This window comes from Aquarana catesbeiana, linkage group LG04 (genome assembly GCF_042186555.1).
Source record: "Aquarana catesbeiana isolate 2022-GZ linkage group LG04, ASM4218655v1, whole genome shotgun sequence".
In the NCBI taxonomy this organism is placed as follows: Eukaryota; Metazoa; Chordata; class Amphibia; order Anura; family Ranidae; genus Aquarana; species Aquarana catesbeiana.
In genome coordinates this window covers 247,614,399-247,902,756 of record NC_133327.1, presented here as the reverse complement: position 1 = coordinate 247,902,756, position 288,358 = coordinate 247,614,399, and the positions used below count along the sequence as shown (strand labels likewise).

Sequence of the window (288,358 nt, the reverse complement as noted above, 5' to 3'; positions counted from 1 at the left end):
CTAAACCTGAATCAACAAATCATGGGAATACTAAAGAATGTTTATTTGTTAATTACATTAGTCTTGTTTAAAACTTGGATTCCCAGAGATCAGGATAAAAGGAAGAACTCTCACGAAGTGACTTATCTTTTTGAAGAGAAAAGAGTAATGGACATATTTATGTGAAAGCCTCGAGTGTTAATCAAAATAATTACCGGATGTATTGAGTTAAACCCTGCCGAGTATTAAGGTTGTCTAAGTATTCAAATATATCAAAATATATTAAGTAGTATTTAAACATAAACTTGACAACCCCAACAAACGATTATGTGACTGGATGAGACTATGTCGGTGCTAGTGGAGAATATAGTAAAACTTTGCTGTAAGCATAGCGGCATATGAATGATTTTAAAAGGGATACCATTTCTCCACAAAGCTGTGAGTGAATATCGCTGTGTCAATGGTCTCTTAGCGGTCAGTAAATGTGTTGCCTTAATTACGATTTGTGTCTAGCCTTTAATCCAGGTGTGGAAAAACATCAGAGGGCTTTAAGATGTTACAAACATTGTGTCACTATTTTGGAAGATAACAAGATGTCTAAGTAAATACCATCGATCAATAAACGCAATAAAGCTGTATGCAAAAGCATGCAGCTAAAAAAGGTAGCTAAAATAATTCAGTGAAAATGTAACTAGATGGCTATGTCTATGAGTAAGGCGATCCATGGTTACACTAAGGAATGAAGAGTGTGACAGATCTCATAGAGCGAAAATCCATGTCATATGTGTCAAGCTATGTAAAAAATAGTAACCATTCAACAAGGGTATTACTGTGTCTCTGTGTGTAACCAACTATGAAAGTTGTATGTAGCTAGAAAAAGGCTCTGAACTGAACATAGCCACACAACAAAAATAGGGATAGATTTAAAAATAGAAATAGATTGCGGTGTCACCACGTCCATAGACACCGTGGGCTATAAGAATGAGTGAAGCCGAGGTGTTTGCTCAGCATTTTCATATAAGTTTCACTCTGTTAGCCCTATTACTGAGTTAGATGGTCTGTATGTCTTTATTTTTTTAAAAATTAAAAATCTACTAGACTTAATATAAAGGTCAATTTCCAAAAATTTAAACATAAATAATATTATTTAGAATAATATATAGTAGAAGAAAAAGTGAAACTAGAGGATAAACATATGTGTGTAAAAGCAGACTCAAAGTGAATATGGATCGCTGTGTTGCCACGTCTATGGACATTACGGTCTATGAGATCAGGTATATAGAGCCAAGATATTTGCTCAGCTTTCGGTGTAAGTTTTACCCTATTGATCATATCACTGAACTAAATGGTCTGTGTGTCTTCATTTATTTATTAAGGAGTAGGGGGTTGACTGAGCTTTGTATGGAAAGCATAAACATAAATGGTATTGTTTTTAATCACGTTTAATTATATTATGCTTTGAATTTACTTGTTGCTGTTATATTGTAGATGTAAAGATAACTTGACCCATAGTTATGGCTACAGTAACGAGTAAATATTTGGGACCGATGGGAGTGTATATTGTCATTACCATGAGAGGTCTTTGAAAGGGAAAATTAAACTAAATAATGAGTATAGAGACTATATAATCACAAACCAGAATAAATAAACCATATGTTAATCATAGTAATAAGAAACATCCCATTCGAAGTTTAAGCCAAAAGGAATTCTAGTATTTAAAGAAAAAATCCAAAAAACTTCACGTTTGCATAAAAGATGGAACTTATCTCCTCCTCTAATAGGCATAACTATTTTTTCTACTCCTTGAATAAACAAGCTGGAGACATCTTTTTGGTGTACGAAAATCCAGTGCTTGGCCACATTTGTTAATTTATCTTTTGCTATGTCATATAACTGGTCATTATTCTGGTGCGTAACATAAATTTTCTGTAAATTGTGAAAATGAAGCACCTTTCCTAAGGAAACGAAAAAGGAGGGGGAAACCTTCATCCCTGTGCTCATCAACCACTGACCAATGTTCACACCCTTCACAACCAGATCTCAGCTGTTCTGCATTTTAGATTTACCACTTGGTCACATGATTCATGATAAATGGTATATATGCGGTTTCATTTTTATTGTTAGCTATGCGTAAGCGATCCGCAGAGAGTGAAACGCGTTAGCTGATTATCTGTACATTCTATCCATGGTGCTTTGTACATGATTTGTTCCTGATTTTACAATAAAGACATTTAGTTGGATTATATTCTCCTGGTGTGCGGCTGTCCGGACTTTTTTCTTCCCTCACAACATGGATTAGCATTAGCCAGCACCTGGGGCTTTTCAACTCTGGAGAGCAACATTCAGTTTATACCTGGTTTGGATACAACCTGGTGCGGGGAAAACGCATGTGCTACATTCTTTCTAGAGTCATAATTTATGCTGCTTGTTTTTCTTGTGCGTGCAATTCTTTGTTTATTTGGAATTTTTTTTTTTTTGCAGACTAAGCTTGTCTGGCCTAAAGTTCTCTTTTCTCAACCTTGACTCCAATTCTGTTCTACATATAATTTTAGATGCAAAGTTAAAAAAGGACATTTTAAGTCCAGAAGGCACCTAAATACTAGTCTACGTATACTATATAAAGCACACCTGAAGGGTTGCTGCCAGGGCTGGCTAGGGGAACTAGGCAGCTGTCAAGGGTGCACTGCTGCCTAGGGGGCCTGGCCGGGAGAACACAAGGGACTGAAGACTGCCACCCTACATAGAGTGGGGTGCTGACTGACTTTCTGCTGGCCAATCCAGAGAAAGCAGCAGCCGTGGAGGACATCCATCATGGCTGCTGTGAAGGAGGTCAGCAGCAGCTCAGCCTGTGAGAAGGGTGACACTGAGCCGGCTCCCGGGAGGCGGAGGACAGTTGGGGGGTGGAGGAGGCTGCCCCAGTGAGTCCTCTATGACAATCAACACTTGGCTGTAGGCACCTGCACTCTAGGCAAGACAACCACCACCACCCCTCCCCCACCAGGTGGGCGGCAGGGGTGGGGGTGGGGATAGTCTTGCCTAGGGCGTGAAAAAGTCAAGCACCAGCCCTGTTGGCTGCTAGTGATAAAGCATGGCAAGTAGATGATCATCAGTATACCCTATGAACCTTTACAGTTATGTTCTTAAACACTCCTGCAGGTAATAAAGCTTCAGAACATTTAGTATTGTTTCTTCTTTAAATGAGTGTATGTCATGGGTGCTAGTGCAAAACATGAAGAAGAGTCCCACAACATATTCTCATACATATTTAAATATAAGCACGTACACATACCTTACAAACAAATGCCTTCTTTGTTTAAAAGTAAACCTTTCATCAGAGAAATGTGTGGGCAGCCATTGTTGACCTCTTTCTCAAAATGCTATCAGCCTGGCTCTCATGCTGACCTACTGTTACAAATCAGAGCCTGAGAGAGGAGGTGAGTATGACAACCAGGTAACTAGCATTTTCAGAAGTATGGGTCAACAAAGACAGCTGCCATGTTTCTTTCATAAAAAAAAAAAAAATACATTCACTGTTAAAAGGCTGGCGACAGTTCCTTGTAAAATCAAATAATATTTTTGCATACCTGTTAACATTCCTTCATTTACAACACAACTTCCTGTTAGTAGTACAGAATCACAGGGCAAATCAAACTTTTTTCTTGTTAAAATCATGACATCTCCAGGAACTAAATACTGTGATTCAATTTCCTCAACAACTAAGGAAAAAATAATATAATAACTTTAAAACAATTCTGTGCATGTACTTTGTATTAATTATTATCAGTACTGCTTAAAGACATGCCATTATACTAATGGTATAATATTTTGTGTTGTGCTACTATGGTATGGCACACCCTAGTGTTTTTACATGAACCCCTTTACAGCAGTGTTACACATACAGTAAAGAATATGTAGTGGCAAGGAAGGCGAGAGTTAATGCCCAGTGCATAGATGCATCAATGTCTTGTTTTGGGGCACGCTCTATTTGCACCCCTTGAACCAAGACCGAGCTGTCACTGACAGGCCACAGTCAACTACTGGTTATTGGGAGCCAGTAAGCATGGCTCCCAAACATAGGCGTGCACAGGGGGTGTGCCAGGTGTGCCTGGGCACACCCTAATAACTCTGTACAGTGCCAATTCCCCCTTCTGCCTGGGCTTCCCTCGTGTTGCATGCCCCCCACCACGGTGCTGCTGGCTTCCCTCCTCTCCTCTCCCCCAAAGCTGCTGTAATATCTCATTTACCAGCCCCTTCCTTTTCTAAATGAACACTGTGAACACACTCACTGTGTTCAATCATAACTGTGTTTACTATGCTTCAATTTGTGAATGAACAGGAAACCGCTCAGCACATTCATGTGTGTTTGAGCTTTGGGGTGCACACCCTAATGCAATAGGCTGTGCACACCTATGCTCCCAAAGATATCAGCACTCTGCAGCTATTCACAGTGCGGCAAGATTGAGAGCAGGCATCACGGCCCTATAAGTGCTGGCTTCGGACAACAAATAAACACAACTAAATAAACAAAGTTTCTGCCTCTGTGAGCTCCTCAATGTCTCTTTCTCTCTCTTCTTCTGTGAAGTTGATCCTTCTATTTCCTAAGTCAAATGAAAGTAAAAGTGAAATATCTGTGCTCAGGTGAATCTGTGCATATATTAGTTGCTGGCACTATGCCTAGATACTCGGCACAACAGATATAGGTATATAACAAATGCAGCGCTCACAAACTCAAAATCAGAATGATAACAATAAAAAGTAAGGAAATAGGCCTTTCCCCACAAACAGCCATATGTGTAATCACAATGCTTTACATAAACTGTGATATTGTGGTAATAAACAAAACATAAATCTACAAAGTGCTTAAATCCAGGAATTAATATAGAGACCTATACAGCAGAAAATATACTAGGACAGAACAAAAAGAACCCCACAAGCCATGATGAGAAAATAGGATGAGCCCCTCAGGTTGTCACCATCAAACACTTGTAAAGTCTCCCAGGTGTCATCGATCACACACAAGGCATACAAAATAATGCAATCCTCCATATAAGACCCCTTTCACGCTGAGGCAATTTTCAGGTGTTTTAGCGCTAGTAATAGCACTTGTAAAGCGCCTGAAAACTGCCTCCCATTCATTGCAATGGGTGGTTTCACACCCGGGCGGTGAGCATGCGGGACGTTAGAAAAAGTCCTGCAAGCAGCATCTTTGGGGCAGTTTGGGAGCGCTGTATACATTGCTCCCAAACCGCCCCTGCCCGGTGCAATGAATGGGCAGAGCTTCCGAAGCACCACAACAAGGGAGTTTTTGGGGTTAAAAGCGCCCCACTAGCAGCTGAAAAGCAGCAGTAAAGCATTGCTAAAACAAGCGGTGTGAATGCACGGGGGGCCCCAGTGTGAAAAGGCTCTAAGAGTGGTCACATGTGCATAAAAGAGACCCTCGACATAAGCACATATTACAGCAGCATGGAATTCTAGCATCAAAGATGTCCACCATTCCTTCCCACATGTTCAGAAGCGTGTATCTGGGACCGCCCTACCGGTTTAGTCACAAATTACATCATCAGGGGCATGGATACAAGCTCATACTGAGCTATTTAAACAGCGGTGCAGCGGCTCCCTACAAGTTGTGGATAATATATATATATATATATATATATATATATATATATATATATATATATATATACTGTGTATATATATATATATATATATATATATATATATATATATATATATATATATATTGTGACAACTGACAGCAAGATTCCTGATGGCCCTGTGGGTGAGTGGAGGCTGGAGAGAGTGGGTGAATCTCACTATGCACATGTAACCACTCTTATATGGAGGGTCGCATTATTTTGTATGCCTTGTGTATGATCAATGACACCTGGGAGACATTACAAGTGTTTGATGGTGGCAGCCTGAGAAGCTCATACTTTTTTCTCATCACGGCTTGCTGGACTCTTTTTATTCTGTCCTAGAGTATTTTCTGCTGTATAGGTCTCTATATTAATTCCTGGATTTAAAGCAGAGCTCCACCCAAAAGGTGAAGCTCCACTTGTTTGCTTCCTCACCACCTTCGCTGCCATATTTGGCATCTTTCATGGGGGGGAGCGGGTACCTGGTTTTGACAGGTACCTGCTCCCACTTCTGGGTGACTTTGCCGCGCGAAGGTTCGGCTCCCCTCCTCCGTTTTCCACCTCCGAGCCATGCACAAAGATCAGCATGCTTCGTGGATGCGCAGTGGGGAGCCGGCTGTAAAACCACAAGGCTTCACTGCCAGTTTCCCCTACAAGAAATAGTGGCGGCAGCACACGAGAGCCAACTGAAAAATCGGCTGGGGTGAAGACACCACTGGATTCCAGGATAGGTAAGTGTCCCAATATTAAAAGTCAGCAGCTACAGTATTTGTATTTATTTTTTTCTGAAGGAGCCTGGAGCTCCTCTTTAAAGGGTAAGTTGAACTTACACTGGATAGTGTAAGTAGTGTAATGAGTTTGTGAGCTTTGCACTTATCCATGCCATTCCTTCAGAGCTGTGTGCCGCAGCCGAGACTCCCGTGCACATGCGGGGGAGTGACGCCATCGCTGCTCCGCCAGTTAGAAGGCCAGAGTCCATGAACCCGGAAGGAAGACTAGGTGAAGAAGAAGCCTCTGTAGTGGTGACAACGCGCTGCTGGAGGGCTTTGTTTTAAGGTAAGTCTTTCATATGTGCTAGTATGCAATGCATGCTAGCACATTATAATATTGCCTTGCAGAGTGAAACTATTTTTTTTTAACTTTACTTTACTTTACTTTACAGCTTTAAAGCTGGAAGGAAATCAGGGACACATTTTGTTTAACTGGGGACAAAATCCGGAACACTTTTTCCCCGAGGACAGACCACTAAATCAGGGACTGTCCCCTGAAACCAGGGACATCTGGTCACTATAAACTACAATAGATTAGCGGGGAAAGCTGTGCAGTTTGCAGGCTATACTTAAAGGAAAGCATTGCAATTAGTGAAAAATCATTATAAAGCTAGGTATAAGAAAGCTTTGTATGTAGATGTTACAACTCTGTTCTCTGTGTAATTGGCATCCATTCTCTTTCTCTTTCTCCCTTTCCTTCTTTACTACTACCTCTCTTATGCCCTGTACACACGATCGGACTTTCTGACAACAAAAAAACGTGGAATTTTGTTCGAAGGTTGTTGGCTCCAACTTGTCTTGCATACACACGGTCACACAAATGTTGGCCAACAATTACGAACGTGGGAACGTGGTGACGTACAAGACGTATGACAACCTGAGAAAAGGGAAGTTCATTAGCCAGTGCGGCTCTTTCTGCTTGATTCTGAGCATGCGTGAACTTTGGTGCGTCGGACTTGTGTACACACAATCGGAAATTCCGACAACAAAGTTTTGTTGGTGGAAAATTTGAGAACCTGCTAGCCAACATTTGTTGGTGGAAAGTCCGAAAGCAAATGTTCGATGGAGCATACACACGGTCGGACTTTCAGCCAACAAGCTCACATCCAACATTTGTTGTTGGAAAATCCGATCGTGTGTATGGGGCATTACTCTTCCTCTAATCTCGTTCTAACTGATCTCATTTGCTCACTCCAACACATTTTTACGCAAAGACTGGCATTTAGATTTTTTAACTCACCATTTTTCCTGAGAACAGTAACCATTGTATTGTTATGAGATGCAACCATCTTGTGTAGTTTCAAAGATTGCTTAAAAAAATATATAATAATTATTGCAGTATTAAAGTATATGTAGATTCATTTGTTAAAATCTGATATAAGCTTTAACATGTTAATGTAATTTCAAAAGTAATTTTCAATTTTTCAAATCTGCAGCTTCTTTTAAAATAATACTTTGTGACCCCACCATTAAAAGATCAAAGTTTAGGAAGTTCTTGTCAGGGCCAATGTTTGGAATGGACAAACCAGTCAATTGCCAGAGCTCCTGGTTCCAAAGGGCCCCTGCTGTTATATTGCTTGGCTGTTAGCCAGCGTGGATGGTATCAGTGTCATCCTTTCTCTGCCGCTTGCACTCTGTGACACTGGCCTCCACCCTTCTCACATTCATGGCCAGCCACTCCATTATTTTTGCAGGCTTTGCTGCCTTCCTCCGAAGAGCAATGCACTATGCAGCCCAGAGCCAGCAGCTCACTCGGACTGAACTAGTTGCAGTGTACGTTATGCAGGATGTGGCTGATTACAGCTCCAACTCTCCATAATTCCAGCAGGAACCCATTCTATGCGGGGTAGAGTGTTCAGGGTGCTATAAGCTGTGTATACAGGCTGTACTATACTGTCTATATTCTGTGTGTGTCTGTATGTGTGTCTATGAGACTCTAGTTTGTGGTACAAAAATTAAAGCAGAACTTCACTCTGTCAATCAACATTGACTATTTTTAATCCTTACGCTGCTAGCATTTGTAGATAGGGAAGTATATCATATTTACTTTTTTAGGCCCCTTTCACACCAGGGGACCGATCCGCCTGTCTGTTTTTTAGGCGCACCCGATTGGACCATCCATTGATCTCTATAGGGCGGCGGATTTCAGCAGACATGTGTCTGCTGACAACCGTCAGCATCCTATCGAATGACGATCGGATGGAAACGGACTTGCAGATCATTTCCATTCGACAGTCCCATAGAGGAGAATGGGCTGTGTACGTGTCCGCTCTGTATAGCGGAGCAGACACGGACCTGTCATCCGCCTGCTCAGTGGGGAGCAGCGGGGACATCCCCTGCTGAGCAGGCAGATCTGCTTGAATGGATCCGCTCTGTCTGAAAGGGGCCTTAAAGTGGAGTTCCACCCAAAAATGCAACTTCCGCTTTAAGTGAATGTGACCCCCTGACCTGTCACATTTGGCATGTCATTTTTTTGGGGGGAGGAGCGGATACCCTCTTTTTAGAGGCACCCAGCTCCCACTTCCCGGGCTCTGCGGTGCCGGAAGGAAGTTCACCTCTCCCCCCTCCCTCTGTGCAATCTTCTGGGACACGTCACAGGTTTCAGAAGATTGCCTGGCCAATCACAGAGCACAGCGCGGCTCGTGCATGCGCAGTGCGTGCCCGGCTGTGAAGCCACAGCCGGGCGCCCACAAGCAGAATGCCGGCGCCGCGGAGAGGAGGGGGAGAGGAGTGGGGCTTAGTTCATCCACATTGCTGGACCATGGGACAGGTGAGTGTTAGATCAGCTAAGCACACCCTCCTGCCGGCATGCCTGAGCTAAGGGCAGATAGAAGTTAAAGTGCTACTAAACCCAGTAATATGAAAATGGTTAATCTGCCCCCCCACAGTGCCCATGGCTTATAAATCTTCTTTTTACATTAAAATATTGCCACTATAGACCTTTTTGGCTGATCTGTATACCACGGTCAGAAATAAACTGCACAGTTTCTCCAGTGCTGAGAGTTCAGGAAGGTGAAGATTTCCACTGCAGCCTGTATACACGCCCATATGTGTGATGTCAATATCATGTAACCTGACTAGCTCTGATCAACAAGTAAATGTTCTCTCCAGCATAAAAGACACAACTGAGCATGTGCAGGTCGGCTACCCTGCCTATGTTAGCTGGCCTTCCCCAGATAGACAGTACAGGTGGGGGAGGATCTGTGCATACAGGATAAAACAGACTTTTTACACAATGCAGAGGATTAACCCCTTAAGCTCCACAGTGAGTATAACAAGCATGCTATGCTGCATATACAGACTGATTTTACTGTTGTGGGTTTAGTAACACTTTAATGCTACATGGATCATCTTTCAAAGTGATTTCTCAGCAAAAATAAATAAATAAACATATATATATATATTTTTTTTTTTAAATATGCACTGTAGGCCACACCTTAGCATAATATGGCTAAGCGCAGTAGGTGCCATGGCTTGATTCACACATAACAATGTCCCCCCAGGCCTGCCTGTCTGTATGGTCTTGACTTTCATAGCTAACCTGAAGAACACATTCACCTGCAAAAGCAATTAGTATTATACACTAAGTAGGTGTTATGTTGAATATGGAGGGGTGTATGCTGCTGATTTCTGAAGCCCACTTTCTGTGAACTACCTCACTTTCTTTTTGTACAATTGTTGAACCGTCTCTAGTTGATATATCTGTGTTATTCTGCTGCTTGGGATGGGTTATTGTGTTGCTTGCATATACAGCCTGAAAAATGTAGCTCTATTTAATTAATAAAAACACACACATTTTGCCTCTCCCACATCTTGCCATACACGCTATAAGCATCACTTTTTAAATCTCTCTTTCATTGAGACACCCTGCCACAGAAAATAGAATTTAAGCATTTGGGCCCGCACTTAAATTTTTACCCAGGGCCCCACTTTAACTAAAACTGGCCCTGACTCCTGTTATAGGGTGAGATGATTCTGTCTCTGTCTCCCAGTTGTTCTCCTGTGCTGTCACTCTGTAACATGGACTTTCAATGTCTAAATTATACAGACACAGTCCACTGTTGTCACCATGCACTGTATGTATACAGTAAGGGCTTCAAGGAGGCTGCACGAGATGTGCAGCTTTGAGATGTAAAACAGGTTGAAAACATTGGTAAAATTAAGTATTTATTTATAAAGAAAAATAAATAATTGTTTATGATACACAACGCTTTATACATTTAAATTTCACTCAATTAATGTTAACTATCTGGATTTTTTTTCTAAACCGCTGACTTGCAGATCAGGGACATCATAATAAAGTCAGTCACCTGTCCCCAGGCGGTGACCCAAACCGCTGAAACCAGAAGGACAATGTGATAGCCAGGCATCTAGTAATGAAGCCATCAATAGCAGCCTCCACGTGTTTCTCATAAAGAGTTTCCTTTAGGGCATGATTTACAATAATATTAGCTTAATGCACCTACCTTCCTGAGAGTGTAGACTGTGGCCATAATTGACAGGATTGTAATAACAACAAGTATTGCAGCATATTCAGTATATCCAGTAGCAAACCAAAGGCTCAGTGAGAAGGCTTGAAAAACGTAGAAAGGATTTAAAACCTGTTAAAGGCATAAATTAAAGATGTTAGTGTGTATTTATATTGAAACTTCAGCTTTGTTGAGGAGCAAAACAATCTACTCCAAGCTATATAGTATGTACAGTGTATATGTATATCAGCCCTCAAATTTTGCTCTCGCCTACTCGCATTTTTCAAGTGGAAAATGAGGGCTGGTGAGCGTGGGCTGCCATGGAGTGGGGGGGGGGGGGCGAGCACCGCCAGCAGGCGGGGTTGAATGGGAGCTCTTCTCCCAGTGATCGCCCAGAGGAAGAGAGAAGAGAGAGCCGGCTGGATCATCAGAGCGTGGAAACATGGCTGTAACAGCTTTCATTTCATTTGCCGTGTGTTCCCCACACTCGCTGTCACATACAGCCCTGCCTCCTGGCCCGGGTACTTTGATAGACAGAACACCCATCCAATCCAGCTACGTGTGACATATATCAAAGTCCCTGGGCCAGGAGGCGGGGCTGTATGTGACAGTGAGTGAGGGGAACACATGGAGATTGAAATGAAAGCTGTTACAGCGAAGTTCCTCGGGGCTCTGATGATCCGGCCGACAATCCTCTTCCTCTCCTCTCTTTCCCTGCATAGGTAGGCTGCATTGATGGACACAGGTGAAGTAGCATTGATGGACACAGGTAGGCTGCATTGATGGACACATGTAGGCTGCATTGATGGACACAGGTGAAGTGGATGGGCACTTCTATACTGTGTTATGAGCGGTACGCTGCCATATAAAGAGGAATTGTCTTATTGCTGCTGGAAAGGGCATTCATGTATTATAGACTGTTATTATTAACTATCTCCAATACAATAAAATGGAGTTGTACTGTGACTCTGGCTTCTTTGAAGTTATTGAAGTAGATGCCTGTCGCCATGGAGATGTGAGGGGCAAAAAATAGTAAATAGCGGCGCTAGATAAAGGTGATAGCATAAGGTTGTATGGCAACTGAAATATATACACATATAAATTAAGTGTGAAAACATGCACACATAAATATGTTATAAAACATATGTTAAAAACAAATAGTCCATTAATAGTCCATTTTCCTGTGTATTCAGCACCTGGAAGCAGCACCCTTAGAGTGAAGCAGTGTACAGAATACAGAGATGTGAGGGGCAGCACACTGTTAGATCATAGTACTATATTGATACACCTGTAGCACCCTCCTAGTTAAGTTGCTAGGATGTTAGGCAAGTTTAGTTCTTTTTGGCTCCTTTGTAACCAGTGGAGCAGTTGTTGATTGTTTTGCACTGTTCTGTGCTTCACAGGCTGCAGGTTTGATTGTATCTCCCTGTATTCAAGATATTTCTAGACCATAGTGGGCTGGAAAGTCAAATAAGCAGTCTGAATATTTGTAGGACTTCAACCAATCCCTGGAGAGGTGTGCCCAGTAGGTAGCTAGAGAGCACAAAAAGAATCTGAGGACTGGAGCAGCCCTATTTTTGTCCTAATGGAGGAGTTTGCAGCCTGAAGGAGTCAGCTCTTCTAGGCAGACTGCTGGAGTTTTCTAAATGTTCATCAAGGTCCCAGCTGTGGCATAGCTGGGGGGGGGTCTACTTCTAAAATCCTTCTCTGAAAGTAATCAAAGGAATCTCACCTAAGGACTTGGTCTGGAGAGCTCACTGAAGAGTGCCCCACGGAAGTTGGAAGAGATCTGGCTGCCCTGTTGCATTGTGAGCATTAACCTGTTTCTCAATGAAGAGTGTCCTGTGAATACTGGAAGGAGGCATCCAGTGATCCTATGACATTGTGAGTACTGACTTGAGCTCAAGGGCCTGGCGATTGTGTGTTGTTTCTTTTGTGCAGAGGAGAAAGTGGTAGTTCTGTCTGCGAAAGCTTTTAAAACAGGACTCAGTTCTTTAATCTGTACTTGCTCCTGCATAGAGACTGTACAGGGAGGCTTAGCAAAGTGAAGTGTTTTCCTGTAATTGTTAAGAAATTCTGAAGTATCCCAAATCACCCTACACCCCATCCAAGTTTCTACTAGAAAATAAAATTCAAACAGACAACCCCCCAGACTGAGGAGCTGGAGTGAATGGACTGTTGTTGCTGTGTAGATAAGTGAAGGGTTTATAACCAGCCATGTATGTACACCAGCTGTCCAGGCCTTAGTCAGTCCTGATTTGAAGCGGGCCCCCCAGTGGAATGAGTAGGTGGCTTTGTCATAGTTGGCCCTGCTTTCAAGCTAAACACTAATCATTTTTTGAGAACCAGCAGCACCTTTTATCTTCTCGTAAAGTGTTATGACAGGATGAATAGACCTTATAACTGGAGCACCAAGTAACACTTATGATCATTTCTATTGTCAAACACTGATTGCCAACCAGGTCAAACAGGTAGGAGGGAATTTACTAAACACTTTTTAAATCTGGTGCATTGACACTGTTTATTGGCTTACGTGTGCACTACTACACACCTTCATTCAGACACGATTGATACTGCTCTGTTTCTAAATACTGTATGGCTTTGTTCTCCTGTTAAATAGTCTCTCACCTCTTTGAAAAGCAGCTTCCAGATTGGGGCAACCTCTACATCAATTGCATTTAAGCCACATACTTGCATTCTGTTAATAAATAAGACAAGTTATATTACTTACACAGAAAGAACAAAAGATCAGCTAAAATTCTGCTGCTTAACTGGTTATATTGTAAATAATAGTATATTGTGTTAAACGCATACCGGATCTCTTGCTCCTCTTGAGTGAAACCAGAGCCAAAGGTTGTGTGTATATCTGAGCAAGAGTACTCATCTTCTAAAATGCTGCAATATAAATATATCAAGAATTATATCATTAGTTTTATTTTTTTAACCAACTCAAGACTAGACACTTTCACACTCTTCCTGCCTAAGCCGGTTTTCAGTGCTGTCACACTTTAAATGACAATTACTCAGGCATGCAACACTGTATCCAAATGGAAATTTTATCAGAGATAGATAGCACTTTCTTTTGGTGGTATTTAATCACCACTGTAATTTTTATGTTTTGCTATATAAATGAAAACATAACCAAAAATTTTGAAAAAAGATTGAAAATTGATCAAACCCAATGTACTAATTGTCTATCTAATTTCTTGAGGCATTAAATGCTAGAACAGTACAAATACCACCCAAAATTACCCCTTTTTGGAAAGTAGACAGTCCAAGGTATTTAGTAAAAGACACGGTGAGTTTTTTTTAATTGTAATTTTTTTGTCATAAGTTTTTGGAAAATAAAGAAATTAAATAAATGTTTTTTTTTCACAAAGTTGTCATTTTATCAAGATATTTCTCACACACAGCACATGCATACTTATAATTACACCCCAAAACACATTCTGCTATGCCTCTTGAGTATGGGGATACCACATGCAGGATTTTTTCACAGCCTAGATATATGGCGGGGCCTAAAGTCCAATGAGCGCCTTTGTGCTTTCAAGGACCATAAGATACGCATCTGATTTCCTGACTATCTATCCATTTTTGGAGGCCCTGGAGCACCAGAAGAGTGGAAACACCCACAAAATGACCACATTTTGGAAAGCAAACGCTCCGAGGTAATTGCTGAAAGGCATTGTGAGTCTTTTGAAGACTTCATTTTTTTGCCACAGTTTTTGGAAAATGAGGAAAGAAAATGAAATTTAATTTTATTACACAAAGTTGTCAATTTAATAGGATATTTATCACACACAGCATGGGTATACTTAGAATTATAAACTAAAACACGTTCTACTACTCCTCCCAAGTATGGCAATACAACATGTGAGACTTTTTTAGTGCCTGGACTAATTATATACCAGACATTGTATCTTGCATATCACACAAATCAACAAATTGTGTCAAAATCAATTTATTGTAAAGGTAATCTCTGTATGAGTGTTCAGGTAATATAGCTTAATGTAGCGTCACCTATAGCAGTCCCAATTCCTATAAGCCAAACAAGCCTAGCCTACTGGTATGTGGCTGCGCCCAGGAATGCCATGTCCACTGGCCAAGAAGTACAGAGGGCTGAAGAAAGGAAAAACAAAAGAGTTCCTGAGGTTCCAGGAGTGCAGTTGTCCACATGGGATGGCTGGGACTGGTGTCTCGCAGGAACATAGTCAATGGGATGTGCAGATGGGTCAGTTCAGGCACAGGCAGACAAATAGTTAGCAAACAGGCCATTATTGGTCCAGGCAGCAGGCAGAAACATGGACAATAAACAGGATAGGGTTAGTACAGGCAGCAGGGAGAGGAATTACTGCACTGGTATGGTGGTGGTCAGAAACACTGTTGCTGGCTGCACTGGTTAGGTGATAGTGGGACTTATGCAGAGGTGATCAGGAACACTGGTTTACACTGGTCTGGGTACACTGGGGACTAGTGTGTCATCAATCAGGAACACTGCTGCTGATTTACACTGGTCTTGTGACACTTGGGCTGGTGTGGTGATAATCAGAGACACTGTTGCTGGCTTACACTTGTCTGGTGACAATGGGGCAGATGTGGCAGTGATCAGAGTTTCTTTAACTGGTGTGACAGTGATTAGGGACACTGTAACTGGTGTGGTGGTGATCAAAGACACTGTAACTGGAGTGGTGGTGATCAAAGACACTGTAACTGGAGTGGTGGTGATTAGGAACAACATGACTGGTGTGGATCAGGGATATTGTAATTGGTGTGGCAGTGAATAGGGACAATATGACTTGTGTGGTAGTAGTGATTTGGGACAATATGACTAGTGTGGCGGTGATTAGGGAAACTGTGACTGGTGCGGTAGTGATTAGGGACACTGTAAGTGAGCAGCAGTGATTAGGGACAATGATGGTGAGGTGATGATTAGGGATACTGACTGACATCACCAGTCTGGTGACATTGCTATGGCGATGATCAAAGACAATGGTTGGCGGCACTGACATACAGTGATATCAGAGCAGCCAACCATTGTGCAGGATCGCCGCCACACCAGTACAATGTCAACACAGTGACACTGCACTTCCTCTAGTGACTGTATGATAAAAAATAAATAAAAAATTTACATTGTTTTCATTATTTTTTTTACAATTTTTTTTTTACATACTGTCACCAGAGCAGTGCAGTGTCACCATACGATACTGCTCTAGGGGGTGATCAAGATTTTCTTATTTTATACTATGATTGCTTTTTACAGCAATAATTACAGTATAAGCAATCATTTCTGTCTGTTTGGCATCCATTCATGATGCCATTGTTTACTATTGTGATTGCTGTGATTGGCCACAGCTATTACATGGTACAGGGCTACTTTGATTGGCTCTGTATAATGTGATCACTGTGACCAATCATGGAGATCACAGTAGTAAGCAATGGCACCTTGAATAACAGCCATTTTTCATGAGAACGCTTGGTCACAGTGATCACATGATAGCAGGGCCAGTCACAGCAGCCCAGTACACTGATACAAGATTGGTCACAGATCGCGCCTCTGTGCAGCCCCCAGGCCAAACATGAGCACCAGAAAAGGAAGGACGCAACATTGCATCCTCCTAGAATAACGTTTGTCATTCGGTTAAAGTAAAAGATATGGTGGTCATAGACAGCAAATGTTTATGAATATATTTTTTCTTTTTTTTTTTTTTTTTTTTAGCAAGGTAGATGTGATTTATTGCATTCTTCTTTTAAGCCAGCAGGTGGAACCTTCAACACTATTTTACATTTCTAGGCTTTGCTTTATAGCATGCTGTTTGCATTTAGAAGTGGATAATTCTAAGACATCAGCAGTTACTCAGATAGCCCATTTGGAAGTTGGCCAAATGTCATGCCATTCAGGCAGACAAAGCCCTGAAACTTTTACACAAATGATAGTGCTTTGCTGGTATTTCCACCAAAGCCTTATTCCTATTGGTCCGTCACTACAATATGCAGTCTCACTGGTCACTAGGAATGTGCAAGAGGCAAGAGGACACAGGCAAATGTTGGCACTAACAGAATGAACAGTCTGTCATTTGACCATAAGGTTTTGGAGCCTGCTGCAGTTTTATAAAGTAAGATGCATCTAGGTGTCTGGACTTTATACTTGCAGCCATTTTTGGTCTCTTAACAGAGTTAACATTTTTCCAATAAAATTTGAAAGTTTCAACTCACCCAATTTTCTGAAAATTTCTTTCCAAAGTGTTCCACACATATCTGATTTTCTGCACTGTTATGCAACGCACCTATGTTTTAAAGAGCAAAATATACAAACAATATGATAACAAACATAACAACATCAACGATATTGTTTTGCTGAATATGCAGAATTACAAAAAATTTAAAATAGCCTGCTATGTTCCAGTCCTAAGTTTTAATGTGCTATTTATTTTTCCAGGGCAAATAGATTCATACCCATTATTATTCTCAGAATTTAAGAGATAGGTTTCTCAATACAATGACTTTCACATTTGTGAGCCTAAGCTGCAAAAAGTAAGTCAATGGTATGAAACAGTTCTCTAGTAAATCAGCTACCATGACGAGAACCCATCCTTCTGCTCCACAAAGAAGAATCTAGCTCCTGGAGGAGGTGCAAAATGCCTGATATATCTCAATGTTTCTAGCTATATACTCTCTCTAAGGCTTGTCCTCTAGATCAGTGAGGTTGTAAAGCTCCCTTCTGGGTGGCATTGTATTAAAGAAAAGTTCAGTAGGAGAATTATAAGAAAAATGAGGGGCTGAACATTAAGCAACTTTTCAGAAAATACAACACCAGAAATTAAGGACACTACTTAAAGATGAGTGGAGGGTACCCCAAATGATTAAAGAAATATTAGATTATGCAAGCTTATTCATAACTTATTCACATGATTACTGACTTGCTAATATGATTTCAAGATATGCTACCAAAGCAAAAGTAACATATGTAGGGACCATGCCATAAGTTGATGTCCCTAATCTAAACTTAGTGTCACAGCTAGGTTAGGTTGTAGGTAGCCTGACCTTGAATAGTTATTTCTGCTTTCATTGAGCTTTCTCTAAGGGAGTTTTAATTTAATGAGGTTTCAAAGTGATGTCCCATTTCTTCGGCCCAAAAAAGGGTGTAAGATTTTACCATAAAGGTGTGAAATGCTAGCCCATTAAGCCACCTGGGGGTTCTCATCCACTTACCAGGGGTAAGCCAGGGGTGTTGCTAGGTGAGAAAAAGACCAGGGGCTTCAGCCCTAAGATAAATTTGATCCCACGACGCCCCCTTCCGACATCAGTAGGGGGCGTGAAGATCAGCGCCAGGGACCTTTACCCACTGCTGGATTACAGGTGAGTTTAACACCAATTATAACATTTTGATGGGACAGCACCTCTGGACCCCTTTACATTACACAGCCCCCACACCTCTGGACCCCTTTACATTACACAGGGCCACCCCCCAACACCTCTGGACCCCTTTTGCATTACACAGCCCCCCCGCCCCATATGTGGCAGAGACACCAAACTTAGGGAGCACCAAGAAGGGACCCAGGACTACAACATATACAATTTGGGGCCGGCCAGCTGGCCTAGGTAATCTACCATTAAGTAGTCCTGGGTCCCCTTAACGTGCTCCCTGAGTTTGGTGTCCCTGTCACTTATGGTTCGGGAGCAGTGCCATGTCACATTGACCAAAATTTCCCATAGATGCCAATTTTAAATGTTAAAAACCGGGAGCAGTGCCATGTCAAGCTGACCAAGATTTCCCATAGAGACCAATGTTAAAAACCAGGAGCAGTGCCATGTCAAGCTGACCAAGATTTCCCTCAGACACTAGTGTATTTACATGCGCATGTGTTGTATCGTCGGGACAGAGAGGAAGGTGGCAGGGGCAGGACCAATTGTAACTACTGTATGTGCACCCTCAGTGGTGTATAATAAACCTGAATTATAGTAAACCTGAATTATACACACTGCGGGTGCACATACAGTACAGTAGTTACAATTGGTCCTGCCCCCTGCCACCTTCCTCCCCGGTCAGCAATGTATACACGCCATCTGTTTGTCTATGCACTGGCTCTCTAAAAAGGGGGCAGAGCCCCGTATATCAGCCCCGCCCATCACCGACATCAGAGGTTAGATTTGACAGCACCACTCTCTCTCACTCTCATTACTGCTGTAAGCCCCCAGCTTGCCCACCAGTCACTGGATGTGCTGTATAGATGCTTACACTGCTGAGGTATGTAGCCCCAAGTTCCCGGCCAGCCCCAGGCTTTGGGACTCTGGGCTAATAATTCTGAATGGTCAATATGAGACCATGGCTTTTTCATGGCCCACTCGGAGCCCCCTCCCGGCGCCACTGGCTAAGGAGATGCTACATATACAAAGCAAAAGAAAAGGACATATAGGGAACAGGCAGAATATAGTTAAGTAAAAACAGGATTTATTATAAATAAAAGGTGGTCTTATGCAAAGGCATCTGCAAACCAATATTTATCTGAACATGATAGGGTTTTCTATAACCATAACTGTATCTTAACTTGTGGAATTGTGTAGGGCTGGGTAAAACCTCTGTTATTAACATAGAAGAATTAAAAACAGGGAGTCTCTTAATTTCAGCTAGCAAGAGAGCCATAACATTTAATGTGTAATCAATCTCTCATTGAGTAGGAAGATTTAGTGCCACAAAAAATTACATCCACAATTCATCCATATGATATGGGGATCCACAACACGCTAAAGCAAGTCTGTAATAGTATTTCACATTGCTTATATAAACATATGGATCCCAATAGACCCCAGCTCAATGGAGAGGATAGGAACTGTATAAGCACCAGCTGTAAGCAATGCCCTACCAGTGCAAAGAAGTCTTTAGATTAAATGTTATAATGTTCTGCCTCTAGGTTCTCCACATTCTGGGAAGATTTGCATGTAAGTTCACAGCTGGCAAACATGTTATTATAATGGGATGCTTTCTATACAGCTTCTCCATTTAAGAAAACATCTTGCATTCTTTTCAAAGGTGCTGTGTGATTGGACAGGGGGGTGGGGTAATGAATGTCATGATTTTCCTTCCCCAATCGCAGAACACCTTTGAAAGGAATACAAGATGTTTTCTGAATGGATAGGCTTCAAAGCAAGTAACCAGCTGTGATTGCTGTGCTCCAGCCTCGACTATCAGTTTCATGGGTGGTATCATCACCACCAGGTTTTGCATGTAGGTAACCTTTTTAAAGAAAGACGCAGAGCCACCAACGGGGCACACATCTTTAGAGGTTCCTTATTGGTTTATTGGTAGCTAAATCAAACATCAAAGTTTTTGCCCACGTTTCAGCTTTAACAGTGCTCTAGAAAATCTTCATAATTTTACAAACACATCGGATGTTCAGATTTTTGTAAATTTACTTTAAATCACTGTATTCTTGCATGAAGTTCATGTAATCTAATGCCCTGTACACACGGTCGGATTTTCCAACGGAAAATGTGTGATAGGACCTTGTCGGAAAATCCGACCGTGTGTGGGCTCCATCACACATTTTCTATCGGAATTTCCCACACACTAAGTTTGAGAGCTTGCTATAAAATTTTCCGACAACAAAATCCGTTGTCGGAAATTCTGATCGTGTGTACACAAATCCGACACACAAAGTGCCACGCATGCTCAGAATAAATTAAGAGATGAAAGCTGTTGGCTACTGCCCCGTTTATAGACCCGACGTACGTGTTTTACGTCACCACGTTCAGAACGATCGGATTTTCCGACAACTTTGTGTGACCGTGTGTATGCAATACAAGTTTGAGCCAACATCCATCTGAAAAAATCCATGGATTTTGTTGTCGGAATGTCCGATCAATGTCCGACCGTGTGTACGGGGCATTAGAATGCTATAAGTTCATGTCTGCTGTAAATATGATAATAAAATAAATGAACTAACCTTATTCTCCGGCTCTATTAGAGCTTTACCGATAACAGATCTTCTGTCTTTAAATGTCTTAAATGTACTTTTGTCTCCTGTTGTAAAAGGGTGGACCCAAAATATCCTTTTCTTTGAGTATTTTTTAAAACTATCCTTTGAAATAGAAAAAAGAAGGATTTGTAATAACATTAATTTGGCTTATGTTGTAAATAACCACTTACTGAGGAAAGTAAAACAAATCTCGTAAACCCAGTTTTGCACCTTTAGCGTGTATTAGTAAACTGTACATATAATTGCAACTCCCCTCCCTTTACTGGCCATCCTGGCTGCATGCTTGGATAATGGTCTGGTATAGATTTTGGGGAGGGGGCTCACACTTTTTTTTCCAGCTTTTTGTTTGAGGTTCCCACTTAAAGAGGTTGTAAACTTCCAAAAAAAAAAAAAAACCCTGCAAGACAAAGGCATAATGAGCTAGTAAGCATCGCATATTAGCTCATTATGAAATACTTACCTCAGAATGAGGCCCTGAATCGGTGTTGACACTCCGAGTACACGGCAGACATCTTCCACCAGAGTTTCGTCTGGGTTCGTGGCTCCGGCGCTGTGATTGGCTGGAGCCACGATGACATCACTCCTGCTGGTTATGGCACGAGTCCTAAAGAAAACAGTACCAGCGGCCCGTGTCTTCAGTTCGCATGCGCTGATGACGTCAGCAACAACACATGTACTGAATATCTCCTAAACTGTGCAAGTTTAGGAGATATTTATGGTCCCTACAGGTAAGCCTTATTAAAGGCTTACCTGTAGGTAAAAGTGGTGTAACAGAGTTTACAAGCACTTTAAAATCTATACCAGACTTAAAGGGTCTGGTATGGAATTTGGGGGGCCCAAATTTTTTTGGGTTTGTTTTTATGGGCTCCCTTTGCAATCTATACCAAACCTTAATAGCCTAGTATGAATTTTGGAGGGGATCACACACTGTTTTCTTTACATTTTTTTATTTATTGTTTACACTGTCCTATCAGTTAGGAACCCCCCAGTGGACAGCTGAAATTGCCTGGCAGAGATGAGTCACTGGTTGTTAGGACTAGGGATGAGCCGAACACCCCCCGGTTCAGTTCGCAGCAGAACATGCGAACAGGCAAAAAATTTGTTCGAACAGGCAAACGCCGTTAAAGTCTATTGGACACGAACATGAATAATCAAAAGTGCTCATTTTAAAGGCTTATATGCAAGTTATTGTCATAAAAAGTGTTTGGGGACCTGGGTCCTGCCCCATGGGACATGTATCAATGCAAAAAAAAGTTTTAACCCCTTCCGGACCGCCGCACGCCGATGTACATCCCTACTTTGGGGACGGATATCGTTGTTATGGCAGCAGTTAGCTGCCATAACCCCGGTATCCCCGTGTGCGGCCGGTGGTCCGGTACAAGATAAAAGTGGTCTCTGCGGCGGATTCACCGCAAGATCTCTTTTATTGGAGGCGGGAGAGGGCCCCCCTCCCGCCGTGATCCGGTGCCCTCCGCCGCTTACCGGAGCCGTCGGCAGCGGCGGAGGCGACCGCGTCTGTCCCCTGGGCTGACATGGAGACGAGTGAGGGGAAGATGGCCCCCACCCGTCTCCATGACACTGCAGGGCGGAAGCAACGTCAAAACGTTACTTCCGCCCATAGCTCTTAAAGGGCCAATTTATTTTGTTTATTTTTTTAAATGACACATTTTTTTTTATTATTGCATTTTAGTGTAAATATGAGATCTGAGGTCTTTTTGACCCCAGATCTCATATTTAAGAGGTCCTGTCATGCTTTTTTTCTATTACAAGGGATGTTTACATTCCTTGTAATAGGAATAAAAGTGACACATTTTTTTTTAAACAGTGTAAAAATAAAAATTAAAAGGTAAAATAAATAAGAAAAAAAATTAAAAATTTAAAACGCGCCCCGTGCCGCCGAGCTCACATGCAGAAGCGAACGCATACGTGAGTAGCACCCGCATATGAAAACATTGTTCAAACCACACATGTGATGTATCACCACGATTGGTAGAGCAAGAGCAATAATTCTAGCCCTCCTCTGTAACACAAAACATGCAACCTGTAGAATTTTTTAAATGTTGCCTATGGAGATTTTTAAGGGTAAAAGTTTGTCGCCATTCCACGAGCGGGTGCAATTTTGAATGTTGGGTGTCAATTTGTTGGGTGTCAATTTACTCGTAATATTATCTTTCACAATCTAAAAAAAAATTGGGCTAACTTTACTGTTGTCTTATTTTTAATTCAAAAAAGTGTATTTTTTCAAAACAAAGTGCGCTTGTAAGACCGCTGCGCAAATACGGTGTGACAGAAAGTATTGCAACAACCGCCATTTTATTCTCTAGGATGTTAGAAAAAAAAAGGATAATGTTCGGGGGTTCTAAGTAATTTTCTAGCAAAAAAAAATGTTTTTAACTTGTAAACACCACATCTAAAAAAGAGACCCGGTCTTAAAGTGGTTAATGTAACGAGCCCTTGCTCGCTCGGTTCCACTCTCCCGACACTCCTCTGTGGCTATTGAATCAGATTGCAACATCTGATGGTTCGGTCATCCGATGCTCTGGGACTAGAACTACAGCTATGTGCCGTTCAAATCCAGTTGTGATAGCTCAGAACAAACACCAGGCAGGCTGTATGTAAGTTCAACCAGGAATCTCTTTTATTGAAAGGAATACAGGCTCTTTTATACAGTAAAAGAGGAGGTGCATACCTCCTGCTCATATTACTCTGAACATACACCTGTGACCAGAAACCTAATTAACATGGGTTAATTAACTAATCCATTTAGACAGCCTAGATGACTCAGTCATGACCTTTAGGTCAGACTGGCCGTCTTGTAGCTCAGAAAACACAATCAACATTATCACAAATCAACACAGAACTCTTCTTCACATAATAGCAGAGTTAATTAACACAAACAACAATGAGGATCTAATGACTCTTAGATCCCATACTAGACTTATTTACAATAAACACATTCTAGCAGGCAACAGATAGACAGGTGGCTGGAATTGACATCAGCATCTCCTACCAGTATTTGTCCCAGCATTATGAATCAGCCACTATTTCTAATATGGCAAATCCAGGGTCCCCAGAGTCTGTGTCTCTTGGGGGATATGGACCTGAATCCAAAGTAACACCACCTCAAGGGTCCTCAGGCATACAGCTCACAAAGAGCACCATTCCCCAAAATGCCAGGGCCCACGATCGATAGGCTAGCATTCAGTCCCCTCCAAAAATCTCTCTCCCGGCTAGGTCTGTCACAGTTAAAAACGGTTGTTTTTTCCAGAGCAGTGAGCAGTTTAATAATGTTTAAAGTGAAACAATAAAATTGAAATATTCCTTTCAATTTCGTTCCTGGGGGGTGTCTATAGTATGCCTGTAAAGTGGCGCATGTTTCCCACGTTTAGAACAGTCCGAGAGCAAAATGACATTTCTAAAGGAAAAAAAGTCATTTAAAAGTACTTGCGGCTATTAATAAATTGTCAGTCCCGGCAATACACATAAAAGGCATGGGATTCCCCCACAGTCCAGTGCGTTAGAGGGGGGCGTGGTCACTGGGTGGCACTTTATATATTTATATCAGTTATATAAGAGCTGTCACAAGAACAGAAGTGTCACACAGCGGGAGACTCCCATTGAGGCAGATCGTCCAGAGGACGAAGCGTGGAAGAAGCCGGAGAAAGATGCCGGAGGAGAAGACCGGAGGAAGAAGCAGAGAACCAGAGGAAGAAGCAGGGGAAGACAGAGGAAGAATCGGGGGAAGAATATCATGGAGGAAGAAGAAGAAAACTGAAGGAAGACCAGAAGAAGATGGGAGAAGAAGCAGGGAAAGAAGAAGACATTAATAAAGGAATTGTCAAAAAACGGCTATTGTCTTTTTTAACATTTTTGACACTTTCTTGTGAAATGGTAGGGGCTCATTTGTACCCCATTACCAATTCACACAGGGGGGCCGGGATCTGGGGGTCCCCTTGTTAAAGGGGGCTTCCAAATTCTGATAAGCCCCCGCCCGCATACCCCTACAACCACCGGGCAAGGATTGTGGGGATGAGGCCCTTGACATCCTCCCCATGTTGAGGGCATGTGACCTGGTACGGTTCAGGAGGGTGGGCGCTCTCTGATACCCCGTCTTTTCCTAGGCCTGCCAGTTTGCATGCTCGGATAAGGGTCTGGTATGGATTTTTAGGGGGACCCCCACATCATTTTTTTTATTTTGGCACATGGTTCCCCTTAAAATCTATACCAGACCTGAAGGGTCTGGTATGGATTTTGAGGGGGACCCCTACGCCATTTTTTTAAAATTGGTGCAGGGTTCCCCTTAATATCCATACCAGACCTGAAGGGTCTGGTGATGGACTGTGGGGGAATCCCATGACGTTTTTTTCATGCCGTTGACTTTTATGTGTATTGCAGAAACCCGACAATTCATTATAGCCGTGAGTACTTTTAAATGCCTTTTTTTCCTTCAGAAATGTAATTTTGCTCTAGGACTGTTCTAAACAATGCACTACATGCACTACTACATGCACTACTTTACAGGCATATTATAAACACCCCCCAGGTACGAAATTTAAAGGAATATTTCACTTTTATTTTTTCACTTTAAGCATTATTAAAATCACTGCTCCCGAAAAAACGGCCATTTTTAAAACTTTTTTTGCATTGATACTTGTCCCCTGGGGCAGGACCTGGGTCCCCAAACACTTTTTATGACAATAACTTGCATATTAACCTTTAAAATTAGCACTTTTGATTTCTCCCATAGACTTTTAAAGGGTGTTCCGCGGCTTTCGAATTTGCCGCGAAAACCCCAAATTGTTCGCTATTCGGCGAACGGGTGAACAGCCAATGTTCGGGTCGAACTTATGTTCGACCCGAACATAAAGCTCATCCCTAGTTAGGACTCTGACGGGTGCAACCTCCCTGCCAGCCAGGAGGACACTCTCACATTTAGCAGTGGTAATAATGCCATTGGTAAATGTTTTGCTTCACTCTGCAGCTTTAAAGGAATATTTCACTTTTATTGTTTCACTTTAAGCATTATTAAAATCACTGCTCCCGAAAAAACGGCCATTTTTAAAACTTTTTTTGCATTGATAATTGTCCCCTGGGGCAGGACCTGGGTCCCCAAACACTTTTTATGACAATAACTTGCATATTAACCTTTAAAATTAGCACTTTTGCTTTCTCTCATAGACTTTTAAAGGGTGTTCCGCGGCTTTTGAATTTGCCGCGAACACCCCAAATTGTTCGCTATTAGGCGAACGGGCGAACAGCCAATGTTCGGGGCGAACTTATGTTCGCCCCGAACATAAAGCTCATCCCTAGTTAGGACTCTGACGGGTGCAACCTCCCTGCCAGCCAGGAGGACACTCTCACATTTAGCAGTGGTAATAATGCCATTGGTAAATGTTTTGCTTCACTCTGCAGCTGGTGGCTCATTTGGCCTGCGGAGCACGTATTACACATATTACAAACATTACAGGAATTATTCCTTAAACTCGTTGACACATTTGCAAACAAATACATTTTTGGCCCTAAAGTGTATCCAGATGAATTATTCCATTTTAAACTTTAGCTGTATATTTCTTAAAGTGGCAGTTTAGTCAAAACTAACTCTAAACCTACTCTATGCCACATTCTAAGCCTAATCTATCTAACCCTGTAAAGAAAAAATCAATATACTTACCTGTTCTGCAGCTGCTTCGGTTCGGTGACAGGCTAAGCTGTAAGCGGCGGCTTTAGTGTGTGGGAGTGTGCAGGAGAGGCAGCCGGCAACGGAAGCCCCGTAGTAAGTTTATGGGTGACGTCACTTCTCAGGCATTTCCCAGCTGTTGTCAGTTGTCTCCTGCACACAGGTGACTGAACCAGAGTGACTGCAGAACAGGTAAGTATAGCATTTTTTTATTTACAGGGCAAGATGGATTAGGCTTAGAATGTAGCAGAGAGTAGGTTTAGCATTAGGATTTGACTAAACTTCCATTTTAACATGATCCACCACCAGATACAGCCCAAAGTATATTATCCTACTCCTGACTTGCATGGGGATACCAACTATTTGTGCATTAAATGTTTTTATCCATAGTAGGGCCCAGAAATAGGGTTGTGCATTTCTTTCCATGCTACTTAAAACACACTGCCACTGACATCAATGCTGACACTGACCCTAACACTGGGCTCCATTCACAAAATGGTATCTACTACTTTAAGAAATGCAGTAAAATACTGTGTAGCATTTTTCAAAACATTCTTTGGCATTCACTAAAAAAGCTTCTAAAATACTGCATGCAGTATTTTTCTGAAATGTGCAGTATTTATCTCATGAAACTATGTGGTAGCTTATCTCATGCGATATCCAGTGGGATGGATACAATGGGGAAGGATTAGAAGCCCTGTCAGTTTTTATTGCTAATAAAGAGGTAAAATGGTCTACTATTACTGCAGCACATGTATTAATACAAAAGAAAAAAGATGACTAGAATACCAAAGAGAAGCTGTTTTTACAGGACACACATGGTTTATCATGGTTTATTTTTACTAAGTTCAGTTAATTAAATAAAAAATATCTTTATAATTGTCAAATATTGAATAAAAATATTCTCAAAAATCAAGTATATATATACCCTTCTTCCACCAATATAAAATACAATGTTGTCTTTTTTATTGGTGGAAGAAGGGTATTTATATATGTGTGTGATTTTTCATACTATTTTGTTTCAATATTTGACATTTATAAAGATATTTTGTATTTACTTGAAGTGGATGTAAACCCCATTCATAAAATCTGACCTGGGCCCATATATTTGTAGTGTTTACTTATCTCTCTCCTAAGCTCTAAGTCCCATGTCTTTCTGCTGCTCTGTTCCTCTGTTATCAGCATGATAACTTCTGACAAGTTCTCTGACACAGGAGATAAAAGCAGCCTGAAATTTTTGTCAGGGTGGGTGCTTAGAGATAGATAGGCAGAGAGCTTGTCTATTCACAGTACAGCTCTGCAAGTTTATTCATTCCTCTGGCTATGTGAAGGGGGGTGGGTGCCTTTCCTCCAATCAGCTCTCACTAAGTGCAAGCCCAGACTCCACACCCACCCCTATTTATTGCTGAAACAAGAAGAAAGATTTGTAACACAATGTGCACATTCTAAAGAATGCAGAAACGGAAAGACAGCAGATATACAAGTAAAACTTAGGTAGGGAGATTTGTTTCACCTCTGTGTATTATCTGAGGCTGTTCACTTCACTGGGTATATGTGAGGGTTTACATCAACTTTAAAGTATAACTAAAGCAAATACTTTTGTTTTTAGGTTTGGATAGGATGGAGAGGTATTAGAGGCAATATTAGAGGTATTAGAACACTTATTAGGTTTTTACTGCAAGAGAAATGAAAAGAAAATCCTAAATTCTGGGTTGTCCCCAGAAAAGTAATAGGGGGGAAATTTTCCAATGGTGACCAAGCGATTTCCTCTTACTTCCAGTTTTATCGATGGGACAGGAAGTGAAGGTAAATATCCTCAATGGGACACAGATGGTAAAAAACTGCCGGGGGTCTAACCCTCCATTACTCTACCCAAAATGAAAAATAAAGTTTTGCCTTCAGTTACACTTTCAAGCAGCCTTTCTCAACCTTTTCAACACAGAGGAACCCTTGAAATATTTTTCCATTCTCAGGAAACCCCTGTTAAAAATTACTATATCTACAACTGATGATACATTAGTGTGATGGTCATTGGAAGAATGCTCCATACACTTGTGGTCACTGGGAAGAATAACCCAATAAAGTATCCCCACTACTAGGGATGAGCCGAACACCCCCCTGTTCGGTTCGCACCAGAACATGCGAACAGGAAAATAGTTTGTTCGAACACGCGAACGCCCTTAAAGTCTATGGGACACGAACATGAATAATCAAAAGTGCTAATTTTAAAGGCTTATATGCAAGTTATTGTCATAAAAAAGTGTTTGGGGACCCGGGTCCTGCCCCAGGGGACATGGATCAATGCAAAAAAAAGTTTTAAAAACGGCCGTTTTTTCGGGAGCAGTGATTTTAATAATGCTTAAAGTCAAACAATAAAAGTGTAATATCCCTTTAAATTTCGTACCTGGGGGATGGCTATAGTATGCCTGTAAAGGGATGCATGTTTCCCATGTTTAGAACAGTCTGACAGCAAAATGACATTTCAAAGGAAAAAAGTCATTTAAAACTACTCGCGGCTATTAATGAATTGTCGGTCAGACAATACACATAGAAGTTCATTGATAAAAACAGCATGGGAATTCCCCACAGGGGAACCCCGAACCAAAAGGTAAAAAAAAAAAATGAAGTGGGGGAACCCCTGCCAAAATTTAAATAAAAAATGATGTGGGGGTCCCCCTAAATTCCATACCAGACCCTTCAGGTCTGGTATGGATTTTAAGGGGAACCCCGCGCCAAAATTAAAAAAAAAATGGAGTGGGGTCCCCCCAAAAATCCATACCAGACCCTTATCCGAGCATGCAACCTGGCAGGCCACAGGAAAAGAGGGGGGATGAGAGAGCGCCCCCCCTCCTGAACCGTACCAGGCCACATGCCCTCAACATTGGGAGGGTGCTTTGGGGTAGCCCCCCAAAACACCTTGTCCCCATATTGATGAGGACAAGGGCCTCATCCCCACAACCCTGGCAGGTGGTTGTGGGGGTCTGCGGGCAGGGGGCTTATCGGAATCTGGAAGCCCCCTTTAACAAGGGGACCCCCAGATCCCGTCCCCCCCGTGTGAAATGGTAAGGGGGTACTACCATTTCACTAAAAAACTGTCAAAAATGTTAAAAATGACAAGAGACAGTTTTTGACAATTCCTTTATTTAAATGCTTCTTCTTTCTTCTTTCTTCTATCCTCCTTCATCTTCTTCTTCTGGTTCTTCTGGTTCTTCTTCCAGTGTTCTCGTCCAGCATCTCCTCCGCGGCGTCTTCTTCCCTTCTTCTCCTTGGGCCACTCCGCATCCATGATGGCATGGAGGGAGGCTCCCGCTCTTCTCTTCATCTTCTTCCCTTCTTCATCTTCTTCTCTTCTTCATCTTCTTCTCCGGGCCGCTCCGCATCCATGCTGGCATGGTGGGAGGCTCCCGCTGTGTGACGCGTCTCCTCTTCTGATGGTTCTTAAATAACGGGGGGCGGTGGCCACCCGGTGACCCCACTCCCCTTTGACGCACGGTGACTTGACAGGACTTCCCTGTGACGTCACGGGGAATGCCACAGGGAAGTCCCGTCATGCCCCGTGCATCAGAGGGGGGCGGGGTCACCGGGTGGTCCCCCCCCCCGTTGTTTAAGAACTATCAGAAGAGGAGACGCGTCACAAAGCGGGAGCCTCCCACCATGCCAGCATGGATGCGGAGCGGCCCGGAGAAGAAGATGAAGAAGAGAAGAATATGAAGAAGAGAAGAAGATGAAGAAGAGAAGAAGATAAAGAGAAGAGCGGGAGCCTCCCTCCATGCCATCATGGATGCGGAGCGGCCTGAGAAGAAGGGAAGAAGACACCGCGGAGGAGATGCTGGACGAGAACACCAGAGGAACAACTAGAAGAACCAGAAGAACCAGAAGAAGAAGAAGATGAAGGAAGATAGAAGAAGGAAGAAAGAAGAAGCATTTAAATAAAGGAATTGACAAAAACTGTCTCTTGTCATTTTTAACATTTTTGACAGTTTTTTAGTGAAATGGTAGGGGGTACTTTTGTACCCCCTACCATTTTACACAGGGGGGGCCGGGATCTGGGGGTCCCCTTGTTAAAGGGGCTTCCAGATTCCGATAAGCCCCCTGCCCGCAGACCCCCACAACCACCGGCCAGGGTTGTGGGGATGAGGCCCTTGTCTTCATCAACATGGGAACAAGGAGTTTTGGGGGGCTACCCCAAAGCACCCTCACAATGTTGAGGGCATGTGGCCTGGTACGGTTCAGGAGGGGGGGCGCTGTCTCGTCCCCCCCTCTTTTCCTGTGGCCTGCCAGGTTGCGTGCTCGGATAAGGGTCTGGTATGGATTTTTGGGGGGACCCCATGCCGTTTTTTAATTTTATTTTGGCGCGGGGTTCCCTTAATATCCATACCAGACCTGAAGGGCCTGGTATGGAATTTAGGGGGAACCCCCACATCATTTTTTTTTTAATTTTGGCCGTGGTTCCCCTTAATTTCCATACCAGACCTGAAGGGCCTGGTATGGAATTTAGGGGGACCCCCCACGTCATTTTTTTTTTAAATTTTGGTTCAGGGGGTTCCCCTGTGGGGAATTCCCATGCCGTTTTTATCAATGAACTTCTATGTGTATTGTCGGACCGGCAATGCAATAGCCGCGAGTAGTTTTAAATTACTTTTTTTCCTTTGAAATGTCATTTTGCTGTCAGACTGTTCTAAACACGGGAAACATGCGCCCCTTTACAGGCATACTATAGACACCCCCCAGCTACAAAATTTAAAGGGATATTACACTTTTATTGTTTGACTTTAAGCATTATTAAAATCACTGCTCCTGAAAAAACGGCTGTTTTTAAAACTTTTTTTTGCATTGATCCATGTCCCCTGGGGCAGGACCCAGGTGCCCAAACACTTTTTATGACAAAAAAATGCATATAAGCCTTTAAAATTAGCACTTTTGATTTCTCCCATAGACTTTTAAAGGGTGTTCCGCGGCATTCGAATTTGCCGCGAACACCCCAAATTGTTCGCTGTTCGGCGAACTTGCGAACAGCCGATGTTCGAGTCGAACATGAGTTCGACTCGAACTCGAAGCTCATCCCTACCCACTACATACTGTATATGACATATGTTCTAACAAGGGATTAGAAGTGATTTGAAGTGTTTGGAGTGATTGGGAGTTTTTATGCAGCAAATGATGCATGCATGTGCTTATATACACAAAAAAAAGTCTCAAACAAATTTGGTGAAATGACAGGAGAAAAAGAGTATGTTTTATTACTTGTAATGTGGATTTACTAAACGTAATGGGGTTGATTTACTAAAGGCACATAGACTGTGCACTTTGCAACTGAAGTTGCTCCAGAGCTTGGTAAATGAGTAGGAGCTCTCCTGACTTCCATCATCCAATCATATGCAAGCAAAAATTCTGTTTTTTTCCTTGAATGTGATTGGGTATTCTTTGTAAAGTGAAGATTTACCTCATGTACTAAGCTCTGGAGCAACTTGCAAATTGCACAGTCTATTTTTCTTAAAGTAGAACTATAGGCACAACTTTTTTTTCCCCATTTTAGGTAGAGTAAGGGAGGGTTATAACCCCTATCCGTTTTTTTAAAATGATTATTTATTTTTTAATCTGTGTTCCCATTGGAAAGTGTCCCCTTTACTTTTCTGGGGACAACCCAAAATTTGGTATTTTCATTCACTTTCACTTTCAATGATAATGGTAAACAGGACGAGTAGAGAAGGTGAATTTACCTAATGGGGGCACACAGCAATAAAAATTGACAGGTGTTCTAATCCACGTCCACTCTATCCAACACTAAAAAAAAGTTCTTTTAGTTATACTTTGAGTAAATCAACCCCAATGATTTTCATATTTCTATATTTAGGTTTCTATGTATTACTGTTGAGAGAACTGATCCAAAAAGGCAGATACTACTCAAAATTATTATAAAAACTATTATATTATGACATTCCTTAAATAGGGCATGCCTGGACCACTACTTAATTACCACATGCATTTAGTTATTTATTTCCTTCTGGCATTTTCACCCCCTTCCTGCCCAGGCCAATTTTCAGCTTTCAGCGCTGTCGCACTTTGAATAACAATTGCGCGGTCATACTACACTGTACCCAAATGAAATTTTTATCATTTTTTCCCCACTAATATAGCTTTCTTTTGGTGGTATTTGAACACCCCTGCGTTTTTTATTTCTTGTGCTATAAACAAAACAATGGTGACAAGTTTGAAAAACACAATATTTTTTACTTTTTGCTATAATAAGTATCCAAATTTTTTTTTTTTTTTAACCACTTGACGACCGCCTCACGCCGATGTACGTCGGCAAAGTGGCACGGACAGGCAAAATCACGTACAGGGTACGTGATTTGCCTTCCGCGGGTGGGGGGTCCGATCGGACCCCCCCCCCGGTGCCCGAGGCGGTCGTCTTTTGTCCAGCGGCGATCGGTGATGAGGGGGAGACCATCCGTTCGTGGCCCCCCCCTCGCGATCGCCGCCGGCCAATGAAAACACTCCTTTGCTGCTGTATGCTAAACAGCAGCAAAGGAAGTGATGTCATCTCCCCTCGGGTCGGTATTTTCCGTTCCGGCCCGAGGAGAGAAGACATCTATGTGAGTGCACCAACACACACACACACAGTAGAACATGCCAGGCACACAAAACACCCCGATCCCCCCCCCGATCGCCCCCCGATCCCCCCCCAATCACCCCCCCCCCCCCTGTCACAAACTGACACCAGCAGTTTTTTTTTTTTTTCTGATTACTGCATAGTGTCAGTTTGTGACAGTTACAGTGTTGGGACAGTGAGTATTACCCCCCTTTAGGTCTAGGGTACCCCCCTAACCCCCCCTAATAAAGTTTTAACCCCTTGATCACCCCCTGTCACCAGTGTCACTAAGCGATCATTTTTCTGATCGCTGTATTAGTGTCGCTGGTGACGCTAGTTAGTGAGGTAAATATTTAGGTTCGCCGTCAGCGTTTTATAGCGTCAGGGACCCCCATATACTACCTAATAAATGTTTTAACCCCTTGATTGCCCCCTAGTTAACCCTTTCACCACTGATCACCGTATAACCGTTACGGATGACGCTGGTTAGTTTGTTTATTTTTTATAGTGTCAGGGCACCCGCCGTTTATTACCAAATAAAGGTTTAGCCCCCTGATCGCCCGGCGGTGATATGCGTCGCCCCAGGCAGCGTCAGATTAGCGCCAGTACCGCTAACACCCACGCATGCAGCATACGCCTCCCTTAGTGGTATAGTATCTGATCGGATCAATATCTGATCCGATCAGATCTATACTAGCGTCCCCAGCAGTTTAGGGTTCCCAAAAACGCAGTGTTAGCGGGATCAGCCCAGATACCTGCTAGCACCTGCGTTTTGTGCCTCCGCCCAGCCCACCTAAGTGCAGTATCGATCGATCACTGTCACTTACAAAACACTAAACGCATAACTGCAGCGTTCGCAGAGTCAGGCCTGATCCCTGCGATCGCTAACAGTTTTTTTGGTAGCATTTTGGTGAACTGGCAAGCACCAGCCCCAGGCGTCAGGTTAGCGCCAGTAGCGCTAACACCCACGCACGCAGCATACGCCTCCCTTAGTGGTATAGTATCTGAACGGATCAATATCTGATCCGATCAGATCTATACTAGCGTCCCCAGCAGTTTAGGGTTCCCAAAAACGCAGTGTTAGCGGAATCAGCCCAGATACCTGCTAGCACCTGCGTTTTGCCCCTCCGCCCGGCCCAGCCCAGCCCACCCAAGTGCAGTATCGATCGATCACTGTCACTTACAAAACACTAAACGCATAACTGCAGCGTTCGCAGAGTCAGGCCTGATCCCTGCGATCGCTAACAGTTTTTTTTGTAGCGTTTTGGTGAACTGGCAAGCACCAGCCCCAGGCAGCGTCAGATTAGCGCCAGTACCGCTAACACCCACGCACGCACCGTACACCTCCCTTAGTGGTATAGTATCTGATCGCATCAATATCTGATCCGATCAGATCTATACTAGCGTCACCAGCAGTTTAGGGTTCCCAAAAACGCAGTGTTAGCGGGATCAGCCCAGATACCTGCTAGCACCTGCGTTTTGCCCCTCCGCCCGGCCCGGCCCAGCCCACCCAAGTGCAGTATCGATCGATCACTGACACTTACAAAACACTAAACGCATAACTGCAGCGTTCGCAGAGTCAGGCCTGATCCCTGCGATCGCTAACGTTTTTTGGTAGCGTTTTGGTGAACTGGCAAGCGCCAGCGGCCTAGTACACCCCGGTCGTAGTCAAACCAGCACTGCAGTAACACGTGGTGACGTGGCGAGTCCCATAAGTGCAGTTGAAGCTGGTGAGGTGGCAAGCACAAGTAGTGTCCCGCTGCCACCAAAAAGACAAACACAGGCCCATCGTGCCCATAGTGCCCTTCCTGCTGCATTCGCCAATCCTAATTGGGAACCCACCGCTTCTGCAGCGCCCGTACTTCCCCCATTCACATCCCCAACCAAATGCAGTCGGCTGCATGAGAGGCATTTTTATGTCCTCCCGAGTACCCCTACCCAACGAACCCCCCAAAAAAGATGTCATGTCTGCAGCAAGCGCGGATATAGGCGTGACACCCGCTATTATTGTCCCTCCTGTCCTGACAATCCTGGTCTTTGCATTGGTGAATGTTTTGAACGCTACCATTCACTAGTTGAGTTTTAGCGTAGGGTACAGCATTGCACAGACTAGGCACACTTTCACAGGGTCTCCCAAGATGCCATCGCATTTTGAGAGACCCGAACCTGGAACCAGTTACCGTTATAAAAGTTAGTTACAAAAAAAGTGTAAAAAAAAAAAAAAATATGAAATAAAAAAAAATAGTTGTTGTTTTATTGTTCTCTCTCTCTCTATTCTCTCTCTCTATTGTTCTGCTCTTTTTTACTGTATTCTATTCTGCAATGTTTTATTGTTATTGTTATTGTTATTATGTTTTATCATGTTTGTTTTTCAGGTGTGTAATTATTTACACTTTACTGTGCTTTATTGTTAACCATTGTTAACCATTTTTTTGTCTTCAGGTACGCCATTCACGACTTTGAGTGGTTATACCAGAATGATGCCTGCAGGTTTAGGTATCATCTTGGTATCATTCTTTTCAGCCAGCGGTCGGCTTTCATGTAAAAGCAATCCTAGCGGCTAATTAGCCTCTAGACTGCTTTTACAAGCCGTGGGAGGGAATGCCCCCCCCCCACCGTCTTCCGTGTTTTTCTCTGGCTCTCCTGTCTCAACAGGGAACCTGAGAATGCAGCCGGTGATTCAGCCAGCTGACCATAGAGCTGATCAGAGACCAGAGTGGCTCCAAACATCTCTATGGCCTAAGAAACCGGAAGCTACGAGTATTTCATGACTTAGATTTCGCCGGATGTAAATAGCGCCATTGGGAAATTGGGGAAGCATTTTATCACACCGATCTTGGTGTGGTCAGATGCTTTGAGGGCAGAGGAGAGATCTAGGGTCTAATAGACCACAATTTTTTCAAAAAAGAGTACCTGTCACTACCTATTGCTATCATAGGGGATATTTACATTCCCCGAGATAACAATAAAAATGATTAAAAAAAAAAATATGAAAGGAACAGTTTAAAAGTAAGATTAAAAAAGCAAAAAAATAATAAAGAAAAAAAAAAAAAAAAAAAAAAAACACCCCTGTCGCCCCCTGCTCTCGCGCTAAGGCGAACGCAAGCGGCGGTCTGTCGTCAAACATAAACAGCAATTGCACCATGCATGTGAGGTATCACCGCGAAGGCCAGATCGAGTGCAGTAATTTTTCCAGTAGACCTCCTCTGTAAATCTAAAGTGGTAACCTGTAAAGGCTTTTGAAGGCTTTTAAACATGTATTTATTTTGTTGCCACTGCACGTTTGTGCGCAATTTTAAAGCATGTCATGTTTGGTATCCATGTACTCGGCCTAAGATCATCTTTTTTATTTCATCAAACATTTGGGCAATATAGCGTGTTTTAGTGCATTAAAATTTAAAAAAGTGTGTTTTTTCCCCAAAAAATGCGTTTGAAAAATCGCTGCGCAATTACTGTGTGAAAAAAAAAAATGAAACACCCACCATTTTAATCTGTAGGGCATTTGCTTTAAAAAAATATATAATGTTTGGGGGTTCAAAGTAATTTTTTTGCAAAAAAAAAAAACTTTTTCATGTAAACAATAAGTGTCAGAAAGGGCTTTGTCTTCAAGTGGTTAGAAGAGTGGGTGATGTGTGACATAAGCTTCTAAATGTTGTGCATAAAATGCCAGGACAGTTCAAAACCCCCCCAAATGACCCCATTTTGGAAAGTAGACACCCCAAGCTATTTGCTGAGAGGCATGTCGAGTCCATGGAATATTTTATATTGCGACACAAGTTGCGGGAAAGAGACAAATTTTTTTTTTTTTTTGCACAAAGTTGTCACTAAATGATATATTGCTCAAACATGCCATGGAAATATGTGAAATTACACCCCAAAATACATTCTGCTGCTTCTCCTGAGTACGGGGATACCACATGTGTGAGACTTTTTGGGAGCCTAGCCGCGTACGGGACCCCGAAAACCAAGCACCGCCTTCAGGCTTTCTAAGGGCGTGAATTTTTAATTTCACTCTTCACTGCCTATCACAGTTTCGGAGGCCATGGAATGCCCAGGTGGCACAAAACCCCCCCAAATGACCCCATTTTGGAAAGTAGACACCCCAAGCTATTTGCTGAGAGGTATAGTGAGTATTTTGCAGACCTCACTTTTTGTCACAAAGTTTTGAAAATTGAAAAAAGAAAAAAAAAAAATGTTTTTTCTTGTCTTTCTTCATTTTCAAAAACAAATGAGAGCTGCAAAATACTCACCATGCCTTTCAGCAAATAGCTTGGGGTGTCTACTTTCCAAAATGGGGTCATTTGGGGGGGTTTTGTGCCACCTGGGCATTCCATGGCCTCCGAAACTGTGATAGGCAGTAAAGAGTGAAATCAAAAATTTTCACCCTTAGAAATCCTGAAGGCAGTGATTGGTTTTCGGGGTCCAGTACGCGGCTAGGCTCCCAAAAAGTCCCACACATGTGGTATCCCCATACTCAGGAGAAGCAGCTAAATGTATTTTGGGGTGCAATTCCACATATGCCCATGGCCTGTGTGAGCAATATATCATTTAGTGACAACTTTATGAAAAAAAAAAAAAAAAAAAAAAAAAAAAGTGTCACTTTCCCGCAACTTGTGTCAAAATATAAAATATTCCATGGACTCAATATGCCTCTCAGCAAATAGCTTGGGGTGTCTACTTTCCAAAATGGGGTCATTTTGGGGGGTTTTGTGCCACCTGGGCATTCCATGGCCTCCGAAACTGTGATAGGCAGTGAAGAGTGAAAGCAAAAATTTACACCCTTAGAAATCCTGAAGGCGGTGATTGGTTTTCGGGGCCCCGTACGCGGCTAGGCTCCCAAAAAGTCCCACACATGTGGTATCCCCATACTCAGGAGAAGCAGCTAAATGTATTTTGGGGTGCAATTCCACATAGGCCCATGGCCTGTGTGAGCAATATATCATTTAGTGACGACTTTTTGTAAATATTTTTTTTTTTTTTTTTTTTTGTCATTTTTCAATTACTTGGGACAAAAAAAATAAATATTCAATGGGTTCAACATGCCTCTCAGCAATTTCCTTGGGGTGTCTACTTTCCAAAATGGGGTCATTTGGGGGGGTTTTGTACTGCCCTGCCATTTTAGCACCTCAAGAAATGACATAGGCAGTCATAAACTAAAAGCTGTGTAAATTCCAGAAAATGTACCCTAGTTTGTAGACGCTATAACTTTTGCGCAAACCAATAAATATACGCTTATTGACATTTTTTTTACCAAAGACATGTGGCTGAATACATTTTGGCCTAAATGTATGACTAAAATTTAGTTTATTGGATTTTTTTTATAACAAAAAGTAGAAAATATCATTTTTTTTCAAAATTTTCGGTCTTTTTCCGTTTATAGCGCAAAAAATAAAAACCGCAGAGGTGATCAAATACCATCAAAAGAAAGCTCTATTTGTGGGAAGAAAAGGACGCAAATTTCGTTTGGGTACAGCATTGCATGACCGCGCAATTAGCAGTTAAAGCGACGCAGTGCCAAATTGGAAAAAGACCTCTGGTCCTTAGGCAGCATAATGGTCCGGGGCTCAAGTGGTTAAACAAATGTTTTTCTCAGTTTAGGCCGATACGTATTCTTCTACACATTTTTGGTAAAAAATATCGCAATAAGCGTATATTTATTGGTTTGCGCAAAAGTTATAGCATCTACAAAATAAGGGGATAGATTTATAGCATTTTTATTATTATTTTTTTTTTACTAGTAATGGCGGCGATCTGCGATTTTTATCATGACTGCGATATTGCGGCGGACACATCGGACAATTTTGACACGTTTTTGGGACCATTCCCATTTATACAGCGATCCGTGCTATAAAAATGCATTGATTACTGTATAAATGTGACTGGCAATGAAGGGGTTAACCAGGAGGGGGTGCTGTAGGGGTTAATGTGTTGCTAGGGAGTGATTCTAACTGTGGGGGGAGGGGATTCACAAGGGGAGGAGACCGATCGTTGTTCCTCTGTACAAGGAACATACCATCAGTCTCCTCCCATCTGACAGGACGTGGATCTGTGTGTTTACACACACAGATCCACGGTCCTGCTCGGTTACCGGGCAATCGCGGGTGCTCGGCGGACATCGCGGCCGCCAGGCACGCGCACCGGGACCCCCCGAGCGATGCGGCGGGCGCGCGCACCCCCTTCATATGACGGCGGCCCAGGATAACAGCTGCACCGCCCCGCCGTCATATGACGACGGGCGGGCAGCAAGTGGTTAATGCCTTTCCATGCAGTGTTTACCGAGCGGTTTGATCGTTTTGTGATAAATATCGCAAAACGTTTTAGGACTGCATGCGATATTTAGGGAAAATGTGTCCAGACACCTAAATACCGAATGCGATCTGCTTTAGTGAATGGAACCCACAAACACTAATCTAGATCAAGTCCTAATCTATTTCATCTTCTTTTTTATTATTATTGTTATTATTATTTTTAACAGACACAAAGATAAATTGTGTATTTTTCTCTTCACAAATGTTCTGAGGAGAAAGAGGTACAGGGATCATATCATCAGGAGCCTGTTCTACTGGTTCCTGATCGTTACTTGAAAATAGTCAGTAGATGGCACTGTTCACAAAATAATGGCAACTATTATTCATCTTGCTTCAAGTTAATGTAAAACAAACAGATGACGCCCAAGGTTTTATTATTAATTACTCTGCAAACACTAAGGTAAAACCAAATAATGAGTCTTAGGTGACCAATAGAAAACACATTGGGGTGTATTCATTAAAAAAATCATATAGCTGTGCTCCTAATGAAATTGCATGTCATTTCGTTCTGGGGCAAAATGTAATATTCTTTGGCTATGTTATCTGCAATTTGAATGTATGAATGTGGAAAATACCACATTATGGCCACTACATGGCACTGAAGAGCACACTTATTATCGCACCATCTAGTGGCCATAATGTAGTATTTTCCACCTTCACATATTCAAATTGCAGAGAATATAGCTGGAGAACATTCGATTTTGCCTCATTCGCACAGAATTAATTATGATGGAGCTTTGGTACTACTTGCTGCTGCAAAACACTCACCGTAGTTCTAAGTAATATAACATCTGCTTGTTCCAGGTCACATGAGACACAATGACAATAGACATCCCATTCTGGTTTCCAGTAAAATATTAGTAGAAGCAAGCCTAGAGAGAAAATGTACGCAAAAATGCAGAAGACTTGTCTCCATGTCTCTGATCTGAATCCAACGAGCTCCTGATAAATGAAATGCACCAAAACTGTCACTGACCAGGTACTGAATAAATATGAACTAAATGAGCCTGGTAAGCTATAATGATTTATTGTTTTTGTTTAGATATACTTTTGGATATACTTTAATATATATATATATATATATATATATATATATATATATATATATGTATATATATACTGTATATAATCATAAACTGATGGTAATTTGCACTTTCCCATTGGGTTGCAGCCAGCAAATACACTATCCCACGTGTTACTTACAATAAAAAACCCAAAAGAAAACCAGCACTTCTCAAACTGCCAGAGTAGTAACAATTCAGTAAACCTCTTCACAATCCATTCTAGCCTCTGTAGTGTCTTTACTTCTCATAGGAAGATTATCTCATGATTGCAGCACTCTCCCTCTCCTTATTGCAACAACATTATCATGAGATAATGTTACTACTCTGGCAGTTTAGGAAGCACCGGCTTTTCTTATTTTTTTCTTATTTTTTTTATATTATATATATATATACATATATACACAGTTGTACTCATAAGTTTACATACCCTGGCAGAATGTATGATTTCTTGGCCATTTTTCAGATAATATGAATGATAACACAAAAGCTTTTCTTTCACTCATGGTTAGTGTTTGGCTGAAGCCATTTATTATCAATCAACTGTGTTTACTCTTTTAAAATCATAACGGCAATAGAAACTACCCAAATGACCCTGATCAAAAGTTTACATTCCCCAGTTCTTAATACCGTGTATTGCCCACTTTAACATCAATAACAGCTTGAAGTCTTTTGTGGTATTTGTGGATGAGGCTCTTTATCTTCTCAGATGGTAAAGCTGCCAATTCCTCTTGGCAAAAAGCCTCCAGTTCCTGTAAATTCTTGGGCCATCTTGCATGAACTGCATGTTTAAGATCTCCCCAGAGTGGCTCAATGATATTGAGGTCAGTAGACTGAGATAGCCACTGCAGAACCTTCACTTTATTCTGCTGTAGCCAATGACAGGTCAACTTGGCCTTATGTTTTGGATCATTGTCATGTTGGAATGTCCAAGTACGTCCCATGCGCAGCTACCTGGCTGATGAATGCAAATGTTCCTCCAGTATGTTTTGATAACATACTGCATTCATCTTGCCATCAATTTTGACCAAATTCCCTGTGCCTTTGTAGCTCACACATCCCCAAAACATCAGTGATCCACCTCCATGTTTCACAGTAGGAATGGTGTACCTTTCAACATGGGCCTTGTTGACTCCACTCCAAATGTAGTGTTTTTTGTTGTGGCCAAAAAGCTCAATTTTGGTCTCATCACTCCAAATGACTTTGTGTTAGAAGGTTTAAGGCTTGTCTCTTTGCTGTTTGCTGTATTGTAAGCGGGATACTTTGTGGCATTTGCATAGTAATGGCTTTCTTCTGGCGACTCGACCATGCAGCCCATCTTTCTTCAAGTGCCTCCTTATTGTGCATCTTGAAACAGCCACACCGCATGTTTTCAGAGAGTCCTGTATTTCACCTGAAGTTATTTGTGGTTTTTCTTTGCATCCCGAACAATTTTCCTGGCAGTTGTGGCTGAAATTTTAGTTGGTCTACCTGACCGTGGTTTGGTTTCAACAGAACCCCTCATTTTCCACTTCTCGATTAGAGTTTGAATACTGCTGATTGGCATTCTCAATTACTATCTTTTTATATCCCTTTCCTGTTTTATACAGTTCAACTACCTTTTCCCGCAGATCCTTTGACAATTCTTTTGCTTTCCCCATGACTTTCCAGAAACGTCAGTGCAGCACTGGATGATAGATGCAAGGGTCTGTCGGGAGCCCAGAAACTCATTGACTTTTTACACACACACTAATTACAAGCAAACAGATCAAAAGTGAGGATGGTTACCTTTAACCACTTCAGCCCCGGAAGGATTTGCCCCCTTCCTGACCAGGCCATTTTTTGCGATACGGCACTGCGTTGCTTTAACTGAAAATTGCGCAGTCATGCGATGTTGTACCCAAACAAAATTTATGTCATTTTTTTCCCCACAAATAGAGCTTGATCACCTCTGTGGTTTTTATTTTTTGCGCTATAAACAAAAAAAGAACGACAATTTTGCAATAAACACAATATTTAGTAGTTTTTGCTTTAATAAATATCCCCAATTTTTTTTTTAAAAAACAAATTTTTTCCTCAGTTTAAGCCGATATGTATTCTTCTACATATTTTTGGTAAAACATCGCAATGAGCATATATTGATTGGTTTGCGCAAAAGTTATAACATCTACAAAACAGGGGATAGATTTATGTTATTTTACTATTAATTTTTTTACTAGTAATGGCGGCGATCTGCGATTTTTATCAGGACTGCGACATTGCGACGGACAGATCGGACACTTTTGACACTATTTTGGACCATTGACATTTATACAGCGATCAGAGCTAAAAATAGCCATTGATTACTGTATAAATGTCACTGGCAAGGAAGGGGTTAACACTAGGGTGCGATCAAGGCGTTTACTATGTTCCCTGGGTGTGTTCTAACTGTGGGGGGATGGGACCGACTAGGGGAGGAGAGAGATCGGTGTTCATACTTAGTATGAACTTTGAGACAGAGAAAATTCCCCTAGTGGACTTTTAAGGCACATATAAAGGAATATTTAGGAGAGTATGTAGAGTAAAACGCCAGTTTATTCGTTACAAAAAAGTTTCTCAAGTAAATATCAAACAAGTGACATAAGTAAAAACAGGGAATGCAGTTCTATAGATATAAATCTAGTGATACCAATACGCTTGTACCCGACGCGTTTCGGAGTTGCTTTTTGCCTCCTTCTTCAGGGGTGGTTGTAAGCTTTAAACAGAGATTTCTGTGTAGGAAATGGCATATATAACATATATATAGTAAATATGCGTAAAAATCAAACCAAAGAGCGTAGAAATACATAAATATACATTTCTTCGTTTACACTTACATTGGTATCTATAGTTATTGGTTATGCATTCCAAGAGGTTTAAAAGAAGACAAACATGTTGACACATACTGCACTTGCAGTATGTGTCAACATGTTTGTCTTCTTTTAAACCTCTTGGAATGCATAACCAATAACTATAGATACCAATGTAAGTGTAAACAAAGAAATGTATATTTATGTATTTCTACGCTCTTTGGTTTGATTTTTACGCATATTTACTATATATATGTTATATATGCCATTTCCTACACAGAAATCTCTGTTTAAAGCTTACAACCCCCCCTGAAGAAGGAGGCAAAAAGCAACTCCGAAACGCGTCGGGTACAAGCGTATTGGTATCACTAGTTTTATATCTATAGAACTGCATTCCCTGTTTTTACTTATGTCACTTGTTTGATATTTACTTGAGAAACTTTTTTGTAACGAATAAACTGGCGTTTTACTCTACATACTCTCCTAAATATTCCTTTATATGTGCCTTAAAAGTCCACTAGGGGAATTTTCTCTGTCTCAAATTTTGAATTTAGGATGTGGCACAATTTGCAGATAATTAGCCGATCAAACCCCTGTTCATACTTAGTATGAACACACAATCTCTCTCCTCTCCCCTGAGAGAACTGGGATTTGTGTGTTTACACACACAGATCCCGGTTCTCGCTCTGTCACTAGCGATCGCAGGTGCCCAGCAGTCATTGTGCCCACTGGGCACACACATCGGCTCCGGGGACATGCGGCGGGCGTGTGCGCGCGCCTGCTGTGACGTCTAAAAGGAGTGACATACAGCTAAGGCGATTTGCCCAGCGGAGCCAATCTGCCACAGTATAACTGCGGTGGCTGGTCGGCTAGTGGTTAATAGTCATTCAAACCCCTTTGTGTCAACTTGTGTGCATGTTATCAGGCCAAAATCACCAGGGTATGTAAACTTTTGATCAGGGTCATTTGGGTAGTTTCTGTTCCTATTATAATTTAAAAAGAGTAAACACATTTGATTGATAGTAAATGGCTTCAGCCAAATGCTAACCACGAGTGAAAGAAATGTTTTTGTGAAATCATAAATTCTGCCAGGATATGTAAACTTATGAGCACAACTATATATGTATATATATATATATATATATATATATATATATATATATATATATATATATATATATATATATATAGTCATATAATCAGTGTAGTCTTATTCTGAACAAACCGGTTAAACATGTTTGGCAACACTACTGTCTGAAGTCAGGCAGAAGTATTATGCCATGTATTTACTGCTAGCTACTGCATTAAAGTGTTCCAATAGATAATATAGGCAAATATCCTGCAAAGAAATACATTCATACATCAAATACAGGTGGTGTAAGTATCTGAAATTGGCCTAGTATCAGAATATCAGCCTTGTGCAGCAGAGTTGGAATATGAAAAGAAAAAGCAGTACACGTGAACATCAGTTCTTCTACTGACATGAAGAATGTTGATAGAAAGAGAAAGCAGAGTGACAGAGTGAAGAGCTCATCGCTGTGCTGCTTCTCATTTCACTGCCAGTCAAAGGCTGGGGCGCGTCCATGGTAACCTGGGCTCAGAGAAAGAGGGTTAAAACATACAGGCATCAGACTGGGGACAAATCTGTTTTGTATATATTTTAAAAGGCTATTCATTTTTATCCTGTTATTATTAGCTAAAGTTCTGCTTTGAAGCCTCTTTTACAAAATCAACCATTACTTTATCTTCTGTACTTGTAAAAAGGCTGGTACCCATTTGGACTTGAACTTTTCTTTGTATGGGAAACTTCATGATGTTACCGCCCCTCTTCTCCACCTTGTCCAAGCAGAGAAGGTCTTGTATTCATGGAAAAAATACAAGGTGTTCTATAAATGGTGGCAGTGCCCAGAGAGCGAGATGATTGTTTCTATACCTGTAGTAGTGATTGTCAATGTTCCTACAGGTATGAGATATGCATACTTAGAATGTGCCAAGCTGGACCAATGTAACTATACAATACAGATAATTCCCGGATTTCAAATTTAAGGCAACTCTTTATAAACAGAACACACAAAAAAAAATTAACAGTAAGACAGAGGCTCTAGACAATTCCTACTTAATCCAATGCTCATAGACAAAAGTTTTGAGTTTATAAACAGTATACTTTAGTGAGACAGCTAAGTGGGAATTACCTCTCCAAATTATCTTTTTTTACCAAATGCTCAGGATTTGAAGGCTCCATGAGCATTATGCAGAAAAAAAACTGTTCTAGTAAGATGCACCAAATGATGCCTGGCAGTGTCGAACAGTAAATTATGAGCTCATTTTTACCTCTCCTCATTCTATGGAAAGGGGTAGGCTTGCAGTTCGCAGATCCAACTGCCTTGAAAGCAAAAATAGCTAAATCTAAATAGGGTGACTTGAAAATCACAGAAAGTAACATGAAGTTAAAATATCACCAGCACTCCAAATAAAGGCATTTCAATACTTATTTTGAGGACTGCCTTAATTCATAAGAAACCAATATTTTGAGACCTTGCAAGGCCCCTGACTCAAAGAGATATTTGTAACGTGGGCTTCCTTAAGGCAATGTACATCCCTTCAGACTGCTGATGACTTCATATTTGGCTGTGGCACAGCACTATCTTCAGAAATAACAACACCATCTGTAACAATAACAGCACCACCCATTGCAATCACTTTGAGTATCCAACAATTATTTAAGGGTTAAGCACTGTGGAGGGTGCAGCTTCTATTTGGACTATACCACAGTACATACAATCGTCCTCTAAACACTGACTTTATAAGAACATCATTTAAATTATCACGTAACTTATACCATCTCATTCTCTTCCCCACGATTGATCAAAGCACAGCTGTCTGTCTTCTTTTTGTTGCAATCCATTTTTGGTTTCTTCTCCGTGGTAAATTCAATAGAAGTAGTAGGTAACACAGATGACATCCCGATAGTTCTGTGCAATATAATCTTCAGTTTTCCTTTTTGCCTCATAAGTTGGTACACACCCTTGTAATTGAATTACCTCCACCTAGATGTCCCATAGGATTGCATATTGCATTTATAAATATTGCATTTAAATATAAACTTGTTGGTCCAGTCGCTGGCAGAGAACAGTGTTTTGATATGGTCATGTGCATTCTGGCTAGCAGTTAAGTTCCTGCAAACATGTGGCACACTGACACGTTGTATTTGGCACACCTATTAAGTAATAGAAATAATAGAAAATATGCACAGGGGTGTGCAACATAACTCAGGGGGGCATTCCACCTCTCCAATGTCTCAATATATATTATAATTATAATTACAAAGTCAGCAAACACACAACAATGATATAAAAAATAGATCATATTAAATGTATTTTCAGAAAGAGGATAATTTATTCATTTGTTGGATCTGGAATATATAAAAGCAAAGCATAACATACAGATTGTTCTATACAGTCTTTCAAGTCCACATACATTGATGCATCAATAGTACCGATAAGCGAATCTGGCTGGGTTCAATTTGTGTGCAGTTCTTCAAACTCAGCCTGATATCTGTGAACCTGGAACATAGAACCTGACCCCCAGTGAAGGCTATGGGAGTCAAATCTTGTTATTTATTTTCTGGCCTTTTCCAAAAATAATTTGCAAGCTTTTGGTAAAAAAGGGCATGGATATCTGAGTACTGCTATGGGGATATGTACCAATGGAAAACATTTAGGCTTCATGTACACTAGCCTACACTGGCAGCTCCTAAAGTTGAGTTTATGAGCTTTTGGCATTTTTTTGCCAAAGCTCCTAAATTCAGCTCCATAGAAGCCTATGTGACTGTCAATGTACACATAGGCTTTTAGTAGGTTTTAGGAGCTGCCGCGTTTAGGTGAGCTTCAACCTCCCTCTCCTGAACGCAGGATGAATCGCGTTCAGGATAGGAACGTTTTGACTGATGGTCAAGCAAAACGTGGTTTTGCTGATTTTCCCCGAAATGCAAAACGCAGTTTTGCTGAGTTTTCCCGTGGCCGCGGTAAATGTAGGCTGGAGTACATGAAGCCTTAAAAAAAATGCTGTTCAGTGGAGAACAGGTTTTTAAATTAGGATTAAAGGGCAACATTAAAAATACACAATCCCTTTAAATAACATGCTGGAGGGATGCCTTAAGTCCGCATGTGAAGTTGTGCACCTGTATGATGTACTAAAACAAAAGTGACATTTAAAAAGAAAAGAAAAGTAAATTGATGACATCTCTTGGCCACTGGCCAGAAAGAAGCAGCCAGGGATTCACATCCAAAAAAGTTTGAGAGGCACTGAGGTTCCAAAGCTCCTTCAAATAATCCAACGTAGAAAGTCTTCAAATAAGTTCACTACCTACTACTTGGAAAAGCAGCTACCAACACAAACAGGCCTCCTTCATAATGTGAACAAAAGTGCACATTTTTATCCTACCTAAAACACACTGACAGTAACACTAACTGACACGGGTACTAATTTAAAAAACGCCTTTCTTAAATGCTACCTAAAATATATGGCAATGACCTTTAACTCTGACCTTGACCTTTGAACGTTGACCTTAACTCTAACCCTGACACTGACCTAGATCAAACCTTAATTTTTTTCTTTATTATTGTTAATTTTTTAACACGCACTTTTGTTTACCGTATTTATCGGCGTATAGCACGCACAGGCGTATAACACGCACATTCATTTTAAGAGTTTCAGGGGAAAAAAATAAATTTTAAATAAGGAACTTTGAAGCAAAATAAGGGTCAGTGCCTATCTGCAGCCTCACCATTGCCATCAATGCAGCCTGATCAATGCCCATCTGCAGCCTCACCATTGCCATCAATGCAGCACCCTTACCATTGCCATCAATGCAGCAGCCTCACCATTGCCATCAGTGCAGCCTGATCGATGCCCATCTGCAGCCTAGATGGGACAGGGAAGGGGTGGGACAGGCGCCGACAGATTACATACAGTGAGAATCTCCTATCATAGACAGAACACTGGTCCAATGGCGGCCCAGGGGACGGGACTTCCTATTACAGAGGCCGCCAAGTAAACAGGAGATTCTCACTGTATGTAATCTGATGGGCTCATCCCGCCCCCCTCCCTGTCCCCTCCGAGGCAGCTAAAATTGAAGTATTGGCGTATAACACGCACACGCTATTTGCACCCAATTTTCATGGTGAAAAAGTGAGTGTTATACGCCAATAAATACAGTATTTACATTTTTCTCCTCTAGCAAAGAAAGAAAGATACAATGTATCTTTCTCTCCATTCAGAAGAGAAAGCATACATGGGAGCGGGCATTACAGTGATTAATCATTGTGCTAACCAATCAGAGGCTATCACAGCAATCAGGGGACCGCAAACCGGGCTCCCCAGTTCCTGATCATTAGTATGGGACCCCGGCGGTCTCAGTGAGCACTGAGAGCCCATTCCCTGTGCTGGGTGTGCGCTACACAGTGCACTCCCAGCACAAAAACATGTACACATATGTGGCCTCACGGAAGATGACCCACTTCCGTGAGGCCCCATATATGTGCACAGTTGGTGGCAAGGGTTTAATGTAAGTGTGGTCCTGGTGGTCATATAAATGCACATCAGAAATAAAAGCACATTAAGGCATAGACGCCCTGAACCAAAAAGAAACCACAATATTAAGGAACCATACACAATCAACTTCATACAAAATTAACAAAATTATTCCTTTTATTATACTGATAAATTACAAGTTACCAAAATACAAAAATTAATATAAACCATTACCCAAACACAAAGATAACATTGTCCTTGCTGTACAATAAAAGTCCAGACATCTCACTGGCTACTGTGTGTAAATACCATGACTTCTCAGGTGTTCGGGAGCTGAACATCATTTATAGTAGTGGTATTTCAACCGCTACTATATATGACAGCTTCCTATATGTCTATAGTTGGTAAGGAAGGGGCAGATGGTAGCCATTGTGTCATTAGCAACCAACGATATCACTTGGTCCTATTCATTTACTGTCTGGGAATCCCAAGCCATGTAAATAAAGGGGCAGGGATAGCATGACATCATTGATCAAATATGGCCATATTTGGTCAATGAAGTCTCCCAGGAGACCCCACACCTTTGTTTACTTTTAGCACTGGGGCACCGGAGATGTCACAAGTCAGCAATAGGATCTGATGTGAACGTCAGTTGGGGAATTTTTTTTCTTTTGGTGGATATCATTCATCTTGATTGACAGGGATCTGTATTGCTGAATGACATAATTGATTAAATTAGTGATGTGAGTACATTGTTGGATCAGTTTTAGTATTTTTTAATAGAGGACTTGTCAAAACGGTGTAAGTGTCTTTATCTACTGTTTGTTTGTTTTAGTTTTTTTGTATAAATGAGTAGGGGTAATATACAGTCAGGTCCATAAATATTGGGACATCGACACAATTCTAATCTTTTTGCCTCTATACACCACCACAATGGATTTGAAATGAAATAATCAAGGTGTGCTTTAACTGCAGGCTTTCAGCTTTAATTTGAGGGTATTTACATCCAAATCAGGTGAACAGTGTAGGAATTACAACAGTTTGTATATGTGCCTCACACTTTTTAAGGGGCCAAAAGTAATGGGACAATTGGCTGCACAGCTGTTCCATGGCCAGGTGTGTGTTATTCCCTCATTATCCCATTTACAAGGAGCAGATAAAAGGTCCAGAGTTCATTTTAAGTGTGCTATTTGCATTTGGAAATTGTTGCTGTCAACTCTCAATATGAGATCCAAAGAGCTATCACTATCAGTGACGCAAGCCATCATTAGGCTGAAAAAACAAAACAAACCCATCAGAGAGATAGCAAAAACATTAGTGTGGCCAAATCAACTGTTTGGAACATCCTTAAAAAGAAAGAATGCACCGGTGAGCTCAGCAACACCAAAAGACCCGGAAGACCACAGAAAACAACTGTGGTGGATGACCGAAGAATTCTTTCCTTGGCGAAGAAAACACCCTTCACAACAGTTGGCCAGATCAAGAACACTCTCCAGGAGGTAGCTGTATGTGTGTCAAAGTCAACAATCAAGAGAAGACTTCACCAGAGTGAATACAGAGGGTTCACCACAAGATGTAAACCATTGGTGAGCCTCAAAAACAGGGAGGCCAGATTAGAGTTTGCCAAACAACATCTAAAAAAGCCTTCACAGTTCTGGAACAACATCCTATGGACAGATGAGACCAAGATCAACTTGTACCAGAGTGATGGGAAGAGAAGAGTATGGAGAAGGAAAGGAACTGCTCATGATCCAAAGCATACCACCTCATCAGTGAAGCATGGTGGTGGTAGTGTCATGGCGTGGGCATGTATGGCTGCCAATGGAACTGGTTCTATTTATTGATGATGTGACTGCTGACAAAAGCAGCAGGATGAATTCTGAAGTGTTTCAGGCAATATTATCTGCTCATATTCAGCAAAATGCTTAAGAACTCATTGGACGGTACTTCACAGTGCAGATGGACAATGACCCGAAGCATACTGCGAAAGCAACCAAAGAGTTTTTTAAGGGAAAAAAGTGGAATGTTATGCATCGGCCAAGTCAATCACCTGACCTGAATCTGATTGAGCATGCATTTCACTTGCTGAAGACAAAACTGAAGGGAAAATGCCCCAAGAACAAGCAGGAACTGAAGACAGTTGCAGTAGAGGCCTGGCAGAGCATCACCAGGGATTAAACCCAGTGTCTGGTGATGTCTATGCGTTCCAGACTTCAGGCTGTAATTGACTGCAAAAGATTTGCAACCAAGTATTAAAAAGTGAAAGTTTGATGGATGATTGCTAATCTGTCCCATTACTTTTGGCCCCTTAAAAAGTGGGAGGCACATATACAAACTGTTGTAATTCCTACACCGTTCACCTGATTTGGATGTAAATACCCTCAAATTAAAGCTGAAAGTCTGCAGTTAAAGCACATCTTGTTCGTTTCATTTCAAATCCATTGTGGTGGTGTAGAGAGCCAAAAAGATTAGAATTGTGTGGATGTCCCAATATTTATGGACTTGACTGTATATCAGTAACTCATTCATATGGGGAAGAGGCCAGTATCTGGGTGCCTCAATTCCATTGGAGGGGACCCCACTTTTTTTTTCTTATTTTTTGTGTGGTTCCCCCTTGACATCTATGCCAGATCTTCATCAAGGACAAAAAATATAGTATATAGTTTTAGGGGGAAACCTGGGACTTTTTTTGTGTGTGAGGGTACCCAATTAACAGATATTAGAATGTCATCCAGGATAACAGTCTGGTATAGATGAAAGGAATACCCACTTTGTTTGCAAACAGAAGTTTCCGAAGCTGTCATTTGCTGGCATACTAAACAGCATTTTTTTCTCTGTAAATGTCAGTTTTGCTGTAGTAAGTTGTCTTTAATGTTGACCTTAAAGCATTATTAAATGCTGCTCCCCACCAGTGGCGGGTTTTTCTCAAAATTTTTTGGGGGCGCAAGCAAACTGAAAAATTCTTTAAAAAAAACATCAATTGCAGCCTCACTGTACCCATCAATTGCAGCCACTGTGTCATCAAACGCAGCCACTGTGCCATCAAGCACAGCTACTGTGCCCATCAAACGCTGCCACTGTGCCATCAAATGCTGTCACTGTGCCCATCAAATGCTGCCACTGTGCCCATCAAATGCAGCCACTGTGCCCATCAAATGCTGCCACTGTGCCATCGAATGCTGCCACTGTGCCATCGAATACCGCCACTGTGACCCCCCCGTGCCCGCTCACTCACCTGCCGTCTTCCCAGCACTTACCCTGTCTCGGTGGGACAATGGGTGACGGCGGTGAGCGGTGTCCTCCATGCGTCTCTTTCTGTCCTCTCCTCCCTATAGGCGTCCAATCACAGTGCCTGTCGTTTCAGCCAATCGGGTGACGGGTAACAGACCCGAGCACCTTATTGACGGAGAGGCGGTACAGTGTTAGGAAAGCGAATATTCATTCGCTGTTCTAACACACCTGGGTGAACTGCGAGCGCTAAGCATGGCGCTCGGAGGTCACCTTTTTTGACGCCTATTAGAGCCTATGACTCCAATCAGGTGCTTCAAAAACCCCCGAAAAGGGGCCGGGTGCCTGAATAGGGGGTGGCAGCGGCTGCCATGTATAGATTCACGCTATGCATGAATCTATCCATTGGTCATAGAGGGGGTGGCTGGAGAAAGGGGGCAGCGCCTGTGCGCCCTTGTGGACGCACCGCCACTGCTCCCCACCAAATGAAATAACTTTATAATTGATTTTGCTTTTGTACATGTCCCACATGGCAGTGTCAAGCTCTCCCCATGTCATTAATTTGACAATTCCTTGCTTATTACCCTTTAATTTTTGCCGTATTGAAAATGATTTAATACTCAATACGGCAAAAACTAAAGAAATAATAGTGGATTATAGGAGATCAAGAAAGATCGATCATTGCCCGGTTTCTATAGGTGGTGAAGAGGTGGAAAGGGTGGACACTATTACATTTTTGGGAGTGCATATTACAAGGGAGTTGTCATGGTCTCAAAATACGTTTTTTTTAGTGAAAAAAGCGCAGCAGAGACTGTTTTTCCTTCGGAGACTGAAGCAGGCTGGATTGCCCATAAGGCTTCTTTCTGGTCAATTCCTATCATTGTACCATTGAGAGTATTCTTCTCCACTGAGCTGTAGTGTGGTATGCCAGCTGCAGGGCGGAGGATAAGAAGTGCCTGTTTCATATGGTGAAAACAGCACAGCGGATCATAGGAACAGAGCTACCGAATTTGGACACAGCATATGCCAGCCGATTAAAAAAGCGGGCAAAAGCTATTCGTTTTGATCCAACCCACCCAGGTTACAATGTGTTTGTCCCATTGCTATCACGGAAAAGATATAGAACACTTAAAACGCACACTAATCGCTTAAAGCATAGTTTTTTCCCTAGGGCCGTATTGTCCATAATCCCATCAGGTACAGTGTTTTAGGAATTTTATGTGGAATTCTAATATTTTTTTATTTATTTATTTTTAAATAACATTTTATATTTTGATATATTTAAATAGGTATGTGGGCATGTACTAAGAGTATGTATGTGTGGTTTTTAGAAGTGTTTTATTGCTGCTGTAAAGAGTACCCGGAAAAATGTTGTTGTATGTATACAATGACAATAAAGTATATCTATCTATCTATCTAGAAAATGGGCATTACTGTTTTTGTTTTTAAATTTGTCTTATTGACTCCAACAGGGCTTGGATTCTGCACCCAAAATGTAGTCATTTTCTGCAAATCCGCCTTGAACCAAACCCAGGTACATTGGCTCATCCCTACCCAAGCCAATCCATATAATTTAATGCAGAACATAAAGTTGACACATTTAAATCTTTTTTTAATGAAATAGAAGTCTATAGCATGTTAGCTTGACTCTCATCATGTATACAACAAATGTGAAATAAGGTGTACTCAGTTCACATGCTCACGAGAAGGTCATTTCTGCCAGAGACCTTCCACAACTAGTTTCAAACTGATATATAACCCCCCACTTCATAGACATGACTGTGTCACCAACTTTTTTCTTGACTTCTTTTCTCTTGCTCAGGTGCACCGTTATCTCCACTGGAAACCAAAGTCATAACAGAATATATGAAAATACCCACATATGACCTATGGCTTCATTTTCTGCCACAACCTTGTGAATGATGTGAACTTGTGTGTCACTATGCCATTATACGCCTTCTCTGATGCTCTGATCTTTTCCTTTGACATGGAATCCCTTTGTTCTTTTTAAAGACTAGTCTCCAGCGACTTTGGGAGAAAAACTGGTTACTAAATTTGCAAAATAATGAAAACAGAGTCAGCAATATTTTACCACATAGCCATATTTTAGAAAGAGGGCAGCAATGGAAGCTTTCTAATTTCTTTCATGACAAGTTTCTTTTAAAAGGAACTTGTAATAACATAGCTAGGAAACTAACAATTGCACTGTAAAGCAAGCACCCTAAGGCACCTTTTTCTAACTTTACATGACTGTTAACCTTCTCAGAGTATATAGGTTTGTTAGTGTAGGAAAATTTGGCTCGGCCAAGAGCCAGGCCTGAGCTGAGACTGAGTGACTCAGGGAGGCTGGATGACTCAGCAAGCAGTTTCTCTATTGCTTCCCCCTGTCTCTGGAACCTTGGAGAAGCTTCCAAATGTAGTGGGTGGAGACTAGGAGGAGCTGCTTGACATATTTATGAGGTCCTCAAACAATCTCCAGAAAAAAAGGTCTGGAAGGGGGTAGGCACCTCATGGATAGGCATGAGTCATGCCAGTAGGGGTAGTCGGGTGGAAGATGGAGGTGGAAGGCTGAGGAGGATGTTAGTGGCCCTTGGGGATGCTCCCCAGTCTGTGGAGGGGGGTGACCTTGGGCCTGGGGCTCGGGTGCTGGAGGGACCCTCTACAACACAGAGAGGAATCCCTTCCTGGAGGCACGTGAGCAAGGAGAAGACAATGGGAGCGGGTCAACACATGCAGGCAAACTCCTGAAAAGTCAGCCAGGTGGGCTGGTGAGTGATCAGTCTGGGAAGACTCTGGTGAGGGTCTCAGTCTGGGAGGACTGTGGAGAGGTTGGTCTCGGGGGTACTGGTGAATAGGTGGTGCTGGTATCAGCGGCCATGGGAATGATTAAGCTGGACACTGAATGTTGTTACACACTCAAAGGGGCCTCAGGATCCTGCATATAATAGGCTATTGCTAAAAATCTGACTAAGTGCTTTTTGTCAGATCCACAAACCGTGTGCCAGTTGGAGTTTTGCAAGAAAGTGTGCTGGAGGAAGTGGGGAGTGTATATAGACTGTATATAGGAGAAGTGTCCCTGAAGTTTGTTTGGAAGTCAAGTGGGCATCCCATAATACCCCTATCCCCATCAAAGTTTGTTACCCTCAATAAAACAAAAAAAGTCACAAACTGCTCTCTGACTCTGCGTGACTGTCGAAATTCGGTGTGCCTGGCTGTGCAGGGTGGGGGATCCCATTTCATCTGCGGCGCCTTAAGAGACTTTAGTTATTATACAATACCCACTCTCAACCACGACTTCCTGTGGCTAAAGTCCAGAACTCTGGCAAAAGTGTTCCCACACTGAAGCAAAGTGATTCATAATAGAATTAAGCCGACACTTGGTACGATCCATAAAGCGAGAATCTTTATGACTACATGGGCTATGAGGAAGGCTGCTATAGCCGAAACATGTTAGCGTACTAGTAATGTGTTTTTACATGTCACCAGGGCCGTCTTTAGGGCAGGGCAAAAGGGGCAGCTGCCCTGAGCCCCATCATTGTTGTGGGGCCCAAAGCAACTGCTGCCACTGTGCCCATCAAATGCAGCCACTTGCCAACTATCCCAGTTTAAATTCCCTTGAAGTTTTAGTCCTGTGCTGTGTCCCAATATCTCAGTGTGAACTTCTGTTACTAATGATGCCCAGCTCTGTCTCTGGCCCTCTGCCATGCACAGATGACTAACCTGCAGACCCTGTGTTTACATGTAAATAACCTGCATTGATATGTAAATAGTCATGGACCTCGGTAATGATATCTAAATAGAGGCGGAATTCATATGTATATCATGCCCCCTTGAGGTCATATCCCCCATTTCTGTTGAATGCTGCCCACTGGGGAGGTAAAGGGACATGCTTGAAAGTCCGGCCTGCAACTGTGGTCATTAAGCCTAACATCAGCCTGTTCTGCAAAGGTAAGCAAATTGGAGGCAGAACCCTTTTTCAAAATAACATGGTGCTACAGCACCGTGAATTTTGGTGCATGTGAATATGTACATTTCCGAAGATGCATGAGGGTGTCATTAACAGTTAATGGCACTGCTGTGTATCTACTAAAGGGCAACACATTTCTGTGGTGTCAGGAAAGCAATTTTGCATGTGTTCCCAACACACACAAATGTGAATGCAGGCTAAATGTCTCAGTTACATTGGTGGTCAGTGTAAATATGCTCATTGCATTGGGGCTTGGTGTACAATCCTTTCATTCACACTAGTGGCCAGTGTGAAGGTCCCCCTTACATTGGTGGTCAGTGTAAATACCTCTTTACAGGGGTGGTTACTGTGAATGTTCCTATTACATTAGTGGTCGGTGTAAATCCCCATTACATTAGTGGTCAGTGTAAATCCCTCCTTACATTAGTGGACAGTGTAAATCCCCATTACATTAGTGGCCAGTGTAGAAACTCCTCTTTATACTGGTTATCTGTAAAAAAAAAATGAAACTTGCAATTGTGGTCAGTTTCAAAATCCTCCCTTACATTGGTGGTCCATGTGGAAGCCCCTTTAAATTGGTGGTGAGTGTAAATCCCCCTTACATTGGTGGGCAGTGTAGAAACCCCCCTTTATTAGTTGTTGATGTAAAATCCCCCATTACATTGGTTGTCAGTGTAAATTCTTCATTACATTGGTGATCAGTGTACATTTCCCTTTACATTGGTGGTAAGTGCAGAATTGCCCTTACACTGGTGGTCAGTGTAAATCCCCTTTACATTGGTGGTCAGTGTAAATCCCCCCTAACATTGGTGTGCGGTGTAGAAGTGTCACCTTACATTGGTGGTCTGTACAAATCTCCTCAACAATGGTTATCAGTGTAAATTTCCCCTTACATGGAGGTGAATGTATATTCCCCCTTACACTGGTGGTTGGTGAAAATGCTCCTATTACATTGGTGTCGGTGTAGAAATCCCTCTTTATTTTGGTGAGTGGTGTAAAATCTCCCATTACATGGTGGTCAGTGCAAATTTCCCCTCACATTGGTGCTTAGTGTAAATCCCCCCTCGCATTGGTGGTCATTGTAAATTCCCCATTACATTGGTGGTCAGTGTAGAATCCCCCACGATATACTTGCCAAAGATTTCCAGCTACATGATTCTGAATTTGCCACAGTGTACTGCCTCCTACCTAATCCCATCCCCCCGCCACTGCCACTGATCCCATCAACTCCCCAGCATTGCAACTGATCACCCCCCCCTTCCCCAGCATTGCCACTGATCCCAGGAGTTCCTGGAATTGGGATTCCTAGGAGTTTTCTGTCTATTGATGGGTCCCCTCACCTGCCCAGTCCATGGTGCGCAGGCAGTGAGGAGATGATGTGCAGTAACCTTTAGCAACCAATCAGTGAGCAGTAATGATGTGCACTAACCTCTTGCAACCAATCATTAAGTGGTATGGATATGCAGTAACCTCTAGGAACCAATCAGTGAGCAGTATTGATGTACAGTAATCTCTAGCAGCCAATCAACAAACAGAACTCATGTAACCTCTAGCAAATAATCAGCGAGCCATAATGTGTGCTGTAACCTCTAGCAACCAGACAGTGAGCTGTAATGATACACTGTAACTTCTGGCAACCAATCGCAATCGCTGCCTGATCTGATTCAGTAAACTGATTTTGAGTCTAGTTGCTATTTATTGTATGTCTCAGAGCTGGGGGTCGGGAAAGCTGGGGGGGCCCAAAGAAAATGTTTGTCCAGGGTCCAATCAATATTAAAGACAGCCCTGCATGTCACCAATAAAGATTCTTTACTTTATGAATCATACTGAGTGCTGGCTGAATTCTATTATGGATCACCTCAGGATTTTGTTGAAGACCCAACAATAAACTGAACTTCTTGATGTGAGATGCACATTCAAATTCATCCATCCGCCCTAAATGCAGTGCAGTCTGCCTGTTGCTGGGTCCAAACACTGTGATATGTGTGGGGTGTAAGGGGGGCATTCCTAGTTCTGTACAAATGCTGGCTTTCAAAAAACGGTACTTGCATAGCATTTTGGGGGTTCCAGTCATGCACTGGGGCTTGTATGTCACAGTAAAGATAGGAGTAGGTATCATAGTATATGTGAATGTAAAATTCCTCTGCTCTTAGTATGTGCAGCCTTGATCACATGGACTCTGGGCACCAATAATTTCTAAGAGCAAATATTTGTTTAAGTTAGCATTAAAAAAGTATCAAAAAGGCCACTCTGTATATAGATATTTACAAAACTGTAAACCAAAATAATGTTTTTTTTAATTATATTACCACACACTGTTATCATGATTACAATCAGCTGATATATTTCCCACATATGTTTAAGGCCGACTTCACACTTGCATTTGGTAAAATGCTCATGAATGCAGGGTACTGGCTTTGATGTATTGGGTGCCACTCTTTTAGAATTCCTAAATGCTTATATATCAGCACCCTAATGCACATACAGTAGCTGGCAATACACTTGTGTCTGGTGATCAAACATTTTGCAGGTATGTTTTTTTTTTTACATTGAGGTATGTTTCCCTGCCAATTCAAACTTAATAGACTGCCTAATGATACATGCCTCAATATATGAACACGTAAATTAACGCTTGTAAATTACTGCACGTTCAAGTGTCAAGGGGCCCTTACAATCCTTGAAAAGCTTATGATTCCCATTTAGATTGTTCTTGTCATGTTCACATGGCTGCACTTTTGTAAAGTGCTGTAGTTGCTGTGTGGTGGGTTTTGTAAATGTTTTAAATACATTACCATTCCTTATTATAGAAGGTGTGTTTTGCTGGGAAAAGTACTGGATCTTCTTTTTGCACTGCATTAAAACTGGGAGGTGTTAACCACTTGCCAACTTGCTGACAGTACTTTTACTGTGAGCAGTCGGCAGCCACAGGCTCAATGACGTACTACTGGCACGTCGCTGAGCACCTGCGGGATCCTGTGATTGATGTGTCTGAGTTATGTGTCTGAGTTATTCTTACCAAAAAAATGTAGCAGACTACATTTTAGCCTAAATTTATGAAAAAATATTATTTGTTTGCAAAATTTTATAGTGGAAACTATGAAAAAAAACTTTTTTTCTATTTTTGTGAAAAAAAAAAATTATATAAATTTAATGTGCTTACATTTTTGCATGATCAAGCAATTGCCAGTTACACTAGCACAGTGCTTAATAGCAAAAAATGGTCATGAAGGGTGTAAAACCTTCCACAGGTCAAGTGGTTAATTATCTGCTTTGCCGCCACACACCACTTTTCGTTGCTTACCTCTGCTGGGCAAACTACTTTTTATTTTATACATCCATGCTACATACCAAACATTTTGCAAAACACCCTCCCATGCTTTTTTTGGAATGCAGGAATTCTGTGATTAAAAAAATGACGCTGTTGAATATATACAGTACATTCCACATGTGCACAAATGTTTATTAAAACTTTGTGTTTTTTTTTTTTTTTATAAATATACACTAAAGTCACACACAGACACAAAATAAACCAAACAATCCCTAATAAATGTAAAGGGTAAAACTGCATGTGCTAATAAATAACAAATATCTGTTTGCAATTTTGCAAAATATTGAAAATAAAAGGTACACGGTCTTGTAAATTGGTTATCAGCTTTAAAAAAAAAAAAAAAAAAAAAAAACATTAACTATTTAAACTATATCTATAAGCTAAACCTTTTTTTAATGTTTTGGATAGAGTGGGAAAGGACGAGAATACTTGCCAGGTTTTACTGTTGTCCGAGACTCTGTTGGAGAGATTCCTTCACTTCCTGTCTAGTAAAATGGTTGTCCCCAGAACAAGTGAGGCAAATCTCTCTAACAGCAACACACACACACATGTAAAAATGATTTTTTTTTAAAGATTGGTAGGGGATATTTAGAACCCCTATCAGCCTTATGCTGCTGTTTGTTTTCCTGGTGCAGATTTTCCTGAATTATACCAAAGTGAGGTAGCTAAATATTTTCTTAAAACTCTAATATGTGCATGAATAAGTCACAGAACAGTTGGGCCTGTGTTTACAGTGTTTGGCATCTCAGTCATTAAAACACACTGGTCCTCTGATAACTATTGTGTTCTATAGTTGAGCCATAGTAGCCATTTCTCCAGCGTTTAGCACTTGTATGTCACAAATCCTGGTCAAAAGCCATAGCAGAAGGGAGGTTGACACATAATAAATGCAACTAACTTTTAACTTTTTTTCTAGGAAAGTATAGGTTTCTTCACAAAACTCCTCATTTCGGGCACAGTATGTACACCTCTACATTTAACACACAGTTCATCAATCAGCTATGCATTTCATCATTCTTGTAGCATGGATTACAGTAGACTGCACCACTGTTCTCTTCACATTCTGACTCAGCATATTGTGTGATATTTACAGGAGGCCAGCTGGGATCTTTCTGAAGAGCTCTATATAATACTCTGTACTTGCTATGGGACTGATATTTAAATATTCTTTTTAAAAACAGCCAAAGTCTTCTGTTTTCAATGATGGCTTCCTGAAAAAAATGAAGCAAAAAATTAGCATTTTTTTGTACTTATACTACATTATAATTGGATTTCTTAAAGTTTTTTTTAAGCAACAAAATGTAAAACAAATAATCAATCTCTCTCTCTCTCTCTCTCTCTCTCTCTCTCTCTCTCTCTCTCTCTCTCTCTATATATATATATATATATATATATATATATATATATATATATATATATGTATGTATACTGTATATAGTTGTACATGTAGTATATTTAAATATTTTTCACTTCCATACAGCACATACAGCTAAAGAAAAATATGATATATACAAAGAATAGTAGAATAATACTAGACAGCTGGAGCATAGTTTAGTGTGGTCACAATGAACAGTAAACCCCAACAAAAGAATGTGTCTACTTTGTGATTCTGCCTACTCATGTCACATCACAGGAAAGAGTTCCCCCCAGTCTGGCCCCAGGAGAGAGCAGCTTTTTATGCAATGGCTGTGTGGTGCAGGGCCACACTGTAAAGATTTGGAAGTGGTCTAAAGTTAATTTACCTCTGTGGCTTCTTCATAAAATATGTGAAAAAATCTCCTAAATTGGAACACATCAAAAAATCCAGACTCGTGCTAACACTATTCAAAACCTTAAAAAAGTTTAGACCTTATACTTAATAGGAAAAACAATTCAGTACTGTGTCTTTACCCCTGTTAAGCTGAAAAGTAACATATTACTTGTATACCATCTTACCTCAACAGTGTAAGATAAAATAAAGAATATGAGCAATAATACGAATATGGCAATTCTCCAGATATAAGGGGTGCAGACAAGCTAAAACAGAAAGAGATAAAGCAATTACTTAAATACATTTTCAAAAGTATAAGCAAAATCCTGTCCTGAGCACAGATATAAACATGAAGAAAAGACATATTTAAGGCATTGGATATAGGGGTATCCTGTGGGTTAAGAGTAATCCTTTGTAATCTGCCAACATTTTACAATAGCAGTAATATAAAGCTACTCTATCATCTGCTGAATGCTATACAAAATGGGCACAATAACACATTCTTACTACCAGTTTTCCCTAAAGAAAAAGTAAAATATGGTATTTTAAGTCTGATGAGTTCTTTAAGTTAAACTGACAGCTGGATGGTACATCTGCATAATACACTGCAGATACAGGCAATTTATTTGAATTGCATGACATGAAACAAACCTTTCTAACTAATTTAGGGATGAGTGGCAACATTTCAATTAAATTACCGGTAACTGAACATGAAATAAATTTTGCTGAAAATTCAATTACCATGTCTAAGTGTTATCTTGATTTATGTGTGCCAATTTTATGAGTGGTTAAAATAACACTGAATAGAATACTTACTTGTAATGCTGTGTATATGCGTTCAATGTCAGCAAAGAGTATGAAGAGACACACACCCAGCTGTATAGGCAGCAGACAGAAAAATATATCTGCAAATAAGAAAGTGATAAAAACACTGTACTAGAGATTACATTTAGAGCTGTGGTATACATTTTTTTTCTCCTCTCCATTTCTTTCTCATTTGTTAGATACTCATCACGGTACTCTGTTTTTAGTTTCTTATTCTTTTTCTCATTATACTCCCTCACCTTTCTGTGTGTCAGGTAATGTGCACCTATTTTGGGTAATTTATTACTGTAGCCTTTTAAATGCATTTTGCCATACAAAAACGGTCCCTTCCCTGTGGCCTATCTTTAACTTTCCTTCTTTAAAATCGTATCTAAAAAGCTGCTTTCTTTTGGTTTGCAGATTGCCAACAGGGTCGCTTTAAGAACAAATGCTGACAGTCTACTATAGGTGCACAGTAAACTTCCTAGAACCACTCATTTATTGCAACTAGTCTAAAATGTTTAAAAAAAACTCAGATTTAATGTTTGGGTGACACTTCCTATTCTAATTTCTTGCAGTTGTATACACATTTTAAAGGTGCTTTTGAAGTTGCAGCAAGGAATGTATACTTACAATTGGTACATATTGGTTTTCTGAAGGGTTTTCCTTTGGAGAACACGAATGCAACAATTATGCAGCTGATTGTGGTTATTGGCCACAAGGTTGTAGTTTCATAGTCTTGAAATTCAGAAAATTCTTGCATGGTGCTGTTCCCATCTGTGCAAGCACTACCTCATAAAAAATATTTGTTCAATTCCAATAATAAAACATGTCTGCACAGGATATGTTCATGATTTTGTTAATAAAATACATCATGGTGTTTGTAAGCAAACTCCTTATGTGTAATAGGGTATTTAGCAGTTTAATGAGGCACTGGAGGCTGTTTGCTGAGGATTATGTTTCAGAACAAAATATTGCATATTGTAATACGCACATCAAAGATTTCTTGGTCATGAAGAGCACAAAAAAAAGGTTCTTTGTACACTTGGTGAGAATTCAGTATGAACACATCATTATTTTGCCTGGGAATCTGCTTACCCTTTTAAAATGGATCTCCAGCATTTTTTTTTGTTCTGTATAAAAAAAGGACCATATGAGGATTTTAGTGCCTTCCCTGGACCCTTCATAAGATCCTTTAGCATTTCACTCTTTTAGGAGTGCTGGATGCCTATTTACATCACCTTGTGCTGTTGTTCCTTCCTCCTCCTCCTACATTGCTGCTGAATCCTCCAGTGGCATAGGGTTAGAGGAAGAAATTACAGTGCACAGCATGGCACACAGACCTCTGACACTTCTGGAAGTGTCAACAGTTGAGGAAACTGACAGAGGCTGCAGCCCAAAATAGTAGGAAGGTAAAAGACACAGGCCATCGAAGAGGAGAGGACAAGAACTCTTTTATTGCAGGGGACTTGCATCATGATTTTTTTTGGAGACTGAGAGTGTCTATAAAGGGCAGTATGTTTCGTGCAGGATATTAATCTACATGTTTGTAACTTGGGAGAGAACAGTAGAGCGCCTAGTAGAGAATAGGATGAAAAGAATTGAGGCTCTGCCTTAGAGCAGGTGATCGACAGTAACAAGGTACTGAAGGGGTTCAAGAATTCCTAAATGTAATAAATCTTTGTAAAGTAAAGTATCAGTGAATTATCCCTCATTCTATGTTAACTTATATTAGGAACTTTGGGGTTGATTTACTAAAACTAGAGAGTGCAAAATCTGGTGCAGCTGTCAATAGGAACCAATCAGCTTCCAGGATTTGTGTCACAGCTCAATAGAACAAGTTGAAGTTAGAAGCTGATTGGATACTATGCACAGCTTCACCAGATTTTGCACTCTCCCGTTTTAGTAAATCAACCCCTTTGTGTTAAATCCTCTTACTGTAAGGTTTCTGTTCACTGTTTGCAGCTATTCCAAAAACTGCACTGTGGTATACCTACAAGCTTTAGTATTTAGTAGGTAAAGGTCAACTAAAAGCTCCTATATGACAGTCTAAACAAGTCCCAATTCCAGTTATTATGTGACGCATGAAATAAATCTTCTGGTACCTTTCCTTACTGAGACAATTTCTAATTAAGTTTTATCACATATGCTTTTCCTCTCAGATATTGCAGATCACAATGGGAATGTTATAGAAACAGAGGCAATGCCATCTAACCCTGGTAGTACCTTATGAAAATCTTGTATGCAATGCCAAGCTGCTGCTAACAAAGCAAACAGAATATTGGCATGCATTAAAAAGGGGATTAACTCCAGAGATAAAATGATAATTCTTTACTGAGGGTTCTTTATTGTAAGAGCGGCAAGGATGTGGAATTCCCTTCCACAGGCAGTGGTCTCAGCGGGGAGCATCGATAGTATCAAGAAACTATTAGATAAGCACCTGAATGACTGCAACTTACAGGGACATACAATGTAATACTGACATATAATCACACACACACACAGGTTGGACTTGATGGAGTTTTTGTCTTTTTTAAACCTCACCTACTATGTAACTATGTAAAAATCTGATGTACCAAACAGGTAGACTGTGCTGGTTGGGTGGATTTTAAGGCCTGAATTCCAATTTTGATTGGTGTGAACCTTCAACTAATAATGTATGTCACACAAGTTCCCTATTCTCTAGCACCTCGACTTAATGTATGTACTGTAGATATTGTAAGCATTTGACACTCAGGGATTCTTAATTTGTAACAGGTAAGGTCCAATATAATACCTGTGGGTAAATTCAGTACAGGCATCTAACAATTTACAACAAATTCATATGAACATACCTAAAGTTGGATGTGCTGTACCATGGTTGTTGTTGCACCAACACAAAGCCACAGGTCTGGATGGCTGTATTTAAAAGCACATTAAAGATGACTGATAGCAAGAGAGGTGGTGAGATCAGTTGTGCTGGAGGTCTGTATGGGGCCAGTTTTGGATATGCATGTGATAAGCTCACTGTAACAGAGAGAAATATTGGGTAATGCTTGGAACACACTAATTGCATATCATATGTCATCAACAGTTCAGAAGACTATAATTTTGCTTTATATCAAACATGATCTAATTTATTGTATGCCAAGAGGTATTGCTGTTCTTACTACTTTTTGAGTGAAGCATTTATCTTTTCTATTGTTTTACAATAAATGTTCACAGAACTGCTGCTACATTCATTGTTTAATGACTTTACAGCATGTACTAGAAAAATATAGAATTCCTAGAAATAACTTATCTGTTTAATTGCATGGCTCAAAAATCTCTGGAAACCTATTGTCTACTGTTCTGTCAGGGCTGGGCTCAGCCCTTCCTTCTCTGAGGTGGCCACTCAACCTGTCGGCTAATTGCCAGCTCCCATCTCTCCACAGTGACTCACCTGTTGATGATATCCTGCTCGTAAGTCCTGCCTACTTAAGCCGTCCAGTCCAGATGATCTCTGCCTTCACATTGGTCACATCTCTAGAGACGCTCTCCTGTCTTCCTGTTAAAGACTTGCTTGGCTGACATTCCTTCTGGCTCCAGATCCTGCTTGCTGTTCTACTAAGCTGTTCTCTGGCTCCCTGACGTTTTGGCTTGTCTGACTATTATTATTAAACAAGTATGATTTAACTGCACTTCTGTCTCAGTCTGATTCATGGTTTCTGACATGTTCTTAACCACTTGCCGACATCGACAGAATGGCACGGGCAGGCAGAATCACGTACCTGTACGTGATCTGCCTCCTGCGGGCGGAGGGGTCCGATAGGACCCCCCCGGTGCCCAAGGCAGTCGGCATTTCTCCCCCGGTGATCGGAGGTGAGGGGGAGGCCATCCATTCGTGGCCCCCCCCTCGCGATCGCTCCCGGCCAATAGAATCATTCCTCTGCTGCTGTATAGTAAACAGCAACAGAGGAAGTGATGTCATCTCTCCTCGGCACGGTATTTTCCGTTCCGGCGCCGAGGAGAGACGACATCAATGTGAGTGCACCAACGCACACACACACAGTAGAACATGCCAGGCACACATTACACCCCGATCACCCCCGATCATCCCCCTTTCCCCCCCCCTCCCTGTCACACTGACACCAAGCAGTTTTTTTTTCTGATTACTGCATTGGTGTCAGTTTGTGACAGTTAGTGTGGTAGGGCAGTTAGTGTTAGCCCTCTTTAGGTCTAGGATACCCCCCTAACCCCCCCAATAAAGTTTTAACCCCTTGATCACCCCCCGTCGCCAGTGTCACTAAGCGATCATTTTTCTGATCGCTGTATTAGTGTCATTGGTGACACTAGTTAGGGAAGTAAATATATAGTTTCGCCGTCAGCGCTTTATAGCGTCAGGGACCCCCATATACTACCTAATAACGGTTTTAACCCCTTGATTGCCCCCTAGTTAACCCTTTCACCAGTGATCACCGTATAACTGTTACTGGTGACGCTGGTTAGTTAGTTTATTTTTTATAGTGTCAGTGCACCCGCCGTTTATTATCGAAAAAAGGTTTAGCCCCCTGATCGCTCGGCGGTGATATGCGTCGCCCCAGGCAGCATCAAGTTAGCACCAGTACCGCTAACACCCACGCACGCAGCATACGCCTCCCTTAGTGGTATAGTATCTGAACGGATCAATATCTGATCAGATCAGATCTATACTAGCGTCCCCAGCAGTTTAGGGTTCCCAAAAACGCAGTGTTAGCAGGATCAGCCCAGATACCTGCTAGCACCTGCTTTTTGCCCCTCTGCCCGGCCCAGCCCAGCCCAGCCCACCCAAGTGCAGTATCAATCGATCGCTGTCACTTACAAAACACTAAATGCATAACTGCAGCGTTCGCAGAGTCAGGCCTAATCCCTGCGATCGCTAACAGTTTTTTTGGTAGCATTTTGTTGAACTGACAAGCACCAGCCCCAGGCAGCATCAGGTTAGTGCCAGCACTGCTAACACCCACGCACGCACCGTACACCTCCCTTAGTGGTATAGTATCTGAACGGATCAATATCTGATCCGATCAAATCTATACTAGCGTCCTCAGCAGTTTAGGGTTCCCAAAAACGCAGTGTTAGCGGGATCAGCCCAGATACCTGCTAGCACCTGCATTTTGCCCCTCCGCCCGGCCCAGCCCAGCCCACCCAAGTGCAGTATCAATCGATCACTGTCACTTACAAAACACTAAACGCATAACTGCAGCGTTCGCAGAGTCAGGCCTGATCCCTGCTATCGCTAACAGTTTTTTTGGTAGCGTTTTGGTGAACTGGCATGCACCAGTGGCCTAGTACACCCCGGTCATAGTCAAACCAGCACTGCCGTAACACTTGGTGACGTGGCGAGTCCCATAAGTGCAGTTCAAGCTGGTGAGGTGGCAAGCACAAGTAGTGTCCCGCTGCCACCAAGAAGAAGACAAACAGGCCCGTCATGCCCATAATGCTTTCCTGCTGCATTCGCCAATCCTAATTGGGAACCCACCCCTTCTGCAGCACCCGTAATTCCCCCATTCACATCCCCAACCAAATGCAGTCGGCTGCATGAGAGGCATTTTTATGTCCTCCCGAGTACCCCTACCCAACAAACCCCCCCAAAAAAGATGTTGTGTCTGCAGCAAGTGCGGATATAGGCGTGACATCCACTATTATTGTCCCTCCTGTCCTGACAATCCTGGTCTTTGCATTGGTGAATATTTTGAATGCTACCATGCACTAGTTGACTATTAGCGTAGGGTACAGCATTGCACAGACTAGGCACACTTTCACAGGGTCTCCCAAGATGCCATCGCATTTTGAGAGACCCGAACCTGGAACCGGTTATAGTTATAAAAGTTACAGTTACAAAAAAAGTGTAAAAAAAAAAAAACACAAAAAAAATTTAAAATAAAAAAAAATAGTTGTCGTTTCATTGTTCTCTCTCTCTATTCTCGTTCTATTGTTATTCTCTTTTTTACTGTATTCTATTCTGCAATGTTTTATTGTTATTATGTTTTAGCATGTTTGCTTTTCAGGTATGCAATTTTTTATACTTTACCGTTTACTGTGTTTTATTGTTAACCATTTTTTTTGTCTTCAGGTACGCCATTCACATCTTTAAGTGGTTATACCAGAATGATGCCTGCAGGTTTAGGGATCATCTTGGTATCATTCTTTTCAGCCAGCGATCGGCTTTCATGTAAAAGCAATCCTAGCGGCTAATTAGCCTCTAGACTGCTTTTACAAGCAGTGGGAGGGAATGCCTCCCCCACCGTCTTCCGTGTTTTTCTCTGGCTCTCCTGTCTCAACAGGGAACCTGAGAATGCAGCCGGTGATTCAGCCAGCTGACCATAGAGCTGATCAGAGACCAGAGTGGCTCCAAACATCTCTATTGCCTAAGAAACCGCAAGCTACAAGCATTTCATGACTTAGATTTCGCCAGATGTAAACAGCGCCATTGGGAGATTGGGAAAGCATTTTATCACACCGATCTTGGTGTGGTCAGATGCTTTGAGGGCAGAGGAGAGATCTAGGGTCTAAAACACCCCAATTTTTTCAAAAAAGAGTACCTATCACTACCTATTGCTATCATAGGGGATATTTACATAAAAATGATTTAAAAAAAAAAAAATAATAAAGGAACAGTTTAAAAATAAGATAAAAAGGGGCTAGGGGATGACGTGAGACGTCACAGAGGAAGGGAGGAGCTGTTGGTGCTCAAGGAGCCGGCGTCCTGGCGGCCTCGATCTGACAGCAGGACGGGCGGAAGAGAGACAGAGGCGAGAAAACAGAACGCGGTGCCCAAACACCGCAACCAAATGCCCGGAATATAGACCTCGGCGAGTGCCGGGTTGCATCGACGTGTCCCCGAACTACGAGCAACGGCCGCGCTGTCTACGCGAGCCCCCTCTGCACTCCTCTCTCCCCCCTCACCTCTCTTGGCCCGGCAGCATGACGACAGAGGGAAGGAGAAGATCCGATAGAGATTGATTCTCAGTCCGGTGTCCCCTCAACCTGCAGCGCTTCACAGGAGGAACCTATAAAGGAGAATACACGCTGTCGGCACTGCATTGCCAACTCCAAGGTATAGAGGCACAGATGGAGGTGGGATGGTAAGAGACGCACGTTCACTTTCAAAGCTCCAAAGGTAAGGACGTATTTTGAAACCGTCTCCCGAAAGGAAGAAATACCAGTGGAGTGACATATTAAGGTATGGCGGTCGTTGATTGTGATAGCTTAAGAGACTGCATATAGCCAGAAACAGGGGAATAAGGTTACTTTGAACAGTGTTTGAATACTGTCCTTGACATACTACCATCTAATGCATGGCCGATACGAACTGTGATAAATGAAATAACATGTTTATACATAAAACAACATAAACACAGCCTACATCTTTTGAGTTACATCCTAGCGCAATTAAAGCTTCCTCAGTACCGCACGCTGGGTACGAATTTGGGAGATGAGCAAATAGCTACTACTATGGCTAAAGTAGTGCAGCATAACTTTGCATAGGCAAAAGGTTACTTTTAATAATGTATGAATGCTTTCCTCGATTTGTTATTAACATTTAATACACGTCAGATATGAACTGCGGGAAAGGAAATAAAATACACTGTTAACATCTATGGAGTCACATCCCAGCGCAATTAAAGTTTTTCTTAGTACCCATTGGTACCGCACACTGGGACACCTTTTGTTATACCTGACCTGGGTCACCATAGTTTAACAAATTGATAAAATGCGGAAGTAAAATAGCTGAGCTATAAAGAGGGGTTTGGACATATTATAGTAAAGCACCTTTAAATTGCACGCCCAGCCTCCAGGTGTACTTAATATCTTTGCAGGGGACAACACGTGTACTAAGGGGGCGGTTAGGCATAAGCAAGGAAGTCCCCAAAACGGAATCAGATATACCATAGCAGAGAACTACCTGGACCCTCAGTACTGTTGCAATGCTACTGCCACAGTGTGGGACATAATACCAAGAGTACTTCAGAACCCGGACATTTGAAATTCCTGTCAAAGGCCATTAATATTCACATTGATACGCTATCCTATTGGCGTTGAGATGGACCTAGAGACATAAGTATAGGAATGCATGGCTAAACTTTTCAAGAAATATTGATACAGCTACTGTAAGCATACCTCATCAATATACTTCGAAAAGGGGACGAAGACGGGAGTACTAACCACTAATCCCCCAATAGCATCCCTGATAGATTACATACTCTGGTCCTAATTAAATAGAACTCGGAGGGTCAGTTGGCCGAGTGCTAAGTGGGGAGAACACGAACTCTAAATGAGTGAATAAAAACCCAGAAATAAAATCACAGAGTGGACATAAAGGGACAGAGAAGACAGCTGGAGACAAAAAAATGCACAAGGAGGATAATTGCAAGCATACAAAACTATCTTAGTGCTAGAAATAACGTAGACTCATCTGCTTTATAAAAAGGAACGTAATCAAAAACTTTATCCATAGAGATCATTGGGATAAACAATGAGCAGAAATACAACCAAAGCAGGGAAAGGGGGCCCACCGAAAACACCAAAGGATAACCTCTCTGGAAGTACTACAGGGAGCTCAATTAAGCAATACTTAGCAAAGGGAGGGAGCCCGGGGAGTGCCCACCAAGAAGCTCAAACATCAATGATGGTGGACAAGAGGAAAAAGGGTCAAAACGAGAAGGAAGATCAGACTCCCAATCAATTAAGAGAGTCTTCATTAATTGAAGGCGTACACGAACCTCCCAGAACGATGGAACACAGACAAGACCTAGAGCTCCCCTCAAAAAATGAAATTGCAGAGATGTTCAAAACACTTGAAACTTCAATTAAAGCAGAAATAAATATGCTGAGGTCAGACCTAGGTAACCTCCTGGCTAGAGTCGAGAGAACAGAAGACATAATGGATCAACAGGAACGAGAAATCTCCGATCTGAAAGAACAAATCAAAATAACGCAAGAAAATCAGATAAAAATATGTTACAGGTTAGAGGACCAGGAGAACAGAAGTCGTAGACAGAATTTGAGAATCCGAGGTGTTCCGGAAAAGAGAGGAGAGGACCTAAGGAAGACCGTAGCGGCCATCTTCTCCCCTCTTTTGGAGCTGGGAGGAGAAGAATTTCCAAAAATTGAGCGGGTCCATCAGATAGGAAGGATAGATACTGGCCGTACAGAAAGAAGCTGTGACATAATTGTTAGGTTTAGATTTTATACAGACAAAGAAAAAATATGGATAAAATTGAGAGGGCAAACTCCACTTCAATATGAGGAGGCAAGGATACAAGTATTCGCAGACTTAGCCAAAGATACATTATCAAGAAGACGCCTTCTGAAGCCCCTTCTGGATCAAATGACAAACCAAAATATAAAATATACATGGGGATTTCCCGCCTGCCTATTGGGCAGTAAAGACGGCAGAACTGCTAGGTTGAGATTCCCGGATGAGCTAGAAGAATTTTATAGGAAATTGGGACTACAGGTGCCCACGACAATGGACTGGTCCAAGGAACGATGGATGGAATTGGGAATAGGGTCAGTGTAAAAGGGAGAGGAGATGAGGATGGGGTTGGGGAGGGGAGTGGGAAAAGTTTGAAAAGAAGCCAGAGAGCCACAAGGAAATGTTTAGATTGGTTGCCGGGGTGGAGACGGCCGGGGACCTGACACAACGACAGCTCCACCTTTAGAGGAGGAGACCAATGGAGGATTACGAGTTGAGTGATGTACCTTGGTCTAAGGGTCTAGTGAAGACCAAAGGGGGGATAGGTAGGGGTTGGGAGAAGGGGCGGGAGGGAGGGGAAGGGGAGGGGAATAAGGGAAGGGGGTACACTTTAACTTTAATAATTAGAACATGGGATATCTCTCCAAGGTCTAAGATAGAGTGCGAGGGAAGGGAGGTAGAAAAATGACATTAACCACAATAAAATGCATAACATATAACGTCAAAGGCCTAAATATGGCCAACAAAAGACAAAGTATTTTTAATGAGCTTAGACTGCTTGGACCAGGGGTGGTATTTCTCCAAGAAACACATATATCACATCAATCAAGATTAAGACTATTTTCAGGGGAATACCCGACCTGGTACCAAGGAGATCTATCTCAAATAGAACTCGGGGGGTCGCTATTGGATTTGCAAAAAGAACTAGGTTCGTGCTGGAAGAGAGATTAGTAGATACAGAAGGTAGATACTTATTCCTAAGAGGCAGATTAAACGAAAGAGATTATACATTAGCCCAGTGTTTCTCAACTCCAGTCCTCAAGGCGCCCCAGGTCATGTTTTCAGGATTTCTCTCAGATGAAACAGCTATGGTAATTACTAAGGCAGTGAAACTGATCAAATCACCTGAGCAAAATAATGGAAAGCCTGAAAACATGACCTGTTGGGGCGCCTTGAGGACTGGAGTTGAGAAACACTGCATTAGCCAATATCTACGCACCAAATAAAAACCCGATAGAATATGTGGCAAAAATTTTGGAGAAATTAGCAGAGTTCAGGAAAGGGAATTTGATTTTGATGGGAGACCTTAACTTTTGTATGGACCCGGGTATAGATAGTACCCCCGTGCACAGGGGAAGAATAGCGTACAATTAAGAAAGATCAGGCAAAAACTTGCCAGCCTCCAGCTGGTGGACATCTGGAGAGTGCAACATCCGCGGAAAAGAGACTACACGTTTTACTCCCCTGTGCACGGATCATACACCCGGTTAGATTATGGGCTGATCGACCATAGGGAAATCGAGAAGGTGGTAGATTCCTGGATAGGAAATATAACTTACTCAGACCATGCACCAATGACCTTGGAAATAAAAATGGGCGAAGAGACTAGACACCCAGGGCAATGGCGCCTAAATGAAGAACTGATAAGGGGAGAAGAAGGGTTTAATAGAATTAATAAGGAACTGAAGGATTACTTTGCGGTAAATTACACTGGAGAAGTATCTGGGTCCACCTTATGGCAGGCCCATAAAGCTTACATAAGAGGAGTACTTATTGAATTAGGGTCAAGGAAGAAAAAAGAAAGAGGCAAGAAAATTCAAAAATTAACAGAAGAGCTAGCCAGCTTAGAACAGAAACATAAGACACAAACGGGTCAACTGTCTCAAGCGACATATAAACACATAGTATTCAAAAGGGCAGAGCTGAAAAATTTAATGGAACAAGAAGTGATAGCGACACATAGGAAGATCACTGGGGATAGGTACCGATGGGCTAAAAAAACAAGTAAACATCTAGCGAAAATAGTGCAAAAACAGAAAGCCAGGAACTTTATAGAAAAAATCCAGACCAAAGAGGGCCATATAGGGTACTCCTCTAGAAAAGTAGCGGAGGTTTTCAAAAACTATCATCAGGAGTTATACTCAACTTCCAAACAGGGCACTCAGCATAATAATAAATGAGAACGAAACAATAAGTATTTAGAGAAGGCAATGCTGCCTAAGATCACAGAAGTGGAAAGAGAATGCATGGAAACACCAATAACTGAAGAAGTGAGAAAAGCAATAGCAGGAATGGCTCCTGGGAAAAGCCCAGGCCCGGACGGATTTAATCTAATTTATTATAGAATATTCAAAGAAGTATTGATTCCTAGGCTGTGTCAGTATTTCAATGGATTGGGAGAAGGATACGAGATGAGCAAGGAGGCCTAGAAGGCTTCCATCATGGTTATACTCAAAGACGGGAAAGAAAAAACATTATGTTCAAGTTACCGTCCCATCTCCCTCCTTAATACTGACACAAAACTTTACGCAAAGATACTAGCTGAGAGGTTAAAGGGTTTAATGAATGGCTTGGTTAGCCCAGATCAGGTGGGTTTTGTCCCTAAAAGAGAGGGGAAGGATAATGGGGTCAGGACACTACTCTTGTTGCAAAAAATGAGCGAGAGCAGACCCCCAGGACTACTACTGTCGATTGATGCCGAAAAGGCTTTCGACAGAGTAGACTGGGGATTTATGTTCCAGACCTTGGAGATTATGGGGCTAGGACCCAAAATGATTCAGCGGATCAAAGCCCTGTACCAACACCCTACGGCAATGGTGGGAGTGAACGGAGTAATGTCTCAGCCATTTGAGATGGAAAATAGAACGAGACAGGGGTGTCCCCTGTCCCCGTTGCTCTTTGTTCTCTCTATGGAACCTCTCTTGGCAACAATACGCGCAGACCCAGAAATAGGAGGTATTAAGATCGGCGAAGATGAACATAAAGTCGCAGCTTATGCCGACGATGTGTTATTTTATATTTCGGACCCCGAGACTACTATGCCCAAGCTAGTCAAGGCCTTAAGGGAATACGGAGAGGTATCTAACTTTCAAACGAATCTGGTAAAATCAGAAATATTAAATGTAAACTTAAATAAAATAGAAACAGACACACTGAAAAAAGAACATAGTTTTAGATGGACTGAAGAACTAAAGTATCTAGAAGTGAAGCTGGCCAACTCAACCAAGAAAACATTTACAATAAATTACTTACCCCTGCTAGATACAGTCAGAGCTGACTGTAAAAAGTATGCCCGTAAAGCCCTCTCTTGGATAGGCCGTATTAATGTCACTAAGATGTTCCTACTCCCCAAGATCACATATTTGTTCCAGATGATACAGCTTCCACTTCCCCTATACTACCTGAGAAAGTTAAAAAAAATTATCATGAACTTCATTTGGAAAAACAAAAAACCGAGAGTCCCCTTCAGGATTTTAAAACAAAAGAAAACACATGGCGGTCTAGCAGTGCCGGATATCCAGAATTATTATAAGGCCGTAGTATTATCTAGATTAGTTGAATGGGCAAAGCAAGGAAATGAAAAACGCTGGGTAAAAATAGAGGAATATTTAAGCAAAGCATCACTGGGAAGGGTTATTTGGAACCCTCCGCACGCTAGAATTTTAGATAAAAATACACATGTTATAACTCGCAATGTATTTGAGATTTGGGATGGGGTATATAAGAAAGTAAATGGAAACTATAATTCACCTCTAATAGCACTAACAGACAACATTTTTTTCGCACCAGGATTAAAATACATAGGACGAAAGGACGCACTATGGGGAAAGACACAATTAAGACACATTATTAGAGAGGGCAAAATTATGACACTACAGGAAATTAGAGCTGGGAGGGAGACACAAGGGCTAGATGAGTGGCGGTTCCTCCAGCTGTGTCATTTCGTGAGTAAATTACCAAATCCGATTAGGACAGGAGACAAACTTACGGACTTTGAAAGGCTATGCGATTCAGAAGATCTGAGAAAGACAGTCTCAAAAATTTATAAGGTCCTGATGAGGGTGGGGCAGCTGGAGATACCCCCATTTAAAAAAAATGGGAGAGGGAATTAGGCACAAAGAAAGATGAAAACACAATTAGGAGAATCTTGAAAATGATTTGCAATTGAGCCTTAGACATACGAACGGCAGAAATTAGTTATAAATGTATAAGTAGAAGCTACCTTACTCCAGAGATAATAAGTAAATATCAAATGGATCGGCATACTGCTGGCGAGGATGCCAAGAGATAGGAACAATGGCACACCTGTGGTGGACATGCCCTAAAATAAAACATTTCTGGAGGAAGATACTTGTCTTAATCAAGAAAATAACGAGAGAAGAACTGGCAGGAGATCCTTGGGAGGTTTTGTTTCATGGAGGAGAGGGAGATATTAAAAAATATAAGCAATCATTGGTCCCTCACCTCCTGAACGCTGCAAAGCGAATCATCCCGAAGAATTGACAGAGGAAGGAGAGTCCTGAGATATGGGAATGGATAGATGCAGTGGAGGAAACATATAATATGGAGTAGATAGGGTAGTGGCTAGATGGTACCATGCGATACAGTACCTCATCCCCAAATAATTCAAGTAACTAGTGGGTATGGGGACAGGGGATTATAACAGTACTAGAGTGAAAGAAGTACAAGAGAGGTAGAAAAGTTTTTTTTAAAAACCAAAAGATACAAAGTTTATTTGTTCATAATAATACATATAAAGAAAAAACACATAATGTACATTTACATTAAAATAAATTTGTATACTGTATACGACCCAAAATAAGGTGGAATAGGCCAGATGGAAATGGCCGTAAAAAATAGGGCTCGATTTCCTACATGTTTCGCCAAAACATTGGCTTCCTCAGGGAACAAGAGCTCAAAATTGAATATATACGGAAGGGTCTATATATAGGAATACAGAAAAACAACATGTCAATACATTTATTTTACAAACCAGAGTTATATGTAAAATGAAAAGATAAATTTATTCAATATAAGGGCTAGGACAATCATACATTGAGGTGTCACCACTAGGACCGATGGCATAGACCTACCTGAAGTACCAACACCCAGAGAAGGGCTCGCAGGGGGCGTCGCCACAAGGGAAATGGGGCAAGCCGCGCCGTAAACTAGGCCTGCAAGAGGTACACAGCAGACCTGGCAAAAGAGTGTATTGGAAATATGTGAGCACATATCGAATTTAACATATCAAGGGATGCTATGAATGATGCAATTAATGCATCGGTTGTATGAGCAAAGCAAATACTATAGGTGTATTGTTAAGTAAGTATGTGTTAAACTCACAAGTTTCTTAAAAAACAGTAGGTTGCAGTAGACACAGGGGGCCTGTAGATGGATACACACACACAGCAAGGCAATTGGCAAAAATCGGCAAAAAATGCAAGGAAACCTGAATATAGAAAAATAGATTGCTTTAAGAGTGGGACAGATAATCTTTTACAAAAATAACCGATATAGGTTCATCAAAATTGGACTTACGTAGTGGGGTACACTGTCAATTGTGGGGCTATTGGCACGATTAGTTGTACACAATGCGTTGTAGTAGGGTTTTAATTAAAGAAACAATAGGAGCCATAGGTCCTAAAGAGAGATAAGTATAAGGGAGAAAAGTTTGACGCAATACAAACTATGTTAAAAGAGATAATATAACTACTAAAAACGCAAGGACATATTACCTGAGTGGCCATATAGCAGAGAATGTGACTTCAAAAGGGTCAATAATCTTGCATATTGACCCTTTTGGAGTCACATTCTCTGCTATATGGCCACTTTTGAGCTCTTGTTCCCTGAGGAAGCCAATGTTTTGGCGAAACATGTAGGAAATCGAGCCCTATTTTTTACGGCCATTTCCATCTGGCCTATTCCACCTTATTTTGGGTCGTATACAGTATACAAATTCATTTTAATGTAAATGTACATTATGTGTTTTTTCTTTATATGTATTATTATGAACAAATAAACTTTGTATCTTTTGGTTTTTAAAAAAAACTTTTCTACCTCTCTTGTACTTCTTTCACTCTAGTACTGTTATAATCCCCTGTCCCCATACCCACTAGTTACTTGAATTATTTGGGGATGAGGTACTGTATCGCATGGTACCATCTAGCCACTACCCTATCTACTCCATATTATATGTTTCCTCCACTGCATCTATCCAAAAAAAAAAAAGAAAAATCGCTGCGCAAATACTGTGTGAAAAAAAAAAATGAAACACCCACCATTTTAATCTGTAGGGCATTTGCTTTAAAAAATATATAATGTTTGGGGGTTCAAAGTAATTTTCTTGCAAAAAAAAATAATTTTTTCATGTAAACAAAAAGTGTCAGAAAGGGCTTTGTCTTCAAGTGGTTAGAAGAGTGGGTGATGTGTGACATAAGCTTCTAAATGTTGTGCATAAAATGCCAGGACAGTTCAACCCCCCCCCCCCCCATGACCCCATTTTGGAAAGTAGACACCTCAAGCTATTTGCTGAGAGGCATGTCGAGTCCATGGAATAATTTATATTGTGACACAAGTTGCGGGAAAAAGACATTTTTTTTTTGCACAAAGTTGTCACTAAATTATATATTGCTCAAACATGACATGGGAATATGTGAAATTACACCCCAAAATACATTCTGTTGCTTCTCCTGAGTACGGAGATACCACATGTGTGAGACTTTTTGGGAGCCTAGCTGCGTACGGGACCCCGAAAACCAAGCACCGCCTTCAGGCTTTCTAAGGGCGTAAATTTTTTATTTCACTCTTCACTGCCTATAACAGTTTCGGAGGCCATGGAATGCCCAGGTGGCACAACCCCCCCCCCAAAATTACCCTATTTTGGAAAGTAGACACCCCAAGTATTTTGGAGACCTCACTTTTTGTCACAAAGTTTTAAAAATTAAAAAAAAAAATTTTTCTTGTCTTTCTTCATTTTCAAAAACAAATGAGAGCTGCAAAATACTCACCATGCCTCTCGGCAAATAGCTTGGGGTGTCTACTTTCCAAAATGGGGTCATTTGGGAGGGGTTTGTGCCACCTGGGCATTCCATGGCCTCCGAAACTGTGATAGGCAGTGAAGAGTGAAATCAAAAATTTACACCCTTAGAAATCCTGAAGGCTGAATCCTGATTGGTTTTCGGGGCCCCGTACGTGGCTAGGCTCCCAAAAAGTCCCACACATGTGGTATTACCATACTCAGGAGAAGCAGCTAAATGTATTTTTGGGGGCAATTCCACATATGTCCATGGCTTGTGTGAGCAATATATCATTTAGTGACAACTTTGTGCAAAAAAAAAAAAAAAATGTGTCACTTTCCCGTAGCTTGTGTCAAAATATAAAATATTCCATGGACTCAACATGCCTCTCAGCAAATAGCTTGGGGTGTCTACTTTCCAAAATGGGGTCATTTGGGGGGGTTTTGTGCCATCTGGGCATTTTATGGCCTTCAAAACTGTGATAGGTAGTGAGGAGTGAAATCAAAAATTTACACCCTTAGAAATCCTGAAGGCGGTGATTGGTTTTCGGGGCCCCGTACGTGGCTAGACTCCCAAAAAGTCTCACACATGTGGTATCCCCGTACTCAGGCGAAGCAGCTGAATGTATTTTGGGGTGCAATTCCACATATGGCCTGTGTGAGCAATATATCATTTAGTGACAACTTTTTGTAATTTTTTTTTTTTTTTTGTCATTATTCAATCACTTGGGACAAAAAAAATTAATATTCAATGGGCTCAACATGCCTCTCAGCAATTTCCTTGGGGTGTCTACTTTCCAAAATGGGGTCATTTGGGGGGGGGGGGTTGTACTGCCCTGCCATTTTAGCATCTCAAGAAATGACATAGGCAGTCATAAACTAAAAGCTGTGTAAATTCCAGAAAATGTACCCTAGTTTGTAGACGCTATAACTTTTGTGCAAACCAATAAATATACGCTTATTGACATTTTTTTTACCAAAGACATGTGGCCGAATACATTTTGGCCTAAATGTATGACTAAAATTGAGTTTGTTGGATTTTTTTTTATAACAAAAAGTAGAAAATACCATTTTTTTTCAAAATTTTCGGTCTTTTTCCGTTTATAGCGCAAAAAATAAAAACGGCAGAGGTGATCAAATACCATCAAAAGAAAGCTCTATTTGTGGGAAGAAAAGGACGCAAATTTCGTTTGGGTACAGCATTGCATGACCGTGCAATTAGCAGTTAAAGCGACGCAGTGCCAAATTGTAAAAAGTGCTCTGGTCCTTAGGCAGCATAATGGTCCGGGGCTGAAGTGGTTAAGGTAGCCAGCTGCACCCAGGTGTCCTTCTTTCCGGCTACCTTCTATTCTATCACAAAATAAGGAAATGTCATTCAATAATTTGAATGGATGTAACGCCCACGTAGCAGAGTTAGCTGAAGGAGAGCCATAGACATGATTTCATAAATGACTTACATAACATAATAACAACATTTTCTCTATGCTCACATGCAAACAAAATACCTAAAAATAATTGTTAAAGCGTAACTCCACTTTTGTTGAGAAAAAAATATTCCCCTCTGGGTGATCTATGTACATTGCAAGGATTATAAAAACCTTTTTTGCGGATTCCAACCATTTGTTATTCTGAAGAAATCCCTGTGTGTTTGTCTGTGCCTCTGTACTGAGTGGGTCTATTGGAAGTGGTTTCATAATTATCAGTCAGCTGTGGCAGCTGCAGGGCACTAATGAGGAAAGCTGCCGGGCCTGCATCCCTTTAGACATGTTCCTATTGGCAATATCAGACCAAAAATGACATTGTTGTTGCAGGGGATGTCTGAAATCTGACTTGTATCTTAGGCAGACTTCTGGGAAAATTGGTAAGCCAATCACACAAGCAGGAAATTATGTTTCTAGGGAGTGGTCAGTACACATTCTGTGTACAGAACAACTCCTAATGACCCCATTTTGGAAAGTAGACACCCCAAGGAAATTGCTGAGAGGCATGTTGAACCCATTGAATATTTATTTTTTTTGTCCCAAGTGATTGAATAATGACAAAAAAAAAAAAATATTACAAAATAATACAAAAAGTTGTCACTAAATGATATATTGATCACACAGGCCATGGGCCTATGTGGAATTGCACCCCAAAATACATTCAGCTGCTTTTACTGAGTATGAGGATACCACATGTTTGGGACTTTTTGGGAACCTAGCCGCGTATGGGGCCCCGAAAACCAAGCACCGCCTTCATGATTTCTAAGGGCGTAAATTTTTGATTTCACTCCTCATTACCTATCACAGTTTTGAAGGCCATAAAATGCCAGGATGTCTCAAAACCTCCCCAAATGACCCCATTTTGGAAAGTAGACACCCCAAGCTATTTGCTGAGAGGCATGTTGAGTCCATGGAATATTTTATTTTTTTACACAAGTTGCGGGAAAGTGACAATTTTTTTTTTTTTTTTTTGCACAAAGTTGTCACTAAATTATATATTTCTCACACAGGCCATGGGCATATGTGAAATTGCACCCCAAAATACATTTAGCTGCTTCTCCTGAGTATGGGGATACCACATGTGTGGGACTTTTGGGGAGCCTAGCCGCATACGGGGCCCCGAAAACCAAGCACCGCCTTCAGGATCTCTAAGGGCGTAAAGTTGTGATTTCACTCCTCACTACCTATCACAGTTTTGAAGGCCATAAAATGCCCAGATGGCACAAACCCCCCCAAATTACCCCATTTTGGAAAGTAGACACCCCAAGCTATTTGCTGAGAGGCATGTTGAGTCCATTGAATATTTTATATTTTGACACAAGTTGCGGGAAAGTGACAATTTTTTTTTTTTTTTTTGCACAAAGTTGTCACTAAATGATATATTGCTCAAACATGCCATGGGCATATGTGGAATTACACCCCAAAATATATTCTGCTGCTTCTCCTGAGTACGGGGATACCACATGTGTGGGACTTTTTGGGAGCCTAGCTTCATACGGGGCCCCGAAATCCAATCACCGCCTTCAGGATTTCTAAGGGCGTAAATTTTTGATTTCACTCCTCACTACCTATCACAGTTTCGAAGGCCATAAAATGCCAAGATAGCACAAAACTCCCCAAAATGACCCCATTTTGGAAAGTAGACACCCCAACCTATTTGCTGAGAGGCATGGTGAGTATTTTTCAGCTCTTATTTGTTTTTGAAAATGAAGAAAGACAAGAAAAATGTATTTTTTTTTTCTTTTTTCAATTTTCAAAAGTTTGTGACAAAAAGTGAGGTCTGCAAAATACTCACTATACCTCTCAGCAAATAGCTTGGGTTGTCTATTTTCCAAAATGGGGTCATGGGGGGGGGGGGTTGTGACATCTGGGCATTCCATGGCCTCCGAAACTGTGATAGGCAGTGAAGAGTGAAATCAAAAATGTACGCCCTTAGAAAGCCTGAAGGCGGTGCTTGGTTTTCGGGGTCCCGTATGTGGCTAGGCTCCCAAAAAGTCCCACACATGTGGTATCCCTGTACTCAGGAGAAGCAACAGAATGTATTTCGGGGTGTAATTTCACATATTCCCATGGCATATTTGAGCAATATATCATTTAGTGACAACTTTGTGCATAAAAAAAAAAAAAAATTGTCTTTTTCCCGCAACTTGTGTCACAATATAAAATATTCCATGGACTCGACATGCCTCTCAGCAAATAGCTTGGGGTGTCTACTTTCCAAAATGGGGTCATTTGGGGTGAGGTTTGAACTGTCCTGGCATTTTATGCACAACATTTAGAAGCTTATGTCACACATCACCCACTCTTCTAACCACTTGAAGACAAAGCCCTTTCTGACACTTTTTGTTTACATGAAAAAATTATTTTTTTTTTGCAAGAAAATTACTTTGAACCCCCAAACATTATATATTTTTTTAAAGCAAATGCCCTACAGATTAAAATGGTGGGTGTTTCATTTTTTTTTTCACACAGTAATTGCGCAGCAATTTTTCAAACGCATTTTTTGGGGAAAAAACACACTTTTTAAAATTTTAATGCACTAAAGCACACTATATTGCCCACATTTCTGATGAAATAAAAAAGATGATCTTAGGCCGAGTACATGGATACCAAACATGACATGCTTTAAAATTGCGCACAAACGTGCAGTGGCGACAAACTAAATACATTTTTAAAAGCCTTTAAAAGCCTTTACAGGTTACCACTTTAGATTTACAGAGGAGGTCTACTGCTAAAATTACTGCCCTCAACCTGACCTTCGCGGTGATACCTCACATGCATGGTGCAATTGCTGTTTACATTTGACGCCAGACCGACGCTTGCGTTCGCCTTTGCGCGAGAGCAGTGGGGGACAGGGGTGCTTTTTTTTTTTTTTTTTTTCTTTATTATTTTTTTTATTTTTTTATCTTATTTTTAAACTGTTCCTTTCATTTTTATGTTTTTTAATCATTTTTATTGTTATCTCAGGGAATGTAATTATCCCCTATGATAGCAATAGGTAGTGACAGGTACTCTTTTTTTAAAAAATTGTGGTCTATTAGACCCTAGATCTCTCCTCTGCCCTCAAAGCATCTGACCACACCAAGATCGGTGTGATAAAATGCTTTCCCAATTTCGCAATGGCGCTGTTTACATCCGGCGAAATCCAAGTCATGAAATGCTCGTAGCTTCCAGTTTCTTAGGCCATAGAGATGTTTGGAGCCATTCTGGTCTCTGATCAGCTCTATGGTCAGCTGGCCGAATCACCAGCTGCATTTTCAGGTTCCCTGTTGGGACAGGAGAGCCAGAGAAAAACATGGAAGACGGTGGGGGGGGCATTCCCTCCCACTGCTTGTAAAAGCAGTCTAGAGGCTAATTAGCCTCTAGGATTGCTTTTACATGAAAGCCGACCGCTGGCTGAAAAGAATGATACCAAGATGATACCTAAACCTGCAGGCATCATTCTGGTATAACCACTCAAAGTCCAGCAACATACCAGTACGTTGCTGGTCCTTGTTGGGCATATATTGTAAACTTTTTTTCATGCAGCCTGTGGGCTGAACGAAAAAAAGATATTGATTGGTGGGTATGCCCACCATTAGAATACCTCCCTTCATCCACCCACTTCTAATGATGGGCATACATGCAGCATTTATATATGCCGAAGCATGGGGGCATCCTCCCGCAAAAGGCAGGAGCAAATCGCTCCTCCACCCACTGCTGCCTCCACGCTTCGGCATATATGCTGAAGTATGTAACTGTGGTGGTGAAATCACCTCCGACAGTGCTGGAGTCACGGCTTTATATATCGTGGGAGCAAACGCTGTTGCTGTCAAGATAAATAAATCCGCGCTGCAACTGAATGGCGTACCTGCTAAGCAAATGATGGTTAACCAAAAAACAAAGTAACATTACAGTATAACAGTAATACTTACCATACCTGCTAAGCAAATACAAAAAAAGCATAGTAAAAAATAAAACATTTAATGCAACCTGTGCCTACCTAAAATATATATATGCCGAAGCATGGGGGCATCCTCCCACAAAAGGCAGGAGCAAATCGCTCCTCCACCCACTGCTGCCCCCACGCTTCGGCATATATGCTGAAGTATGTAACTGTGGTGGTGAAATCACCTCCGACAGCGCTGGAGTCACGACTTTATGTATCGTGGGAGCAAACGCTGTTGCTGTCAAGATAAATAAATCCGCTCTGCAGCTGAATGGCGTACCTGAAAACAATAAAATGGTTACCAACAAAACACAGTAAACAGTAAAGTATAAAAAAATAAAAAAGTATAAAAAAATTGCATATCTGAAAAGCAAACATGGTAAAACATAATAACAATAAAACATTGCAGAATAGAATACAGTAAAAAAGAGCAGAACAATAGAGAGAGAATAGAGAGAGAGAGAACAATAAAACAACAACAACTATTTTTGTTTTTTTTATTTTATATTTTTTTGTGTTTTTATTTTTTTAATTTTTTTATTTATTTTTTTATACACTTTTTTTAGTAACTTTAACTTTTGTAACTGGTACCAGGTTTGGGTCTCTCAAAATGCGATGGCATCTTGGGAGACCCTGTGAAAGTGTATCCTTGTCTGTGCAGTGCTGTACCCTACGCTAATACTCAACTAGTGTATGGTAGCGTTCAAAACATTCACCCATGCAAAGACCAGGATTGCCAGGACAGGAGGGACAATAACACCGGGTGTCACGCCTAAATCCGCTTGCTACAGACACGACATCTTTTTTGGGGGGCTCGTTGGGTAGGGGTACTCGGGAGGGCATAAGGAAAATGCCTCTCATGCAGGCGGCCTACTGCATTTGGTTGGGGATGGTGAGGTGGAGCACCGTCTAGATACAGAAGGGCTGTGACAATCTCTTCCTGGAATTTAAGGAAGGATCCAGTCCATCCTGAAGCTCTGTATAGCACATGAGCATTCAGCAAAGCCAATTGAAATAAATAAACAGACACTTTTTGTACCAGCGTCTGGCCTTACGGGCAACTAGGTACGGCACCAACAACTGGTCGTTGAGGTCCACCCCTCCCATATTTTGGTTATATTCGTGGACACAGAGGGGTTTCTCCACAACACCAGTCGCCGTAGTAATTTGGGTCGTCCTGTCTGCATGAAGGGAGGTGAGAACGAAAACATTCTTCTTATCCCTCCACTTCATAGCGAGCAAGTTATTACACTTCAAGCAGGCTCTCTCCCCCAGCCTAAGATGGGAATCTACAAGCCGCTGAGGAAAGCCCCGGCAATTAGGTCGCACGGTGCCACATGCTCCAATCTGCTGATCAAACAAGTGACTAAAAAGTGGCACGCTCGTGTAATAATTGTCCACGTACAAGTGGTGCCCCTTTCCGAATAAGGGTGACACCAAGTCCCACACTATCTTGCCAGTGCTTCCTATGTAGTCAGGGCATTTTGTCGGCTCTACGTGACTATCTTTGCCCTCGTAAACCATAAAACTACATGTATAGCCTGTGGCCCTGTCACAGAGCTTATACATCTTGACCCCGTATCTGGCACGCTTGCTGGGAAGGTACTGTTTGAATGACAAGCGGCCAGAAAATTTAATCAGGGACTCATCAATGCAGACAACTTGATGGGGAGTAAACAAGTCTGCAAAACGTTGGTTAAAGTGGTTTACGAGGGGCCGAATTTTGTAGAGCCGATCGTATCCAGGGTCTCCACGAGGACGACAGAGTTCATTGTCGTTGAAGTGCATGAAGCACAAAATCTGCTCGTATCGTGCCCTGGCCATGGAAGCAGAGAACACGGGCGCATGGTAAATTGGGTCAGTGGACCAATATGACCGCAACTTACTCTTTTTATTCAAGCCCATGTTGAGGGAAAGCCCCAGAAAGATCTTAAATTCAGAGACCGTAATTGGTCTCCAATCTCTGGCAAGGGAGCACTGGGGATTAGCGGCGATGTGTTGACCAGCGTATAAATTGCTTTGGTCCACAATAGATCTATAGAGATCTTCGGTGAAAAACAGTGAATAAAAATCCAGTGGCGTAAAATCAACTGTTTCCACCTGAATTTCGGGTTGGCCAGTGAATGGGGGAAGTACGGGTGCTGCAGAAGTGGTGGGTTCCCAATTCGGATTGGCGAATGCAGCAGGAAGGGCACTATGGGCACGATGGGCCTGTCTTTGTCTTCTTGGTGGCAGCGGGACACTACTTGTGCTTGCCACCTCGCCAGCTTGAACTGCACTTATGGGACTCGCCACGTCACCAAGTGTTACTGCAGTGCTGGATGTATGACCAGGGTGTACTAGGCCGCTGGTGCTTGCCAGTTCACCAGAAGGAATAGTGGCACTAATACTTCTCTGCTCCATACGAGAGCCCTGCGGTTCTTGCACTTCAAGGACAGAAGAAGATTGGGGTCTGGTACGCCTGACCTTAGCAGGGACCACAACTCCGTCGTCAGAGCTATCTGTCATGGAGCCGCTGCCCTCTACAGGATCGTATTCTGAGCCTGAATCTGACAGATGAGTGACTTCCTCTTCACTATCTGTCATGCTCAGAAACGTGTAGGCCTCTTCACTAGTGTACTTTTGATTTGCCATTTTGGGCTCTAAATTTAGAGGTACGCTAGTGAGACTCACAGGCAAAAAAGCTCCTGACTGTCAGCGACTGTATCAAAACGCTACCAAAAAACTGTTAGCGATCGCAGGGATCAGGCCTGACTCTGCGAACGCTGCAGTTATGTGTGCTTAGTGTTTTGTAAGTGTCAGTGATCGATCGATACTGCACTTGGGTGGGCTGGGCTGGGCCGAGGGGCAAAACGCAGGTGCTAGCAGGTATCTGGGCTGATCCCGCTAACACTGCGTTTATGGGAACCCTAAATTGCTGGGGACGCTAGTATAGATCTGATCGGATCAGATATCGATCCGCTCAGATACTATAGCACTAAGGGAGGTGTATGCTGCGTGCGTGGGTGTTAGCGGTACTGGCACTAACTTGACGCTGCCTGGGGCGATGCAGAGCTTATCTGACCCTAAAAACTTAACTTATATCACCACCGGGCAATTAGGGGGTTAAACCTGTATAAGGTAATAAACGGCGGGTGCCCTAAAACTATAATAAACTATAATAAACTATAATAAACAAACCAACTAACCAGCGTCACCCGTAACAATTATACGGTGATCGCTGGTGAAAGGGTTAACTAGGGGGCAATCAGGGGGTTAAAACCTTTATTAGGTAGTATATGGGGGTCCCTGTCACAAAATACTGACAGCGAACCTATATACTTACCTCCCTAACTAGCATCACCTGTGTCACTAATACAGCGATCAGAAAAACGATCGCTTAGCGACACTGGCGACGGGGGGTGATCAAGGGGTTAACCTTTATTAAGGGGGTTAGGGGGTACCCTGGACCTAAAGGGGGGTACCCCAGACCTAAAGGGGGGTACCCCAGACCTAAAGGGGGCTAACCTAACTGCCCTAACACTTATAACTGTCACAAACTGACACCAATGCAAAAAAAAAAAACAACTGCTATTGGTGTCAGTGTGACAGGGGGTACAGGGGGGTGATCGGGGGGTGATCGGGGGGTGATCGGGGGGTGAAGGGGGGTGAAAAGTGTGCCTGGCTTGTTCTACTGACAGTGTAGTGTTGGTGCACTTACTTGGAAGTCTTCTCTCCTCGGCGCCGGATCAAAAAGACCGGCTCGAGGAGGGATGACATCACTTCCTGTGCCTCTGTTTACATTACAGAGACACAGGAAGGATTTTCATTTGCCGGGAGCGATCGGGAGGGGGTGGCCACGAATGTATGGCCTCCCCCTCACCTCTCATCGCCCGGAAAGAAATGGCGACCGCCTCTGGCACCGGGGGGGGGTCCGATCGGACCCCCCGCCCGCAGAAGGAAGATGACGTGTATGTACGTGATTCTGCCTGTCCGTGCCACGTACATCGGCGTGAGGCGGTCGTCAAGTGGTTAAACATGTATTGCATTACAAGGCAGAGGTAATACCTTGTATGATTGAATAACAGTGTGCAGAGGGTTAATTGCCTCAGAAATACTAAGGCTGCTTTCACACTGGGGCGGTAGGGGGTGTCAGCGGTAAAACAGCGCTATTTATAGTGCTGCTTTACCGCGGTATTCGGCCGCTAGCGGTGCGGTTTTAACCCCCTGCTGGCGGCCGTAAAAGGGTTAAAACCACTCGTATAGTGCGGCTATAGCCGCGGTATAGCCGGGCTGTCCCATTAATTTCAATGGGCAGGAGCGGTTTAGGAGCGGTGAATACACTGCTCCTTCACCGCTCCAAAGATGCGGCTGGCATGAGTTTTTTTCTTCTCCTGTCAGCGCACCTCTTCAGTGTGAAAGCCCTCGGGCTTTCACACTGAACAAACAGCAGCGGCTGTTTTGAGTCAGTTTGCAGGCGCTATTTTTAGCGCAATAACGCCTGCAAACCGCCCCAGTGTGAAAGGGGTCCTAGACATGGTACACAGATTATTACATCTGGTATACACAGATCATTTTATTAACTCTCAAAAATGTTTTTTTTTTTGCATTTCGTGTTTATAGATTAATTATATTAGATATAGATATTATTTTTTTAAAACAACAAACATATTATACTTACAGTGGGGACGGAAAGTATTCAGACCCCCTTACATTTTTCACTCTTTGTTATATTGCAGCCATTTGCTAAAATCATTTAAGTTCATTTTTTTCCTCATTAATGTACACACAGCACCCCATATTGACAGAAAAACACAGAATTGTTGACATTTTTGCAGATTTATTAAAAAAGAAAAACTGAAATATCACATGGTCCTAAGTATTCAGACCCTTTGCTGTGACACTCATATATTTAACTCAGGTGCTGTCCATTTCTTCTGATCATCCTTAAAATGGTTCTACACCTTCATTTGAGTCCATCTGTGTTTAATTATACTGATTGTACTTGATTAGGAAAGCCACACACCTGTCTATATAAGACCTTACAGCTCACAGTGCATGCCAGAGTAAATGAGAATCATGAGGTCAAAGGAACTGCCTGAAGAGCTCAGAGACAGAATTGTGTCAAGGCACAGATCTGGCCAAGGTTACAAAAAAATTTCTGCTGCACTTAAGGTTCCTAAGAGCACAGTGGCCTCCATAATCCTTAAATGGAAGACGTTTGGGACAACCAGAACCCTTCCTAGAACTGGCCGTCCAGCCAAACTGAGCTATCGGGGGAGAAGAGCCTTGGTGAGAGAGGTAAAGAAGAACCCAAAGATCACTGTGGCTGAGCTCCAGAGATGCAGTCGGGAGATGGGAGAAAGTTGTAGAAAGTCAACCATCACTGCAGCCCTCCACCAGTCGGGGCTTCATGGCAGAGTGGCCCGACGGAAGCCTCTCCTCAGTGCAAGACACATGAAAGCCTGCATGGAGTTTGCTAAGAACCACCTGAAGGACTCCAAGATGGTGAGAAATAAGATTCTTTGTTCTGATGAGACCAAGATAGAACTTTTTGGCCTTAATTCTAAGTGGTATGTGTGGAGAAAACCAGGCACTGCTCATCACCTGTCCAATACAGTCCCAACAGTGAAGCATGGTGGTGGCAGCATCATGCTGTGGGGGTGTTTTTCAGCTGCAGGGACAGGACGACTGGTTTCAATTGAGGGAAAAATGAATGCGGCTAAGTACAGGGATATCCTGGGTGAAAACCTTCTCCAGAGTGCTCAGGACCTCAGACTGGGCCAAAGGTTTACCTTCCAACAAGACAATGACCCTAAGCACACAGCTAAAATAATGCAGGAGTGGCTTCACAACAACTCTGTGACTGTTCTTGAATGGCCCAGCCAGAGCCCTGACTTAAACCCAATTAAGCATCTCTGGAGAGACCTAAAAATTGCTGTCCACCAACGTTTACCATCCAACCTGACAGAACTGGAGAGGATCTGCAAGGAGGAATGGCAGAGGATCCCCAAATCCAGGTGTGAAAAACTTGTTGCATCTTTCCCAGGAAGACTCATGGCTGTATTAGATCAAAAGGGTGCTTCTGCTAAATACTGAGCAAAGGGTCTGATAACTTAGGACCATGTGATATTTCAGTTTTTCTTTTTTAATAAATCTGCAAAAATGTCAACAATTCTGTGTTTTTCTGTTAATATGGGGTGCTGTGTGTACATTAATGAGGAAAAAAATGAACTTAAATGATTTTAGCAAATGGCTGCAATATAAAAAAGTGTGAAAAATTTAAGGGGGTCTGAATACTTTCCATCCCCACTGTATCTGCTCTGTACAATTGAATTCTACAGTGTGGCCCCAAACCTCTTTTTCTTGGGTCCCCTGCTGCCGATCCTGGCTCCTCCTCCCTTCTGAGTGCCTCTATAGCAAGCCGCTTGCTATGGGGGAACTCATGTGGGCTTGATCCCAAGCCATGCTGACTGCATCCATAGATATAGGCAGCGTAGCTCTGCCCAGCACCTACTCCCTTTGTCACAGGATTTGATTGACAGCAAATCCTGTGAGAGAGGGGAACTTGGGTAAGTATGGGGGGGGGGGGGGTTAAAGGGGCAATACTGCTACCTAAACAACATATTTTACCTTAATGTAGGGAATGCATTCAGGTAAAAATGTTTTGGCTTTAGAACCACTTTAAAGTGGACGTATTGGCCAATATAGGTCTGCTTAAGAATTTTGCCTCCGCCTTCCTCCTATCTACTGTTTATAAAAGAGAGTGATAATTGTGATAATCACATGTAAAAGCTGTGGTTGTATCCAAGCTAATTGATTAATTTGGGTTTATTCAGCCTGTCCATACATGGTGTGAATCTGAGGAGGTATGAGGAGGTGGGAGGAAACATTTTTAAACAGACTTTTATTAGCCTTTACTTTTACTTTAAAATGTCTTCTTCAAAAATTTACTTTGAAGTAAGTAAAATATTTTTTTCCTAATTGACCAACAGATTGTCATATGATACCTATTGTATATGATACTTGCTTTTTATAAATTAGCAAAGAAACATGATGATCTTAATTGTACATGTAAAAAAACATACTCGTTAAGGTTACTAATATTGTAATTCCCACATCTTGGATCAGGTACTGGTAAAGGCCAACTATTTTCAGTTGCTGGAAAACACAATAGTTGTAAGTTATTTTTTTCGTCTTTTTACTGCAAGAGAGAAGCAAGTTATAGCACATTCTAGTTTTCTGTAAAGCACAGAATAGAGGCTTAAACGTAGAAAAAAAACAGTGGTGGAAGTGCTATGGGTTCACATAAAGGCTCCTAAACTTTCCCAGATTCTACAACAAAATTAACCTCCCTGACGGTATGATTATTTCAGATTTTTGATGCTGAAAGCGGTACAATTATTTTGCATGGAAATTTGGCGTTTTATATTGTAGGCCTGTAATTCTTAGGAATAACTCACTTAAATCTGTCCAAACTAGAGTCTAGTAGACATCCCGGGTATGATAAAGTTTGAAACACAAAATCATAAATTAAAATATAATAAATAACTGTAAATAATTATAAAAAATAATAATATAATAATAATAAAAAATATTCAATAATGTAATCAAATGAAATCAAATCAAAAACACTAAAACTCAGTTGCAGAATTGTCACTGTCATTACTTTCAATGTTTGATGACGAATTTCCCCACAAATCACTATCGCTCAATTCTGCAAGTGATTCTAATTTATTATCGCTGTTTTATTGCTGGTCGAAAACCACTTTTGACGTAAAGGGACACTTTTTGGTTGCTATAGACAATCTCCAGTTTCCAGGCAGAAAGGACAGTATTTATAAAATAAAAATGCATGCAAGGCACTGGACAAACCACTAGGGACAAAGGGGATGTGTAATTATTTTATACAGTAATGTAATCTGTAAGATTACAGTGTACTGTATGTATTGTGTGTTTTTAATTTTTTGAACGCTCGCAGGGAATGGAGCTCAGCACTCGGCACTCGGCACTGTGAATTGAGCGAGATGACAGCTTGCAGACACAGTGGGGAGACATCGCAGGATCCAGGGGACAAGGTAAGTTACTTTGCCTGGATACTGCTTTTGGTACTGAAATTTCACCCCGAGCCAGACTCGGGAATACCGCCAGGGAGGTTAAAGAGCTTCAATATAACACATTACGGCCTAATGTAAGAACATCCTTAAAAAATGTATTTTGTCTTTAAGAATGTTCATTAACAGCATTGTAGATATCATAAGTTAAGATTTCTAGCATGGAATTATTTTGGCTGGGCACACTGATTTTAGAATGTGTATAATTAATCAGAAATATATTCTAGAAATGTATTTTTAGTCTGAATGACAATAAATCTAGAATTACTTACCCAGAAGAGCAGGAGCAGACAAACAAACTGTATCATGGCGTATAGTGTGACATATTTGAAGACAGCAAATGAACTCACAAGAGCTGCTCGACCTTCCCTTTGCAATCAGAAATTGTTAGAAGAAGTCATTTCAGAAGTTTATTTCTCTTTGTGAATATTATCTTATTAAATGCACTTGCAAAGGTGTGAATTCAGAAAATGGTAAATCAGGTGGTCAAAGTTATACAAATGCATTGGTTGAGTATTGTCAAATTAAAAAGGAGCAATAGGGAGGCTCATCTCTGACCTTGGGGCCTCTTCTGTGTACAAATAACTTCCCTAGCTGATATGGATTCTTGAAAGACACTGGGGTTGATTTACTAAAACTGGAGATAGCAAAATCTGGTGCAGCTGTGCATGGTAGCCAATAAGCATTTAACTTCAGCTTGTTCAATTAAGCTTTGCCAAAAAAACTTGGAAGCTGATTGGTTTCTTTGCATAAACCAACCCCATGGTGTAGCTACAGATTTAATTTACAGTGACACCTGCTGGTAAAATTTGGTTGTGCTGCATAACCAAGTCATTTGAGTGGATGTTAGGCATTTAGGAGGCATAAGAGGAGTTCCGAATTCATGGGATGCATTTGAATGAAGAGGAAATTCCAGATTTCTGGTTTGTAGTTTTATTGTGATGCAGAGAAATATGCCCTGTGAATTATAATAATAGCTAGGCATAGGGTTTTTCTTGTCAGAACAGGTGCGGGTACTCAAGTACCCTCCACTCTCCTGGGCCACCCTTTTCTCCACCCCCTTACACAACAGTGGATATGGCTACACTTCTCTGAATGTTGGGAATTACTTTAAGGGTTAGTTAATCTTTTCAGAAAAAAATGAAAAGGTGAACCAATATCCTACAGCATCCCCCCAGCTTCCTGCTGTACTTAACTCTGTTGGTTGTGAGCTGTCAGTGTCCACAAGGCCAGTGCAAATTTGGGAATCCCCGCCCTTCTCCCTCTTCTCTCTGCAGGGTTTCTGGGACAGGTCAGAGCAATGCTTTGTGCCGACATGGACCAATTAATTATTACATATTTTATGCGTATATAAATGTACTCTGGGATCAGTTATCTACAATTATGCATAGAGTGGGGGAAAATTAGAACATGTTCTGGTTTGTACTGCTATACATGCCTTCGGATATATATAATTGGATATACAGTATCTCACAAAAGTGAGTACAACCCTCACATTTTAGTAAATATTTTATTATATCTTTTCATGTGACAACACTGAAGAAATGACACTTTGCTACAATGTAAAGTAGTGAGTGTACAGCTTGTATAACAGTGTAAATTTGCTGTCCCCTCAAAATAACTCAATACACAGCCATCAATGTCTAAACAGCTGGAAAAAAATGTGAGTACACCCCTAAGTGAAAATGTTCAAATTGGGCCCAAAGTGTCAATATTTTGTGTGGCCACTATTATTTTCCAGCACTGCCTTAACCCTCTTGGGTATGGAGTTCACCAGAGCTTCACAGGTTGATACTGGAGTCCTCTTCCACTCCTCCATGATGACATCACGGAGCTGGTGGATGTTAGAGACCTTGCGCTCCTCCACCTTCCATTTGAGGATGCCCCACACATGCTCAATAGGGTTTAGGTCTGGAGACGTGCTTGGCCAGTCCATCACCTTTACCCTCAGCTTCTTTAGCAAGGCAATGGTCGTCTTGGAGGTGTGTTTTGGGTCGTTATCATTTTGGAATACTGCACTGAGGCCCAGTTTCCAAAGAGAGGGGATAATGCTCTGCTTCAGTATGTCACAGTACAAGTTGGCATTCATGGTTCCCTCAATGAACTGCAGCTCCCCAGTGCCGGTAAGCACTCATGCAGCCCCAGACCATGACACTCCCACCACCATGCTTGACTGTAGGCAAGACACACTTGTCTTTGTACTCCTCACCTGGTTGCCGACACATACGCTTGACACCATCTGAACCAAATAAGTTTATCTTGTTCTGATCAGACCACAGGACATGGTTCCAGTAATCCATGTCCTTAGTCTGCTTGTCTTCAGCAAACTGTATGCCGGCTTTCTTGTGCATCATCTTTAGAAGAGGCTTCCTTCTGGGACGACTGCCATGCAGACCAATTTGCTGCAGTGTGCGGTGTATGGTCTGAGCACTGATAGGATGACCCCCCACCCTTCAACCTCTGCAGCAATGCTGGCAAAACTCATATGTCTATTTCCCAAAGACAACCTCTGGATATGATGCTGAGCATGTGCACTCAACTTCTTTGGTCGACCATGGTGAGGCCTTTTCTGAGTGGAACTTGTCCTGTTAAAGCACTGAATGGTCTTGGCCACCATGCTGCAGTTCAGTTTCAGGGTCCTGGCGACCTTCTTATAGCCTAGGCCATCTTTATGTAGAGCAACAATTCTTTTTTTCAGGTCCTTAGAGAGTTCTTTGCCATGAGGTGTCATGTTGAACTTCCAATGACCAGTATGAGAGAGTGAGAGCAAACCCCAAATTTAACACACCCGCTCCCATTCACACCTGAGTCCTTGTATCAATAATGAGTCACATGACATCGAGGAGGGAAAATGGCTAATTGGGCCCAATTTGTACATTTTCACTTAGGGGTATACTCACTTTTGTTGCCAGCAGTTTAGACATTAATGGCTGTGTGTTGAGTTAGTTTGAGGGGACAGCAGATTTACACCGTTATACAAACTGTACACTCACTACTTTACATTGTAACAAAGTGTCATTTCTTCAGTGTTGTCACATGAAAAGATAGCATAAAATATTTACAAAAATGTGAGGGGTGTACTCACTTTTGTGAGGTACTGTATATAGTGAGGGTTACACAACAATATAACAATACCACTACTGTGTACCTTCTTCATACCTACCTCTCTTTATATTTTATATCTGAAATGTTCTGCTGTGAAGCAGGATATTACATTTAGCAACCTATGCAATAACAAAAAAAAGTGCATTCACAAAATGAAATAAAATAACAACTTACTTAATAAGTTCAGGAACACACTGGATATTAGTTATTTGTGATGTAAATGGAGAAGCGACAGAAGCCTCTTGTTCAGACAGGGATATACCAGCATGTGCTACTTTTAAAGCCTAAAATATAAATGTGCACAGTCACAATTTGCCAATGTTAGGATTTAGCAATCATTAGGGTTCAGGAATTAAAGTGATACTAAACACACACTGTTTAATTTACATTATCCCTTCTCTTTCTGTATGTGGATGATGGCACTGAAATTATTTTAATTAAAAAAAGCATCTAAGTACCTTCTTTCCTAATTGATATACAGCTGTCACATGACCCAGATTTTTCCTAGCCTGTCTGCAGGAAAACATAAGCAGGAGGAGTTTCTAGTCCTCTAGTCCACATGTTCAAAATAAAAAAAAAATCCTCATACAAATATATATTTGAAATTAAATCTTTATTATTTTTTTTTGCAATAGCATGGTGGGAGAGATTTCTGCCAGTCACAGGCTCACCAGCCCGTGTCTTAGAATAACAAGGTAGTGAAGTCTCCATCATTTAAGATACAATGTCCCAGTCTCATTTGTTTAGCTGGTTAGTGGGCATGGAGGAGGAGGGAGGGAGTGGGTTGTCATTTACCACTGTGTATACACCCACATGTGTGGCTTTAAAGTCACATGGGCTGCTCAGGTTTGATAGGGAGGAAGTGTTCAGGGTAGGAAATACACTGAAAACTGAGCATGTGCACTAGCTGCCAACACTGCTCTGCAAAATCTCCAACTGCAGTGGGGACATGGACAGGATGGGGAGACAGAGAAAAGCAGGATCAACCAGGTTCTTTTGCAGAACATAGAAAACAAATCCCATAGTGACTGAGTGAGCATGAACAGCATGTAATACAGAATTTAATGATAGGATGTGGGTTTAATGACACATTAAGCAGAATGATCTTGCTGTTCGATATTACAAGACGCATAAGCAGCTAGAACCCGATAGCCTGACCAGAGTCCACCTTTATTTAAAATATCACTTTTGGATTTTCTGGCCCTTTATTATCTTGATATAGTCTTTGAGCCATAAATATCATTGTGAAGCCTTATGACAATGCTCATTTTATAAAAGTGTTCATTTGACATTTGAGAATTTGGTTGTACACATAAATATCTAGAGTACTTATTTATATAATTAGTGTTAGTATCCATCTAGTGTAAATATGTTAAAAATGACAAACATACATTGTATTATTTGCAAACTTACTCCACAATCGTTGGCTCCGTCGCCACACATAGCAACATAGTAACTGAAAAAAAAAAAAAAAAAACTACACATTAATATTTATTTTTTGGTTTTATCTCAAATGTATTTTTTACTAGCTATCATTAGTATTTAGAGGGAGTTTAGGTGCAACACAAGCAGTGCACGGCAGGGCACCTGTCATCCCTTCTTCTATCAGAATAAGTGTAGCCGGCACTTGCTTCTGAATCTCATGCAATACTTTATTTTAATACAGGATAAAATACAACATAATCTCCCACACACTTGCACATTTCTGCCCTATGCAGGCCCTAATTATAGCACCGGGAGGTGATAGTAACATCCAATTTAAAAACTCTCCCACCAATCCACGTATGCCATACCAGATGCAAGATGAATCAATCAACACCCACATGAAAATGTGTCTGCATTCATTCTGCACCTGGTATGGCATACATGGATTGGTGGGAGAGTTTTTAAATTGGATGTTACTACCACCTGCTAGGGCTATGATTAAGGCCTGCATAGGGCAGAAGCGTGTGAGCATGCTGGAGATTATGTTGTATTTTATCCTGGATTAAAATAAAGTATTGCAGTATAAAGTATAAAGTAATAAAGTATGTGATTCGGAACCGGGGGCTGGCTGCACTTATTCTGACAATTATTATTTCCATTAAGTGTAGGAAATAAATACCTTTTCATTTCTACATGATCCTTCCAAACCTTGGGTCGAATCCTTCCCGACCCAAGGTGTAAAGACCCCATTAAAGAAAAGCTGGGGCTGGGCTGGAAGGTGTTAAAAACATCAAGTGAAAACAAGCATCCAACAGTCTTTCTATGTCTAGAAAATGGTAGGTTGGAACTTACTCCATTTTCTGAAATTCTTCTATGAGATTCGATTTCTGTCCAGGGGACATCCTTGCAAAAATGGCACCATTTAATAAGAGCTATTTTGAAATGAAATAGTAGACATGAAGTGTTATTGTATAACTCAAACAATAATGTAATGTTAGTTTTACTATTTTCCATTAAATCAGTCCCTCATTATTTGTATATACGTACAGTATGTGTTTATATACAGAAAACAAATTAAGCCTATACTGAAAAATACCTTTGTAAGTAGGCTGTAGAAATATTGTCCTATGATTTGATAGGCATTCCCAGTCATGGCAAAACAGTAGTTAGTCTTTTCATGGTGCTGCTCAATGTCAATTGCCTAGTTGTAGAATGTAAGAAAACCTTTAATATAATTATTGGCGCTATCAAATACTCAAGTTGAGTTATACGAATTATGAAATATCTGTTATGTTTTGTACTTGCTTTGTTTAGATTTATGCTTGTTTCATAAAGTGTAGATTTTTTTTCAAGAAGACTGGTATTTATTATCTGCTACAAGGATGCTGAGATGCCCAAAGTAACATATATTGGGGTGATTTACTAAAGAATTGGAGGCTATTCAGTGTTCACTTAGCAAAGTGAATGTTAGTGAATAAAGTGAAGCCGTGTTAACTTTAAAGGAAATCTATGGTCACAGCACACACTTTCATTTTATAACATTAGCATTGTAATATCAATACAAACAATAGTTGAGCTTACTTGAAAAATCTCCTTTCATGTTATGAGTTCTGTGACATATCAGTGCCCATTCACAGGTCATAGTGAATATGTGTCACAGAAATTAGGGAAGTAAATGTGTAGGGAACTTCACAAAGAAAGTGTACATTTTATGTTTTAATATATTTATTGAATTTTCAGGCTAAACATAACAAGCTCACAGTTTGCCCATATAGGGGCAGAGCTAAATAGTCACATGCAAGAACCAGTAAAAATAGGTAATGTATAATGTTAAATCAGCAAGGGACTAGTGAAAACTAAGGAGGACCAGTAGGGAAGTCAAAGCAAACATTTCTATTATTATTGCCAAGCTGTCCTCTTAGGGGTGACAATCCCCAATGACAAGTATTATCTGGTAAGAGAAAGGAAGAACAAAAAATAGGAAAGGGAGAGAGGAAAGCAAGAAAGGAGAGAGGAGCAAGAGAGGAAAAAGTTATCACAGCCTCGGGACTGGCAAGGACAACGCCTATAAATGACCATAACTGGTTGGAGGCAAGTATGGGAAGGACAGAGTTCTCAGACTTTGAGAAACCTCAGGTGTGAATCCTTAAGAATACTGGACATCAGTTCACTAACCATCATAGTGGTCAACCGGGCTTTCACACCATGGAAGGCATCCATAGGAGTCTTCCAGGCCTGAGCTATGGTACGTTTGGCAGAGATAGAAAGGTAGGAAGCCAATTTCTACTGGGGTGCTAAAAGGCGCAGTATAAGACAATGTAGGAGAGCCAACATGGTGTCCTTGCATACTGTCACATGAAACAATGTCTGCAGCTGACCAAAAGTCTATAAGTCATGGGCACGACCATCAGATATGCAGAACATCCCCGTGCTGACTGCACTTCCTAAAGCATCTGTCGCTGCTACCAGGATAGGCATGAGCAATCCAAGCCGGGACCCAGTACCGCCACAGGAGAACTTTATAGGTGGCTTCAAGGGTTGTGGTATTGAAGGGACATTTTGCCACCATCTTTCAGGCCTTCCTCCAATCCTCCCTCTCAATGAGGGAACCAGGATCTTGCTCCCACTGAATCACATAGGAAAGAGAGGCATAGAGTGGCAAAATGAACATGGTACAGGTACATGAAAGCATGACAAAGAGTCGAGATCCAATGTCGCAAGTGCAAATAATGGTAAGTTTCCCACAGTGGGATTTCATGTGTCTCCCTGAGTGCCTCCCAGGATTTAAGCGATCAAGTGGTTAGAAAATAATGCACCCTCATAAAACCATGGGTTGTCCACCAGGAGAAGGAGAGAGGATGGTCTAAACTCGGGGGGGATTATCAATAATCAGCAGAAGGGGCAAAAAAGGGGATCTCAGGTTACCGGAGTACCTAACAAAGTCCTATGTCTGCAGACTGTGTAGAATGATAGGTTTCAATGTCAAGGGGCATGATTTGTGGGGAAGCAAGAGTAAGACTTGCAAAGGAGTACCCATAGCACAGCCCTCAAATTTTGCACTCGCCTTACTCGCAGTTTGCGAGTGGAAAATGATTACTGGCGAGCATGGACTGCCTTGGGGGGGGGGTGCGAGCACCGCCGGCAGGCGGGGCTGAATGGGAGCTGTTCTCCCAGCCAGGGGAACAGATAGTAGAGGAAGAGGCAAGCTGGCCAGATCATCAGAGAGTGGGGATTGCCCGCTGTAACAGCTTTCGGGCCAGGAGGTGGGACTGTGTGACGGTGAGTGCCGGGAACACCGGGCATTTCAAAATAAAGCTGTTACAGCGGTCAATCCCCGCTCTCTGATGATCCGGCCGGCTTGCCTCTCATGCAGCGTACACACGGTCAGACTTTTTGACCGGACTGGTCCAACAGACCAAGTCCGGTGGACAATCCGATCGTGTGTGGGCTTCAACAGACCTTCAGCGGACTTTTCGAACTTTAGATTTGGAACATGCTTCAAATCTTTACGTCGTAACTCCGCCGGACCCAGAAATCCGCTCGTCTGTATGCTAGTCTGACAGACAACAACCGACGCTAGGGCAGCTATTGGCTACTGGCTATCAACTTCCTTATTTTAGTCCGGTGTACGTCATCATGTACGAATCCCTCGGACTTTGGTGTGATCGTGTGTAGGCAAGTCCGTTCGTTAAAAAGTTTATCGGAAGTCCGTCAAAAGTCCATTGAACGTCCGTCGGAAAGTCCGTCGGACCAGTCCGGTCGAAAAGTCTGCCCGTGTGTACGCGGCTTCACTCTGCACGGGTCAGGCTGCATTGATGGACACAGATCACACTGTATTGATGGGCACAGGTCACGCTGTATTGATGGGCACAGGTCACGCTGTATTGATGGGCACAGGTCACGCTGTATTGATGGGCACAGGTCACGCTGTATTGATGGGCACAGGTCACGCTGTATTGATGGGCACAGGTGAGGCTGTGTTGATGGGCACAGGTGAGGCTGTATTGATGGGCACAGGTCATGCTGAAATGATGGGCACAGGTCAAGCTGTATTGATGGGCACAGGTCATACTGTATTGAAAGGCACAGGTCACGCTGCATGCCCTGAAACTTTTTCACATCCTTTATGGATTTAAAGGTTTCAGTCATGTCTATCTTTCCTTTTTTTTCTTTGGACCAGGGGTTCTCAACCTTATTGAGACCAAGACCATAATTGACCAATCCTTTTGATGTTGTCCCTGGCCCTCACCTGTGCTGGGTGATGTGGAGGGCATTTGCAGAATGGGGAGTGGATGGGCGTTCAGTGGTTGGGCGGTTCCTATGGGCCATTAATGTGTGGCGGGGTGGGAGGGTCCTTGTGGGCCGTGTGCTCGCCTGGGAAAATGGGGGCCCCCCCTTGTGTTTTTGATTGCTGTCCCCTTGGGGTCAGTCCAATGGGGTTTGTGCACTGTTTCCGGCCTGTGGATCGGTGGATATGCACAGTCATGTGATGGGTGTACACGACTGTTCATGTGACTGGGTCTTGCATGCCCATTGGCCCCTTTGTTCCAGCATGGTGGTTCTCTGCAGTGTGGATGCTGTGTACGGGCGCAGTGTGGATGCCTTGGATCGTGATGCTTACGCATCTTGTGAGGTCATGGCTGACGCATGCACGGTTCATCCACAAGCCGCGATTTGGCGCTAAGCGTGGCTGATAATCTACGAGCAGCACTGGCCCAGGCCATTACAAGCCTCAGACCCACACCCCTTTCCCCTATATATAGAGAACCACATGGAAGGGATCCTCCGGCACAGGCTATTGCCACACTGGAAGGAGAAGGAACCTGGCTGCTTGTCCTCTCCATGCTGCCATTACATTTCAAGCTGTGCATGCTTTTACCACACACTGCTATGCAAACTAATTAAGGTATTTTGCTCTTGTTTTCTTTAAGACATGTGACCCATACACGTGATCTGAAAATCGGACGAAAAAATACCGCTTAGACGCAATCACACGATAATCGGATCGTTAGTACAGAGCTTTCGAGAGCCGATCACGTCAGTTCATCCGATATTATCCAATCGGACAAACAGAAAAATGTTTCTTGTGCAATACCAGATCGTACAAGTTTTGTTTAATCAGTACAGTTGTCATCCGAAAATACAATACAAATGCACTACAACACATGACATAACTTTTGATTTTTTTTAATCTGTAGTACTAGACTTTTAATTACTTTAGTAAACTCTTCAGGTTCGATATACGACTAGCATGCAAAAAAAAAAAAACGGACGATCTGTCGTCCGATTTTCGGATCGTGTGTACGGGCCATTAGGTACTGTGACTATCAGACTTTATAGATGAGTTGTTAATTATGGTGGAGGCTTTGATCTTTGATTAAATGATTATATGGAGAGCCCAGCATAACAATATTTTCTCAATATGGGGAGTAGAGGTGTAGCTGAGATTCTGCAGGACCCCCATTCTATTTTATGGAATCTCTTCTTTTTTGTCCTCCCTCTTTCTTATTGTATCACTTTGTCCAGTTTTTTCTATTTTTTATATCTTAGATAGTCCTCATTACCAACGCTTGAATCGTGTCTTTTGGAGATTCTAAGGCACACATATTTGCCCAATGAACTGCTCCATCTGTTGGGGAAATCGGCAATCGGAATTATGCATGTTTTTCTATACATATATGATAGGTATATTGAGGTATATTGAGCTCTTATCCCAAAAACTGGGGTGTACAGCTCTACTTAACAGTCTGTTTGTGTTTAACTGATAAATGTGTATCTCTTTATTATTATAGAGCTTGGCTGTATATATTTCTTCCTGATGAAGCGGGCAGCGACCCGTGAAACACGTCAAAGTCACAGCAAGCAACCCATCACCCAATCACAGCAGAGATGATGAGGAAACTATCAAACAGTATCATATAGTTTTACTTGTGAATGTTCATATCAACTCTGTTATTGCCTATACCACTTGTATTCTTTGTATTAATAAACATTTGATAATTTTACAATACTTTAGTAGTACCGGTAAAGTCCATAATTCATTAGTTAGGGGTTTTTGTGCGATTATCCTTAGCGGCTGCTAAAGCCACTAGCATAAATCACTGTGTTCTGCTGGCGGAGACGGCTTCCCCTGCTCACTCCTGCCCCCCCCCCCCCCAGAGCAGACAGTTGCTTGGCAGGAGGGATTCCCCTGTCAGCACGGTTTGTGTTGATGTTGGAATCGTGCAAATTTCTTTCCTCCAACCCGTGGTTGCATTAAAGAAATTTGCCCTGTCTATGGCCATTGGCCAGCCTTGCTATACTGACTGACATATAAACTAGTTGCCTCAGATGGTAGACTTTAAGTGCCCACTGATTATTGGCTCCTGTAGAGCAGCTCCAACATTTTAATTCACTTTTTAGAAATTCACCCATTCCAGGAAAATGTGTCTTTTTGAAATTAAGAACTTTTGTTTTTGTATATGAATTTTTAGTGTTTGTTCAAATATCAAGCCAAAGACAAGCTCTCCTACTTTATCATCAGATAATTGATTCCTATTTGTCAGCACCAGGTACAGAATATGGTCTCCTCCGGTTGACCTTTTTACTAACTTTATCAGAGAAACCTCATTTAAAGCCTCCAACATATATCTGCTCCTTCTTGTAAGTGCAGTTTGGAAACTCCAGTTAAGATCAGGCATGTTGAAGACACCTATAATTAAAACCCCTCCCTTTTTCTCATATACTGCTATAATCATATCAACCTGACACTGCCTGTAATAAAATAAATTACAATTGCATATGGCATTAAGCAAGACACATCCCAATCATAAATATATTATTATGCAACATATTAGAAGATACATTTTTTTGTTATTGCCGTGGGGCTTAGCGCATATTAAAAAATTACCATGTGATATAAAAAGTATGTCATGATTAAAAGTCGTAGGGCTTGATTTAAGGTAAATAGAATTTCACTTTGCAAGGGAATTTCACTTTGGAAGGAAATTTCCCCCTAGCTTAGTGAATGTAATGAAAAATTGACTTTGCAAAGAATACCCAATCATGTGCAATTAAAATAAAATACATTTTAAAAAAATTAGCTTGCACATGATTTGATGATGGAAGTCAGCAGAGTTTCCTCACATTCACTAAGCCGAAGGAAAATCCCATTGAAAAGTAAACCACCTATTTGCCTTTAGTAAATCAACCCCATACTTTTAAATGCATATAATATGTCTGTTTTGATGTTCTGTTATTTTTTTTTTTTTTTGTTATTAAACTTCCTTCGTTAAGAAAAATTTTAAATATCTTACTGTTATTTCAATGCTTTCGCCATTACGACCTTCCATTTGTTTCCATGTAATGGATGCAGGATAGTCTTTCGTTGGCTCACGTGCTTCAATTAGAATAACCTTAACATTCTTTTGTACAATGCCAGAATTTCGTGCTACAGTAATTGCTGTTTGAAGATTATCACCTATGGCATAAATATGATATTATTTGGTTTCAGAATATGGTATTATATTTAAAATAAAACATCATACACAGTAAATCAGTGGAAAGAGCAAAAACCATATGATAAATGATTTATTAAAAAGCAACCATTCACTTTTCAGGATGCTAAAGTGAGGCTAGTAACAAAAATGGTTCATTGTAGGTTGCTAACTGATAGTGAAAGTAAAAAACTATAAAACACACTACAATCCTGATGGTATGGATTCCTGGCTAATGTGGACGAATTAAAGTGTTCCCGGTCAACTATTGATCAGTTCCTAGTCTAACATAGAGCTTGGTTACCACCGTGAGTCGGTAAGCACAATCTACAGCCACGGTGGTGGGTTTTTTCACTCTCCCACCCCCCCTGTTTTCCTTTTTGGTTTATTTTTGTGTGCTCACCAGGGTGTTTGATATGTCTGTTTGTCCATGCTGAGCATTTGATATACTACACTATGGCCAGTTCTTTTTGTGTTTTCTCCTGCATCCATTGAGGGGACTACAATTTGAAAACGGACGGTGCGGTTTGGTTTTCTCATCCCAAACCCCCAGGCAGGGTTTAATGCCATCCGCCCATTGTTACTGGAGTTCTGGTAAGGGCAATCTTAGCTCATTTTGGATCGTTACCTATAATAAGCTGAACATCCTGTCATCTTTGAAGATTAATTCCACTTCATAATATTTGGACTTTTTCCTTTTGTGTTTTATTGTTTTTTATATTTTTTCAATATATGCTGGTGGTAGGTAACACCTCCACCTTACCAATTATAAGTTTTGTTTAGCGCGGTTTATAATTTTTTCTATATTTGATTGGTGTTGTCGCACTGTTTACTGCTGCTTATTTATATGTGGTTTTAGCGCGGAATTTTTTACTACACACTACAATCCCACTACATGTGATTGAACCATGCCTATATTTCTATGGCTGCTTTCACACTGATGTGCTTTACAGCTTTAAAAATAGCGCCTGCATAGTGCTTGTAAAGAGCCTCTCCTCTCACTCCAGTGTGAAAGCCCGAGTGATTTCACACTGGAGCGGTGCGCTTGTAGGACGGTAAAAAAAAGTCCTGCTAGCAGCATCTTTCCAGCGCTGTAGAAGCGGTGTATACACCGCTCCTAAAGCGCCCCTGCTCATTGAAATCAATGGGCAGCGGCATCGAACCGCCGGCAAAGCGCCACTGTAGCGGCGCTTTGCGAGCGGTTTCAACCCTTTTTCGGGCGCTAGCGGCTAGCGGGGCTAACAGCTCCCCGCTAGCGGGCGAATACGGGTGAATAGCGCCGCTAAAACGACAGTAAAGTGACGCTAAAAATATCAGCGCTTTACTGCCGACGCCCCAAACGCCCCAGTGTGAAAGCAGCCTATCTCTCATTTTTAACTAAAAAAAAAAATCTCACAAAGTAGTGACAGCTGGGAATAATGAACAGTGTTTCCTTCCTAATTTAAAACCAAAAATTGTATTATGTACTTTACCAGAGTATGTAAAGTAAAGCAGTAGTTATGAAGTTTGAACAAAATGTTAAAGTATAACTATGGCCTCCCATTAATAAAATATGTATTGCAACACATAATTGTAAGTGCATCTGCGCGTACCCTTTTTCTTAGTCCCCCTACAAAGTGTCACAAATACTGCCTGTGACAACCACCTAATGTAACTTCCTGGACAACCCTGCTACACTGCCCCTGATTTTAAAGCAGCATTGTCCCTCATGTAGGCTGTGCCATCTTGAAATACAGTGAAAAGAAAAAAAAGTTGCAAGGTCTATCAGCATTGTTTTTTTCCTGATTCGTAAGACTGTTGTTTATCAATCAACAGCTGGCTGCATCCAGTCCTGCCCACTCCCTAATGTATTGGTTAATCTAACAGTGCTACTTAACCTTCTCCCTTTTGACTGCAGAAGGAGGAGCAGGGGAGTGCCTTGCCATCTTGGGCTATAGGGCTGTGTGTTTCTATTGAGGCACACAGTGTAGGTAGACACAAATCTAGTCATTGCATTCCAGGGTGGTTCTATAGCAGTGGTCTCCAAACTGAGGAACAAGGGCCAGATGTGGCCCTTTGCTTGTTTTTATCCGGCCCTTGGGGCGCTATTCCTCCCACTGATACGAGACACAATTCTGCCACTTGACACCAATAATGGGACAACATTTCTCCCAATAATACCAATGACGGAGCACTATTCCTTCCCCTAATACCAAATGTAACGATGTTTACTCCCACTAATGCCAGGAATATTTCCTCTCCCGCTGGCCACAATGCGGCCCCTCTAAAGTCTAAAGGAACAAAAATGGTAACCCCCTCAATTGGGACTTTAACAGACCACTCACTCAAAAAGTATGTAAAAAACAATCATTAATGATATAGAATAAAAGACATATAAAATCCACATGTGACAAAGATGCACAACGTATGTTACATGGAAAGTCAAACAAATGTTGTACACATAATTAGCATACAATATCAATGCCCAAATGCCCGACGCGTTTCTGGTATGAGATGTTCAAATACCTTCCTCAGGGAGTGAGGGTTCAAAAAGTTTTTTAGCATTCAAATAAATTCCAATGTGATGATTCCATGTCTAAGCAGGCATTGAGGACAGAAGAGTCCATGCTGATATTACATAATTCGCAAACTGTAAGTATTGTAAATATTGGGCACATTCTCAAGGTGCATAGTATCTGCAAAATCTATTCTGTGATGTATGCCCATGTAGTTCACATCCAGGTAGGTTGGACAAACAGTTTACTGGGAACAGCAATATTGGCTAAGTAGCCAAGGGATAAATATCCAACTGTCCCACCACAGATGAGTCCTACGGATGGAGCAGTTTGCCGTATGACGTGTGGTGGCTGGATCAATGCCTGGATCAATCTTCAGAAAAGGAATAATATGTTGTTACCACAAGGAATTACATTTTAGATTTAATTTATTGCTAACAGATTGGTTGTGTTAAATCTAGAGAGACACAATACTGCATATACCTGTGATCATCACAGTCCTGATTAAGGCATTGTTCATCTCACATAATACAGGAACTGTCTCTGGTTTCAAACGATTTTCTAATATCAGAAGTCCGATGAAGAGAAGTTCACACTCTACCTCTTCTCTTGTAAAAAAAAAAAAAAAAAACACACATTTTTTTTTTTTATCAAAAATATATTTATATACATTAAAACATCAGTCAATGTCAATAAAATTGAAAATACTCAACTTGAATGCTGCTATTGAAGAGAATTGCACAGACATTAAAGTGGAACTTCACTCTCTCGATCAACATTGACTATTTGTAATTCGTATGCTGCTTGCATTAGTAAATATACAGGAAAATATATAATATTTGCTTGTTTTTCACATTTATTCAGCTGCTTCCTGCTTTCTATGCCTAGACAAATGATGACATACATCCCAGGAGTCTTCAGGAGGGGAGGAGGGGTTTTCTCAGCTAAACACACCCTCCTGCCTGTAAACCTGAGCTAAGGGCAGATGGGTTACAAGAAGTAAATGATACATGAATCATTTTCCCTTACTCAAGATGGCCATGACCAAAAAAGTAAGGGGGGGGGTTCAAAATGATTTATCAGCAAAATAAAGCATGGAGACATGGATAGATAGAGGAGTTTGCGTTGAATATTAAAAGTGAATTAAATAGCGTTTTTGGTTTGTGGCGCTCAGATGTGTTTGATCGCTCAGTCCTCTATCTTAGAGCCAGCAGGGGGCCGATGCAGTATCGGACTGATATACAGTGGGGACTGAAAGTATTCAGACCCCCTTAAATTTTTCACTCTTTGTTATATTGCAGCCATTTGCTAAAATCATTTAAGTTCATTTTTTTCCTCATTAATGTACACACAGCACCCCATATTGACAGAAAAACACAGAATTGTTGACATTTTTGCAGATTTATTAAAAAAGAAAAACTGAAATATCAAATGGTCCTAAGTATTCAGACCCTTTGCTCAGTATTTAGTCGAAGCACCCTTTTGATCTAATACAGCCATGAGTCTTTTTAGTAAAGATGCAACAAGCTTTTCACACCTGGATTTAGGGATCCTCTGCCATTCCTCCTTGCAGATCCTCTCCAGTTCTGTCAGGTTGGATGGTAAACGTTGGTGGACAGCCATTTTTAGGTCTCTCTAGAGATGCTCAAATGGGTTTAAGTCAGGGCTCTGGCTGGGCCATTCAAGAACAGTCATGGAGTCGTTGTGAAGCCACTCCTTTGTTATTTTAGCTGTGTGCTTAGGGTCATTGTCTTGTTGGAAGGTAAACCTTCCTGAGGTCCTGAGCACTCTGGAGAAGGTTTTCGTCCAGGTTATCCCTGTACTTGGCCGCATTCATCTTTCCTTCAATTGCAATCAGTCGTCCTGTCCCTGCAGCTGAAAAACACCCCCACAGTATGATGCTGCCACCACCATGCTTCACTGTTGGGGCTGTATTGGACAGGTGATGAGCAGTGCCTGGTTTTCTCCACACATACCGCTTAGAATTAAGGCCAAAAAGTTCTATCTGGGTCTCATCAGACCAGAGAATCTTATTTCTCACCATCTTGGAGTGCTTCAGGACTGGTGGAGGGCTGCATTGATGATTGACTTTCTCCAACTTTCTCCCATCTCCCAACTGCATCTCCGGAGCTCAGCAACTGAAAACTTGTTGCAGCTTTCCCAAAAAGACTCATGGCTGTATTAGATCAAAAGGGTGCTTCTACTAAATACCGAGCAAAGGGTCTGAATACTTAGGACCATGTGATATTTCAGTTTTTCTTTTTTTAATAAATCTGAAATAATGTCAAGAATTCTGTGTTTTTCTGTCAATATGAGGTGCTGTGTGTACATTAATGAGGGAAAAAAATGAACTTAAATGATTTTAGCAAATGGCTGCAATATAACAAAGAGTGAAACATTTAAGGGGGTCTGAATACTTTCCGTCCCCACTGTATATCATATACTGTATATATATATATATATATATATATATATATATTTACTTATTTTAATTTTTTTGAAAGAATCCCAAACTTTTACGTAAAACATTACATAGCAATAACAGAATAACATAATAAATATGTAAAATGTCATAATGTCCTACCTTGTATAACTCTCTGTGCTCAGATCTTTAGTTTGTCGTATTTTCTTATATGCCAGGCCAATAACTCTGAAACCCTGCAAAGTGTATTGCTGGAGTTCATCATAGAAATCCTCAGGAACTGAAGACAGAATTATTTAAAGTAGTTGTTATTTACTTTACTTCTTTACATGCTACTGTACTGTCAGCACAAAACCCATAAGGTTAACTGTTTCCAATTATAACTTTTCCAATGCCTTTTATGATGTATTTGCATAGATGACATATAACATATGATTTAATACATCCTAGATAATTCACCTACTCATTTTTAGAAACTAACTACAGTGTTTTACAGAACTACAGTATTTAGTAACCTCTGACTTTACAAATTAGAAAATGAAGGAATCAAGTTATCATTTATTTGATGATCAATTTACCTAACCTGTTGTGTTTGAATATATTTGAATTTGTTCATTCTGTTTATTTATCATAGTTATTTTCACTCATTATCAAGAGAGGTTCACTTTACATTAGCTGGGTAAAAACAGAATCAAACAGCATTAGCCCATATTCACCCACATCTGTTCTTCAATAGGAAAATTGCTTTAGTGTACTGTTTAACCTATATTTATCACTTAGTGAATGTGGAGTAATTCTTGCTTTATAATGTTACAACTATTTCCTTGTTTATAATGCATGACTGTGTATATTAAGGTGCTTCTTTTTTAGAAATCGTTGATATTTATGTCTATTTAAAATGCCGAATCTCTGTTTTAATACTGGTTTACTGGTTCAACACTTCCATGTTTTTTGTTTTTTTTATTACAAAAAGGGAACCCTCCCCTTTATAGTGTAGTGATGAGCTTTGAGTTTAGATCGACCATGAGTTTAACCCGAACCCAGCTTGTTCGCAGTTCACCAAAAGGGGCAAACTAAGTGGACAGATTTGGCCAATTCACCCACATGTCCAAACCTCTGTCCTCTGCATCCAGAAATCATTCATTTAATGGCAGTATTACTACTGCCACTAACTGCCGACTTACAGTCTGCCTTACTTTCACCTTACTTTTCCACATTGTAAACAAACTGATGGGCATCATGGGACATTGTTTATTTAGTTATATTTTTAGTAAAATACGTTTTGTTAACAATTTCTGTGTGATTATTTGATTTTTGATCTTTTTTTTTTTTGTAATTGAGTAGACCACAACATCTATATCATATTTTTGGAAGTACAATGTACAAGTGCTCCACTTCAGCTCCGGAAGGTTTAACCCCCCCCCCCCCCCTTCCTGACCAGGCCATTTTTTGCGATACGTCACCGCGTTGTTTTAACTGATAATTGCGCGGTCAAGTGACATTGTACCCAAATAAAATGTATGTTCTTTTTTCCCCACAAATAGAGCTTTCTTTTGGTGGTATTTTATCACCTCTGTGGTTTTTATTTTTTGCACTAGAAACCAATAACGACTAACAATTTTGAAAAAAAAACAATATCCAATAACATTTTTAAAAAATGTCTTCATCAGTTTAGGCCATTATGTATTCTGCTATATATTTTTGGTAAAAATACTGTGTAAATTCACAGTGGGAGCAAGCCACCGCCAGCACGCGCTTGTGCCCAAAACCCACAACTGCAGAATCACGTATATAAATCTGCTATGGGGCGGTCGTAAAGCAGTGAAATTAGGGCATCCTGCAAGGGTGTTATAGCAATTGTGTATTTTTAATGCTGTCCTTTAAACCAGCGGTCCCCAACCTTTTTGGCACCGGGGACCGGCTGTGTGGAAGAAAATTGTGCCAAGGACCGGGGGGGGGGGGGGGTCACAATTTTTCGGGGGCAATGGTTGGTGTTAGCACTTCAATCATCACGGCACCATGCTTGATATGGTGTCAGGGTGATTGAAGCACATTATTTCTATTATTACATTGTGGTAATAAATGAAATCGTTCAACTCACCATAATGTAGAATTAGTGGGAGCCCTGAGTGTGTCACTTGCCACCGTCCCCTGTCACCAGATGCGGACTGTCACTTGCCACATCACCTGCCACACGATGTGGATTGTCACTTGCCACGTTGCCTGTCACCAGATGCGGACTGTTACTTGCCACATCACCTGCCACACTGCCTGCCACAAGATGTGGATTGCCACCTGCCACCTTGCCTGTCACCAGATGCGGAGTGAGTGGAGCACCCCTTGTGGTATGTCAGGCAGACAGATGGGAGGTTGAACTACAAGTCCCAGCACACCTCACCTGTCACATCTCTGTGGGATCCCCCCTCTGGATGTTGCAGGGTGTCTCCCTCCTCATGCTGCATCCGGTCTCACCTGGCAGAGGGTGGGCCTGGGACTCCTTCGGCTGTCACTCTCTGGCTCCACCCTTCTGCCATTCCAGATTAGCTGTCCGGGGGTGGGGGGTAGGCAATCTGCGCCGCTGAACAAGCGAGGAGGAGTTTTTACACAGCGAGGAGCTGCAGGAGAGCGGTGATGCGAGGCGGGCAGTATGAGATGATGTCATCTCTCTGCCCCCCCCGCACCTCTGACACTGAGACAGAGCACTGGCTTTGAGGGCGGAAGAGCAGTGATGCGGGGGCGGAGAGAGATGATATCATCCCTGCTTGCCCGCTCACTTCTTCAATCCACCCAGCGCTCTAATGCCAACAGCCCAGCATGTCTTTTGCTGGCCACCCGCGGCCCGGCTGCAGAAGGGCCACGGCCCGGTAGTGGGCCGGGGACTGGGGGTTGACGACCCCTGCTTTAAACCACATTGAACTTGCAAGCTTGTATACCATACATAGGTTAGCATGTTTTTCTTCCCTTCAGATAACACAGAAATTATGAAATGTGTGTTCAAAATGCCAACGTTACTGTAGACTAAAGGTAATATGCAATGTCAAATTTTGCCTAACATATTTTACATTACATTTTCATATAAATCATACTGCATTTAATATCTTACAGATAAACACAGCCTAATGTGAAACCAAATCACTTAGTAAAGATACCCCATTAAACCTTATTATGCCTGTTCATAAAGCTAAAATGTAAACATTTGTCTATTTTAAATTTATTTTTTGAAAATATTAGTAGTTAGTAAGAACTGAATGTGCAAAATCCTGGGGATTTTATAGCGCAGCCTATCTATACTGAAAACCTGACATATATCCAGGTGAACATAAAAAAGAGGAGTTGAAATCCTGACCCTACCACAAACTCAAGGCAATGTTCATTGGTGTATATTACTGAATATCTCAATAACCTTAGGTGATCCTTTATTCTATAGACCTGATTCTATATACCTGATTCTGGGTGGCAAAACCTTATCACCATTTCTGGGGCCCCTTTCAGGAAAACCAGATGTTCCCCACTTTCGATAACCTGAGATACTACAGACATGCGCTGGAGGCTGGAGGAGAATGGAAACTGTTGTAGGATGGTAAGGCCATCTACTGGAAGCTGGGAGGAAAGCAAAATGCATGTATAAAAAATTATATCACAACAGTAGTCACGATCAAATACAGTTTTATTACAGTCAAACTTAGAGTGTAGTCAGAAAAAAGAATAAGTGGTCCATCGAATCTGCCCCAATTTTTAGTATAGATGAGCATGTTTGAATCCACTTACTGTTGACTGTGTCACTATATCTGCTAGAAGTCTATTCCAAGCATCAGCTACTCTTTCAGTAAAATAATACTTTATAAAATTAGTTTTGAACTTTTCATCTGCTAGTTTGAGGTCTTTTCCCGGTGTTCTTGATCTTGATTTCATGTTGAAAATACTGCCCCTCTGAATCCTATTCACCACCTTGATGTATTTAAAGGTTTCCAACATGTCTCCCCTTTCCCTTCTTCCTGCAGACTGTACATTCATCTGTCAATGAATCTTGAAGATCTCAGAAGCATCTGAAACTGATGTCCAACTGAAAGCCTAAAGCCAGCAATAGATTTTCCCATGGTTGCGTGAAAGAAAATCACCTGACTCCCCCATTAACACAGTCAGTGTTGATGGGAGAATCCCTCCTGCAGAGCTACTGTGTTCTCCTGGTGGGGGGGGTGGGGTGCGGTTTGGAGCTATCCCTGCAGGTGGAACACACAGTGATTATTGCTAGCGACTATAGCCGATGGCAATAATCCCATGAAAAATCCGACATGCTGGTTGTACCCAAGATCGATTGAACAATTTGGGTGCAATCAGCCTGCTCATACATGGTTCAAATCTTGGCTGGCCCCTGCTTTAAATGTTACTAAACCTAGGACCCTGCATTCACTATATGTTGCCTCCCACAGTACACAGAACATGGAAATGCAATTATTTTAGTAAATATGAACTGATAAATACCTTTTCTCATCAGCAGTACATAGCAGTCTTTTGACTTCTATCAGTGTCCAGCAGGATACAGTACCCCTAACCCTCTGTCTGGAAAGTGCTGATGGGCCCTGTGCTGATCACTAGGGATGGGCGAACGGTTCGGCCCGAGCATAAGTTCGGGCCGAACTTTGGCTGTTCGGATGTTCGGCAAACACCGAACAATATGCGGTGTTCGGGGCAAATTCGAAAGCCGCGGAACACCGTTAAAGTCAATGTGACACTAACATGAAAAATCAAAAGTGCTCATTTTAAAGGCTTATATGCAAGGTATTGTCATAAACAGTGTTTGGGGACCCGAGTCCTGCCCCAGGAGACATGTAGCAATGCAAAAAAAGTTTTAAAAACTGACGTTTTTTCAGGAGCAGTGATTTTAATAATGCTTAAAGTGAAACAATAAAAATGATAAAAAATATTTCTTTGAATATTGTGCCGGGGGGGGTGTCTATAGTATGCCTGTAAAGTGGCTAATTTTTCCCGTGTTTATAACAATACCACAGCAAAATGACATTTCTAAAGGAAAAAAAGTCATTTAAAACTGATCATGGCTGTAATGAATTGTCTCGGCATTATAGATAAATCTCATTGAAAAAAACGGCATGGGTTCCCCCCCAGTCCATTACCAGGCCCTTTGGGTCTGCTATGAATATTAAGGGGAACCCCGAACCAAAATTTTTTTAAAAAACTGCATGGGGGTCCTCCTAAAATCTATACCAGGCCCTTCAGGTCTGGTATGGAAATTAAGGGGAACCTTGCTCCAAAAATTTTTTAAAAATGGCGTAGGGGTCCCCCCCAAAATCCATACCAGACCCTTATTTGAGCACGCAACCTGGCAAGCCACACGAAAAGAGGGGGGTGAGAGAGCGCCCCCCCCCGAACCATACCAGGCCACGTGCCCTCAACATAAAAAATAAAAATGTCCCTGTGATGTCCATTCATCTTCTATCACACCGCCCGACGAACCGAAAAAAGAAAAAAAAACTCAACAGCTCTGCCTCCATGGGAAGCTCCCGCTGAGTGACGCTTCTTCTTGGTGACAGCTCTTATATAGCTGAGGGCGGGGCCACCCGGTGACGTAAACGGGTGACCCCCGACCCCCCCTTTGACACCTTGTGACATCAGAGGAAGGCGGGGTCATCCATTTATGTCATGGGACATTATTATTTTTTGATCTTTTAGTAAAGGACTTGTCCCAAAGTGTCACCTGTCTTTTTTACAATTTTTGACACTTTTTTGTGAAATGGTAGGGTTACATTGTACCCCTTACCAATTCACATAGGGGGGGGCAGGATCTGGGGATCCCCTTGTTAAAGGGGGCTTCCAGATTCCGATAAGCCCACCGCCCACATACCCCCACAAACACCAGGCAAGGGTTGTGGGGATGAGGCCCTTGTCCCCATCAACATGGGGACAAGGACAAGGTGCTTTGGGGGGCTACTTCAAAGCACCCTCCCCATGTTGAGGGCACATGGCCTGGTATGGTTCGGGGGGTGCTCTCTCATCCCCCCCTCTTTTCCTGCGGTCTGCCAGGTTGTATGCTCGGATAAGGGTCTGGTATGGATTTTGGGGGGACCCCTACGCCATTTTTTTAAAATTTTAGAGCAGGGTTCCCCTTAATTTCCATACCAGACCTGAAGGGCCTGGTATGGATTTTGGGGGGACCCACACGCAATTTTTCAAAAAATTTTTGGTTCGGGGTTCCCCTTAATATTCATACCAGACCCAAAGGGCCTGGTAATGGACTGGGGGGGAACCCATGCCATTTTTTTCAATGAGTTTTATCTATATTGCCAAGACTTAACAATTAATTACAGCCGCAATTAGTTTTAAATGACGTTTTTCCTTTAGAAATGTAATTTTGCTGTGGTACTGTTCTAAACATGGGAAAACTGTGCCACTTTATAGGCATACTATAGACACCCACCAGGCACAATATTTAAAGGAATATTTCATTTTTATTTTTTCACTTTAAGCATTATTAAATTCACTGCTCCCGAAAAAACAGCCATTTTTAAAACTTTATTTTGCATTGATACATGTCCCCTGGGGCAGGAACCAGGTCCCCAAACACTTTTTATGACAATAACTTGCATATATGCCTTTAAAATGAGCACTTTTGATTTTTCATGTTTGTGTCCCATGGACTTTAACGGTGTTCGTTTGTTCGTCTGAATTTTATGCCTGTTCAGATGGTCTGGTGCAAACTGAACCGGGCGGTGTTCAGCTCATCCTTACTGATCACATGCACTCTCCCAAGAAACAAAAAAAACTCTCTAGCAATACACACCAAACTGAGCATGTTCAGCTTGCCCCAAGGTTCTGATCTAACAGGAGATCGAATATGGAAAGTGGAAGAAGGGGAGGATCAGAGAAGACGGGATCAAACAGCCTTTTTTACACAATGCAGAGGATTAACCCCTTGGTTCCATAGTGAGTATAGCAAGCATGCTTTACTGCATATACAAACTGATTTTACTGTTGTGGGTTTAGTAACACTTGAACTGCAGGTTCCAATTCAAATAGTTCACTTGGGCCAAATAGGCTTGAAGCCAGATAGATATACAAGGTACAGACACTACATTGTTTAATGTATTACTGTATACTACTTACTGAACTGATAGTTTGTTGTGGTTTTACAACAAGATAGTTATTCCTTGTAACCTCCTCACAACTGTCAACTTGGCATGACTCGTCTATTTCCTGCAAAAAAATTATTTATTTATTTTTTTTTTTAATTGTAAAACAAATTAAAGTAATTCTAGCACATCATCAAAATGATATGTCACGTCTGAGCATTTAATCATTGTTGACATAGAAAAAATATATCCATTTTAAGCATTTTTCAACACTCTTACCCAGCTTGTTCCTTCAAACATTTTCAGATCCAGAGGATCACCTTGAATCTTCCCATCAAGAACAATCAGTGAGTGACAACAGGCCATTGCCCCTAGAAGTGGACTCCAGGACAAAGTATTACCACTTGTAAACATGTGAACTTTCTGAAATCTAAGCAAAAAAATTTATCAGATGCAGAAGGTAGACATTTTGTTTTTTTACAGTACAGTACAGTGGGGCAGCACAGTGGCTAAGTGGTTAACACTTCCCCCTAGCAGCACTAGGGTCACTGGTTTGAATCCCAACCATGACACTACCTGTCTGAAATTTGCATGTTCTCCTTGTGCCTGCGTGGGTGTACTCTGGTTTCCTCCCACTCTCCAAATATACAGTGGATATAAAAAGTCTACACAGCCCTGTTAAAATGTCAAGTTTCTGTGATGTAAAAAAATCAGACAAAGATAAATCATTTCTGAACTTTTTTTGTGACCCATAAACTGTGCAACCATGACCAGAAAGACTACCCAGCAGTATATTCTGAAAGCGAGGCTTGAAGCGCTCGTGGAGCGCAGTGTGGAAGGAATGACGTCGATGGCGGTGCGGAGGATGGTCTGTGTGCACACCTTTACTCGGATGCCTGCATACTTAGATGTGCCTGTTTTAATCATCAACCATGTGAGTTGCTAAATGTTGTACCTTCATTAAATGTAACCATATTGCTACACTTAGAGGTGCCTCTCTTCTCTTTTATACTCAGTTGTGACATGGCACTACTTGTATATCAAGACATTGCTTGTATATCAAGTCAAAATGTATTAAAACATTTTGCTTGTCTTGCAAAACGCTCTCAAACCAAGTTACTCTCAATCCAAGGTTTTACTGTACTGTACCTGTAATAAAAATAAAATACATTATGCCGTTATTTATTTAAAATAAAACTTTCTAAGGTTATCTTTGAACTTTCTTGCTGTTAGTTTGAAGTCATTCCCTGTGATCATCATATTAAAAATACTAAAAATAAAAGTGCAGGGACTAGTGCGCAAAACCACCACCTACATCAATAAAGATAAAAAACATTAAAATAGTACCAGATGAGAAGCTGCCAACATGAATAGGTGTACTCCCACACCCTGATAGGTAGTATTTCAAATAAGGTAGATATGTGGCGCTAATCTATCCTTATGTACCAATTTCAAATACGGAAACACCACAACTGCTGCAACGATATGTATACATACAATCTTCCTATTACAAGTGCAATGTGCATCTATAGTAGCAATGCCCTATGGCCAATTCAAAATACGGGAAAACCCGCAGACGGCTACCACAATACTTAAATATAACTTCTTACTCCAAGTGCAATGTGCATATATGATAGAGATACCACACGATAACCCGTGCATCAAAATATTAACTTACGAACCCTCGTGCTCAAAATTTACAAAATGTATTAAAGTGCTTCGTGCAAAGTGCAACTCCTATTGCAATTATTGATACAAACCATGAAAAGTGACACAGTGTGTGAAATTATCCTAAAGTGCATACGTGCGACTGAAGATACACACCAAAATTTATATATAGTGCATCAAAAAATACTCTAGTATAGTTCCTGGTGCTAATAACATACAAAGTATAATCCAGTGCTCCTCTGTAAAAATGCAACTCTTGTTGTAAAAAATATTAAATAATAATACAAAATGACACAATGTGCAAAATAATCATAAATGCATATATGCGACTGAAGATGCTACTAGGAGCCACGCATCCACATATAGGCGATACAGTACATAGAAAGTGACAGTTGTGTAATATAATCATAAATGCATATATGCGACTGAAATTGCGACTATAAGCCACGCATCCACATATAGGCACTACAGTACATAGAAGGTGACAGTTGAGGCGATCCCCCTCAGTAGCAGCTCCCAATGGGCCGAATCAGGCAAAAATGCAAGATGAGCAGTGGAAACAGCAGGCTTCCGGGTTCGGCCGTACCCAGGAAGCGTCGGCACCTGGCTCCTCCTATCCTGACGCGTTGCGTCACACCACAAAGGGTGTGGTGTGACGCAACGCGTCAGAGTAGGAGGAGCCAGGTGCCGACGCTTCCTGGGTACGGCCGAACCCGGAAGCCTGCTGTTTCCACTGCTCATCTTGTATTGTAATGTAAGTTACTACGTTTGCTATATTAAACTTTACTTAAAATACTACACTATGGAGGCTATTCCTTTCTCCCTTATCATTATCCTGGGATCGTTGTGAGTGGCGGTGATTGTTACAGAGAACCAGATCCACGGACACCCTCCCGGGAAGGGGGATCGCCTCAGGAAATCCATCCTCTCCATAAGAGCACCATCTATCTGTACATTTTTGCCTGATTCGGCCCATTGGGGGCTGCTACTGGAGGTGAGAGGCTAGGGGAAACAATTGTTTTTGCACCAGAACGGAAGTGGAAGAATCTAGCACAAGTCACTTTTATTAGACTTTATTGTGCGGACATTACGGGTCACATTGCATGAAACACATGAAACAGTGTTTGTGTGGACTTTATTGCACAACTGTCACCTTCTACCCTGTTTCCCTGAAAATAAGACCTAGCGTGATTGTTGGTGATGGCTGCAATATAAGCCCTACCCCCCAAATAAGCCCTAGTTAAAGTCCTTGTAGGTCTTATTTTCAGGGTAGGGCTTATTTTCGGAGAAACAGGGTAGGGCTTATTTGGGGGGTAGGGCTTATATTGCAGCCATCACCGAGAATCACGGTAGGTCTTATTTTCAGGGAAACAGGGTATGTACTGTAGTGCCTATATGTGGATGCTTGGCTTTTAGTCGCATTTTCAGTCGCATATATGCATTTATGATTATATTACACAACAGTCACTTTCTATGTACTGTATCGCCTATATGTGGATGCGTGGCTCCTAGTCGCATCTTCAGTCGCATATATGCATTTATGATTATTTTGCACATTGTGTCATTTTGTATTATTATTTAATATTTTTTACAACAAGAGTTGCATTTTTACAGAGAAGCACTGGATTATACTTTGTATGTTATTAGCACCAGGAACCATACTAGAATATTTTTTGATGCACTATATATAAATTTTGGGGTATATCTTCAGTCGCACGTATGCACTTTAGGATAATTTCGCACACTGTGTCACTTTTCATGGTTTGTATCAATAATTGCAATAGGAGTTGCACTTTGCACGAAGCACTTTAATACATTTTGTAAATTTTGAGCACGAGGGTTCGTAAGTTAATATTTTGATGCACGGGTTATCGTGTGGTATCTCTATCATATATGCACATTGCACTTGGAGTAAGAAGTTATATTTAAGTATTGTGGTAGCCGTCTGCAGGTTTTCCCGTATTTTGAATTGGCCATAGGGCATTGCTACTATAGATGCACATTGCACTTGTATTAGGAAGATTGTAAGTATACATATCGTTGCAGCAGTTGTGGTGTTTCCGTATTTGAAATTGGTACATAAGGATAGATTAGCGCGACATATCTACCTTATTTGAAATATTAAAAATACTGCCCTGCTCAACTTATGTTCCACCTTTCCCTTATTTTGCTTAACGCTGCACATATTAAGTTCCTGTGGTCTCCCCTGATTTTTCATCCCTCAAACCTTACACCATTTTTGTTGGCCGTCTCTGGCCTCTTTATTCTTCTCAATATCTTTTAGTACGTGAGGTCTTCAGAAGTAGACACAGCATCAAGACCTCTTTCCTACTGCTGATTATGACCTACTGTAGAACATGACCTAGCACATAGCTGTGTGGTACACCACTAGTGACTGGTGTCTGTTCTGATTGAAACTTATTTACAACGTACAATTACACTCTGATATCTATCTTTTATCCACTGAACCACCCAAAGGATGTTGTTTTTATGGGACCTCTATGTGGAACTGCAATAAAGTGGTTGTAATCCCTCACATATACCCAGTGAATTGAATAGCCTCAATTGATATACAGAGTTGAAACAAATCTTCCTACATAGGTTTTACTTGTTTAATTGCAGTCTTCTTTTGTCTACAACCCTGCAAAGGTGCAGATTTGTGATACAATCCTTATGCATCTGTGAGGAGTACAGAGGGTGGAGAACTGTAGTTAGAGCTGATTGGAGGAAAGGGACAACCCCCCTCCCCCCACATAGGCAAATGAAAGAAAGAAACATGCATAGCTGTATTCTGAATAGACAAGCTTTGGGCTTATCTCCCTCCCCATCACAAATTTTATCTCATGTGTCAGGGAAACTTGTCAGAACAAAGCACCAGAGAGAAATGGCACTCAGAGTTTTGGAGAGAGAATTTAATGACTGAGGTTTACAACAACTTTAAACTGTATAAAAAGCCTAAATCCTTTAAACACACCTTATCCTGTAAAAAAAAAAAAACAAAAACAAAAAAAAACTTACCTGCTTTCACTGCAAGGAACAACGCCCCACAAGTCAAGCCCATCTTCTGTTAAAGTACCTGTCTAAGAATAAAACAATAGAGAAAGTAATAGACATATAATGGTGCCCTAATATTGCTGATTTATCAATTACTAATAAAGAGGAAAAAGGAGCTAATTACGTGCTAACTACGCATGTAACTTTGAGATAGTGCTTGCTCAAGTTTATTTTTGCAGAACATTTTTGGCATAACATTTACATTTACAAATGGCAGAATTTGTTGTGCGTACGAATTAATGCCAGAAAATTTACAAGGTAATATTAATGGTTTGTTTTTAAAACTTTGTACAGGGTCCCATTGCCAGAAAATATAAGACAAATGTAAAAAGAATACACGATTATTCTGCAGCCACATCTCTAGTGTATGCCATTCTCAGGTACAATTGTTTTGCCCTCACAATACTATGCACTGTATACAGTGTATTACATTTGTTCTCCCTTTTTTAACAATGTTTTATGAACTATTGCATGCTAATAAGATATAATATCCATAAAATTGCGGCAGGAATAGCATGATGTTGCAGAGTGGGTTGTCAGTTATGTGTTTTTCCAGGTTTTAGGCTTGGTTTGCTCCTACAGGTGTGACCAAGCATGGGCACATTTCCGCAAGTTTTTCACGCAATTTTGTGTGCGTTGCTCATATGTAAACCTAGTCTTATAGCTAGTACATTAGCTGATGTAACATTGTAACAAAATAAGATATGTGTCTTAATTGGTTTTATTACTGATTCCAGCAATCCTTTACCAATCAGGGAAAATGTATTTGATAAAATTTCCAGTAAATAAAAGAAAAGCTGTGAGATTTTCCATAACTATAAAATACTGTATAGATATTGAAATGGTGTTTAAAGGTAAAGTACAAATAAGCTTTTTGTTAATACCCACCACTAATATTAACCTGGTCTGTCTTGAAAACATTTTACCCAGCATACCCAAAATGAGGATGAGAGTGAGAATATCAATACTGTCAACCAATAAGAAGCTTTTCATTGCATAGTACTCGTACCCTATCATGTTTCCAACTGTGGAGGTTGGAAAGAAAGTTGTATATATGGGTATATAGAAAGAAGAGTCACAGGGAGGACCTTACTGAGAGTAACTAGTAAGCTGTCTTAAGCCAGAGAGCTGATACAATATGTAATGAGAATGGGTGTCACCAATAACCTATCCAAAGTGGCAGGGCATGTGAATCACAAGCCTGGATGTATTGGTAATAATTTAATGTTTCTTGTACAACCCAACTAAATATGGCTAGTTCAGGAGAGTATTTAATTTCATTGTGTAAAAATAGCCAACCATTGCTGACTATTCTCAGGAAAATTAGCCAAATCCAGCAGCAGGTGTATCTGGAAAACAGCATCCCTTTGCATATACCTACATACACCACACAACAAGCACTGATGATTGTTTGAATTATTGTTTTCTGTTTAAACTATCACATTTGACCACCTTTCCATGTCTTTGGCATATTAGAATGATGGCAGTATTTTTCCTTGGGATTACAGGAAATTAAGTCAGCTGCTCATAGAAAATATTACTTTGTCAAGCTTTATCACAAATTCAGTTCTTATAAGCTCTTTTTTTAAATTTAAAGGTAAATTTTACAAAATCTCTTCAATATAGCCTGTTGTGTAAATAAATTCACTGGACCTTCAGTGTGGCTGGTTCTTTCTAAATAAATGCAGCTTTTTTGGTACTGTAAAAAAAACTGCTTTGTCAGCTACACATACATTACAACCACTTGTAAATGGCTAAGATGACCCAACAGGTTAAGGTAACCTACTACCAAAACATGACTAAAATCAGAAGACTCTATTGGTAGTAGGTTGATTTATCCATTTGTTTTTTTTTTTTAATTGACGGTGCTTCAAATTGCCTAGGAACTACATCCAAGAAAAGTCAAAATTGAAAAGATAAATTTGTAGCGGTGTTATAACTTATATTTCCAGTTGTTCTTACTTTATCAAAACAAACCAGGTTTATTCTCCCACACACATTGATCCTTTGGGGGCTGATGCAAAATATTTTTTTCTTTTTAAGCCGCTTCTGGGCATACATGATGCCTGTTGCCACTGCAGCAGGAAGTACAGGAGGAATGGCAACTGTGACAGCAACAAGTGACTTGACAACAATATCCCTTGCAGATCCCTAGTGCATAGGAAATTCAAAACAAAGAGAAAGTAATTAGTAAATACAAATAATACTGACACCAACATTGATATGGATTTTTAGCAATGGTGGTATGCATCTCAAATAAGGGTCATAAATAAAAACAGCCACAGCTTCAGATTTTTCTAACTTTAAAAATACTGAATGTTTCAAGACAGAAGTGTATTACTAAACAATGACAAAAGCCCAAAGACAAATCTTCCTATGTACATGATTTAACTTGCATTTTATTTTTTTCTTCTTAATAACAACACATGTGAGAAGCCAGACAGGGGATTCAACTGAGCTATATTTTGATTGACAGCTTTAAAGGCATCATTAGAGTTCTGTCCTAGGTGTGGACATGCTAATGACTGCACAGGTAGAGTTAAGAGGTAATAAAAGATAATACTTATCCAAAATAAGTTGTACCTGAACCCTAACTGCATTGTTTGGTTTTGAAACAATAATCTGCCGCTGACAGAGTGACCAAAAACATGTTTCTTTATCTCTTTAGTGAACTGCTGCATGCTCAAGTAGTTTTGCAAGTCAAGATTGCCCTGTACCATAGCATGTTTTAAAAGTACCATAAATATTAATAGTAAATTCCATGTGTAGTGCCCTCTTCTGGTTAGGTTAGTAAATGTCATTTTTGGCTCCATTGTATTAAATGGAGCATTGATAGATTGTGTAGTTCTGTGTCTGTGTCCAGACCACAGGGCTGGGAGATTCAAATGATCAGTTGAATATTTATCATGCCTCAGCCAATCCCTGGAAAGGGCATCCAGAAGGTGACTGGGGAAGTAATAAATGTGCAGGAGGCCTGAACAGAATGTTCTTTCCCTCAAGGGCGGGTTTCAGACTCCTGGAGGGCTGTTGCCTCAGGGAGATAGCCAGAGAGACAAGAAATCGCAATCTGGGCCTCAGCAGTTGCTGGTCTGAAGGCCTGGGGAAGTTTGCATGAGGATTACCTTTGCTGGAGGGCATTGTACTGACCTCCTAGGTCTTGAGAATGATCTGGTTATCTCTCTCATTAAGGACCTACCTTCAGATGTTGGGTTGAAGACAGCTCCTGGGACACTGTGAGTAAAGACCTTGCTGGGAACTGAAAGCTTAGGGAACTAAGTGCCAGAAGAGGCTTTGGATCTGTGCACTGCTGCTGTAGGGTCATATATATATATATATATATATATATATATATATATATATATATATATATATACAGGCATACCCCACTTTTAAGTACACAATGGGGTTTATTTACTAAAGCTGAAAAGTGCATAATCAGGCTCACTTTTGCATAGAAACATATGAGCTTCTAACCTCGGTTTGTTCAATTAAGCTTTGGTAATAAAACCTGGAAGCTCATTGATTTCTATGCAGAAGTGAGCCTGAGTTTGCACTTTCCAGCTTTAGTAAATAAACCCCATTGCGTACTTAAAAGTGGGGTATGCCTGTACTTCCCTTTTGCTGCTACCTACAGAAAAGCTGCTTTTGCAGGAAGGATTGAAGGATTAGAGAGAAGTTTGTCCCCCTACTGTTGTTACTGATCATTTTGGAATATCCTAAACCCCTCTCCTGTTAAGGATCTTCGGCAATAAATACTAAAAAGACATCCCCTAGACTGAGCCTGTGAGAGCATGGGACTGTGCTTGTGTGACTGGCAGGCTCTGCACTATTTGGGACAAACTGGACAAAATCTTAGCAGCCCCTTGGGGGGTGAGTGCTACACATGTTTTAAGTGGTATGCATTCATCTTATTCTGTATAACAATTACATTTTCTTTGAGAAATATTTATGCTTTATAAATATAGTGTAAGTTTAGAATTGCAGAAATGTTCATGTTCTCAGTCACTTACCCCCTTAACTGCAAAAACTACCACAGAGTATATGAATCCAATAATAGCTATAGAAACAAGGCACATCAAGAACCTAAATGCATCTCTATACAGCTTGAAATTCATAGGCTTGGGGTACAAAATGGATCGCACCATATCTCCTTTAGCTGTGTTGAAACCTGGATAGGAAAGAACAGTATGAGTAAGTAATGATAAACAGGCAACACTGTCATTCATTAGATTATTTGTTAGAAAATGAATAGGTAGACTAATCTCTTAAGAGTATAGAAAAAAGGCTGCCTTTAATTCTATGCTGCATGTAAACATTTTTCATACTAAATAGATTCACGCCAGAGTTGTAGTAACGTGATGTGTGATAATGCAAGTTAGCTGTGCTACCACTAATTGTAAATGGCATTGTAAATGTATTTTGACTGTGCTTGTTTTTGATGGTGGAACCCCCTGCATGGGCAACTGATTTTCTATGGAGCTTTTCTTTTGTTCAAAAAAAAGTGCGCCAACAAGCCCCAAAAAAGGACTTCCTGACTGGCATGGTTTCACCGAAAACACTTAAAACAACTGATGTAACACCCCCAGTATCACAAAGCTCACAGAAATAGGATTTTGGGCAAAAATTGGGGAAATATGATGCAAGCTGCTACGTTATGGATATGGCAAAGCATTGGTGATAAAAAAAAAAAAACATAAGTTTATTAGCTTAAAAATAGGTTTGCTTTTATTTTATTTAAATTCCCTGAGATTAGAAATGATTAGGTACATTATTAGAAACAATTGACATATTGTTCAAAATAATAAGAAACTGAGAACTAAATCAAAACAATTACTAATGGTCTATCTTAATATGTCACAGTATTTTAGATTTAATAATCAGAATAATAATATGCTAACACAAGACAGAGATCAGTTATCAGGCATAAGTCCTAGGGGCAGCCATAGGGTGTGGTAATTATAGCTTTGGTTAAAGGAAAGGATATTCAAGAAGATAAAAGTGATTGTCAATTTCAAGAACTAATTATTTGAAAAAAGAGCTTTAGAGCTTTTATTTTCTATCTTTTTCAGTTAGCACTTAAGATGTATCTTTTTGATGACACGTTTTTGCTTTTTCTACCTGTAGGCAGATGGCCTACTGTGTATTTAGTTAGCACCCAGCTACCCAGGTCAGGGGGAAGGAGTTCATGTTTTTCCTCCTTTTCTCGGTGTGTTCACTTTCACTGGGGTCCAGCCTCCTTTCCATGTTCTATAAAAGGGAAGAGGTCCGGATTCTAAGGGGGCGGCGTGGAACACTTGGAGAAATGCATGGGGAACACATGCAACTAAAGTCTCGCTGGTACCTGTGGTCTGCTCTGGAAGCTGATTCACTGAAGGAAACCTGGAACATGGACTTTTCTGTTAGGACATCGCCAAGCATGGACTTCACCTGTCCATAACCACAATATGGGGTATATGTAATCACTACTACAGAGGTTTTGAGTAATTGCAAGGAGAAACAGCAACCAGTCGTTGGCGTGGTATCTTTTAGGTGACAATTTCTCCGGTAGCGAGGGGGGCGGTGCTCTGACCCCCTCCTTAGCTCTCTGTCTCAGCCGGTCACCAGAAGTGGACTAGCATTTTGGAGATCTATACCTGGTCACTAGGTATGGAAAGAGAAGATTTATGTGAGAGCACATATGAGGTTGGCGCTATAAGCTTGGAGGGATCCCATTCTGTTACTGGGAGAGAGGTAACAGAGGTACGCTGTCTGCTTGGAGTGGGCAGAGGCTCAGCTTGTCCCTCCGAATGCAACACATATATCAGTACAAACACAACACAAGTGTCCGGGCACATATACCATCAACTAGCTGGGGAGCAAGCAGTCTGCATAGGTCGCTGCTATTCCAAACTCATAGACAGATGATATAAAAAGAAGAACACAAATGGGAAAGAGCGCTGTACCATAGCAAAGCCATAAAACCAATCTTGAATGAATAAAAACATGTATATTTATTGAAGCAGTCCAAGGCATACAGTGGACAAGAAACATCCAGTGAGCAGCATAGCTGACCCAAGTGTGTTACCTGGAGGTGGATGCCGCATGAGTAACCAGATGATGCTGGGATGATAGATTGGGGGGGGGTCATCGCTGTCCTGCTAAATGGATGGAGGGAACCGAGCTAGGGTCCCTGCAGCAGTGGAGGAGCCAGCCAGAGACACCAGCATGGATGAGAGTGGCCAGGGCGTCTGGGATTTATGGTCGCTCCACGGGGAAAGCCATGCCCATCACCTGGAAGTGATGTCACAAACTGGCGGAAGTGGTAGGTGCCAGTGTTCCATCAGATTAGGCGACCCGTCAGATCTGGTAACGGAAGTGACGTTACCAGCAAAAATTGCTTACTGTGCGAGCGCAATGTGTTCCAGTATGGCCGCTATGCGATCCAATAGGTTTCCTATTCTGACAGAACACAAAGGCGGCACTGGACATCTTGTTACACCCAGATTTTGCTACACCTAGGCAAGTCTGGAATTTTACACTTGTTTTAGTGGTAAAGTCAGCTTATACAGTGTAATACAGTATTGTAAATCTGTGATAGTGTTTTTATGACAAATTTGGAAACCAGCGACAAGGCTGCAGTCAGAAGGTGCCGACAGGCATCTTGGTACACCCCGCACTGCTCACCGCCAAACTGATGATCATAAGGGGCCAAGGACATTTTTGGACACCCTCAGTCGATCGCTTTGATTTAGTGTATTTGAGTATATGTGAACTCAGTTTACTGCTAAAATAAGTGTGACTTTCAAAACTTGCCTGGGTGTAACAAGATGTCCGCTGCCGCCTTTGTGTTCTATCAGAATAGGAATGCATACCAGCCATGCTGGAACACATTGCGCATGCGCAGTAAGCACATTTTGTTGGTAACGTCATTTCCATTACCAAATCAGACAGGTTGCCAAATCTGATGGAGCACTGGGCCATGTACTGTGGGCAGTGCTGGGATTGGTGGGTGATTACCCACCAATCCCAGCGCTGCTCACAGTTCGAGGCCCAGCACCTACCACTTCAGCCAGTTTGTGACACCACTTCCGGGTGACAGGCGTGGCTTCCCCTGTGGAGTGACCATCATTCCCAGGTGCCCCCGCCACTCTCATCCACGCTGCGGTCCCTGGCTGGCTCCTCCACTGAATCAGGAACCCCACCTCGGTTCCCTCCATCCATTTAGCAGGGCAGTGACGAACCTCCCCTCCCCTGGAGCCCTGCTGTGTGCACTCCATCTGACAGCTCAGCCTGTCTCTAGCCAGCTATCATCCCAGCAACATCTGGTCACTCATGCGGCATCCACCTCCAGGTAACACACTTGGGTCAGCCATGCTGCTCACTAGATGTTCCTTGTCCACTGTATGCCTTGGACTGTTTAAATAAAAAGACATGTTTTTAATCATTCAAATGAAATGAAATGAAGAATTAGATTGACTGAACATACTGTATTTCAAAAACTACTAATAATTTGGTGTCATTTTGTGAGTTGCAAAACTTCACTAAAGAATTAAGCTTTGTAGATTTCACAAGTTAATGCTTTTGGAGCATCAGATTACATTGACCATAATGCTTCAAATATATTTATGTATGATTATTACCTGTATATATTTTAAAACAGTCACTTTGTGTTTGCTTTTCAAGTGAATGAGCATTTGGATAATGGCCAGGTTAAAGTCATTGAATGTGAATGTGTGCCGCAATTTTTTGGGTAAAATGTCTGCTTTTATTAATTGTTGGATTATTTAACAAAAAAATTGGCATTAGGAATTTTAACTTTCATCTTTTGGCATGAGCTTTTTGAATATTCACAATCCTACTTCTAAACATCCCCTAATGAGTCAAACTTGGGTTTGGGTGTGGCTTGCCTTTCTTTACTCTTTCCTTCAATGCATGGAGAAATAGAACAATTCTTAATTAATATAAATCTGATGTGGCTTAAAAAGTCTCCAAGGTAAATATACTCTTGAAGTGCAACCATCTCTCCAAGCCATGATTTAGTCTTGTCCCTTTCTGTCACAATGACTTGCCCCTAAAGGTCCGCTTGTCTAAATGTCATCTGTCAGGTGCCAAAGTCTCTAACGCCCACTGAGGTTTTACCTATAGACCATTGCATAACAGGGTGTGGGCATTAGCGCCTTGTAGAGAAGTCATCACCCTGTGCATAACTTCAGCCTAGGATCCCAGGTGCTTCAAAGGGACAAAGAAATTGATTTACCTATTCCTGACCTGAGGTCTTTGAACGCTAAATGCCCAAGTTAAATTTAGCAGTATCAGCAAGCACTGATTAATTTGAGTATAAATGTATGACCTAAATATGTTTTATATATAAGGATATATAATGCTTTTCTGACCCACTATTTTAATAAAAAACTTGTGATTTTTTACTATAGACTACAAAATGTGCAAACATGTAAACAAATATATATGTTAAATTCATTCATTTTTATTGTCGTAATGGTATCTGACAATTTTAATATTAAACAGAGGCACACTGTCATCTTCAGACTGCAGTGGCATATGCAGGCTGAAAGCTTATTTTGTGAATTGAGCCCACCACCTGCTTGTCCCCACTATGTTATGGTTCATGGTTTATGGTTTAAGATATAAATACTGTATGTTGTAGTTCTGTCAAAGGAATTCTGAAGCACCACACTCGTAAAGATATACTATCCAAATTTAAATCTAAATGCCAAACTGGCACAATAGGGCTCCCCTGAGTTGGGATGAGAGATGTAAGTGACAACCAGTTCTGACAACCAGTTCTAACAGGTATCAGGTGTGCAGTTTTGGCTGCTACCTTTTATCATAGATTAACATTCTTTCGGCATGAGACATTGGGGTTGATTTACTAAAGGCAACTCCACTTTGCACTACAAGTGCACTGAAAGTGCACTTGGAAGTGTACTTGTAAGTGCAGTCGCTGTAGATCAGGGAACAGTAGATACCTTTTCCTGGCTTTCTGTTGGGAACACATATTCAACTTACTCCATTTGGTTTGGGAAATTTAGAATATAAAAACATTGGAACATAGAAAGAACATTTTGTTCGTAGAAAGGGATCTAGGTATACTAACTTTACAACTTGGTTATATTATGTGGCCATTCAGCTGCAAGCAATGCTTAGTTGAGTTCTTATGTCAAATACCTCCCCCCAACCACACAAACCACTTCGTAGATCACCCAGAACAAACCAGTTTGTAGTACAACTGCTGTGACAGGAGTAGAGCCAGATGGTGTTGCCTGAATGACCTCGGTACCACAATATAGCACATGTCTCTTGTAATCTTCCCCACTGTGGACTTTCCATTGGAGGCAATCTGTAGCATTGTCAAGGGGAGTTTTTGTGACTGGGATACTCTCTCCTAAAAAATACCATTGGTGTTAAAATGAATTACAAAACAACTTTCATTAATTCACATTTTATTGTAATTAAATATTTTTAACTAATCAGAAGAAACAACTTCACTTATTCACACAAACATGATTTAGGCTGGGTCAATGGGTGTGTACATACAAAAGAACAATTAAAGGTTGGTATTACCCTACTTGATTATGAAAATCTGTAAACGAATTTCTAGGCTTTTAAACACTTCCAAGCATCTGCCTGTACTGGTTAGCTACCACAAGATCAGCTGTTGACAGTGATAGTTTAAATGCCAGTATAATCTGCATGACTATATCTTGATTACCTGTCAGCATGCCTTCATTGACAATGCAGTTTCCTCTCAGAAGAATGCAGTCACATGGAAGAAAAAACCTTTTCCCTGTAAGAACAATCAGATCTCCAGGAACCAAGTGCCTTGATTCAATCTCTTCATTGCCTAGAATAGAGCACATTAGATGAAGAAAGAACCATATATTATCTTCAACTACCTAAAGACAAAATTATATTTCTTCTGCTTATTCAAGTCTTTTACAATAATTTATATGCCTGTGGCTGATTCCAGATGCCGTCAGAAAGTCATAATCATAGAGAAACAGCTGTAGATGATAGCTGCTACACTTAATACAGCACTGATGTTTGCCAAACTATGCTCTTCTAGTCTGTAGTTCCGCCCTGTAAGTAGACCCATTATCAAAAGGAACATACTGTAAACCCCTGTTACTCCTGTTAGGAAAAAATAAATAAAATAGAATGTCTGAATGACTTAACTTTTCTCATGAGAATGCGGCTCCACGTTTCCACTCATTGTCTAAATATGAAAATACAATTAAAAAACAAAAAAAACGCACCAAGCCAAAAGATGCTGCTCAAATCTTTGTGGCAGAACAAAGCAGAGAAGCTGCGGAAAGGTCAGTGCTTAGACACTTCCCATGGCTCCCCTGCACTTCATCATATGAAAACTCAGATGACCAACTGCAGAGGATGTAAGGGGAAGCATCCTCAAGACCTACAAGAGCCCTTAGCCACTTTTCAGTGCACCTCTGCAAGTCTTATCAACACCTTTCCGTATAATTGAAAGAAATTATATATGAGGCAGTAAAGGGGAAGAGACGCCTAGGCTGTGATCATACACCACTGATAGAGGCAAATATTTGTACATAGGCATCTTTCTTAATATTTTAACACAACATACAAAGGAAGCTGAACAGATAAAAAAACACAGTTTTGAGCACACACATTATTCCCTATGAGCTTGCTTTTAAATTTAAATCAATACACTTTAGACCTATAATTTAAAAAAAAAACACTAAAGACACAGGCTCAGTTTATACATGTGGCAGCCTTTGCTGCCCTCCCCCTGAAAGCAATCTGTGGTGGATCGCTTATTCTAATACAAAACAGGTATTTCACAGGTGGTGAGAAAGTCATACATGGCCAAAATATCACAGGTCCCACACTAAAAACACCAGCAGAAGTACTGTATGTATACATACATGCAGTGTTATACTGGCCACATACATTTTTTTTTTTAGAAATTCTTGTTGTATTTTGGAGTATTATCCTTTGCTGCACTCACAGTTTAATATTCCATAGCAATGATAGAAATATTGAAAAGAAAATCATGAAACAATCAGATTGAAAAGCGTGTTGGTACCACTGGTCACTGAAATTATACTCTAGCGAAGGTTTGATGAATGCCAGAATTACTGCCTTGAGAAATATACCATTTACTGCAGACCTGAGAAAACTGCAGCCCCAGGGCCTCAGCCAGCCCTTTGGCTGTCGATCTCTGGTCTTTGATGCCTCCACTATTAGCATGCCTCTCTGAGCCTGTGAGCTTCATCACCGACGAAGCTCACAGGTTCAGAGAGCCATGCTGTCAGATGTCTGTGTGGAGAGCTGCAAAAGCTGGAAGGAGAGAGCCTGAGGAGGTGATCGTTACAGCAGGGATGCTCGGTTCCAGCGGGAGAGCGTTGTAAAGGAGATATCCAGGTGCCACTCTGCTCCCTGGCCAAGTTCTCCCTGTATTAGCACCTGTATGCTGCAAACCCCAGGGGCCATGCACCTGTTCTTCACTTCAGGTCAGAAACTGCAGAAATCCCTGCTGTATCAATCTTAGGCTCTCTCTTTCCAGTCACAGTGCTTTACAGAGTGTATTTGTAAGGCGGTAAGGAAGAGTTATGTTGCCTACTCACTGCCTGATTTCACTGTATAATACCACACTACCACTTTGTAATTCCATGCACTGCACGTGCTTATAGCGTAGCCTTGAACTCAATGAGCGAGTTTGACAAGAGATGCCACTTGTCAAACTCTGTACCCCAAGATAAAAATGCTGCAGCCACAACGTTGTGGCTGTGTCATGTGAACAGCCCCAGTCCAGGCTGTTGTTTTACAGTTCAGGTGAGCAGCCAGGGGCCACCCCTGACTGCCTGTCTGAAAGAGACCTATTTCATGAGCATTTGTACCTATTATTCATAGGGCCAGGTGTTTGTTTTCTATATGTTTAGGTCCTTACGAACTTTCCCAGGTCCAAAATTAGGAATTAAGTTAAGCCCTCCACAACAGTCCCAGTTTCTCATGTGGCCCCTAGGGAAAAATAATTGCCCACCCCTGACTTAGAGTTTTACTTACTTCCATCACTGGTATGCACCGTGACCACTGAACTGTTATTGGTTTCTACAAGCCGATGTAGTTTCACAGATTGCTATGCGGAGAAGAAGAAAATAGACAACTGATTAAATCTAAAATTTCCCAAAGAGTGTTAGATGGAGGTCGGGGACAAAGACTGATTTTGCCAGATATCAAACCCCTAAATAATCTTTAAATAAAATAGTATGTATGTAGTGGGGTATTTTCTGGCACAGAGCAATTAAAGTATATGTGAACCCTTACCTTGTAAAACAACTCATTCAGTTTAAAATAGATATAAAAGGCAAAACATTTGTGTACATATATACAAAATATTATAAATACCTTTTTTATAAGTGATTACATACCCTCTGTTCTTAGCTGCATAAGGTGCTCAGAGAGCTGGAGGAGGGGAACAGCAGTACACTGGTCTTCCCAGCTAATGGCTGGGCAGGGGGGCATGTCGGCTAAACATCTAAACAGCATGTTTCTCAATATTACAATGATAAAACTGGATTCCAAATATTTCCCACCATATATAGTACATATTGCAGATCTTTGCTAAATATAAGAGCACTGTTGTAAGAACAAGTATACTGAAACAAGTTAGTAGCTAACATTAGCAATCAAATCCATTTAAATTCTGATATATTGTACAGTTAGCTCTCTTTCTGTTCATTAAATGAGATTGGAGGAGAATTTCATTTCACTGCAACATATAAATGTCGCTGAATTTATGACACGTTGTAATACATAGAGCAGGGGTAGGCCTCATTTGTTGGCATGCGACTCCCTCCCCATCAGCAGAGCAGCGCAGGGAAGTGTCGGTGAGATCCAGCTTCTGCCACACTAATGCATTCCAATCTCAGAATTCCCTGCACCGCAGCCGCACTGAGGGGGAGGCTCTGTGCCCCCACACATTGTATAAGATGGGAAACATCTGCTGTAGCTGCGATCGTCAGCTCTTGTGATGGGGAAGAGATTGGGTGCAGTTCTGCTAGTGGGGCGGTCCTCTTTCCAGGATAAGGAGGACTGTGTTTGACGACTGCTAAAGTCAATCCCAGTCCTGCTAGCCCCACCCACCATCTGGAGGAAGATAGCTCGCTTAGTTGCCACTACCAATCACAGAAAGTAGGACCTTCACTGTGATTGAGAAAACCACAAGCAGGTGACAGTTTGTGGAATTACTGTTGAGCTTCTTTAACTTTGTTAAAATACATATGTTTTTTTGTTTTTTTTTAATGTGTGTGTGTGTATATGTGTTACTTACTACTGACCCCTCAGCTCTGCGTCATCTACTACTACTGACCTCTGCATCCCCTACTCCCAACTCGTGAACTCTGCGTCACTTACTTCTGACTCTTGAACTCTGCCTCACTTAATCCTAAACCTTTGCGTCACATACTACTGAGCCCCTGCACTCTGTGTCCCTTTAAGTCACAGCCAATATTCCACGCACTAAAAACCACACCCAATTTTTGCTGCGGTGCACCGCTCTGCACTTTCTCTCAGCTGATAGGGCCCAACTTATGATCCTGAACACTGCTTTCAGAAAATACCCCTGACCTGAGCTCATCATTGCGCATCCATTTCAGATGCTTGTATGTGACATAACATACAAGCACCTGGGATGGATGCGAGAGGTGGATCAGCAGGAATGAGAGTGCTAGGGCAGGTAATGTAGCTGTGTCTCATCTTTGCTTCCTTGCACTGCTCTGCATATTGTGGATATCATAGATGAGAAGAGGGTACAGTGGTGGGGCAGATGAGCAGGGGCTTCAGTGTCAGAACAGATGAGAAGGGGGTTCAGTGTTAGGACAGATAATCAGGAGGGGGTACATTAGTGGGGCAGATGTGTGGGGGGGGTACAGAGGTGTGGCCGATGTGCAGAGGGTACATAGGTGGATCAGATGTGCAGAGGGGTAGAGTGGTGAGCAGATGAGAAAAGAGGTACATTGGTGGGACAGATGAGCAGGGGGTTACATTGGTGGGGCAGAAGAGCAGGGGGTACAGAGGTGAGACAGATGTGCAGAAGGTACAGTAGTGGGGCAGATGAGCAAGGGGTTACAATGGTGGGACTGATGAACAGATGAGTTCAGTGTTAGGACAGACAAATGAGAGGGGGGTTCAGTGGTGAGACAGAAGAGCAGAGGGGTGCAGTGGTGGAGCAGATGTGCAAGGGGTGTAGTAGTGGGGCAGATGTGCAGGGGGTTACAGTGGTGGGGCAGATGTAAGGGGGTGCAGTGGTGGGGCAGATGAGAAGGGGGGTACAGTGGTAAAACAGATTTGCAGGGGGGAAGGTGGTGGGGCAGATGTACAGGGGGGTGCAGTGATGGGGCAGGTGAGCAGGGGGGCACAGTGGTGGGGCAGATGTACAAGGGGGTGCAATGGTGGGGCACACGAGCAGGGGGGTATAGTGGTGAAACAGATTTGCAGGGGGGTACAGTGGTGGGGCAGATGTACAGAGGGGGACAGTGGTGGGGCAGATGTACAGGGGGTGCAGTGGTGGGGCAGATGTGCAGGGGGGTACAGTGGTGGGGCAGATGTACAGGGGGGTGCAGTGGTGGGGCAGATGTGCAGGGGGTTACAGTGGTGGGGCAGATGTACAGGGGGGTGCATTGGTGGGACAGATGAGCAAGGGGGTACAGTGGTGGGGCAGATGTACAGGGGGTGCAGTGGTGGGGCAGATGTGCAGGGGGTTACAGTGGTGGGGCAGATGTACAGGGGGGTGCAGTGGTGGGACAGATGAGCAGGGGGGTACAGTAGAGAAACAGCTTTGCAGGGGGGTAATAGTGATCTGAGGTATGAAGATGCAGGAATTGGGGCTGATATGAAGTGTGGAGTTGCAAGAATCGGGGCTGATCTGAGGCGTGAAAGTGCAGGATGTTAATTTTTCACTATTACTCAAATAGTTTACATTATTTACTTTTTAAAAATTCATTTTTGTAAATGATAGTGTGAAGTTGACAATCTTTTTTATAAAACCGGCACTCTCAATTTCTTTGAAAAATATTTTTGGCACACTGTGCTCAAAAGGTTGCCTACCTCTGACATAGAGGAACATTTCTTAAGCAATTTAGCAGCAAAATAAGGTAATATTCAAGCTGTCTGTCAGTTATCAATGCATATGAAATAGTTATAATGTGTATTTGTGACCTCTGTGTCTGTAATCCTAGGCAGCCAGCCAAAACAGATTTGTGCAGGTCTGTGACAGAATTACCACTGGAAAATAAACCATTTTTATTTAGATAAGACAGATTTAAAAACTGATGCACAATTAAGGAGGGGTTTGGAACTATTCTGTTGTAATGCTGTTTTGGGTTTTGTATTGAGTAGTGGGAAGAATTCATGAATTAAGCTACCCAATTGTTGTTTTAACCCTTTAAGCATGCACCACTGCATTGTAGCCATGTGCATTGCACATGGTTGCAGGGAGATTGTGGTACAGCCCCATTCACTAGAATGGGTCACATTCAGTGGCAGTAAATATGAACAGGAATACATCCTTACTGGGCACACAATATCACAGAAAATAAGCTAACCATTTTATTTAGTGACAGGAGCTTTGACTGGCATTCAGAGATCTTTAAAAAAGCGTGCCTGAAGTCATGTTTTGAAGCAAGTGTAAACGAGCTCTAAGGAAATGTACTATTTACCCAGCAAGAGAGTAATGGGCTCCATTGAATCATGAGTAAAAATGTATTTTCTATTATACTCCTATCTTTACCATGGGATGCAAGGCCTCTTTGTTGACAGATTTACCACTAATACTATAGATATTGTTATTAATAGGGATCAGTGCTAAATAATGAAAATATACAATACCATTCTCAGATCATAGACAGTCAGAATGATGGATAGCACAGTGATCACAATAATCACTATAGAATACTCAATATATCCTTCTGCAAGCCACAGGCTGAGGCTTCCAGCTTGAAAGAAATAGAATGGATTTAAAACCTGAAATAAAAGATAAAACCATGTATAAAACAATAAATAAACTGGTATTTTCAGAGATAATAAGCACAATCTGTTTATAGAAGAATCTCTCTTTAATAGGAGTATTATGGGAATTTCAAAGGGGGAACCTCGAATAAACTGTTTACTTTCTGATTGTCTCTCTCTTTAATCACAAATATGTATGGTCACTCATCTGAGTTAAAGTGGATGTAAACCCAATGTCATCCTTTCTAAACTACTGCCATAGGGGTTATCTATAAGGATATACAAGCCTCCTGCATGTATCTTTACCTGTCAAATGTCTCCCCTCTGTCTGTTATTAGACCCGAAAAACTGCATATTCTGTGGGTGGGTCTGTTCTCTGGAGCTCGGTGGGTGGAGTCATGATGTCAGTAGACTCCCCGCCCACCTCTACACTCCCCTTGTCAATATGTGTATTTCTAACACTGAACTTCTGCTGAACTTCTGCTATGATCTCTAACATCCAGTGAAAAGACAGGAAAGTAACCACATGACTTCAGTATGCCAAATCATGCTGAGGTGTGGAACAGCCAATCCTTGCAGAGCTGCTGAAGAAAGGAGTGGGGGAGGGAATTTAAAAATAATGCATGTCTTAGGCTAGTGCACGAGATGTAAATCACCTGTCACTCACAGCAAGGGAGAGGATTTGACAAAGTTTTTCTAGGTTTGTCAAGATTTTTCTCACTGAACAATAAAAGAGGATTGCTCAGAGATGGATTAACTCTGTGAGGCAAGACTGGGCTCAAATGATAGGAAATCTTATAATCTACAGTGTGATATTAAATTTTTATTTTTTTTTTTCGGGTTTACATCCACTTTAAGCTGGCCATACACTGATAGATTTTATTGTTCAGTCTAATGCCGCGTACACACGATCAGAATTTCTGCCAGCAAAAGTCCGATGTGAGCTTTTGGTCGGAAATTCTGACTGTGTGTATGCTCCATCGGACTTTTGCTGGCGGAATTTCCGCCAGCAAAAGATTGAGAGCAGGTTCCCTATTTTTCCATCGGGAAAAAATTCCTAACAGAAATTTTGTTCGTCTGTATGCAATTCCGACGCGCAAAAAAACAAGCATGCTCAGAATCAAGTATGAGACGGAAGCGCTGGGTCTGGTAAAACGAGACGAAACATCCAATCGTGTGTACGCGGCATAAAAGCTGAATGAATAACATCTAACAAATGTCTCCATCCACGCTATACAGCGAGGATAAACAGACCCCTCCTGGGCTACTGTATTTTGACAGCCAGCAACTATGGCTGAATACCTGTACAGCAGTTGCATCTGACTGGATGCAGCCACTGTTTCCCTGGCAATGCTTGTCCCGGCTTGTTCGATTTTTCAGTGGAAGGACATCAGGGGTAAGAGGGGCCAACAGGGCCAAACTTGAAATGGATTTCAAACAATTCACCAAGCACCAGACCAAATTTGCACAGTGTATGGCCAGTTTAAGATGTGCATGTAAATTGGAGCTTAAATATTTTAGCTCTGTAAGGAGAGCTGGGCCTGTCACTGAGCAGTCTATACCAAATACATGATTATGAGTTTTTCCTGAAAAATAGCCTTGCATACTACCATACTTTTTAAAACATTGGATTATTTCAGTATAAAAATACATTTTAAGAAAATGATATAATTATAACCTACTAGACTGTACACTGCATGTTTGAACAAAAAAATACATAAATATTCAGTACATCTCTTAAATACATGCACATTTACGCATGTTTTAGCCCTGTTAGAAATCCAGTGAGCTCCCTTTTGCCTGTGGTACACTGAAATTCCAAACAGCCTTTGCAGCTCAGCCCATTTCTCCGATACTGGACTACTGATCACCTCCACCCTATTTTATGGAAATAAGGAGAGTAGAAGGTGCTCTTTCTTCTATCCAAATAAAAATAGGCAAGGTTGATAACACTGCTTGGGATTTCATTGCATCAGATGCACTGTGATGTCAGTTCAGGGAGGGAGTCATACAAATGAATAACTTATGTGGCTGTACTCTTTTAAACGCTGATGCTTGTTTGCATCAGTGTTTGCCCGCGCATTTACTAACACCATATTCCCAAACATGAAACTTCCACAATCGGGAAATACATTGTAGGCATGTGCCGAGTAAACACCAATGCACAGAAGCATTGGTGTTTACAAGTGTGTGGCCTTGTACAGCTATTCACTTGAAGGCAAGCTAAATGTGGCACCTGCCGCTCCTTGGGCACAAAGAATGGTGGGATTTTTACTCCCAGCACTCTTTATACTGCACACCATCTACAGTATGTGCACAAGGCCTAAGGAGACAAAACATGGGGAAATATTAATGTATGTCAGAGGTGTACTGAATATTTTTTTTTTTTTTTGCAGAGATATATACTTTGATAGTGTGCGTATGCCTCCTATAAATACTACTATAAGGCACTATTGAATAAACAATAATTATAACCTCTTTAACGAGTAGCTTCCATACTGGTACAATTTCAACTTCAATAGCATTTGGCCCACAAACAGTCCTCCTGCAAAGGAAAGTTTATATTCAGTTTTGGAGCTTTCTTGTCACCTATATACAGCTGCTCACTCCTGACAACATATATTTAAGCAAGTTCAATGGATTGTTTGAAGTCATGGTATTGATAATAAACATCACATGCATTTTTTGGCTTAAGGTGTATAGGCTTAAAGTGATTGTAAAACCTAATTTAAAAAAATAAAATAACAAACATATTATGATTACCTCCTCTGTGCAGGTGGTTTTGCACAGAGAAGCCTGGATTCTCCTTTTCTCTGGTCCCTCTTTGCTGCTCCTGGCCCCTCCCTACTGTCGAGTGTCCCCACAGCAAGCAGCTTGCTATGGGGGCACCTGAGCCACAGCTCCCTGTGTCCATTTAGACACAGAGCCCCAGCCTGGCCCCATCCCCTCTCTTCCCTGATTGGCTAACTAACTTTGATTGACAGCCACAGGAGCCAATGGCACCACTGCTGTGTCCTGGATGGCTAAGACACTCCTGGACATCGCTGGAGAGAGATGGGGCTCAGGTAAGTAATTAGGGAGTGTTGGGGAGGCTGCTACACAGAGAAGGTTTTTTATTTAAAATAAATAAAATAAATAAATAAAAAATATTTTAATGCATAGAATGCATTAAGATAAAAAACCTTCTGCCTTTAAAACTCCTTTAAGGTGTAAAGTACTGCTAGCCATATGCCCAACTGGACTTTTAGTTTAAACCAGCTAAATATATTCCAGGCGCATTAAAAAGGTGTTCGTACAGTTCTCTTTAAAATGTAGCCTCAACCTGAATAGAAAAGCCTGTCCCCTGTCAGAATTCTGCATGAAAGGAATCTTGCTCTCTTTATGGAACCAACGGTTTCTGGGTCAGGATCCATCGCATCCCCTTCTGAGTCAGACCTATAACTCAGCAATCAGCAGATTGTGCTCCTGGCTGATTAGAGCTCTAGCTCTGACTCAGAAGAGGTATGTTGTAACCTCTGCAGAGAAACCACTGCTCCCACACAGAGAACAAGGACCCTTGTTTGCTTTTCCACTCATACTGTGGCAGTTTTCTAAAGAAAACAAACTGAAAAACTATTTGGTTGTGATATATGTGAAATGTGTTTAACTGATTTAACCACTTGCCGACCAGCTGCCGTCATTATACTGCGGCAGGTCGGCACAACCGTCGGCACCTTTAAGAGCCATAGGTATAGCAGGACGGCGGGGGCGGCGGGGGACACGGGACAGTGGGGGACATGATGCGCGGCCGGGGACACGATGTGCATGGCCGGCGGCCGCGATGTCCTACTAAGTAGGAACAACGATCTGGCTCCTCCTTTAGTAAGTCACATGCACATACAGTTGGAAACACCTAGCAGGGAACACAGTTAACCCCTTGATCACCTCCTAGCGTTAACCCCTTCCCTAACAGTGACATTTACACAGTAATCAGTGCATTTTTATAGCACTGATCGCTGTATAAATGTCAATGGTCCCACAAATTTATCAAAAGTGTCCGATCTGTCCACCGCAATGTCGCAGTCCCGCTAAAAATCCCAGATCGCCGCCATTACTAGTAAAAAAAATAATAATAATACAAATGCCATAAATCTATTTCCTATTTTGTATATGTTATAACTTTTGCGCAAACCAATCAATATACGCTTATTGCGATTTTTTTACCAAAAATATGTAGAAGAATATATATCGGTCTAAACTGAGGAAGAAATTAGGTTTTTTTATAATTTTTGGGGGGATATTTATTATAGCAAAAAGTAAAACATATTGCTTTTTTTCTAAATTGTCGCACTTTGTGGATCTATTTGTGTGAAAAATGACGTAAATTTTGTCTGGGTACAGTATCGCACGACCGTGCAATTGTCAGTTAAAGCGACGCAGTGCCTGAAAGTCATGTAAAAAAGTCCCCCTTGTGTTTTGTAATCTAAGGCTCAACCGCCCCTTTAAAGTTATATTGCTGATCAAGTAAATATATATATTGTTGTTCAAGAAGTGAATTTGTGTTGAAATCGAAACCAGACATAGGGAAGTTACGTGTGTCTGAAGATGGTCTGCAATTATATCTGATAAAGATGATAAAGAGTTAATGACTATGATTGGTTGAAAGCAGGGGCGTTGCTAGGGGGTGGCTATTGGGGCTATAGCCTCGTATCTGGGGTCCATAGCCCCGAGTCTCTTGCTGCAGGGTCCCTGCCTAACCAGCGGGTTGCAGGTTGGCTGCATGAGAGAGGCTGGAGGAGAAGAGAGAAGTGAGCGGGCTCTCTCTCTGCCTGCTCCACATCAGCGCTCTTAACAGCCGGGCCTCTTCAATTTGGGAGCGAGGTGCGGCGAGCAGCAGAGAGATTACATCATCTCTCACTGCCGTCACACATCAGGAGTGGAGGTCAAATGCTTCCTGTCATCGTGGAGCTCCACTTTGCAGCCAGACCCTCTTGCTTCAATGTCGGAGGTGCAGCGGGGATCAGCGAGATGACATCATCTCTCACTGCCCGCCCTGCATCACCGCTCTCCTGCTCTCACCGAATGGACCAGTGCTGTCAGCCTGCCACCAATGCAGCATCAATGCACATTTGGTAGCACTGGCTGGCATGGCAAGTTACAATCCACATCAGGTGGCAAGTGACAATCTGCAAATGGTGGCAGGAGATGTGGCAATCTGCAAATTGAGCCAACAGACGTGGCAAGTGATAATCTGCAAATGGTGGTAGGAGACGTGGCAAGTGACAATCTGCAAATGGTGGCAGGAGATGTGGTAATCTGCAAATGGTGGTAGGAGATGTGGTAAGTGACACGCCCAGGGCTCCCACTGATTCTGCAGTATGGTAAGTTGAACCACTTCATTATATATTAGAATGTAACAATAGAAATAATGCACTTTAATCACCCTGACGCCATATCAACCATGGTGCCATGGTGATTGAAGCGCCAACACCAGCCATCACCCGTGAAAAATTGCTTAGGTCTCCCAAACCTCCCCCGCGGGCATGCAAAAAGGTTGGTGACCGCTGCTATGGGCTCTAGCCCCAGATCTTTTGCAGATCTAGCAACGCCCCTGGTTGAAAGTATGTTAAAAGGAAATGTGTCATTTGAATATGTACCCCTTATTGGTGGAAGATGGTCGGTAACACCTATCTTTTATTCATATTTAACACCCTGTCTGGGACAATAAACCGAACAGTGTATGAAGCAACTTTGCTGTGTCAATTATTTATATACGCTGTTCCCTATGCATAGAGATATATTTGGGTATGAGAGCAACGGAATCAGCCGACAATGAGGTAATTATTATTTGATAATAAGATAATAGTCAGGACTAGTGAATAACGGTGATATTGCACCTTTCAGTGCCGTATCGCAAAAAATGGTCTGGTCATTAAAGCGGATCTGTACACATTTTCTAAAGTTCAACTCAGTGGCTTCTAAATATAGCACAGAGTGCTCAATGGACCGTTTTAAAAAAAAAAAATTTTCCTACCTTCAGATATGTGGCCCGGCCTGTGTTCGGTCCCTGCGGCTGTAGGCAGGGATTTTGCGGGTATACGCATCATTTCCTTTCATCGCCGCACTGTCTCCTGGGATCTCGTGTCATTCATCCCAGGAGTCAGTGCGGAGAGCCGCCGCAAAATCTCGCGGGATTTCTACGCCGCCGCCCGTTGTGATGGCAACCGGAGCTGTTGACGGCGCTCAGATTTGAGTTTACTGCGCATGCGCGAGATTGGGGATAGAACAGGCGGTGCATGCTGGTCAATCAGCAGCACCATATCCCGGAAGAGGATGCCTGTGGGCTTCACATGCCCACAGGCGAGATGACAACCGGCAACATTAAAATTAATAACTTTTTTTTTTAAGCGAAAACAGACAGCAGTAAGCACTAAAAACAGAACAAGTAAGTTCTATATTTAAATATATTAATCGTTGTCATTTTGCAAAAAAAATTAAAAATTTGGAGACAGTGAAACCCTGCTTTAAGAGGGAAATTTTTCCTGTCCTTAAGTGGTTAAACTGTAGCTTCAAAGAACAAGGTACTCAAGCTAAAATGCTAATAACATTCACAAACACATACAGTATGTAAGTATTTATATAAAGAACAATCAGCACAAACAATTGGTTAACCACTAGCTGCCCGCCCACTGTCATATGACGGTGGGACGAGCCAGCTGTCGTTCTGGGCGGACATCATATGACGTGATCGCCTTCCCGAGCCACTAGGGGGTGCACGCGCGCACCCGCCCGCTGCGTCACTGGGGACCCGATGCGCATGCCTGGCGGCCGCGATGTTTGCCGGGCACCCGCGATTGCCCAGTAACTGAGCAGGACCGTGGATCTGTGTGTGTAAACACACAGATCCACGTCCTGTCAGAGGAGAGGAGACCGATGGTGTGTCCCTTGTACATAGGGACACCGATCGGTCACCTCCCCCAGTCAGTCCCCTCCCCCACAGTTAGAATCACCTCTCTAGGACACACATTCACCCCTTGATCACCCCCTAGTGTTAACCCCTTGCCTGCCAGTCACATTCACACAGTAATCAATGCATTTTTATAGCACGGATCGCTGTATAATTGTGAATGGTCCCAAAAATGTGTCAAAAGTGTCCAATATGTCCGCCTCAATATTGCAGTCACAATAAAAATCGTAGATCGCCGCCATGACTAGTAAAAATAAAAAATAAATAATAAAAATGCTATAAATCTATCCCCTATTTTGTAGACCCTATAACTTTTGCGCAAACCAATCAATATACGCTTATTGTGATTTTTTTACCAAAAATATGTAGAAGAATACATATCGGCCTAAACTGAGGAAAAATTTTTTTAAAAAATTGGATATTTATTATAGCAAAAAGTAAAAAATATTGTGTTTTTTCAAACTTGTCCCTCTTCTTTTGTTTATAGCGCAATAAATAAAAACCGCAGAGGTGATCAAATACCACCAAAAGAAAGCTCTATGATAAAAATGATAAAAATTTCATTAGGGTGCAGTGTTGCATGACTGCGCAATTGTCATTCAAAGTGCGACAGCGCTGAAAACTGAAAAATGGCTTGGGCAGGAAGGGGGTGAAAGTGCCCTGTTTTGAGGTGGTTAAACTAAGTGGAAAATGCAAGCTGAACACTACAGGCTAATCATATCACCTTCAATGAGTATACAAAAAAAGGAATTAGTGCAGCGCAATATGAGTAAAAGAAAGTCCATCCATAAATGTAAAAGAACTTTAAGTCCCAGAACGGAAGATGAGACACTTCATGAGAAAATAGAAAATCCAATCCAATGGTGATTCTAGGTGACAAGCCCTCCACCAGCAAACAAATGCTCTTACCAGGAAAGGTGGACCCCTGATAAGACAGAAGGTCAAACATGCTTGTATCCACAATGGGATGATAGTATTGCGCTGTATGCAAAACCAATAAGCCAGTATACAACTAAAAACATAGGATCTGAAGATCCAGAGATGGGGGGAAGAGCTATCTTGCGGACGTCAACCGCTGCCATCTCTGGATCTTCGGATCATTTGTTTTTAGTTGTATACTGGCTTATAGGTTTTGCATACAGCGCAATATTGGCACCATCACCTTATGCCATTTTATGGATCTTTTTAAAATATATCAACGGAGAGCACTTAGAACGTGTCCCCTTGTCTTTTTACACTTGTCCTGGATGTTCCGGTTCCACTGCCATGCTGGAGAATACTATCATCCCATTGTGGATACAAGCATGTTTGACCTTCTGTCGTATCAGGGGTCCACCTTTTCTGGTAAGAGCATTTGTTTGCCGGTGGAGGGCTTGTCATCTAGAATCACCAGTGGATTGGATTTTCTATTCTCTCACGAGGGGTCTCATCTTCCGTTCTGGGACTTATAGTTCTTTTACATTTATGGATGAATTTTCTTTACTCATATTGCGCTGCACGAATTCCTTTATTTAGTATGTACGTATTGTTTTGTCAGAAACCATGAACCAGACTGAAACAGAAGAACAGTAAAATCACACTTGTTTATTAATAAAAATAAAAAGGTAAATAGAGTAAGCGTAGTCAAAGCATAGCCAGAGTCCAGTAACCAAATCGGGTAATCAGCCAAGCCAGAGCTCAGTAACCAGATAGGGTAATCAGCCAGGCCAGAAGTCAGGGATCCAAGTAGAGGAACAGCCAGCAGGATAAGGAGCCAGAAGGGATGTCAGCAAAACCAGTCTTTAAACAGGAACGCAGGAGATGGTTTCTTGTGATGTGACCAAGGCGAAGGCAGAGATCAAGTCAGCTGGACAGCTTTAAGTAGGCAGGACTGATGAGCAGAATCAACAACAGTTGAGTAACTGTGGAGAGAGATGGGAGCAGGCAATTAGCCGACAGCTGAGCGGCCAGCTCAGAGAAGGAAGGGCTGAGCCCAGCCCTGACATGTTTTAAAAGTTTCCTGTGAAAGTCTATTGTTCTGTGCTTATCCAGTCTTTCATGTTTACACATCCAGGCAGTGAGTTTATTGTCAGACCTGAAAAGGTAACTTCAAACACTCACATTGGTAAACTATTTTGTAAGATCATAAATGATGCATAGCATTGACTTTTTGATAACACTTGATTAGCTTTCAATGTGCGGTCTTATAGGTGTGGTTATGCCCAATACCTGTAAGCAAGATGACCTTTCATTGATTAAGAATAGATGTACATTCAGGACGTACCAGCTCAGAGGAGGAAGGGCTGAGCCCAGCCCTGACAGTACCCCCTCCTCAGTGACACCTCCCCCTCGGAGGACCACCGGGCTTGAGGGGAAAACGTCTATGGAAATCACGGAGGAGGACAGGGGCATGTACGTCCGAGGATGAGACCCAAGAGTGTTCCTCCAGACCGTAGCCCTTCCAATGCACCAGGTAATGTACGCGCCCACGGAACCTATGGGAGTCAACAATGGATTGTACTTCATACTCCTCATGGTTCTCAACCTGTATAGGGTGAGGACGTGGCACCGAGGTGGTAAAGCGGTTGCAGACCAAAGTTTTCAATAAGGAGACATGAAACAAATTTGAGATGCGCATACTAGGAGGAAAGTCCAACGCGTAAGCCACTGGGTTAATCCTGCGAAGGATACGGAAAGGCCCAATAAACCGAGGTGCGAACTTCAGTGAGGGAACATGAAGTCGGAGGTTGCGAGATGACAGCCAGACCCTGTCCCCAACCTGGTAGGAAGGCACAGGCAGGCGTCTGCGGTCAGCATGAAGTCTGTACCTATCATTAGCATGACGCAAAGCCTCCTGAACTTGTGCCCAAGTGGAACGAAGACCACGGAGATGCTCCTCTAGCACAGGAATACTCTGCAGGACAAACGCGTCAGGCAACTAGGAAGGTTGGAAACCATAATCCGCCATAAACGGAGACAATTCAAGGCACTATTCAAGAATTCAAGGCACTATTGTGAGCAAACTCTGCCCATGGTAATAGGTCTGACCAGTTGTTGTGATGGTCAGAAATATAGCAATGTAGGAATTGCTCCAAGGACTAATTGGCTAGTTCTGCGGCCCCATTAGACTGTGGGTGATACGCAGAGGAGAAAGCAAGCTGAATGTGCTGTGCACAAAAGGCTCGCCAGAACCGGGACACAAACTGACTACCCCTGTCTGCGACAATCAACTTGGGTAGCCTATGTAAGCAAAAGATCTCCCGAGCAAAAATGGAAGCCAATTCCTTGGAAGTGAGCAACTTCTTATGTGGAATACAATGACACATCTTTGAGAACCGGTCAACCACCATAAGGATAACTTTGTTGCCCTGGGAGTTGGGCAACTCCACAATGAAATCCATAGGCAGGTGGGTCCAGGGCCTCTCTCCATTAGGTATGGGTTGTAGGAGGCCCACTGCAAGGTGTCGTGAAGTCTTACTCTGAGCACACACGGAACAGGCAGCTACGAAGGCAGTTACATCAGCACGTAGACTTGGCCACCAGAATTGTTGTGAAATGGCCCAAACGAGTTGATTCTTACCAGGGTGTCCAGCTGCCTTGGGAGAATGGTAAGTCTGGAGCACGGGAGTACGGAGACACTCTGGGACAAAGCAGCAGTCACAAGGTTTCTCAGGAGGAGTATCGACCTGAGCAGCAAGAATTTTGTCACCCGAAACAGAAGACCGGTGTGAACCGTAGTCAGAATACGATCAGGAGGAATCATAGGAACCAGAACCGGCTCCAACTTGGAAGTGGAGGAAAATTGTTGTGACAAGGTGTCAGCCCTTACGTTCTTAGTACCGGGTAAGAATGAGACATTGTAATTGAAACTTGACAAGAGCCCATCGCTCCCTTCTGGGAGAGAGGCGTTTAGCCTCAGATAAGAATGTGAGATTCTTATGGTCAGTAAGAATGAGAACCGGCACAGTGGTACCTCCGAGGAGATGTCTCTATTCTTTTCAGCGCTAAAATGATTGCCAACAGCTCTCTGACACCAATCTTGTAATTGCACTCGGCACGTGACAATTTCTTGGAAAAGTAGCCACATGGATGCATAGAGGTAGGACGTTGAGACAAAAGGGCGCCAACACCAGTCTCAGAAGCATCAACCTCAAGGATAAAAGGTAACGTATGATCAGGATGTGCCAACACAGGAGCAGAAACAAAGGCAGCCTTGAGACTTTCAAAGGCCTTAATAGACTCCGGAGACCAACTCTGTGGGTTACTGTTCTTTCTGGTCATATCGGTCAGGGGCTTGACCAGAGACGAAAAGTTACAAATAAACTTCTGATAATAGTTGGCAAAACCCAGGAAATGCTGCAGAGGATGTAACCCCATGGTAGAGGCCACTGTAGGACTGCCGAAAGTTTCACTGGGTCCATCGAAAAACCAGCAGTGGAAACGACACAGCCCAGGAATTTAACCTGCTCCCGATGGAACTCTTCTCCAGTTTATAATAGAGATTGTTCTCTCCTAATTTCTGAAGCACACAACAGACATCTGTGTGGTGGCTCTCCAGGGACTTGGAAAATATGAGGATATCATCGAGATAAACCACCACACATAACTGCAACAAATCTCGGAGGACATCGTTAATAAATTCCTGGAAAACTGCTGGGGCGTTACAAAGGCCAAAAGGCATTACGAGATACTCATAATGGCCTGTTCTGGTATTAAACACAGTTTTCCACTCGTATCCTCCTTATTCCTCACAAGATTGTAAGCCCCTCTCAGATCAAGCTTAGTGAAAATTGTTGCTCCCTTGAGGTGGTCAAATAACTCTGTAATCAACAGGATCGTGTAGGCATTCTTAATCGTGAAACAATTGAGACCCCTATATTCAATACAAGGTCTCAGTTCACAGCTCTTCTTCTTCACAAAGAAGAAACCAGCACCAGCAGGAGACAAGGATTTGCGGATGAAACCCCGAGAAAGTGCGTCTGCAACATACTCCTCCATGGCTTTATCCTCCAAGACCGACAAAGGGTAAACCCAGCCACAAGGGGGAGTGGCACCAGGTTGACGGTCAATTGCGCAATCATACGGCCGGTGTGGAGGCAAACTACCGGCTTGACCCTTGTCAAAGACGTCGCTAAAATCACGGTGCTCCTCTGGCAGGGAGGAGAGTGAAGAGGTACACAGGACCTTGGCTACCTTCCGGGAAGCATGTTTCACTGCATTGTGGTGACCAGGAGAGAACCTCTGCACCGAGCCAATCAAAAGAGTGGTTGTACTTCTGTAACCAAGGATAACCAATAACCAGCGGAAACTTAGGAGAGGAAATCCCTTGGAATTGGATTATCTCATGGTGAAGAGCCCCTACGGCCACGGACAATGGAACCGTCTCATGAGTCACATGGGCAGGCTGTAGAGGTCTCCCGTAGACATGTGCTGGATGAAAAAATTCATTTAGTTTCGTTTCGATTCGTTATTCAACTAAATTCCTTTAGTTAAATTTGTTGCATTCGTTACATTCGTTTTTGGAATTCGTTTAGTTTCGTATTTGAATTCAAAAAAATTCGCAAGCATTCAAAAAAATTCTACCACAATCGAAAAAAACTATCAAATTCGAAAAAATTCTACCGCATTCGAAAAAAATTTAACCGAATTTGAAAAAGTAAACTATACTGTATATAACCATTGTGAAATTCAAAATTTGTATAGAATGAAATTGAATTCCTATAGAAAAGAAATAGAATAGAAAAAATAAGAGAATAGCATAGAAAAACAATAGAACAGAATAGAAAAAAATATAATATATTCTATTCTAATCTTTTCTATTCGAACTCGAATTCATTCTGTACCAAATTCCAATTGTGGAAGATGGTTATATATATATTATATTTTTTTTCTATTCTGTTCCATTGTTTTTCTATGCTATTCTTTTCTATTCAAATTTAAATTAATTCTATACAAAATTCAAATTTCGGAAGATGGCTTCTGAAATTCAAATTTCGTATAGAATGAATTCGAACTTGAATAGAAAAGATTAGAATAGAAAATAATAGAAATGAATAGACTAGACAAACAATAGAACAGAATAAAATATAATATAATATATATATTTTATTCTATTCTGTTCTATTGTTTTTCTAATCTATTCTTTTCTACTCTATTGTAATCTTTTCTATTCAAATTAATTTTATACAAAAGTCGAATTTTGGAAGATTTTTTTTATATATATCTATTTATATATGGATATATATCTATATATAGATAGATATATATCTATATAATATTTTTTCTTTGCTGGTCTATTGTTTTTCTATGCTATTCTTTTCTATTATTTTCTATTTTATTCTAATCTTTTCTATTTGAATGTGAATTCATTCTATATGAAATTTGAATTTCGGAAAATGGTTATACAGAAATAGAATGAAATAGAATAAAATGGAATTCTAATAGAAAAGACTAGAACAGAATAGAGAAAAAAAAAAAAATATATATATATATATATATATATATATATATATATATATATATTATATAAACCCATCTTCTGAAATTGGAATTAGGTACAGAATGAATTCGAATTTGAATAGAAAAGATTAGAATAGAATAGGAAATAATATAAAAGAATAGCATAGAAAAACAATAGAACAGAATAGAAAAAAATATAATATATTCTATTCTAATCTTTTCTAATCCAATTCGAATTCATTCTGTACCAAATTCCAATTTCGGAAGATGGTTATAGTTATATATATATAATATTTTTTTTCTATTCTGTTGTATTGTTTTTTCTATTCTAATAGAAAAAAATAGAATAAAATAGAAAAAATAGCATAAAAAAAATAGACCAGCATAGAAAAAAATAATATATATATATATATATATATATATATATATATATATATATATATATATATATATATATATATATATCTTCCAAAATTCAAATTTCATATAGAATGAATTCGAATTTCAATAGAAAAGATTAGAATGGAGTAGAAAAGACTAGACTAGAAAAACAATAGAACATATATATATTATATTTTATTCTGTTCTGTTCTATTGTTTTTCTAGTCTATTCTTTTCTATTATTTTCTATTCTAATCTTTTCTATTCAAATTTGAATTCATTCATACAAAATTCGAATTTTAGAAGCCATATTCCAAAATTCTAATTTCATATAGAATGAATTCAAATTCGAATAGAAAAGTTTAGAATAGAATAGAAAAGAATAGCATAGAAAAACAATGGAATAGAATAGAAAAAAAATAATATATATATATATATGTAAATATATATATATATATATATATATATATATATATATATATATATATATACCATCTTCCAAAATTCGAATTTCATATAGACTGAAATCAAATTTGAATAGAAAAGAATAGAAAAGAAAATAATAGAAAAGAATAGACTAGAAAAACAATAGAACAGAATAGAAAAAATATAATATATATATTATATTTTATTCTATTCTGTTCTATTGTTTTTCTAGTCTATTCTTTTCTATTATTTTCTATTCTAATCTCTACTATTCAAATTCAAATTCATTCTATACGAAATTCGAATTTCAGAAGCCATCTTCCAAAATTCGAATTTCAGAAGCCATCTTCTGAAATTCAAATTTCGTATAGAATGAATTCACACCATTTTAAATCAGGAAGCATTGATGACCCAGATGTCAGCACAGGAAGCGGAGTTGTGTGCTGTAGTCAATGCATGTCATCTCCTAGAGAATCAAAGGGGAAACTTTTACACTGACAGCAGATATGCATTTGGAATAGCTCATGATTTTGGGTCAATTTGGAAAGCACAGAACTTTCTCACTAGTGCAGGGAAGCCAGTGAGACATGCAAAACTCATAGAGCAGCTATTTGAGGCCTTTCAGAAACCAGCAGAAGTTGCCATCTTGAAGGTAAAAAGGGCATGCAAGGGGAAATGACATGACAGCCAGAGGAAATGCTTTAGCAGACCAAGTGGCAAAGGATGCTGCCCTTATGGCATTTGGAGTCACACCCACTGTAGGGGTCGCCCAGGTAGCGGGGACAGATTCCCCTCATCAAGAGCAGTGGGATGTAGAAACTCTAATTCAGTTGCAGAACCAGGCCCCTGATGAAGAGAAGGATAAGTGGATCAAATGTAATGTTACCCAAAATCAGCAGGGCCCGTGGAGTGCTGACAACAGGTGGTGTCTACCCAGGAGTTTGTACCCAGTTTTAGCACAACTGGCACATGGCGTCAGTCACCTTACTAAGGGCGCAATGGTGGCACTTACTGACTGCTATTGGATAGCACCTGGATTTAGTGCATTTGCAGCCAGGTTTTGTGCTTCATGTCTCACTTGTGCTCTGTACAATGCAGGGAGGCCTGTCCATGTTCCCCAAAAGCATTCTCCTAAGCCAGGTTTCCTTTTCCAAAGAATTCAAATAGACTACATTCAGATGCCCAGAATAGGCACCTATGAGTTCGCTTTAGTGTGTGTTGACATGTTTATAGGTTGGCCCGAGTGCTGGCTGGTAGCTAAAGCAAATGCAAAAACAACAGCAAAGAAAATTTTGAATGAAATAGTTTGTAGATATGGAGTTCCTGAAACTATTGAGAGTGACAGAGGAACCTATTTTACTGGGGAAGTAATAAAAGAGGGAATGGAAGCCCTTCACATACAGCAAGCTTTCCATACACCTTATCAACCACAAAGTAGTGGTAAAGTTGAGAGACTTAATGGAATTTTGAAAAACAGATGTGCAAAAATTAAAGAAGATACAGGAAAAGGATGGATGAAAGCTTTGCCATTAGCCCTATATTCTGTACGAACTACCCCTAAACAACCACATGGGCTGTCCCCTATGAGATTTTATTTGGAGGACCACCCAAAACAGGGCTATATTTTTCCCAACAGTTGCAGGCTTCTCACTCTAGTCTGTTAGAATATGTTCAGATTTTGCAAAAAACATTGAATAAAATACATGAAGGTGTTTATAAATCTATTTCCGACCCAGATTCTGTTTCAGGTATTCACAGAATCCAACCAGGTGACTGGGTGGTGGTCAAGCGACACATCAGAAAGCCGCTAGAACCAACATTTGATGGACCACATTTGGTGCTTTCACAAACGGATCCGCTGTCAAGTTGGAAGGAAAGCCCACCTGGATTCACGCCAGTCACTGCAAGAAAATTCTGAAGTGATGATGTTTCTTTTCTTTTTGTTGTTTGTGAGAACTGAGACATGGAAAAATAACCCTTTCATCCAAATGTTGAAATTGTATGCAACCCATAGCAACACTAGTAACTGCTGGGTGTGTTCTCACTTACATCCCCAAACAGGAACAATACCCATGATAGCAATGCAGAGCACAAATTAACGCTAAATTATCTCATTGCAGCTCAAGGTGGGATGTGTAAGGTATTTCACACTGACTGTTGTATATACATTTCTGATAAAGAGGGCATTATTAAAGGGCATCTTGCTAAGATAAGAGAACTACAGAATAACGCCAGAGATATTGCTAAAGATGGATGGAACCCCTTTAAGGGTTTAGGAGATTTTGGTGACTTTTTATATGGCATAGCAACATGGTTACAGAAACTAGGCGCTTACATTGTGATGTTCCTATTTCTCATATTTGTTATTTACTTCCTCATCAGGCCATGCCTCTGTGTGACTACCCGCTGTACCAACAAATATACCACCAGCCCTGATGAACCTATTATTGTGAGAAAGCTAGGAGAGAGCTGAACAGGACGCCGTCTCTCTGCGCCAATGTAACAGGAGTTACCAGCAATCGGCTGAACGTAACGCGGAGAAGAATGGTGTCAAATATACAAAAGGAGGGAAATGACATGGACATTCACTGTACTGTTCATTTAAGCACAAGAGACTCCATTTTGTTCTCACTGTTGAAATATGTTCTGTAACCTTCACCTAAGACACAATCACATCTCCTACTAAACGCTCTCTACTCCTCCCCCCTCCCCCTCCCTTCTCAATGTTTTATTTTTGCAATTGTTCTATTCGCTAGCTTAACTTATCTATGTATAAAATAACATGTAATAATAAATTTTGACACTGAACAGACATTTTAAACACAGTGATTGAGTCCTGTGAATCTGTTCCTGCAGCTACAGTATTATCTTTGTTTTAGAGTCCCAATCAGAAATCAGTCATAACAATTTTGTAAAAAGGTTTTTACAAAAAAATTTTGTAAAATGGTGTCTGTAGTGGTTACAGCAAACCTTGTGTATGGCTGACCATCATCAGTGTAAAATCTGGAACCATATTTGAATAAGTGTGTGTCACAATCTGATAAGAAAAGTTTAGAATAGAATAGAAAAGAATAGCCTAGAAAAACAATAGAATAGAATAGAATAAAATATAATATATATTTTATATTTTTTCTATTTGGTTCCATTGTTTTTCTATGCTATTCTTTTCTATTCTATTCTAAACTTTTCTATTCGAATTTGAATTCATTCTATACGAAATTTGAATTTCGGAAGATGGCTTCTGAAATTTGAATTTCGTATAGAATTAATTCGAATTTGAATAGAAAAGATTAGAATAGAAAATAATAGAAAAGAATAGACTAGAAAAACAATAGAACAGAACAGAATAAAAAATAATATATATATATATATATATATATATATATATATATATATATATATATATATATATATTATATTTTATTCTGTGTTGTTCTATTGTTTTTCTAGTCTATTCTTTTCTACTATATTCTAATCTTTTCTATTCAAATTCAAATTCATTTTATACGAAATTCAAATTTTGGAAGATGGTTTTATATATATATATATATATATATATATATATATATATATTCTATTCTGTTCTATTGTTTTTCTATTAATTTATATTCTATTCTAATCGTTCCTATTTTAATATATATATATATATATATATATATATATATATATATATATATATATATATATATATATATATTTTTTCTATGCTGGTCTATTGTTTTTCTATGCTATTCTTGTCTATTTTATTCTAATCTTTTCTATTTGAATGACAATTCATTCTATAAGAAATTCGAATTTCGAAAAATGGTTATATAGAAATAGAATAAAATAGAATGAAATCGAATTATATATATAATTAGACATGTGCACACTGAAATATTTCGTTTTGGAATTTCGTTTTCATCCAAAAACTAAATTTATTTAGTTACTCCCGAAATTCGTTTTTATTTATTTTGTTTTTCGTTAAAAATTGCATTTGTCCGAAAATCCAAATTAAGGTCAAATCTGTCATTGAAGGCTTATGGTGTCTGTCGAATGTTCAAACAAGATTCGACGGAGCAGCTAAACTGTACGACGCCGTATAGTTTACCTGCTCCGTTGAATCTTCTTAGAACCTTCAACAGACACCATAAGCCAAAGTACGTGTGTACTTAGTTCTAGCTATTTTACTGCTCCTCCTCTTTGGTTACAATCAGCCAATAACATTCATCATCATCATTATTTTTATTTATCTTTTCTTCCCTACGTCGAATCTTTTCTTCCCTACGTCGAATCTTTTCTCCCCTACGTTAAATCTTTTCTCTCTATGTCGAATCTTTTCTCTCTATGTAGAATAATCGTGGACTAATAGAGTTAAGGTTAGGCAAATTCGACCACAAGTTTGATACAGTTTGACACAACTGTATCAAACTTGTTTGACACAAGTTTGACACAGATTGTTATTGTCATCATCATGTCGAATCTCCTATCTATATTGAACTGTTGTATCAACGAAAACGAAAATAAAGCATTTGTTTATGTTGGATCTTTAATTTTTCAGATTCTTCACTTTCGTTATCGTTTGTTAAAACTGTAACGAAAATACCTGAAATTCGGACAAAAATGCATTCGGATGAAAACGAATGCACATGTCTAATATATATATATAAAACCATCTTCCGAAATTGGAATTGGTACAGAATGAATTCGAATAGAAAAGATTAGAATAGAATATATTATATTTTTTTCTATTCTGTTCTATTGTTTTTCTAAGCTATTATTTTATAATATTTTATATTCTATTCTAATCTTTTCTATTCAAATTCATTCTGTACCAAATTCCAATTTCGGAAGATGGTTATTTATATATATATATATATATATATATATATATATATATATATATATATATATATAAATATATATATATATATTACAAAAGAATAGCATAGAAAAACAATAGACCAGCATAGAAAAAAAATTATATATATTCGAATTTGAATAGTAACAATAGAAAAGACTATTACAGAATAGAAAATAATAGAAAAGAAAAGCATAGAAAAACAATAGAACAGAATAATTTAAAAAAATTATATATTTTCGAATTTCCGAATAATGAAAAATTTGTCCGAATTTCGATTCGGAATGAAACGGAATGCACATGTCTAGTCTCCCGTCAAGAGCCTCAATGGCAAGTGGAGTGTCACACAGCTGCAGTGGAATCGAGTGCTTTGATACAAAGGCAGCATCAATGAACAGGACTGCAGCCCCAGAGTTGATTAGAGCCTGTATCTCGATAAACGACTTAGCCCAAGAAAGGTTGACCAAAACCAGGGGCTTATCCTTCTGGATAACTGGGGACGACAAAACGCCACCTAAGGTCTGTCCATGACAGGACCTCAAGGTTCGGGTGTTCCCGGGACAGGTAGGACAAGACTTCAAAAAGTGACCTGCCTGGCCACAATAAAGGCACAATTTCTTCCTCCTTCTAAAGGCTCTCTCATCCGCAGAGAGACGCGTGAAGCCCAAGTGCATGGGTTCATCTTCACTGATCGGCTCAGTACCAGAAGGCATGGGAGGTGAGGGAGGCACAGGTGGGACTGCAAAGCTCGGAGGCAAACATACAGGAGGCTTCCGCAAACGTTCCTTAAAAGAACGTCTTTCTCTGAGTTTGAAGTCAATGAGGATGGCAAACGAGATCAAGCTCTCCAGCTCAGGGGGTATATCTTGGGCTGCTATCTCATCCTTGATGGAATCCGAGAGACCATGAGAAAAAGCAGCCATGAGGGCATCATTGTTCCAAGCAACCTCTGCTGCCAGAGTACGGAACTCAATGGTTGGCAACAGTTCTCGTACTCTGTTTGATGGACATGAGGCACTTGGCAGCAGAAGCGGAGCGTGCGGGAACGTCAAATACCCTTTTAAAGGAGGCCACAAACTCAGGGTAACTCAAGACAACAGGTTTTTGCGTCTCCCATAGAGGGTTAGCCCAGGCCAAGGCTCTCTCAGAAAGCAAAGATATCACAAACCCTACTTCTGTCCGTGGGAAACGCCTGGAGCAGCATCTCAAAGTATATCTCAACTTGGTTGAGAAACCCTCTGCATTGAACTGGATCACCCCCAAATCGCTGGGGAAGCAGGGCAGAACCAGACATACCTCTTATAAAGGTAATACTTAAGGCGGGTTCCTGCACAGAGACTGGCGCAGCAGCAGGGACAGCCTGCAACTCAGGTTGTACTGGAGCAGCCACAGTGGTGGATTCCAGGTGAGCCGTGCGAGCTGTGCGACCATGAACGAGACCGAGACAGAAGTACAGTAAAATCACACTTGTTTATTAATAAAAATAAAAAGATGAATAGAGTAAGCATAGTCAAAGCATAGCCAGAGTCCAGTAACCGGATTGGGTAGTAAGCCAAGCCAGAGTTTAGTAACCAGATCGGGTAATCAGCCAAGCCAGAGTTCAGTAACCAGATAGGGTAATTAGCCAGGCCAGAAGTCAGGGATCCAAGTAGAGGAACAGCCAGCAGGATAAGGAGCCAGAAGGGATGTCAGCAAAGCCAGTCTTTAAACAGGAACGCAGGAGATGGTTTCTTGTGATGTGACCAAGGTGAAGGCAGAGATCAAGTGAGCTGGAAGGCTTTAATTAGGCAGGACTGACGAGCAGAATCAACAACAGCTGGGTAACTGTGGAGAGAGATGGGAGCTGGAAATTAGCCGACAGCTGAGGTAACTTCAATCACTCACATTGGTAAACTATTTTGTAAGATCATAAATGATGCATAGCCTTGACTTTTTGATAACGCTTGATTAGCTTTCAATGTGCGGTCTTATAGGTGTGGTTATGCCCAATACCTGTAAGCAAGATGTCCTTTCATTGATTAAGAATAGATGTACATTCAGGACATACCATTCAATGTCGTTCAATCTCCAAATTAGGGTTGCATAATGCCAGCCTTGAAAAATTCCTTCCTAAAACGCAGAATCTGACAATAATGCTCTTTTATTAACACCTGTTGACGTGAATGCAATAAGCTAAGGAATGCAGATTATCTAGAGAATTCTCAGATGCAAATATAGATAGACTGAAGCTTTCCATCAGCTGAGGAAACAATCTCCAGCTTTCTTTTGAACCACAGGCTGGAAGGACATGCAGGGATCTCAAGTTCAATAACCATAAAAAAATCCCAGTTTTTCCAAAAATGCTCATAAACATGAGATGATTGTTACATAATCCATCCTATTTTGACTAAATCATAATACAATTGTATATTTATAGGCACTCTCCAGACTCTGAAGACACAACATGACTGCATGCTCTGAGGTAAGTATTGATCAATCGGGTTAAATGTTTGAGACAGATTATAACTGTTTATATATAAAATACGCTGCGCTAAAGTGTAAAATGTCAATATTATAAAGTATATGTCTAAGTAATAATCCAAAAAACAATAGTGAAGATGATATGTATGTGGTTTGCTGAAAGCACTATTTGAATAGCGTTTCCTACATTAGTGCAAAATATGCAAAATATACAAAATATGCAACTAAATCAATCAATCAAATCATCTAAATATTCAAAATGTAAGTCAGTATAATATAAAGTGCAACGTGCAAAATAGTCAGTTAGATGTGATTACATCAGTGCAAAATTTGCAAATAATCAGCTGGTGCCAAAATACACAGTGAATCAATAAAAAGTCAAATTACCTAATAAATCAATAAAACATATAGTGCAACGTGCAAATAATATACCACAATACATATAATGTGTGCAAAATACAAAAAAGTGCCAAGTGCCACACAATAAGTGTAAACATCTAATCCAAAAAACAATATAGCACGTGATCAGTGAATCTAATATATAATATTGAAAGTATATAAAAAAGTCTGTAATAAAAATGTTCATAAAGAAAATCCAGCGTGCTCCAAATATTCTTAGTGCTCAAGAAACCATGCTCAAGTGTCATCCAGTGACCCCCAGGGTCAGCCGCTCACCTCAGAGCTGTGATGCTGAGTCTAAACACGCTTAGGAGCCATCCCACGGCTCAGTGATGGTATCCAGGTGCACAGCCTTAGCAGCAGCTCCACAAGTATAAAAATTAGAAGAAAAAACTGGATAGAGTAATATCGTTTAAAAAGGTTTATTGAAGTAAAAAACACTCCCCGCAATGGGGTACTCACAAATTCGGGGTGCTTGAGTGCACCAACCTAGCAATAGCCTCCAGATAATAAGTGTCAGAGAGGGTAAAGTGTGCGTCGCATCAGAGCGAGATGAATAGCTCTGTGCTCTGTCCTGGCCCCTCCCCTACGCGTGTTCGACACAGGGTCACGTGTCTTCATCAGGGGGAAATGATTGGACGGACGCTCTGCAGCCTAAATATACTCATCGCGGACTTTAAAATTCATGCCCGTAGAATACTCTCTTCTAGAATAAATAGGCTAAAACAAGAGTCTAACACCATACTTCAACTCACATCTGACAAACTGCGGGATTTAGAAGCGGCCTATAGCTCCAGCCCAACCCTTGAAAACCTGGACAGAGTGAAACTGCAGACTCGACTAGTCACACAACTGCACACAGAGAAGGCTAAACAGCGTGTTTTTTTCTGCAGGCAGAGAGTGTATGAACAGGGAGAAAGGGAGGGGAGATTACTGGCCCTTTTGGCCCACATGGAAGATAGGCCCCCTGTTGTGGTGTCACTCACTAACCCAGATGGGAGTGATGTGACAGAACCAGAACGGGTCGCAGATCAGTTTAAGCAATTCTACGGCAAATCTATATAAATCCCAAAACACGTACACGCGAAGGGAGATTCAATCGTATTTATCTTCCATACAATTCCCCCGGCTGAATCGAGAACAAATTGAGCTTCTTGATGCACCCATCACAGAACACGACATTACGGAAGCGATCGCACAGTTAGTCAAATCTAAAGCTCCAGGGATGGATGGACTACCTTTGGAATTTTATGTAACTTACTCAGATATCCTGGTCCCCAAGCTAAAAGTATTGTACCAGTCTATATTTGAACAGAATTTACTCCCCGAGTCTATGCAGGAAGCCCAAATCATAGTTCTCCCCAAACCGGGAAAAGACCCACATTTCCCTGAATCCTACAGACCTATCTCACTCCTGCAGGTAGACATTAAAATCTTAGCTAAAATCTTGGCCTCTAGATTAAACACTGCCATCTTAACTTTAATTCACATGGACCAATCTAGCTTTATGCTGGAGAAAAACACAGCCATGAACATCAGGCGACTATATATGAATATGCAAGCCAGACACGATAACTCAGGTGGTGGCGTTAGATATAGCCAAGGCCTTCGATTCAGTAGAATGGCCATATTTATGGGAATGTCTGCACAGTTATGGGTTTGGGGCATGCTTCATAAAATGGGTACAGCTCCTATACCAGACACTCGGGGTGAGAATTATTGTGAATGGATGGCTCTTGGAGCAATTTCCATTAGAGAGGGGCACCCGATATGGGTGTCCCCTCTCTCCCTTATTGTATGCGCTGGCAGCTGAACCACTGGCCATTGCCATCAGAGCACACCCTGATATCCAGGGTCTGCGCCGGGGGGTTACTCGGGCCTGCATATAAATTGGGACAAGTCCCAGATACTACCAATAGACGTGTTTCCCCCACCCTTCACAACCCCCCCACTGCCACTCGCTAGGGTATCCAAGATTAAATACTTAGGGGTGGAGGTAACCAGGGACCTGGTTGATTATACACCTTTGAATGTAGCCCCTTTGTTTGACATATTAAAAAGCAAAACACAGACATGGTCTAGATTGCCATTAGGGGTAATGGGGCAGGTAAACTTAATAAAAATGATCATACTGCCCAAGATCCTATATCTGGTGTGGCACGCCCCCCTATACATCCCCTTAAGAATCTTTAAGCAGATGGAAGCTATTCTAAATTCGTTTGTCTGGGGAAATAATAGACACAAACTAGCTTGGCAAACCTTGAAAAACCCAACTGATATGGGGGGCGTGTCCCTCCCGGGCTTACACGATTACTACCTAGCATCGCAACTGTCCCACATATACCACTTCCACACGTCCGAAATGCAACGTTACCGATCTTTGGTCTGTGACAAACCGGGACACCCAACGTATACACCCGTTCAGGCTATACTCTGCAGGAAAAAAGCACCAGGTCCCTCTGCGCGGTACAGTTCGGGCATGCTGCTACATCACCAAAGGATCTGGGAAATATCTCTTAAAAAGCAAAATGTGGGAAAATTTTATTCCCATAACCCATTGTGGCTTAACAGTCACATGCCGGAACTAGAAACAATTCCAGACTCGATAGTTTTGGCCAGACATGGAATATTGTATCTCCATCAGGTTTTATCCACCTCCGGGCTCAAGCAGTTCCAGACTCTTAAAGAAGAGTTTTCCCTTCCTCAACAATTAGCATTTAAATACCTGCAGCTCCGTCACGCACTTAGAACCCAGCTGCCGGACATGGAGGTAGGGATGGAGCCCCCCCCTGTGCTGAGTATAGTTATGGGAGATGACCCCTCTAAACTTATATCACACCTATATTGCACAATCAGACAACAGGATGCAGCTGCAGTTTCACACAAGGCCAAAACGGTATGGGAACAGGACGTAGGACCCATAGCTGACGATGACTGGGACGAGATTTTAGAAGGAACAAAGACAGTGTCTCCCAAGCTATCCGACAGACTGACACAACTGTATAAAGTACACAAAGCCTACCTGACTCCGATGAGATTGGCAAAGTTCCAGCGCACGCCGGATCCGACGTGTCGCTTGTGCAGGACTGACTCAGGTTCGTTCTACCATCTCATATGGAGCTGCACGCAAGTCCAGATGTTCTGGACGCAGGTTGTCCGTTTCCTCCATGATAATATGGGATCCCCTGTGGTGCTGGACCCTAAGTTGTGTATATTGGGGCTACTGCCGGATGTAGAGGTAGATAAATACCACACAATATTTATTTTTGAAAGATTATTCCTAGCACGTAAAGTGATAGCTCAGAGATGGATGCAGAACATGCCCCCCACACTACAGTTGTGGAAAAAAGCAATTAATGACACCCTGCCTTTCAAGAAACTGATTTATGCACACAGGGGATCTACACAAAAATATTCCAAGATTTGGGACAGGTGGTTGGAGGACGGAGAAACCTGTGTATAACTATTTCATACCCAGTGCAATGTTCCCCTGTTTCTGAGAAGCGCTTTGTTTATAAGATGGATTCAGCTAACACCTGCTTACTGTACCTGTGAATATGGGCATGCACACCATGTAACATTCCTGCATATTTAAGATTGTTATCATAATATGTAACTGACCCTTTATAGATAAATGTACCTGATTGACTTGTAATATGTGCTTTGTATCAATAAAGTTGTTTTTTTTTCCAAGTAAAAAAAAAATATACTCATCGCGGCCATCTTGCCATAGATTGCGGACACTCTAGTGTCAGGCTTCATATACTAAACTCCGTATGTTAAACAGCGCAGCAAAGACCAGCAGCCGTTTGAAGAACCAATAATACTAAAAAAACCAATCTTACGTACAGCGGAAAAAAAACTGTTTAGATATGACTTCTAAAGTCACCATGGAACGAGAAGATGAATGAAAAAACATCCAAAATGCGGTTTTAGTACAGGACGGAGACCGATGTTCAGCACACATTACCCCGAATATACAAATAATACTATGTTAATTTATTACAATATCAGCAATATAAAATAAAATAAAAAACAGTCACGACTAATTAATGAAAGGACATCTCTGTGTATCACTTTATACCATGCCAATCTCGCATGATAGCGCATAAAAAATTATTTTCAATGTGTCCTACAGACATATAGTCAGAACAAAATGTCTTACTAGGATAGCGATAATGCAATGTAAATAGATCACCCCCCCCAGTTTAAAAAGCTAGTCTATACACACCACAATATAAAAATATACATAATAGAAAGAAAATGCGTAGAGGAAAAATAAAATGAGTATGCACCAATAATAAAAGATATGATGAAATAAATAAAATTAAAATTAAAAATAAAATTAAACATAAAAATAAATATAAAATTAAAATTAAATTAAAATAAAATATATATTTAGACGAGTCGAAAAATAAATATATTACCAAAATAAAATAATATTAGGTATATAGTTCTATACCCCCCTTTTTTACGAATGGGTGTCGGTAGGACCCCTGGTATATAGAACAGCTGAACTGTAATAGGATTAATAATCCACAACAGAATCATAAACGTATATACTTAAATACAGCATTAAACACGAGAAAAAAGTGTATATACATATCACAAGCCTGTGTAATTTCATCAAGGAAGAAGAGAGAAAGACCAAAGATGGGGAAAGAGCCCCCTCGGATGAATTATCCAAGGATTAATAGTTACTTAAAAAGCATCTCAGGTCGAACTCTTTGTTCAATCCTCCAGGTGCTAATGAACCCAATTGGTGTATCCACCAAGATTCACATTTGCTAATGTCTCTAACATAATTGGAACCCCTCCAATGGCGCTTCGGCACCTCTATGCACCAAAAACGCATTCCAGCTGTGCTCTGATTGTGCACATCTCTGAAGTGTACAGACAAATGATGCTTATCAAAGCCTTTACGACATGCTCCTCCATCCAATCTTTTAAGGCTCTAATGGTGCGGCCAACATAGAAAAAATCGCAGTGACACTTAATTACATATACAACCCCTACAGTGTCACACGAGATAAAATCCCTAATAGTATAGAGTTGGCTAGTGTGAGGGTTACAAAATTCTCTCACTTTTCTAGTGTTAGATGGAACTCTAATGCAACTATAGCATCTTCCACACCCACGGAATCCTTTTATGTCCCAAAACATTTTGGGCTTAGGGGCAGGAGGTTCCACAACATTATGCACTAGTAAGTCCCGTAAATTAGGCGCTTTCTTGTATATAATCCTAGGTGTGTCAGATAAGTGGTCCTTGAGGTGGATGTCCTGTTTCAACACATTCCAATATTTCCTTATGATTTTTTCCACCTCTCTAAACTGTAATCAAGCACTATACTTGTGCCCATATCCTCATTTGTTCTTCTGGTATCGGTTCTTTGCATTAGTAAACTTTCCCTATTTAGATCCCTGACTTTAATTCTTTCTTTCTCAAGAAAAGCATCATGATACCCCTTATCCTTAAACATCTTACTCAGCATATTAGATTGGGCTTCGAAATCTCCATCTCTTGTGCAATTTTTTCGCATTCTCATGAATTGGCCTCGGGGGATGTTATCCAGCCACAGTCTAAAGTGGCAACTTGTGGTGGGGATATATGAATTACGATCAGTTGCCTTGAAAAAGGACTTAGTTTCGAAATAGTGTAGTAACCGAGTTTGCATGCAGGGTTTTGAGAAGAAGAGTTTAGGATGACCATAGAAAAAATAGAGACAGGTCATTTGCAATCTCAGCACCATCACCCCACTTGCACTTTCTCCTCTCCAATTAAGGACTCTTATAGGAATAGCCTCAAAGTTAAAGTATAACTAAAGGCACTTTTTTATTGGCTAGAGTGGAGAGGGATTAGAACTTTTGTCAGTTTATAATGATGTCTGTGCTCCCAATAGGGAGATTCACCCTCACTTTTTGTCCTGCTTACTATTATCCATGAAAGCGAAAGTAAAGGAAAATTCCACATTTTCAGTGTCCCTATAAAAGTAATAGAGGAGAAATCTTACAATGGGGCCACTAGTTCTGGTGACCTGCAGGTCCCCAATGTATTCCATTTAATTTGCAGGCATTTCCTCTAACTTCCTGTTTTGGTTGTAGGACAGGAAGTGAAGTTAAATCTCCCCAATAAGATACAAATGGCCAAAAAAAAAAACTGACAAGGGTTACAACCCTCCCTTTCCATCTGAAAGAAAAATCCAAAATGAAAAAAATGTAAAACTATATTTGGTTTATTTTTGGGGTCAGCAGCTCGTATACAGATGACATCTGACTTTTTCTGTAAATTATCTCCCATCTGCTACTAATAATACTAATACCAAAAAATTAGTTATGCAATTAAATGTAATAGATTTCTTGTAACAGGTTCAAGTGTATTATAGCCAGTTTTTCCTAATGAATGATGCACACCAACACTGTATTCGACGTAAATAAGTTCATACCTTAATTTCTGTTCCTTTATACTCAGACCTAAACCAAACCTTGTATGGATCTGTGAACAAGTGTAGGTATCTTCCAGCATTCTAAATGGTTTAAGAAGAGAAACATTAGAAATAGTTCTGTAGACATTGCACAAACCTATTATACATAAGGTACAGTACATCAAAAGCTATGGTGCTGTGTATGGTAAATTAGCAGCCAAATAGCAGTTAGTATACGTGAGTATATGTTTGTATAAGCCCCTTCAATCCAAAGCATTTATGGTTCTTCAAATTGACACTGCACTCTGGTTTAACAAAAACACATTTAGTTCAAATACATGGAGCTACCGTCTACTGTCTGAACCTGTAAATGCCTGTAAATATATTATGTGAGCACTTCCTGCCTCTAGCTTTTGGCTTGGAAGCTCCAGAAGGGGGAAATGGAGAGAGAGAGAGAGAGAGAGAGAGAGAGAGAGAGAGAGAGAGAGAGTGCGAGAAAGTCTCAGCCACATATCCTGTCCATGCTACTACATCCTGGACCAGAAAAGATTACTATACACGACTATAGAGGATCTAAAGTGCAGAGTAAGCTGACTCTGAGTTCCAGTGCCACACCACAGTTCCATTCCAGTCCCATTCCAGTCCCACCCGCAAGTGCCATGCAATATCCCTACTGCATAGCCGATCCTGGGCACTTGCGGGTGACATGTGCCGAAGCTTAAGTGCAGTCCTCCCCTATCTCCTCCTCTTGTGTGGTGCACACACACAGCAGCGATCTCCCGTTGTGTCATGGACCTAGGGGTCTGAATTGTTCAGCGGCGCTGTAAGAAAGTCCCGCCTCCTAGTAGTAGGCTGAATTTGGTGGGCACTGCACTGGTAGGCTGCATTTGGTGGGCACTGCACTGGTAGGCTGCATTTGATGGGCACTGGTGGGCTGCATTTGGTGGCTACTGGTAATCTGCATTTGGTGGGCACTGATAATGCTGCATTAAGTGGGCACTGATGAGGCCGCTTTTGGTGGGCACTGATGAGATGGGCTCTCTCTCAGCCCCCTCTCTCTCTGTCAGTCCCCTCTCTCTCTCAGACCCTCTCTACAAACCCCCCTCTGTCAGTTCCCCCTCTCTGTCTCTCAACCACCCTCTCTCTCTCAACCACCCTCTCTCAGCCTGCCACTCTCTCTCAGCCCCCCTATCTCTCTCTCTCTCAGCCACCCTATCTATCAGCTCCCCCTCTCTCTCAACCACCCTCTTTCTCAGCCAGCCCTCTCTCTCTCTCTCTCTCTCAGCCCCTTCCTCTCTCCCAGCCCCACTTCTCTCTCTCTCTCTCAGCCCCTCTACCTGTTTCAAGCAGAAACACTGCACATACTGACTCCTACCGCCATGAGCACTTCAAATTACTGAAGTGGTAATGGTGGTTAGAGTGTTCCTTTAATATCTCTCAGAAGAAGTTAACCTCTTTATACTGGTTCCATTTCATTTGATCGTCCTCTAGTTGTGTTAAATTGGTGTGGGGAGCGTGGAGTTTCACCTCCCTGAAATGAGTTTGCCACCTCCCTGAAATTTGTTTTTGCAGGTTGGAATGTCTGAGACCTATGGAATAGAGGACACACCTGAACAATCCATTCAATTTTTTTCCAATGAGACAGGCCCTTGTACTATATAGCTGATGGGAGATCTAAAGGAGATTTACAATCAGATTGTATAGGTGGTACTGTAATGAGGGAGGTATGGTCCAGAGTGGTGAACACGCCCTATCACGCCCTCTTCTGTGATGCAACAAGGCAGTGAATGCTGATACAAGCTACAGGAAGTGATGGCATCTGAAAATCCATTTAAAGATATAAAAAGACTGACAAGATTCTAAATATCATGTGAATGAGGTAAGTGAAAGAAAAGCACATTGGGAGGGCTGGGCCAGAAATGGCATTGGAAAACGCCTCTATTTATTATGTAAAAAGTGAAATTCTGCCCAAAAAGGTGAACTTATCCTTTAAGGGTACACAGACAGCAATAAAATTGGGACAGGAGTTCTAACCATTAGATATATTTTTGGCTTTAGATACACTTTAACCAGTTCCGGACCGCCCCCGCACATATACTGCAGCAGTACCTGTAAGTTGTCCGCGCGACCTGGTCTGGGGGGCACACCGCCGGCACCCGCTCCCACTGTGATTGGACACAGCGGGAGCCAATCAGCGGCCTGGTGGCCGTGATGGCTGCCGGACTCCCACGATCGCTCCAGTGAATGACAGAACTGTGGTCTGATGATGTACACAAAGCAGACCGTGGTTCTGTCAGACAGGAACACGGATCTCTCTCTTCCTGCAGTGAGTCCATCCCCCACACAGTTACTAAGCACACTTAGGGAACATATTTAACCCTTTGATTGCCCCTGGTGTTAACCTATTCCCTACCAGTGTCATTTATACAGTGTCAGTGCATTTTTTTAGCACTGATCACTGTATTGGTGCCACTGGTCCCCAAAAAGTGTCACTTAAAGTCCAATTTGTCTGCTGCAATGTCGCAGTCCAGCTAAAAATCGCTGTTAGCCATCATTACTAGTAAAAATTTTTTAAAAATTAGAGGAGGAGAGAACCAAGCAGTGCATTGCAGATTGCACAAGTAAGCATAGTGCCATCTGCAAAGGAGTTAATGAACGCTTTGAATGGGGAGGGGGGGCTGAAGGGAGGTTAATTATTCACAAATGGTATTTGTAATATGCAGCAGGAAGGGGGTTATTGTGCTGCCGTGAAGGAGTTAATTAGCACGGACACTGGTGCCACTAATGCAGCACAAAGGGATTAAATAACTGCCACTGGTCACTAATGCATCAGTAACCAGTGGCACTACATTAACCCCCTTCCTGCTGCATATTGCAAATACAATTGGTAATTAACCACTTGCCAACCCGCCGCAGGTTGCATATACAGACACCGAGATGTATACGTTACTGCTTGTTTCAGGGTTTCAGGCGTATTTTCCCGCCCGCCTACTCCCCTGTCATTGTACACAGTGGGAGTCTGTCAGCAGATCGCAGCCAATGATTCATGGCTGGGACCTACTGACCGGCTGTGTCAAATCACAGCCCAGAGCCTTGTGTTGACAATCAATACAGGGCTCTGTACAGAGGGAACGATCAAGTTTCTTTCTTTTCCATGCAAATCAGGGATAAGAAACAATTCAGTCAGTAGTAAAAAGCAGCACACATTGTACACATTACACATTGTTAGGCACACAATTAACCCTCTTGATTGCCCCTAGATGTTAACCCCTTCCCAGCCAGTGTCATTAGTACAGTGACAGTATATAGTATTAGCACTGATCACTGTATTAGTGTCACTGGTGATGTCAGTGCCAGTTAGTAAGTTCCCACATAGTGTCAGTTAGTGTCACTATAAGCCTAGGTTCACACATATGCGATGCGGGAACCGGCGCAATTACAGCGCCGATTCCCGCATTGCATCTCTCTCCAGCAGGCAGTTCACACTGCCCTCTGCGAAACGATGCGGGTGTCAATACATTGTTAATGACACCCCCAGATCGGTTCACAGATCGCAGTGCGAACTGTGAACTCGCACAGGAATCGGATTGCATGGGTGAGAAAAAAAGTCCCTGCACTTTTTTTGTGCAAAGCCAATGCGAGTTCAGCCATACAACTGTATGGCTGAACTTGCATTGCACAGACATCGCATGCGATCTGCCCCACAGTGTGGGTGTGAATCACATGCGATGTCTGTGTTCACACAAATGTAAACCTAGGCTCACAGTCCCACTATAAGTCGCTGATCACCGCCAATACTAGTATAAAAAAAAATTCCAGTATATATACCACGTTTGTAAGCGCTATAGCTTTTACACAAACCAATTAATATACTTATTGGGAATTTTTTTTTTACCAAAGACATGTAGCAAAATACATTTTTGCCTAAATATATGAAGACATTTTTTTTCATTATTATGTTTTATAGCAGAAAGTAAAAAATATTTTTTTGTTCAAAATGTTCGTTCTTTTTTCATTCATAAAATAAAAATGAAAAAACCCAGTGGTGTGCAAATACTCCTAAAAGAAAGCTTTATTTGTGCGAAAAAAAAAATAAAAATGTATTTTTGGTACAGTGTTGTATGACTGCACAATTACCAGTTAAAGTAGCGCATTTCTATATAGCAAAACTGGACTGACCATGAATAGGATAAAATCTTTCAGAGCTCAAGTGGTTAATTATCCCCCCCCCCCAGAGAATTTACCACTCCAGGCAGTTCATAATGGGTATCGCAGACAATCCCATCAATGCTGGGGGGTTATTACATAAGCTAGCAACATTGCTAGGGGTAATTGTTGCAGAAACGGACGCAAATGCTGTGGGTTGTTGCATATTAAATTATCTAATTAAACCTAACTTAATATTTGTATTGTTCTAAGTATTTTCTTATTTTGAAATGACACAGACTCTTTCTTTACACAGTTTTCCATTATCGCCCTGGACACCGGATGCCCTTGTCCTGGCACAGGATGCTGCTGCCATTGCGGGTAAGGGGACCCAGCAGTGTAGCCTTTCAGCTTCACAGCCGGATCCCTACTGCGCATGTGCAAAGCGCGTTGTGCTTTCTCACTGGTCCAGCAGAAGGGGAGGGAGGAGGAGGGGATCGAGCTGCTGACGTAATTCGCTGTGGCCCGGTCTCCTGGAAGTAGGGACAGGGTACCTGTAAAAAACAGCTATCTGCTCCCCCCGCTGAAAGGTGCAAAATGTGGCACCAGAGGGGGGAAGGAGTCAGATAAGCCGAAGTTCCACTTTTAGGTGAAACTCCGCTTTAAAGTAACGCAGTGCCATATCGGAAAAAAAATGGCCTGGTCATTTAACGGGGTAAAACCTTCCGGGGCTGAAGTGGTATGGCTCACTATCATCTCAGTTTAATAAGCTGTTAGCTGATACTTAGTTTTTACGTAATAGTAGTGCTCTTCTGTTGTCATAGGGGGAGATTTACTATAGCTGGTGAGTGCGAAATCTGATGCACTTCTGCATAGAAATGAATCAGCTTCCAGGTTTTATTGTCAAAGCTTAATTGAACAAGCGGAAATTAAAGGCTGATTGGCTACGATGCACAGCTGCACCAGATTCCTTGTGCATCAGGTTTAGTAAAAATATGTCAATTGCATACTTGGAAATGTAAATGCTATTAAAAGTGTCATGTTAGTGTGGAGTTAGATGCTGCCTTTGTTCCAATGTACATTAGTAAAGAGATAATCTTGTTAGCAAGACTAGCAGTAATATTTTTGTCATCTAAAGCATACAGCAAGGATGTGGATAGAGGGCAGTAACCCATGACATAAAATCATGTATTAATCTTGAGTATTCAGATCAGTTAAATGCTGATTGTGGATTGGTTGCAATGATTTACAGCATTTGCATTACATGCTTGCCCTTTGCATTGTCTTATTAAATAAAGACAACTGTGTTCTGTACAAAACAACATCCCATAAAATATAAAAGCAAGACAATTATACTGTATGTCACAAAAAACCTCTTTTGTGTACACCTCAAGGATTTCTGGTAAACTTTGACATACCCAGCTTTCTGAAATCTTTTTTCGGTGTGTAACCAGACATACTTGATTTTCTGAACCCAAATACACCTAACCTGTTAAAGCAAAAAGAACACTGCATGAAAAAATAAAGCATTAACAAATGCTCTTAAAAAAAAAAAAATAAAATAAAATAAAAAAAAAAACACTAGCACACATACTGTACAATATACACACAAATACTATATTTTGCATTATATAGTATATGGTCTTCTTAATGCTTATAAGTTAACTTATTGATATTTTTCAACTTTATGCCATGTTTATAAAGTGTTCAGTATCACATCACCAATCTTTGGCTGCTTTTTAAACCACTGGAAGTAAGTTAAACATTTCCCAAATTTTATATTGCAGATTTACCAATAGGATTTGCCTGACAGGGCTGCATTCACTACTGTCCATCAGCATCTGGATTTTAGCCAGATGATAGCCAGATGCATTGTTAGCCAGATCTTATTGACATTGACTGCATTTACAATATATACATACTGAACATACATGCAACAAAGTCTGATAACTGACCTTTTTTCCATCTAACATGATTTTTTCCTTACTTAGTATATATCAGGTGAGATCCAAGTACAGTATGGCTCTTGCTTTACAGATGCTTAGGATTTAATAAACACTTGCCTTTCTATTATGCATTCATAGGAAAGCAATGCAAAGAGCATTCTAAATATGCAAAGTACGGTGTAGCAAAGTGCTGCATATAACATTCTTATTATTATTATTATAACGACTCATGTCATTCCATATGTTTTTAGTTGATTAACCCCCCTATCCATACTGGTCCATATCATATCCATACCATATCTAATGATGCTTTAGCTTTTCTCAACCACAGCTTCAATCTAAAATGGCGGAAGGTGTAAGCAGTTGCAGGACGCCCCGTCAGTGTTTTTTCGTGAAACCACTAGCTGCTTGCAGTATGTAGCATCCAACTCTTAGCAAAGAATTTGAATCGATAAACTCCTGAGCTTCTGATATCACTACAAGAGTACTCTGTTGTGCAATTTATCACAGTGTATCTGCATTGTGTTTACACAGGAAATCCTGCAACTTTACCTCTCACATCATCAAGAACTCCTGTGAGCTTTGGCAGCCGTCCTGGAGCAATGCAAAGAAGATCCAGCACAGCCCTGGCTTCCCCTGCACTAGCAACAGATCACTGCATTTGTGATTTATTGCTTGCTTACTTGCTATAGCTATAGCTAGTAGCTGCTGCCTTTGTTCATGTTTGCAGAGGGATATAGTGGACAAATGCTTCCTTGGAGAAGATTCTGTGCCTGATCAGAGACAGAGACTATTCACAAGCACATCTGTAGGTAGAGATTGCTATTATAGAAATGTGTCCAGCCAGTGTTAAGCATGCCCTCTACCCAATAGGATTACACAGTGAAAGAGGATCTGGACTGCTAAAAATGCTGGTAGGAATGGAGGAATGTGGGAGGTATAGTCCTTTACAGAATGAGCTGGCTTGGTAAACTGAGCAAATAAACTACAGATCCCATATTCACTGAAGCTGAGCAGAGGAATAGGAGGAGTGTTGTGGCTCCCAAGCTGAGGAGAAGGAGAGTGTAGAAGACGTCCAGAGGGACTGAGTGTGTTTCAGGCTGCTAGCAGACCATTCACCACCACACCTGAGAGGGAGAGAGAAGCAGTGCCAGACATCCTGGAACACTGGACAGTGCCACAGATGCTGACGGAGCCCACTGCCTGATCAAGGGGAAGGACACCTTTAACACTGACCAGTTGTGCTGCCAACATTAAACAGAGGGAGATCACCTGCTACGGAGCAGCTGAGAGGATGCTGGCTAGACCCCACTACCGTTTGACAAAAGAGAAACAGTGTTACCTATAGGTATTAGAGAGCTAGTGCCTTTATCAGTGTTTGAGGGACATTATACTGAGCACTCTGACATAAGAGTTGGGCCCCAATGAGCTGGCCAGCAAAATAAAGTGGGTATATTAGAGACTGCTGAACTGTTATAGTGGTGCAACTCTCCTTAGTTAAGATTGCCCCAGTATAGGGTTTAAGCGAGGTTGCCCTCCACACCAGTTTGTTTTTGCAGTATATTTCTTACTACTGTTCACCTGTTTACAGTATATTTCTTGCTATTGTTTAACGGTTTGCTGTGTCATTACTATTGTTCATGTCTCTTTTGCCACAAAGGTACTGCATATACATCTGCAATAAATATTCCCCACCAAGCCAGGTGTATCAGAGTGCGTAGTGCTATTTTCAGAGTTGTGGGTACAGGAGCAGGGGCCCAATACATCCAGCAGCTCTTCGGGGGTAGGCGCTACACATACATAGTAACATTAGCATACAGTATGTTAAAGTGGCATTAGAAGACAAATATTGGAGAATGTTTTTTTTTTTTTTTTCCTCTAAAAATGGTGCATAGTAACCTAGGACAAGCTATGAAAATTAAAAAAAAAATCCTGTCCTATGAGAACATGATATGAAGTAGTTAAGCTGTCCCTGAGGCCTCATACTGTAGTCATTCATTCAGAAATACAATGCTGGGAAAATTCCATTACTTCTTGGTAATCTGTGTTTGTGTTCCAATTCAGTTGAGATTCTATTTGCTAGCTTGGCAAGAACTATTACATGGGTTTATTTCTCACGTAGCAATGTAGTGAGTATGCTAATTAAGATATTATGGATACATAGAGCGATAATCATTCACTACTTCATCATCAATGGAAACTTAAAGTATATTTAAGACAAATTTCTCTTCTTTTCCCTTTTAATACATTTGGATAGAGTGGAGTGGGATTAGAACACCTGTTAGGGTTTTTTTTGCTACCTGTTCCCCAGATAGGGAGATTCAACCTCTCTATTTGTCCTGTTTACGATTATCAAGGAGAGTGAAAGAAAATCCCAAATTTTGGTTTGTCAAGGGGAAATCTTCCAATGGGGGCACTAGTTTTGGTGACACTGGTGACAATCAGGGATTCCCTCACTTTAGAGGAATTTCCCCTCAATTCTTGTTTTGACAATGTAACAACAAGTGAAGGGAAATCACCCCAATGTGACACAGATAGCAAAAATAAAAATACAGGGGTTATAACACTTCCTAAGGCCCTGTTCACACCTATGCATGTTATGTGCAGTTTAGGTGAGGTGTGTTAAAAAAAAGTCAGCATGCTGCATCTTTGATGTGCTTTCATCAAACTACATGTTCTATAGAGTTCAATGGTAATACAAAAAAACACAACGATCGCCATTTTACAACGATCGTCTCTGCTAATATATACAGTTGTGTGAAAAAGTATTTGCCCCCTTGCTGATTTGTTATTTTTTTGCACATGTCTCACACTTAAATGATTCAGTTCATCAAACAAATTTTAATATTACACAAAGATAACCCGAGTAAATCCAAGATGCAGTTTTTAAATTATTATTTCATTTATTAAGGGAAAAAAGCTGTTCAAACCTGCCTGGCCCTATGTGAAAGAGTAATTGCCCCCTCCCATGCTGAATCATGAATGAACTGTGATTAACCACAGTTTTTTGGAAAGCTGATTTAAATTTCACTTGCCACACCCAGACTTGATTACCGCCAGACCTGTTGAATCAAGAAATCACATAAATAGAAGCTGTCTGACAAAGTGAAGCATTCTAACAGATCACAAAAAGCCACACATCATGCCACAATCTAAAAAAATTCAAGAACAGATTAGAAACAAAGTAATGTACATGTATCGGTCTAGGAAGGGTTTCAAAGCCATTTTTAAGGCTTCGGAACTCCAGTGAACCATGGGGAGAGCCATTATCCACAAATGGAGATAACTTGGAGATAACATTGGCCGGCCTACAAAAATTACTCAAAGAGCATGAAGACGACTCATTCAGGAGGTCATAAAAGATACCAGAATAACATCTAAAGAACGGCAGGCCTCACTTGCCTCAGGTAAGATCAGTGTTCATGATTCAACAATAAGAAAGAGACTGGGCAAAAATGGCATCCATGGGAGAGTTCCAAGGCCAAAGCCACTGCTGACCAAAAAAGAACACAAAGGCTCATCTCACTTTTACCAAAAAACATCTTGATTATCCCCAAGACTTTTAGGCAATTATTCCGTGGACTGATGAGACAAAAATGTAACTTTTTGGAAGGTGTGTGTCCTTTTACATCTGGCATAAAACTAATACAGCATTTCATAGCAAGAACATCATGCCAACAGTCAGACATGGTGGTGGTAGCGTGATGGTCTGGGGCTGCTTTGCAGCTTCAGGACCTGGATGACTTACCATAATTGATGGAACCATGAATTCTGAGCTCTACCAGAAAATCCTAAAGGATAATGTCCGGCCATCAGTTCGTGACCTCAAGCTCAAGTGCACTTGAGTTATGCAGCAGGACAATGATCCGAAACACAACAGCAAGTCCACCTCCAAATGGTTCAAACAAAGCAAAATGTAGGTTTTGGATTGGCCTAGTCAAAGCCCGGACTTAAATCCAATTGAGATGCTGTATAATGACCTTACACAGGCTGGAAAACCCTCCAATGTGGCTGAATTAAAACAATTCTGCAAAGAATAGTGGGCCAAAATTGCTCCACGGCAATGTGAAAGACTCATTGCCAGTTATCGCAATTGCTTGATTGCAGTTTTTGTCGCCAAGGGTGGCACAACTAGTTATTAGGTTTAGGGGGCAATTACTGTTTCACATAAAGCCAGGCAGGTTTGGACAGCTTTTTTTGCCTTAATAAATGAAACCATCATTTAAAAACTGCATTTTGTATTTACTCTGGTTATCTTTGTGTAATAATAAACTCTGTTTGATGATCTGAGTCATTAAAGTGTGACAAATATGCAAAAAAAAATCTGAAAAATCAGAAAGGAGGGAAATACTTTTTCACACAACTGTGTGTGTGTATGTATATATGTGTGTATATATATATATATATATATATATATATATATATACACACAGTGCCTTGCAAAAGTATTCACCCCCCATGGCATTTTTCGTGTTTTGTTGCCTCACAACCTGGAATTAACATGGATTGTTTGAGGATTTGCATCATTTAATTTACAGAACATGCCCACAACTTTGAAGATGTTTTTTTGTTTTTTTTATTGTGAAGCAAACAAGAAATAGGACAAAATAACAGAAAAAGTCAATGTGCATAACTATTCACCCCCTAAAGTCAATCTCTGTGAGCTTGCCACATCTTACCACTGGGATTTTTGACCATTCCTCCTTGCAAAACTGCTTCATCTCCTACAAAAGTTGGATGGTTTGCGCTTGTGAACAGCAATCTTTAAGTCTGACCACAGATTTTCTATTGGAATGAGGTCTGGGCTTTGACTAGGCCATTCCAACACATTTACACGTTTCCCCTTAAACCACTCAAGTGTTGCTTTAGTAGTGTGTTTGGGGTCATTGTCCTGCTGAAAGGTGAACCTCCGTCCTAGCCTCAAATTACACACAGAGTGGTACAGGTTTTGCTCAAGAATATCTCTATATTGAGCACCATCCATCTTTCCCTCAACTCTGACCAGTTTCCCAGTCCCGACTGCTGAAAAACATCCCCACAGCATAATGCTGCCACCACCATGTTTCAATGTGGGGATGGTGTTCTTTGGGTGATGAGATGTGTTGGGTTTGCGCCAGACACAGCCTTTTCTTTGATAGCCAAAAAGTTAAATTTTAGTGCCATCAGACCAGAGCACCTTCCTCCATACATTTTGGGAGTCTCCCACATGCCTTTTCGCAAACTCAAAATGTGCCAGATTGTTTTTTGCTGAAAGTAATGGCTTTCTTCTGGCCACTCTGCCATAAAGCCCAACTCTATAGAGCGTACGGCTTATTGTTGTCCTATGTACAGATACTCCAGTCTCTGCTGTGGAACTCTGCAGCTCCTCCAGGGTTACCTTAGGTCTCTGTGCTGCCTCTCTGATTAATGCCCTTCTTGCCTGGGCCATGAGTTTTGGTGTACTACTGTCTCTTGGCAGGTTTGCTGTTGTGCCATGTTCTTTCCATTTGGTTATGATAAAATTGATAGTGCTCCTAGGGATCATCAAAGATTTGGATATTTTTTATAACCTAACCCTGACTTGTACTTCTCAACAACATTGTCCCTTACTTGTTTGGAGAGTTTCTTGGTCTTCATGGCAGTGTTTGGTTAGTGCAGCCTCCTGCTTAGGTGTTGCAGCCTCTGGGGCCTTTCAAAAAGGTGTGTATATGTAATGACAGATCATGTGACACTTAGATTGCACACAGGTGGACATCATTTCACTAATTATGCGACCTCTGAAGGTAATTGGTTGCACAAGAGTTTTTTATGGGCTTCATAACAAAGGGGTTGAATACATACGCACATGCCAATTATCAGTTTTTTATTTCTGAAAAATTGTTTTATGTATATATTTTTCTCATTTTACTTCACCAACTTAGACTATTGTGTTCTGATCCATCACATATAATTCAGATTAAAAACAACATTGAACTAAAGGCTGTAATGTAACAAAATAGGTAAAAAGCCAAGGGAGGTGAATACTTTTGCAAGGCACTGTGTATGTATGTATATATATATATATATATATATATATATATATATACTGTATATAATGTTTGGGGGTTCTAAGTAATTTTCTAGCAAAAAATATTGATTTTTACTTGTGCCAGAAAAAGCTTGGTCTTCAAGTGGATATTGGAGAAACATTACAGAAATTACAAAAAAAAAGAATTCATTTACACAGACATATCACAAAAGAACATGATCACTGCACACTTGTGCAACAACAATTATCACAACCAGACCACTGTATGGAAGACATCAATGTTTTGAAAAGGAAACATATGATAATTCTATTTGACATAAATAACTATTCAACAGTTTTATGACCATTCTCACATCTGTGACTTACTCCCCTCCCCATTCTATGGCTCACTACTTTCTTTATCTCAACAACTATCCCAGTTTAATCACCATTGCTGCAGATATTGGGTCTGGGAGCTTCATTATATCTATGGATAAAACATTTTTTCCACAAATACGCTACAATGGGATAAGGTGAGTGTAAAGTAAACATTTGCATTTTTTTTTAAATAACAAACATGTCATACTTACCTGCTCTGATCCTTCTCTTCTGGGATTCCCCGTCGGCGCTCTGGGCTTCTCCTCTTCTCTGTGTGCCACCATAAAAGCCACTTCCTATGGTGGCACACATTCAGGCTCAATATTGAGCCGTGCTCTGTGTGTCCATTTATACACACAGTGTGGCTTGGCCCCACCCCCTGCTCCCTCGTCACTGGATTTTATTGACAGTGGCAGGAGCCAATGGCTCCCACTGTTCTCACTGAGTCCAGTCAGGAGGGAGAGAGAGAGCATCGCCACTGCTCCCGGGCACAGCACTGGATTGAGATCAGGCTCAGGTAAGCATTTAGGGGGAATGGTGGCAGGGGCTGACAATAGAAAGCTTTTTACCCTAATGCAGAGAATGCACAAAGGTAAAAAATGTTCAGCTATTACAACCACTTTAAGCTTGGTGTTCAAGTTTCAACATCTCTTGTTTTTAATACTGGTGTTCCCCAGGGCTGCATACTAAGTCCACTTCTCTGTTCTCTCTGTACAAATGATTGAACTACCACTTAAAGCAAAATGCTTTAATTAAATTTCAGATGATGCAACATTATTGGGGTTAATAAATCATGACAATTAAGCAGTGTATAGACAGGAAATCCAAATGTTGAGTGGTGTTTAGGTAATAGCTTGCTTTCCAATACAAAGAAAACAATATAATTTGTAATTGGTTTCAACAATAATAGATGAATAGACCGTGCTGTTTCATATAATAATGGGGGGAGGTAGAACGGGTTGTGCATTTATGTTTATAGGCATTCATAAATCGGAGGGCTTGACCTGGAGTACAACATTTTCTTTTCTGGTCAAGAAAGCTCAGTAGTGCCTTTTGCATGTGCAGAGGGTGGTTAAAACAGCACAGTGCATTATTGGGTCTTTACTTCTAAATGTGGAAGATATCTATTTGAGCTGTCTTCACAAATAAGCTGCAAATATTAGGAGATGTTACACAATCTGGCAATTGTTTGTTCTTCACACTCCCCTCAGGCAGACTTAGAAGGATAAGGGCTCAGACTAATAGGCTGTGAAATACTTCTTTCTTTCTATTAATCTACAGCTCTTTCCTTAGAGCTGTAGATTAATTGTGATTTTTAATGTAGAAAAATAAATAAAGAGGTGCACTAGTTATTGGTTTTAAAATGTATTGTTTCATTTTATTTATTTATTATGACTGTATACAGCTATGCAAAGGACAGTTACATTAAACTAAATCTTTGCTGTGCTTTAACACAACAATAAATAAAGTAACCTATTTATTCCATTTACACTTTCTGATTTTACCTTTGATTTGTTTGTTATGTATGGCATCATACACCCTACAAAAAATATACATATAAAATATAGATTCCGTATATACTTCATAGAGGTGGTGAACTATAAATAAATAAAAAAAAATACTGACTTTCATTTCTGGTGTTATGACTGATTTGTTAACAATGCAATTGTTATCCATAGCAGTACTCTGTAGTGAATCTGTTTCTAAAATATGAGTCCACTGAACCCTTTTTCTGCAGCATTGTTTAAATTCATCCTGTGAGAAAAAAAATGTTGGTCACTAAACAAACAAAAAAAGAGGCGAAACAGAAGCAAAGGGATTTATGAACTTAAGGATTAGAGCATGTTCACTTTGAAATGTGAATTTTCACTTTGCAGAGTGTCAAGATATGTGAACAAGGTGAAGCCATGTTTTCTTTCAACATCCAATCCTGTGTAAGTAAAGTAAAAAAACAACAGTGTGGTGTTTATGTCATTGATTTGACAAAAAATTTCACCCGTCTGCTCATTTTTTTTTTTTTACCAAGCTTTGATGCTCCACATCTATTTATCATAGTAGGGTTTTTTTTACCATTGTCTATGGAAGTTGCACCCAATATGCGCCAGGTGATAATGCATCAAACAGCTTTCATCTGAAGAATCCAACCCTTACAATGTTGGTCAGAATTTCATTTAGGTAGATAAAAAGATCATTGGTGTCATGCCACCGGCTCTGCCAAGTGGCATTGGCCCAAGAACTATGCAGGTACATAGATGGGAGGTCAATCAGCCACAGCTCAAGGATCCCCTGGACACCTATGGAGAAACCCTAGGATTCCACAGAACTGTGGTTGAGATTGACATATTTATCATTAAATAATGCATCATTCTGTTTTATTTGGAGATATTACTGTGAGTGCATGGCATGTATTAGTGTGTATCTAAAACAATGAAAGGTTGCTAAGGTATTCTGAAAGATATCTGCAGCTATGTGCAGTCACCTCTGTGTACCTACTTTTAATTTACATTACCAGTTTAGCAGCTTAGAATAAAAGATTTGATTCTCAGGTGTATGGATATGCATATCTGACTTAATGAGGAAAGCACAGATTTAAATAATGTTATTGTTGTCATCCCTGTAGCATGTAATCTTAAGATATCCATCTACTGGCTTTGAGCCCTTCCAGCTTCTTGGGCCTTTCAGCCTGCCAGGAGCACATGAAATTCAAATTAAAAAGCCCAAAATGGATATTTAAATGTTTGACAAGATGATGACTGATTAAGGCTGGGTTCACACTATTGCGAATTGGATTTCCCCACATCCAATTTGCATAGCAGGAGATTGTGAAGCCGGCTCCCTATGGAGCCGGTTCACACATCTCCGCAGCAGCTCCGGTGCGAATTGCACAGGAGCCCTGTGTGTCTTTTGGTCCGTTTCAGGTCCGAATTCAGCCCAAAATTCAGGTTGAAATTGGACCTGATACAGTGAATGGAGATGCTTTGGATGCCTGCTGTGAGCCGCTGCGTTCTCCAGTGTGAACCCAGCCTTAATGAACTGGGTTTTTGTAGATGCAGGGGAGGTTAGCATAGTGGCCTGGGACGTAGTGGACTTGGTGGCCTTGGAGTAGTGGCCTTGGTTTCCATCAAGAGATAATCTGCACTTCCACAGTGCTCCCACCCCCTGGCATGAGTCCATGAGTCATCGTGACACCCCACATCCACCCGAGGAATGAACACAGAGAACCGAGCCAAACCGCGTTTGAGCATTGTCCATTGGATGCTGGTCGGCCTATTCTCCTTGAGACACACATGCTGAACACACTGGGTGCTAGGTTCTAGGCACCAGAACATGTGAGTGCACATACGTTTGTTTTTACTGGAATTTTGATTAAAACAGTTTTACGCTATGGGCTCTCCCCTCTGTCATTTTTCTCCCCATCCTTGGAGGATAAGATGCGGTGTGGCCAACTATTGAAGATACCACCTAGGGGTCTCTTTCCCCACAAAGCAAAATTACAACTTAAAAAAACTCACCATGCCTCTGACTAAATACCTTGGAATATCTACTTTCCAAAAAGAGGTCATTTGGGGGATATTTGTACTTTCCTGGCTTGTTAGGGTCTCAAGAAATGAGATAGCTTGTCAGTACATCAGGTGTGATCAATTTTCAGAGATTGGCACCATAGCTTGTGGACTCTATAAGGTTCAGTTCACACAGGGGCAACCCGACTTACAGCGCGACTTTGCAAGCAAATTTGAAGGCAACTTCAGCGCGACTTTGCGCAACTGACAACGCAACTTAAAGTTGCCTCCAGGACAGGCAACTTTGGCTGTGGCCAATCACAGAATAATCAGCTCTGTGGGGGGGGGGGTTGCCTGGGTAAACGTGGGAAGTACCTGTGTGAATCATTTTCTTTTTCCTATAAAGTCGCTTCAATATAGATGGACATCCGACTTGGAGGCAACTTCCATTGAAATCTATGGTGACAAGTTGCCTAGAAGTCGCCTTGAAGTAGTACAGGAACCTTTTCTGAAGTCGAAGCAACTTCAGTAGTGTACATTAAGACGGCTCTCATTCACTTTCATGGAATTTCTTCTGTCCAGTGACCTGGGGCAACTTGAGGTCTGACAAGTCGGATCCCAAGTTGCTGTAGTGTGAACCAGCACTAACTTTCACAAAGACCAAATAATATACACCGATTTGGGTTATTTTGCCCAAAATTTATGAAGAAAAATTACTAATTTGCAAAATTTTATAACAGAAACGAAGAAAAATGCCTTTTTTTACAAAATGTTCGGTCTTTTTTCTTTTATAGCGCAAAATTGGTCTGGTTAGGAAGGGGGCTTAAGTACCCAGTGGTCAAGTGGTTAAAAACATAATACAATGTCAAATTACTTACTGTCGCTCTAAGAAACACAACATCAGCCTCTTCCAGAGTACATGGTATGCAACAAGCCCAAACATTCCAGTCGGGTTTCCAATAAAATAGAAGCCAAAGCAATCCTAAAGTAAGAACTTGTCCAGCAATGCATAGTACTTTCTTCCACTTCACTAATCTGTACCCAAATATTTCCTGTATAAATAAAAAAATAAAAATGTTCTGTTAAAAATATTGTATACATACAGTTCATACAGTGCTTAGAGACCCTGCAGCACTTAGTGAAGAAAATAGTTTGTTTGAACCTGCTTGGTCAAAACAAACTATTTAAAGTGACAAGAAACATGGAGATTGGCTTTAACCACCTCACGCCCGCCAGCCGTCAAATGACGGCTGGGTGGCGTGGCTCTCATTCTGGGTGGACGTCATATGATGACCCCCCAGAACGACCGCTCTCGCACGCCCGTGGGGGTGGGTGCATCGCGCCGATCGGTCAGACACAGCTGATCACGATGTAATCAGGAAGAGCCGTTGATCGGCTTTTCCTCACTCACATCTGACAGAGGTGAGTAGAGGAGAGCCGATCGGCTGCTCTCCTGACAGGGGGGGTCTGTGCTGATTGTTTATCAGCACAGCCCCCCCTCGGATGCCCACCCAGGACCACCAGAATGCCGCCAGGACCACCAGAGATTGGCACCACCCTGGACCACCAGGTATGCCACCCTAGAGCACCAGGGAAATGCCAATTAGTGCCCAGGCAGCTGCCAATCAGTGCCCATCCCCAATGCCTGCCAGTGCCAGTGCTATCAGTGATGCCTATCAATGCCATCTATCAGTGCCGCATATCAGTGCCCATAAGTGCCACGTATCAGGGCCCAGCAGTGCCGCCTATCAGTGCCCAGCAGTGCCGCCTATCAGTGCCACCCATAAGTACCCATCAGTGCCCATCAGTGTTGCCTATCAGTGCCCACCAGTGCCACTCATGAGTGCCACCTATCAATGCTCATCAGTGCTGCATATCAGTGCCACCCATCAGTGCAGCCTACCAGTGCCCATCAGTGCCACCTATCAATGCCCATCGTCAGTGCCCACCAGTGCCCATCAGTGCCACCTCATTGGTGCCACCTTATCAGTGCCCGTCAGTGCCGGTTTATCAGTGCCCATCAGTGAAGGAGAAAACTTACTTATTTACAAAATTTTATAACAGAAACAAAAGAAAAACTTTTTTTTTTCAAAATTTTAGGTCTTTTTTTATTTGTTTAGCAAAAAATAAAAAAACACAGAGGTGATCAAATACCACCAAAAGAAAGCTCTATTTGTGGGAACAAAATGATAAAAATTCTGTTTGGGTATAGTGTAGCATGACCGCGCAATTGTCATTTAAACAGCAACAACGCTGAAAGCTGAAAATTGGCTTGGGCAGGAAGGGGGTGTAAGTGCCTGGTATTGAAGTGGTTAAAGAGAACCTAGACTTTGCCTATGCAGGGGAATATAACAGTTTATTAAGGGAAAATTTACACAAAGCCGAGGACTCTCCCTGCCCCCTTGCAACATCACTGGGCTAATCACCGAGCACCAGCACTTTTATGGTGGTTTATAATTTTCTGACCCGCCGCAGTTTCCTGTGCTACATGTCAAAAAGTCATAAACAAGCATTATCACCCCCTAGTTTAATGCTAAACAGCCTCAACCTTGCCCCATTGTCGTGTTGGGCATTAGATCATAGAAATGTAAAAGAGCAACAGCAGAAAAAAAAAGACCAAGTGGTGCATAGAGTCTGCCCCATTTTATTTTTAATTTATATATTTTTATGTTGTATTTTTTTTAAACTTTTTTGTCTGAGTATAGCTCTAGGTTTGTCCGAAGCATGTCTGAATCCACTTGCTGTTCATTGACTCACTACCTCTGCTGGAAGTATATTCCATGCATCAACTACTCTTTCAGCAAAATAATACTTTCTATGATTCGTTTTGAGTAGAACTTTCCTCCTGCTAGTTGGAGGTCATGTCCCCGTGTTCTTGATCTTAGCTTCATTTTAAAATACTGCCCTCCTGAACCTTATTCACCCCCTTCATATATTAAAAAGGTTTCAGTCTCCCCTTTCCCTTCTTTCCTCTAGATTCTACGTATTAGTCTCCTGACATGTTTTATTCCTCAGACCTTTCCCCATTTATGTTGTTCATCGCTGGACTCATTCTATCTTATCAATAAAATTAGTTCTCCAGAACTGGATGCAGTAAAATCAAAGGTGAAGTTCAGGAAGTTTGTGCTCACTTCAACCTGAGCATTAACTGATATGTTATCTTATCATGGAAAGTACTGTTTCCTAACAATAACTCTTTTCTAATTGGTATAAGATAATAATAATAATAAAGGTGTTTCACGATTCTTAAAAACATGTTGTTGAACCCAGTACTGTACTGTATGAAAATTGTATTATAGGAATACATTTCTGGTATTTCTGCATTTTTGGTCTGCAACTGAAACAGGGATTCTAATTGGACATTTTGGGCAACAATAAACATTTCTGTTAGTACATTTTCATACATCGTTATTTGTGATTTAAAAAAAACCTCTCACAAATCAACCTGTGAGTGCTGTGCTTTATGTAGACAACCTATTGGAGCCACCAAAAGGAAATTGATAGGTAGCATACAACAAACATAAAGCTATATTTAAATTTTTAGCTCACCTCCCCAAACTGTCCTTCCCAAGATAAGATCCCAATTATACGTGAAGCCCTGGTTTAACACATTTAAATAACTACTTGATTAAAAGGAATGAGCAGCTTTGTATCTTGAGCAACACTGTTCAGGGCTGAGGTTATAATACATTATGCATTGATAGAATTACATAAACAATGTTTTTTAGTTACCATTTCATTCTCCTCGCCTTCGTTAAGCATCGCCCCGGAGCCATTCTGCACTTGTATCCCCATAGTTCTGGAAGGTATCTTGCAGTGTCCTCACAGACGTCCTCTCTCTCCTCCAGAGTGCCACAGTACAATTACTCTCATGAAACTTAAGTCACACATTGTCTGTTTACACACCTTTTCAGGGAATGATTACAAATTCTGGGGTGGTACCTGAGATTAAGTTTTGCATTACGTGTCATTAAATAGGATTAAACATATATCCTTTGTTTAACATGATTTGTCCTCCAACATATATTTACTTTCATTTGCATTATATGCTGTTAGTATACACATGCAAATAGGAAAAACGAAAAAACATTAATTGTTTAAGAACTTCAATACCGGGCACTTTCCCCCCTTCCTGCCCAGAACAATTTTCAGCTTTCAGCGCTGTCAAACTTTGAATGACAATTGCGCGGTCATGCAACACTGTACCCAAATTAATTTTTTTTCATTTTCTTCCCACAAATAGAACTTTCTTTTGGTGGTATTTGATCCCCACTGGGGTTTTTTTTTTTTTTTTTACTAACCAAACTAAAAAAGACCAACATTTTTGAAAAATAGTTTTTTTTGTTAATTTCTGTTCTAAAATTTGGGGCACTGATGAGGCTGCACTGACGGGCACCGATGAGGCAGCACTGATGGGCACTGATGAGTTGGCACTGATGGGGACTGATGAGGAGGCACTAATATGTAGAATTGATGGGCACAGATTTGCAACACTGATGGGCACCAATAGACGGCACTGATGGGCACTAATAGGCGGCACTGATGGGCACTGACATGTTGACACTGATTATCAGCACAGACTCCCCCTCTGACAGGAGAGCTGCTGATCAGTCCTCCCTGCCATCGCGAACCGAGGAAAGTCATTTGCTGGCACTTCCTGGTTACACGCTGTGATCAGTTGTGATTGGTCACAGCTGAACACGTGGTAAAGAGCCTACGTCATAGGCTCTTTACCACAATCTGAGTTGTGGTGTGTCAGAGTGACACACCACACCGCCGATCCCCATGGGCACGCAATCGCGGTTTATCCTGATGAATGTCCAGTCAGGATAACGCAACCACCGTCTGGCCTACATTCTGCTACAGGCCGGGCGGGAAGTGGTTAAGGATGCAACTTGTTTTGTAGCTATTTCTGGTGCAAGTCATCTAATAAAATCTGTTAAACGTTACTATAAATTACAATTTTCTAATAAAAGTGTATTTCCTAATGTCTGTGGTCAACATAAAATGTCAGGAACAGGTCAGACTAGACTATTAGTCATCATTGCATGTCATGCACTTTTGAAGTGTAAAGATGCCCATAGGTATTATGGTATCCATACATGTACCAATATAATTGGATATTAAAGTGTTTTTTCTATAAAAACAACAAACATGTTATACTTACCTGGTCTGTTGAGGTAGATTTGCACAGAGCAGCCCAGATCCTCCTCTTTTTCAGGTCTCTCTTCTGCTCTCCTGACCCCTCCCTCCTGTTGAGTGCCCCCACAGCAAGCAGCTTGCTATGGGGGCACCTGAGCCAAGCTGCAGCTCCGTGTGTGCATTCAGACATGGAGCTGCAGTTTGCCCCCCCCCCCCTCCTGATTGGCTAACTGACTTTGATTGAGCCAATGGCGCCACTGCTGTGTCTCAGCCAATCTGGACAGAGATGGGGCTCAGGTAAGTATAAGGGGGGCCAAGGGGGCTGCCGCACACAGAAGGCTTTCTATCTTAGTGCATAGAATGCATTAAGATAAAAAACCTTCTGACTTTACAACCCCATACTGTAAGCATACTGTATATTAGCACATTTTCCCCAAATCAGTCAGTTGTGTATGTTGCTGATCAAACTTTGCACAACCAGTCTAAATTTGTCTTAAAGCGGAGTTCCACCGATTTTAATTTTTTTGAAAGTCAACAGCTACAAATACTGCAGCTGCTGACCTTGGTGAAATTCAAACAAACGAGATCCTATAACGGGGGAATTTCGTGTAGGCAGGCTGTGGAACACACGCCGCTACCACGCTGTTGCTGCGGCTCGTTGGGGATTACTAAGAGGACATCATTGGCACATTGGAAAAAGGAAAAAAACGGCACCTGTACTGAGGATCATCGATTGCCAAGGAACACCATTGCTGGATCCTAACCTACATGCCTATTACCCCTGCAGGGGTTAGGCGCTCTGGTGAGTGAGGGCACGATTGGGGGTGCAACGGAAAAGACGGGGAGCACTTGCTACATCACTACATCAAGAATTATTATTTTTATTGGATTGATACATTACAGTTTTTCTTAGACTTTATTGATTTTGTTTCAGGACACTGAATTTTTATTATCAACTTTTATTATCAATTTTTATTATCACTTTTTACACTTAGTATTTTTTCACTATTTTGGTGTTTTTGGCACCTTTTCACAGTGATTTAATGTAGTTTGAGATTATTTTTTACAACAAGCCATTTGGTGTTTTATATCACCGTTAGTTAAATCTTTATTTATTAATAGTTTTTTGTGTATTATATTCCATTGATACATTCCAGAGCACACATTTTTTAGCACTTTGCACTTTACAGTACAGTATAATATTCTGGTATATTCTCACCTAGATTATATATTTCTCTCAGATTATTTTATTCATCTAATTTTATTCATTCATTTTCTATTCATTTTTTTCCATTACATATGTAATAATTATTGTAAATCTGGTTGAACAGCGCCAATTCCCCCATTATAGGATCTCACTTACCTGTCCAGGGCACCCGCGATGTCGGCACCCGAAGCCGATCTGTCCCTCGGCTCCTGTGTGCTGCCGCCACCATCTTCGGTAAGGGGATCAGGAAGTGAAGCCTTGCCACTTCACTTCCTGGTTCCCTACTGCGCATGCACGACTCATGCTGCGCGTTCCCACTGGTCCCTGCTGTCTCCTGGAACCCGTGTGTCTCCCAGAAGACAGCAAGGGGGCATGGGAAGTGGTGTAGATACCCGTGGGTGACGCGGGGATCTATGCCCGGAAGTGGGAGCAAAATACCTGTATTAGACAGGTATTTGCTCCCCCCTCCCCCCTGAAAGGTGCCAAATGTGACACTGAAGGGGGCCAGGATTGCAAAAGCGTAAGTTCCATTTTTGTGTGAACTCCGCTTTAATAGCTCAAATAATTCTTTGATCAGTCTATTAAAAGCTGTTGTGTTTATGGTCTGTACAAGGTTTAACACAATCACAGTGTCTATGGGCACCTTAAAATATAAGCAAAAAGCTCAATGGATCATTTTCAGGTAGGAAATGTGAATTTGACGATTGAAATTCCAGACCAATTACTTCAGCTTTCTTGAGAATACCCTGATTTCAGTTAAATATTCCTCCCCCAAAGTCCATTTTTCTTGTGCTGTCTCTCGTGATCCAGAGATCTTTATGGCTATATGGTCCTGTTCAGCTTATATACTATGAAAGAACATATTCTACACATTGTTATATGTAAGTGGTTCTAAAGGCAGAAGGTTTTTTATCTTAATGCATGCTATGCATTAAGATAAAAAACCTCCAGTATGCAGCAGCCACCCTCAGCCCCCTAATACTTACCTGAGCCCTATCTCGATCCAGCGATGTGCACCAGTGCCTCGGCTGTCCAGGACTCTCCCTCCTGATTAGCTAAGACACAGCATCGGCACCAATGAGGAGAGAGGGGGTGGGGCCAACATGTACACACTGAATGGACACACAGAGCTTCAGCTCAGCTCGGGTGCCCCCATAGCAAGCTGCTTGCTGTGGGGGTACTTGGCAGAAGGGAGGGGTAAGGAGTGCCGGTGAGGGACACAAGAAGAGGAGGATCTGGGCTGCTCTGTGCAAAAGCACTGCATAGAGCAGGTAAGTATAACATGTTTGTTATATGTTTGTTATTTTTAAAGAAAAAAAAACAAGACTTTAGTATCACTTTAATTGCTTTCCACATGTAGCTTGCTCACCCAGGTACTGGAGACCCAGTTAAATCATATCAATGGTCAACATTAAAACCTATATATTGATTTTCAGATTATATTTCAATTATTTCTAGTCTACATTTATTAATCTGCACTTTCTGTTTGTAAGTTTGTAAACTTACTTTGTGAAGATTCCCACACATTTATTTTCTTGAATTTTGTGATGCGTATTCACTATGTCCTCTGGGTAGGCACAGCTGTGTCACACATTTCACAGAGCCTGCCTTCTGAACTACAGAGGTGCTATGAAAAGAAGTTTCAGGAGGCGGGGTCAGTACAGCGATCACTGCTTGCAGGCAGCAAGGTACCATGGGATATGTAGTCCTTAGAAATTGTAAAGTGCACAAAAGGTGCAAAGAATGCAGGGAATCCAGAAAGTTGTGATAAGAGATGGCCAGCAGACAGGCAGAAGTCACAACAGGGGATTTTTCAAGTATTCTTATATTGGATTTTTAGAAATAGCTACTGTTTGTATTGCTTTTACAATGCTGATCTTCTAAAATAAAAGTGTATGCAGTGACCATAGATTTCCTTTAATATTTTAAAATCTGTTTTAAGTATGTCGTGAATTTTCAGTCAGAATAAGTTGTGCCTTTTTAACCACTTCAGCCCCGGAAGGTTTTACCCCCTTCCTGACCAGAGCACTTTTTACAATTCGGCACTGCGTCGCTTTAACTGCTAATTGCGCGGTCATGCAATGCTGTACCCAAACGAAATTTGCGTCCTTTTCTTCCCACAAATAGAGCTTTCTTTTGATAGTATTTGATCACCTCTGCCGTTTTTATTTTTTGCGCTATACACGGAAAAAGACCGAAAATTTTGAAAAAAAATGATATTTTCTACTTTTTGTTCTAAAAAAAATCCAATAAACTCAATTTTAGTCATACATTTAGGCCAAAATGTATTCGGCCACATGTCTTTGGTAAAAAAAATGTCAATAAGTGTATATTTATTGGTTTGCGCAAAAGTTATAGCGTCTACAAACTAGGGTACATTTTCTGGAATTTACACAGCCTTTAATTTATGACTGCCTATGTCGTTTCTTGAGGTGCTAAAATGGCAGGGCAGTACAAAACCCCCACAAATGACCCCATTTTGGAAAGTAGACACCCCAAGGAATTTGCTGAGAGGCATGTTGAGCCCATTGAATATTCATTTTTTTTGTCCCAAGTGATTGAACAATGACAAAAAAAAAAAAAAAAAAATTACAAAAAGTTGTCACTAAATGATATATTGCTCACACAGGCCATGGGCATATGTGGAATTGCACCCCAAAATACATTTAGCTGCTTCTCCTGAGTATGGGGATACCACATGTGTGAGACTTTTTGGGAGCCTAGCCGCGTACCGGGCCCCGAAAACCAATCACTGCCTTCAGGATTTCTAAGGGCGTACATTTTTGATTTTACTCCTCACTGCCTATCACAGTTTCGGAGGCCATGGAATGCCCAGGTGGCACAAAACCCCCCCAAATGACCCCATTTTGGAAAGTAGACACCCCAAGCTATTTGCTGAGAGGCATGGTGAGTATTTTGCAGCTCTCATTTGTTTTTGAAAATAAAGAAAGACGAGAAAAAAAATTTTTTTTTTTCTTTTTTCAATTTTCAAAACTTTGTGACAAAAAGTGAGGTCTGCAAAATACTCACTATACCTCTCATCAAATAGCTTGGGGTGTCTACTTTCCAAAATGGGGTCATTTGGGGGGTTTTTTGCCACCTGGGCATTCCATGGCCTCCGAAACTGTGATAGGCAGTGAAGAGTGAAATCAAAAATTTACGGCCTTAGAAAGCCTGAAGGCGGTGCTTGGTTTTCGGGGTCCCGTACGCGGCTAGGCTCCCAAAAAGTCCCACACATGTGGTATCCCCATACTCAGGAGAAGCAGCAGAATGTATTTTGGGGTGTAATTTCACATATTCCCATGGCATGTTTGAGCAATATATCATTTAGTGACAACTTTGTGCAAAAATAAATAAAAAAAATAAAAAATTGTCTCTTTCCCGCAACTTGTGTCACAATATAAATTATTCCATGGACTCAACATGACTCTCAGCAAATAGCTTGGGGTGTCTACTTTCCAAAATGGGGTCATTTGGGGGGGTTTTGAACTGTCCTGGCATTTTATGCACAACATCTAGAAGCTTATGTCACACATCACCCACACTTCTAACCACTTGAAGACAAAGCCCTTTCTGACACTTATTGTTTACATAAAAAAATAATTTTTTTTTGCAAGAAAATTACTTTGAACCTCCAAACATTATATATTTTTTTTAAAGCAAATGCCCTACAGATTAAAATGGTGGGTGTTTCATTTTTTTTTTTTCACACAGTATTTGCGCAGCGATTTTTCAAACGCATTTTTTGGGGAAAAAACACACTTTTTTACATTTTAATGCACTAAAACACACTATATTGCCCAAATGTTTGATGAAATAAAAAAGATGATCTTAGGCCGAGTTTAAAGCATGACATGCTTTAAAATTGCGCACAAACGTGCAGTGGCGACAAACTAAATACATTTTTAAAAGCCTTTACAGGTTACCACTTTAGATTTACAGAGGAGGTCTACTGCTAAACTTACTGCCCTCGATCTGACCTTCGCGGCGATACCTCACATGCATGGTGCAATTGCTGTTTACATTTGACGCCAGACCGACGCTTGCGTTCGCCTTAGCGCGAGAGCAGGGGGGACAGGGGTGCTTTTTTTTTTTTTTTTTTCTTTATTATTATTATTTTTTTATCTTATTTTTAAACTGTTCCTTTCATTTTTTTTTTTTTTTAATCATTTTTATTGTTATCTCAGGGAATGTAAATATCCCCTATCATAGCAATAGGTAGTGACAGGTACTCTTTTTTGCAAAAATTGGGGTCTATTAGACCCTAGATTTCTCCTCTGCCCTCAAAGCATCTGACCACACCAAGATCGGTGTGATAAAATGCTTTCCCAATTTCCCAATGGCGCTATTTACATCCGGCGAAATCTAAGTCATAAAATGCTCGTAGCTTCCGGTTTCTTAGGCCATAGAGATGTTTGGAGCCACTCTGGTCTCTGATCAGCTCTATGGTCAGCTGGCTGAATCACCGGCTGCATTTTCAGGTTCCCTGTTGAGACAGGAGAGCCAGAGAAAAACACGGAAGACGTTGGGGGGGGGAGGGGCATTCCCTCCCACTGCTTGTAAAAGCAGTCTAGAGGCTAATTAGCCGCTAGGATTGCTTTTACATGAAAGCCGACCGCTGGCTGAAAAGAATGATACCAAGATGATACCTAAACCTGCAGGCATCATTCTGGTATAACCACTCAAAGTCGTGAATGGCGTACCTGAAGACAAAAAAATGGTTAACAATAAAGCATAGTAAACGGTAAAGTATAAAAAATTGCATACCTGAAAAGCAAACATGATAAAACATAATAACAATAAAACATTGCAGAATAGAATACAGTAAAAAAGAACAGAACAATAGAGAGAGAGAATAGAGAGAGAAAGAACAATAAAACGACAACTATTTTTTTTTTATTTTATATTTTTGTATGTGTGTTTTTTTTTTTTTTTTTTTTTTACACTTTTTTTTTGTAACTAACTTTTATAACGGTAACCGGTTCCAGGTTCGGGTCTCTCAAAATGCGATGGCATCTTGGGAGACCCTGTGAAAGTGTGCCTAGTCTGTGCAAAGCTGTACCCTACGCTAATACTCAACTAGTGCATGGTAGCGTTCAAAATATTCACCAATGCAAAGACCAGGATTGTCAGGACAGGAGGGACAATAATAGCGGGTGTCACGTCTATATCCGCGCTTGCTGCAGACACAACATCTTTTTTGGGGGGGTTCGTTGGGTAGGGGTACTCGGGAGGACATAAAGAAAATGCCTCTCATGCAGCCGACTGCATTTGGTTGGGGATGTGAATGGGGGAAGTACGGGCGCTGCAGAAGCGGTGGGTTCCCAATTAGGATTGGCGAATGCAGCAGGAAGGGCACTATGGGCACGACGGGCCTGTGTTTGTCTTCTTGGTGGCAGCGGGACACTACTTGTGCTTGCCACCTCACCAGCTTGAACTGCACTTATGGGACTCGCCACGTCACCAAGTGTTACTGCAGTGCTGGTTTGACTACGACCGGGGTGTACTAGGCCGCTGGTGCTTGCCAGTTCACCAAAACGCTACCAAAAAAACTGTTAGCGATCGCAAGGATCAGGCCTGACTCTGCGAACGCTGCAGTTATGCGTTTAGTGTTTTGTAAGTGTCAGTGATCGATCGATACTCCACTTGGGTGGGCTGGGCTGGGCCGGGCGGAGGGGCAAAACGCAGGTGCTAGCAGGTATCTGGGCTGATCCCGCTAACACTGCGTTTGTGGGAACCCTAAACTGCTGGGGACGCTAGTATAGATCTGATCGGATCAGATATTGATCCGATCAGATACTATACCACTAAGGGAGGTGTACGGTGCGTGCGTGGGTGTTAGCGGTACTGGCGCTAATCTGACGCTGCCTGGGGCTGGTGCTTGCCAGTTCACCAAAACGCTACCAAAAAAACTGTTAGCGATCGCAGGGATCAGGCCTGACTATGCGAACGCTGCAGTTATGCGTTTAGTGTTTTGTAAGTGACAGTGATCGATCGATACTGCACTTGGGTGGGCCGGGCAGAGGGGCAAAACGCAGGTGCTAGCGGGTATCTGGGCTGATCCCGCTAACACTGCGTTTTCGGGAACCCTAAACTGCTGGGGACGCTAGTATAGATCTGATCGGATCAGATATTGATCCGTACAGATACTATACCACTAAGGGAGGCGTATGCTGCGTGCGTGGGTGTTAGCGGTACTGGCGCTAATCTGACGCTGCCTGGGGCGACGCATATCACCGCCAGGCGATCGGGGGGCTAAACCTTTATTCGGTAATAAACGGCGGGTGCCCTGACACTATAAAAAATAAACGAACTAACCAGCGTCACCTGTAACAGTTATACGGTGATCAGTGGTGAAAGGGTTAACTAGGGGGCAATCAAGGGGTTAAAACATTTATTAGGTAGTATATGGGGGTCCCTGTCGCTATAAAACGCTGACGGCGAACCTAAATATTTACGTCTCTAACTAGCGTCACCAGCGACACTAATACAGCGATCAGAAAAATGATCGCTTAGTGACACTGGTGACAGGGGGTGATCAAGGGGTTAAAACTTTATTAGGGGGGGTTAGGGGGGTACCCTAGACCTAAAGGGGGGTAACACTCACTGCCCTAACACTGTAACTGTCACTAACTGACACTATGCAGTAATCAGAAAAAAAAAAAAAAAAATACTGCTAATGTCAGTTTGTGACGGGGGGGGTGATTGGGGGGGGATCGGGGGGCGATCGGGGGGGGGGATCGGGGGTGTAAAGTGTGCCTGGCATGTTCTACTGTGTGTGTAGTGTTTTGTGCACTTACATGTCTTCTCTCCTCGGCGCTGGAACGGAAACTGCCAGACCGAGGAGAGATGACATCACATCCTCTGCCTGTGTGAAACGACACACAGGCAGAGGAGGATTCCCATTGGCTGGGAGCGATCGCGAGGGGGGGGCCACGATCGGATGGTCTCCCCCTCGCCTCCCGACGCTCCCAGTCAGATGCCGACCGCCGATGGCACCGGGGGGGGGTCCGATCGGACCCCCCGCCCGCGGGAGGCAGATCACGTACAGGTACGTGATTCTGCCTGCCCGTGCCATTCTGCCGACGTATATATACGTTAGGCGGTCGGCAAGTGGTTAAGGACAGGTTTCCCGCACAATAATTATCCTTGAGTAATTTTTAACGAAGATATTTTTAAGATACAAAATCAATCTATGTGACGCAGTCTATACTTGTGAAACTTATTCACGGAGACCTGTGGTCTCACAAAATAGAAATTTTATTGGTAAACAAACACAAATAATCACATGAAATTAAGATACCGATTGCGTTACATGAACGTCTTGAAAATCAATAAAAACACTTGCAAAAATGGGCGTACCGTCCCTTTGACATAATACCACCATGATAACTTCTCGGTAGAATCAATAACCTTGTGAACTTGACAATTAAACATAATATCTGTATTTCACACGTACAACCGTTACTTTGCTGCAGGTAAGTAAGTGGTTAAAATTGTGAAATAAATTAGATGTTTGCTTTGTCAATAAATGTGGCAACTATGCAAAAAGAAAAATATAATGAAAAATCTGAATCTTTAGAGAAAAATCTACAAGGCGGTTATTGATTCGGGAGAATGATTATCAACTGTATAATATTCAATACATCAATATTTGTGAGAACATATCAATATTTGAGAGAACATGTAAAATAAAATCAACATGACATAATTACCCATTCCAGGATGGCTGCAATTCCTATGGGCTAGTTACCAGAGTTAAGATGGCTGCCGTAGTTTCAAAATGGATACTCCTAAAGAGGATTTACTTCTTGTGACCTCCGAGTTCTAAGTATTAGGTGTTGAGGAATTTTCATGAATGTAAAGAGATGTATTCATGCATGGTGCATGAGTGTCAGTCTGGGAGTGTGTGTGTCCCCCAGTGTCCCCCCTTCAGGGTGGATCCCTGAGCTCTCCCCCTGAGCTCTCTCCTCCTTCCGTTCGTTCGTTCGTCGGTCCTCCGGTCTCCCATCTTCCTTGCCTCTAAATACCATTTCAGATAATAAGACCATAAAAATTATAATGGCTCTGCCCAAAAGGAGGTGGCTCACTTCCCATTGGGTTAGGAGACTTAATTATTAACTTCCTCTGGAAATTTAGTGAGTTCAAATAATACCACCTTCAACCACTAGGTGTCTCACACATGTTTTGAGTCCATCCTTTTAAATTAATACGTCCTATTTTCATAAGGTGTATAATGGTAGGGATAAATATATACTTTTAAATATTCTGGTAATCGGTCTAATGTAAAATATACTCAGTATAAGTTTGATTAATCATCATTACACAACTTGGTTATATAACTGTATCTCTATAAATGTATATCTGTAAACTGGTCTATCTAGGAAACACACACATTGTTATATATTTCATCAATACCACATAAAATGATTATTTATATGGATACCTGTATAACTTCTGGTATCTCCACTGAACATTTGTTTATCTTAAGTGTAGGCTACAATCTTATATGATTATAATCATGATTATATGTTTTTCCTAATACTAATTCGTTACTTAAAACACTTCTACTTATAAAATCACACTTTCATATACATTTTCTTCATAGCAAAGTTGTTGGGTCCGCCGACGTCAACATTATAATGTCTCTGTGACCTACAATGTCAGAGATAGTTTAAAATGACTTATGATAACCTTATTGATACCTTATATTATTTTTGACTAGCACAATATTCAACTTTCACTAATGTGTTGAGAGGGACCTTGAACATTCTCACTGGGTGTTTAGAACTGACTTGTTTGTCTAAACCATCCTAAAAAAGTTCATACAACGGGTTCTATTAGCCAAGGTGTTTGCAATTTAAACAGTTCTTCATTCGAACACAATGAGTGAGGTTATCTCTATGCGAGATACCCTTGTGTCCTGTGGCAGTTTTTGTTTCTTCACAATACCATGTAAATATCTCCTTGTTTTGTGACAGGAATAGTCTTTGTTCCAACAGCTTCCTTTACAATACATGCTTGTAAAAGTCTTCAATATTTGAGGTAGTAAAGGAAGGCTTTTTCAAACATGAGAATGTCCATTTTATCCTAAAGGTCCCCAAGAGGGCAACAGTTCAACTATTTAACATCACAGTTCATCTACTTGGTGAGGCCTAAGCATCTCTCATGTTTCTGCCAGTAAATATAAAATATATTTCTTCATGAATTCACAACAAGTATTTAAAGCAACATGCATAGTATTAATAATGTATAACCACTTGCCGACCTCCTAACTGTAAATATTTGTCATTACTTTGATGTTAAATACTGGGGTTATGGCAGCAGCTAGCTGCCATAACCCCTGTATCTTTATTTACAATAACCGGCTGGCTTTTCATATAAAAGTGGTCCCAGCGGCTGATTTGCCGCAGGACTACTTTTATAGGCGGCGAGAGAGGTCCTCCCCTCCCGGAGCCGTCAGTAAACCATGAAGCGATCCGGTCCAATCGGTGGCTGGGCAGGAAGTCAAGTGAGGACACGATGGCCCTCACTTGACTCAATGCCCTTGGAGGACCGGAGCGACCCCTGAGGTCACTTCCAGTTCTCGCCCATCAACTTTCTTTTTTTTTCTGTTCTAAATTTTTCCGACGGAACCAATTCCTATCGGGAAAAACGGTTGTCTGCATGCTGTTCCGACGTACAAAAAATGACGCATGCTCTGAAGCAAGTACGAGAAGGAAACTATTGGCTACTGGCTATTGAACTTCCGTTTTCTAGTCCCGTCGTACGTGTTGTACGTCACCGCATTCTGGACGGTCGGAATTTGGTGTGGTGGTGTGTATGCAAGACAGCTTGAGCAGAATTCAGTCGGAACTCCGTCGGAAAAACCTTCAGAGTTTATTCCGACGGGAAAACCGGTCGTGTGTACAGGGCATTAGGCTTTTGTTTCATTTATTTCAGATTTGTGAATCCATGGCATATTGGTGGATCAAAAATATTAAAGGGGACCGCTCAAGCTCAAGGATAAACCCTTGCATTTAAGCTTGTACCTTACATTGGTGTAATTTCTCTTCAGATGCGTAGGGTGATTTGGTTTCATGCTTTCAACACTGAGGATATGCTTAAAGTGATATTAAAGTCTTGTTTAATTTGTTTAAAAATAAAAAACATGTTATACTTACCTGCTCTGTGCAGTGGTTTTGCACAGAGGAGCCCAGATCCTCCTCTTCTCGGGTCCCTCGCTGACACTCCTGGCCCCTCCCTCCTGCCAAGTGCCCCCAGAGCAAGCAGCTTGCTCTGGGGGCACCCGATTTGAGCCCCTGCTCTGTGTGTCCATTCAGACATGGAGCCGTGGCTCAGCCCCTCCCTCTGTCTGTTTTCATTGGCTCACTGACTTTGATTGACAATGGCGCCCGCTGCTTTCACAGCTATTAAGGAGGGAGAGTCCCGGACAGCCAAGGCTCTCATGCAACATTGCTGGATCGAGATGGAGACCAGGTAAGTGTTAAGGGGACTGCTGCACACAAAAGGTTTTTCATCTTAATCCATAGAATGCATTAACATAAAAAAAAGTCTGCCTTTAGAACTGCTTTATGGAACATTTGATTTACCTATGCTTTAAGGGTAGGCATCTCTTTGGTTCTGCTCAGGCTTTTAGGAACCCTATTTTTCATCTGCTTCCACAGTGGTACCTCATGGATGATCGCAGTGAACCTCTCATTCAAGCTGCAGATCTTGAGCCCAGAAAATCTCAACTGTTGACACCTCTGCATGAAGATGTTTATTTTAGCATATAACGGACTGTTTGTTCATCTGGCTGGGTTTCTGGGTGGTTATCTCATTGCTATTTGGATACTTAGGCTTGTCCTTGTAGCTTCCCAAATTTTTGTTTTTTACTCTGCACCCTGGGAACTCTAATGCCTCCTATGGTAGAATCATACCCTTGGCAATCCATTTCCAATGTATATTACATTCCATTCTGCAAGAGAGACCCTTTTCCATCATTGATGTTTACACCCCTTGCGGTATTTCATACTCTTCAACCCTGTCCCTCTCCTGAAAAATTTCATAGGCTGTAAGATTGACAGGGATCAGTTCTTACTGCTTTTTACCTTGTAGGCACTTGATTCCTTAGTGTGCTCCAGTTGTTCTGGATGTTACCCTTGGCACTGACCCTTTCATCAACCCTAGCACCATTTTTTCTGGTATCCCTATTGTGGAATGATGAGGACCTTCACTAGAGAACGTCAGTGCCCTAGTTGCTCACACTTCATTTTAAATGGAGAGTCCTATAGTTTTACTCTTTGTGGACCCTTGTCCCTAACATTTTGGGGATTTATGGCATTGTTAGGGAATTCCATTTCTAATGCTTTCTATCTTGTGCTGTCCCTCAATTTTTCCCCCTGAGTTAAGGAGTCTGGATTCTGGACAGACACCAGTTGGTTCTTTTAACCACTTCAGCCCCAGAAGAGTTTACCCCCTTCCTGACCAGAGCACTTTTTACAATTTGGCACTGCATTGCTTTAACTGGTAATTGCGCGGTCATGCAATGCTGTACCCAAACAAAATTTTCATCCTTTTTTTCCCACAAATAGAGCTTTCTTTTGGCGCTATTTGATCACCTCTGTGGTTTTTCTTTTTTGCGCTATACATAAAAAAAGAGTGACAAATTTGAAAAAAAAACAATACCTTTTGCTATAATAAATATCCCCAAAAATGTTTTTTAAAAAAAAATTTCTCCATCAGTTTAGGTCAATATATATTCTTCTACATATTTTTGGTAAAACAAAAACGCAATAAGCGTATATTGATTGGTTTACACAAAAGTTATAGCGCCTACAAACTAGGGGAAAGATTTATGGCATTTTTATTATTATTATTATTTTTTTACTAGTAATGGCAGTGGTTTTAGCTGTATTGCAACATTGCGGTGGACAGATCGGACACTTTTGACCCATTTTTGGGACCATTGACATTTATACAACGATCAGTGCTATAAAAATGCACTGATTACTGTGCAAATGACACTGGTAGGGAAGGGGTTAACACTAGGGGGTGATCAAGGGGTTAAATGTGTTCCATCAGTGTGTTTTAACTGTATGGGGATAGGACTGAGTAGGAGAGGAGACATTTCGCTGTTCCTACTTACTAGGAACAAATGACATGTCTCCTCTCTTCTGACAGCACAGGGATTTGTGTGTTTAAACACACAAATCCCTGTGCTGGCGCTCGTGCACCAGATCGCTCGTTGTCGGTGGCGATTGCAACAACCGCCCATGCGCATCGGGTCCCCCGCCACACCCTCTGGCGGCTCTTAAAGGAACCCCATACCCGTACGGGGTTTTGCTCAGCGGTGCCTCTGTGCCGTAGTATATGTACGCGAGCCGATCGGGAACCATTTAAACTAAACAGTCATGTTAACTATTTCTAAAAACTATCCACTGTTGAAATTATTCCCTTCCCCACTCTAGGAGGACTTAGTCTGTTTTTTTTAGAAAAAACAGTTGGTTAAGATGAAGGGGGATCCTTCTGTTGGTTGGTCTTTTAATCTGACCTCTGCTAGATCTTACCTCCAGAAAAAATTGTAAACTCCCCCTGTATCTGTATGGTTTTATGCATTATGTGCATCTTTTTGACAACATGGTTTATTGTGCCTGGAGTCAAGGTATTGGCCTCTATGTGGTCCTCTTTGAAGAGTAAGGGTTCTGCATGTGCCATTGTTCTTTATTATAAGTAAGTATCCATTGCTACTAATTATTGTACTAACATGGAGGGTCATCAGCCAGAATACCCTGTTACCCCAGCCTCTAGCCTTAATTTAGTTGTTTATCCCTTCAGATACTCTTTGTAGTTTGATTTCCACATCTGTTGGATAGCACAGTGACTGTTGGCCAATCCTCAGTAGAACTGCTTTTTGACCTTCCAAATGTCTAACAATTTACCAGATTCTTTTCGCCCTCAATAGATAAGAAAATATGATTTTTGTACTTTTTTTTTGTACTTTACTGTAAAATCTTTTTCTTGAAGTCCATTAAGGGACACAGGTTGCAGCCCTATGTGTTATTGGCCTTATGTATTGCTTCCTCACAAAACTGTGGAATGGTTGTTGGAGGTGGGGTTAAATAGGGGCGGCCTTAACAATTTTTATTTGTCAGTGTCCCATCCCCTTGAAGGTAACAGTACAGCTAAAATGTATAATAATTTGCTGTATTCCTGTGTATCATATTTTTCTTTTACAGGTTTGTCATTCGACTGGCCCTTAGCACAATATTCTCTCTTCCATACTACCTGTTGATACCCTATTGCTCTTATTATGCTAAAAGTTTATTTACCTCTTTTGTACAAAGTTCCTATCTCTGTTCTGAAAATTATAGAACAACGATTTAAAAAGAAATCTGTTTTGCAACATTTCTTCAATGGGGAAATCTACCCTTGTTTTTTATAATAGGTAGTGATTTTACAATGTAATATATACTTTAACTTCAAACAATACATTTTTGTTGCTTGTAAATGAATGAATATGAAACTTAAATTAAATGTATTTTTTAAAAAAGGAACATCTATTTATTTCTTTCGCATATCAGTATAAAACAATAATAAAAAAATACATCTTTGCTATACAGTAAACTTTTTTGTCCAGTTCAAAGGATAAATGTAATATCTTACAATTTGTTTACTATTTATAAGTATGCAATGGAGTGCATTTACTTTTTGAAAACTTGGATCACAGAATGGTGCATGTTGGGTGGTGAAATATGTTACAATATTGGCAGAATTTGTATATTTAAATGATTAGTTTTCGGTCCCCTGAATAAGAGTTATTGAGAACAAAAATTAAATATATTAACATAATAATGCTCTTGTCTTTTCCTACTTAACAAATTCATTGCTTTCAAATGCTGGATTACTGTATACTTGTGCTTTGTCATCTGAATGTCTGATAACTGGTTTTGTACGATAGGTCTGGTTGATTGGAGGCCAGTTCTGGTCCATTTCCACTGCTCTGATAGTTTTTCTGTACTGACTCTTCGACTTGTAATTAAAGCATTTTTTCATTAGCAGCCAAAGTTTTCTGTTCTCTATTATAAATTCCTAATGGAAAACACATTAAAACAGTTATAAAATATACACATTTGGAAATGTATAAGCTACCACTGGTAAATAACAGCATAATAATGAGACCATAACATATTCATACATATATATTTGTGTGGGTAAAATACATAGACCATATTTTTAATGTCGTATTGTAAAGCAATTTTAACATTTAGGCCCTTTTCACATGATCGTCCGTTTTTCAGGCGAATCCGAGTGGGCCACCCATTGACTTCTATGGGCGGACGGATGTCAGCGGAGATGTGTCTGCTGACACTTGCCTGCCATCCGATCCGTCAAGATCCGCTCAACAGACGGATTGCGATAGGTTTGCCATCACTCCAGTGGATCGGAGCAGATGAAAATGGACAGGCCGTCTGTTTTTATTCGATCCCCCCATAGAGAACAGCTGGGTTCTCACAGGTCTGTCCCTGCACAGTGAGCCGAGATGGACCTGTCATCCTCCTGTTCAGCAGGGATCGACGGAGCGATCCCCTCTGAGCTAGCGGCATCCGTCCAATAGATCTGTCCCGTGTAAAAGGGGCCTTAAAGTGATTTAAACGATTACTAGATTACATTTAGTATGCTAAAACAGCATGTATAACAAACAATGCCTGTGTTTTTTTTGTTTTTTTTAAAAAGCTTTTTTTAAAGCTGAAGTTTAGTTTAAAAAAAAGTGTTTTTGGATTATAGATTCAGTAACATTACTTGCTTCTAATGAAGTGTATCCCACATTATGCTGATTGCTCCGTAGTGTAGCAATGTTCCCTGCAATGGTGGCAGGTCCTTTTCATAGAGCTGAATTTCCAGTGCTGCAGGCATTAAATTCCTCAACTCATTGAAGTCTTGATGACCATCCACCCATTTCTGCCCTCTGCTTCATTCAGAAAACTCCTTGGATTTTTTTCATAGAATGTAACACTTTTTGTAAAAGGGGGAGAGGATCCTGCCATTTATCTACCTCCCCCCCAAATCACAGAATGTATTGCATCAAGTGAAAACAATACCAAAAACATTCCTGTATGGAGGAGAGTACAGAAAGGGGCAGGCAACCATCAAGACTCTGCAACATTAGAGCCGAAGAAGTTAACCCCTGCAGTGCTAGAATTTCAACCCTGTGAAGAGGACCTGTCATCACTGCAGGGAACATTTCTACACTAAGGAGCAATCAGCAGGACACAGGATACATGTCATTAGAAGTAAGTAATGTTACTGAACCTATATTCCAAAAACATTTTTTAACTAAAAATCAGCTTAATTTTTTTTTCTATGATTTTTTTGTTATAAGCACTGTTATAGCATACTAAATATCATAAAGCAATGGTTTACACTTACTTTAAATGTTAACATTGCTTTTCACAAGAAGAAAAATAAAATAAAATAAACTTCAGCTTTATGGATAAAATACTACTTTCATGTTTTTTTCATCATTTTTGGCATCTCCTCCAATCTTTTCACTCACTGCAAGAGGACTGGCTAGTGACAATGGGGGATCATGCTTGTGCAGTGCATGCTGTATTCTCCATAATAAATCATTTTTGTGATTGGGTTTAGATCTACTTTAACTCCTCCTCTGCTTTCATACCAGTTGATGACCTCTTAATGGGGGGTACAGTTGTTCAGAGCATGAAGACAAACACTACAATATAATCATCCCACAAGCAATGGTCATTCTGCTGCCCAGGCTGGCTCTGTTGCAGGTGGCTTGGGGTTGGGTATTCCAGATTTCTTTACTTGATCCTTTAAATGTTTTTGTTCTGACAATAAGTGTCAAAGACATCAGCCTTTGGCAATTTTAATTAGTTGCCTAGATTCTAGGAGAGTGGAGAACATCTAAGGCCACAAGCAATTTAGCACTGATGATGAAGATTAGGCAAACCAGTTTGAGGCATATATTATTTACATGTTTATGAAGTCTACGCAACTGGTTAACATTAGAAATAGGCAGATTACTGCTGCTGTGAATCATATAAATGCTATGATATTAATATATCCTGTCAAGAAGGGTGTGACATGCCACATATATAGCAGGTCACATTATTACAAAACACTGTATTCAAGGGTATAAAGATTTGGATCTCTTGTTATGCCACTACCCGTCATGGTTGGCAGTTGTAATTCAAGGTTCGCCAAGGTAATGGTTTCTGAAGAAACTAAAAAAACAAACAGCAATATGTCTGCTAATGGTTTACATTGTTCTTCAAAGTAACATCATGTTGAAACACCAGATTTTTCCAGCAGGTGGCACTAAAGGTAAAATCTAGAATTTTAGCTATCTCCATTATCCACTTCAGCTTTACAAGGTTTTAACCCCTTCATGGCCAGGCCATTTTTTGCTATTTGGCACTTCGCTACTTTAACTGGTCATTGTGTGGTCATGCAACGCGGTACCCAAACAAAATTTATATCTTTTTCTTGTCACAGTAATAGAGCTTTCTTTTGGTAGTATTTGATCACCACTGTGTTTTTTTTATTTTTTATTATATAAATGAAAAAATACTTTTTTTCTTTTTTTTTCTTTTCTGCTATAAAACATATCCAATAAAAAATGTTAAAAAATGTATAATTTCTTCATAAATTTAGGCAAAAGTATTCTGCTACTTGTCTTTGGTGTATATTGACTGGTTTGCATGAAAGTTATACAAACTATGCTATATATACTGGAATTTTTTTTATACTACTAATGGTGGTGATCAGCAATTTATAGTGGGACTGTGATAGTTCTATGGGTAATCTTACATTAACTGACATTGGATGGGAACTGACTAACTGCCACTGACAACACCAGTAACACTGACATCCAACTTTGATCAGTGACAACACTATACACTGTCATTGTACTAATGACACTGGCTGTAAAGAGGTTAACATCTTGGGTAATCAAGGCGTTAAATGTGTGCCTAACAGGTGTTAACTTGTGTAATGTGTGCTGCTTTTTACTCAACTTCTCTTTGTTCCTTATCCCTGCTGTGCAGGCAGAAGAAACAGAGGGATTGCTCCCTCTGTGCTGTCAACACAGGGTTCTGGGCTGTTATTGGACACAGTCAGTTTGCTGACAAACTCCTGCTGTGTACAATCACAGCAGGGGTCGGCGGGCGGGGGTGCGCATGTATGACCTGTACCGGAAGAGGCCAGCGTTGTACAGGTACGTCACTGTGCCTGTATGGGCCCGCCATCAGCAGTACATTGTGGCCAGGTGGTCCAAACATGGTAAAGTACAATTTCAGGGATGATGTAGACATAACCCTTCATATTACCACAGGCATATGATTTCTATTTACAGCAAAAATACACACTGATTTCCTGATTCTGATGAATTCCAGATATGGCCCTTTTTAGATAGGTACACTGATCCAGCTGCAAACAATGTAAGTGTGTATGTTATACCTGGGAGATCCCCGTGGAAGCTGAAACCCTTTACAGCAGCCACCACTGAGTCCAGTCTCGGCATTGGCTCCATTTAGAAAACACTTTCAATAAATGCAAAGTGTTCTCTAATGGATGAGGTGAACAGGGGGCTGGTGACATCACAATCTCCACCTGGTCTAATCAAAGCATTAGTAGAGAAAATGCAAAGTGTTCACTGAATGGTACCTCTGCCAAGTGGGCAACCTCCTGTACTCAATTAACAAGAGGGCAGCCACTCTGCAAAGCACCTGGAAGCTAACCACAATCATTGTAGCAGTGGTGCTTATGCCTACTACAGTGATTTCCACCTTCCAGAGGGATCGACAGGTATGACACATACATACATTGGTCCAAGCTGGACTAACGTAACTGTATAAGAACTTCCATATCTAACCTTCATCTTTAAAGCTGGACTAAACCTTCCCATCCTTTACAGCCAAGGAAGCTGCCATCTTAGCCTCTGTTTGATCTGCAGTTGCCTCGGTGGTTCACATATGATCAGTTATGACATCAGCCGTTTGATGGTTAATAGTTTGAAAGTGCAAAAAACTGTAACAGTTATCACTCACTGCATCCCTTGAATGTAACTGTTTTGGGAAACAGTTAAGTTAATGGGTTTAGTTCTGTGTTAGGTATATCTGTTAATATACTGACAATAATAGTGCAGAATCTTGTCTTCTCTAATCTACATGCTGTCACATGTAGAATACTTACTTCAGCTAAGTATGAAACAATAACCGTAATGATCAATATGATGAGAATAGTGATTCTCCAAGAAGTCGGTATGCACACAAGCTGTAAAAGAACAGATTGGATTATATTACCTTTAATTTCAAAAAAATGATCTCATATGCATGAAATGTCAGGAGTATTTAAAATTTCTCTAATGGGAACACAGACAGCAACACAAACTCTTTTTTTAGTGGAGTGGAGAAAGGTTAGAACCTCTGACAAGTTTTTTATTTGGGTCTGGAAGACCATATTCCCCTCATTTCTTGTCTCAGTGTCAAAAGCGTAAAACAGGAGATAAAAAGCTTATCATTCGAATAACACATAGCAATACAACTTGACAGAGATTCTTACCCTTTCTCCATCTACTCAAAACAAAAAAGAAACAACTTTTTTCCATCTGTATTTGAGTTTTAATGTGTAATTAGGGCCAAAACTTTCCAGGAGCCAGGAGGACTGGCTCTATCACATGATCGCTGTGATAGCCTGTGATTGGGTATCACAGTGATCAGTAACTATGCAACTCACCCCTGTATTCTTTCTCCTCTTAAATGGAGAAAAAGGTACATTGTATCATTTTCTCATTGATAGAGGAGAAGTATGTCATCAAAAAAGTAAATAAATATATATATATATATATATATATATATATATATATATATATATATATATATATATATATATATATATATATATAGATATGTAGATCAGGGTTAAAGTTAAGGTCAAAGGCTGGGGTCAGTGTGTTTTAAGTAGGATTAAAAAAGAAAAGCAAACAAGCAGGAATCTTGTATTAGTTCCATCAGAACTGGAAGTGATGTAACAGAAGTCCCTCCCTACACGTTTTGTCATTAGTGTGCCACGTCTTCATGAGCTGCTGGAACACACGCTGGATGAGCCTTCAGCATTTCCTGCTTGTGTACAGTTATATGCACATCTATTTTATAAAGCTGTAAGTGTTTGATTCTGGTGTATTCCACTAGAGTCAATTGGATCTGGTGAGTGCAGAGGTTTTTTTTTGCACAGAGCAGGGTGGAGACTGAGAGGAGCACCATTTAAATGCATATTTACTCAATTTCTCACAAGGGTGAATTAAAGTCACGGCACACAATAATGTATTCAATGTCTTTATTGTACTATTTTTTTGGGAGGGGGGGGGGGTATTTTTAGGTGCAAGCGATGTTTGTATACATAGTATTTGGTTCTGATACTGTTTTCTGTTTGAAAATAACAGCTGTACTGTATAAATAATTTTTTCATTTTTAATTTAATATCATTGGCATTGAGAGGGCATGGATATCACATTGAATATTTTTGTACACACAACAAATTGGTAGTAGGAGAATTTGTTTTGGTTCATTCTTTAGTTATTATAGTAGCAAGAAATATACAGCTAAAATTCAAATATTATATTTTTTACCGTAAATATCCATTTACCACCTAATAAAAAAACAATTTTCCTGAATAAAAACGAGTTATAGTTCTGCATACACTAAGTAGTTGTGATGATCTGTATAGTTTTACTAACACAATTTATCTGCCAGGGTTTGTTCTTCTTCTTGGTTGGTGGGCCCCATCTCAGGCAGAGGAATTCCACTACTGTGTTTAACAGCAGAAATATCTCACCGATCATGATGTTATCTCTTACACACCAGTAAGACATGAGTATGCTTAATAAATACATTACAAAGTAGCTGTCTTTTTTATTATTTTATTGCCTGGAAACAATGTTGCGTACACTGTAATTCCCTTTTCAAAAGCTCTTAAAACAAATTGGCTCACTTACCTCCATCACTTTATATATATTGTCAATGTCAGCAAATAAAAGAAATATGCAGACTCCAAGCTGGATTGTCAGTACAGCAGTAAATATATCTGTGGTGAAATACGAGAATGTGAAAATGTATGTTTCATCCATCATAAGATCACATCAAATTTATAATAATATGGGTTGTGGTATAGATTAGTGACAAATTCAAAAAGGCACCAACATCCCTGAATAGAGAATATATGCAGGAAGGTTTTTTTGGGATTTGAAAGGTGCCAGAAACACAAAAAAGGCAGAAATCTATATTTATAAAAAAATACATCTTTATTTATACAAAGCTAAAAATTGTTAATATAAAAGTGAAGAAAGCAACATGTCTTTTGGTTGTGTCAAGTTGCTTTCTTCACTTTTATATTAACAATAATTTTTAACTTTTTATAAATAAAGATGTAAAATCCCCAAATAACTTTCCTGCATATATCATATTTATACTGTCAGCATACCCAAGACTAACAAATACCATAACAGATCAGCGGCACTCCAAGCCTGCAGTATCAGTATCCCAGGTTTACACACTACAGTATTCAGGTGCTGGCAGAGATAGAACACATCTTACTCCACAATATAACATAGAACACAGGTACTGCAGCACACTGTATTCAACTTCAGTGTAATGTAACTGAAAGACAGGCTTCAGCTCAAATCCCTGCCAATCAGTCATGCCCTTCTGACCTGTTTCACCCACATTGGGCTTAAGGCAGGCCAAAAAAATTTGCATGATTCCCCCATCAACACAGACAGTGCTGACAAGGGAATCCCTGCTGCTGAGACATTCATTTCTCCCAGCGGGGGGCGGAGGGAGCTGTCCCCACTGGGAGATAAAATTGATTATTGCTAGCGGCTAAAACAGCTGCTAGCGATAATTGCAATTAAATCTGTCAGGCTGGTTGTATCTAAGTTAATCGATTGGTACATTCAGCCTGCCCAAACAGGGCTCAATTCCTGCTGAATCGGCTGAGATTTGAAGCGTCTATGGGCAGCCTAATTGTAGAGGGATTTGAACTGAAGCCTGTCTTTCATTTACCTTACACTGTAGTTGAATACAGTGTGTAGCGGCACCTGTAGGTGATACAAGAAAGACTAACGTTGGATATACAAACAATATACAGGCATACCCCACTTTTAAGTACACAATGGGGTTTATTTACTAAAGCTGGAAAGTGCAAAATCAGGCTCACTTCTGCATAGAAACCAATGAGCTTCTAACCCCAGCTTGTTCAATTAAGCTTTGGTAATAAAACCTGGAAGCTCATTGGTTTCTATGCAGAAGTGAGCCTGATTTTGCACTTTCCAGCTTTAGTAAAAAAAACCCCATTGTGTACTTAAAAGTGGGGTATGCCTGTATTGATCAATCTGACCAATCATACCACCGAATGAACCTCAAGTATATTCTGTATCTGTCAAACCTACATCAGAGTTATACTTCAACTGAACTTTACCTTAATTTTTGATTCCTTATAACTTCTCATAATATGGCAGCAATTATTATTTTCTGTTCAACCATAGGGGGAGATTTACTAAAACTGGAGCACACAGAATCTGGTGCAGCTGTGCATACTAACCAAACAGCTGCTAACTTCAGCTTGTTCAATTAAACTTTGACAATAAAACCTGGAGAAAATCAGCCACTATGGTATAATATCAGTCACAACAATATGGGGGAGATTTACTAAAACTGGTGCGCATGGAATCTGGTGCAACTGTGCATAATAACCAATCAGCTTCCAGGTTTTATTGTCAAAGTTTAATTGAACAAGCTGAAGTTAGCAGCTGTTTGGTTATTATGCACAGTTGCACCAGATTCCATGCGCACCAGTTTTAGTAAATCTCCCCCATATTGTTGTGACTGATATTATACCATAGTGGCTGATTTTCTCTATATTTATACCATGTGGACCACTAATATGATTTGCATAATCTATGATTATACCCTATCTTTCATTTGCAATATGTGTAATTAATTATGTAAATTCTACTTGCCAAGCTGTAATACCACACTAGTCTGTATGTGCACTACAGTATATTCATTAAAATAAAGTTTCCTCTGCAGAGAGGGGGAAAAAAAAAAGTTATTTGTGTAATACAAATCAGCAACTAAAAAAAAAAAGACTTTTTTAATGAGTTTCTACTTCCGATTTTTTTTAACACTACTTTTATTCATATGCATATTCATATTTAATGATACTTACAATTTGTATATATAGCTTGTCGAAACGGCTTGCCCTTGGAGAAGATAAATGCCACAATTATGCAGTGGATTGTAGTCAGTGGCCACAGTGTGGCTGTTTCGTAGCTCTCATGGTTCATGTTCAGATCAAACCCAGTTTGAGTATTTGCAGTTTGCGGTCCAGTGCTATTAAAGAATGTACTGGTGTTTGAAGTACTGGCATTTCCATAGATACAAGCTCTGGAAAGATAGGATAAACTTCCAGTTATACAGTTCCTCTTTTTATTTCACACTGACTTTTGTAAATATTTTATTATATCTTTTAATGTGATAACTCTGAAGAAATGACACTTTGCTACAATGTAAAGTAGTGAGTGTACGGCTTGTATAACGGTGTAAATTTGCTGTCCCCTCAAAATATCTCAACACACAGTCATTAATGTCTAAACCGCTGGCAACAAAAGTGAGTACATCCCTAAGTGAAAATGTCCAAATTGGGCCCAAAGTGTCAATATATTGTGTGGCCACCGTTATTTTCCAGCACTGCCTTAACCCTCTTGGGCATGAAGTTCATCAGAGCTTCACAGGTTACCACTGGAGTCCTCTTCCACTCCTCCATGATGACATCACAGAGCTGGTGGATGTTAGAGACCTTGTCCTCCTCCACCTTCTGTTTGAGGATGCCCCACAGATTCTCAATAGGGGTTAGGTCTGGAGACATGCTTGGCCAGTCCATCACCTTTACCCTCAGCTCCTTTAGCAAGGCAGTGGTCGTCGTGGAGGTGTGTTTGGGGTCGTTATCACTGGAATACTGCCCTACGGCCCAGTCTTCAAAGGGAGGGGGGTCATGCTCTGCTTCAGTATGTCACAGTGCTGTACATGTTGACATTCATGGTTCCCTCAATGAACTGTAGCTCCCCAGCACTGGCAGCACTCATGCAGCCCCAGACCATGACACTCTCACCACTATGCTTGACTGTAGGCAAGACACACTTGACTTTGTAGTCCTCACCTGGTTGCCGCCACACACGATTGATACCATCTGAACCAAATAAGTTTATCTTGGTCTCATCAGACCACAGGACATGGTTCCAGTAATCCACGTCCTTAGTCTGCTTGTCTTCAGCAAACTGTTTGCAGGCTTTCTTGTGCATCATCTTTATTAGAGGCTTTCTTCTGGGATGACAGCCAAGCAGACCAATTCGATGCAGTGTGCGGTGTATGGTCTGAGCACTGACAGGCTGACCCCCCCGCCCCTTCAACCTCTGCACTTTGGCTCACTAATATGTCTATTTCCCAAAGACAACCTCTGGATATGACGCTGAGCACGTGCACTCAACTTCTTTGGTCAACCATGGCGAGGCCTGTTCTCAGTGGAACCTGTTCTGTTAAATCGCTGTATGGTCTTGTCAACCATGCTGCAGCTCAGTTTCAGGGTCTTGGCAATCCTCTTATAGCCTAGGCCATCTTTACATAGAGCAACAATTCTTTTTTTCAGATACTCAGAGTTCTTTGCCATGAGGTGCCATGTTTAACCACTTGCCGTGCGCCATATAGCAATATGATGTCGGCAAAGTGGTTGCGATATCCTGACCGGATGTTATATGAGGTCGCCAGGATATCAAGCCACTGCGTGCCTCCGGGGGCAGAGACTCTTTATCACGTGATCAGCCGTGTCCAATCACAGCTAATCATGATGTAACCAGGAAGAGCCGTTGATAGGCTTTTCCTCACTCGCGTCTGTCAGACACGAGTAGAGGAGAGCTGATCGGCTGCTCCTCTGACAGGGGGGTCTGTGCTGATTGATTATCATTGCAGCCCCCCCCGCAGATGGCCACACTGGACCACCGGGGATGCCACCAGGACCACCAGGGATGCCACCAGAACCACCAGAGATGCCCACCACTAGACACCACCAGGTATGCCAATCAGTGCCCACAATGGATGCCAATCAGTGCCCACAATGGATGCCAATCAGTGCCCACAATGGGCATCACTGATTGGCAGGCATTGTTGTTTGGTACAGATTGGCATCCATCAGTAGCATCCATTAGTGTACATCAGTGCCACCTATCAGTGCCCATCCATGCCCATCCATGCCACCTATCAGTGCCCATCTGTGCCGCCTAGCAGTGCCCATCCGTGCTGCCTATCAGTGCCCATCCGTGCCGTCTATCAGTGCCCATTGGTGCCGCCTTTCAGTGCCCATCAGTGCCATCTATGTGTACCCATCAGTGCTGCATATCAGTGCCACCTATCAGTGCCCACCAGTGCTGCCTGTCAGTGCCCCATTAGTGCCACATATTAGTGCCCATCATCAGTGCTGCCTCATCAGTGCCACCTCATTGGTGCCACCTCATCGGTGCCCATAAGTGCTGCCTTATCAGTGCCCGTCAGTGCAGCCCCATCAGTGCCTATCAGTGAAGGAGAAAACATACTTATTTACAACGTTTTGAAACAGAAACAACAAAAGAAAGTTTTTTTTCAAAATTTTCGGTCTTTTTTTTATTTGTTTAGCAGAAAATAAAAATCCCAGAGGTGATCAAATACCAAAAGAAAGCTCTATTTGTGGGAACAAAATGATAAAAATTTAGTTTGGGTACAGTGTAGCATGACCGCGCAATTGTCATTCAAAGTGCAACATCACTAAAAGCTGAAAATTGGTCTGGGCAGGAAGGTGTATAAGTGCCCTGTATTGAAGTGGTTAACTTCCAGTGACCAGTATGAGAAAGTGAGAGTGATAACACCAAATTTAACCACTTCACGACCGCTCACTGTATATATACGTCATTTTTTTAAAGATGGATATCTCGGTAACGGCAGCAGCTGCTGCCACAACCGAGATATCCATCTTTACAGCGAGCGGTTCTGTACACGATAATGGTGGTCTCAGCGGCGGGTTCGCCGCGAGATCACCGTTATCGGCGGCGGGAGAGGTGCCACCCCCCCTCCCGCCGCTCTCCCGCACTCTCCGCCGCTTACCGAAGCCGTCGGTAGCGGCGGAGGAGATCGGGACCTATGCCATGTGACGGCCGGAGCGACGTCATTACGACGGCTCCGCCCACTTCTCTTAAAGGCACAATTTTTTTTGTGTCATTTTTTTTTAAACGACTTTTTTTTTTTTTTTTTTTTTGCATTTTAGTCTAAATATGAGATCTGAGGACTTTTTGACCCCAGATCTCATATTTAAGAGGACCTGTCATGCTTTTTTCTATTACAAGGGATGTTTACATTCCTTGTAATAGGAATAAAAGTGATCCAAATTTTTTTTTTTTTAAAACAGTGAAAAAATAAATAAAGTAAAATAAATAATAAAAAAAAAAAAAAAAAAATTTAAAGCGCCCTGTCCCGACGAGCTCGCGCACAGAAGCGAACGCATACGTGAGTAGCGCCCGCATATGAAAACGGTGGTCAAACCACACATGTGAGGTATCGCCGCGACCGGTATTGCGAGAGCAATAATTCTAGCCCTAGACCTCCTCTGTAACTCCAAACATGCAACCTGTAGAATTTTTTTAAACGTCGCCTATGGAGATTTTTAAGGGTAAAAGTTTGACGCTATTCCACGAGCGGGCGCAATTTTGAAGCGTGACATGTTGGGTATCAATTTACTTGGCATAACATTATCTTTCACAATATAAAAAAAAATTGGGCTAACTTTACTGTTGTCTTATTTTTTTATTCAAAAAAGTGATTTTTTTCCAAAAAAAGTGTGCTTATAAGACCGCTGCGCAAATACGGTGCAAAAAAAAGTATTGCAATGACCGCCATTTTATTCTCTAGGGTGTTAGAAAAAAAACAATATATAATGTTTGGGGGTTCTAAGTAATTTTCTAGCAAAAAAACCTGTTTTAAACATGTAAACACCTAAAATCCAAAACGAGGCTGGTCTTTAAGTGGTTAACACACCTGCTCCCCATTCACACCTGAGACCTTCTAACACTAATGAGTCATATGACACCGGGGAGGGAAAATGGCTAATTGGGCCCAATTTGGAAATTTTCATTCAGGGGTGTACTCACTTTTGTTGCCAGCGGTTTAGACATTAATGGCTGTGTGTTGAGTTTTAAAGGGGACCGCAAATTTACACTGCTATACAAGCTGTACACTCACTACTTTACATTGTAGCTAAATGTCATTTCTTCAGTGTTGTCACGTGAAAATATATAATAAAATATTTACAAGAACGTGAGAGGTGTACTTACTTTTGTGAGATATTGTATGTGCTCTTTGATACATATAAACTATATATACTATAGAAACTATGCAGTATATACTACGAAGAGCTTGTGTTGACTGAAACAGGATCTATGAGTGCAGGACAGGATGACTGAATAGATCATGTTTTATTCATAGAGGTTGTAGTATGGCTTCTATGAATAGAGAAGCTGGGTGGAAAACATGGGCATAGTTGCGCACTCTTGCCGAGAGCCTGTGACAGTATCCACAGTTCCGAGTCCCGCTGTCTGTGTCAATGGACACAGCAGGAGGAATTGGGTGCCCCCATGGAAAGCGGCTTTCTGCGGGGGCACCCGATGAAGAGGAGGGGCTTGGAACGTCCGCAGGGCACCCCAGAAAAAAAGGATCGGGGATGTTCTGTGCAAGACCCTTGCACAGAGCAGGTTAGTATAGGCATGTTTGTTATTTTTACTTTAAAAAAAAGAGCGTTTACAAACACTTTAAAGATGAAAAAAAATTTCTGGCTTATTTAACCACTTGCCGCCCGCCATATAGCAGAATGACGTCGGCAAAGCGGTTTCAATACCCTGACTGGACGTCATATGACGTCCTCAGGATATTGAGCCGCTGCGCGCCCCCGGGGGCACGCATCGCGGCGATCGTTGTTGCGGGGTGTCAGTCTGACACCCCGCAACACCGATCTAGGTAAAGAGTCTCTGACGGAGACTCTTTACTACGTGATCACACGTGTCCAATCACGGCTTATCACGATGTAAATAGGAAGAGCCGGTGATCGGCTTTTCCTCACTCGCGTCTGACAGACGCGAGTAGAGGAGAGCCGATCGGCTGCTCTCCTGACAGGGGGGGTCTGTGCTGATTGTTTATCAGCACTGCCCCCCCTCGGATCCTACCCAGGACCACCAGGGAAGCTGCCCAGGACCACCAGGGAAGCCGCCCAGGACCACCAGGGAAACCAGCCACACTGGACCACCAGGTATGCCCCCTAGACCCCTAGGGAAATACTGATCTGTGCAAAGGCAGCTGCCAATCAATGCCCAGGCAGCTGCTAATCAGAGCCCACTCCCATGCCTACCACTGCCAGTGCCACCAGGGATGCCCATCAGTGCCGCGTATCAGTGCCCATCAGTGCCACGTATCAGTGCCCATCAGTGCCACGTATCAGTGCCCATCAGTGCCGCCTATCAGTGCCCAGCAGTGCCGCCTATCAGTGCCCATCAGTGCCACCCATAAGAACCCATCTGTGCAGCCTTTCAGTGCCCATAGGTGTTGCCTAACAGTGCCCATCAGTGCCCACCAGTGCCACCCAGTGCCACCCATAAGTGCCCATCAGTGCCGCCTATCAATGCCCATCAGTGCTGCATATCAGTGCCACCCATCAGTGCCGCCTACCAGTGCCCATCAGTGCCGCATATCAGTGCCCATCGTCAGTGCCCGTCAGTGCCCACTCATTGGTGCCACCTCATCGCTGCCGCCTTATCAGTGCCCCTCAGTGCCGCCTTATCAGTGCCCATCAGTGAAGGAGAAAACTTACTTATTTACAAAATTTTTAAACAAAAACAAAAGCAAAACTTTTCGGTCTTTTTTTTATCTGTTTCGCAAAAAATAAAAACCGCAGAGGTTATCAAATACCACCAAAAGAAAGCTCTATTTGTGGGAACAAAATGATAAAAATTTAGTTTGGGTACAGTGATGTATGACCGCGCAATTGTCATTCAAACTGCGACAGCACTGAAAACTGAAAATTGGTCTGGGCAGGAAGGTGTCTAGGTGCCCTGTATTGAAGTGGTTAAGAAAGTAGCATGAACATTTATGATAATGTACCTAGAAAATACCCAATAACAACTATAAAATTACTTCTAACCTGGTTTTACTGAATTAACCTAACCTAGACATAATGACTGCAATTTTATGTTACACTTTGCACATTATTTTGTACATTATTTGATCTGTCTACTCACCAATTGTTATGCTTTCAGAAATTCTACACTGCTGTTTCTCAATTTGTTTTCATCCATGAATTCCTTTTAAGGTGATATTTACCACTTATCTTATGTTCCTTTGACTTGGACACATTCAGCCTGGCTCACACCCTTGTAAATTATGTACATTTTGGAACACAAAAGATCAAATGTGTCATAAAAATACTTTGCATCCAATGAGGCAATTCAATTATGTACTGTAAAAATGGGGCAATTCTGATCTCCTGTGCAATTGTATATGCTACGATTCCCAACAGAAGGAAAATGCATGAAAACATGCATACAATGAACATTTAAAAAAATAATAAAATGATGGACAAAAGCAGACAAAGACATATGTGAACTAGGCCCTAGTGTCTGTATTTAATTATGTGTAAATGTTTGCCAAGAAAGCCATGTTTTTTTTTTTGTTTTGTTTTTTTAGAATTCTCATTATTGAGTAATTTTACATTGTAATCTACAGCTTGTAAACATTTTAAACTGCCCTAAATTTAGTTTATCAGGCAGAAGTAATCCTTAACCTGATCAGTAGTGCCTTTTGTTGAACCTAATCTGCTGGTTGAGAAGTGCTTACCTGCTAGGATGCTCAGAATACCATGTTTGTTGCTGGACAACAACAAATCCATAGACTTGAATGGCTGTAGTGACAATTACATGAATGACTACTGAGAGCAAGAGAGGAGGTGACATAAGCTGTGCTGGAGGCCGATATGGTGCTAGTTTTGGATATGCATGGTTTAAACTCACTATAAAAAAACAAAACAAATATATACATATTATTTAGCAAGAAAAAGCTACATTTTAGTAATTATAAATGTCTTTATTAAATTATGTTTTCAACATTCACCTAACAATCATTTTTACATGCAAACTGACTATGCTTCTGAGTTAAAGCGTTTGTTACCTCGACACTTCATACGTCTGATATGTGCCTGCTGTACCATGTACTTGTTCTCTTTGTATTGCTTCCTTTGTGTGAAATCCCTGGTGTTCCTGCTAGTCCCTCTGCTTTCCTATTGAAAACTGACCACACTATGCAGAAGAGCACAGTGTGGTCAGTTCTCTATCTATGCTGGGAACTCGACCTGCTCTCATCCAATGATCAGACTTGTCACGCCCCCACCACACATCCATTCACTGGGTAGCTCAGTGTGCTGCTGCTTCTCTTCCCCCCCGGCTCTTATGCATCTGAGAACAGAGAGAATGTGATCATTTATAAAAAAGGGAAAACAGGTATTTATAATGTTTTTCTTTATATCTATACAAAAAATGTTTTCCCTTTCATTTCAATTTGAAACTGAATGGGTTGTTTTACAAGGTGATCGTTTACAATCACTATACGTTGTCACTAGATGGCACTATTCATCCATTCTATGTTCTGGCATACAGTTATTGTTGACACTTGATAATGTGTACAGTAGGGATCCTGAGAGCCAGCTATGTTCCCACAGCAGACAACCATTCTGGCCCCCATCCCACGTCCACTACATTGTTTAAAATCTTCTTTTAAATGCACTGGAATTAAATGGCCTTCACAGCAAATGCTGTCAAAAATAATTATGTGGGCTTACAACAGTAAGAAAATAAAAAATCTGAATATCATAGTAAATATAATTATATATAGAAATCAAATAATGTAAAAAAAAAACAACTATTTGTAACTATTTCTATTGTAAATAAAGCCTCTCCTCTGCTGTTTGGTTATACCTGTGTACTATGTTAATTGTAACATTTTGTTTGACTCTCAGTAATTCTAGAGCATACACAGAATAACAGTCAGGGTCATACAATGACTGCACACATGGACAAGTTTGGAGAGATGCTAATTTTCCATCCTTTCCTGTCCACATCCAAGTGGATATTGCCCCATACATGGGCTTTTTATCTTCATATTGTCTAGGACTAAATTGCCTTTTACTAGTCATTCAATATATGTGTAGTTGAAAGCTAAACTCCAGACATTTTGATTGTGTTGGATAATGTTTGCAAGAGTTAGATCTTTTGGGCATTTTATTGTTGTGTGCCCACTGGGTAGATTTACCTTTGTTTTCTGTACCAGTGACCCCCAGAGCATTGCTGCCAACTTCGTGTAATCCTAGCCTTATCTGGAGTGAATTATTTATATATTTCATTGAAAAATCTAACTAGTGCTGGTGACAACATCAATCTTTACAATGGGGACACAGGCAGCAATAAAGCCCAAATAGAGGATCTAACCTTCCCTCCATTAATAAAAAAGGGTTGGAGAACACTTTTACATTTAGATTACCCTACAGTTACTTAGGAACTTTTGATATTACCGGGTTAAGCACATTCTGCTTTTGTTTCTTGAAAACTTTTGCTGGCTTCTGAAAATTAGACAGGGATGTAGCTTGTGTGGATAAGCGCACATACAAGATTTATAAATGTCATTTTTCTTACTTGTTACTTACTTGTTAAGCAGACTACGATAGTTACGGCCATATCCTGCGCAAGAAGTTGATAGTTTGACAAGATGTTAATTTGCTAAAAAAGGGAAAGAAGTGCTATATTTATTATAGTACTATAATTTAATTTATTCCTATGTATACAGTAACCTATAGCAAACAATTGTGTTAAAAAAAGAACGCATAGAAAAAAAAATTACCCAGTAAAGTAGCAGTAAACAAACAAACTGGATCATGGCATAAAGGGTCATGTATTTAAAAACGCAGAAAGATGTGACCAGCGCAGCTCTCCCTTCCCTGTGAAGGAAGACACAAGAAATCATTAATGACTATGACACAGCCGTTCATACAGGTTGGGGAAAAGGATACCCATAAACATGAACTAACCATTGTACAATCCAGGCCACATTGTGACATACTGCAAAATATATTGGTGGGAAAGCATATTTCTAAATGATTGCTAAGATAAATCATAAAATGGGCTCTGCATGAGTATCTGCTCAGTGTACACTTGGCTGAAATAATTGTGAAATGAGCATTCACCAAGAAGTAGTTTTGGTAGTCAAATCTACCAAACGTCAACTTATTTCTATGCATAGCTTAATTTACATGAACTTAATTAGCTATCAAATCATGCAAGTAATAAAAACAATGTAGTAGTAAACTGTTGTTTATTCACATATCCTGGAAGTTCTCGGATGGATGCAAATTCTAAGCTTATAGCAGTCCATCTATTCATTGACTTTTGCCTCACACCTAAATTCCCCCTAGCATTAGTATGTACAGGATTTATATAATGCCAACAGTTTGCACAGCACTTTATAATACAAAGGGAGACAGTGCAGTTAAAATACAATTCAATTTAATACTGGTTTTTAGTAATATTTTTTCTTGCCACTGACAACATGCAATGCAGGTTCAACAATTATCTTTCTTTATCAGGCGAATCTGACAATTAAATTGTGTGACTTTCATTATGTCTTCCGAAGAAGGTAGCATGATCTGACTAATCTGGTTGGGTTCTTGACTTCCCAGTTACCTTCTAGATGAACTGAGACAGTAGTGCTTTTTGCCTGACACTTGTGGAACCTAACTTCATATCTACATTTTTGATGCGTATAACTTACCATTTCGGAAGAACTGAACCTTGTACTCGTACCCCCACCCCGTTTATAAAAACTTTATTAAAATGAGTTTGCACTAAAGTACAATTCAATACAAGAAAATTACGAGGGCCCTGCTTGTGAGAGGTTAGAGTCAATGCAGTATCAGCATTCTACCCAACTGTGTTTTACATGTAAAATAATCATTTGTGACCCAGGGAACTGTCTGTCTGTCTGAAATATGAATTAATTTTGAATACAGGTTGCAGACTTTAGTGGAAGAGTGAATGCAATTTATCCCTCTTCCACTGCTGCTGCCTACTGAGAAAATGATAAGTGTTGCACCACAAAAATAACAGATAAGACTGATTGGTTGCTATATACTTTGATCTCACAGCTTCACTTTATTGCCACAACTCATTTGTAAATAGGTCCTTATCTAAATCTCTTTATTTAATTGATTAACTTTTATTGTTTGATGTCTCGTGTACTTTCATATACAGTATAACTGTGGTTTTTAAAAATTTCTATGACACTGTGATTAAAGAAGAGTATTCACAAAAGCTTGCACTACAAAATATATTTAAAGTGATAGAAAAGTCTATTTTTTTTTTGTTAAAAATAACAAACATGTGCTCTGTGTAGTGGTATTGCACAGAGCAGCCCAGATACTCCTCTTCTCTGGCCCCTTTTCGGTGCTCCTGGCCCTCCTGTTGAGTGCCCCCATAGCAAGCAGCTTGCTATAGGGGCACCCGAGCCAAGCCGCAGCTCTGTGTGTCCATTCAGACATGGAACTGTGACCTGGCCCCACCCCCTCTCTCTACTCACTGACTTTGATTGACAGCAGGAGCCAATGGCTCTTTGCTCCCGACTCAGCCAACGATGAGGGAGAGTCCTGGACAGCCGAGTCTCTCGTGCAACATTCCTGGATCTAGATGGGGCTCAGGTAAGTATTAGGAGGGCTGAGGGGGGCCACTGCACACAGAAGGCTTTTTATCCTAATGCATAGAATGCATTAAGATGAAAACCTTCTGCCTTTACAATCAATTTAAGTAAATAAGTATATTTTGTTACCCAAAAAAGTTGATGAGGCATTGATGATTTTTTTAGAAGGAGGCTTCTATGGCAATCACAATCTGTACTGCACAGCGCATCTTACTGGGTTGTAAATAGGAAGAACCGCGCTAACACAAAAATATATAAGCAGCAGCATATAGTGCGATTACACCAAAATCTAGAGTCCTGTAAAAAGCTGCGCTAAAAATTATTAAAGGTCCATATAAATGACATCAAAGGGATTTCTCCAAATCTTATTCCAAGTGAAAACACCACCACCGTGCGCTTCTAAGCAGTAGTGACAATCCACCCTAGTAGTTGAGCCTGCTTACCAGATGGCAAGCGTAAAAGGGCAAGTGGCTTTAGCCTAGCCAAGGCCTTTTAGCTTGCTAACGCTCCCGGTGTTCCTATGGGGGGTAAATCTCCAGGCTCCCTTAGGTTGTCCACATATCACCATTCAACACGAAAAACCCGGATGACCCAGAAGGAGAAAAGAACTCGCCATAGTATAAAATCCTCCAGATATTTATTTAAAAAACAAGTAGTCACTTACATTCAAGTTAGCAAAGTTGTATATACGAAAAAAGCCGGCCGGCATGCAAACAAACGGAGCCCGTTCTCTCACTCCAAAAGCGTGGTGACGTCAGTGCGTACCTTCCCAGACGCTTTTCGTCATCATCTGACGTTGTCAATGGGGAACAAGCAACGCAGCGACTCACCACAATATAAAGGGAGCCAAGCCTCGTTCTGAGTAACGAGCATCCAGGCGCCATATTAGATGTGGGAAAAATTCCCTTAGTTTCCGGACATCCTAAGCGGATGTGCATCACTACACTCTACATTCATCCGTCTCAAGGTAAACAAAATTACCTATTTGAGCACACTATTGGTGTCTGTCACAGCCTTGTATGTACAAAATGGATGTAAAAATGTATATAATTAAATTTTATATGATAACATTAAAAAACGCTTCTATCCCAAATTAAAATGTGTATGTAAATACACATGAAAAGTATATTAAATAAGTAATGCACTAAGTGAATAGTGATCAACATATATTAACCAGGAAAAAACTTTTACTATGATATATATTCTCTCATAATGTTAAAATTATATGCCAATAAATTATGTGATATATAAATTTATCGTGTAAACTAAATGGTAAATATTCATGGAAAAAAATTCCATGAACAAATAAAGTGCTATGTGTATACCTAATCAAACCCCAAACCAAAATGGTGTATGAATACATATTGTGTAATTTACAATGAATGTTGAATGTAAATCAACATAAAAAATTAATATTCACCCTAAAAAACCTAAAAGAATGTTTAGTGTTATAAATGTGTAAAATAATAAGTGCTCCACCTGTTTGATCATCATGCTCCAAATCAGGTATTATAAGACATAGGTGTCAAAAACAATATCATAACCAATGTCACATTTTAAAAATCTTAGTGACAAGAAAAAAAGGTGGGAAGGAAAAGGAAAAAAGGCACCCGCATACTCATATCTCAGATCGAGTTCACAAACTCCAATAACAAATTGTTATAAAATAAAAAATTATAAAATTATAAATACAGATAAAAATTCAGCAATGTAAACCAGATACATAAGAAATCTACACCACTAGGGAAATCATGAATTATCAATGAAAGCATTGACATCGGTTTCGATATTCAACCCATAGGGTGCATATGTTCTTAGTCTGTGGATCCACAGACTTAGAAATGTCAATGCTTTCATTTATATATCACATAATTTATTGGCATATAATTTTAACATTATGAGAGAATATATATCATAGTAAAAGTTTTTTCCTGGTTAATATATGTTGATCACTATTCACTTAGTGCATTACTTATTTAATATACTTTTCATGTGTATTTACATACACATTTTAATTTGGGATAGAAGCGTTTTTTAATGTTATCATATAAAATTTAATTATATACATTTTTACATCCATTTTGTACATACAAGGCTGTGACAGACACCAATAGTGTGCTCAAATAGGTAATTTTGTTTACCTTGAGATGGATGAATGTAGAGTGTAGTGATGCACATCCGCTTAGGATGTCCGGAAACTAAGGGAATTTTTCCCACATCTAATATGGCGCCTGGATGCTCGTTACTCAGAACGAGGCTTGGCTCCCTTTATATTGTGGTGAGTCGCTGCGTTGCCCGTTCCCCATTGACAACGTCAGATGATGACGAAACGCGTCTGGAAAGGTACGCACTGACATCACCACGCTTTCGGAGTGAGAGAACGGGCTCCGTTTGTTTGCATGCCGGCCGGCTTTTTTCATATATACAACTTTGCTAACTTGAATGTAAGTGACTACTTGTTTTTTAAATAAATATCTGGAGGATTTTATACTATGGCGAGTTCTTTTCTCCTTCTGGGTCATCCGGGTTTTTCGTGTTGAATGGTGATATGTGGACAACCTAAGGGAGCCTGGAGATTTACCCCCCATAGGAACACCGGGAGCGTTAGCAAGCTAAAAGGCCTTGGCTAGGCTAAAGCCACTTGCCCTTTTACGCTTGCCATCTGGTAAGCAGGCTCAACTACTAGGGTGGATTGTCACTACTGCTTAGAAGCGCACGGTGGTGGTGTTTTCACTTGGAATAAGATTTGGAGAAATCCCTTTGATGTCATTTATATGGACTTTTAATAATTTTTAGCGCAGCTTTTTACAGGAATCTTACTGGGTTGATTTAGTAAAACTAGAGAGTGCAGTATCTGGTGAAGCTATGCATGATAGACGATCAACTTCTAACTTCAGCTTGTTCAATTAAGCTTTCACAAAAAAAACTGGATGCTGATTGGTTTCTATGAAGAGCTGCACCAGATTTTGCTCCCTCCAGTTTCAGTAAATCAACCCCACTGTGTACATCCACTTTCTAGGTGTATTAGAGCACATGCAAGCTGTATGCACAGCTTAACATTTACCTAAAAGCATTTGTGGCACTGACACATTCATCAGCTGAAGGGATCTATAAACTAGTTCCTAGAGCCTTTAGGATCTACAAATATATGCAGTTTCATAGAAATATCACGACCATTTACAAAATAAAAAATTACACAAGTGGATAATGGTAATCAATAAAAAACTGTAAAAATAATAGCCATCAAATGTATAATTTTTCTGTAAAAGTGAATTTCCACTTTACAATGATAGCTTAAAGAGGACTTTATTAGGAAGGAAGAGAACGTTTATTGTTGGGTTGTACACATTGTATATCATGTCTGAGTTTTCACTGGAAGACTACCTACAAGCAGTTTAATTTAACAAAACTGTAAATTGAAACACCACTGCTAAAAAGGTCCAGATAAGCATTTATTCTAATAAAGATAAGGGGAACCATTGAAAAACTTCCAACATATTTCAGGATTTCAAAACTGGCCCATTCTTCAGAGCTTGAGATTAAAAACAATATAAATTGACTAACAGTGAACCGGACCTTTAATGGCATTTCTGCCAGTGTGATTACAAGCACTAGAAGCAGTTCACTTTTAGTCCTTATTTATTGTTTTCAATCTCAAGCTCTCACGAAGTGGGTGGTTTTGGACCCTTGAAATGCACTAGATACTCTTTCGCTTTCCCTGCTTATATTTAATCTCGAGCCCTGGGGAAAGGGGTGGTTTTGAACCCCCAATATACACTGGACACTCATTAGAGCGTCTTCCTTCCCTTTATTGGAAGTCATATCTGAGCCTTTTAGCAATAGTGTGGCACTTTAATTTACATTGTTGTTACTTTAAACTATGAACCAAGGAGACAATGGAGACCCTCCGAGGTGTAGACAATGCTTGCTTGGGAATGAGATCCCCTATATTAACATCAATATCTTAAGATAAGATAGCAATACTAAAAAAATATGTATGGATTTAGCGCTATTTTGCCACTATCCTTAGCTACCTACAAGCAGGGAACTGCAGTGTGCTGAACCTCCAGTTTCCCCTCCCTGGGGGGTAATTTCCAGCATTTTCAACGAATAATCCAATAGGGGTTGGTGAGAGTGTCAATGGCTATCCTATGGATCCTTTATAGCAATAAATCCAGCATGTATACAATGTGCTATAAAGAGGAGAGGCAGAAAGCTCAGTTGATAGTAATATCCTGGCTGTCATCATAAAGCATGAAAATAGGGGCACAGTAACAAAATCGTAGAGAATTTAACACAGGGTTTAGAAAGTGTTTCATTTTTATTCAACGATTAAATGAGTTATATGGATAAAATAAGCGTTTCTCAGCTTACTTGATTAGTTCTGGGATACATTTTATGTTTGGAGTACGGGAAGTAAATGGAGAGGCAACTGAAGCTTCTTGCTCAGACAGTGATATGCCAGCATGGGCCACTTTTAGAGCCTGGAATGTAAAAGTAATCATTAATGATGTTTTAGGACCATTGTGGAAAATATGCTTACAATACAAAGCTTATACAATAGTGGACAATACCAATACAAAGGAATACTGAAGACCTCCAATTCAGCCAGTGGAAGCCGATTCTTATTTTACGAAGACCATAAACAAACAAATATGTTCATAATGTAATTTCCCAAATTGATTGTCAAGCATCTATAATTGCATCAAATCATGCTCCTCCATTTGTTTTTCTAATACTGATTGTTCACTTAAATAACCCAGACTTAATATATCTGCTGCTACTTATGTGAACATAGCTGGGGATGCATGATTAAATGAGTTTGTAATGTGTTTGTGGTATGTTTTTGTTGTGTTTCCAGTGCATTGATAGTGTATTTTATTTAGCATTGTTTATGGTTTTTGCTGTGCTTTCATATGCATTCTAAAAAAAGTACAGCATGCTCAGTTTTTTTTACAGATAAATGCACTTGTATGTACATGAATGCACCACAAATGCATGCAAATAAAGTAAAAAAACACACCCCAAATGCACCCCACACACACTGCAAACATACCGCAATCACAATACGAATGCAGTTAAATGCACATGTGGAACTGCACACTAACTGCAGGAATTGTGGTGTAAATGAGTCGTAAACCATTCACAGAAAAAGAAAAAACATTATTAATACTTACGCCACAGTCATTGGCTCCATCCCCACACATGCACACATAGTAGCTGTTGAGATTAAAAAAGCTAAAGTTAATGTCTATTTTTAAAGAGCAATTACAGGTAGCAATTAAAAGCATTTAGTGAGACAATTCTATCAAGCAAACATAGCAAATGAACCAAAGTCAGAAATGTAATAATTTTTACATAATCTGATTTTATGCAAGCAACTGCGACCATAATCCTCAAAGCACCTCTCAGGCTGACTAGTGGTGTATTTCCTGAAGCCTGTGCTTTGTAACTTTATTTTGTCTTCCTTAATTCCCAATCATGTTTAAACTAAACCTTTATAGTATGTTAACCCAGGTATGTTAACATGCATTGCCATTCAAAAGCAATGTGAAAAGCACATTTAATTTTTTATGGTTCTTGAAATTGTGTTTACACTGTTGACACAGCTTTCCTGCTAGCTGAAAAAATAATTTAAGGATTTTAGTCATTTTCATATGAAACAACTTTGTAAATGTTATAAAACATCAGCTGTGTAATACTTCTAATATTAAAAATCTGTTATATTGCTGATGATTTTTTTCCAATAAGCTCTTCAAATAAACATGTAAAACATTATAAAACGTACTCTAGTTTTTGGAATTCTTCTATTAAACTGGATTTTTGTCCAGGTGACATTCTCGCAAAGACAGCCCCATTTACAAGAAGCTGCAAAAAAAGCACAAATGTTATACATGTATGTATTTTTTTATTCTGGCATTCAGAGTTGGCATCATGAATTATTGATTATATCTCTAGGTAAAGCTTCTTCTTTATTCATTTGGATAGACTAAAGAAGGGTTAGAATCTGTCAGACTCCTATTGCTGTCTGATTTCCCACTCAGGAGATTCCCCCTCTCTATTGGTTCCAGTGACTATTGCCACTAAAACAAAAAGTGATGATGAATTTAAAATGTTACAGTTTTCACTGAAACAAGGGATTAGGGACCATCATTCAACTAGGGCACTTTCTTTGGTAATAACAATCTAGGAGGGCATTTTCCATGACATTCTGGCTCTAACTGTTATGTTTTTAGAACAGGACATGAAAGTAAATGTAACGACACCCCGGGTATGAAAGGGGTTAACGTCGTTTAGGACATTCCCTTCCCGAACACCAAGGCAGCTACCGGACACTCCGATCAGCCGAACAAGAAACCCATACAAATAACTCTCCCCCCAAATACGAGACAAAGCTCTGTTTGAGGGTCAACCAGGAACCAACTAATTTATTATCACACATGGACACAACAGATAAAATAACTCAGAGACTCTTTCCCTCCACCCCTGGAAAAAAGGGCGGGTTAAACTGTCCAATGACAATAGACACACAGGTCAGGTGTGTTCGAACTTCTCATCAGTAAACAGTTTTATCAGCAGGGGGCTGCTGGAGGAATCCCCCCTCCCTCCATAGAGACAAACATCCCAGAATATCAGACACAGTAGAACATTGGAACACAGCCCCACCCCAAACTAACACAGCAAATAGTACACAAGCATGAGACAACACACAATATATACACACAACATTGTGAAGCAGTCACTATCTATAATATGGCACATACAGGGTTCCCAGAGTTCTGTGTTTTGGGGGGACATGGACTTGAATCCAAAGTAACATTACTTCCAGGGTTCCCAGGCATACAGCTCACAACAAGCACCGTTCCCCCAAATGCCAGGGCCCATAATCGGTCAGCAAAGGCTGGCATTCAGTCCTCTCCGAAAGCCTCTATTCCGGCTAGGTCTGTCACAGTAATACAGACAGACAGATACAAAACTGACACATGTTCTAAACATTTCTTGCTCTATGAAAAGCTAAAGAAAAAGATTTGGTTAGAACAACACTTAAGCAAATAAACAGTTATGCACAGGACCCTTCTGTTGTGTGCTCCGTAGCTGCCCCGGAGATGTGTGAACCGGCTCCACTGACCAGACCAGCCATTTTAATTTTTTTAATTTTGGGGTGAGTAAGGCATGATTTGATACTCTACTGGGTCTTTCATCTCATAACATAGTCAAAAATATCATGGTAGCTCTGGGACATGTTTTTTTTTTGCTTTTGCACAGACAGCAATTAAAACTTCCCAGGAGACCAATCCACTTCTCACTCTACCCAAAACTACAAAAAGAAAAAAAAAAATTGTGAACTTCTACTTTGGAGTGTAGGTTTACATTTACCTAAACTAATGATGCCACCTTCTCCAGGCCTCATCTTGTTTACCTTCTCTGCAAAGAAATTCATTTCAGGGATGGTCACACCTACACACCTGCGAGTCCTTATAGACTCAAATAAAGTTACATACCAAGACCAAAGCTAATAAAATAAATGTGTTTTTTTTCTTTGTGGCTTTAACTTCATATTACAAATATTTATTACATCTATTTACATAGTGCTAACAAATGTATGTCTTTAAAGTGAAGATACATATCAGTCATTACCCTCAAGGAGCTTACAATCTAAGGTCCCTATCTCACATGCGTACACATACACATACAGTACATACTGTACCAATTTCAAATGGAGCCAATTACCCTACTAGAATATCTTTGGGGTGCATGAGGAAACGCGCACACATACAGGGAGAACATGAAAACCCTATGCAGATAGGGCCCTGACTGGGAAACCTACACAAGTACAGGAAGAACGTGTAAACTCCATGCACTGTCTCTGAACTGGACACTCCAGTGCTGCAGACAGAAGTGCTAGCCACTTAGCCACTGCCACATTTGGCAATTTTCCTGTTTTTTATTGTTATTGGGGGGCTTTTTTGTTCTTTTTTTTTAATTTTTATGACCTGTATAATGTATACCTAAAGGCTAAGTTGACCTTTTGGGAAGAAATTATAAATTTACATATTTTTGCAGGAAAAAAATGGGTATTTATTATTTTTCCCTCAGGAGTCTGCAAAGCATTTCAGTAGATAAGGGGTACAATGTCGGGCTCCTGCAGACAAGCCCTGCAACTTTCAGCCTGTACATCCATATGGGCTGACTGTTTGCAAGCTGCAGGGCTTGTGTTTGAACTATGAGAGCGCTTATCAGTTCCCTTGCAGTTAATTGAGACTTACAAGCCATCAGCCTCAGTGGATGATGGCACTTGTAGTTCTCTCATTGACAGATCGCTGTGAATGATTGATGCAGCTGTGTGGGTGGAGCCCTACATAGCCATGCTATTTTCAAAATGTCAGAGCATATAGGGTGTCACAGGAAGGGTGGGGATCAGAGTTGTGGGGGCAGGTCTGAAACATATTACATGTCACACCTAAAATAGGGATGTAATGTGTAACATACTCTGAACTGTGAACTTATCCTGTAACTTGAATAGTTAAAATTAAGTGACAGCATGCCATCATGTGTTATCATCATTGTTATTACACAAAAAAATATTAGCATTAACAGGGATGAGAAAGTCTAGGACATGCATTGTCCCCAGGGGACATGTATCAATGCAAATTTTTTTTTTAAAAACGGCCTTTTTTTTCGGGAGCAGTTACTTTTTTAATGCTTAAAGTGAAATAATAAAAATGAAATATTCCTTTAAATATCGTGTCTGGGGGGTGTCTATAGTATGCCTATAAAGTGGCACATTTTTCCCGTGTTTAGAACAGTACCACAGCAAAATGACATTTCTAAAGGAAAAATTGTCATTTAAAACTGATCGCGGCTGTAATGAATTTTCGGGTCTCGGCAATATAGATAAAACTCATTGAAAAAAAGAGAATGGGGTCCCTCCCAGTCCATTACCAGGCCCTTTGGGTCTGGTATGAATATTAAGGGGAACCCCGAACCAAAATTAAAAACCAAAAATTGCGTGGGGGTCCCCCTGAAATCCATACCAGGCCCTTCAGGTCTGATATGGAAATTAAGGGGATCCCTGCGCCAAATTTTAAAAAAATGACGTAAGGGTGCCCCCCAAAGTCCATACCAGACCCTTATCCGAGCACGCAACCTGGCAGGCCACAGGAAAAGAGGGGGGACAAGAGAGCACCCCCCTCCTGAACCGTACCAGGCCATATGCCCTCAACATGGGGAGGGTGCTTTGGGGGAGCCCCCCAAAGCACCTTGTCCCCATGTTGATGGGGACAAGGGCCTCATCCCCACAACCCTTGTCTGGTGGTTGTGGGGGTCTGCGGGTGGGGGGCTTATCAGAATCTGGAAACCCCCTTTAACAAGGGGACCCCCAGATCCCGGCCTCCACCTCTGTGTGAAATGGTAACAAGGTAATATTAATATTCATACCCAAAGGGCTTGGTAATGGACTGGGGGGACCCCATTCTCTTTTTTTCAATGAGTTTTATCTACTTTGCCGAGACCCAACAATTCTTTACAGCCGTGTTCAGTTTTAAATGACTTTTTTTCCTTTAGAAATGTAATTTTGCTGCGGTAATGTTCTAAACACAGGAAAAATGTGCCACTTTACAGGCATACTATAGATAACCCCAGGCACGATATTTAAAGAAATATTTCATTTTTATTGTTTCACTTTAAGCATTAAAAAAAATCACTGCTCCCGAAAAAACATCCGTTTTTAAAAAAAAAATTTTCATTGATACATGTCCCCTGGGGCAGGACCCAGGTCTCCAAACACTTTTTATGACAATAACTTACATATAAGCCTTTAAAATTAGCACTTTTGATTATTCATGTTCGTGTCCCATAGACTTTAACGGTGTTCGTGTGTTCTGTCAAATTTTTTGCCTGTTCGGTATGTTCTGGTGCGAACCGAACCGGGGGGTGTTCGGCCCATCCCTATTAAGCATCAGTAAATACTGCTAAATGTTCACTTTCATGTATTTTTCTTATATATTTAGGTGGTACTGGTAGTGTATTAATAGGTCTCTGTTTAGAAAAGTGTTAATGTACTGAAATAACTACTGAATCCAAGGTAAAAATATGTAGAAAGGTTTACTATTGTAGGGAAAAACACTTACTTTTGGTAGCAAACTCTGAAAATGCTGCAGGACAACTTGATATGTGCTCCCACTCATGGCAAAATAATAGTCGCCCTGTGCTTCCTCTAAAATTGTTCTTCCTTCAATATTAATATTTAATGAAACCTGAACAACAACAGAGGGTTACAAAGTAATAATAAATTCAGAGAATAGTGGTGTCATATTTTATTCAATATACCCTAGATTCCCACTGGTTTCGTTAGAAGCTAACAGAATTGCCATCTTAGAGGAAATGTATAGCATTTATGTATAGTTTTGTAAATTGTTTAAAGAACCAAGATTTTTTTTTCATTTGGTTGATTGTTAGATACATATATGGTATGATTAGTTCTCATTTACTACTTCTAGCCATTAGGTGAAGCTCTAGGCTTCTTTTCATGTTTCCTAGACTAACCCTTAAGGGGTTGTAAACCTTTGTTTGTTTAATAAAAAAAACAAACATGTCATACTTACCTCCACTGTGCAGTTCGTTTTGCACCGAGTGGCCCGGTCCTCCTCTTCTGGGGTGCCTCAGTGGTGCTGATGGTTCCTTCCTGCATCGAGTGTCAACGTTGGAGAAGCACTCTCCTTGGTGGGCACGCTCCCAAGTCCTGCATCTGTGTCCATTCACGCAGAATGCAGGACTCGGCCTGCCCCCCCGGCGCCGTGTCATTGGATTTGATTGACAGCAGCGGGAGCCAAAGGCTGCGCTGCTATCAATCTATCCAATCAGGACACGAGACACCAGATAGAGCTGGTGTGCTCGTTCCCAGCCGGAGAAAAATTGGGGTTAGGTAAGTAAAACAGGGCTCGGGGGGGGCTAAAGCACCACAGAAGGTTTTTCACCTTAATGCATACAATGCATTAAGGTGAAAAACCATGAGGCCCTTGGCTTCTCTGAATAATTACAGCAAAATGAATAGCTAAAGCTCAAATTATACACAAAGCTGAATGGAGCCCTATGGAAGTGCCAGTTAGGTAGAACGAGCCACGAAGAAAGTAGCTACTGCTGGACTGTCATTTTAGAAACCCTGCAAACCATGCCAGGTTTAAGAGGGGGGGCACACTGTATTAAATGCTTAATTCTAACGAACAATTGTATATAAATATAAAAACTGTTTTGAATGTCTTTTAAAAATGTGTTAAAGTAAATGTACAAAACAATACATAATCATGAAAAAAGAAGATAAGTGCCCACGCTATGGTATGTGCAATGAATAATCAAATTGAACACATTAAGTTAATTAAACAGTGGGCTGCTGCTGACGTGTAAGGTATAAAAAAAACGAAAACCCTGAAATGCGCCAATGCATAAACATGACCCCAGTCCATTATGGTTTCCCCATAACGGGAAATAAATGACTAAACATACTTTGGTATTACTGGAAGTTTGTTCTTGGCTTTCAACAGGATGCCAGGAAATTTTTGCAGAGCTCAGTCCAGATGGTTCTTCAGCTTCTACAAGGATCATACTGCTGTTCTCAGGTACTAAGCCAGATGTCTTTGCCACTGTTATAGCTGTTTGTAAATTATCGCCTGTTCAGAATAAACACATTGTATTGTGACATAGCAATTCTCATAGATTTGGATACAAGCCTGGACTGGCAATGTGGCATTTCTGGTATTTTTGTCTTTGTGGGCTCATTGGACAGAATGATTTTAGAAGATATTCACAATTTATGCAGCCAGTGACATCACCAGGGCATGTACACTGCATTCTGAATTGAGAGCACACTGAACGTGCCATCGATCTAGAGCGCTGTGCCGCGGTTGCGACTCCCGTGCACGTGCATGGGATCAACATCATCACGGCTCAGCCATTTAAACAACCAGAGCTGGCGAACCCAGAAGGAAGACCAGATAAGGATGGAAGCCCTGGCAGCAATGACAGTCAGCCACTGTCTGGAAGGATCAGTTTTACAGGTAAGTCTGTAATAATATAATAGTATGCAGTGCTTATTAGCACATTACAGTATGCCATTAACTTGCAGGGGGGGAACCTTTTTCTTCAGACTTCACTACTACTTTTTTGCATTCCCTGGATTAAGATAAAGAACATTTTGCCACTTGCTGTGCCCATTCCCCTCCTCAAATACGAACCTGAGTTCTGTATCGATACAGCACTGTGCCCACTGCCAGTCATCTCTCCTCTCACCCCATTCTCACAAGCTTGGGTGTGAGCAGATTGTCTCCCGCTGCTTTCAGTCAAATATTGTGAGCAGAGAGCAGGGGATAGGACCAAGCTGCCCTGCATGTGTCATGGGAGGCACACAGCCCAGTTCGGGATCGAGACCAATCAAGAGCACCCATACCAAACGCTTGTTATGAGGGTAGACAGAAAAGGAGGAGCCAAGATCGCTGACGGTGGATCCTATGAAGGGAGGATCAGGGCTGCTCTGTGCAATATATTGCACAGAGCAGGTGAGTAACACATGTTTATTATTAAAAAAATATTTTTAAATCATTTAAAACCACTTAAAGTTAAAGCGGAAGTAAACCCATCCATAAAACAGTTTCATTTCTGGAACTTGACGGAAATGTAACATTCCCATTGGTTGTGCTCTCAAGCAAACTGTCAAACCATCCAATGGCTGGTGTCATAACTGATGACATGTGCAGCATCATGGCAGTTGTAGATTAAATAGAGGCAGAGATGGCAGCTTCCTTGGCTGAAAACGATAGGGGGGTTTACTTACACTTTAACTCTGATTTGCTTCAAAAACATGTAGGCCTGGCTTTGCTAAATGTATGTTGTGTCTATGGAGAGCTAAGGTTGGGGGGATGTGAGGTGGTTCGAGTTTTTACAGCTGAAAAACGTCTCTCAGCACCCACTGGTCCTGGGTTTTTTTTACAGCTTAAAAACGCCTATGCCATTTGCAGCTCAAAAACGCCTAGGTGGGCATGAAGCCATAGACTAACATAGACAGGCCTTTTTAAGCTGCAAAAATCGCTCAAAAAAGCAGCTGTAAAAATGTCCGTGTGCATGAGGCCTTAGGATAAATATTTTTAGTCTGTTCACTCAATTATCCACCCTGAGGAAAGTCAGCCTGTGGGCAATCTGTTGCAATCACAGACCCAGCAAAATTGTCCCTATTGGGAATCATCAGAGCAAGATTTCTGCATTCCCAACATTGACCATAGCCTTGGATAACTAGATTGCTGCAGATGTTTACGAATGTTTCCAGACTGCCTGCCTGACAGCACAGTTTGGCTGTCTACCCAAAATTGCACAATCTCTGTCCCTACAGGTGCAGTTTTGTTGATGGAATAGTGTAGCACAGCCTTTCTCAGCCAGGGTTCCTCCAGAGGTTGCTAGGGGTTCCTTGAGCAAAGAACAACTACTGCTTTTCATATGAGTAACCACTGACACCAATGATCTTTTTAGATCAGTGTAAGGTTGGGGATGAATCTTCCCAATGGCCACAAACGTAAATATCATTATTCCCACTGACCAGCACCAAGTACTGAGCTGTAGATATAGTCATTATTAGAAGTGGTTGGAAGCATGAGCCTGGAAAATTAATTCAAGGGTTCCCCCAGGTTAAAAAGGTTTAGAAAGGCAGGCGTAGAGTGTACTTTTAGTTTACCCATTATGTCTTCATTTATCTAGAATTAGAATGCTACAGGTTTCAGTCCTTTCTAGTTTTTCTATACTAGGCCAACTAACACAAACAGGGCAAAATGGGGTTGATTTACTAAAACTGGAGAGTGCAAAATCTGGTGCAGTTGTGCATGGTAGCCAATCAGCTTCTAACTTCAGCTTGTTCAATTAAGCTTTGACAAAGAGAAAACTGGAAGACAATTAGTTTCTATGCACAGTTGTAGCAGATTTTGAACTCTCCAGGTTTAGCAAATCAACCTCTGTTACAGTCTCTTCCAGCCTTTCCCCCCGGACTTGACTTGTCTTATGGGTCTATAATGTCTGATTTTGTAAGTGTTATACTAAAGCTGACTATGGGTAAGGGAAGTGTAATCCTACCCTGAGAATCACCTGATGTCTTAATAAGTAAAAAAAACAACACACTTTTACCCATACAGGATGTGAGAGACAATATATATAGCACCAAAATTACAGTTACAGTGATGAATGATTTATTGTAAAAATTTTAGACTATATAATACGAAAAACGATCACATAAAATATTCTCTAAATCATACTGCCCACATGAGCTGCTTACAAAAGGGTTAACTGTGAATATATATGCAAAGCCTCGTTACCAGTGATCATGGCAGTTCTGATGTTGGCAGCGCTCAGTTCTTGCAGAACAGGTTTGGTTTCAGGTTTTAATTTGTTTTCCAATATAAGTAAACCAAGAAATTCCAGATCAGATTCAACATCCTCCCTGAAATAAAGGAATGTTTGGTTATCCTTGTCTGATACTAAACAGTAATTATTTTTCTGCAGACAAAATAGATATTTATGCCAGGTTAGTAGATATATGAATAATGTATAAGTAGAATATGTTATTACTAGTGTAGGTGTGTTAGTTTAAGCTGGTAATAAATCAAATAACAAGTGGAATGAATCAGACGTAAGTATATTATTACCACTTTACTATTGTATATTGTCTGTAGCTCTATACAATTAATTGTAATGCAAATAAGTGGACAATGCTAAGTAAACAGAATGGTGTCAGTTTTGTAATAATGATCTCCATCAAAATGACAGGCTGACATCACCCAAGTGTTATTGAAAGTTTGCACTGTTTAGAACCAGTTAGCTGTTTCCACAAAAAACATTTATACTTATACTTAATATAGCATATCACACCTTATGAAGCTGCTATTGCTCCGGGGTTTTACTTCTTCCAGCACCTTATAAGCCAGTCCAATAACTCGAAATCCTTTCATGGTGTAAAACTGAAGTTCACTAGAAAAGCCCTTTGGAACTGTATGACACAATAAAATATAAACTTCATTTTAAAATCTAACAAACTTCCCTTTTTTAATACCCTTGTTCTTTGTAAGATTTGTTCGGTAGTTGCAAATAAAAATAAAAACTTGTTGGCTAATAACCTCCCATCTCTGCTGCACCAATATTCCTGTTGTTTCCAGCTGTTTCCAGCTATCTAGGTGGACTACAAAACACCTTCCCCTATGCCAGTGATGGCAAGTCTTGGCACCCCAGATGTTTTGGAACTACATTTCCCATAATGCTCAACTACACTGCAGAGTGCATGAGCATCATGGGAAATGTAGTTCCAAAACATCTGGGGTGCCAAGGTTCGCCAACACTGTCCCTATGTTATGGGGATGTAGGGTCTTTTTTAGTCATAACACATTTCCTATCCTAAGGTGACAACGCTGCTCCTCCTTAGCATCAACATAGAGAATAAGCACTGTTACCCAAAGACAGGTAGAAAATAAAAGTAAAACAAGTCTGAAAAAAGAAAGCCAAGCCAGCCAACACATCTAGGCATCTAAGGACTGATGTATAAACCTCAGATTCATGGCAGAAAATTCCTGCACAAAAATGCGAGAATAGGGTAATAAACACCCATAAAAAAACAATAGAATTCCGCGCTTAGGACAGAACCGGTATGCAGCCTCCCCTGAGCCTCCCTAAAGGAGCGTGGAATATGATAATTAAAAAGAAGGTAGGGGTAAGTGGCGCTCCCTAAGATGGGGTACCCTGTAGGGTGTGTGTCATAAACACCTAAAAGTGTAGTGCTGAGACCATGTGGAACCTGAACCTCATAAGGACTCATAAGATGTTATGTCTGAAGTTACATCATGCGTTATCAATATTAATGTTGATATTGAGATTAATGCGTTTATTGATAACGCATGATGTAACTTCAGACATAACATCTTATGAGTCCCCTGTAATTGCAACTATCAGTAGAAGGTAATTGGAACCTTTTTTCAGAAGGTTCATGATTACCTGAATTGTTCCATCATATTTTTGAGTTTTTTTCGTTTCTTTTCCTTTTAAATTGTAAACTGTAAAAGGATGGGCTGAGTCCCGCTCTGGCTGTCAGGTTGAAATCTGAATTTTTTTGAGTGAAATTCTAAAGACATAATGGTTCCATTTTTTACTTCTATGTATTTTTTATACATGAATTTTTTTATTTATTCATATTTATTTTAATTATAATAAAAATTTAAGGTATTTTTATTTATTTTTAGATACATAGTGCATTAAAACACTTTTTCCATTATATTAAATGGATGGTGCACTTTATGATTATAGCCACGTATAGTACATGCACTGTTTGAGTAGCTCTAAGTGCAATGTTAAAGTTTTTTAAAACTTGTTTATATTTACTGAATACCGGAAGTCCCTAGTACATCATGGATGTTTTTTAAAAAAATTTCATCCAGGGTACACGCTCGAGCCCTTCCGGCTTTCCAATTACGGTTCCCCTCCACAGGAGATTTTCAATGATGGCCAGACCGAGGCTTGGTGTATCCTTGCGCATGCCTGTTGGTATGACGGGCTGGCGCGATAATGAGGCTTGGATGTATTTCCGTTTTATGTGGTTTTTTTCCGCTTTCGTCTTCTGTCTGTGTACCTCCCCGAGGGCGGTCTTTGATGATGGCTTGTCCCGATCTTCGTACACGCCCTGTCAAATGACGGACATGGGCGGAGACGAGGCGTGGTTATATTTTGTCTGCTCACATATAAGGTGATGGTTCATTGCGTCGCCCGTGCCCCGTAGAAGACGTCACGTATGACGAAACATGTAGGGCGTGGCCTCGCAGTGCTTGCCATCACGTGTTCCGAAGTTCTTATCTGCACGGGCGTTCTGCCTTTGTTTATGCCGGCTTTTTAAACATTTTTTACTGGAATCTCATAAATGTACATCTGTGGTTTATTTAAGTAATAAAACCTCAAACATTATTACACTATTGGAGTTTTTCTCCTAATGTTTTCTCTTGAATATGGACTCTTCCACTCTTGAGTCCCCCCTCTGATGTTGGAGCAGTTGGACCGTCCGGACCTCACTGGAGTCGGTGGTACATGCTGTCAGGACCCGGATAACAACATTCTGTCCCCGCAGAGGGTTATATCTGCAAGCTCATATGACCTTGCCATAGAGAAGGTCCAACGATTGGGGTAAGCGCACATCTATTACCCCTTTTTCTGCAATCAATATACATTGGATAAGAATCCCTTCAGCTTATTATTTCTCATGATTCTGTGATGAGATATAGCAAGTGGACTTTTTCTTTTTCTTTTTACCCATTTTCTTCTTTGAATCTAGTCACGGACTGATGTATGATCACTTGTTTTCAGTTTATGTCAATATTTAGTTGGATTTTTAAGTAATGATTTTAAGCACTTGGTGTTGTTATTTTGTTGCTGGGATTCACACACACATTGTGTCTCCTAGGCACTCTTCATTTATTTATTTAATTATTTATTGCTAGTGCACAAAAGTTTTATTTACATGTTTACCACTTCATGGATATTTGAAGTTTTTTTTGCAGCTGCTCTTTGTGAATTTATTTATTTTTATCACGTATTGCTCATGAGCGCAGGTTTTTCCACCATTTTCTCTACCTTATTTATTAGGTAGCATTTTTGTATTTCAAATGTTGCACTTACTGCACTTTATACATTATATGGTATTAAAGGATCAGTCCACCCAAAACAGTGAGTAAACTCCCAGTTTATTTTATTTATTTCTTAATAAATGTGACAATGCTTTTGTAGAAAACTTTTTCAGTTAGTAAAAAAAAAAAAAACACAGAAATGTTTCTGTTGATTTTGATGAGTCTTCCTCGTATTTAATAACAGAGCTTATAAGACAAGGTAGACAAGGGGTAATGGGGGTATCTCATTTACCTTATTTATTGTCTCCCTTAGACAACCATAGTGACTTATAAGTCATACTAGCTGGAATCCCAAGCTGGTAGTAAATGCAGGTTAAATGAATTTCAGGGTGGGTGAAAAAAATTCAATAATACAAACACCAATAACAAGGAGTTAGATAAGAAGTAGACAATACATTCATCCATTTAGTTAGTGGGCAGAGGCATTCATTGCTTTCATTGATATTAAGATTAAAGTTCCTGAAAGAGAAGAGATAATATATTCACCCATGCCTCCCCTCCATTCCAGCATTGCCGCCTCTACCACTATCTTTAGTTCCAGGAGTGTTGAATGCCTGAGCCCTTGAAGCGATGGACATTCCCAGAAGTATTGAATACAGCACTGGAATGCTTTTTCTTTTGCATGAATCTTTAAACTGGATATTTAGTTTTAGGCTGACAGTGTCACCTTTAGTAATCAATTACAGTATAAGCCTCTGAAATAAAGTCAAAGATTTTGCCAGCATCATAACTGACCAAGGTGTTTTGGTTTTCAGTTATGAGAGAAAGGTTTTTTCATGTCTACTCTGTAATGCCCCGTACACACGGTCGGATTCTCCGACGGAAAATGTGTGTTAGGACCTTGTTGTCGGAAATTCCGACCGTGTGTAGGCTCCATCACACATTTTCCATCGGATTTTCCGACACACAAAGTTTGAGCGCTTGCTATAAAATTTTCCAACAACAAAATCCGTTGTCGGAATTTCCGATCATGTGTACACAAATCCGACGCACAAAGTGCCACGCATGCTCAGAATAAATAAAGAGATGAAAGCTATTGGCTACTGCCCCGTTTATAGTCCCGACGTACGTGTTTTACGTCACTGCGTTCAGAATGATCGGATTTTCCGACAACTTTGTGTGACCGTGTGTATGCAAGACAAGTTTGAGCCACCATCTGTCAGAAAAAATCCTAGGATTTTGTTGTCGGAATGTCCGAACAAAGTCCGACTGTGTGTACGGGGCATTAGAGTTGCACACGGTTGCTCCTTTGCCCATTAAAAAGTTTCTCGCTGTTGGCATTCATCCTTTGTGCATCTACCAAGTGTTTGTATGTGTTTGAATTTGATGTCACTACGAAAGCTGGCACTCGAGAGTCAAAAGTTGTATTCATTAATTTCAGCAATGCCTTAGCTGAGTTTTAAAGAGATTTGTGAGATGTTTGGGAGTTCTAAAGTTCTGGGCCTCTAATGTTTTGAGGAGTTTAGATTCTGCACTAATCTAGTAGTCTTCATTGTGGGGCTTGGAGGTGGTTTACCATTTTAATTCTCCATTGTGTGAACAGTCAGCCAAGAGAATAGGTATAGACTAGAAATTTGTATTTCAGGTACTAGAGAGCCACCTAGTGGTAGAAAGGCATTTTGTGTAAACAGAACCTATAATGTTACTGTACCTAAAATGAAATATGACAATATATCTTACCACTGTCTTCCCTGCAGAACTGAATCACCATCTCAGGAGCTCCTTTCATATATACTACATGATTATCTTGTCCAATCTCTTGTGTAATGACAGACATGCGCTGCAAACTAGAGGAAAATGGAAACTGGTGGATGATAGCTATTCCTTCTGCTGGTCCCTAAATGATTAAAATAAATGATGAATGATAACTATTCAAATATTGTAGACTGCCCTACAAATGTTAAATTTTCATAACAAGGACCAGCTAACAAAGAATAAAAAGGTTAAACTCACAGAACGGCATGCTTGACCAGGCTTTAAAACCAAGCTAGATGATACAGTTTCTTTATTTTCAGAACTTGACTGCTCAAATTCCTGTAAAAAATGTCAAGTTATAATTTTAGGACTCTTTAAGAAGTTAAAAAACTAATAGGTATGTCTGTCAGAGGTGTTTATTGAAGCAGTTTAAAGACAAATAATAATGTCAACAGTGATCAGCGTAGTAACGGTGAACAAATTAGAATCAAATTTGCTATAGTCGGATCAGTTTAAATAATATGTATAACTATTGCCTACACTACACATGTATAATAATTGTATTTGTTTATTCTTAACCTCCCTGCCGGTATGATTATGTCAGATTTTTGATGCTCAAAGCGGTACAATGTTTTGCATGGAAATTTGGCGTTTTATATTTTAGGCCTGTAATTCTTAGGAATAACACACTTAAATCTGTCCAAATCAGAGTCTAGTAGACATCCCGGGTATGATGAAGTTTGAAACACAAAATCATAAGTTATAATATAATAAATAACTATAAATAATTATAACAAATATTAATATAATAATAAAAAAAATGTAATCAAATTAAAAACACTGAAATTTGCTCAGTTGCAGAATTATCGCTGTCATTACTTTCAGTGTTTGATGACTAATACCCCCACAAATCACTATCGCTCAATTCTGCAAGTGATTCTCATTTATTATCGCTGTTTTCTAGCTGGTCTAAAACCACTTTTGATGTAAAGGGACACTTTTTGGTTGCTATGGACAATCTCCAGTTTCCAGGCAGAAAGAACAATATATATAATATAAAATTGCATACAGGGCACTGGACAAAGCACTAGGGACAAAAGGGATATGAAATGATTTGATACAGTAATGTAATCTGTAAGATTACAGGGTACTGTATGTGTTATGTATTTTTCACTTTTTGAATGTGGCCCTGGGCTCTGTCCCCATGCGTCGCGACACTCGCAGGGAACGGAGCCCGGCTCTGTGATACATCGAGCAGAGACATGGCTTGCACACGCAATGGGGAGACATCGCAGGATCCTGGGGACAAGGTAAGTAAGCTGTACATGGATCCTGCGATGCGATCCCAAGTGTGGTACTGAAAATTTACCCTGAGCCACACTTGGGAATACCGCCAGGGCGGTTAAAGATGAATTAAACCCATCGATTTACCAGTTTTCAAAACACAGTTACATTCCCAGCATATGCCATTCCCAGCATATGCCAAAGTGTCAAACCATCCAATAGCTGGTGTCATAAGTAATCACATGTGCAGCACCATGGCAGTTGAAAATCAAACAGAGGCCAAGATGGCAGCTTCCTTGGCTGAAAACAATAGGAGGGATTAGTTCTACTTTAAAATAAATACTTTAACAGTAGCATCTTGTATAAACACTGTGCAGCAATAAAGGTACTAAATTAAGGCCGGCCATAGACGATTTGAAAACCAAATGTTCTGTTGAGCGAAAAACGTAAATGGCACATACAATTGTGCCATTATTTGTTTTGTTTTTCTAGAAAAAAATCCAGCATATCTGATCAGGCTCTTTTGATTGTCACAGCTGGCGCACTAATAATGTGAAAAAACTAACAAGCTGGTGTTCAACTAGAATTGTATGGTTTTTGAGTCATCCATGGCTTGCTTAAGACAGCATCTCCATAATAGCAACCAAGTTTACTCTACCTACATCAGGGCTATGCCAAAACGTTTGTGTTGACCAATGCTTATATGGATTGTAAACCATTACCTAGGGCTGGATGCTATTAAGTTAAATTGAGGTCTAAAAACACTTTGGTAAATACTTGTCTCTTTAAATAAAAAATGTTTGCCATGTGAGCAGCATGACTGTCCATTACAGATGAAAATCTCTATCACTGAAATTTGACATTTAATGAGGTTGAAAAAAGACTCATGTTGTATTAAGTTCAATCCAGTACCTCCAGTTAACTATGCTACATAACAGAACATTTTACCGCTCAAAGGTGAAAATTAATAGTTGGCACCTTCAGAAACTATTTCTGGTACCACACGGCCAAACTTTGCAATACTCTCTACTAAATGTCACCTCTCCTCAGCACTAGGGATGAGCCGAACACCCCTCGGTTCAGTTCGCAGCAGAACTTGCGAACAGGCAAAATATTTGTTCGAACACGCGAACACCGTTAAAGTCTATGGGACACGAACATGAATAATCAAAAGTGCTCATTTTAAAGCCTTATATGCAAGTTATTGTCATAAAAAGTGTTTGGGGACCTGGGTCCTGCCCCAGGGGACATGTATCAATGCAAAAAGAAGTTTTAAAAAGGCCATTTTTTCAGGAGCAGTGATTTTAATATTGAAACAATAAAAGTGTAATATTCCTTTAAATTTTGTACCTGGGGGGTGTCTATAGTATGCCTGTAAAGGGCGCATGTTTCTCATGTTTAGAACAGTCTGACAGCAAAATGACATTTCAAAGGAAAGAAAGTAATTTAAAACTACTCTCGGCTATTAATGAATTGTCAGTCCGACAATACACATAAAAGTTCATTGATAAAAACTGCATGGGATTTCCCCACAGGGGGACCCCGACCCAAAATAAAAAAAAATGTGTGGGGGTCCCCCTAAATTCCATAACAGGCCCTTAAGGTCTGGTATGTATATTAAGGAGAACCCCGCGCCAAAATTAAAAAAAAAATGGCGTGGGGGTTCCCCTCAAAATCCATGCCAGACCCTTCAGGTCTGGTATGGATTTTAAGGGGAACCCCGCGCCAAAACTTTTTAAAAAATGGCGTGGGGTCCCCTCAAAAATCCATACCAGACCCTTATCCGAGCATGCAACCTGGCAGGCCGCAGGAAAAGAGGGGGGATGAGAGAGCGCCCCCCCTCCTGAACCATACCAGGTCACATGCCCTCAACATTGGGAGGTTGTTTTGAGATAGCCCCCCAAAGCACCTTGTCCCCATGTTGATGGGGAGAAGGGCCTCATCCCAACAACCCTTGGCCAGTGGTTGTGGGGGTCTGGGGCAGGGGGCTTATCGGAATCTGGAAGCCCCCTTTAACAAGGGGACCCCCAGATCCCACCCCCCCCATGTGAATTGGTAATGGGGTACAAATGTACCCCTACCATTTCACAAAAAAGTGTAAAAAAGTTTAAAAAACACAAGAGATGGTTTTTGACAAGTCCTTTATTCATTTCCTCTTCTTTCAGCTTCTTCTTCCACCTTCTTTCTTCTGGGGTGCTCTCTCGTGCCCTCCTCTTTTCCTGCGGCCTGCCAGGTTTCGTGCTCGGATAAGGGTCTGGTATGGATTTTTGGGGGGAACCCACGCCATTTTTATTAAAATTTTGGCGCGGGGTTCCCCTTAATATCCATACCAGACTTGAATGGCCTGGTATGGAATTTAGGGGGACCCCCACGCCATTTTTAAAAAAAATTTGGTTCGGGGTTCCCCTGTGGGGAAATCCCATGCCATTTTTATCAATGAACTTTTATGTGTATTGTCAGACCGACAATTCATTATAGCTGCGAGTAGTTTTAAATTACTTTTTTTTCTTTGAAATGTCATTTTGCTGTCAGACTGTTCTAAACATGGGAAACATGCGCCCCTTTACTGGCATACTATAGACACCCCCAAGTGCAAAATTTAAAGGAATATTACACTTTTATTGTTTCACTTTAAGCATTATTAAAATCACTGCTCCCAAAAAAATGGCCATTTTTAAAACTTCTTTTTGCATTAATGCATGTCCCCTGGGGCAGGACCCAGGTCCCCAAACACTTTTTATGACAATACCATGCATATAAGCCTTTAAAAATAGCATTTTTGATTTCTCCCATAGACCTTTAAAGGGTGTTCCGCGGCTTTTGAATTTGCCACGAACACCCCAAATTGTTCGCTGTTCGGCGAACTGGCAAACAGCAGATGTTCGAGTCGAACATGAGTTCTACTCGAACTTGAAGCTCATCCCTACTCAGCACATAACACCATTTCTACATCACTATCAATATACCACACCACATACTGCTATACACACAATACCCCATTCCTTTGAGGCTACATCCTTTCGCTTCCCTACTTTACTCAACTTACCTAACTAAACTGCAATCTTTAAAAAAACAATCATCACTTGATGAAAAAATTAACTCAATAGAATGTATTATGAGCCTTATTAGTTTAGATTATAATAGTGTTTTGTTTCTATGGGGTTGATTTACTAAAACTAGAGAGTGCAAAATCAGGTGCAGCTCTGCATAGAAACCAATCAACTTCCAGGTTTTATTGTCAATGAAGACCAAGCCTTTTTGGCCCTTTTTTTTTTTAGCTTAAATCTGTATTTTTTGCTAGAAAATTACTTATAAACCTCAAACATTATAATATTTTTTTTTAGCAGAGACCCTAGGGAATAAAATGGCAATTGTTGCAATTTTTTTATGTCACACGGTGTTTGCACAGCAATTTTTCAAACGCAATTTTTTGGGAAAAAAATACATTTTAATAAATAAATAACTTTAAAAAAAACAATATATACCCTGATTTTTTTGTACAATATAAAAAATGATGTTACGCTGAGTAAATATATACATAACATGCCATACTTTAAAATTGCGCACACTCGTGGAATGGCAACTAGGGATGGGCGAACGATTCGGCCCAAGCATAAGTTCGGGTCGAACTTTGGTTGTTCAGATGTTCCGCGAACACCGAACAATGTGTGGTGTTCGGGGCAAATTCAAAAGCCGCCGAAACACAGTTAAAGTCTATGGAACACCAACATGGATTTTGGGGGGACCGTTCTAAACACTGGAAAAATGCGCCACTTTACATGCATACTATAGACACCCCCCAGGCACGATATTTAAAGGAATATTTTATTTTTATTGTTTCACTTTAAGCATTAAAAAAATTAGTGCTCCCGAAAAAACGGCCGTTTAAAAAAAAAAATTTGCATTGATATATGTCCCTTGGGGCAGGACCCGGGTCCCCAAACACTTTTTATGACAATAACTTGCATATAAGCCTTGAAAATGAGCACTTTTGATTTTTCATGTCCGTGTCCCATAGACTTTAAAGTGTTGGTGTGTTCTTACAAATTTTTTGCCTGTTCGGTATGTTCTGGTGCAAACTGAACCGGGGCGGGGGGGGGGGGTTCGGCTCATCCCTAGTCTGTACATTTGTCTTCCTTAATGTATTCAAAAACCAAATAAAACAATATGGAAAAAACATCCTTACCCATTGTGTGCCTTCAAACATTTTTAGATCCAGTGGGTCTCCTTGAAGTTTCCCATCAATTGAAACTAACGAGTGGCAGCAGCTTAGTGCTCCGAGAAGGGGACTCCAAGGCAAAGTGTCATCTGATGCAAAGTTATGTAATTTCTGTAAACTAAAGGAAACATAATAAAAAACTGATTCTGTGTCACTGTTCACTTTCAAAAGTCATTTGCTAACTAGGGAATCTCTGATACTTCCAACTTATCTCACTTGACCTGTTTAGTTTTTTTCTTTCATAACATTATCCTTTGTTAGACTGAGAGTGATAACTGTTCATAAAAGAGGTTTCAGAAAAGGAAAACTTTGTCAGTTGAATAACAGGGGCATAGCTTAACACAGGGTTCACATAACCCTTTTGCCAGAGCCATTTTTGCGTTTTTTGCACATATGTTGTTATTTTAGGCCTAAAGATTATTTAAAACTTCCAAAATATTATATATCTCCTGAAAGCAGGGATCCTGGTGAATAAAATGGTGGTAGTTCCAGTTTTTTATGGCACATGATAATTCCGCAGTGGTTTATCAAGCACTAGTCTTTTAGTAAAAAATACACTAAAGTTAATTTTAGAGTACATAACGCAACGTGATCTGTGAATGGTGGGGATTTTGATCAGTTTCCTTCTCCCCATTCACAAATGTGTTACAAGCAGCCTAATCATTGAAAGAACTTTTCTCAGTGGTGGAGGAGGAAGCTGGGGGTGTCCCCATCAGACCATTCATACTAATGTTCTGTCTGTAGACCCAAAGCTGTTAACCATGGTAGCGCCTGAAGCTAAGAGACAGGAAGAAGATAGGTATTCCTGAAGTGAAGATTTCTCCAGGATCCAGCTGCCTTCACTATATGAGACCTCCTTCATTAAAGGTAAGTAATGAGACTATAGCTGTGAGAATTTTTTAAGCTAAGCTTTAAGTCACATTACATGTCAGAGCCAAAAAAGAAGTCTAGCTGGAAGATTTCCCTCTGCCAGGTGCTGCGATAGCAGATCTGAACAGGGAGTCGGTAGCTACTGTATATGTAAACCCAGGCATCCAACAATTCTTATTTGTACTGGCCCAGGAAGGCAAATGCCCCACTACCCTCAGGCCAAGTCCTTACATGATATAAAGGATGATACATGTTATTTTATATACATAATAGTCAATACTTTCTGATGTTATGCCAAGTTAAATGAGAATCCTAAGTGTTAACATGATTTTGAGCATAGACATGTTTTTACCTCTTAGGGATTGACACCTGGGGACCTCAAGTTGTGGCATGACTTAAGAAAATTGATAGCTTATAATTATAAATATGGGGACGCTGTGACTTAATGCTGCCATAGATGTTTGAAACAAAGCAGAGATATCTCACAATGTACTAATAGGTCAGCTTTACCTATCTTCACATTAGAGCTCAATTATTATCCTTATACTTATGTTAGAAATGTTCACCAGTGTATGGAACCTACCAGTTCCCTTGAGAAGGCAGTACTCCACAAAGGTCTAATCCATCCTCTGTTAGGGTACCCGTCTGTTGTAATATAAAATAAGATAAAATAAAATAAATGTTATAAAATACACAAAACAGTCTTACTATTAATATATACAGAAATTCCTTCTATATTATTGTAATTCATTCACACTGTTCTGTGCATGGCTTATAAATGCAGAATGAAGTTGTATATGAAAACAACCATGAACTTATTTTTAAAGAACTCAAATGAAAACAGTATAGACTTAAAAACAAATGTAATGTTCTGGAATCTCACTACAGCCTTACCTTATCAAAACAAATAATGTTTAGCCGACCACATACATTGATCCTTTGAGGACTGATGCAGAAAATCCCTTTGGTTTTGAGTCTGCGTTGAGCGTACATAATTCCTGTAGACAAGGCAGCTGACAGTGCTGGTGGGACAGCAGTGGTGATAATGATCAAAGCTTTCACCACTACTTCAGTTAGAGACTCCTGAAAGACAAATAGGAGGTAATATTCTATAATACTATATTGTTTAATATTTCTCATCTGTTATACTGTTGATCTTGTATTAAAAAAGATCCACATGATTCAGCATCAGTCTGATATATTTGCTTAACAACTGATGTGTGCTATATAGGAGACCACTGGAGACACTAAACACATATGGTAGACACATCCAGTAGCATCTCATTACTAAAATTTAATAGCAACTCTCCAATCCGCAGTCATTAGACTTTGTATTAAATACATTTTCAGGTATTTTGTTATGGGATAGGCCACCTAGAATCAATAACCTTTACAAGTATTTCTTCCTTTTTTGGGGAGGGGGGTGTTTGCTCATCAGCTCATAGAAAACATCTTTATTACTGACCACTGCATGCAACTAAATTAACTTTATTATGCTCTAATTAAATCTGCATGCTTTACTTTGCACATTCTAAAAAACATACAGGCCTATTGTTTAAAGGCATTATCATTTACACAAATAATTTCATTGTTCAATTATTTCTATGGCAATATTGATTATTTTTAAAAGCAATATATAAAAATACAACATTTCCGATAAAATTACCATTGATGTCCTTTTTTTTTATTATTAAGGTTGTAAAAACTGCATTTTATCTAATATAAATGAATTTGTTTGATCTTCATACTGTTATGCAGGTGCTATTGCTGTCATAACTTACCCCCCATAAGACAAAAACAGCCACAGTGTAGATTGTTCCAATGACAGCAACTCCGGCTAATATCATTAAGAATCTGAAGGCATCCCTATACAATTTAAAATTCATGGGTTTCGGGTACAAGATGGATCTGACCAAATCCCCCTTAGCTGTATTAAATCCTGCACATACAAAAAAATTATTTCATAAGAATGCATTAAGAAAAACATGTTGTACAGATCCATAGATTAATACAGACAAATATTAATATTAAAGCAGAACTAAACCCATTGATTTAATTGTTTCTCAAAACATTTACTGTACATATAAGGCATGCTGTGAATAATAACTGTCACAGGTGCTTGCTCTCAGCCAAACTGTCAAACCATCACATAGCTGGTGTCATAGCTGATCATATATGCAGAACCATAGCAACCACAGATCGAACAGAGGCTAAGATGGCATCTTCCTTGCCATAAAAATTTAGGAGGGTTTAGTTCTACTTAAATGTTTGCCTAAAACAGTCATACTTGTAAATTTCATCATTTCAGATTTTTCAAACTCTTTACTAACCAGTTTTTAGGACAACTGCCTTAACTTGCCCATGGCTGGTTGGCTTTGTCTGAATGACCTCTGTTCCACAGAAAAGTATATGTCTTTTGAAATCCTCCCCACTGTGAGCCTTCCATGTCATGGTATGGTTATTGTTAGGTAGAGGAGTTTTAGAGACGGGAATACTTTCACCTGTTGGAAATAAACAGCACTCCTGAAATATTAAATGATTAAAAAAGACAGCAATGACTTGTTGACATGATCATCTGTAATGGCGGGGACTCAGTACAGTCGGAGCTGCTGTACTAACCATGCAAGGTTAGTCCAGGGAACTTACTCGCTGAGCTGTTGTTTTCTGCCAGGGGGACTGGACCCCCCACCAGATCACTCCAATCAGCTCTCTCTGCCCTTGGTGAGTCGTTCGGCTGCTGGTTTTCTGGCATGCACGTCTGACAGAAGCCGGCTGAACAACTGTCTTCTGTCAAACAGACCGACATACACACAGCAGAATGTCAGCCGGTATTTTTGTACCGGCAAATGTCTCAAAGTGCATGAGGTAGGTGTATGGCGTCCCATTCACTCTGAAGGACCAACCTTGATGGTGCTCACTGTGCAGATTGCAACAAGCTTTAACCGCAGCATTGTTTAAGGTTAGGAATGAGATTTCAATTCAGTCCAAACACAGGTCAAGACCAAACTTTGCCTGTTCAGACTGCTGCTGAATGTCATACATAGTAGCATTTTTTTACCACTACTATATATGACAATTTATCAAATTAGTATTGGAGCTTTGAGATTCTTATAAACGCACCACCTTCTTATACATATGACAAAAAATTATATACCCAGAGAGCAAAAAATTGAGTTTTAAGGTGCAAGAAAATCAATCAAAATCAAATTTACAATAAATATAGATTTTTTTATTACATAGATAATATAAAACTATATATAAAATGCGGGCCAAAACAACCCAATGGTCACAGTACAAAAGTATGATTGCCTCTACATGTTTCACCACAAACGTGTCTTCTGGAGCTTTTGTAGGATGTTTTTTTTAATACATTACCACCTTTCAAAGTGATCACGGTTCCAAATGATCCCCAAGACCCACCAGGAGGTCCAATGGGGAACGTCTGTGCCACAAAAAGTGAGGGAAGAACGATTGCCCTATAGTCACACCTATTATCTCAAGAAGTTTAGCAAATTGATCGATCAATATTCATATCCCTTTCCCAAATGCAAACTTCCTCTGGTGACAGCAAATTTCAAGGTACTTGTGCCGTCTGAGTACTCCCCTCTTTCAATTTGCCACTGTTCCTTAGCTCAGTGTCAATATGATACCTTTTTAACCAGGGAGGATCAAAAACTTTTATTCAATCTATCCCAAGGGATTGACCCTTTTAAACAGGTTTTGGAGCCTCACTGGTAACAGGGTGAATGGCCACAACCACGTTTGTGGTGAAATATGTAGAGACAATCATACTTTTGTACTTTGACCATTGGGTTGTTTTGGCCCGAATTTTATAAATAGTTTTATATTATCTATGTAATAAAAAATTCTATATTTTTTGTAAATTTGATTTTCATTGATTTTCTTGCACCTTAAAATTCAACTTTTTTGCTCTCTGGGTATATACTGTTTTACAATATATGACAGTTTCCTCTGTCAGTGGTTGTTAAGGAAGCAGCAGGTGCTGGCATCCACCATATTCTTAGCAACCAGTGACATCACTTGGCCTCATTCATTTGTTAACCAGTATACCAGGCCTTGTAAACAAAGGTGCAAGGATAGCGCTGATAACACTGACCAAATATGGCCACATGGCCATATTTGAGCAATGGCCATGGCCACTGGATTTTTAATGTTGACTCTTAAGCATTATTGAAAGTGTTGCTCACCACCAAATTGAAATATTTAAAAAATGTTTTACTTTGTACATGTTCCCCAGGGCAGTGCCCAGCTTCCCATGCCATTTGTTTTGCAATTTTTTGCCTCATAGCCTATAAAATGGCCATTAATGTTCTTTAACATTCTGCTCCATTTGACTTCAATGGGGTTCGATTTCAGCACTTATAATATCAATTTATGGTCTGACTATACAAGCTAACTGCAGGAAAAACATCTATGCTACAGGCCCATCCTAACCATCCTAATCATTTGTTTATAAAAAGAAGAGTTGAAACTGTGGCTAAATACACTATAAACTGATCTTAACAAATCATCAAACTGTGATAAAGCATTCATTTAAACTTCATTTTTAGAACAGTATAAGGCTTTATGCACCAAGGGCTTTTATAAACGGTTTTCTCTTAGCAGGAGAAAAATAACTTCAAAAACAGACTTAAGTTGCATTTAGGTGCATTTTGACTTGTTAAGCTCTTGGGCCTTTATTTATTTCATTGGCCAGAATATTAATATATTCTGGCCACTTAAATGAAAAAATGCTCAAGTGCTAAATGCCCCTAGTGCTTAGGCATAGGCACGGTTAGACGAGTTTACCTGCGCATCAGGCATTTTTATGCTCAATAGCTCCTCTCCTGAACACAACTTTGGTGAGGGGGGGGTCTGCCTCTAAACTCTTGTAAACGCCCATAGTGTGCATGGACATATAGGCTAACATGGAGGAACATTTAGAGGCAGGAAAAAAAATCTCAAACCCCTGTAAAAGCAGCATTTTTGAGCTCAAGTGTGCATGAGACCTAACAGGGATTACTGTACACCATCTTCAGTCTGAACTATTTTTATTGAAACAACATACGGCAGCAGATTAATAAAGCATATATGTTCCAATAAGCTCCTTTTAGGCTAACCATAGACAACACAATCTGGCCATACAATTATGCCCCTGCACTACATATTTCTTGGTGAATCTAAGGCCTGATTCAGTGTGATTTTAGATGCAACTTGAGTCAAACAGAATTGCATTACATGGGAATCACATTTCTTTCAATGGTGACCATTTACAATAATGCAGCACAGAATGGCATCATTTTGGAAAAGGGTCCTGTGCCACTTTGGTGCAATTCCAGCGCAATTTTGGCACCATAGAACATGCAAACCAAATCCAAAATGCATCCAAAAGTCACACTACATAGTTGCAATGAAAATCAAATTAAACTGCAGCTGTAGTAGTGTGAACCTAGCCTGAAGGAGCATTTACAATCAGTTTGTAAAGAGTGTGATGAGGTGATGTAATACAACTAATTAAACAACAAAAAGCAGCCACACACAAAAAGTAATGCATAAAATAAAAGAGTTCATTCAAAAAAGTAGTAATCACCTTATTAAAAACTTTATTTAGTTGGTATTCTGCCATTTAGTGTAAACATATATGACACATATCTGTTGGTAAACTACAAAAAAACTTGTCACCTCAAAATTTAAGTTTGCAATTTTTCAATACTTTAGATGCAGAACTTAGAGGTATTAGAATGATCTAAAATGTGTTTGTAGTCTTTGATTGCTTCTTTTTGATATGTTAAGATATTTTTAGATTCTAAAAATGAAATATCAGATGCATATCAGGTGTATCTATACACCCTAACAAAACTAAAATATAAACTATTGTCTTTTAAAAGGATTCTGTGATCTAAATAGAACATATACCTGTAAGCATGCTCTCATTCACAATACATCCTCCACTGAGAAGTATGGCATCACATGGTAAGAACTGCCTCTTTCCTGTAAGAACAATTACATCACCGGGCACCAAGCAGTGTGATTCAATCTCTTTACATTCTGCAAGAAAATGTATACAATGGATGTAAGTAATTCAAGCAATTGTACTACATCTTTTATTTCGTTTTTCTTTTACTTCTTTTTGTTTAACAAAGCCATGTGATTATCACGTCAGCACCGACATGGTGTTTACCCTTTTGCTGACCATGTAACACATATATGCGGTGCAAGAAAGGTGGGCTTTTACACCCAGCTGCCGCACATATGCATCCACAGGGGCATAAGGTTGCATGCTAGGAGCCATAGACAGTCCTCAGTCAAGGCTTCTGCTTGGGAGCCAGCAGGATGAGCTCCTGATCATATGACCGCTGTGAGATCCACTCAAAGTGGTCACATGGTACAGAAGCTGTGCCACCTCCCGTGCATTACACCCCTCTTAAAAGGCCATTAAGGGTTTGAAGGCTTTGTTAAAGCGGAGTTCCACCCAAAAGTGGAACTTCCGCTTTAAGCACTCCTTTCCCCCTGACATACCACATTTGGCATGTCATTTTTTTGGGGAGGAGTGTGTACCCTCTTTTTAGTGGGACTTTCTGTCCCACTTCCTCCTTCCTGTTCTCGGCCGCCTAGGCGACTCCTCCTCTCACCCTAGGCGGCCCCTCCCTGCCAGCGATTTTCTGGGACACAACACAGGTCCCAGAAGTTTGGATGGCCAATAGCAGAGCACAGCGCGAATCACGCATGCACAGTGGTTGCCTGGCCGTGAAGCCATAAGCTGTCACAGCTGGGTGCGCTCCGGGCAGCCGCATCGCTGGACCGTGGGACAGGTAAGTGTCGGTTTATTAAACGTTAGCAGCTATGCTTTTTGTAGCTGCTGACTTTTAATAAACAAAAAAACGTGTGGAACTCCGCTTTAGTAAGCACAACCGTGTCATTGGCAGTATTGACATGGTACTCGCATGATTTTGAAAGCCACATGATCACTATGTCAGTGCTGCATTTGATCATATGGCTTTGATTACCATATCAAACACTATAATTTTCCAGATAGGAAGGAGTTTTAAAATGACTTGCTAAGCTATTGCTAGACTTGCCAGGCTTCACAAGTTTGTTGCACAATTGCAGCAAGTCCGCATTGCATGAATCCAGATCAACTTTCTTTGCAAACATTCTGCAAGTCTGCAGTTATGTTATGCAATAGTCATCCCACCACAGGGGCCACTGTGACTTTCAGAGCTCTTGCTGTAGACTTACCTCTGCAACTTTGCTCATGCTAGAGACTTTGCCATGCAAATTTGCTACAAGTTGGAAAAGTGTTAACTAGAACTTTTAGTGCTATAAGTGCTCTGCAAGTGTACAACTGGCCAGTGAAAATGTGCCGCAGGGTAACAGACTTACATTTCAGCACTGCGGCAAATTTGTGGCAAGTTATCCTTTCTATCTGGGATGTGGTCATGCTATTGGATTGTTCATATTTTTTTTTCTTGTGATAATAATTCACTTTAATAATATTAATCTCATTTAAAAAAAGAAACCAATATTCTGAGCCTGGCAAAAATAAATATTGTCTGGCCCCATCTTTTACTCAGTACATGCCAATGAACTCTGTGCACACCTTTGGCATATGCGGTGGAAAGGGGAAAACAGAAACAGTGCCCGGTCCAGAGATAGGCCTCAACAGACTCCCCATCACATGCACCCACAGTATCTCATGCAGGTAACGACATACAGGTACGTCGTTTTGCCCAGTTGGAGTATATGTGCAATGGACGGTCCGAAAGTGGTTAAAGGCTCCTCCAATACTTTCAACGTTTACTACTACAATATTTTAGTATTCTCATAATGTAACATGCCTCCATTTTTCTGGCGTATGGTCACCTTGACACTGTTGTTGGATTTCACCAGATTATGAAGCTTCACAGATTCCTGTAGAAGAACAATGATATATTTATTTATGTGAATGTACTATTTATCACAGATAAATATTAAAGAAAAATGCTAGACTGAGTAAGATAACATGCAGGGAAGAAGAAAACACAGATACGAAGCCTAGGTTCACACAGATGAATCTCATACGAGTCGCACAGAAACCGCACAGCATTCTTGCACATTTCACATGCAATTCGGTGGGGTGCGATTTGAGCCTATTCATTTCGAATGAGCTCAAATCACATCGCATCATCAGCAAAGTTCTGTATGTATCAATTTTTGGAACGTACTGCAACCGGATCGCATGGTCGTTTTGTACCACATGATCTGGTGCAGGTAAAAGCACAAGAGCAGTGCAATTTTAATGCGGTGCGGGAAACACACACAGGGTTTCCCGTACCGCATTCTAGTGTAAACCCGGGCTAAATCAGCATTACACATATAAGTAAAATATAATGACAAAATGTTTTAAAGCAGTATTGGGTTTAGCGATAAGATGTCACTGTAAAATTGCTAACAACTTGCCTTTCTTAGGTCATGAACTGTAAAAACGATAGAAATGAGAGTCATTATAATAACAGCAACTGAATATTCGATGAACCCCACTGCCAACCACACAGCCAGACTGCAAGCTTCAAAGGCATAAAAGGGGTTTAACACCTAAAATAAAGGACAGTGCAAAGAAAAGTGAAAATAATAGAAATATAGTAAATAGCAAGTAAAATGTTGTCATCCTTCAAAATAAAAGTGATAGAAATTGGACATGCAACTGTAAATATGCGCTGTCAGATTGTTTAATTGTAATTTAACTACAGCCGAACCTCTTCTTTAGTTTTATATGGAATGGGGAAGGCTTACAGCCTCTGTCTGGTTTTGTTGTTGACTTTGTTCTGTTGAAGCAAAACACAGCAATGGGTTTGATTTAGTAAAGGCAGACTGTGCACTTTGCAAGTCCAGTTGCACTCTGCAAGGGAATTTGCTCCAGAGCTTAGTAGATTATGTAAAGCTTCACTTTGCAAAGAATACCCAATCATAGGCAAGGAAGATAAAAAAGAGCATTTTTGCTTATACCTGATTGAATGATAGAAGTCAACAGAGATTCCCCTCATTTACTAAGCTATGGAGCAAATTCCCTTGCATCTGCGCTTGAAAATTTCTCAGTCTATTTGCCTTTAGTAAATCAACCCCAGTATGTCCAAGAGGCCATTGCTAAGGGGCATGAGGAGAGGGGAAATCCAATTTTTTACAATTATCACTGGCACAGATGTGAGAAATCTTCCAAAGGAAAGGCCTTTTCCATTGCCACATGCTAAAAGTGTGATTTCCCCTCACTTTACATAGATATCATTCACTTCCTGTTAGGTATCCAGGACAAGAAGCTAAGAAAAAGCTATCCAAATGGGTAGACAAGCCACAATTAGAATCTTGAAAAAGTTCCAACCTATCTAAAATAAAAAGAGGAAATAGGAATCTCAGAACCTGAATTACTCTAAAATTCTTTTATTTGTCAAAATATATATATATATATATATATATATATATATATATATATATATATATATATATATATATATATATATATATATATATATATATATATATATATATACAGTCATACAGTCTTAATGTATATCTACAAAAAGTTTTGTAGATGTACTTTTGAAGTATATTTTCAATACACCAAAAGCGTCTTGGTGAGCCTCCTGTTAAAAGATAATATAGCCTCAGTATGTTATGGAATTATTCTCAGTTAACTTTAGCTCCAGTATATAATACCTCTTTGAACAGTAATTTCCAGATTGGTTCAACGTCAACTTCAATAGCATTTGGTCCACAAATTGTTCTTCTGCAGAAAAAAAAGGTTTTATATGTTACAAGATATGTATGTGACTAAATAGATATTATTTCCTGTGTTTCCACTGCACTTTTTATTTCTTCCCTCTAATTTTTACAACTCATATTTTAGATATTACAGTTGTCAGCAACATCCAAAGACACACAGTGGTCTATTCCTTAAAGTGTACGGACAACCTAGCAATACATTTGTATATTTACTCCTTTTGTTCTGTTAAATATACTGTTGAGTTTAAAAAAAAATTGAAGTATGGACTGGATGGTGAGAACATTAATGCCAGCTATTAGTGGTGATCAGGATACTGTAACATGTCTTTTGATACCAAGCATTTTCTTCTGCAACAATGCATCGTTTGAGCTGAATCTGTCTGGCCATTGAATGAATAATGTTTCTCCCGTACCGGTCTAAAATTGTCTAAATAAAATATTATTTAAAAAAATATATACTGTTGAAAGAGATTTGTTATATCTGTTCCATAAGTGCAAAAAACTACTGTTGATCTTGTCAGATATTTAGAGTTGTCCTGTGTACACTTTCAGGGGAATTACCAAAGCTTTCTGTGCCCTTCCTACTTCCCTCAGCTGAACATGGGGCAGAGACAGGCAGAAATATCAGAGCATGCAGCTCCAGCTTTCCTGTTCTCTGTGCTGTGTCTATTACAGTCACTGTAGTTGATTTGGTGCAGCACCTGCTCCATTTTTTATGTTTAGAGGAGTGGTGCAAGTAATGCAAGTATTATGTGTGCACTGATCTTTGTGAATTCTCCCCTTCCTGTGTTATCTCAAGGAGCCTAATTAGCCTTCCCAACCCTAATCTTGGATTGCAAAACAATTGGTCTATATGATATAGAGAGTGGGAAAGTTTGGGTAGTTTAGCAAAGGAAAACTGAGTAGGACTGACAACACTCAGTGTACAACAGGTAATTTGTGGGTTAGTGTTTTTTTGTGTTTTGTTGTTTTTTTTTTTGTTGCCCTGTAATGCAAATTAAAATGTCAGTTGATTTCATGCCAACATCACCATAGACGATCACACCAGAGTGTGTTGTCTTTTTTCTATCTTTCCTACAAAAGCATAAGGATACATTGAGCTTAAAGTGGAGGTCCACCCAAAAAAAAAAAAAAAAAAAAAAAAAACATAAAAACGCTCCTTTAAATACATTAAAAAACATTTAAAAAAAAAAAAATGTACTTACCAGAAATGCCTGTTGCTAGGCAGATCGTCCTAATCTGCCACTTCCTATTCTGCGGTGATCTTCAGTCTTCTCCTCCTCGCGTTGATTTCAGGGAAATTTGGGCACGGTGTCTTCTGGGACCTGTGTGTGTCACAGAAGACAGTCGCCCATTCAGAAATCGCCGGGGGACTCGCACATGCGCAGTAGGAAATGGGCAGTGAAGCCGCAAGGCTCCACTGCCTGCTGTTTCCCTTAGTGAGGATGGCGGTGGCACACGATACGAGGGACGGATTGGCCGACATCGCAGGTGCCCTGGATAGGTAAGTATCCTTATTAAAAGTCAGCAGCTACAGTATGTGTAGCTGCTGACTTTAAAATTTTTTTTTTTTTTTTTACGGCTGGAACACCGTTTTGAGGAGAGCATTGAGATACCATAGCATACTGCTGTATTAAAGTTAACATGTAAAGAAAACTAAGTTTATAGCTGAACTCCAGGTTGACAGCTAAATACACAGGTACAATACATAGTGTATATAGGACAGGGCTGTTTTGCCTTCCAAAGGATTTATAAACCTGGTAAAAACTGAATACAGATCTGCCCCACAGCACAGTCCCAGACAGGAGACCCAGTTTTCTTTGCTGCAGTTTCACATTAATTTACATGGCTTCACCCACATTTTTTGACTGGGCTGTGAATGGAGAAGCAGCAAGATGATGGGCTCATCACTCTGTCAATCTGCCCTATCTGCATATTTTATTGCACTGCAGCACACCTGATTGGCTCCTTGTGGTGCTTCTCTCTCCCCCTATCTGAGCTCAGCTGTACAGTAGACTGCGAAGGTCTGAAACCAGGTAAAATTCATGTACTCACACTTCTTGCATCTAAACTACACATATAGTGATGTATTCATGATTACAGAACTGCATTATTGTGTCAAAGCAAAATAAAGAATAAAACGAATAATTATTTTTTTAAAGACCCCTTAAAGTGCAGAGAACTACAGAAACGCACTCAGCTTTTAAAGAATAAATTCAATCTTTGTAGGATGTTACATGTTGCACTCATATTTAGGGAGTAACGTGTACCATGTTACAATAATGCACATGCCCACGCGCCCCCGGTCCCTCTCCCTGCACCCGCTGTTTTTAACACAGATGCCTCATTTATTCAGAGAGATCTGTTAATAAATGAACTACTAGTGCCGTCTTCCACCATGGCTGACGGCTTGTAGTTCTCAATACAAGGGAGCTAATAGGCGCTCTCATAGTTCATTGATTCTTCTTTCCTGGTCTTCAGCAACTGTCTGCAGGTATGGGAGGTACGAGCCAGCAACTGACTGAGAGTTTGCAGGATCCTGGAATTGCACCCGCAATCTACTGCAGGCTGCAGTGTAAAAAGACAATAAATGCACATTTTTTTTACCTGTAAAATTATGCATTTATTTATTTTTTACAGCCCTGCCCAATGTCTTTGGCTAAATTATCTAACCACTCCTACACTCAGATCTGCACAACAACATACAGTAAAACCTTGGATTGAGAGTAATTTGGTTTGAGAGTGTTTTGCTTTTTATACATTTTGACTTGATATACAAGCAATGTCTTAAAATACAAGTAGCGTCACTTCACAACTGAGTATAAAAGAGACCAGAGCTGCCTCTAATGCCGCGTACACACGAGCGGAATGTCCGTCAGAAAAAGTCCGATGGGAGCTTTTCATCGTATATTCCGACCATGTGTATGCCTCATCGGACTTTTTCCATCGAAAATTCAGACGGACTTAGATAGAGAACATGTTCTATATTTTTCCTGACGGAACTAATTACTATTGGAAAAACCACTCGTCTGTATACTGTTCCGATGTACCAAAAATGATGCATGCTCTGAAGCAAGTACGAGATGGAAGCGCTCGGTCTTTCTAGTGCTGTCGTACGTGTTGTATGTCACTGCGTTCTTGACGGTCGGACTTTGGTGTGACCGTGTGTATGCAAGACAGCTTAAGCAGAATTCCGTTGGAGAAACCTTCAGAGTTTATTTCGCGGGCAAAACAGCTCGTGTGTACGTGGCATAAGTTTAGCAATATGGATACATTTAATGAAGGTACAACATTTAGCAACTCACATGGTTGATGAATAAAACAGACACATCTAAGTATGCAGGCATTCGGGGTAAAGCTGTCCACATAGACCATCCTCCTCACTGCTAGGGATGAGCCAGTTGGTCAAGTCGAACATAAGTTCGACTCAAACACTGAGTGTTCGCAGAACAGTGAACATTATGCGGTGTGCGCGGCAAATTTGAAAAGCCGCGGAACACCATTAAAGTCTATGGGACACTAACATGAAAAACCAAAAGTGCTCATTTTAATGGTTTATATGCAAGTTATTGTCATAAAAAGTGTTTGGGGACCTGGGTCCTGCCCCAGGGGACATGTATTAATGCAAAAAAAAGTTTTAAAAACTGCAGTTTTTTCGGGAGCAGTGATTTTAATAATGCTTAAAGTGAAACAATAAAAATGAAATATTACTTTAAATATCGTGCCTGGGGGTGTCTATAGTATGCCTGTAAAGTGGCGCAGTTTTCCCGTGTTTAGAACTATACCACAGCAAAATGACATTTCTAAAGGAAAAAAAAGTAATTTAAAACTGATCCCGGCTGTACAGAATTGTCGGGTCTCAGGAATATAGATAAAACTCATTGAAAAAATAGGCATGGGTTCCCCCCAATCCATTACCAGGCCCTTTGGGTCTGGTATGAATATTAAGGGGAACCCCAAACCAAATTGTTTTAAAAAAATTGTGTGGGGGTCCCCCCAAAATCCATACCAGAGTATGGGTTTTAAGGGGCACCCCGCGCCAAAATGAAAAAAGAAATGGCATAGGAGTCCCCCCAAAATCCATACCAGACCATTATCCCAGCACGCAACCTGGCAGGCCGCAGGAAAAGAGGGGGGGATGAGAGAGTGCCCCCCTTCCTAAACCGTACCAGGCCACATGCCCTCAACAATTTGGGGTCTCCAAAGCACCTTGTCCCAATGTTGATGGTGATAAGGGCCTCATCCCTACAACTCTTGCCCGGTAGTTGTGGGGGTCTGTGGACGGGGGGCTTATCGGAATCTGGAAGCCCCCTTTAACAAGGAGACCCCAGATCCTGGCCCCCCCATGTGAATTGGTTATGGGTACATTGTACCCCTACCATTTCACAAAAAAAGTGTCAAAAATAGTAAAAAAGACAGGAGACACTTTGGGACAAGTCCTTTATTAAAAAATAAAAAATAAAAATGTCCCAAGATGTAAATTCATCTCATGCTGCCCGACAAGTCGAAAAAAGAAAAAAAAAGCCGCAACAGCTCTGCCTCCATGGGAGGCTCCTGCACACTGCACGTTTCTCGCTTAGACAGCTGTTATATAGCTGAGGGTGAGGCCACTCAGTGACGCAAACGGGCAACCCTGCCTTCCTCTGATGTCACTTCTCTGTCACTGAGAAGAAGCTTCACTCGGTGGGAGCCTCCCATGGAGGCAGAGCTGTTGCGTCTTTTTTTTCTTTCTTTCTTCGGTTCGTCGGGCGGCGCGAGATGGATCTACATTGCGGGACTTTTTTTTTTTTTTTAATAAAGGACTTGTCCCAAAGTGTCTCCTGTCTTTTTTACTATTTTTGACACTTTTTTTGTGAATTGGTAGGGGCACAATGTACCCATTATGAATTCACATAGGGGGGTGGCGCGATCTGGGGATCCCCTTGTTAAAGGGGGCTTCCAGATTCTGATAAGCCCCCTCCCACAGACCCCCACAACCACCGGGCAAGGGTTGTGGGGATGAGGCCCTTGACCCCATCAACATGGGAACAAGGTGCTTTGGGGACCCCAAAGCATCCTCCCCATGTTGAGGGCATGTGGCTTGGTACGGTTCAGGAGGGGGGCCGCTCTCTTGGCCCTCCTCTTTTCCTGCAGCCTGCCAGGTTGCATGCTCGGATAAGGGTCTGGTATGGATTTGGGGGGGACCCCTAGGGCATTTAAAAAAAAAAATTGGCACAGGGTTCCCCTTAATATCCATCCCAGACTTGAAGGGCCTGGGTGTGGATTTTGGGGGGACCCCCACACAATTTTTTTTTTACATTTTTGTTCAGTGTTTCCCTGAATATTCATACCCAAAGGGCCTGGTAATGGACTGGGGGGGAATCCATGCCATTTTTTTCAATGAGTTTTATCTATATTGCCGAGACCTGACAATTCATTACAGCCGCGATCAGTTTTAAAGGCCTTTTTTTCCTTTAGAAATGTAATTTTGCTGTGGTATTGTTCTAAACAAGGGAAAACTGTGCCACTTTACAGGCATACTATAGACACCAACCCCAGGCACGATATTTAAAGGAATATTTCATTTTTATTGTTTCACTTTAAGTATTATTAAAATCACTGCTCCCGAAAAAACAGCCGTTTTTAAAACTTTTTTTTGCATTGATACATGTCCCCTGGTGCAGGACCCAGGTCCCCAAAAACTTTTTATGACAATAACTTGCATATAAGCCTTTAAAATGCGCACTTTTGGTTTTTCATGTTCGTGTCCCATAGACTTTAACGGTGTTCGTTCAAATTTTTTGCCTGTTCGCAAGTTCTGGTGCGAACCGAACCGGGGGGTGTTCAGGCTCATCCTCACCGCCATCAACGTCATCCCTTCCCCGCTGCGCTCCATGAGCACGTCAAGCCTCGCTTTGAGTTCGCTCTACTACAGGACAGTCTTCCCGGTCACGATTGCAGACCGACATCGGTGAGTGCCATCAGTGCGGAGGCTGGTCTATGTGGACAGCTTTACCCCTGATGCCTGCATACTTAGATGTGCCTCTTTTAATCATCAACTTTGTGAGTTGCTAAATGTTGTACCTTCATTAAATGTAACCATATTGCTACTGATGGATTTTGCTTCTAATCCCCTTGTGGAGGCTGCTATTTGTGGATGGACATTTTATGGTTACACAACCTAGTCACATTGCTATAATCTTTTTATATGGGCTATAAACTGAAGAACTTATGAGTAAATGCTTGTGGAAGGAATACTCTGAGTTTCCATTATCTCTTATGGGGAAATTCGCTTTGATATACAAGTGCTGTGAGTGCTTTTACTGTGTAATCATTCTGTAGTCCAAGATAAGATCTAAGAGGGCTCTTTGAGATAACACAGGTAGTGTGGGGAAGACACAGGACATTTTTGACAAGCATAATGAATTATTTTTTTGCAAATATCAAACAGATATAACAAAATGCTTCCAACAGTATATTAAACAGTCAAAATGGGAGCAAATAAAATAAGTTTAGGAGTTTAAGAGTATATATCAGCTTTAATTTTTGTGTCTTTAATTTTGCCTGCAGTGTGGTTTTACCTGATGTTCTGCTCTTCTCGTGTTAATCCAGATCCAAATTTTGAATGAATGTCATAGCAGGTCAGGCTGTCCTCAAGAACCCTTAAAAATAAGTCATATGATTTGAGATGATGCTCATAAAAAATGACTATTCAGACATTGTACAATAGTCCTTACTTACCCCGCTCTCTGAAAGTGTTGCGATTCTTGATCCCAAACATGAGTGACTTTTTGTACTCTTATCAATTTAACCTGAGAATGTCAAGCAAAAAAATACACTCCTTTAGAATTGTGATTAAATTTTTCAAGAAAAATTTTCTTTTTCATTAGAATTTCAGGGATTTCAGAAAAACATCTTGCACAGTTATACAAGCTCCTCATCTGTACTGAAGATGCTCAGTCTGATTTCACTGCACACTGTGAGCTTCTCTACGTGTGCATTAGAAGCTGCAGCAAGTCAAATGGTGTCTAACTTATTTTCTGATTGGAGGACTTCCAGCAGAATCTAGCATTTTCCTTTATAACCTTAGGCTAGCCATACATGTTCTATTGTCTTGTACAATTTTTCTCTAGATTTACCAAAAAACATAAAATATGAGGTAAAAACGAAAACAACTCTCAATTGTATCCAGGTATGCAGGCATTTGCACTACATAGTTTAATGTGGCCATATTAGGTCAATTAGGGCACAATCATGCCCGACTCTTTTGTGTCTGTAAATTTATATGGTGGGAAATGCTCTGGCCACACTTGATTAGATGGCAATAGGCTGGAGTGACAGCATTCTTCTGGGTTCAGCTTGAACTCAAGTTTGGCCCAAACCTGAGTTCATCCCTATTCTGCAACATCCTGTCTCTTTGACATCCAGGGTGAGATGCAATTATCAGAGGGTCAAGAAAGCATAGACAGCAATAAAAACATTGTCAAAAGTTTTAACCCTTCTCCACTGTACATGTTATGTCTGTATCCCTGATGGAAGGATTTACCTTTACTACTTTCCCTTAGTAAGCTCCCTAATAGGGGATAATAAAACCTTAAAAAGAGAAAAGAGAGGGACTTTGATGTGTTTGCCTTGCTTTTTTCAGGAGTGCAAATACCTGATTTTCGTTAAAATATGTTTGTTCTAGCAAACAAAAATCATAAATGGTTTCCATACAAAAATCAAAGTTGTTTGCGTTGTTTCAAGCTTTTGTGTCAAATGACACAGCTTTTCTTCTGACAACCCATAAAATATAGCACATGGGATAATTTTGTACAGTTGCAGGCTGCTTTATGGGATCGGTATATTTTGTCATAGGGCCAATAGGTTTGGGTAACATTATATATTTTGGTGCGATGCAGTGCCATTGTTTCTGACTGGCACCACCAAAGCACCCTGCCAAGTTACGTGCATTGCGGTACGCTGCCATAAATTGTACATTCTCCTTTTTTGGTACATTTGGTAGTTAATTCAAATAAATAGGCTGCCTTAACAGACAGCACATGAACCAATGGCATAAAGCATATTAACATAAATTCCCTAGCGCACCACGGTGGTGTGAACGGGCCCTTAACCACTTGCCTACTGGGCACTTAAACTCTCCTGCCCAGACCAATTTTAGGTGGTATTTGATCACTTCTGGGTTTTTTATTTTTTGCGCTATAAATGAAAAAAGACCGAAAATTTTGAAAAAAAAACAAATTTTTCTTAGTTTCTGCGATTTATACTGCTACATATCTTTGGTAAAAATGACCCAAATTAGTGGATATTATTTGGTCTTTGTGAAAGTTATAGAGTCTACAAGCTGTGGTGCAAATCATAAAAAATTGATCACACCTGATGTACTGGTGGCCTATCTCATTTCTTGCAACCCGAACAAGCCAAGAAAGTACAAATACCCCCCAAATGACCCCTTTTTTTGAAAGTAGACATTCCAAGGTATTTAGTAAGATGCATGGTGAGGTTTTTGATGTTGTCATTTTTTCCCACAATTCTTTGCAAAATTAAGATTTATTTTCCACAAAATTGTCATTGTAATATGTTATTTCTCTCACATGGCATGTGTATACCACAAATAACACCCCAAAATACATTCTGCTACTCCTCCTAAGTATGGCGATACCACATGTGTGGGACTTTTTCACAGCCTAGCCACACAGAGAGGCCCAACATGCAGGGAGCACCATCAGGTGTTCTAGGAGCATAAATTAAAAAAATAATCTTCTAGACATTGTTGGTGGGCACTTATGGCACTGATGACAGAAGGCACTGATGACACATGACACTGATGACTGATGACAGAAGGCACTGATGACACATGACACTGATGACAAATGGCACTGATTACATGTGAAACTGATGACAGATGGCACTGATTACACGTGACACTGATGTGGCACTGATGACATGTGACACTGATGTGGCACTGATGACAGATGGCACTAATACGTGGCACTGATGACACGTGACACTGATGTGGCACTGATGACAGATGGCACCGATATGTTGCACTGATGACACGTGACACTGATGACAGATGACACGTGACACTGATGACAGATGACACGTGACACTGATGACAGATGGCACGTGACACTGACAGGTGGCACTGATGACAGATGGCACTGATGACAAATGGCACTGACAGATGGCACTGATAGGTACTGTGGACACTGTATTTTACTGTTTTATTCAGTGTTGGCACTCACAATCTGCAGCACAGAAGCTCTCCCTCCTCATACGCGGTCTCTGTGTGAGGAGGGAGAGCTGGCAATGAGATATGATCTCATGTGTTTACATTTGAGATCATCTCCCATTGGACACGCCGAACGAGTGCTAAATGGCCGCTGTGATTGGCCATTTAGCACGATCTGTGAGCTGTGTCCAAGGGACATGGCCAACGCAGATTTTCTGCGATGCATGCCCACAAGTAAACAGGAGGACTTCCAGGGACGCACTCCAGGCAATTAAGCAACGCGCTGTAGCCGTCTTTAGGCTATAGCGCGGGCAGGGAGTGGTTAAGGTCCTCAGAAAATATACAATATTGTGTCGCATTTTTGACAGAAGTTGTAGTGCTCTGTATGGATATTATATTCAAGGTCACTCAACATATATGTGAACATGTGTCATATGGTTGTGAGTCAACAGCAGCATCCAGAATTCTTCAGATACATTTTGAAAAAAAGAGGGTAAAGCCAACAAATATTTCCTACCTTAAAGTATAACTAAAGGCAAAACTTTCTTTTTGTTTTGGGTAGAGTGCAGAGGGATTAGAACCCCTGTCAGTTTTTATTTCTGTCTGTGCCCCCCGTTAAGGAAATTCATCCTCTCTATTTGTCCTGTTTACCATTATCATTGAAAGTGAAAGTAAAAGAAAATCCAAATATTCCCTTAATTTGCAGGGAATTCCTCTCACTTCCTGTTTGGCTATGGGACAGGAAGCGAAGGAAAATCTCTGCAATGGGACAGAGAACCTGAAAAAAAGTCTGATAGGGGTTACAACCCTCCCTTACTTTATCAAAAACGAAAAAAAAAAAAGTTTTTCCTTTAGTTCTACTTTAATAATTAGGTATAATTTTTCCCTCCTGCTGTAAAGAAAAATATACTAACTCAAAAATCTGTATCTGGTAACATACCTTCAGGTCTTTTTTATAGATGGCTTTAGTAATGATAGACTTGCCATCTGCAATCACTGGCTGTGCAGTTTTCGTGTTTATTGATATGTTTAAACCCTGCAACTGAATCCAATCTATGCTTTTCCTGAAATAATGTTCAAATTCATCCTGGAAAAATAGTAGTCATTGAATTAATCAGAAACAGAAATCTAGCATAGCATGCAAGATATGCACTAATATTTGGTAATTCCTTGTATACTAGTTAAACATATTTTAAATACAGGTATGTGCAAAAGAAAATACAGTTTACCAAAGTAGTAGTACTACCATTTACATCTGATTCTGTATTTTTCTTAAATTATACTTATATGATACTTTTAGTATACTTTTATTCTGAAGTATAAAAACAGCTTTTGCTGCAATGCTCACTTTCTCTCTGGAGCTGTCCCCCACAGAGTCACCACGCCAAGGTGCATCATTACTTCTTTTCTGGGTTTTCTGTTTATGCAACCCACTTTCTGTGAGGTTAGGTTGTCAGGGACCCACCCCCTGGCGGAGTGTCACTGTGTCAACCTGGATTTGGTACAATACTGTATAAAGCAATGCTGTTCTCTCAGCGATGAGAACTGGCCACCACCTCCAAAGGAAGAAGAAGAGACCTGTCTAGGATTTTATTTTAAATGTGGAGGGGGGGGGGGTATTTAATCCTTGATAAACAGAAGGTTTGCTTTAGGATTTAGCATGCGATTAGATAATAAAATAGCAAAAGAAGTCTGATGGGGTTATTACTCTGCCCTTCCTACTATCAGCAAAGCTTCATTAACTAACAGTGCTTTTCCTTCCTCTCTAGAGGCTTATATGGACAGACAGTTTAAGAATTTTACTTAAAAAAATGGTTTTCATATCCTAGCAACAAGGGAATGATCAGTGTGTCATTTAATGCAACTTATTTATTTGAATCAAAATTTCTAGCCAGGGACTTTCTGTTCAATTGAGTTAAAGAACTGTTTGAATAACTATCTACTAAAGCTGAGCACCAAACAGATTTAGTTGATTGTTTACATTTAATAATGATCATATTTTTAACTGATCATAAAGCAGGCAACAAGAACATACGTTATTCGATATTTTAATCAATGATTAATCACTTGTTTGCTATTGAATGATCAAAAAATCACTATGGGGCCTATTTATAAAACATTTGTCATATAAATGGCAGAACCATTCGTGCAAGCTGAACGAAATGTCACCATCCTTTTTCTAAGAGGTTCATTCCTGTATTATCAGCGCCACCCAGTGGTCAAAATGTGCTATAGTTTTCATATGGAGCTTTCCTGGCTCAGCCCCATGCCATCATGACCTCGGGTCAACTCTGCCCCTTGACCCCATGTAGGACATCCCTTAATAGCATAATAAAAGACAGGCAGTACGTGAAGACCCGTCCTTATTTTGTCTTTGCTCCAGACATCCTGTTTTCTGTCCTGCCGTTGATCCCCATGGTAGAGGGTCCCATGTTGGGGTAAATCTTCCAGAAGGTGGACACTTCTGGTGCCGGAGATAGTGCAGGCATAAAATGCCATCAGTCACGGTGGTAGCAGCCATCCTGGGTCCTGCTTGTCTCCTTTCTTTTCCTTGCTGTCTCTCTCTTCCCCTCTCCTGTTCGGCCACCGTGGGTGGCGTCAGCAGCTTCTGCAGTATTTCCGGCTTCTGCCACACTCTCCCGGTGCCCTGCGGTCCTCCTGCATTCCAGAACGGCAATGACGTCATCTGGGCAGCTTGTACTGGCTGTCGGCTACAGTGCGGCTGTGGATTGGTCCGTGAGCCGCCAATTTTGATTGGACAGACGTAGTCTGTAGAGCGTCAAGTTGGAGCTCTCTGAATACGTTCATTAGGCATTACAAGCTTGACATGATATCTTCTCAATCCAATGCTATGGGAACTTCTGTGTTGTCATCTGCTTTGTCCGCTTGTTAATAAACTTACTTTACAGCACCTGGTGTTTGCGTTTTTTTTCCCTCCCTGATAATGGTCTAGTTAGATTCTGAGGTCATGATGGCATGGGGCTGAGCCAAGAAAATGGAAAATTGTTAGCAATACTTGCTGTAATTTTCTTTTCCTGGTTCTACCCCATGCCAGCACATACCCTCCTTGGTCCGTCACAGACTAGTTATAAAATGGGGTGTCCAGGTACTGCCTGTATTTTATTATGCTATTAACCAATTGCCGACCGCCGCACACACATATACCTCGGCAGAATGACACAGGCAGGCAAATGGGCGTACCTGTACGTCCCTTTGAATTTGCTGCCTATCGGGCGCGCGTGCCCGTGGGTCCCGCAAACTCGATGTTGGTGGCATGCGATTGTGGTGAGGAGAGGCAGAACGGGGAGATGCCTATGTAAAGAAGGCATTTCCCTGTTCTGCCTAGCGGCATGACAGGGATCTACTGCTCCCTGTCATCGGGAGCAGTGATCTCTGTCATGCTGTAGTGAGCCCATCCCTCCCACAGTTAAAATCACTCCCTAGAACACACTTAACCCCTTAATCGCCCCCTAGTGTTTAACCCCTTCCCTGCCAGTGTCATTTATACAGTAATCAGTGGCTATTTGTAGCTCTGATCACTGTATAAAGGACAATGGTCCCAAAATAGTGTCAAAAGTGTCCGATGTGTCCACCATAATGTCGCAGTCCTGATAAAAATCACAGATTGCCGCCATTACTAGAAAAAAAAAATAATAATAAAAATGCCATAAATCTATCCCCTATTTTGTAGACGCTATAATATAATATATACTGTATATATAATATATATATATATATATATATATATATATATATATATATATATATATTGAGCGCAAACCAATCAATATACACTTATTGCAATTTTTTTACCAAAAATATGTCGAAGAATACATATCGGCCTAAACTGTGTAATAAATTTGTTTTTTTATATATTTTTGGGGGGTATTTATTATAGCAAAAAGTAAAAAATATAGCTTTTTTCAAAATTCTCGCTCTTTTTTTGTTTATAGCGCAAAAAATAAAAACCACAGAGGTTATCAGATACCACCAAAAGAAAGCTCTATTTGTGGGGAAAAAAGGACATCAATTTTGTTTGGGTACAACGTCGCACGACCGCACAATTGTCAGCTAAAGCGATGCAGTACAGAATTGCAAAAAATGCTCTGGTCAGGAAGGGGGTAAATCCTTACAAAGTTGAAGTGGTTAAGGGATGTTCTACATGGGGTTAAGGGGTGGAGTTGACCCGTGATCATGATGTATTGGGGCAGAGCCAGGAAAGGGAAATTACGATAAGTATTGATAACAATTTTCCGTTATTCCAGAAAACTCTACCGCATTTTGGCCACTAAATAAAGCTGATTATTCAGGACCTAAAGTGGATGTAAACCTGATTCATAAAAATTGGAGCTGGGCACATATATCCACAGCATTTTCTTATCTCTCTTCAAAGCACTGAGTCCCGTGGCCTTGTCCTACTCCATTCTTCTGTTATCAGCATGATAACGTCTAAAACGTTCTCTGAAACATGAGATAAAACCAGCCGGAAATTTGTGTTGTGGGAGGTTGCTATAAATAGATTAGCAGAGTGCTTGACTTGTTAGAGCAGAGCTCTGAGAGTCTTTGCCTATGTGGAGGGGGGGTGTGCCTTTTCTCCAATCAGCTGTCTTGGCTGTATGCCCAGACTTTACTCCCAGTGCTGAACAGGAAGAGAAAATCTGTAATACGATGTGCACTTTCAAAAGAATATAGAAAGGGACAGGTAGCAGATACGCATGTAAAACTAATGTAGGAAGATTTGTTCCATTTCTGTGTATAATCTGAGGCTGTTCACTTCACTGGGTGTATGGAGGGTTTACATCCACTTTAATCTCTTAACAAAATTATGGTGACATTTTGTTTAGCTTTCAGGAATGCATTTGACAATTGCGCAACAAATATTTTAGAAAATAGACTCAATTGTGTATGGATACCGTCATAAAAACATTACATGTTTTAATTTTAGAGACTGAGTTAAATGTTTGAATAGGGGGCTATGTATTAGGGTCTGCCTAAAAGTTTTAGGTTAGGAGTTATGGGTTAGGGCAAGTAGGCTCCTGTATTTTATGTCACTTTTTTGTGATTAAAGCGTCTCTAATCTCAGCATTGAGATCTAATGGCCTAATATTTTACTGAAAAACATATTAGAATTTATAACTCATAGCTTATATCCCATTGTTTTACATCATGGTACAGCAGTATGAAACTTACTGTGGTTTTCAGCAGTATAACGTCAGCTTCCTGCAGGCTGCACGGAATGCAGTGGGCCCATACATGCCATTCTGGCTTCCAATAAAACAAAAGCCAGAGAAATCCACAAGAAAATACATATCCAATAACACAGGCTGCTCTTCTGCAGGACTGCTGTTTGTAGCCATATGTTTCCTATGGAAATATAAAACACAATAAGTAATACGTGTTTGCTAACCATCTACACATCCTTCTTATAGCAAAATTCTATGAGATTCCATGTGAGAAGGGGGATTGAAGGGTGCATTAGCAAACATCTTGAAGGTAAGGAAGCCTGCAAACCCATTAATCACAGACATTTGTAATCTGTTAATGGTTCAGGGACCACTAGCACCAGTGGCGGTGTATCCATAAGGGCACACGGGCGCCGCCCCCTCTCTCCAGCCACCCCCTCTATGACCAATATCCATGGCCGCCGCTGCCACCCCCTATTCAGGGAAGGTTTTTTTTTTAAGCACCTTATTAGAGCCACAGGCTCTAATAGGCGTCAAAAAAGGTAAACAGCAGTTCACCCAGCTGTGTTAGAAAAGCGAATGAATATTCGCTTTCCTAACACTGAACTGCCTCTCCGCCAATCAGGTGCTCAGGTCTGTTACCTGTCACCTGATTGGCTGAAACGACAGGCACTGTGATTGGATGCCTATCAGGTGTCCAATCATAGGAGAGGACGGGAGGAGAAGATGGGAGAAGAAGACATCAAAGACATGGAGGAGCGGAGGAGCATGGAGGACACCGTCCATCGCCATCACCCGCTGCCCCACCGAGACAGGGTAAGTGCCGGGCAGACAGCGGGCAGGGGGATACAGTGACAGCATTCAATGGGAACAGTGGGAGCATTTAATGGGGCACAGTGGAAGCATTTGATGGCACAGTGGGAGCATTTGATGGCACAGTGGCAGCGTTTGATGGGCACAGCGGCAGCGTTTGATGGGCACAGTGGTGGCAATTGATAGGCACAGTGGCAGCGTTTGATGGGCACAGTGACTGTGTTTGATGGGCACAGTGAGGCTGCAATTGATGGGTTTCTTTTTCAGAATTTTTCAGTTTGTTTGTGCCCCCCAAAAAAATTTTGAGCACCAGCCGCCACTGACTAGCACACTATTCTTCCATGCTTTGCTGTAGGCCCATGGGGGGACTATGGTAACCCTGGGTGGGATCTTTTGATTACAGACACTCTGGACTAAACACTACTTTCTAGTGGTGAGTTACATTAAGGGTAAGGGAGTATACATAAGGTAGTTAGATCTAGTATTGTAGACTGTAAAGGGCCTAATTAATTGAAGTCTTATAAATATTTTTAGATTACAACTAGGAGCATGTGGTAATCTTACATGGCACATTGCCATTGGGATTTGGCTACATCTCTTAAGTAAATCCAATGTGATATTATTGATGTACACAGTCTGCATAGTAATATATGTGAAGTATTGATATATGGGGATAGGTTGGTATCACTTCTCATTTTTTTTAGGGGCCACTGATGTATGGAACTTCTCAATGCTCTTCGGTGGGGAATTATTGAAGTAATAAGTAGGGAAATACCTTACTAAACAAGTAATGTACCTAGACATCTACCGCCTTCCCGGTTGCTGGATTTGGATGGAATGCACACACATGGATCTACTGATTTTAACATAGCCTGGTTTAAAATAAAGATATGACTATGTAAGCATCATGTAATAAAATATTAGTAGAAGTCTGGGTAGATATTGGAATGTAAATGCATGTATTTTCAGGCCCCCAACCCTTGTTTCTCTTCTGAAGAAGTGAAATTCAAGAAATATGTTGAGATTTCTGGCTCTCTGTGGTTGCTGCTCTCTTGTGAATTTTTAATGATATGCACTATGTGTACTTACCATTAGATAACATTTGGAATGGGAGAAGTGAGTTGCAGGAATAAAGGCAGGAGGAAGTTTCTCAGAGAAATTTTCTCTGTAACCAGCGTCATCTGAGGACGTGAGCTTCACATCCCCAGACGATGCTGATTACAGAGAATCATGCGCGTTGGGAGAGGCCTCACACGTGACATTATTCCACAAGTGCCTGGCTGCCTGGACCTGTTGGTTGTTTGTAACACATGCTGTGTAATTCCTTCAAAATTAAGAGTGTAATTTTATCATTTTATTAAAATTTCAGTCTATGTCAGAAAGATCAGGCTCCATGTATTCTGAAGGCAAGAAGGAAACTAATGCAGCCACTACAAGGACTTGTAAGCTGCAATATATTACATTTTGTCTGGGATTTAGTTATCCTGTAAAAACTGAAACCACTCTGGAGAACACAATGCCACAAAGTTCATCAGGTAATGAAAACAAAGAGAAAACACCCAACCCTGTCCCTGAAGGCAGCTTCTATAAACGTCAAGCTCATCACTTATATTAATCATCCGTAGAAAGACTTGGTAGCAATTTTCTGGTCTTGCCAGCATTGTACACGGCTTATAGTTCTGTTGATTTACACCTTTTTAATCCATGGTCAACTCTAACCTGTCAGATTATCATTAATTATAGCTTTATACACGCACACACAGACAACATAGTATATACATGTCTAAATAAAAAGCACAAATTATTAGGAATGACATAAACTCATCCCTACTCATCCCTATTAGGAATCACATAAACTCATAATGCTACAGTATATTGTGACAATAAAAGGAATTAGTGTACTTGCAATCAATGTTTTAAAGTAATGTGTTTTTAATTTGCCGAACTCAATATAATTAACATGTCATATTAACAAATCTATTTTGGATCACCTACACATAGAATCGTGGTATACTACTAGTTATTAAAGCTGAACTCCAGCTTTGCATACACTTTACATAGTTTGTTTGGGCCAGCTTGGCAAATTATGTCCCTCACTAACATGTGAGGCCACTAGATGTGCGTTATAAACTGTATGTAGCTGAGGCATACTGCATTGTGTTCTGGGTTCAAGCTGAGACTTCCTGCCTCATAACCGAAACACAATAGAGTCTATCACAGCGGCACTCAGCCATTCAGAGAAAGTGTTGTATTCTAGTAATGAATACAAAGCTTCCTGATTGAGTGTTTCTCTGATTGAGTCAGAGGTTGTGACATCATCCGCCCACCTCAATGACTCAGCCAATCAGAGGAAGCTTTGTTTTCATTGCTTGAATACATTGCATTCTCTGAATGGCTGAGCGCTGCTCAGATAGACTCTATTGTGTTCTGGTTATGAGACAGGAAGGCTCGGCTCGAATGTGGAACACAATGCAGTATGCTGTATGTAGCCGCAGCTACATACAGTTTATACCGCACATCCAATGGCCTTACATGTTAGTTCTAAATTTATTCCCTATCCCCCCATGAAAAAAAGAATTATCATCTGTAGAGCTGTCTGGGTTAATGTTACAATGTGATAAGAGATTATCCACTGGTACAACAATCTTAGATATTGATCTGCACTTCATATGCACCCAGCAGTCCTGAGATTTGCCTGCTATATTGAAACATACAAATTAGTATTCCACTGTTGGTTACTGGACAGTGACAGTTGAAATGCAAAAGGTAAATCACAATTTCTGCAATGATTTCCGAAAAGCTGTAGAGGAATATCTACACTGCAGTCACTGACCTTTCCTTCTGAAGATGCTGACTGTTTAGCTGTTAAGCAGGTGCATTGGCTTTAGTACTTTTTAAGTTTCTGGAGGCTCAACTTTACTCTAAACCCACCTGGGCTGTACCTCAGGTCAGTGATTCTAAGCATTGAAGCTAGAGGCAGTCAGACATCAAGTACTTTCAGAAGAAGAACTGCAGCAATGACCCCTACATATTTCCTTTAGTACATACTTCCTTTACAACTGAACTCCAGGGGAAAAAAGATTTAACCTTGCAGTGGGGACTTGCCTAGTCCATAGGCTAGTTTTGCTTAGGGGATGATAAATAAGGTGATATACTTATCTTATTACTCAGACTTACTCCTCTGTATGGGATGATTTCCAAGAAGCCTCTTACCTACAACATAATTTCATACAGTGGAGAGCCAGCAGTCCTGCATTGTATGGGAGGATGTCGTTGGCTGGCACACATTCCAAGTGTCAGTGGATGAGATCGCTGGCTGTTCTAGGATTGAGGAATAAGTTAAGTGTATTAAACATTCATCATACCCTAGGTAAACTAAATAGTTAACCTTTGCAGTGGAGAAGGGGGCCCATTGCAAGAGCAAATCTTTTTCTCTATACAAGAAAGACATACATGTGACAAATGTGAATTTATAGGCAATAACACATGAGAGTATTATGATGCACATACGAAAAACGAATACAAGTGCTAACAATGTTCAGCAGAGGCTTACTACTTGGTACCCAGTAGCCCTTCCATGTTAGAACATAAAAATGAATGACAGGATAATCACCCAAAACAAAACATAATGCCTGAAGAATATACAGGCATACCCCGCTTTTAAGAACACAATGTGGTCTATTTACTAAAGCTGGAAAGTGCAAAATCAGGCTCACTTCTGCATAGAAACCAACAAGCTTCTAACTCCAGCTTGTTCAATTAAGATTTGGTAATAAAACCTGGAAATGCATTGGTTTCTATGCAGAAGTGAGCCTGATTTAGCACTTTCCATCTTTGATAAATAAACCCCATTGTGTACTTAAAAGCGGGGTATTCCTGTATTCCAATAATAATATTAAAAAAAACATGCCCCAGCATGTTTTTTCAGACAGCTTAATATGAGAGATCCAAAAAAAAAAAAAATAAATAGAAAAATATGAAGAGTGATGTTTGCTATTTTTTCCTAAGTATCTGAGCAAGTGAGTTTATCCCTTCATTTCTAAAAAGGAAAAAAAGTGGAAAACTCCCTATACTGTATGGTAATAGACCTGTATTGACATACAGCAATATTTTACTGATGGAAATTCAGTAACGTGCAAAACTACAGATTAAAATGTTAGGAATTCCATGCACAGCAACCCAGAGTTTGTGTCAATAAAAGCCAAACATCAGAGTTTTCTTCTTTTTTTTTTCTCGCTGTCTGTACACCATTATCCTAGAAACCTATATCTTCTTTTTATAAAGAGATTACACAGAATAGTCTCACCATCTCATTTTCTTCTCCCTTGTTAAGTAGAGCATGATCAACATATCTCTCCATCAATATTGAAATCTCTGTCCTCTGCCGAGTTTGCTAGAATCTAATGAAAACTAACTTTCCTGTGCTATATTGTGTGTATATATGGCATATCGACCATTTATTCCCAATGTGCTTTATGTAGCCTTTGTTCTGGGAACACACCCCTATCATCAAGTTGGCATCCAGCAAGCTTTGTAAATTGCTCCACAGTTTTGAAATATGTGGACTGAAATATCATTGTTGAACAAAGCTGTATGCAGGATATTTCCTTGTTTGTATAAACCACCTTGACATCAGCAAGATATATGACAAATATGTCCAAAAAAATGCACGTGACACAGTGAAACAAAATCATTTACTCTGCAAAGTAAACACACTCTACTAACCCCAATAAAACTATTAACCTACATGGTAACTTAAATACTAGGAATGCTGTATTCATTGGTGGACATCTAAAGTTGGCCATCGATGGTTTGTGTTTTTTTTATCAGTGGCATATACAGTGCAGCAGTCAAGACTATGTGATGTACAAGAGTGTAGAGGTCATAATGCAAATGTCAGGACTATGACACTATTAGACTATTACGCAGCACAGGTTGCACAGTGCAATAGACAGATGTAATTGTCCCTGTTGTGTTGGAGATCAGTATGTTCCCTTACACTGGTGGTCAACATGCCTCCTTATACTGCTGATCAGGGCTTAGTGATGCCCTTTCCATTGGTGGCCAAAGCTCCACATGCCCCCTTACATTGGTGGTCAGAGCTCAGTGTGCCTCCATACAATGAAGGTCAGAATTCAGTATGCCCCCTTACATTGGTAGTCGAGGTGCAGTGTGCCCCCTTACATTGGTGATCAGTGTGCCCCTTACATTGGCGGTCAGTGTGCCGCTCACATTGGTGATCAGTGTATCCCTTTACTGTACATTGGTGGTCAGAATGTTCCTGTGCATTTGTTCATGATCCATACATTGGTTGCCAGTGTTTTCCTTACATTGGTGGTCAGAGTTTTCCTTTCCATTGGTGGTCAGTGTATCCTTTACAGCTCTAAACTTGGATATATATGTGAGGCATTAGATAACACAGAAGTATTATACCAACAAGGAATATAAGGGTCCACTGTTGCAAGGAGACATGGAGGCACACAAAGGGTCATTTGAGTCACAGGTGTTCACTTGGAGTAACTTTGTATCATGAAGATAAATGAATGTATTTTGTCTGCCAGGAGTTGCAAATTATTGTTAATCATCAGATTTAACAGACAAGATGCAATGTACAACACTTAATTTGAGGAGATTAGGCCAGCAATAAAGTAGGACACTCAATATCACATATAAACGTACCACCAATCCAGTCAAGGTTGCCACCATACCTTCAAATGTATACCAAAAAAGTAAAAGAAAAAAACACTTTATACAACTTGACGAAGTCATATAGTCAATATTCTCATCTGTGGACTGCATTCCTTATGGGCTGAGATAACTAGCAAATGTCTGTGCAAAAAAAGTTTACAGAGGAAACTGAAGATAGCGTGTTGAGGACTGTTAACCGAAAGGACTGAGGACTGTTAGTTAAAAGTTTACAGCGGAAACTGAAGATAGTGAGTTGAGGACTATTAGCCATTTATTCTTTTAGTACATCCAAGCAGCCATTGAATATCCAGATGTTTTTGGCCTAATTGCACCAGATGTGTATTCAGATTTAATCCAGCAGAATAACCTGATCACGTGTCTTCGATCTTCCACAAGACTATGCAATCCTTCACTACTGAAAAGTGTATGAACCCGAAATGTGCAACTATAACAGCAGGACCAGTCAGAGTCTTCCATTAAATTGGTGATCAGTGTTCCCCTTTCATTGGTTCTTTATATTTGTGGTCAGAGTTTTCCATTGCATTATTAGTAGGCATACCCCTCACATTGGTGGTAAGTGTGCCCTTTAAGTTGGTGGTCCATGTTCCCATTACATTGGTGCTCAGTGTTTCCCTTACATTGGTGGTTAGAGTGTTTCTTTACAGTGATGGCCAGGGTCCCCACTTACATTGGTGGTCAATGTGTCCTCTTACATTGGTGGTCAGAGTGTTTCTTTACATTGGTGTGTGTTGGAGACTGATAAAAACTAAAGTTTTTTGTTTCTTGTGGTGACAATGCTGCTGAATGAGGCTGTGCTCCGCCTGCTGAGAGACTGTCTCTTTGCTGTACTGGGCTGCGGCTGGTTCTTCCTGGACTGGGCTGCTGCTGAATTTTTATTGGACTGGGATGTGACTTTCTCTTTGCTGGACTAGGCTGTGGCTGTCTCTTGCTGGATTAGGCTGTGGCTGTCTCTTTTCTGGACTGGGATGGAGCTGTCTCTTTGCTGGACTGCGGCTGTCTCTTTGCTGGACTGGGCTGTGGCTGTCTCTTGCTGGATTGGGATGTGGCTGTCTCTTGCTGGACTGGACTGTGACTGTCTCTTTGCTGGACTGGGCTGCAGATGTCTCCTTACTGGACTGGGCTGTGGCTGTCTCTTTGCTGGACTGGGATGCGGCTGTCTCTTTGCTGGACTGGGCTGAGGCTGTTTCTTGCTGGACTGGGCTGTGGCCGTCTCTTGCTAGACTGGGCTGCGGCTGTCTCTTGCTGTACTGGGCTGTGACTGTCTCTTTGCTGGACTGGGCTGTGACTGTCTCTTTGCTGGACTGGGCTGTGACTGTCTCTTTGCTGGACTGGGCTGTGACTGTCTCTTTGCTGGACTGGGCTGTCTCTTTGCTGGACTGGGCTGTCTTTCCGCTGGACTGGGCTGCCTCTTTGCTGGACTGGGTTACGGCTGTCTCTTTGCTAAACTGGGCTGTGGCTGTCTCTTTGCTGGACTGGGCTGCCTCTTTGCTGGACTGGACTGGGCTGTCTTTCTGCTGGACTCGGCTGCCTCTTTGCTGGACTGGGCTGTGGCTGTCTCTTTGCTAGACTGGGCTGTCTCTTTGCTAGGCTGGGCTGCGGGGGTCGCTTTGATGCACTGGGCTGTCTCTTTGCTGGACTGGGCTGCGGCTGTCTCTTTGCTGGCCCGGGCTGTGGCTGTCTGTTTGCTGGACTGCGGCTGTCTCTTTGCTGGACTGGGCTGTCTCTTTGCTGGATATTTGGGAATGTCTCTGGTGCACATTTGGGAAATGTCTCTCTGCTCAATATGGGGGGGTGTCTATGGTTGATGGATATGGGGGGCTGTCTATTGATGCTGGAGGGATGTATTCTTGCTGTAGTGGGTCTATTATTGCTTTTACTGCAGAAACAAACTCACAAGGCTGATGCACATGGGCACTTAAAGCTGCACAGTGGTGATGAGATGATATATATTCAGATACATGTCCAAACTATATGACAAGAATGCTGAAATCATCTGGAAGTGCCTCCGAGCTTATGTTGGTAAGTGCTGGATATTTCCAATTTTTTTCACATTATTCTGCATTGCTTTTTATTAGCAAATGCCATACAAATTACTTGTATAGGCCCCCAAATTATACTTGGTTCCTTGGTCTCTAACAGGGCGGTTCGAGGGGGAGGTTCTAGGCGTGGGTAGGAGCATGACCTGGGGGGGGGGGGTTGAGTTCCTGCACCTTCTCTTTGAGAAAAATGCCCTGCATAAAACCAATGATGCTGTGCAGTCAAGGGGCTTGACATATACAGGACTGATCATGCATTGAGGATGGAGTTTCAATATAGACACTCCTACTCCTGTGCTGACCCCCATCTTTCCTCCATGGGTGCTGCTTAAGGTTGTTGCCTCAACTGGCCCCATGGGAGGCACGACCCTAGGTGCAAACCACTAGCAGCTAGGAAGACAGTTAGTATTCTCTACACATAATTATAGGAATAAGAAAAATATTAGGACATAGGAACCCCTAATAGTTTTGCTTTGTGGCCCTTTTAAAATGGGGAGCTTGTCAGTCCATATTGCTTGTGTCATCACACAGGATTTCTCACATGCAAACGCAGTAACTGAAACTCAAATACTGCACAACAAAATTCAGTAAACGTGCTGGTCTCTTACTTACATCTAAACTGCACAGAAATGCAGACCCGTGTGCCAATATACTGCAGCAGATTGCACACCCAGTGCATTTGGAATGTGGTGTGGGAAACGCACGTGAAATGCAGGTTTCTCGCTTCAGGGTTCTGGTGTGAACCGGCCCTCATGACTACTGATTGCACTTGAACAACAAACTATTCACAAACAAATTGGCAAATTGAAGCAAATTTGAAAAGGAAGCTGATTATCTGTTGAAATTATCATTTACAATTTAGTTACTGTGACAGAGGCAAAAGTCCAAATGTTGCAATAGGTCACGTTTACTCTCAGTACTAGACAGTAAGGAGAATTTATAAAGAAGAAAGTCATAAAGGAGAACCATTGTATGCCCACTATCCCTTGTATTGCTGAAGTATCCATAACTTAACCACTTCAATACAGTGCACTTTCACCCTCTTCCTGCCCAGACCAATTTTCAGCTTTCAGCGCTGTCACACTTTGAATGACAATTGCGCGGTCATGTAACACTGTACCCAAACAAAATTTTTATAATTTTCTTCCCACAAATAGAGTTTTCTTTTAGTGGTATTTGATCACCTCTGGGGTTTTTATTTTTTGATAAACAAAACTAAAAAAAACAAAATTTTTGAAAAAAAAAAGTTTTTCTTAGTTTTTGTCATAAAATTTTGTTTTCCCCTTCACTGACAGGCACTAATGAGGCGGCACTGATAGGCACTGATGAGACGGCACTGATGGGCACTGATGAGGCGGCACTGATGGGCACTGATGAGTTGGCACTGATAAGGTGGCACTGATGGGCACTGATGAGGGGGCACTGATATGTAGAATTGATGGGCACTGATATGCAGCACGGATGGGCACCAATAGGCGGCACTGATATGCAGCACTGATGGGCGGCACTGATGGGCATTGATAGGCGGCACTGATGGGCACTGACAGGCGGCTGTGATGGGCACTGACAGGCGGCTGTGATGGGCACTGACAGGCGGCTGTGATGGGCACCGACAGGCGGCACTGATTGGCACTGACAGGTGGCACTGATGGGCAGCACTGATGATGAGGTACTGATGTGTTACTGACAGGTGTTACTGCTGGGCACTGATTGGCACTGTGGTGGGCACTGATTGTCACTGAGGTGGGCTCTGATTGGCACTGTGGTGGGCACTGATTGGCACAGTGGTGTGCACTTGAAGGCTTTTTTATTGGGGGAATGCTGGGCACTGATTGGTAGCTTATTTGCACATCTGAGGGGGCTGTGCTGATCAATGTGCTGATTATCAGCACAGACCCCCCCCCCGACAGAGAGAGCTGCCGACTGGCTCTCCCTGTCAGCGCGAAACGAGGAATGCTGTTTACTGGCACTTCCTGGTTCACGCTGTTGTCAGCTGTGATTGGTAACAGCTGATCATGTAGTAAGAAGCCTCTGACAGAGGCTTCATATCACGATCGGAGGTGCGGGGTGTGAGACTGACACGTCGCACTTGCGATCGGCGCGCACAAGCATGTTATTCTGCTGGACACCGTATGACGCCCAGTCAGGATAACAGAACCACTTCCCGGCTTTGATTGGATAGATTGATAGCAGTGCATCCATTGGCTCCCGCTGCTGTCAATCAAATCCAATGACCCGAGCGCCGGGGGGCGGGGCCGAGTCATACATTCAGCTTCTATGGACGCCGAATGAATGACTCAGGAGCGGGAGAGCGCTCCTCCTAGGGGGTTATCTAATGCAGGGAGGAGCCACGAGAACTGCCAAGGGACCCCCGAAGAGGATGTTCGGGGCCACTCTGTGCAAAACGAGCTGCACAGTGGAGGTAAGTATGACATGTTTGTTATTAAAAAAAAACAAAGGTTTAGTATCTCTTTAAAGTGAAGGTGATATAATGAAACAATGTTGATACAATTGTATCAGATATATCAGTACAAAAATATTTAGTGTTACACAGTGTCAACCAATGCATATGTGCATAAAATCAATAGATGAAAAATAACAAGTCCGTAAGAAGTTCCAAAATATATAAAGCACTATTTAAAATAGTACTATAAACACAATCAAATGTGAAACATATCCAATAAAGTATCAATATAAAGTCCCAAAATGTGCGGTGCACTTATCAAGTGATGAATTAGTCACAATCGGGTATTGCTAATCCACATGTGCAAAGAAATGTATAGGTATAGCCTCCTACCAGAGGTTCATGATCTCTAAATTATAAGAGATCATGAAAAGCGGAGAACACATAAGACTCCTCACAGGAAGCCAATTCAGTCTCAGCAGCAGCCCATTCCAGATCTGGTGTATAATGATATAGCCATCCAGCCTCCACCCATGGAAATCCGAATGTACACACTTTGAATCAATTGTGTTCCTCACTCAGGCAATGTTGTGAAGTTCATGCATAGGGATGGGCCGAACCCCCCCCCCGGTTCGGTTCGCACCAGAACATCTCGAACAGGCAAAAAATTATAGCGAACATGCAAACCCTATTAAAGTCTATGGGACACAAACACGAAAATCCAAAAGTCCTGATTTTAAAGGCTTATATGCATGTTATTGCCATAAAAAGTGTATAGGGACCTGGGAACTGCCCTAGGGAACATGTATCAATGCAAAAAAAAGTTTTTAAAAAGATAGTTTTTTCAGGAGCAGTGATTTTAATAATGCTTAAAGTGAAACAATAAAAATAAAATATACCTTTAAATATTGTGCCTGGGGGGCCCCCTTAGTCTGCCTGTAATGTAGTGCATCTGTGCGATGTGTAGAACATGCTGCAGCAATAATGACATTTCTAAAGGAAAAAATGTCATTTAAACTTGCTTGCGGCTGTAATGTATTGCTGGCTTCTGGCAATATAGATGAAAAACCACCAGCCAGGGATGTCGGGAAGAGGCCCTTGTCCCCATCAACAAGGTGCTTTGGGGGGGCACCCCAAAGCACCATCCCCATGTTGAGGGCAAGCGGCCTGGTATGGTTTGGGGGGGTGCGCTCGCTCGTCCCCTCCCTTTCCTGGCCTTACGGGCTGCATGCTCAGATAAGGGTCTGGTATGGATTTTGCGGGGGACCCCATTCCATTTTTTTAAAAATGTTGGTGTGGATTTCCCCTTAAAAGCGATGTCTGTCTTGGCTCGGAAAACTCAGGTCACAAATAAGAAGGCCAGTATGGTGGCCTGAATTTATGGGAGGAGTTTGAAGGGTATATATATTCCACTCACTCCCCTATCTCCTTGTCAGTTTCGGTGTGGCGATACCCTCCCACCCCTTTTCCCTTACAACAATATTTACATTCATTATTATTATTGAGTATGCCCCCTTTTAGACATACTGACCTGCTGACCAGGGCACACCTCAAGTCTGTGTCATGTCTGTAAGTCTGTGTTGCGTCTTTCGTGTTAGTTGTATCTGTGCCTGTCTCGGCTCGAAAAAACCCAGATCATAAATATATATATATATATATATATATATATATATATATATTGTGTATATATATACAATGGCACATAAATGTTGTTAAAAAATGAAGGCAAACGTCTTGTAAATCTACAAATCCAACAAAATGTCAACCAAATGTACTGTTATATTTGTTTCTCGTCCTTGTTACCAATGCTCATTCCTATTCATAATATTGGTTTCTATTAATGTCACACAATTTTGTAATTTATGCAACAGTTTGTCCCCCAACAGGAAAAGAGCCTGTGCTTCAAAATATATCGCCTGGTAAGTTTCCTTAACATCCTACTATGTTGTGTTTTTTAAGTACAGCAAAGACAGAAAGCTAACCACTCAGCCACCAAACAGCCCTTTTGCTGTAAACATTTGTTATGGGAAGGTTTCACAAGTTATATAAAAAATGTAAAACACCTTGTTTCACAATATTGCATTACAGAGATAGTGATTGCCTCCTGTGTGGAAATGTGCTCTATTAACAATAGTGGAGAATTGTGAATAACCGCAGCAAAGAAGTAACTGAACTGTGTACACGTAGGTTTAGTTAATGTACCTAGTACATTATTCCTTCTTGCTAAATCCCTTAGGCCCCTTTCACACTGCGGCGGTGGGGGCGTTGGCGGTACAACAGCGCTATTTTTAGCGCTGCTGTACCGTCGTTCTTGCAGCGGTATTTGGCCGCTAGCGGTTCGGTTTTAACCCCCGCTGGCGGCCGAAAAAGGGTTAAATCCGCTCGTACAGCACGGCTATAGCCACGGTATTACCGCGGTATAGCCGCGCTGTCCCATTGATTTCAATGGGCAGGAGCGGTTTAGGAGCGGTGAATACACCGCTCCTTCCCCGCTCCTGCGAGCGCAACGCTTCAGTGTGAAAGCCCTCGGGCGGTTTAGGGGCGGAGGCTGTTTAGGGGCGGTTTTCAGGTGGTATTTTTAGCGCAATACCGCCTGAAAACCGCTCCAGTGTGAAAGGGGCCTTAGTGTTGCAATTCTTTCTAAATGAATGAATCTGAAACAAATGGGTAAAATTTTGCATGTAGATCATTCCTGAAACAAGTGTTACAATTGGTAAAAAACAATTAATTGGTTAATCACAGCCCAGACATAAAGCACCTCAGACTTTCCTGTCATGGTCATGCTGTACCCAGTGTCAGCAGCTCTTTCTCTCATTTTGTGTGGGTCTAAGAAAGAGAACTGGGATAGAATTGATGGAAGGCCCAATAGCCCGCCAGAGGTGCTGTGTGGTACAGGGTGGAGGATGTGGGGTATTAAGGAAGAAATATTTGTTTAACCGGTTCCTGACCGGCTCACGCAGATATACTGTGGCACAATGGCTCTCCTGGGTGAAATCTCGTATGGGTACGTCCTTCCCTTTTTCAGCCACCAGAGGGTGTGCGCACGCACCCACCACACGATGGGGGACCCGATGCATGTGGTCAGTAGGTATGATCCCCGCCAGCCATGCGCAATCTCGTGCACGAGCGCCAGCACGGGTATTTATGTGTTTAAACACACAAATCCCTGTGCTGTCAGAGGAGAGGAGACATGCCGTTTGTTCCTACCAAGTAGGAACAGCGATATGTCTCCCCTCCTACTCAGTCCTATCCCCATACAGTTAGAACACACTGAGGGAACACACATTTAACCCCTTGATTGAGCCCTAGTGTTAACCCCTTCACTACCAGTGACATTTACACAGTAATCTGTGCATCTTTATAGCACTGATTGCTCTATAAATGTCAATGGTCCCAAAAATATGTCAAAAGAGTTCAATCTGTCCGTCGCAATGTGGCAGTACCACTAAAAATTGCAGATCGCCGCCATTAATAGTAAAAAAATTTAAAAATAATAAAAATGCCATAAATTTTTCCCATATTTTGTAGACACTATAACTTTTGTGCAAACCAATCGATATACGCTTATTGCTTTTTTTTTACCAAAAATATGTAGAAGAATATATATTGGCCTAAACTAATGAAGACATTTTTTTATTTTTGGGGATATTTATTATAGCAAAAAGTTAAAAATAGTTTTTTTTTTTCAAAATTGTCAGTCTTTTTTTGTTTATAGCGCAAAATATAAAAACCACAGAGGTGATCAAATACCACCGAAAGAAAGCTCTATTTTTGGGGAAAAAAAGGACGCAAATTGTGTTTGGGTACAGCATTGCATAACCACGCAATTGTCAGTTAAAACCACGCAGTGCCAAATTGTAAACAGTGCTCTGGTCAGGAAGGGGGTAAAATCTTCTGGGGCTGAAGGGGTTAAGGTTGGAATTGGGCAGTCACTTAAGTTTCGATAGACATTAGGCTTAAATGACAAAATACAATTGAATAAGTATCAGTATTTTTGAAAAAAAATTAACAGTTATTTTCAGCCAATGAAATTTCAAAATTATAGTCACCTAGATAAAAATAGAGTACTTAGGAAAGTGTTGAAGCATCCATTCAGGATGAATAGATGAATATTATTAATGCACATATCGAATATATAATGCTGTTCTTTTGCTTTTACATTTTTTGGTCTGCTATTTTTTTTCCACCCAGTTAAGCTTCTTATTTATCCTGTTTTAAGGTAGTTCAGTTTAATGTGACCAGGAGCTGCTGTTTTCTCCCTATAGAAAAATTACTTCTGGTTGGACAATCTCCTCATCATACATTTCCCTTTGAATCATGGGAAATTTTGTTTTTTGGTTTTTGGATGTGACATGGGGCTCCAGCATTAATCCTTCCCCTGCAGCTGATTTTTATGCAGTATTTACCGCATATAGAGTGCCTTGAAATTTTCCACATTTTGTCATGTTACAACCAAAAACGTAAATGAATTTTATTGGGATTTTATGTGATAGACCAACACAATGTGGCACATAATGTGAAGTAGAAGGAAAATTATAAATGGTTTTCAAATTTTTTGATAAATAAATATCTGAAAAGTGTGATGTGCATTTGTTTTCAGTCCCCTTAGGGGAACCAATTACCTTCAGAAGTCACCTAATTAGTAAATGGAGTCCACCTGTGTGTAATTTAATCTAAGCATAAATACAGCTGTTCTGTGAAGCCCTCAGAAGTTTGTTAGGGAACCTTAGTGAACAAACAGCATCATGAAGGCCAAGAAACTCACCAAACAGGTCAGGGACAAAGTTGTGAATTTTAAAGCAGGGTTAGGTTATAAAAAAAATCCCAAGCTTTGAAAATCTCAGAGAACTGTTCAATCCATCATCCGAAAATGGAAAGAGTATGGCACAACTGAAAACCTACCAAAACATGGGCATCCACCTAAACTGACAGGCCCAGTCAAGGAGAGTATTAATCAGAGGAGCAGCCAAGAGGCCCATAGTAACTCTTGAGGAGCTGCAGAGATCCACAGCACAGGTGGGATAATCTGTCCACAGGACAACTATTAGTTGTGCACTCCACAAATCTGGCCTTTATGGAAGAGTGGCAAGAAGAAAGCCATTGTTTAAAGAAAGCCATAAGAAGTCCCGTTTGCAGTTTACATAGTTACATAGTTAGTCAGGTTGAAAAAAGACACAAGTCCATCCAGTTCAACCTTAAAAAAAAATAAATAAAACAAAAAATATCGTGCAATCCAATATACACAATTTTATACCCACAGTTTGTGAGAAGCCATGTGGGAACACAGCAAATATGTGGAAGAAGGTGCTCTGGTCAGGGAGACCAAAATGTAACTTTTTGGCCTAAAAGAAAAATGCTATGTGTGGTGGAAAACTAGCACTGCACATCACCCTTAACAGACCATCCCCACCGTGAAACATAGTGGTGGCAGCATGGTGCTGTGGGGATGCTTTTCTTCAGCAGGGACAGGGAACCTGGTCAGAGTTGAAGGGAAGATGCATGGAGCCAAATACAGGGCAATCTTAGAACAAAACCTGTTAGAGTCTGCAAAAGACTTGAGATTGGGGCGGGGGTTCACTTTCCAGCAGGGCAATGACCCTAAACATACAGCCAGAGCTACAATGGAATGGTTTAGCTCAAAGCATATCCATGTGTTAGAATAGCCTAGTCAAAGTCCAGACCTAAATCCAATTGAGAATCTGTGGCAAGACTTGAAAATTGCTGTTCAGAGATGCTCTCCATCCAATCTGACAGAGCTTGAGCTATTTGCAAAGAATGGGCAAAAATTTCACTCTAGATGGGCAAAACTGGTAGAGACATACCCAAAAGTTTTGCAAATTTAATTGCAGTGAAACAAAGTTCTACAAAGTATTGACTCAGGTGGGATGTTTCCAACTGCACGCCATACTTTCCAGATATTTATTTGTAAATCATTTTGAAAAACCTTTATAATTTTTCTTCCACTTCACAATTATGTGCTACTTTGTGTTGGTCTATCAAATAAAATCCCAATAAAATATTTAACATTTAAGTTTTTGGTTGTAACATGACAAATATAATATTTTAATTTAACGAATTGTCTCTTTACCCATCACATGCCATATTTTATATAATATGGTAAGGCGGAACAAATATTGGATGCAATAACTGTTAGTGAATTGAACCTTGTATGTTAAAAAAAATATTTATGCTGAATTTCTCAGAAGGATGCTATAACAAAGAATATGGTGCTGAGTCCTGAGGATAAAGGATTCATAGTGATCAATGTGAATGGTACAGGAACTGCTTGAGGCACAGTTATTTCACAGTGGTTTCACAGTCTCCAACAAATAAGACACACGTGTTTTTATAAAATGAACAAAGCCAGGTATTAGGGCACCTCCAGTCTACAGCAATACAGCTTTCTTTACTCTTTTTGAAGTAATTACACTGGTTCCACATAATAAATGCAAGATGTCCCTAAATGATCCTAAAATGGAGCTATGGACAAAATCGAAAATGACATTAAATGCAGTCAGTCACTAACATTACCACAGGAGTCCCCTCTGTTACATCATTTATTATATGTTTTCAACTTCCTTTAACAGACCCTCAAAAAAAAATGGAGATAGGACTGAGTAGGAGAGGAGACATATCGATGTTCCTACTTCGTAGGAACAAACGACATGTCTCCTCTCCTCTGACAGCACAGGGATTTGTGTGTTTAAACACACAAATCCCCATGCTGGCGCTCGTGCACGAAACTGCGCATGGCCGGCGGGGATCATGCCTACCGACCACACGCATCGGGTCCCTTGGTGCCTTGGTGGTCTGGTGGGTATGCCAAGAAAAGGGGGCATACCCAAGGTAAGTAATGGGTAGTTTATGAAGAAGGATGTGCTGAGAAGTGCCTTGAAAAAGGGAAGGGCGGGAGGGTATTGCGCACTGAAATATTCCTTAAACCACTTGCCTACCAGGCACTTACACCCCCTTCCTGCCCAAGCCATTTTTCAGCGCTGTCGCACTTTGAATGACAATTGCGCCGTCGTGCTACACTGTACCCAAACAAATTTTTTATCATTTCTTCACACAAATAGAGCTTTCTTTTGGTGGTATTTAATCAATGCTGGGTTTTTTATTGTTTACAAAAAATAAAATTAAAAAAAGAAGTAAAATTATGAAATAAAATGTTTTTTACTTTTTTTCTGTCAGTAAATCTTGTAACTAAGTAATTTTTCACCTTCACTAATGATCAGTGCCCTGATTACATTCCTACAAGTCCCCTGCGTGGAGATGCCGCTGATCGGCTCTCCTTGCCACAAACACTGTCAGTGTGAGGCGAGGAGCGCCGATTACCGGCACTTCCTTGTTTACATGTGACTGGCTGTGATTGGACACAGCCGATCACATGGTTAAATAGCCGCAGACTGGCTGTGATTGGACACAGCCGATCGCCGCGCTGTGCACCCCCGCCGCACCGCCCCGCCGTCATTTGACGGGCATCAACCAGTTAAATATTGTGCCTGGGGGGTGTCTATAGTATGCCTGTAAAGTGGCACAGTTTTCCCGTGTTTAGAACATTACCACAGCAAAATTACATTTCTAAAGGAAAAAAAGTCTGTTAAAACTGATCACGGCTGTAATGAATTGTCGGGTCTCGGCAATATAGATAAAACTCATTGAAAAAAAGAGCATGGGTCCCCCCCTAGTCCATTAC

General features: G+C 40.9%; 3 protein-coding genes across 9 annotated transcripts in view; all 3 read right to left on the bottom strand.

Moving 5' to 3' along the window:
• The window catches only part of LOC141139846 (probable cation-transporting ATPase 13A4), a 268,626-nt gene extending 222,215 nt beyond the window's left edge, over positions 1 to 46,411 (bottom strand). Inside the window, exons 1-9 of one of the 2 annotated variants that reach the window (XM_073626375.1) lie at positions 46,116 to 46,411; positions 40,177 to 40,350; positions 20,799 to 20,933; positions 17,071 to 17,141; positions 13,672 to 13,752; positions 13,486 to 13,555; positions 10,855 to 10,989; positions 7,629 to 7,698; positions 3,564 to 3,695 (exon numbers count right to left, since the gene is read on the bottom strand). In XM_073626375.1, the coding sequence (XP_073482476.1) occupies positions 3,564 to 3,695; positions 7,629 to 7,698; positions 10,855 to 10,989; positions 13,486 to 13,555; positions 13,672 to 13,752; positions 17,071 to 17,141; positions 20,799 to 20,933; positions 40,177 to 40,350; positions 46,116 to 46,286 (1,039 nt within the window). In that variant the 5' untranslated portion in view covers positions 46,287 to 46,411. The remainder of the gene's footprint in view (positions 1 to 3,563; positions 3,696 to 7,628; positions 7,699 to 10,854; positions 10,990 to 13,485; positions 13,556 to 13,671; positions 13,753 to 17,070; positions 17,142 to 20,798; positions 20,934 to 40,176; positions 40,351 to 46,115) is intronic. The other variant, XM_073626374.1, reaches the window with a different exon arrangement.
• Positions 46,412 to 59,259: 12,848 nt separating this feature from the next.
• On the bottom strand, positions 59,260 to 184,585 carry LOC141139843 (probable cation-transporting ATPase 13A4). 6 transcript variants are annotated; one of them, XM_073626367.1, is made up of 30 exons: positions 184,312 to 184,584; positions 181,458 to 181,631; positions 178,706 to 178,834; positions 170,188 to 170,258; positions 164,645 to 164,725; positions 138,787 to 138,856; positions 136,192 to 136,326; positions 132,370 to 132,442; positions 130,040 to 130,171; positions 129,542 to 129,712; positions 124,341 to 124,498; positions 122,293 to 122,481; positions 120,295 to 120,356; positions 115,888 to 116,038; positions 115,643 to 115,732; positions 111,967 to 112,123; positions 108,686 to 108,803; positions 106,585 to 106,709; positions 103,427 to 103,590; positions 97,228 to 97,332; positions 96,984 to 97,063; positions 96,120 to 96,162; positions 94,881 to 94,990; positions 91,874 to 91,970; positions 90,576 to 90,648; positions 64,720 to 64,891; positions 62,519 to 62,673; positions 61,898 to 61,986; positions 61,267 to 61,347; positions 59,263 to 60,542 (listed from the first exon to the last, which is right to left on the bottom strand). In XM_073626367.1, exons 1-30 carry the CDS (start codon positions 184,372 to 184,374, stop codon positions 60,327 to 60,329), a joined length of 3,534 nt encoding a protein of 1,177 aa, XP_073482468.1. In that variant the 5' UTR covers positions 184,375 to 184,584; the 3' UTR covers positions 59,263 to 60,326. The 6 variants fall into 6 exon arrangements, 5 of the variants coding, with proteins under 5 accessions (XP_073482471.1, XP_073482472.1, XP_073482470.1 ...); XM_073626369.1 differs by lacking the exon at positions 178,706 to 178,834 and having other exon boundaries at positions 59,262 to 60,542; positions 184,312 to 184,585; XM_073626368.1 differs by lacking the exon at positions 97,228 to 97,332.
• A 15,865-nt stretch (positions 184,586 to 200,450) lies between these two features.
• LOC141139845 (probable cation-transporting ATPase 13A4) lies at positions 200,451 to 275,027 on the bottom strand. The gene is made up of 30 exons (XM_073626372.1): positions 274,820 to 275,027; positions 269,708 to 269,881; positions 265,458 to 265,604; positions 262,024 to 262,094; positions 261,864 to 261,944; positions 255,238 to 255,307; positions 253,987 to 254,121; positions 253,386 to 253,458; positions 251,464 to 251,595; positions 247,878 to 248,048; positions 247,329 to 247,486; positions 246,442 to 246,630; positions 246,131 to 246,192; positions 244,645 to 244,795; positions 239,433 to 239,513; positions 239,160 to 239,316; positions 234,691 to 234,808; positions 234,138 to 234,262; positions 231,292 to 231,455; positions 229,920 to 230,045; positions 225,578 to 225,657; positions 224,967 to 225,009; positions 224,164 to 224,273; positions 217,942 to 218,038; positions 217,748 to 217,820; positions 215,890 to 216,061; positions 209,159 to 209,376; positions 206,928 to 207,016; positions 205,127 to 205,207; positions 200,451 to 201,001 (listed from the first exon to the last, which is right to left on the bottom strand). Exons 1-30 carry the CDS (start codon positions 274,871 to 274,873, stop codon positions 200,780 to 200,782), a joined length of 3,624 nt encoding a protein of 1,207 aa, XP_073482473.1. The 5' UTR covers positions 274,874 to 275,027; the 3' UTR covers positions 200,451 to 200,779.
• Between the last annotated feature and the right edge of the window lie 13,331 nt (positions 275,028 to 288,358).

Excerpts from the sequence above, each read along its gene's own strand:
- LOC141139843 (XM_073626367.1), bottom strand. The coding sequence starts at position 184,374 with ATGGGGATACAAGTGCAGAATGGCTCCGGGGCGATGCTTAACGAAGGC. Across the intron at positions 136,327-138,786 it reads GGAAGCTACTCGTTAAAGAG|GTTTTAAATCCATTCTATTT; the intron begins GTTATAATTATT and ends CTTTTATTTCAG. Across the intron at positions 96,163-96,983 it reads GAAGAATTTCAGAAAATGGA|TTACTATGTTGCTATGTGTG; the intron begins GTAAGTTCCAAC and ends TTTTTTTTTCAG.
- LOC141139845 (XM_073626372.1), bottom strand. The coding sequence starts at position 274,873 with ATGGAGAGATATGTTGATCATGCTCTACTTAACAAGGGAGAAGAAAAT. Across the intron at positions 253,459-253,986 it reads CAGTTCATGACCTAAGAAAG|GAATCTGTGAAGCTTCATAA; the intron begins GCAAGTTGTTAG and ends GTTCTTCTACAG. Across the intron at positions 225,658-229,919 it reads TTCAGAGTTTGCTACCAAAA|CTTCTTGTAAATGGGGCTGT; the intron begins GTAAGTGTTTTT and ends CTTTTTTTGCAG.